Raw genomic sequence first — 255,255 nt, forward strand, 5'->3', positions numbered from 1 at the left:
ACCTGAGCCGAAGTCAGACGCTTAACCGACCGAGCCACCCAGGCGCCCCACACACTGCTTGTTAAACTTTGTAAATAAATTCTGCTTCCTGAGGGACTGTCTACATTGACTGATACACATATGATCCACATTGTGCTATTATCCCTGGATATGATATACAAACAATTGTAATCCACCTCAATCCCAAAGTCACACAAATATATTCCTTGATGGAGTGAACTCAGGTGCATTATGCAAAGCTTGCAGGACACTTTGGCATATGAGAAGTGGCCAAAATCCTCATGGAAACTACCTTGGGCTCCTGGCTCTTTGCGGGGTATAGTTCTCAAAACAGAAGTTAACAAACAACAACAAAAACTGTAAGAGAATCACTATCTGACCCGATGCAGCCATCGGTTGTCTCCTGAACTAAAGAGAGAGCCTCCATCCTGCCACCTTCCATTGTCCAGAGGTGCTTATTATCTGTCCTTGAGCTCTTTGAAGAAAGATATTTTTCCAGAAGGGAATAGGAAAGACTGAGGAGAATCTTGAGTCAAGAGTCTCTGAGTCCTTTTCCCTGCCCAGTTCAGGGCAGAGATTCTAGAAAATGAAGAAGAAAAGTAAGCTGAGAGTCAAGCTAATATCACTGTCTTCTTTCTTCCTCCTTCTGAGTGTCTTGGGGCAGGACTTGGTCTTGAGACAATGGGCAAGGGTTCCCTATGTGGCAGAGAAGAGGGCTCAGAGAAAGGTACCAATGTCTGCAACTTTGATCTCAGGGGTCCAGCACTGAGGGTAACCTCTGGGATGCAGAAAATAACTGTGGTGGTGTAGTGTGCCCAAATGTGGAAGGAGGCATCTGGGAATCCCCATTCACACAAGGGTTAGTTTTATGTTTGTTTTTTTCAGAAGTTTCACTTTTCAATTTCACAACCTCTTTCATGCCTGGAGACCCATGACACTTGTCAATATCTGTTTCCACTGGGTATCCTGTTCTAGAGAAGCCAACTAGATGGAGTTTATTTTTACAGAGGAGCAGACAGGTAGCCAGAGTTCCCCGACTCCGAAGTCCTGAGGCACCAGATCACTGTGGTCCAAAATCTCCACCTGTTCCTCTCAGGGATGCTAATTCCGACAGAGACCCAGGAGAGTGAGTGTGGGATCTGGAGTGAAACTGCCTTTGAGGAGGAAGGAAAAGAGGTATATCCCTTTGGATCTCTTCTCCTTCCTGCCCCCTTGCTCACCTGCCTTCTCTGATCCTCGTCACCTTCCCTACCACCCCAACACACACACACACACACACACACACACACACACACACACACACGAGACCTGCCTACCTCAGAGGGTCCCACTTCTTGAGGTACTTCGACACCACCCTATACCCAGCCCAGATTCGCAAAGCCTGGGTACTTCAAAGGCATGGATAATGCACACATTTGTATTCCTGGGACACCACTGGCCCCACATAGAAGAGAACTGTGAATGACCCCTGATCTGGCTAACTACTGTCTTGGAAAGGGGATGCTGCGGGGCTGGGGCCAGGGTCTCATACCGTCCTGTGCATGCCCCAACCGAAGCCTTTGCTCAGTTGTGAGCTGCCTCCTACCCCTATGCACATTGCATCTTCCTCAACAGGGACCTGAGCTCTGGAGTAGAGGCTGGACTACTCGAAAGGGAATGCAGCCTGGTCGGTGGTGCGCTTCCAGACCTACCTGAAGGGTACTGCCTGGATCCCCCACATAGATCCCTGGAGAACCAGGAGGGCATGCTTCTTCACCTAGGTACCTGGGGACCACGGAGCAGCCTCCCTGGACCTCCTTTTTGACTGGGACAGTGTCTGTAGCGCTGTCCCTAAGAATGGGAACAAGGCAGGGATCAGAGAACCTTTCATACAGTTTAAGGGGTTCTGATGGAGAGGTTGAATTTGTCTGGGTCTCTAGGACAGTTTGCCCCCATCCAGGGCCACTGCTTTCTGGATCATTTTGGAATAAGAGGTTTTGGGGAAGGAAGGTAGGGAGAAAGACCTCCAGAAATAATTGAAAGGCAATTTCTCTTTGAAACTGATCTTGGAGACCCAGCTTTGCTTGGATTTCTTTCCCTTAGACTTTGCCCTAAACCACTTTCCAAGGCCTGCTGCTCAGTCTGATTCTACATTTATCTCCGATGGAGCCACAGTTCCTCTTCTGCTGGCCTGAGGCCTCCATCTCTGTGTGGTCTCAGCTTTAGCCTAGAATCTGCTCTAAAATAGCATTTCCTTCTGTGCCTTGCGGAGGCTGGTGTTTGATTTTCTAGTTTCCCTCACCCATTCTGTCCTTTCCCAAAGTGGTTACATATGCATTTCTTTGATGGATAACAGGAAGAAAATCAACAGAAATTGTACAAGTAGATAGTATGTATAACTGTATAGAAGTGGTCATAAACACAACAAATCATCTCAGCTTTTTTAGCTGAAAATAAGTTCTCTAACTTTATTTGCCTTTTTAAGAATTGCTTCAGTTGTTCTGGGTCTTTAATGTTTTCATATAAATTTTAAAATCAGCTAACCAATGTTTACCAAAAGTTATCCTCAAATTTTGTTTTGGGATTTTGTTCAATCTATAGATCAATTTGGGGAGAACTGTCATCTTTACAATGTTGAGTCTTTTTTATATGTTTATTTATTTCTTTTGAGAGGTTGGAAGAGGCAGAGAGAGAGCAAGAGAGAAAATCCCAAGCAGGCTCTGTGCTGTTAGCACAGAGCCAGCCCAAGGGGAGATGGACTCAGAATCCATGACCTGGGGGGAAATCAAGAGTCAAAAGCTTAACCGACTGAGCCACCCAGAACCCCACTTTTTTCTCTTGATTAGTCTACCTAAAGGTTTGTCAAGTCAACAAAGAACAAAGTTTTGCCTTTGTTAATTGTCACAGTTGCTGTCTGTTTTTTATTTAGTTGATTTTTTTTTTTTTTTTTTTGTTATTTCCTTCCTTTCATCCTTTGGACTAATTTTACTCTTTCTAGTTTCTTAAGGTGAAATTCATGTTACTGCTTTTAGGGTTTTCTTTTTTTTTTTTTTTAGTATTTTTTAATGTTTATTTATTTTTGAGAGAGAGAGAGAGAGAACACCCACAGGGAAGGGCCAGGGAGAGGGGGTCACAGAGAATCTGAAGCAGGCTCCGCACTGTTAGTACAAAGCCCTACTTGGGGCTCCAACCTATGAACCGTGAGACCATGACCTGAACCGAAGTCAGATACTCAACTGACTGAGCCACCCAGGTGCCCCGAGGTCTTTCTTCTTTTCTAATCTAAACATCCAAAGCTTTAAGTTTTCCTCAAGTGACTCTTTTAACTGCATTCTACAAATGTTAATAAGTTGTATTGTTGAAATTTTTAATTCTAAATATTTTTATATTTCCCTTGTAATTTTGTCTTCAACCTATGAACTATATAGAGGTGTGTTGATTTCCAGATATTTGGGCCTTCCTATATATTCGATTGGTATTAATTTATAATTTAATTACATTATATTCAGAGAATACATTCTGTATGATCTCTATCCTTTTTAATTTATTGAGACTTGTTTTCTAGCACAGTATATTACCTATCTACTGCATGCACTTGAAAAGTTTTATTCTTCAATTGCTGTGAGGTAATGGTCTATAAATGACAATTAGATCAAGGTGGTTGATAGTTTGTTATTGGGTTTTTTTCAGGTTCTCTGTCTTTATTGATATTTTGTTTAGTTGTTTTATCAATTGCTAAAAGATGGGTTATATAAATGGAATTGGAGGAGCAGGATTTGGGGAATTGAGGGTTTTGTTTGTTTGGGGGGTGTTTTTCTTTCTTTTTCTGCCCCCACCCCCAACTCCGCCCCCCATTTCTGACCTCCAGGTAACCACAGCTCCACCAGACAGGGGTCTCAGCAGCTTCAGCCGAGGACAGAGCCCAAGAGGCTTTTTAGCTTCCCCAAAGGAGAGGCCTCCCTTGAGCCCCAGGAAGCTGAGGGCTGATGCTGTTTTTGGAGAGAAGTGTACCAAGAAAAAGACACGTTCTCCTGCTGGCCCCTACCGAGGTCAGCATGCCAATAAACCGGTGCCAGGAAATGAGTTAGTGGAGGATGATGGGCCTCCTGGCTTTTGTGCAGCTTGCCCCTCAGGCCTGGTGTCCCCTCCGCTCTCCGGATAACTGAGCCCCTGCAGACTATCCCCTCCCTGAGGCCGACCACCGGACGCCAAGACAACCGTCTCCAAGGGGGCCGAAGTGCCCACAGTAGGTGACACATTGGAGACTAGTGAAGCTCAGCAGGGGGGCTGGCATGCTGACCGTCCTGCCAGTCCCCCAAAGCCTGTCCTGGAGCAGAAAAGGCCTTCCCGGTGTCGCACCAGGACAGCAGAGCCCTTTAGGGAGCTTATTGAGGCCGTGGATTCTGCCAGTGAAAGGCCCTCCAGGCAGGAGCCAAGGAATGGTGACTTGGGAACCTCAGACCTCCTTGTGAAAAAGCCACAAGTGATTTAGTGACTCGTGGCTTTAGAAGCCAAGAACCGAGCTGAGGAACTGGCTGCCCAGTCTGAGTAGGATGAGAATGAGGGATGGGGGTGGGGTACAGCAAAGCACAAACGGATCAAAGAGAGGCGGGGTTAGGGGCACCAGGCTGGGAACCAGCTGTGTGGGGTACGTTTTATCCTGTTTCATACAACGCAGCAGCGGGACCCAGGGTGCTGGGATGAGACCCACCATGTGTGGGCTCCACAAGGGGGTCTTGGCCCAGCGCTTGCAAGTCACCGCTCCTTCCCGCCCTGTTCATCTCTCTTATTTCTTCCAACTCTGCCAGCTTCTCCTCCTCCTGCCCCTCAGGCTGCAACCCCTCAACCATCCTTCCCCTCAGAGAATTCAGGGAGTGAAACGAGGGTGGCATCAGGCGTTCCAGTTAGGGTTTTGGAGATATCCTAGGAGCTGCCCTCTCAGGCATTACCATTGACAGCATGCTCTCTGGTTACAGAATACTTTCCTAAGAGATTTCCTCTCCTCAGCTATGACAGGCAGGCTGTCTGATCACCCTGTGCCTGGGGAAGGAAAGTGAGGTGCAGGCGGAGAGGCTGGCCAGAACACAGAACCCCTCAGCTAGACTAGAATCCAGGCTTCTCTGTGATGGAGGCCATCTCCCAAGACCCACAAGAGTCAGAGACCCCAGTCCAGGACATTATATTCTGCATCTTGTTTTCAGAAATAGGGATAGAAATGGCACTAACTTTCCCCTGCACCCTTTGGGCTGGGGAGGAGGTGCGAGAAAGGGGGGAATAGGTCCCCTGAGCCTGGGCACCCTGCGACTGCCAAGACTCAGCTTTCCCAGCCACAGCTAGCCTTGACTCCAGAATCTGCCCCTGAAAAAGAGGAAGAAAATCCCATATGCATGACCTCAGAAGTTTACCACTGCAAACCACATGTCCAACCAAGGACTTATATCTTGAATACATTTTTTAAAAATCTAAAAATTCAACAGTTAAAAAAACAACCAATACAATAGGAAGATGAACAAAAGACATGAACAGACATTTCCTTAAAGAGAATATGCAGATGGCAAATAAAGACATGAAAGGATGATTAACAGCTTTGGCCGCTAGGAAAATGCATATTAAAACCAAAATCAGAATGGATAAAATAAGGAATAGTGATTAACACCAAATGCTGGTGAGGATGCAGAGAAACTGAATTCAATCATTGCTGGTGGGAATGTAAAATAGTATAGCTACTTTGGAAAACAAGTATGGCAGTCTTTTTTGTTTGTTTAATTAATATGCAATTCACTATTTAGACATTTATCCCAGAGAAATGTAATCTTAAATTTACACACACACACACACACACACACACACACACACACACACACACACAAGTGTGCATGAATGTTCATAGAGCAAATGTGTGAGCAAACAAGAAGAGCTCATTGGTACAGCCAGACAGAATCAGCTCCAAGAACTCCCACAGGGACCAGAAGCCACCAAGGTCTGTGGCCTGCACTGGCAGAGAGGGTCTCAGAAACATGGCCTCAAGAGAGAAGATGAGACCAGAATTGAGAAGCAATCCTTTTATCACAGCAGTTGCAAACACAGATGAGGAAGAGATTATTATCACAAGTCAGATGAGTAATTACTAGGGGCGCTGAGAAAGGGTATAATAATGTGAGAGGTGCACAGTTGTGGGGTTCTGACCCCATCTGCTTCTTGGCCTGCATGTTGCTTACATGATCATAATCACTAGTTAACTCTACATGTGGTTTCAGTACTTTTCTGCATATATTTTATATCTCATAATATTAAAAGAGAAAAGAACAAGAGATCAAACCCTTTCAAGAAAAAAAAAGAGGAGGTGTCATACAAAACACAGTGAGACCTAGTACTTGCCTTTGCAAATACAACCAAGTACTAGCTCCATGACCCCACTGAATACCTAAACCTTCCCATCCTCAGTTTCCTCATCTCTATTGAGACCCTGCATCTGCAAAGTTTGAACAGATGAGAGTGGATGGATCTTACTACCACAAAGCAGGGCTAGATCTTGTGATTACACACACACACACATCCTCTTAACCACACTCCTACCCCACCTTCATTCTCATTCCCCGGTAATGCAGTAATGGAGCTGGGCTCTGGATCCTGAAGGTCTACAAATTTCACCAGAACCATCAGCCTCAGAATCACTTGCTCATTGTGGCAAAGACTCTGAGCCTCATTTCTCTATTGGCTGCTACAAACTCAAGTGCTCTGCAGCACACAGCACCCTGGCCTCATATTCAGGAGTTCTGGGTTCTAACACTGCCTCTAATTCTCTACCAGGCTTTGGTTAAAGCATTCATCAGTTTCAGACCCTAGTTCACACCTCCAAAAAGTGAAGGACTCAGACTGAGTCATCTCAATGTTCTTGACAAGTATAAGGGTGTACAATCTCTAAATCCCCTATCTGATGACCAAGAATGAATTAGGTCTGTAGTATGCTGCCCATCGCCTTCTAAATAGAGAAGACAGGATCTGAAAAATTGGACATAGTCTTGAAAAGTCCCATGTCAAACTAGTTATAGGATCCTGGAAAATGCAGCAGGGAGCAGGAGGGCTCCTGTTGGAGACAAAGGAGTTTGTGAGGTACCATTAGTACTCTGAGGAAATTATATATCCTCAAGGATTCTATCTACTCATTTCTGTGCCCAGAATTACTTTCACCACCACCACCACCCTCAAAAAACCTACTGTTTTTAATGATAGGAAGCATAAGAGAATGGTGGTAATGCAACTGCTTTCTCAGAAGGAACATTTTGACAACCTAAATCTTTACCTTCACCATTCCTCACCCACTTTATTACATATACAATTCAATAGTTCAATGATTTTAGTAAGATTATGGAGTTGTGCAACTATCACCAAAATTAAGTTTTAGGACATTTCCATTATTCCAAAATTTTCCTTGTTCTAATCTCCACTCCCAGCCCTAGTTCTAGCCATCCACTGATCAGTTATTTTTAGCCCTTTTTAGATGTATCATATAAAAAATTTTTTTAATGTTTATTTATTTTTGAGACAGAGAGAGACAGAGCACGAACAGGGGAGGGTCAGAGAGAGAGGGAGACACAGAATCTGAACAGGCTCCAGGCCCTGATCCATCAGCACAGAGACCAACACAGGGCTCAAACTCACAGACCGCGAGATCACGACCTGAGCCGAAGTCGGACGCCCAACCGACTGAGCCACCCAGGCACCCCTAGGTGTATCATATAAATGAAATTGTACATTACACAATCTTTTGTGTCTGATTACATTAACTTAGCATAATGCCTTTGGTGTTCATCCATGTGATAGCATGTATCAGTTGTTTGTTCCTTGTAATTGCTGAATAGTAAGTACTCCATAGTATAGATTACCAAAGTTTGTTTTTCCCACCATCAGTTGGTAGACATTTATGTTCTTTCCAGTTTGGAGGCTATTATAAATATTGAAGCCATGAACAGTCATTTATATGTCTTTGTGTGAACTTGTGTTTTTCTTCATCTTGGGTAGATTCACAGGAGTGGGATGGCTAAACTCTATTTTAAATTTATGTTTAATGATTTTTAAGAGAGTGTCAAATTGTCTTCCAAAGTGACTCTACTAATTTACTTTCCCACTAGCGATGTATGAGGGTTCTAGTTTCTCCTTGACAATGCTCTTCTCTTTATACAATGTTTTTTCTTATAATAGCCATGCTATAATTGTATCTCAGTGTGGAATCTCATTTGGTTATAGTTTTCCACCTGATGTCTAAATTGTTGAAATACTAATCTTTTCATAAGCATAATAGGCATTCATATATCTTCTTTGGTAAAATGGTGATTCAAATCTTTTGTCCATTTTTTATTTTAATTCCAGTTGGTTAACATACAGTGTAATATTAGTTTCAGTGTACAATATAGTGATTCAACACTTACATACATCACCTGGTGCTCATCACAAGTGCACTTCTTAATCTATCACCTATCCTCTCCTCTGGTAAATATCGGCTTGTTCTCTATAATTAAGAGTCTGTTTATTGACTTGTCTCTGTTTTTTCCTCCTATGCTCATTTTTTTTGTTCTTAAATTTCACCTATGAGTGAAATCATATGCTATCTCTCTTTCTCTGACTGACTTATTTCAGTTAGCATATTTTCTGGCTCCATCCATATTGTTACAAATGCCAAGATTTCATTCTTTTTCATGACTTAATAATATCCCATTATATATACATATATATATCCACTAATATGTATGTGTATCTCACATCTTCATTACCCATTCATCAATGGATGGACCTTTGGGCTGCCTCTGTATCTTGGCTATTGTAAATAACACTGCTGTATAATGTTTATGCATAGGGATGCATGTATTCCTTTGAATTAGTGTTTTTGTATTCTTTGGGTGTTCAATTTTTAATCAGCTTATTTATATTATTATTGACTAATAGTTCTTTATATATTCTGGATACTAGTTCCTTACCAGATGTATGGCCTGTAAATAATTTATTCCAGTTAGTGGCTTGTTTTTTTATTTTCCTTACATTTGGACCTTACATTTAGGTCTATGATCCATTTCGAGTTAATTTTTGTGTTTGATGTGTGGTAAGGGTCAAAATTTATACAATGCATGCAGATATCGAAATGTCCAAGCACTATTTGTTGAAGAGACTTACTCTCCTTCAACACCTTGAAAACGAACTAACCATAAATATGAGAATGCATTTCTAGATCCTCAACTCTGTTCCATTGCTTTATATGCGTGTCTTTGTGCCAATATAACACTATCTTGATTACTACGGCTGTATAGTTAATAGAATTCTGCTACCAATTTCCAATTGTGGGGGTCCCCATACAGACAACAAACAATGCTTCAGACACTAGCTAGGTGTCCTTCAATGTGACTCAATTCTGACTATCTATCCAGAGTTAGCATCAGATTCCACGGGTTAAAGATTCTGTCCTACAAGACTGCCCCCCTCCAACCCACTAATTCAAATGCCAGTTGAAAGCCCAGGTTGTTACCTGTGCTTCTGACCAACTGGCTATAAATCAGAGGTTCCAAGGACTCACTCCTCTGGTTCAATTAATTTGCATACAGAAGCTCACAGAACTCAGAGAAACACTTTGTTTACTAGATTACTAGTTTCGGGGCACCTGGGTGGCTCAGTCGATTAAGCATCCAACTTCAGCTCAGGTCTTGATCTCCCAGTCTGTGAGTTCAAGCCCTGCGTAGGGCTCTGTGGTGACAGCTCAGAGCCTGGAACCTGCTTCGGATTCTGTGTCTCCCTCTCTCTCTACCTCTCCCCTGCCTGCACTCTGTCTCTCTTTCTCAAAAATAAATAAACATTAAAAAAATACATTTTAGATTACTAGTTTCTTATAAAAGGATATACCTTAGGAATAGCCAGATGGAAGAGATGCACAGGAAAGGGCACAGAGTTTCCAAGCCCTCTCTACATGTGCCACTCTCTTAATACTTCCCTATGTTTACCAACTCAAACCTCTCCAAACATGTCCTTTTGGGTTTTTATGGAGGCTTTATTACATAGGTGTGATTGATTACATTATTGGCCATTGCCGAATGGATTCAATCTCTAGCCCGTTTTCCCTCCCTGGAGGTCAGGGGTTGAACTAAAAGTTCCAATCTTCTAATCACTTGCTTGGCTCTATTGGCAAATAGCCCCCTTCCTTAGGTGCTTTCCAAAAGTCATGTCATTCACATAACAAAAGACACTTTTATCATTCTTAACACTTAGGAAATTCCAAGGGTTTGGGGGGCTTCGTGGAACCAGGAACCATGGAGAAAGACCAAATATATATGAGATATATGAATCATAAGATCACAATAGTAAATTTTGAACCTGGGTGGTATGAGTCCTCCTACTTCATTCTCCTTTTTCAAAATTGTTTTGTTATGCTAAATCATTTGTATTCCTGTACAAATTTTAGCATCTGTGAGTCAATTTTTATAAAAAACAGTTGCTGGGATTTTGATAGGGGTTTTATTCAATTTAGAGAGAATTGTCATTTCGACAATACTGAGTCTTCCAGTCAAGAACATTAAATGTCTCTCCATGTATTTAGACCACTCATTTCTCCCAGCAATGTTTCAGTTTTCAGCAGACAAGCCTTGCGCTTATTTACTTAAATTTATTCCTAAGTATTTGATGCTTTTATGAATTGAATTGTTTTCTTAACTCCATTTTCAGTTGTGCCTCTTTAATGGCCTACCTGCCAGCACTGGAGACTAATGCTCAGCCTACAATATGGCAATATTCTTCAAAAATACCAACCAGCTACTTGATGGCAAGTTGACTACATTGGATTTCCTCCACCTTCAAGAGCCAGTCGTTCATTTCTTACAAATAGACACTGATTCTGGGTAAGAATTTGCATTTTCTGTTCTTAGAACCTTGGCCAAATACCACCATCAAGGGAATTACAGAGTGTCTGGCCCATACAACATGGCTCTGTCCAGGAGACCCACTTCACAACAAATAAGAAGTGAAAAGTGGGGCGATGACCGTGGTATCCACTGACAATATCACACATTGCACCAATCTGAAGCTGCTGGCAGAGCACTGGGATAATCTGCTGATAGTGCTGCTGAAGCATCAGCTCAGAAGTAATACTTTTCAAGATAAGGTGTCAATGTTCATAATGTAGTGTATTTATTGAATCAGAGACCTTTATCTGGTGTTATGTCCCCAGTGAGAACAGTACACAGGACATTGGTCCAAGAATGAAGGGATGGGAGGAGTGGGCTCATTTTCTATTACAGCCAATAATCCATTGGGGGAATTTGTGCTTCTTGCTTCTTTTAGTCCTGGCTATGCTGGATTAGAAGTCATGGAACCCTCTTGCCAAGTGATACAGTAAGGGTCATACTGACCTAAAACTGTGGCTGCTATGTAGACACTCTGGTCTCCTTGGATCCAAACACCAATAGAAGAAAAAAGGAGATTCAGTACTGGTAGGAGTAACTCTAACAGGAAGAGGAAGTGGGCCTCCATTATGAAGGCAGGTAGGAGTCTGTGTAGAACTCAGATGATCCATGTGGGTGTCTCTTGGTACTCCATGCCCAATTATGACTATGAAAGCATATGTGCAGCAACCCCAGCTGAGAAAAATATGATTACCAGGGCCTCAGATCCCTTGGGGATAAGGGATTGGATAACACCACCAGGTAAACCATCAAGACCCACCAAATTCAGGTTGCCTAGGTGGCTCAGTTGGTTAAGAAGCCGACTCTTGGTTTTGGCTTGGGTCATGATTTCGTGGTATGTGAGTCCAACTCCTGCATTGGGCTCTGTGCTGACAGTACAGTGCTTGCTTAGGAGTCTCTCTCTCTCTCTCCTTCTCTCTCTGTCCCTCCCTCTCTCCTCTCTCTCTCTCTCAAAATAAATAAACTTAAAAAAAAAAACCTGCCAAATTCAAGAAGATTTTCAGCTTCCCCAGATTAATAACAGGCAAGACAGTACCAGACCATGTAGTGCTCAGAAAAGCCTAGGGCAAAGGATGCCTTTGGAGAGAATTATATAATGAAAAAGTCAAGTTAGATGTTTTTCCATCCCCTAACAAGTCCAGTTTGTCAATTAACTGGTCCCAGAGAGGATGGTGTTTGAACTGAAACTGGTCACCTAGGTTCTTATCCAGTACCTCTCCTTTAAAACTGGATCTCTCCAGGGGCACCTGGGTTGCTCAGTCATTTGAGGGGACAACTCTTTATTTCAGCCCAGGTCATGATCCCAGGGTCTTGGTATAGAGCCCTGCATCAGGCTTTCAAGCCTGCCTAAGATTCTCTCTCTCTCTCTCTCTCTCTCTCCCTTTGCCCCTCTCCCCACTCATGCGAGTGTGTGCTTGCTCGCTCTCTCTCTGTCTCTCTAAAATAAAAAATAAAACTGGAACTCTCCTAATCTTAAAAACCAGAGAACCCCCAGCAGGGGATCCTACCTCCCATGCCTTTAATTCAGCACCCATATCCTGCCACTCTGCTTGATCAAACACTGCTTGGGAACTGATAACACCTAGAACGGATTATAGCTTAGAATGCAGGAAGAGCATGGTCGGGGGAAGGTGAGTAAGTGCAGAGGGAGGTGAGTGAGTACAGGGAGTTAGTTGGGGCACTGGGGCTATTTGGTTGTCCTGCAGGCTGTCCTGCAGGTTCCCATCAGGCAAGTTCTGGCGCTGAAAGGGTGTGTGGAGAGTGCAGAACAAGAGAGGGAGTTGGGGGACAGGAGGAAGCTCCAGACTACAGAATGACAAGGAAATGAGTGCTATGGTCACTCAAGGCTTTGTTGGTCATGACAGGAGTCCCAAAAGTGGCTACCTTGAAGAGTATGATGGGAAGAATAACATGATGGGAAGAAGAGCACCAGGGAAAGAGATGGGGATGGGGGGTGAGGAGATAGCAAAGAAGTAAAGAAAGAGCTTGGGGATGGTGATGGTGCCAGTCTAAAAATCAGGAGCTCAGTTCCATTTTTGTAGGTTTCTAACCAAGTTGGTATGGATCTCCCGGTAGATAGAGAAGTGAGAACTGTAAAAGCAGCCAAATGTGGGTTTCCAGAGATATTCCCAGGTTCCACCCCTCTATCACACTTACTGTGACTCATTCTGCAGGCTCTTCCCCCATCAAACTATCCTTCCTCCTCATTTCCCCTTCCGACCTCTTATGCTTTTCCCCCATCCTTCTGTTCTCCTGGCTGTGATTCCCATTTGCTCTGCCTCTCCTCTCTTTCTTCCTCCGTGAAAGTTCAGGAAGGAACATAAATGCAGGCTGTCATTTGCTTTTTGTTTTTTAAAATATGTTTGTTTTTTTTTTTAAGTAATCTCTACACCCAACACAGGGCTCAAACTTACAACCACAAGAACAAGAGTTACATGCTCTAGTGACTGAGCCAGCCAGATGCCCCTTTTTAAATTTTATTTTATTATTATCAAAGCATTTTCCCCCACATCTGATCCTCAGCTATGTGAGGAAGGCCTTCCAATCAGTACATTGCCCAGGGAAGGAAACTAAGACCCAGAGCCTAATGATGCTTGTACAAGGTCACCTAGTCCTTCAGCTTAATCTTCCCAAACAGGGACTTATAAGGGACCTAAGAGTCAGAGAAGACCTCAGGCCCTGGTATTATTGTGCTGCCTGCTTGGGTAATCGGGATAGGGATGATTCAGATTCCTCATCAGGAGAAGGGCCATCTGTGCACCTTGATGGGGATCTTCCTGTGACCCTAGATGTCCCTGCTGGGGATGACCATGACTCCCAAACCCACTCCCATAAAATAGAAGGAAAATAAGACATTAAGGAAACTAAGATTTTCTTCCTGTGAACCTTTTTTGGGAAGTATAGGGATGTACTCCAGGAAAAGGAGTGTGTATACCAAAAAAGATGTGGAATCTTGGAAATCAGAGCATCAACCCACAAGAGGGAAAAGGGAGTCACCAAGAAAAGTCAGGAGGAAGAAGAGTCTACGGGACAGCTGGGAGAGGTCTAGAAGGGCTAGGGTGTCCTAGGTGCTGGGAAGGCAGAAGGGAGCCTTCACCAACAAAATGACCTAGACAACAACCATAATGAATCTGAAGGGACTGAGAAGGATTCACATTTATAAAATTAAAATATCATGAAAAGTAAGAAAATGAAAACACCAGGCAATTATTAAATCCCTGAGAAACATTAGTGTGTATGAAAAAGACAATTAAGGGAGCTTAATGTGTGACTGAGACGTCAGTAACATTCTTATAAGTAAATAATTGTAACTCTGACTCCCAGTCCAGTCCAAACTACCATATACCTGCACCAGGAAGGTAAAATTGCATGGGATGATGTGTTCTTGGGGAGTGGGGCACCAGCATTCAGGCCAAGCAAGGTCACTGAGGCTGCCTTAATGAAGAGAGAGGTAAGAGGAGTTACGAACCCTTTGACCTGAGCAGGTTGGCATACTCTAGTCTCCCTCATGGCTCCTTTCATGGGATTAATATGACAAACTGCCTCTAAATTCATTCACTTGGGTAGAATTCTTCTCCCAACTTCCTAACAGCCCTCGCCACCACCATTTCATGAAGATGATGTTCTGCACATTATTCATGGATTGTTTTTGCCAGCTGATGAGAGAGGATAGAAGGGGAGTTTACCCACCACAGCCAGAGGGAAGCAGCTCCAAACACTCCTGTGGTCACCAGAGCCCACCACAACCCAGAACTTGAAGTGCCCAGTGAGATTCTCAGCTCTGAGGGGGAAATCTCCTGTGGGCAGGAAGGAAAAATCAGAATTGGGAAGCTATTCCTTACTTCACAGAGAGTGCAAACACAATGGAAAAGCATACAGCAAAGCAAAGAAACTATTACCACAGAAGAGGGAACCATGCTTAGTTGGGATGGGGGTGAGGGGAGAAAAGATGATTATGATGGAGAAGGGGCACTCAGGACTTCCTGGGCACTGGCTGGGGTTATAACTCCTGACTAGGAAGTGGGTTCTTGAGGATTCAATATAATTACTAAAAGAAGACTACATGCATGTTCATATATTCATATATTTTTTAAAAACAAGCTTTGGTATGGTATAATCAACACTCAGCTCTGAGTCCTGCATTTCCAAATCCTATTCAGCTACTGGCCCTGCACCCCTCAGTTTCTACTCCTGTAATGAGACTCGAGGACAAAAAGTAGAAGACAACTCCCCTGAGCTGAAGCCCAGTCACCTGTACTCACAGATGAGAAACCCAGTCTAGCCTGATAGGGCCTAAATATGCGAAAGAAAAGAAAGAAAGAAAGAAAGAAAGAAAGAAAGAAAGAAAGAAAGAAAGAAAGAAAGAAAGAAAGAAAGAAAGAAAGAAAGAAAGAAAGAAAGAGAAAGAAAGAAAGAGAAAGAAAGAAAGAAAGAAAGAGAAAGAAAGAAAGAAAGAAAGAAAGAAAGAAAGAAAGAAAGAAAGAAAGAAAGAAAGAAAGAAAGAAAGAAAGAAAGAAAGTTTCCACCCCAGGTCAGATTTTCCCTCCTTGAGATCCCCAAGTGCTGAAGGCTGAACCCTATCACATTTTGACCATGAGCCTCCTCCTAAACCCTGGGACCCATTTTCCCCCTCCTTACTCCAGTCTCCCAGATCCACAGTTCTGGATTCAGGTTCATCATGGGCACTGCTCCCTCTTATATGGCGGAATTTTCAGTCCAGTCTCTCCTGACAATTCGGTCTGGCCTCCTCTGGAGAGTGCCCACCATGCCCTTTGCTGAGTAGTTTGGACTAAGGGAGATCAGGCTGTGCAGTCGAAGGACCTGTGTTAGGAATGGGTGTGGTCTTCTAACCCCATACAAGCTTACCCAGCTGATAAACAAGAGAGACCTGTGGTTTAGCAAGGTGACAGGCCAAACCTCAGCCCTCTGCAAAAGGAGCCAAAACCTGAAATATTTTAAGGCTGCCTGCTTGGTTTCAAGGGTTAGCAGAAGGGGAAAGGCAGGGAGGTTTATCCCAGAGGGCTTCTGGAGAGTGACCCTGGGCTCTGTGAACAGGACCCCTGCTCCTTCTCTCCCTGGCGGAGTGAGGTGGCTGGTGAATAACCCTTCCTTGGGCCTTGGGATATTCAATTCTGGTTCCAAATTTGGACCACTGGGGAAGCCCTGAAACTCAGCCAAGCCAGGTTGACAATGAAGGCAAATCCAAATTGAGAGGACTGGCTGGGTTCACCGGGTGAGCAAGGTAGTGGTAGCTTCTGTTAACATTGTTTAGCATTTTTACTTTTTATCAAACAGCTTTTGAGTACACTCTGTACCCAACTTTTACATCATTAGCTATACCAACTACTTTCTGTCTTTTCTTTTTTTCTTTCTTTTCTTTCTCTCTCTTTCTTTCTTTTTCTTTCTTTCTTTTCTTTCTCTTTCTTTCTTTCTTTCTTTCTTTCTTTCTTTCTTTCTTTCTTTCCTTCTTTATTTCTTTCAAAGAGAGAACACATGTACACAAGCAGGGAAGAGAGGCAGAAGGGGAGAGAGAGAGAATCTTAAACAGACTCCACACTCAGCGCAGAACCTGATATGGGGCTTGATCCCATGACTCTGGGATCATGACCTGAGCCCAAAATCAAGAATCAGACACTCGACCAACTGAGCCACCCAGGCGCCCCACCCCACTATTCTTTTTAGATACCCAAATTGCCTTTCATTTAAAAACACAAATTATTTGTCATGTTTGGTACTACTTCCTGCACAATATCAAAAGATCTTCCCTTGGAATACAAAGACTCAACATCATAAATATATCGATTTGCCCAAGTTAATTGATAAATTTCATATATTCCCATTGTTTTCTTCTGGAGTTATTTAGTCTTATTTTAAAGCTCATATAGAAAAGTTAACAACCAAGAATGTCTGAAAAGGAAGAACATTTGAGGGCAGGGCAATCTGATTAGATATTTAAGTAATATGAATCCTCCATAATTAAAGCAGTATGGTATTAGCAAGTGAATAGAGAAAGAGATTACTGGGGAAGAATACTATGTTAAGAAATAGGATCAAGTAAATATAAAAATTTAGTGTGCAATAAAGTGGCATCTCAAATGCCTGGGGGAAAGATAGGCTTTTTAATTAATAGTATTGAACAACTAAATAGCCTCTGGGAAAAGATAAAATTAGAGCCATACTTGATTTCACATACTAAAATAAACCCCAATAGATCAGAAATTTAAATATAAATAATGACACCATACAAGTGCTGAAAGAATACATTGATTAATTCCTTTATAACCTGTGGGTTGGGAAGGCCTTTCTAAGTATGATTCAAAATACAGAATAAAAGAAAATATTAACAAATCTGACTATAAAATTAAAAATACATGTGTTTTTGCAAAATAATAAACAAAATTGAAGGATAAATTATAAAGATGTATAACATATCACAAGTAATTTATAGCTTATCTCCCTGCTACAGTTCTTAAAAATACAGAACACAAACACACATACCAAAACAAGAAAACTGAGCAAAAGACATCAGTGGAGAGTTCATAGGAAAGGAAAAGCAGGGGAACCTGAGTGGCTCAATGAGATTGAGCCTCGCATTGGGTTCTATGCTGAGTGTGGAGCCTGCTTGGGATTTTCTCTCTCTGTCTCTCTCTCTCTCAAAGTAAACATTAAAAAAAGAAAAAGGAAAGGCATATGGCCTTAATACATATGAAAAGATGCTCAATTGGATTCATAATAAAAAATAAATAAATAAAACTACACCAAGATACAATTTCCCATTGATCTGAGTGACAAAAGTGCCAAAGTTTTTCAAAACAACCTATTAATGACTGTGGAGAAACAGGCCCACTATAACATTGCTGATGGGAGGGCAAAATGTTTACTAGAATCCTTGTGGAATAAAATTTAGCACCATCTAACAAAATTACATCTATAATTACCCTTAGACTCAGAAATCCCATTTCTAGTAATCTACTTACAATACATATTTCTACAAATGTGAACATGGATGAGAGTATTCATTTTGGCATTGTTTGTCATAGCAAAACACTAGAAACAACACAATGTCCATCTGTAGGAAACTGAATAAACCATGGTACATCCAGACAACAATGCTATGCAGCTGTACATAAAGAATGAAAATAACCTATACATACTAATATGGATCAACCATCAGGATATATAGTTAAATAACAAAAGCAAAGTGCAAAGATGTCTATATAATGCTACTCTTTGTATAAGAAGGGAGACTAAATAAGAATCTTATACATATGTGTTTATTTTTGTAAAAAGAAATTGTGAAATAAAACAGAAACCAATAAAAATGGTTACTTAGAGGGGGAAGGAAGAAATGAAAGAGAGGATAGGATAAATATACTTGTCTGACTACATCTGTTTTTAATTGTGTTTTTACTTTTAAACACTTTAAGCATTTTACATAATAAAAATGAAATTAATTTTGAAAGAAAAAATAAAAGTCTAAAACTGAAAACTAAAGGAAATAAACCTATTTATTTAGCAAATTTTAAGGTAGCCATTAGAGAAAATAATTATCTCAGGTGACTTCTGAATGCAGTACTCTGTATATTCTTTACAGTAAATACTCTAAGGAGTAAAAAAACAGCAAATAAATATTAAATTTCATTTAGCGATTTTATTGTTAGTAGTACTATGATTGTTGCAGTTCTGAAGCTATTTTATGTATATCTTAAGATAAAGCAAATAGGTAAATATGTCCAGGTTATTAAGAGCCAAGATTTTCAATTACCTTGGGGGCACCTGGCTGGCTCAGTTGATAGAGCACAGACTCTTAATCTCAGGGTCATGAATTCAAACTCCATGTTGGGCATGGAGGCTACTAAAAAGAAAAAGAAAAGAAAAGAAACCTACAAGATTTTCAATTACCCTGATAAAAGATGTAAAGTATAAAATCAAAGAAAGGAGAAAACTATAATATAAAATTTGAATTGAAAATATCAATATAAATTCATGATTTTTCTAAACACTGCCTTAAATGTCTGAAAGCAGTGATATTTCTGAAGCAATGAACTCTCCCAGCTCCTAAACAGTGCTTTCTAAAAATCATTCCTCATTAAAAGAACGAGTGATGGGGCGCCTGGGTGGCGCAGTCGGTTAAGCGTCCGACTTCAGCCAGGTCACGATCTCGCGGTCCGTGAGTTCGAAGCCCCGCGTCAGGCTCTGGGCTGATGGCTCGGAGCCTGGAGCCTGTTTCCGATTCTGTGTCTCCCTCTCTCTCTGCCCCTCCCCCGTTCATGCTCTGTCTCTCTCTGTCCCCAAAATAAATAAACGTTGAAAAAAAAATTTTTTTTAAAAGAACCAGTGATCCTTGGAGAAATGGCTGATTCCATGTCCAGAGCTTGGGAAAGTGAGATTGGGCCTGGGACATCTTGTGCCAAAAGCAAGAAAGTGCTCACAGACAACTTTGGGGGCACCTCAAAAGGACACAGGAGTCAAGTTTTAAAGGATGCCCACTGGACATATTTTAGTACAGTTTAAGCACAAAAATAATGACTGTAATTGGTTGTAAAATACTAAATGGATAAAAACCCTGATCTCACAGTTAAAGAAAAAGACTGATTTTCCACCTGTGTAGATTAATATGCCACCACCTTACTCTGAAAATTGGTAATTAATGAGAGATAATAAAGCATTTACCCTGCCTTTTTAGAAGGAACTCTAGAGTCCTATTTGATGAAGGAAAGCTCCTCTCTAGATAACTACTCCCTTATAAATGTAGGAAGGGGAGAATTAGAAATGCACTGCTTTGTAACCACTGATGAAATAAATTCACTCAGGGAAGGATCACTATAGATGCCAATTATTAGGTGAAAGTGTTTTAGAATAGTCATGGTGTCAAAGAACCTTGCAGATGACTTGTTAATTGCAAAGGGGGAAACTTTACAGGACAAATCTGACAATGTCCACCTTAACCAAGTGATCACACTAAGCATCATTAGTTGTGGGATGATCTCATCCCTTCTGATGTGAGGCAATGTTAAGCACTTTTAAAGAATTAGTCCCCAAATTGGGTAATCAGAATCTAAGTTTTTAATTGAAAAGAAAAAATACAGAGGGATTGGGGAACAAGTTAAATGCCCAGACAGAAATAATAACAGAATCCATAACATTGGACATTCTATAAAACAACTGGCCTTAGGGTGCCTGGGTGGCTACTTGGTGGAGCATCTGACTCTTGATCTCGGGGTTGTGAGCTCAAGCCCCACATTGGATGTGGAGCCTACTTTAAAACAAAACAAAACAAAACAAAACAAAACAAAACAACTAGCCTAATGTCTTCAAAAAGTCAATTCTATGAAGAAAAAATACTGATTGTTCTGGATTAAAAAGAAAAAAAGAGAGAGGAGGACATAACAACAACAACAACAACAACAACAACAAAGCAACATATGGAACTTGACTGGATCTTGGGGGTTTTTTAATTAACGCTATAAAAGATTTAAATTGGGAAAGTTTGAATATAGATTAATGTTAGATGATATTAAGAATTATTAACTCATTAGGGATGATAATTTCATCTAAGTGATGCAAGATATATACTGAAGATTTAGGGATGAATGGTCATGGTGTCTGTAACTTGTTTTCAAATAGTTCAGGAAAAGAAAGATATGTACACAGATGGATAGACAACAGAGACTATTAAAGCAGATACAGCAAAATATTAAGATTTGTTGAGTCCTTGTATTGAGTGTTTGGGTGTTTATCATCCTTTTTCCTCAGTTTTTCTGTGTGTTAGACAATTTTCAAAATAAAAAGTTAGAAAGAATTTCTACATGAATATTCTGATTTTTACACAGTAATGGAAGACATTCCAGGATGCATCTTGTTAATATTTCTTCTTTGTTCCCATCATGACCTGGCTGAAGTCGGATGCTTAACCGACTGCGCCACCCAGGCGCCCCTGTTCCCATCAGCAATCAAGAGAGTCTCACTTTGAGATTTCAAAAGACATATTAAGAAACATCCAAACTTTGTTGTCTCGTTATGCAAGTTTGGCATCAGTATTTTATTAAAAATTCTTGAATTTTTAAATATTAAAACACTGCAACTTACTGGCACAAGAATGACAATATACTAGCAATAAAATCAAAATGAAGCTAAACTATTTAGAAGCAGTAGCAACTCCATAATTCAAAGATAATTTAAACAGGCAATTTTAAAAGATAATTTAAACAGGCAATTTTAAAGAGTGCTTCATAAATGTGCAAAGCAACTCTCAGCCTGCAGTGATGCTGCCACACCAGCAGATAATGCTACAGAGCATTTCAGGTGCAGGGGAAAACCCTTTACCCATGGCTGTTGCAATCTCTTAATTAGCTTGAGTTGATGAGTTCATATCAGAATTTGTTTTATTATGTTTATTGCTTACTGCAGTTATTCTTATACTACTTACTAACTGGTACAAAAGTGTTTTAACAACTGGTTGAGCTGTACCAGTGCAGACCAGCTGAATGTCAGTGCTGTTTCCTTCTATTAAGACAGAAGCCACTCAGCTCCTGAGGGAGGGTACTCCCTGCACTGGGACTCTCAGTGCATCACCTGCTCTCCAGGGCTTGTTCCATCCTAATTCCCACTTTCCCACATTTCCAACTTTTCCTCCTCACTTGATCCTTCTTCCCAACAACATGTTAACACAAAGTATTATAAAAAAAAAAAAAAAAAAAAAAAGTTTCTTAATTCTATATAATCTGCCTCTTCCATTTTTCTTTCCTTGCAAATACAGCCAAATTTATTTAAGACTATATCTGTTCCTCCACTGCCTCCATTTTCTTCCTCCAAATTATTCCTCCATTGCCTTACATCCTGGGGCTTCTGATCTCACCTGTCCAACAGAACTACTCCCACCAATATCACCAAGGCTTCTTGTTGCCAAATCCAGTAGCCACTCTTCATTCTTGGTGTCAGCATTTCTTAGGAACATCCCACACTTCACCCTTCCTTCTTTCTTACCTGGGCTTTCATTGCACCACACTTTCCAGGTTTCATCCTGTCTGCTGGCTTCTCTTCCCCTGCCCACCCTTTTATGTATGTTTCCACTTTCTTCCTTGGCCCTCTTGTTTTCTCATGCTGAACTTTCTGTGGGTTATCTACTTTACTCTCCTCCCAGTGTGTTGATGCTGCCCAAATCTGTCTGCAGCCATGACTCCCCCCCCCCCCTCCTTCCTCCAAGCTCCACTCGAATAAACCCTGTCTCAGGAAATAGCACCATCACCTACTCTGGTTCCAAGTCAGAAATGGTACAAAATCTTGCCTTGTCTCTCTCCCTCCCCCACACAGCAAAACTATTCCCCAGACATTAACTCTACCCTCTAAGTACCCCATAAAACTATTTCTCTTCTTTCCATCAGCCACTACCTTAATTCTTGTTTCCATTCTCTTCCCTTGGATCACTGCAAAAGCCTTGGATCTCTCTACCTTTCCAAACCAGTCTCCACACTGAAACCAAAGTGATCTAAGGCACAAATCTCTCCTTGTTCTTAGGCTTAAAGTTCTTCACTATTCCTCTGGATAAACTCTACACCTTTAGTATGTCTGACAATGCCTAGCAAGAGCTGGCCCAAGCCTCCCTCTCCAGCTTCACTTTTCCCCACCTCTACCTTGCACCCTAAGCCCCTAAGCCATGCTGAATACATTGGTCTTCCCAACTCGTCAAGTGCTTGTTCCTTGAGCTTTGCTGTTCCCTCTGGAATCCTCTTGCCTTCTCAATGCCTGGCTAACTCCTGCTCTGTCTTCAGGTCTCAGCTTGGATCTCTGTTTCTCTAGGCTTCCTCTGACTCACCAAGACTAGCTTAGCTGCCTGCTTAGTATTTCCATAGCAATTATTTACCATAGACTACTGATTTTTTTTTTTTTTGCATCCTTATATAACTTGCTATCCAAACACAGCTTCCAGCCCTATACCACTCCTTCCTGATCAGATCCCAAGCACCCCCCCACCAACCAAATGGAGCCACTACTAACTCACGGGATCTTGTATGACTCTTCTCACAGCACTTACTATACTCTTTTTGTAATTGTCTGTTTCCATTCTCTAGTAAATTGTGAGCCCCACAGAGGACCACTTCTATATCACTTACCACTTAGGAGCAACTGGCAGATAGTGATTGCTCAACAAAACTTCATTGGGTGAATGAATCCTTGGGGTGATTATAGTTCTATCCACCTTGGTTATGAAGTTCAATAGATACATATAATTAATTTGCATAGTGCTATAGAATTATTGTATTATTAGTATCTAGCTGTTTTACTTCTTGAGGGTACAGTCTATGCCTTATTCAATTTCTTTGTTCCAGAAAACTCAGCATGCCTGGCACATATCGTTTTCAACCAACTTGATTGTATTGGTGATCATAAGATATTAAGATAAAAAGGCCCAGATAACTGAACTACCCTATATTGTACACAGCTACCTTGTCCCAGAAACAGGATTAGAACTCAGTCTGAAAAAAAAAAAAAAAAAAAAAAGAGCGGGGGAGGAGGAAGTTGCTCAATGTCTAAATAGAATGCCAGCATGAATGAGAGAAGCAATGAGTTCTCTCCATCAAGAGACTGGTCAGAGAGGTACCTGGCTGGCTCAGTCAGTAGAGCATGTGACTCTTGAGTCACATGAGTCATGAGTTTGAGCCCCATATTGGATGTAGAGATTACTTAAATACATAAACTTAGAGAGAGAGAGAGACAGAGAGACAGAGAGAGAGGCCAGAAGCAATGGGAACTGTCAGGACCCCAGACCTCCATGGTCAAGTATCCCCATAGTGGACATGACCCAGGCCAAGGAGTGTGAGGACGGGGGTGTTGGGTATATCAGCATGGAAGGGAGACTGGACCCTGGCTTGTCTCTTTTAGACAGTTTCAACCTTCAGCCCCAAGCACTGGTATTAAGGTATTATTTGTCCTTCTCTGGAATCTATTTATTGCTAAGATAGTTCTTTTCCCAGTGTTACTTTCCTACAGTGAGTGAGTCACTGACAGGGGCTGGGAAGAATCATTTACAGTATAGCCCATTGGGGATGTTAGAATTGCCTCCTTCTAAGTCTTTAGCATAAACCTACCCCCTCTTCAGCTTCCCCTCCAGCTCCAGGCCTCAACTTTTCATCCCCACCCCCAGATTCTCCCCATGGCCCTAGTGAAACTCATGAGAGAGACAGCAAAGATAAAAAGATAAATGAGAAGCAGCATTGTGGTGGAGGCAGGGGGTGGGCGGACAAGTAGAATTCTGATTTTCTCCCCTTTCTCCATTTTTTGAGAACACTAACGTCCCTACGTCTAAGCAGGAGATGAGTCTCTTGCTTCCCTAAACATCATGAACCCTCAGAGGAAGCTGAGCCTGGAGCCCCTTTCTTCTATCAGAGCCTTCTAAAGAGCCAAAAATGGGAGACAGGTGGGTTTTTCTCTAACTGGGACTTTTTCTCTTTTACAGCATATTTTGAGCAACCTTTAAGCACATTCACATGCTCACAGTATTTAATCTTTGTTCTGGAATGCAAATTGCAGGACTTATGTCTGCACTGGACCAACAGAGGATGAGCTTGGGAGTATGTGACTAGGCCTCAAAAGCCAAACATATCAGCTTCTCCTAAATATACTTAGTTTCCTTCACTCCTGGATTGCAGGGTTTCTATTGGCATTACCGAAAACTGCCCCATGACCCAGATCCTGCATGGGATGCTTTAGAGTGAAGGGAAAAAATCTGGTACTCGCATTTTCTCCTTCCCCTACACCTAATGGTTTGTCAATCTGTTAAACAATACTTTTTGCTACCACTCAACCCAGACAACATTGTGGCAGCCAACAAAACAAATCTCATTCTCCTTTTCCTCCAAGAATTAAGTCTAGGAGTCCAGTTGCTTGCTTAAGAAAGTACAGCAAATGTTAAAATACCCTGACTCACAAGAGAACTAACTGCTGCTGAAATGCACATGACTCCATAAGACAGCTAGCTGTCTACCTGCTGACTTCTAGCTCAGACCCTGCACTGCTCATTTTAGCTCCATTCCAAAACCAGGGCAAATGGGATTCAGAAGGCTGATTCTGTGCCCTCCCTTATGAATCTCACAGACCTTCCATGCATGTAGACCTTTAAATAATAAAGCTTAACACTGTACTTAAGAGGCTGGTCTGCTCAAATCGTAAGTGTGCACACTACTTGTTTGCCAGTAATTAAGATGCTACTTCTACACATTTAATCACCATTTTCACAAACATTGTCTTAACTAAAAATTCTATCAACAGGAAGTCCTAGAATTATAGTGTATGAGCCCCAAAGATTTGGAGAACATCACATACCCTTCTTAATCCAAAAACTTGGTTATCTGAAAATGGGATCTTAATCACGGCAAAGCTGCACATTTAGGTCAGGTCCTGTTCGTGCATCTTTATATGCTCAGTACTTAGCACAGATCCAGACAAACAGTTGACCCTCAAAAAGTAGTTGTTGAATTTCAATAAATCCTGTAAAAATCTCACATGGAGACATCAGCTTGTCACACCTCTTACCACTTCTTCTCCAAAAAGATCCTAGTATAACCCAGGTCTAGCAGCAGAGAACACACAAGGCTGCTGCTCAAATCTGAGAAGGAAGGAATGGCATGAACTCCAAAAGAGGGTTGGATTTAGACCAGGCCTCAAAGCCTGAAGTGACTTCCCCGCCCCATGTTGATAACAGGATCCATAAAGTGCAGAATGGGAAAGTGAGCAGAGACAGTGGATTTCAGGGCCTTAGAACCCAGTGAAGTAACCCTTAAGAGAGCTCTTCCTTCCCAAAAAGAATGCACGAGAAAAGAAGGGAGAAGAAGAGAGAAGTCTCCCACAACTGTCGGCCTAAAACAGCCGCTCTCACCTCAGTCCATCTGGGGAAGGGGCTACAAAGCAGACAATCTTTATTCACAATTGGGATGGCAGAGGGGAGGTACCCTCAGGTCAGTCCAAAAGCAGAGATACTGGGTGGAGCAGATGGCACAGGGCAAGGACTCAGCACTCGTCCTCGCCCAGTAGGGCATAAGGGTTTCGGGCAGCCAGGCTGGACCCTGGAGCTGAAGTCGGGGTGTCCTCATCCCCTTCCCCCTCCTCATCCGCATCCCGGTCCTCCTCTCCCTCCTCCTCACAGGAGCTGCTCAGCTCTTCTTCTTCCTCCTCCTCCTCGTCACCTGCTGGCCCCACCCTGCCCTGCAAAACCACCAGCTCTGTGGTCTCCGGATGGGACTCCCAGGTGCCTGGGGAACCAAAACAAGAAAAGAATGGAGGAGAGTTTTAAGCAAGGAACTAAAGCCAGAGAAAGATGGGGAAGAAGCAAAAACTAAGAGTAACAATCAGTTCTGTAGCTGCTGGCATTCATTCATTCATTCATTCATTCATTCATTCAAACTCCCACGGGCTGGGCACCGAACAACAGCTCTGCATACATTAACTCTACTCTCTACCACCACCTTACCAGGAGGCAACTATCACCCTGGTTTTGCAGATCAGGAAACTGTCTCAAAGATGTTTAGTAACACAGAGCTGGCTAACAGGTGTAGAATCCAGATCTGACCCTGAGCCACAAAGCCTTTTGCCTACATCATAGCACAGGAACACTGGCTGTCTGACCTTTCTGTTCACTGTAGCCTGGCGGATGAAAACACAGGCTGAGGCGGCCATCCAGTGCCAGCCGCAGGAGGCTATTGGCTGCTCTGTACACATCATTCCGGGCTGCCTTGGCTGTCTTATAACCACGTTTCTCTGCCCAGGCTGAAGAGAGAAAAGAATAATGGGGAGGGAAGCCATTAACCGGACCCAGTCACCATCACCCTATTCCCATAACGTAGTCCTTCCACTTTTCTCTGGAACATTTTCTCTTTTCTCTGGCCACAGCTTCATTTCACTTTTCTCTGGCCACAGATCTTGCTGGCTCCACGACAGAAATCCAAGCATGAGTAGCCAGATATTTTACCAAGAGCAGAACCTCTGAGAAGAGGAGAGGAGATAGAGCAGGGTAAAGGGCAAGGGGAGAAGCCAGGAACATGGAGCCCACCTTCACAGATGTCCCAGGCACACCAGGGATGTTCTGCTGAGGGATCCTTGGCCTCTGGGTGGCGCAAGTGAAGCAGGACCTGCACAGGGATTCGAGAGGCCAGATAGCCCACTGCGGTGTATGGCTCCTGGATTTGGGCAATGGGGTAGATCCCCGCCAAAACCTGAGGGGAAACAAGAATGCTCAGCCTGTTCCTGGCCTTCTGCTTTCTCTCCCTCCCTGCCCCATCATACCTCATACCTGCAACTGCCTGGGCAGAAGGGAGGGGAATATGAGGCCAGGGCAGTCACAGAGCTTCACAGAGGGAGTGAGAAAGTAGGTCTGAAAGTATCGGGTATGGCCGGGGGTTCTGGAGACACTCACGACCTTCCGCCCCACCAGCCCGTTGATCAGCGAGGACTTTCCCACATTTGGGAAACCTAAAGAAGGCAAGGAAAATTAACACTGGACAGATCCCTACTCTGTGACAGGTAAGACAACAGCTATAGAGAAAAAGAGAAGTAAAGCTCAGAAATCAAGGAAGCAGTATAACCTTAAAAGTTTCAAACAAATCAGGCTCTGGGCTGCCAGGGTTGAATCCTGGCCTCTCCACTTATCAGCTTTGTAACCTCAAGGCAATTTGCTTCACTTTCTGAGCCTGTTTCCTCATTTTACAAGTGAGTAGTCAGGATTAAATAAAACAGAAACAAATAGAACTGTGTGGTTCAGTGCCTGCAGCAGACCAAATGCCCAACACAAGTGAAACATGTATCTCATAATCATTACAACTTGTCCAAGAAGAAGACTATAAACCCTTGGAGGCTCACTGCTGCTCTCTTCAGGACCACCTCCGTCATTCTGGGTGACTTTGGTATCTGCACAGGTGTTCTGTTTAGCACTCTGACCTCTCGGTGCCTGCATCTATTTTCCAAAGATCATTTCCTCAACTACCCACTGTCAAGGTTGTACTCTGGACCTTGTCACTTCACACCTTCAAAATCTCAACCACAGGCACCACTCTCTCTGCCCTGACATCCTATCAATTCAGCTCACTTACTCTGTTTCCTCAGTTCCAATAAATCTTCAACTCTGACTCTAGTACAAAACCACTATTCAATACTGAACTCATGTCCTTACTTCTCTTCTTACCCAACTGAGATCCCAGGCCCCAGCTCTATAGCCAGTAGCTTTCACACTTGAGTTCACCTTGAACTCCCCGGTCCTGCCCCTCTCCTCCATCTTACTCAACCCCATGGCTCCCATCCCCCAATGCCCTGACACTCTGGCTTATCCAAAAATCACCAAGCTCATTCCCACATGAAGACCCTCTCATTTACTGACCCCTTGGTCAGGAAGGCCCTTTTCCCATTATCTCCAAATAGCTACTTCCTCTGAACATCCTGGGCTCTTCTCAGAGGGAGTTTTGCATGAGAACCCTCCTCGCTGAATCACTCTCTACCTTTCAATGCCCCTAAATAATATGATTTCAAATCATGAATCAACTTACTTTCAAGGAAATAAGCTCTGTGAGGGTAAGGACTTCTCTGCCATTTTCACAACAGCATAACCCATCCCTGGAACAGCACCCGGCACTCAGTAAATATTTGCTAAGAACTGGAGGTAAATGAAACCTCAGGACTGCCTGTCCCACAGCAAAGGAAAGGGTCTCTGGGCCTTAATCATACATTCCTTTCCTCCCCAAAAAGAGCAGAGACAAGGCTATTAATTCAGGGAAGATGCTCCTTGACAACAAACTTAATGGGATAAGGCTCAGAAAGATACTAATGCTAACAAAGCTCCTGCTCTGATTTAATGATTGCTCTACTATTGATTACTACCATGTAAACAGTTAAAATCTATGTCTTTCAGAATAACGCCTGGTACATAGTAAGTACCACATAAATACTAAATTTCAACAATCGTGATTATTACCATTATCACTATCTGTCAGGCATCATTAGGCTCTCTGTATGCCATTCCCTTCATTCCTAACATCCATTCTAATTGGGTATCAGCATCCCCATTCTAAAAATCAAAGTAACTAAGACTCAAAATGGGTAAATAACTTCCTCAAAATTAATAAGAGGTAAGGAAAGGGGGAATTTAACTCAGGGGTGCCAGGATACTTCCGCTATTGCCGACACCCTCCTTTTCCAAAGAGTGAAACTCTGTACCTCATAGGAGGCTGCCATGCATGGGCCATTGCTTCCTTACCCACACAGCCAATGGTCACCACTCCGTCTTTGTAGCGCTCCCGGGTTGGGCTGGTTGGCTCCATTGCTGAGTCAGTCTGCTGCTCCACAAGGACTGCAGGTCCATCCTCTTCTTCCTCCTCCTCCCCAGAGCCATTTCCCCAGGTGGCCCCAGCCACATCTCGGGCAATCTTCTCCCGCCAGCTGTTTAAGTCCACTGTTCCAAGAAGGAGATTATGATGAAGGTTCTCCCTAGGGCCACCATAAATGACTGCACAGACTATACACTGCACAGCTGATGTAACTGGCGCCCCAAGAGTGCCAACCTGCACAATACATTCTCCCCAGCCTTCACTTGACCCCACACAGAAATCATATGAATGTTTGAGTTTCAGAAAAATACTGGGAAGACTGAAAGCAACAGACCACTGGGGCTCCTGTCTACCTGCTGCCTCTGTTGCCACCAAGTCAGTCTGCTCCCTCTTCTACCCCTCCCTCTGGCTTCTTGCCTACATCCATAAAGAAGGCACTGACTTTAAGGAAGGTAAGCAAAATGACTTCAAGCCTTGGGCTTTCCACATATCGTCCCACAGCTCCCCTCTAAGAGGTATATACCTTTCCCCGCAGTGATGGCTTCACAGGCTCTCAGTAACTGCTCCGGCCCTAGTGCCCGAGTCCATCCTCTCCCCCGTCTCCGACTCTTCTTCAAAACTGAGATCAGAGGGCACAAAAGTGTTAGCACATGGGCTTATGCACCCCATCTCACCCACCACCCTTAAGACCAATATCAGGTACTCCTTTGTCAACAAGCCTCTCTGTTCTCCCTGTTGTCCCCTGCCACCCACGTCTCCCATACTGCCTTCCTCATTGCCCACTCACCGCTACTAGGGTCCTGTGGGGTCCGTGGGTCCCGAGGGAAAGAGGTAAAAAGGACTATGTGGAGCTGGGGATAGTGCTGGTGAAAATAATGCTTCCAGGCAACGACAAGAGCCGGTGGGGCTAGATCCACCTTGTTCAGGACCAAGACCAAGGCCAACCCAAGTTCTCCAGTCACGTACTCGTAAAGTGCTGGTGGGAAATTCACAACCTGGGACAGGGTTGGTGAGAGGAGGGAGCAATGAGAGATCAACCCAGAGTTCTCTGCCTCTAGCTCCCCACTCACCAGGCACAGCTCAGAGACAAGACTCTAGTGGTAGCAGATTCTGGAGCAAAAGAGTAAATCAGCCAAACTAAACTAGGAAAATAAAGTAATGGTAAGCAATACCTGTGCAATTGTCTGGGGAACTTCTTACAGGTCCTAATTAGGAATGGAAATGAGCCAAACACAAGACAAGGAAATAGTGATACCTAGCACACTGGGATAAAGGCTGGGGTCAGGAATAGGGGTGGGGGTTGGGATCAAACTTCGCACCTATTTTTATGTGCATGCACTTATGTTTATACACATGCGTATGCACACACATATGCGTGTGCATGTTTGTGGCAAGCATGTGTGGCTGTGTGAGTGCATGTGAGTGCACACATATGTGTACCAATGCGTGTATATATGTTGTTAAGGACTTCCAACCTAAATGTTCTCACAGACCTCCCTTTCTCTCACTAGAGGACAACAATGAAGTGGTAAAGCCAGATTACCACAAGGGTCATCTAGCAGCAGAGACTAGAGCCTTAACCACTGTCTTAACCACTATTGCAGGTGAGGCTGAATTCTGTAGTGACTAACATGATGGAGCAGGGGAAGCCCTAGCTGCCTTCACAGAATCCCTTGGAGCTCCACACTAGAACTTTCTATGGGTCTAGCTCTGGTGGGATGGGAAACAAATTATGTAGTTTTTCATCAAAGGAAGTAAAAAAAAGGATCAATTAACCAGAGCAGAAGTGGCAAGCTGTGACACTGATGAATAAAAGACTGAGTTCCTGACTGCAAACATTAGTCATACTGACAGAGAAGACTAGAAATGAAAGATACCTCTCCAGCTCCCAATTTCTGCCTCTGCCCTTTACCCTACAAGAATCTTCCTTCCCCCTCCCCCTTGCCACCCTCATTCCCAGTACTCACTGGATGTCGGATATCAGTGATAAGCAGGACAATGTCAGACATCTCCAACACGCGCCACAGCTGCCTCCATGTCTAAAAAGACAACATCAGTGGAAGAGTACCTAAGCCTGGAGTCCCTCTCCTACCCGACCCCAGACCAATTTGAAGAAAGGTCACTCCTGTCCCCACTGCATTCTCACCTCCAGATTATGCTCAAAGTAGCTGAGTTTCTCAGAGGTGTAAGCCCCATGAATCTTTGCAAGATACTCCTGGAAGCTACGTTCCTCCTGGCTCATTAGCTGCTCCTTGGACATCTCATAGCTCCAAGGAGGACGTCGGGGAAAGTCCAGGACTGGGAAATCAAGAAAAAGTCCAAGTAAGTCTAAGAACAGTTTCAGGGCTCAAGAGTACATCGCAGAACCTCTCCTTCCCGGCAGTCAGGTCTTCCTCTTCCAAGCTCCTTCCCCGAGCCCACTGCCTCTCCCAAACATCCATGTGTTGAGCTCTCACCTGAGCCAGGCTGATAGACCTCTCGGATGTCCAGCTCCAGCAGCTCAGCACTGACCGGCTGTAGCACTTGCTCCCGGGCTGCTTTCTTTCTCCTTTCCACCTCCTCCCGGCTGTCTCGCTCAAAATGCAGCCGGTATCTAATGGGACAGGGACCGCGCCATCTCTTGCAATCCTGTGACCACAAACTCCCCTCTTGGGCAGACAACTTCGTAGAGCTTTCTCTTCAGAGTTGTTCAAGTCTCCTTTCAGTAAGCCCTCCCTCAAGTCTCTCTTTCCCACAGTATTCGACCTTCCCCTAAGCCTCTCCCTTCTAAAAACCAAGAACTCTCTCCAGCCCCTCCGGAAGAGAGAACTGTGGCCTGCTCCGGTGAGCCCAGCTGCCTGCGGAGAACGGTGGCATCCCAGCCCCATCTCCTCCACCAGCAATAGCCGAGTTTCCCCCAATACTCTCACATCCGGGTAGGCGGGGAAGCCCGGACCAGTACACCCCCCTCCCCCGCCTACTCTCACCGATTTGGGTCATAGCCTCGAGGACCCAGCCCCTGGGAAGGCTGCTGGTTGAGCCTGCGGATATGATGGGTCACAGACTCCCCGTCTGAGGTGTCGGTTTGCTCCTCCCGCCGCTCCCGGCTCCCGCTGCGGCTGTTGGAACTGGATCGCAGCCCATCTTGGAGCCCTGCGGGGAGGAGTTGGTGACGCCGAGCTGGCGGGTTCTAAGGGGCTGTAAGACCCCCTCCTCGGTCAGCCTGGTTTCTCACAAGACCCCACTTCTTTTGAGGCCGGGGGCTCCCAGCCATCCCGCTCAACACCCTACCGGATGTGTGTGGGGGGAGTCATTCCTCCACCAGAGACCTGCGGGGATGGCGCCCGGTTAGAGCTGGAGGGGTTCCCCTCCCCCAACTATCCATCCTTTCCCACCCCTTCCAAGGAGCCTGGGGTAAGAGAATCCCCTCTGCGGTGGCCCGCGAGCGTCCGCGCGCGGCCACCACCCACTCCCACGCCCCGCAGAGGTGCGGCCGTCACACCCCTACTTCCAGATGTGCGGGAGCCCGAGCCCCGCCCCCTCCCCTCGCTCCTGCACTGACCTCGCTTCCGCTCCCGCTTGTCCTGCAACTGCTTCTTCTTTTGCTTCACGCTGAAGGGCTTCTTTCTCGGCATGGCCTGGACCAGTCACCTGGCCCAACCTCCGCCGAGCTCCGGCCGCCTCAACGGACTCCCCCCGGGCAACCCCCGCCGCAAGGGCCTGGGACCCTTGAGGGGGCGGGGCTATGAGGTGACGTCAGCGAGCGGGCCTGGCCGATTCGCCCCAGTGGCCTGAGTGGAAGGCGGACGAAGGGAAATACAGCCACTTTCCTCTGGCAGCGAGGCGAGAGGAAGATGCGGGGTGGGCTACCCGCACGTGAGACTCAGTGGCACGGACAGGGCGCAGCTGCGGCGAGGAAGGAGGCGCGCGTGGGAGGATCAAGCTAACTTCGTCACGGACGCTACCAACTCGCGCTCGGAAGAGGGGGGACGCGTGTCATCACTACCTTGCGCGCTGGGGGAAGCTACCACTCACCTGGAGGGGTCGGTGGAGCAGAGGGCGGGTCCTACCACCTAGGGGAGAGAGAGGCGTGGATGCGCTTAAGATATTTTAGCAACCCCCGGGCTTGACCTTTGTGGAAAGACCGGACTGCGTGTCTTGGCAATGAAGTCAAGTTGCTGAGCTACACTGGGGACAGGGTCAGATGTCTTGAGGGACGGGTGGCAGTCTAAAGAGTCCTGGGCGCGCCACCTTCGTGGGACCAAAATTCCTTGTGGGACGATGATAGAGATACAGATCATACGGGCAAGCGCGGGCGAGGAGGGAAACCCAGGCCGGACAAGGACTTTTGAAGAGAGGTCAGAGGGCACGAAGTTGTGTCTTCAGCTGTTACCATGGTAACCCGGGACCGGATGTGGCGACTTAAAGGTGCGACAGCGGTCTCAGGCCTTCTGGCCCGACAGCCTATCGACTCTATGGCACATTGTGAGGAGCCGGTTGTGGGGTCTTTTCAGCGAGGAGAGAAGAGTGGAATTTTCTTTAAGCATTTATAGGAACGCAACAAAAAGAAGGCTTGGGCCTGCCATTATCGTCTGGCAGAGACCGAGCCCCACAAAGGCTCCCCGGAGCCTTCCGGAAATGAAGGGGCAGGAGCCTCAGCTTCTCAGGCCACCCAACGGAAGCGGAAACAGAATCCCAGCGTGCCCCTTCCTCACTGCCCTCCAAATCCCGCTGCAGCCATTGCCGCAACCACGATGCCGAAACGAAAGAAGCAGAGTCAGCAGCAGCAGCAGCCTCCACTGCAGCAGCCCCCGCTGCCAGAGCGGGAAGAGACTGGAGACGAGGAGGATGGGAGTCCCATAGGTGAGGAGCCCGGGAGGGGTGTGCACATGCCTGTCAGCTGGTCAAGGCAAGGGGATGGGGTCTGAAAAGGCGCGGGGGAGGGGGCTCTAACGGAAGAAGGAAGGGCGCAAGCGCTGGGGCGGGGATAGGAGGCTGTCCGATGTGGAGTCCTGAGCGAGTTCTCTTCCTTGACTCCTCAACTTCCATCCGGTCCCTAACCTTTCTGAAGAAGACAAGGGAGAAAAGGATAAAGAGCTCGTGTGCGCAGCCGCAGAAGGCAAGGGGGGGGGGGCCTGGAGAGGTTGCAGATTGCGATGTCTAGAATAACAACTTGTGACCAGACTTGCACAGAGAAAGTGGAAATGCTGCCTTCTCTAAACTACTCTGGGGCGGGAGGTGTGAAGGGATCGCTCTGATTGGCCAATAGTTAGGGAGAGGAATTGGATTACCTCTAGAATCACCTGGGATGTTTTGGATAGCAACTATGTGAGGGAAAGAGAAAGCTGTTAAGTATGCTTTCCGCATTGTGTGCTCTCTTTGACTGAGTCTCTACTTTTTTTTTTTTTTTTTTTTTTTTGCAAACTCTGAGAACGCTTTGCAGAGGAAAGGGCAGATAGATGGGCTAACAACTTGTAACACTGCTGAGAATATATCTGGCTGTACTGATTGGATTAAAAGATGAGTAGCAGAAAACCATAACAGGATCATCAGTACTTTAGTCCATTCCGGTGACTATATTTTCGTGTCTACTCTTAGGACCACCCAGCCTTCTGGGCCCTCCCCCCATGGCCAATGGAAAGCCTGGTGACCCCAAGTCAGGTGAGGACAAGGGGGCTCTGATCCTTTGATTAGGTCCTGGAGAAGGGAGCAAGGGAGGGACTACAACCCAGGAAGGACTCAAAACCAAAACATCAGGGATTCTTTACGTAAATTAATGGAAAAATGTTGTATATTCACAGATTGGAAAGTTCAATGATGTAAAAATGTCACTTCTTCCCAAATTGATCTACAGATTCAATGCATTCCCAGTTACAATCCCTATAATGGAAATAAGCCTTCTGTGTTATTACGTGGAAATGCAAAGGATCAGGCTGAGAGATTGCAAAGGCAGTCTTGAAATAGGAGGACTTATTACTGTAAAACTATGGTTACTATGATGTGGTATTGTCATAAATCAGTATCTCAGTACAAAGAGACTAGTAACAGGCCTGCACATATGTAGACACTTCATTTGTAATGAAGATCGAGCTGAAGTAGTGGTTGTTGCAGTAGATCATGCTGGATCAATTGGATATTCACGGGTGGGGGGGATGAAATCTGAACTATTCATGTGTAAACATCAATTCCACGTGAACTGTAGATCTGAGTGTTAAAGGTAAAGAAAATAAATACATTTCATAGTCTTAGAGGAGATACGAGTTCTTAAACAGACAAGAAGCACACACACACTAACCATAAAGGAAAGATTGATAAACTGAACTACATTAAACTTTTATCAACCAAATAACACCATTAAGAAATTAATAGGAAGCTAGAGAGTAGAAGATATTTGCAATAAGTATAACCAATAAAGAGCTCATATCTAGAATATATACAGAACTCTTCTAGACAACCTGTTAGAAAAGTGGGCAAAGGACCAGAGCAGCTGTTTCTCAAAAACTGAGATCTAAGTGACCAAGAACATGTGACCAAGAACTCAGTATCATTAGTTGTCAAATAACTGCAAGATAAAAACACACCACTTTGAAGTTGAGACCCTTGTGCACTGTTGCTAAGATAGTAAAATGATGCAATTCTATGGAAAACACTATGGCGTTTCCTCAAAAAAATTAGAAATAGAGCTACCATGTGATACAACAGTCCCACTTCTGGGTACATATCCAAAAGAATGGAAAGCAGGATCTTGAAGAAATATTTGCACACTCCTATTCTTGCAGCACTATTTACAATAGCCAAGAGCCAGAAGCAACCAAAGTGTCCATTGAGAGATGAATAGATATACAAAATATGGTATATTCATACAATGGAATATTATTCATCCCCAAAAAGGAAGAGAATCCTTGTGTGTTATATAGCATGGGTGAACCTTGAGGCCTTCTTGCTAAATGAAACAAGCCAGTCAGAAAAAGACAAATGTTGTATGATTCTACTTATTTGAGGTATCAGAAGTAATCAGATTCATAGAAGCAAAGTAGAATGTGGTTGCCAGGAGCTGAGTGGAGGAAAGGAGAGTTGTTAAAGATCTGTTTCACAACAGTGAGGATTTACTGAACACTACTGAAACATGCACTTAAAAATATTTAGATGGCAAATTTTACGTGCCTGGCTAGCTCATTCAGTAGAGCATGCGACTCTTGATCTCAGAGTTGTGAGATCGAGCCCCATGTTGGGCATGGAGTTTGCTTTAAAAAAAAAAGACAGCAAATTTTATGTTACGTGTTCTACCGCAATTTAAAAACAAAAACTCCCCAGAATGGCAAAAATGAAAAAAATTTATATTACTAAGTGTTGTCAAGGCTATGGAACAATGGCCAGTGGGAGTGTAAATTGGTACAGCCACTTTGAAAAAGAAAGTTTGACTTCATTAAATTTTACCATACATATACCCTAGGACCCAACAATACCTATACTACGTTTATCCTCAACAGAAATGCATACATATGTGTAACAAAGACATGTATAAAAATGTTCATAGCAGCATTTTTCGTTATAGCCCCAAACTGGAATCCACCCACATGTCCACCATCAGTAGAATGGATAAATAAGTTGTTGTGTGTGCATGCAATGGGATACTACACTGCAATGAAAATGAACGAACTCCTGCTACAGGCAACTTGGATGAATCTCACAAACACGATGTTGAGCGAAAGGAGCCAGACAGAAAAGAATGCAGACTGTATGATTCCATTTATGTGAAGTTCAAAAACAGGCAAAAACTAACCTATGGTGCTAGAAGTCAGGATAGTGGTTCCCTTTGGGGAGGAGGGTGGAATAGTGGGGGAGGAGGGGCACAAATGGGGGGAGGACTTCTGAGTGCTAAGAAGGCTCTATCCCTTCACCTGGGTGGTAAAAACACAGGTGTGTTTACTTTGATGGTAATTGAGTTGTGCTTTTAAAATTGGCGTATTTTTCTCTATGTATATTGTACTTCAATAAAAAGTAAAAGAACAAAAACACAGGGCTTTTTTCTCAGGATTAAGGTGGCCACTGATCACCTTTCCGTGTCTGTCTTTCTCTTTCTCTCCAGCTCTTCACAGAGGTCCTCCAGGCTCAAGGGGACCAATGATTCCACCACTGCTGAGTCTCCCACCTCCTCCCCGGGGCAGAGGCCCAATTCGGGGGGGCGTAGGCCCCAGATGTGGCCCATATGGTCGTGGTTGGTGGGGAGCCAATACTGAACCTCCTTTTCCTGGACCAGGCCATGGGGGTCCTTCCAGGGGAGGCTTTCACAAAGAGCAGAGAAATCCTCGAAGGCTCAAAAGTTGGTCTCTTATCAAAAATGCCTGCCCACCCAAGGATGGCCCCCAAGTTATGGAAGGTGAGGTCCTTTTTTTTTTTTTTTTTTTTAAATGCCTGTGACTCTTCTCTTTTGGGCTGTCCTTTGTCCTTTTGAAGTAGGAGTAGCCCTGAATGTGTTTTTCTGCCAGAGAATGACTACCGTTATCACTACCACTACCAAATAAATACCTGGAAATGGTAGGGAGTAGGAAATCTGACTGCCCTCTCTATTTCTGGTTTTTGTTATATCTTGTTTTCTTTCTTATATTTTAAACTGCCCAATTTTTACTTGTTCACAGACAAATCCAACCGCCCTGTCTGCCGACACTTTGCCAAAAAGGGCCACTGTCGATATGAGGACCTCTGTGCCTTCTACCACCCAGGCGTCAATGGACCTCCTCTGTGAGACTGTGCCTTCCCATCCAGGCTGGAAGGAGCCCTCTGTGACCTAGCGGCCATATATTTCCCTGTGGCCCTGTGATGGCTACTGTGAGGCTGTTCCACCCACCACCCTCAGTCAGTGACACCCACCCCCATCTGTCACCTTCCCGTTTGGGGTTCAGAGTTGTGTTTCATCACTGGTGCCCAGTGTGTGATCCAGCCTCCAGAGACTCGCCTTCGGGACCCCATCTTTGCTCCCTTCAACTGCCTCCTGGATCCTCTTCCCCCTCACCAACTGACTGCTGAACAGGAAACCTCTTTGGTGCTGTTTCTTGTGCATCTGCCCACCTAGCCCCCAGTACTGCCCTCAATTCCTGAGAGCTCTGGAACAATTTCCTACCATTCCCATCTAGCTGCTTAAGTCCTTTTTATGTGACAACCCTTACCCCAAAAGTTGCCAGTTGCTCTGTGAAACTCACCAGGTTGACCTGGGGTTGAGTATGGATGACTGGTGCAGAGTTACTTCCTGAAAGGCCACTCTCCCTGCTTTTGGATTTTGTAGTTTCTGCGTCAGTAGCATGATCCCCACCGCTCTGGTCTGTGATCACTGTGCTTTGTGAAACTGTGCATCCCCTCGTACGTAGCCTCTCTCAGTGTCTGTGGCATCTTTGTGACTTCCCAACACTAGAGTAAGTTTTTCTGCCAAAACAAGTGAGACTCGGTGCCCTCTAGACTTTCCACGCCTCCCAACGTGGGAGAATTGTGAACCTTTCTGCAAGACTGCCTCCCTGGTCTCCCCATCCTGGTGTCGGTTTTTCTGAGTTTGACACAAGCCCATGAGATGTCCTCTAAAGCTTCTGATGGGCAACCCTGTCTCCTCTCCAGCCCACTTTAGTTAGACTATGTCATTGTGAGGCCACCAGCCCTTTCATCTGAATTCTGTGAATCTCCACCCGGCCTACCTTTGGGTGGAACCTGGACAGTACTGTCGCCCTCGTCTAACCTTCTTCCCTACATCCCTGGCACTGGTTGTTTTCTGTGAAAACGGCAGTGAACAGGCTCAGTTTTGAACTGGCCCTGAGGAAATGGGTCAGGAGTTGTGTGGGCAAGAGGGAAGGATGAGAGCCGTTGGAGAAAGAATGAATTTTTTTTCTTTTTAACATTTTTTTATATTAGTAATAAATGCAGTGGAAACAAGCATTTTCTTCAATCCCTGTGTTCCAGTCATCTCTGGAGTTACAGATGAGGCTGTTCTTGTTGGAGTCAACTTTATTCTTTCATTTGTTCATATGCAGTAGTAATAGAGAAGACAACGCTTGAGTTTCTTTCAATCTGAAGGAACCAGTGAGGTCCCATTAACCTATAAGCATCAAATACACACCAGGCTGTATTACGTTCAAGGGTAAAATTTTATAGGAAAAAAGGCCAAGTATCCGTGGAGTAATTTTTAAAGACTTTACCCATGTTTGTAGATTTGATGTTTATGGGAGTGGTAATGACAAAACAGTCTTTCAGCAAATATATGTGGAGTGACTGTGGGCCTGACAATACACTAGGCACTAGAAATAACAGACAAAACCAATGAATTTATAGGGGACACCCGTTAATCATAAAATCAGGAACATGTGTAAGGTTGCATTTGTCAAAAGCAAGACATGATGAAAAGGGAGTATGTAATAAAGGGAGACTGGGAAGGTGACCTTTACACTAAGCCCTGAAGGAAGTGAGGTGGGAGAGTGAAGTCTAAGAGTGAAGTGTTTGCTTAGAGTTGGGAAGAGTAGGAGATGAGGCAGAAGAAAGAGGAACTAGACCACTCAGAACCTTGCAGAACACAGATTTGGGTCTTAAGACCGAAGCCTTTGAAGAGTTTTAGGCAGGTGAGTATAATGGATTAAATTAGTTTTTCAAGAAGATCCACTCAGTATATACAGCTGGCCAGGCTTGGAAATGCCTTCGAAGGGAACTTCAGTAGTCCAGGTGAGTTGTGATGATGGTATAGACTTGGGGACTGGAATGGAAGAAAATTTGAAAATAGGTCAAAATGGAAGTATTTTAGGTTTTAGTTTTTAGTATGTTAGGTTTTTCTGGTTTGCATAACTACCATTTTAAAAAAAAAAGGTAAGAAAACAGGCATAATGCTGCTAATTTGTTTTTGAAATTAGTGAGCTTCCTTTTAAGACAAGAAGAGAGATAAAAAAGGTATTTGCACATACAGGTTTGGTATTTAGATTAAAACTAGTGACATAAATGTCTGCTGCATATCTGAGTTTTTTGCATATAGATGGCAGTTAAACCATACGCATAGAAACATTTATTCCCTAAATATTAAGTGCCTGCTATGGCCCAGCTTTTCAGTTAGTTGTAACAGAACAAAATTAGTCTTAGAAGTTTATGTTTCACAACTTCAGAGGTAGTCCAAGGCATCATGCCACCACAAGGTCCTCAGGTATTCAGAACCCATCCCTCCAGGTTTCAGCTCCATAATTCCTTGAGTCAGATCCTTTTATTCATGGTTTGGGAAGTGAAGCTTTAGCTTGCTTATCCATGCTCCAAGCCTCAGTATGGACCAGGAAGGGCAGAGGATACCACCTGTGTTGGAGGAAATTTCCTTAAAGCTAACACAACTTCAACCTTGTGCCACTGGCCATAACAGTCTTGTGGCCAATACCTAGCTTGCCACTGAGGCTTGGAAAAGTACTCTTTATTCAGGCAGCTACATATTAAACAAAATAATTGGACTTTCAGGATGAGTGTCCTCAGCTACTCTGCTAAAATTTGTGGATGCGACAGAGAATAAGACAAAGTGTCAATACCCTCTAGCCAAAGACCATGAGGAACATACACACCTGTGGTTAAACAGTTGGATTTATTTCGTCTGCAGAAACCATCTCCCTAAGAGGGATAAGAATGACAGAATTAAAGGTTTGTGTTAGGTGATTTGGGGGGAGGGTTCAAGGAAATGAAATTGTTCTGGATTGGGTGCTGTCAGGAAGTGAGGGCAATTCTATGATTGCACTTCTTAATCTTACCTAGAAGGAGGGAGGAATGAAACATGGCTAAAGCCGTGGCTGGTTAAAAAAACCATTCATTTTAGCTGAGAGGGGGCTGTTTAATATTTATGGTTTGCACAATGATCTTATCTTTGTGTTTAGAAAGATTCTAAACTTTGTCTTACTTTATGACAGTCACAGTAACCTTGTCTGACATTGGTGTTCTATGAGGTTATGTTCAACCTGAGCTCCATGGCCTAGCTGTTAGGATCCCATCGTCAGGGGCTGTTTTTCTCAAAAGTGAACAGATGAATAATTACAGGTTGTGATTGGGAGTACTATATAGAGAATAATGGTTGGGGGCTACTCAAGACATGGTGGTTGGGATAGAACTCTGAAGAATCTGTTGCTGAAATCACCTGAGAGGAGAATGTCAAATGGGAAGAAGAGAGGGCTCAGGATAACCTGACAGCGTTGAGGAGGGCTGACATTTGATGGCCAAATAAGGACAAGGATGAACCTGACAAGGGGATTGAGGAGAGATGGCCAGAGAGGTTTGAGGAGAGATCTCAGAGTGTAGCGTCTTCTCTTTGCTTCCTCTGTGCAAGGTACCATGTCAAGTTTTTACACTTATTGTCTTATGTAAGTTTCACATTAATTCAATAAATACTTTAATGCCTACTCTGGGCTAGGCATTGTTTAGGGGCTGGGGATATAAAAATGAGAAAGACAAAATTCCTACCTATATGGTGCTTACAACCTATTGAGGATGATAGACAATAAGTACATGTGTAATATAATCTTAAGTAATAAGTGCTCTAAAGAAAAAGTGAAGGAAGAGGCTGGAGAGTGACAGGTGGAAGAGAATAAATCAATACTACAATAGGGCCTCTTAGAGGAGATAAGATGTGAATAGAGGCTGAAATTGAATAAAAAAGCAACCATATGAATATTTGAGGGACGTGCATTCCAAGCATTGGGAACATCACAAAAGCCCTGAGGCAGGAATGAGTTTGAAGTAAAATAGAAGGCCAGTACGGCTAGACTATGGGAGATGAGATCAGGAAGTTCAACAGGGGCCGGGTCATACAGAACCTGGTAGGCTTTGGCAAAGCACTTGAATTTTATTCTGAGGGTTTGAACAGCTGATTTACATTTAAGTTTATTTTTGAGAGAGAGAGAGTGTGCGTGCACGCGCAAGTCAGTCCCGCGAGAGCAGGGAAGGGGCAGAGAGAATCCCAAGCAGCTCCAGGCTTGAACCAGAGAGATCATGATCTGAGGTGAAATCAAGAGTCAGATGCTTGGGGCATCTGGGTGGCTTAGTCGGTTGAGTCTGGCTTCAGCTCAGGTCATGATCTCACGGTTTGAGAGTTTGAGCCCCACATCTGGTTCTGTGCTGACAGCTCAGAGCCTAGAGCTTACTTCGGATTCTGTGTCTTCCTCTCTTTCTGTCCCTCCCCCACTCGCACTCTGTCCTTCTCTGCCTCTCAAAAATAAAGAAATGTAATAAAAAAAAATTTTTTTAAGAGTCAGATGCTCAAGTGACTCAACAGCCACCTAGGTGCCCCACAACTGATTTACATTTAATTTTTTTTTAACGTTTTATTTTTGAGAGAGAGAGAGAGAGAGAGAGAGACAGGGAGACACAGAATCCAAAGCAGTCTCCAGGCTCTGAGCTGTCAGCACAGAGCCCGACATGGGGCTCAAACTCATGAACCATGAGATTATGACCTGAGCTGCAGCCACGCAGGTGCCCCAACTGATTTACATTTTAAAACTACTACTAATGTAGGTGTGAAGATAGACTAGAGAATGAGAATGACAGCAGGGCCACCAGTTAGGGACCACTTTGGTGGTCCAGGGAAAAGAGATGGTGGCTTGGTCTGGGGTAAAGGTGGAGAGAGGTAGGCAGATTTGGGATATGTCTTAAAGTCTCAGTTGATGGCAACTCCACCTTCCTACTTACTCAGTCCAGAAATCTTGGAGTCTTATTTATTTATTTATTTACTTATTTATTGTCACACCTGACATCCAAAATCCAACTCATTACAAAACCTGCTGGCACTTTTTCAAACATATCCAGAAATCAGTCCTTTTTTCCACCTCCAATACCATTGCCCTGGTCTGAGTCACCAACACCCCCTAACATGTCACCCTGCTTCTGCCATTCCTCCCCACCCTGTGACCCTCAGTTTATGAGAATAAACTGTTGAACAATTTATTCTCAGCTCGACCTGCAAAGTCATCCTTTTAATATGTAGGCCAGGTCATGTCACTGCTCTGCTCAAAACCTTGTAATGACTTTCTATTTTAGTCAAGAATAAAAGCAAAAAAATTTTTTTAATTTTTTTAAGTGTATTTATTTTTGAGAGAGAGAGAGAGACAGAGTGCAAGCAGGGGAGAGGCAGAGAGACAGAGACACAGAACCCAAAGCAGGCTCCAGGCTCTGAGCTGTCAGCACAGAGCCCAACGTGAGGGTGACGCTCGAATTCACGGACCATGAGATCATGACCCGAGCAGAAGTCCACCACTTAACCAACTGAGCCACCCAGGCACTCCAAGAAGCCAAATTCTTGATGACCTGCAAGACCCATCCCAATCCAGACCCTGCTTTACTTCTCTGTTTGCCTCTCCAACAACTTCTCATTCACACTGCTCCAGCCACTCTGGCCTCCTTGCTGTTTGCTCCTCATATATGTCAAGTATACTTCTGCTATCGAGCATTGCTCTAGCTATACCTTCTCCCAGCAAGCCTCCTTTCCTGGAAATCCATACAGCCAAAAATCTCACCTTCTTCAAGAATTTGCTTGAATTTCACCTCACTGAGGCTTCATGAACATTCTAGTACTATAACCCCTGCCCTCCTGATACTTTTTACCTTGACCTGTATTTTCTTTTTTCCTTAGCATTATCTCCCCTGCTAGAAATGTAAGCAGAGATCTTTATTTCATTCACTGATCCCAGGAGCCTAAAAGAGTGCCTGGCATATACCATGTGTGTGTGTGTGCGCGCTCTCTCTCTCTCTCTCTCTCTATATATATATATACATATATATATTTAAATTTTTTTAATGTTTATTTCTGAAAGATAGAGTGTGGGTGGGGGAGGGGCAGAGAGCAGGAGACACAGAATCTGAGGCAGGCTCCAGGCTCTGAGCTGTCAGCACAGAGCCTGATGTAGGGCTTAAACTCACAAACAGTGAGATCATGACCTGAGCCAAAGTCGGACGCTTAACCGACTGAGCCACCCGGCACCCCAATAAATATATTTTTTAAAGAAATGAAGTATGATGAGGGGGAATTGAGAAAGAGAATGACTTTTCAAGTTTGGGCCCAAGTAACTAAATGAAAGGTGGTGTGATTTCTTGATGGAAAACCTGGAAGAGAAACAGAGTTGACGAGTAAAAACAAGAGCTCGGTTTAGTATATACTAATTTGAGATATTTATTAGGGATCTCAGAGAGGATATCCAATAAGCAGTTAGATTTGTGAGCCTGGAGCTTAGGGCAGAAGTTGGGGTCAAAATAAGAGACATTTAGGGATATTCATCAGTTATGGGTAGTAAAGTCATGAGACATAGGTGATAAGCCTAGATAGAGAAAAATGTCAAAGAATGTGCCACAAAACATTTAGATTTCAAGGGAAACCATGAGAGGGGCACCTGGGTGGCTCAGCCGGTTGGTTAGGTGTCCAACTTTTGATTTCGGCTCAGGTCATGGTCTCATGATTCACAAGATTGAGCCTGAGTCAGGCTCTGCGTTGACAGTGCAGAGCCTGCTTGAGATTCTCTCTGCTCCTCTGGAGCACACTCTCATGCACGTTCTCTCTCAAAATAAATAAATAAACATTTAAAAAAAGAAAAAAGAAAAAAAGCCAGGAAAGGAGAGAAGGAGCGCAGCCTCTGAAATGGAAGGGAAACCTGCAGAGAGCAGTGTCCCTGAAAAAAAAGGAAGGTGGGAATGATCATCTGTGTCAAATGCTGCTAGCACAGTATGATAAAGACAGAGAATTGGTCCCCTATCTGTTGACCTTGGGAAGAGTGGACTCAAGCAATGGTAGGGACAAGAGCATGATTATAATGGGTTAAGGAGAGCTGAAAGAGCTATGGGAGCGTCTTGCTCCCACACCTATTAAGTGGTAGGGTTAAGAAGAGAACTCAAATCTTGATTGTGGTGGCAGTTTAATGGGTGTATATATGTAAAAACCTTGATCAAAGTGCAATTTATTGCCTGTCAATTTATTGTATGTGCGTTTATCATACACCAATTATATCCCAGTAAAACTGTGACTTCCCCCCGCCCCCCAAACTGCCCCCAAGCTTTATCACACTGTTATTTCTGTTAGGCTACAATTCCTAGTTTACAACCCTACACTCAACTCCCGTCCTCTTCCCAAGTAGATGGACTACGTCTTTCTGCTCCTAACCACTTAAAAAACAAAAACAAAAAGAAGGATGCTTCTGCTCCTTCGTACTAATCCGAAATTACTATGCTCAGTACTTATTCACGCAGCGTCGCGGACTCACTGCCACAGCATTCACACACAGCCATAAATGCTTTATTGACTTTGCGGGGCCAAGCAGACGCTGGCCCCGCCCCATCGCCGCTGGCATGCCCCCGAGATGACGCCGCGGAGCGCACGTGCACCGCCCAGGGGCCGGACCTTGGCGCCAAAGTGGAGAGCCCGCCCCATTCGGGACCCCACGCTGCCGGAAGCGGAAATACTGCCCGGCGTCGCCAGAGTAGCCGTAACTGCCACCAAGATGCCGAAGGGACCCAAGCAGCAGCCGCCGGAGCCCGAGTGGATTGGGGATGGAGAGAGCACGAGCCCCACAGGTGACGCTGATAGGCAGGGAACCAGCGAGATAGAAAAGGGAAGAAGAGAGCGGACGTATTTTAGGAGGGGGGTCACGGGTTGTGAAACTGACCGGGCCGTGAGGGAGGCTACTGCACATGCGTGTAATGGGGCCGGCCGGAAAGAGTTTACCCAGCACGCCAGTTTGGGGTGGGAGTAAAGGTGCCTGGCGGTCGCGCACGAGTTTCAGTGGGATTTGGCAAGAAACGAGGGAATGTGTATGGTACCGTGGAAGAGATGGGTAGAAATGAGAAAGTCCTCCTTTCTTCCCTTTTGGACATCTTCCCCACCGCGCTGTATTCCACGTTCCATGGGAATCTGTCAAGCAGGGCGACACCCCACCCACTGCGCGCTCACGCACACATAAAACGTCACACATCCACCCACCCACACCCTCTCAGGAGGAAGAGGATGACTCCCTGGGTTCCTTCATAATACACATCAGACTCATCTGGAGCAAGAGTGCAGGGTAGCTGCTAGGTGTTGCAGTGAAGGCTAAGGTTTACTTAAAAGCAGCGAATGTTTGTTAAACGTAAGCAGCACCTATACTGTGTTTTGGGAAGGGAGAAAAAATATGAAGACATCCTCCCAAATTTGAAGGCACTTCAAGGGGAGATAAAATAATTACAGTAGATACACAGTGACTCATTTTACAAGCAATTTTTGGATGCCTGCTGTATACCTGATACTGTGCAGAGAAACTGAGAATGTAGAGATAAAAGATCAGACTTGCCCCAAAGGGGCACTCAGTTTAGTAGAGGGGACAGCATGAATCCAAAAGTGGTTGACAGAGTGATAAATGTGCTTGAGAATGCTGTGAGACTAGAGAAGAGAGGAGAAGCATCTACTCAGACAGCTAGGGTAGGAATGTCAGCAAAGCCTCCCAGAAATATGTGGCAGCTGAGTTGATTCTGAAAGAATCAGTATGAGTTAGCAAGGGGAAGAGCATTCCAAGCAGAGGAAGAAATTTGTGCAAAGGTAAAGACGTAGGTGAGCCTGGCCGTTCCCCATATTGGGTGACTAATGTAATGGGATTGGAAAGGTGTGCAGGAGACAAATAATGGGACGCTTTACACGGTATTCCAAAGACTTTAATTCTGAAGACATTAAGACTAATTGAAGTGCATAAGGCATGGTGTGATCAGCTCATCCTGACAACACTGAGCAGTGGAGAATGACTTGTATTGGTCAAGATTGGAGGCAGGGCTACCATGTAAGAGGTGCTGGCAATGATCTAGGTGAGAAGCAGTACCAGGGTAAGCCAAGGCAGTGAATATTAAAGAGTTACTAAGGAAATGGCATTGAGCAGGTCTGAGAACAGACTGAATGAAGGGAGAAGAATTAAGGATGACACTCACTTAAGTAACTCAAAGGGTAGTATACTATTGTTTGAGATCAGAAATGGGCTGTAGGGTTGGGAGTGGGAAGAGATAAGGTCAGCTTTTGAATGTCAAGTTGGGGATTCCTGGGGAACTTCTAAGAGGAGATGGCAGGGAGAGATCTAGGCTAGAAGTAAACACACAAGCAAGTGTTGTTGAAACGTTGAATTCAGAGGAGTCCCCTGAGAGAGTATGCAGATTGAAGCCAAAAGAGGACAGAAGACAGGAACCCAAAAGATCCTCAACAATTAAGGGAAGGGAAGGAAGGAGGTAGAGGAGATGACACTGAGAAAGGTGAGCAGCCAGAGAAACTGAAGGCAAACCAGGAGCCAACAGGATCCCTGAAATTAAGTAATGACAGGAGGGAAGCAGAGGATGAGGAGGTGGTAGCATGGAATATTGCAGAGAAGTCATGCAAAATCAGGACTAAAAAAAATTCTTTTTGGGTTGAGCAACTAAGGGGACAGTGGCAACTTTGGCAAAGGTAGTAGTCATTAGGAGATGATACCCAAATCAGATCGGAGTATGCTCAAAAAGGAATGGGAAATGAGGAAGCAGAGCTAGTGTGAACCTGTGGAGACCAAAGTAGAAAGCAGTAATTGGGGGAAGAGATAGTAAGGAAGTGTTCTATTAGGCTTTGAAGTTAGCTTAAGTTGTGTGCTGAAGGGGAGGAGCTATTAGGGGAGGAGCAATGGAGGAGCAATGGAGGAGCGCATTGCTTTAGCGGTACTTAGCTTTTTCCTCTTCCTTGGTGATCATACCTTGTCGCACTTGAACCTGTGCATAGGATTTTCCTTTCTATGGTTAGGAGGATCAAAGTGAGGTTTAAAGTTCAAAAGAGAATTAAAGGAAGGGAGAGATGGTTGCGTTGTGTTAGTCCTTGGGGAGAGATTAATACCTGGGAGGAGTCACTCCTCAGTGTTGTCAAGGTGAGCTGATCATGCCATTCCTTCCTCTGTACTGCAGTGGGTCCTCCCTCCTAATGTCTTTACGATTAAACTCTCTGGAGTAGCATATAAAGCCTTTCATTATTTCTCCTGCACATCTTTCCAATTCATTGACACTATTCACCCAATATGGGGGATCAAATTTTGATGAAATGTGTTCTGGTTGGAAGATACAGATTAAGCAAAGACAGACCTACATATGCCTGAGACTTAATCAGGGGGCAATAACAGGTCAGTGTCCAGAACATAGGTGTGGGTAGGAAAACAGAGATATAGCAGAAAAGATAGAATAGGACCCTTTTAATTTGTAAAGTCTTAAGTTATAGGGATTGTTCTTTGATAACACCAGTTTTGGGCATATGGGTGGTCAGTAAAACTTTCCTCAATAATTGGTTACTACAGACTATGTGGAATTCTAGTTTAAAAATACTTAGTCAGTAGAGCATGTGACTTTTTTTTTTAATGTTTTGTGTGAGAGAGAGAGGGTGCATGTGCATGGGGGCGCAGGGGGAGGGGCAGGGGCAGAGAGAATCCCAAGCAGGCTCCACACTTGGTGCCCCACGAGTTCAAGCCCCACATTGGGTGTGGAGCCTAGGAGCCTACTTTTTTAAAAAAAATGAAAAATAGGGGCACCTGGGTGGCTCAGTCAGTTAAATGTCCAATTCTTGGTTTCAGCTCAGGGCATGATCTTGTGGTTTTGTGAGTTCAAGCCCCATGTCAGTCTCTGCTTACAGCACGTAGCCTGTTTGGGATTCTCTCTCTTCTCTCTCTCCTCTCTCTCTGCCCCTCCCCCACTCGCACTAAATAAATTTAAAAAACTTTTTTTTTAATGAAAAATACTTAATGTAGGTAGCAGAAAGCCACTGATATATATTTTTTTTAATTTTTATTTATTTTTGAGAGAGAAAGCAGGGGAGGGGCAGAGAGAGAAAGAAAGAAAATCCCAAGCACACTCTGCACTCTCAGGGCAGAACACGATGCCGGGCTCAAACCCTCAAACCGCGAGATCATGACCTGAACCAAAATCAAAAGTTGGATGGTTAACTGACTGAGCCACCCAGGTGCCCCTGATTTTTTTTTTTTTTTTAACTAAATGATTACAGGAGTGTTTCTGGATAGAATTGGAAAGCAGTGGATGGATAGGATGATTTGAAGGGGAATATGATAGTGGGTAGGCCCGGACAGGAAGAGAAATCATAAAGCTGCTGGCTGCCTCCCATTCTCATGGGGGAAGGGAGAGAGGGAGTTAGTCATAGTCTCCTGCCTTCAGGGAAACAGGGTTGGATAGAGGGGAGGAGCTGGAATTTGTTCAGTCAGTCAGGTTTTGTATAAGACTTCCTACTTTGTTCCATGGGAACGCAAGCTAAACAGTCTGTCAGGTTGCTCTCTGGGTTGAAAGACTAATGTACAAACAGTTAAATATAACAGTGTGATTTGTGCTAGAATGTTATTTGAGCAGACCAGGTGGGGCATAGACCCAGATGTTCATTTATTAACCAGACAGCTCCGTTTACACAGTCTGCAGCTTTTCACAAATTACATATGGCAAACCAAATTTATACTATCTTTGTCCTTTTAGAGAGAACCTTCTCTTCCAGTATGTCCTGAGTTAATAAATGGTACCACTATCGCAACTAATTTTGCCCAGCTAAAAACATAGGAGTCTTTGGGGCACCTGGCTGGCTCAGTCGGAGGAGCATGGGACTCTTTGGGTTGTGGGCTTGAGCCCCGTGTTGAGTGTTGAGATTACTTAAAAATAAAATCTTAAAAAAAAAAAGAAAATGTAGGAGTCCTCTTTGAGTACCGTGTCTTCCCACTTCTGTCTTCACTCTATAAATTCTACTTCTCCCTTCCACTGCCACTCTAGACCAAGGCACAGTTGGGACAATGCCTAAGGAATGATAGAAAGTAGTAAAATAGGATGGAGCCACTGAGAGCTTTGCAGGGGAGGTCAGGCTGCTTTGGAATTTGTAGATAAGCATTCACAGTGTCTGCTTAACCTTCTAGACAAAGTGGTGAAGAAAGGGAAGAAGGACAAGAAGACCAAAAAGACGGTGAGTAAATGAGGGTTGTGGATGAAAAATGACAGTGGGTGTTTCCAATCAAAATAAGCCCATGTGAAGGAGGCAGGGGGTCCAAGGGAGGAGGAAAGATCTTTTCAAGAAAGGAAGCAAGGTGAGGGTGGACTGGAGGTTCAGTGGGCCTGTGTGTGGCAGAGAAGGACTTGGTTGGTCTCTGAGCCACATGTACCTATCTCTTAACTCCTTTTACAGTTCTTTGAGGAACTGGCAGTAGAAGATAAACAGGCTGGGGAAGAAGAGAAAGTGCTCAAGGAGAAGGAGCAGCCGCAACAGCAACAGCAGGTTCTCAAGTGTCAGGGGGTCCAGCCCACATTGGTTCAGTCGGTTAATTGGGAACTCTCTGTACAGCAGAGAGGGGCCTGGGCTTCGTTGTCTTACTCTCTTTTCCTTTCAGCAGCAAAAAAAGAAACGAGACACCCGAAAAGGCCGGCGGAAGAAGGACGTAGACGATGATGGAGAAGAGAAAGAGCTCATGGAGCGTCTTAAGAAGCTCTCAGTGCCAGCCAGTGATGAGGAGGATGAGGGTAAATGACCTGAGGGGAAATGGGTTCCCAGAATCCCTGAGTCATGAATAATAAAGTGCCTCATTTCTTGATTTTGAGTTGGATTAGATTGAGTAACCAGACATTATAATTGTTTCCTAACTCATCTTCCCAACCGTCGTGTCATTTCAGTACCTGCCCCAATACCCCGAGGAGGGAAGAAAACCAAGGTAAGCCATCTGTGTGTTAACAAGAGACCCCAGGGCTGCAAACTTGACCATCCCACTGATTTCTCTGGCCCTTTCATTCTCTAGGGTGGTAATGTTTTTGCAGCCCTGATTCAGGATCAAAGTGAGGATGAGGAGGAGGAAGAAAAACATTCTCCCAAGCCTGCCAAGTTGGAAAAGAATCGGATTAATAAGGTGAAAGTGGCCACTCTGCTGGTCACTCCCACCCCATGTAGCACCTTCTGGCCATGGTGTGGTAATTCCCCTGCTTTTTTTCCTGCTTTTATTTTTTTAATTTTTTAATTTTAATTTCTTTTAAGATTTTAAGTAATCTCTATACCCAGTGTGGGCTCGAACTCACAACCCTGAGATCAAGAGTCACATGTGTCACTGATTGAGCAAGCCACACTCCCCATTTTCCTGCTTTTAAACTAGTTCTTTTAGGGGTGCCTGGGTGGCTCGGTCAGTTGAGAGTCCAACTTTGGCTCAGGTCATGATCTCATGGTTTGTGGGTTTGAGTCCCGTGTCGGGTTCTGTGCTAACAGCTCGGAGCCTGGAGCCTGCTCCACATTCTCTGTTTGTCTGTCTGTCTCTCTCTCTCCCTCTCTCTGCCCTTCCCTTGCTCACACTCTCTTTCTCAAAAATAAACATTAAAAAATTAAAAAAAAAAAACAAACTAGTTCTTTTAGGTCTCACACTATCAAAATCATCTTTTTTTTTTTTTTTTTTTTAACGTTTATTTGAGAAAGAACATATGTGAGCAGGGGAGGGGCAGAGAAAGGGGGACAGAGGATCTAAAGCAAGCTCTGCGCTGACAGCAGAGAGCCTGATGTGTGGCTTCAATTCACAAACTTCGAGCTCATGACCCAAGCCGAAGCTGGACGTTTAACTGACTGAGCCACCCAGGCTCCCCAGATTAGACTCAAAATCTAAAGCACAGGGCCTCAAGTTTTTGCTTTTCCACTCGGACCCCTTTTGCAGGGTTACTTGGGATTCTTCTGTGTATATGTTTCAAATTAGCCTGTTCACACCTTGGCGTTCAGTTTTATGCCTGTGTTGAAGTATTTGTGGTTTTGTTTGTTTTTTAAGTAATCTTCACATCCAACTTGGGGCTCAGACTTAACCCCAAGATCAAGACTTGCATGCTGTACTGACTGAGCCAGCCAGGTTCCCCGCCCCCCCACCCTTTTAAGCACTACCCCAACATAGAGTTTGATTGAACCCATGACCCCAACATCAAGAGTCGTGTACTCCACCAGCTGAACCAGACACGCACCCCAAAGCCTTTCTTTCTTCTTTATGTTGTGTCTTCCCTTTTCCTTAGAATGCTCTCTCTAAGCTCAAGTCCATTATTTCCTCTCAAGATGTGCCCTCTCGAGGAAGCCCTCCAGTGCTAGTGCCACCCCACCCATGTTCGTTTTCCTGACTCGTGTTCCCTTAGCTTTGCTGACATCATCTAACTATTTTTTCACTCTTTCATCTCAAGGTAGAAACTAGGGTTTTCCTAGGTCTCATTTGTTTTCGGAGGAGCACTCAGTATAGTTAGCTCCTAGTTCTAAACTCCCTAGAAATGCTTGATAAATAAGTTAACAAATTAATTTTCTGTGTGTGTGTGTGTGTGTGTGTGTGTGTGTGTGTGTGTGTGTGTGTGTTCTCCAGGCTGTATCTGAGGAACAACAGCCTGGGCTGAAGGGCAGAAAGGGAAAGGAAGAGAAGTCAAAGGGGAAGACCAAGGTGAGGGAGTATTGGCAGGAGGAGGTGCTGGGTCTCAGGAATTAGAACATTTCATCAGATCCGTTGTTTTTTCCCTGTTAGCCTCAAAATAAATTTGCTGCTCTGGACAATGAAGAGGAGGAGGATGAAGAAGAAGAAATAACAAAACAAAAGGAGCCACCCAGACAAGGGAGGGAGAAGACCATGAAGGCAGAGCAGGTGTGTATTTTGGTGTTGGGGGAAGGAAGATTGGCTGAGGGACTGGCCTTCTGTGGCTCTTGGTTGGGGGAGGGGAGCAGGATCTGGGGGTGGCATTACTACCCAGAGCAGGAATTAGCAGGCTTTTGTAAAGGGCCACATAGTAAATATTTTTGGTTTTGTGGACCACATATAATCTCTGATGCATATGCCTGTTTTTTAAAAAAATTCTTTGAAAATGTAAAACCATTCTTAGCGCTTGGGCCGTATAAAAATAGGCATCAGGTGAGATTTGGCCCACAATCCATTTAGCTCCTGATTCAGAGAGGAAGGGACCCTGGTGGTAGCCTCAGATGATCTGGGTTCTGGCTCTGCCACTCACCACCTGTGTGACCTTTCCACCTTCTCAGGGCACAGTTATCTGTATGATCTAGTGATCTCTGCAGTCCCTCCACCTCTAGAACTTTCTAATTCTGGATTCTGTTAGATTTCTTAGTGCTGTAAGGGTTTCTGGACGTTTTCTTTGCATGTTAACATGTAAGCCACAGAAACTCATTTGATACATGAGTAAAAGCTGTTTCATTTATTTCCTCCCCAGTGGTATGGGCAGTTTTGTTTGTAGGTGGGTAGAACTGTTATACTTTGTACATACACATTCATACTATTTGTCTTCTGTCATTCCTGACACAGAAGTGGGTGAAGGACTCCAGGGAGCCCAGGAGTGTGTGTGAGAGAGTGACAGGACCCACCAAGAAATTTCAGGACTCTGGGAAAGGAACGAGCTAACTGTGGGGCTGGGTGAATGACATGAAATCTGAGTTCTAGAAGGGGTCTCTTGTTTTTCATCATCTCGTTCTCACAGGGTTCAGAGGAAGAAGGAGAAGAGGAGGAAGAAGAAGGGGAGTCTAAGACTGATGATCCTTATGGGCACCTTAGCAAAAAGGAGAAGAAAAAGCTAAAGAAACAAGTAAGATCTCGGTCAGAATTAGGAGCGTTTGACTTTTTTATTTTTTTATTATTTATTTATTTATTTATTTAAATTTTTTTTTTTTAACATTTACTTATTTTTGAGACAGAGAGCATGAACAGGGGAGGGTCAGAGAAAGAGGGAGACACAGAATCTGAAACAGGCTCCAGCCTCTGAGCTGTCAGCACAGAGCCCGACGCGGGGCTCGAACCCACAGACTGAGATCATGACCTGAACCGAAGTCGGACACTCAACCGACTGAGCCACCCAGGCGCCCCGCGTTTGACTTTTTTAATATTTCAGTTGGACTCCTGGCTGGCTCAGTAGGTGGAGCATGCAACTCTTGATCGAGTTCCAGCCCCACATTGGGTGTAGAGATTACATAAAATCTTTAAAAAAAAATTTTTTTTTAAACTAGGGGACATCTGAATTGGGGCAAAAGGGAGCTTTTGACGTTATTGCAAGAACAACAGTTGGAATAAAGAAACAGATGTATTTTGTGGACCTTTTTTTGGTGTCTGATGACATGTGGCTGTGTTGTGACGGGTAACTGGCAGACAGTGGCCTCATATGTGGGTTTTCCTTCTTTCTCAGATGGAGTATGAGCGCCAGGTGGCTTCATTAAAAGCAGCCAATGCTGCTGAAAATGATTTCTCCGTGTCCCAAGCAGAGGTGTCCTCCCGCCAAGCCATGTTAGAAAATGCATCTGACATTAAGGTAAGGTCTGAGAGGCTCCCTCCCAACCAGTTTGCTCAAGGAAGTGCCACCTTTCCCTGAGTGGCCATGGCAGCCGAGGAAGCCAGGTGTGAGTGGTATATTGGAAGAAAGCTTGGAGGTGTTTTCCATACCTTGACTTCTGCCAGCTTCGGTGAGAAGATAGGAAAACCAACACAACTAGAGGGGTCCACCCTTGGGGGGCAGGAAGGGTGGGATGGGCTGGACTCATTTAGAATTTGGGAGACTCCCCTTCAACGCAGTGGACAGGAAGTGGACCAGCATGGTGAAGAGGGTCATGCTGGAGCTATCTGTTTTGTCAGAGGCTTCCCAGCAGGGAGAAAGTTGTCTGAAAGAGGGGGGTTCTCATGTGCTTTTCTTTCTTCTGCCACTGCTTCCCTGACAACTGCAGCTGGAGAAGTTCAGCATCTCGGCCCACGGCAAGGAGTTATTTGTCAACGCAGACTTGTACATCGTAGCTGGCCGCCGCTATGGGCTAGTGGGACCCAACGGGTGAGGAGAAGGGCTGGAGCTATAAAAGGGAAGGGGCTGGAAAAAAAAAGGTTTTTCAGGGATGGCCTGGTCTTAATAGTTCTCGTTCCCCAGCAAGGGCAAGACTACTCTCCTCAAGCACATTGCCAACCGGGCCTTGAGCATACCTCCCAACATTGACGTGCTGCTGTGTGAGCAGGGTGAGGCCAGTGGTGGGATGGGCCTGAGGGGTGGGCAGTTGGGGTAGAAGAGTCAACCAAGAACAGAAGAAATTGTGGTTATGGAGTGGGAAAGGTTCTAAAGTAAGATTGGGGACTGGAAGATGGATGCTAAGGAAAAACTAGAGAAAATTTCTTTGGAATAAGTACAAAGAATTGGGCAAGGTCAGACAAACCTGAAATTGAGCTGAAGAAAAGAAGGAATGGGAGACTTGGCCCTCAGGGCAACTGGCCTTTTCTCCCCTGACCCCCCAGAGGTGGTAGCAGATGAGACGCCAGCTGTGCAGGCTGTTCTTCGGGCCGACACCAAGCGATTGAAACTGTTGGAAGAGGAGCGACGGCTCCAGGGGCAGCTGGAGCAGGGAGATGATGCAGCTGCTGAGAGGCTAGAGAAGGTAGAGGAGATGGCGCAGGGGACATGGGCTAAGAGTTGCGGGTTCCTGGAACCTTTGGACATGTGTCCTCTTCTCCCTCCTCCAGGTATATGAGGAATTGCGGGCGACTGGGGCAGCAGCTGCAGAGGCCAAAGCCCGGCGGATCCTGGCTGGTCTGGGCTTTGACCCTGAAATGCAGAATCGGCCCACACAGAAGTTCTCTGGGGGCTGGCGCATGCGTGTCTCCCTGGCCAGGTGGGCCACCCACCTCCTTGCCTTTCCCCTTTGCAGCATCAATCCACGCATGGGCAGGGGTGGCGGGAGGCGGGAGGCGGGGCTTTCTCTTCTTCCTGTTCTTCTAAGGCCAGTAGGGAGTTTCAAGTCTTCCTGCTCCTTCCTGTATTGTCTGCATTGCCAGACTCAAGATCTTTCCTCTTGGGGGCATAATCTTTTCAACATCTCCTGCTCTCTGAGGAGAGATATGGAAGGAGTGTTCATGGTCTCACCTGCCAGAGGCTTCTGTGGAGTTCTCTGAGCGAGCATCTTCCTACCCCTGACCCTACATTCTGGTGCCCCACCTTCTAGGGCATTGTTCATGGAGCCCACGCTGCTGATGTTGGATGAACCTACCAACCACCTGGACCTCAATGCTGTCATCTGGCTCAATAAGTGCGTCACCTTTGACTACAGTCTTTGCGTCATTGGTTGTCATTCTGTCCTTGTCTCCTCTAGCTGTTTACACTCTGTCCTTGACAGCACTGTATCCAGCCCCTTTCTCTTTTCCTCCCTGTTTTCATTGTCAGTCTGTTTCCCTGACTTAACCCTAAACTGACCATTGTGACCTGTCCACACTCTTCTCTAAAATCCAGCTACCTCCAGGGCTGGCGGAAGACATTGCTCATCGTTTCCCATGACCAGGGCTTTCTGGATGATGTCTGCACCGATATTATTCATCTCGATGCCCAGCGGCTCCATTACTATCGGGGCAATTACAGTAAGGATCATTTGTTGGGGGGAGGAAAGAGACGAGGCCTTGGAGGGAGGACCCATAGGGATGCAATGATTAGCTAAATCTTAAAAGAGTCTAGACAGAGATGCCCAACTCTGTCCTCACCATTTCTGGTTGTCCCTCTGCTGGGGAGGAGGGCAACTGTTGTTGCCCATCCTCCTTTTCTGCCTCAGTGACCTTCAAGAAGATGTATCAGCAGAAGCAGAAAGAACTGCTGAAGCAGTATGAGAAGCAGGAGAAGAAGCTGAAGGAGCTAAAGGCAGGTGGCAAGTCCACCAAGCAGGCGGTAAGCACCTGGGGGGCTTTTCTCTCAATATGGAGAAAGAGGGAACTCTGTGACACTGCTCTCCATTTCAGGGACTGCTGTGAAGGGTGTGAATTTCTCCTTTTCCCCTTCCTCTCCAGGAAAAGCAAACAAAGGAAGCCCTGACTCGAAAGCAGCAGAAATGCCGGCGGAAAAACCAAGATGAGGAATCACAAGAGGCCCCCGAGCTCCTGAAGCGCCCCAAGGAGTACACTGTGCGCTTTACTTTCCCTAATCCCCCACCGCTCAGCCCTCCTGTGCTGGGTCTGCATGGTGAGCAGCTGCAGACCCCACCAACGCAGGGCGGAAGTGTGTGCACCCCACGTCTTCCACCCAGCGTGGGATCCATTCCTTTTCTCCAAGGCCAGGAAAGGACTTTAGGACACCTTCAGAGTGATTCCGAAAAGAAAGTATATCACTTCTTTTCCTGATTCTCAGGTGTGACGTTTGGCTATGAGGGGCAGAAACCACTCTTTAAGAACCTGGATTTTGGCATTGACATGGATTCAAGGAGTGAGTTGGTGTCAGGTGGCTTGGGGACGTGAAGCAGGGCTACAGGGACAGTTTCTGAGGACCTCTTTGACCACCTGTCTTCCTCCTTGCAGTCTGCATCGTGGGCCCTAACGGTGTGGGGAAGAGCACCCTGCTTCTGTTGTTGACGGGCAAGCTGACACCAGTAAGTCCTGGTGCCAGGACCAGAGAGCATGACGAGTGTGAAAAGGCAGCTGTTCACCAAATGCTAGAATCAAGGAGCCCCCTCTGTGCTGGAGATTTAAATACAGAATTCATCGTAGATGATTCCTTTTCCTCAGAGGTGCTAGAGAGGAGAACACTGTAGATCAGGGGAGAGAGCCAGCAGAAGTGGGGTTGGACTGGCGGCACCACTCCCCCATGTGTGTTTTGGTTATAGAATAACTAGAAATTGCATGAGTCAGGGACACCTGGGTGACTCATCCGGTTAAGCTTCTGACTCTTGATCTCCGCTCAGGTTATAATCTCACGGTTCCTGGGATCGAGCCCCATGTTGGGCTCTGTACTGACAGCAGGGAACCTGCTTGGGATTCTCTCTCCCTCTCTGCCCTCTCCCTCTCTCTCAAAAATAAAAAACTTAAGAAAAAAAGAAATTGCAGGAGTCAGAAAAGTCTGGAGATAACCAGTATTAATTTAGATGGATTACTTTCTCTTTTTCTTCTCTGCAAATGTGCATATAATTTTTTTTTAACAAAAGTGGGTTCTCAGATGAATTGTTTCATAGCCAGTTCTCAGATAATACACATCAAGTATTTTTCCATGCCAATAATTACCTGTGTACATTCGTTTCTTGTGGATTTATAGTTTTTGATCACAGTCGTTTAGATTTTTTTCTGGTTTTTCACTGAAGGTCAATCCTATAGTAAACTTTTTTTTTTTTTTTTTTTTTTGAGAGGGTGCAAGTGAGCAAGGGGCAGAGAGAGTGAAAGAGAAAGAGAATCCCACTGGCAGATAGAGGGAGAGAGAGAGAAGGTGGGGCTCATCCAAAGGGGGGCTTGAGCTCACCTGATGCGGGACTCAAACTCCTGTATCGTGACACCATGACCTGAACCGAAGTCAGGTGTTTAACCAACTGAGCCACCCAAGTGCTCCAGTAAATATTATTGTACATGTTCATGACTGTAGGTTTTTTTTTTTAGGATAAACTTCCTAGAATTGTTTTTAGGATTTACAACATACTGCTATACAGTGCTTTTGATTGGTTGAAACCATCTTTACTCCCTCCAGGAAAATGTTGAGAAGGGCCCATTTCTTCATACACCTCAAGTTATTTTTTCTTAGATCCTCTCACAGTCTCTTAACTCCCATATGAGGCAGAACCCTGAAAAAGTTGCCATTGGTGGATCTTGCTGGGTGGGAAGGGGGTGTTTGTTGGTGTGGTCAGTCCCCTCTTGGTTCTGAATCTGCTTTTTGTGTCCCCTCCTTTATTGTCATCTCACTCCCCTTTGCCCTGTACTCTTGTCATTTCCTGGATGTGCCTTTGTCACATTAGGGAGGACATCCGCGTTCCCCTTCTTGCATGGACTGATTCCCAGCCCAATTCTGGTATTTGTCTCCCCTTAAGAAAAGTGACGATGTGGAGGGGCAGCATCTTCCTCTCCATTCCCTTATCTTCCCACTTGCTTTTTCCTTGCAGACTCATGGAGAAATGAGAAAGAACCACCGGTTGGTAAGTTGGCTTTGGGAATTAGGGAGGAAGAGCCTGATAGAGGAAGTATGATTTTTACAGACCGCCTTCCTCTCTTGGGCAGAAAATTGGCTTCTTCAACCAGCAGTATGCAGAACAGCTGCGCATGGAGGAAACACCCACTGAATATCTGCAGCGGGGCTTCAACCTGCCCTACCAGGATGCCCGGAAGTGCCTAGGCCGCTTTGGCCTTGAGAGTCATGCCCACACCATCCAGATCTGCAAACTCTCTGGTACCACTGTAGGGGGCTAGGGAAGGTGTCCTCCTCAATTTTCACACCTCCAGACTGTACCTAGAGTCAGAAAAGAACAGCTAGGACTTGGGGAATCTCTGCACACACACATCTTCAGAGTTTATCTTCAGAAACATAAGGCAGTGAAGTGTGATGGCCCTCTTTTTCCTTTGCTACAGGTGGGCAAAAAGCCCGAGTTGTGTTTGCTGAGCTGGTTTGTCGGGAACCCGATGTCCTCATCTTGGTGAGTGAGCTGGACTATGGGAGGGGGTAAAGGTGACAGTAATGAAAAGAATTGTAACACTTGGTCATGGAATGTCTCTTCCATAGGATGAACCCACCAATAACTTGGACATTGAGTCTATTGATGCTCTTGGGGAAGCCATCAATGAATACAAGGGTGGTAAGTCAGCTCAGGGTGCACCCTCCTCCTTTCCTGGTTCTCATTTGTCTCATTTGTTCTTCACGTTCTCATTTGTCTTTGCCTTCTTTGTCCCTACTCTCCCTGCTCACATCTTTTTTTAAAGCTGTGATCGTCGTCAGCCATGATGCCCGACTCATCACCGAAACCAACTGCCAGCTGTGGGTGGTGGAGGAGCAGAGTGTAAGCCAGATCGATGGTGACTTTGAGGACTACAAGCGGGAGGTATTGGAGGCTCTGGGTGAAGTCATGGTCATCAGACCCCGAGAGTGAGTTTTCCTTCCTGGAAGTCTCCTGAAAGACAAGCTTGTGTGGCCTAGAAGTCCCCTGTTGTCTCCCTTTCTCTGCTTGGAAGCCTGCCTCTGGTCTGCAGCTGACCCAGCAACTACTCAGGCACAGGAAGGCAGAGCATGGTCTTGATGTGACCAGGGTACCACTTTGGTTCCTTTTCTCTGAAAAACTAGCCTGTTACAGTTTTCTTCAGATAACTGAGCTGGCCTTATCCTTGACATTCCTCCATATACACAGAGATGACCTTCATTGTTGTGGGCTCCATCTAGCCAAACTTATGTGGCCAGTTGTCTAGAGACTTTCATCACCAAGAACCCTGCCTGTGGTCCACCAGAAAGCTTCAGGGCTATCTGGTCCCCTGGTCTTTGAGTGGTGCTGTTCTTTTCTGGTGGATTTAATGCTGACTTACTGATACAGTTACTGCAGCTCAGTGCTGGAGGCAAGTTGTGAGGCCTAGGCTGTTACCCAGCCTAGGGCTTGGTGCCTGCAGTCTTTTTGTAGTTGGGGACTTGGGGGCAAGAAAATTACCCCTCAACTTGAATCTCCCTTTACAAGGGGAGGAAATAAAGGAAAGTTGTTGTTGCCGTCCTGTCGCTGTTTGGAGATTCATGGGCATTGGGACTATTTTTAGTTTTGATTCACTTTATTGCTAGCAGCATTCAGTATCCATGCTTCCCCACTAATACAGATGGATCTAATTTGTAGTCTTATGCATTTTAGATGGTGCTTGCTGTTTGAGGATTCTCCAACCCTTCAGATAGGAACAGAAAGGGGTTCATCCCTTCCATCTGGGACTCTTGGGCCTCCCATTGTCCAAGCTTTGCTCTGTGGTCAGAGCCCCACAGTACTGATACTCTGAAAAGTTCTTAAGTAACTGACATCACATACAGCACTGTGGAGTGTACAAAAAGGAAAAGACAAGGTCTGCCTGCATCAATAGTTTAGCTACAGAAGACTTTAGAAAATGAGACATGAGTGTAAAGGTGATTTGGTTAATTGCCAAATGTGTGTCCTCTAGATGCTATAAGTTGCCACGTGCTCATAGAAGGGAAAGATGATCCAGAACTTGATTATTTGATAGACAGGATCACTTCAGGATGGGCCTCTTGAAAAATAAAAAGAATTTGAATAATGAGAAAATAGGGAGTCATTTTTGGAATGTAGGAAAAGAGAGATCTCAGGCCTGGAAAGAAGAAAAAACTATTTGGGAGTTAATGAGAAAGCGTAGCTGGTGTGGCCATTTTTCTTACTATTATATTGGAGAGGTAGATTTGGAAAGTAACCAGTGGCAGGTGGTTGGTGACTTTAGGTGGTGATGGGTGAGGTCGACTATAGAAGTATATGGAATGGAATCCATAACTTGTGGGTGAGGTAACTAAATGCTGAACTAGGGTAGGGGAGGCATGGGAAGGAAAGGACGGGAGAGGTGTGTGGGAGTTGGGGAGAAAGAAGAGAATGATGTATCCAGTTCCAGAGGGAATATGAGGAGCTGTTTGGTTAAGTCTGACAGCTTGGATATCTATTTTGGGGAAACTATTTTTTGACCAAGTGAATAAGTAATAGCCTGAGGTACAGATTTTGTAGTGAAGTGTAGTTTTGGTGTGGAAATAGTGTTGTTAGGGAACATCTCAAATTAGAAAGGAACTACTCCCTTATGGAATTTGAGGGGAAAAAATCAGGGTCTTAAACCAAGCACCTGAGTAAGATGTTTTATGTAAAGTAATTTCCACAATTATGTGAAGTAAATCTGTCATAGAACAGTGGGAGCCAGGTTTCAAGTCTACTTACTAAGAGTATGATGTTGGACAGGCTACTTAGCCTCTTGGTACTGGTTTTCTCATCTGTAAAAAGAAGATTGAAAGTGTGTACCTAGGGACACCTGGGTGGCTCAGTCTTAACCGACTGACTCTTGATTTTGGCTCAGGTCACCATCTCATGGTTTGTGAGATGGAGCCCCGCATCAGGCTCTGTGCTGACAGTACGGAACCTGCTTGGGTCCCTCTCTCTCCCTCTCTCACTATGCCCCTCCCCTGCTTGTGCACTCTCAAAATAAATGAATAAACTTAAAAAAAAAAAGTAGCTACCTTGTAGGATTATTAAGGGATTAGGCAATTTTCTAAAGTGTTTTAAATTTTTTTGTTAGATGTGTTTCACGTTACACTCCACTTTTCAGTTCACTGGTCTAGATGAGATGATGCATAAAATATATAGGAATGTTATTTATAAAGTGAATACCAAAATTTTGCGTTTCAAGTTTTTTATCAACTTCACTACAAGTACTTTATGCTTCAAAACAGCTTCCATACATGGACACAAATTGTACTTTTTCCTTCAATATACATACTTAGTAATGGAGTTATTAATGCACTTAAATGTGGGCAAAAAAATACAATGCAAAAAGAACAAAAAATATGGTTTATATGGTACAGTATGTATGGATAACCCAAAGCCTGGAAAATGGAATTTTGTTAACAAATATTCTTACTCATAGACAACTTTTATTATCTATGTCATGCACTAATGTATATAATAACTACCATAGAAATGGTTTTGAAAAGCAGAGATTCTTCTGCATACCTTCCTAATGAAACAGAGGACACTGACCTGACCACAACCATCCGCCCTCAACAGAGATGGTTGTTGCTGATATGATGGCTCTTGTTTAGCTGACTCCAGTGTCCTGGATATTTTCCCTCTTGTGTAAAATGTGGACAGGGTAACCAAAGCGTGAGTCCTGGAAGAGCATGAAAGCCAGGATAGCACTGTGTTTTAGGAACACACAAAGAGGTTTCAGGAAATAGTGCCAGTACACTACAGTAAGAAACTACAATAAGAAAAGTGAAAACCAGGATTGAGCCTTGTGGCCATACAGCATGGGAGTATCCAAAGTTGCCATTGTGTGGCCAGTGCTAAATGCAACAACTGGGACACTGAACTGGCTGTTCTGGGTAGTGATGTTCAAAGTGTCCCAGACCAGCAGCATGAGCATCGCTTGGGATTCTGTTAGTGCAAGGATAGGAACTCTGCTGCCTTTGGAGCTAGGATAGAAAGGGTAGGGGGTGGGCTTTAAATCCAGTGAATAAGAAAGACTTCTCAGGAATAACATTAAAGCCAAGGCCTGAAGGTGGTGAAGGAACTAGGTGAGTGGAAAAGAAGAGCCCTCAGGGAAGAAACCATAGTGTTTCAGGGACCCTGGAGCCAGAAGAGCTTGACATAGACAAGATAGGCAGCTTGAAATAGAGCAGGGGCCAGACACTCAGAGCCTGTAAGCCTTGTTGGTGAGTTGGGATACTGTTTGAGAAGCAATGGGAGGCCATTCTCACAGTGGTGAGGATTTATTATTTTTAATGTGTATTTGTTTTTGAAAGAGTGGGAGGGGCAGAGAGGGAGAACACCCAAGCAGGCTCTGCACTGTCCGCACAGCCCAATGTGGGGCCCCATCTCATGAACCAGGAGATCATGACCTGAGCCAAAATCAAGAGTCCGACACAACCATTTGAGCTACCCAGGTGCCCGTGTTTTGATTTTTACAAAATTGTTCTGGCTGCTGGGTGAATAGTTGAGTGGGTAGAGGAGATGCTGAGAGAGGGTTAGATACTGCCTTGAAAACTGATACCCTTCTTCCTCTGGGAAAGGAAGATCACATAGGCTCAGATATTTTCAGGTGAAGAGGAAGTGGTGCTCACACTGGATGGATCTCATTCAGGAGCTCGGGTGCCAATCAAGAGGAATTGTCAAGTAGCAGTAAGTGTTGAGTTGGTGTCAAGATGGTAGGATTTTGTGTTTTTTGCAACATTAGGTTTACTGCCCAGGAGCAGGAATGGGGAAACTAGAACAATGATGATCCAGAATTGGAGATGGAACTGGTGTGCTTTGGGTGGAGTTGACAGAGAATGTCTAAAGTTGAAAGGGTATTTCAGGGGCAGGGGGAATGGAAGCAGAAAGGAAGAACAGACCAGCTGAAATGGAGAGAAGTGCCTGCAGGGGAATTGGTGAAGGCATGGAAATGGGTCGCTTTGGATTTCCATGGAGAATTTGAAAGAAAAATGGCTGAACTAAATTTTAAATTAACGTAGAAAAAACTTTGAGCTCTAAAAGTTCTTGTGGCTTGATGCCAGAGATAGGGAAGCACAAGCCAGAGAATGGCCCACTAGATTTTTCCACTTGAGCTGGTACTACATTTTTTTTTTCAACGTTAAAAATTTTTTAAGTAATCTCTGCCCCCAATGTAGGGCTCCAGCACACACCCCTAAGCTCCAGAGTTGCACACTCCACTGGCCAAGCCAGCCATGCACCCCTACTTCATTCATACTTTATTTTTTTTTAATCTTTTTTTTTTTTACCTCATATTTTAACCTCTTTTTAGGTGCTTTTCTCAGGTCCCAAGTGCACAGAGCTTGTATACGCTGACTGGGCACAACCCCTCTGAGGACTCAGCAAAGAGAAGATAAAATTAGCCCCATTGGCCTTGCTAAATGTAAATGACACCTGTGAAATTTAGGTTATGCCCTCGTGTGACCAATCCTGTGTTCTAGGGCAGTGTCTTTTCAGTGTTTTCCAGATCAGCATCAGCAACACGTGGGAACTTGTTAGAAATGCAAAATCTCCAGATCCATCCCAGAACTACTCAAATTAGAAAATTTGCTGGACCCCATTCCTCATGTCTTTTAATAAGCCCCTCAGTTGATTCTGATGAACACTAAAAGGTTGAAAACTGTTCCTTTTTTAAAAAAAATTTTTTTAAGTAATCTCTGTGCCCAATGTGGGGCTCAAACAACCCCGAGATCAAGTTGCATGCTGTACTGAGCCAGCCAGGTGCCCCAAAACGAGCTGCTTTCTCTGAAATCTCTATGCCCAACATGGGGCTCAAACTCATGACCTAGAGATCCAGAGCCACATGCTCTACTGACTGAGCCAGCTAGGTGCTCCTGAAGACCACTGTTCTTAACCCATGCCCCAATATCCCCACCTTCCTCCTCAAAATGCACTATAATTCTAATTTCCCATTTCAAAATTAGCAAAACTTCATATTTGTAGTAATCCTATGTTCTGATCTCTAAGACCTGTCTCTGCAAGAATCTTACTCCATCAACTAGGCCTTCAGTACTTGCCCTTAAGAATCCTGCATCATCAGGACACCTTGGTGGCTCAGTTGGGTGGGCATCTGACTTTGACTCAGGTCATGATCTCATAGCTCAAGTTCAACCCCCACATCAGGCTCTCCACTCTTGGCACAGGGCCCGCTTTGGATCCTCTGTCTCCCTCTCTCTCCTCAGCCCCTCCCCTGCTCATGCACTCTCTAAAAAAAAAAAAAAAAAAAAAAAATCCAGCATCATCTAGCAGCAGTTAGTACAGCGACCTCTATTTTGCAAAGCCACTTCTTGGGGGAAGAGGAGCGTACATTTTCTGCTTTTCTTCACTTTCTCCACTGGAACTGCTCTTAATAGGAGCCACCAGCTTTTCCTCCTTTCACCCACCCTCACTTAAATTCCTTCCCTAAGTAACTCCACAGGCATGTTGAAGTGAATGTCCACCTACACCATCTGTAGCTCCAGCAATCTGTGAAAAGCTGTGTTCCCCTAGGTCCCAATGCTTACTCAAATAATGTTGACCCATGGGATTTACTCTGTACCTATGGGTGTTTTATGTTCAAAATATTCCTTAATTATTTCACTTAATACCAACACTGACCTCACAGAACAAATGTTAGCTCCTCAAGAACTGAAAACACATTCCACAAATGTTTGTCCTAATGTACCTAAAACAGCAGATAATGGCTGGGTTTTAAACAAAGAGCCCAAACACACTAAGGGTTAAATAAGCTGCTTCTCTTTCCACTGTTTATTATTAATGTACAAAATATACAAAACCAAAAGAAAAAAGAAAATACTCATCCCTCAAATCCATTGTGGCTCTAACCCAAGACCCTGCACAAAAGCCAACCAATCCACTGTTTTCACAGAAAACAACTGATGCCGAGACATGTGAAGGAGAGGGCTGGGGAAGGGCAAGTCAGCTTGTTGCACCCACCCAGGAAGGCACCTGGTGGGATTCAGAGGTGGCTGACAGGGCAAGGGAGCCAGAGGCCTCACACCAACAAGGTTCCAGGTGGGGGCAAAGAGTGCGCCAACTCCTGAAGGCAGTGCATGTAGTGTGACTGTCAGGCCCAGCGTGCTGGGCAAGTTGATGAAAAGCTGGTCTCACTGAAGTGTTTTACAAAGTTTCCAGAATGAGTTGTAGGCAAGGGTGGACCAACACCAGCAGCCTCACCTATACCAGCTAAAACTTCCACTGGATGCAGATGTGAATTGGCCATCACTGAACCTAACAGACCCATGATGCAGACTTGGGTGTTCACAGAAGGTTGCAAAGTCTTGAGAAAGGACTCAATGTAAAGCCTGTGTCAGGGCAGAAGTGGGGATGATATTTTCCAGAACTCAAATCCAGCCTAATTGAGCCCTCTCAGTGCAGTGGGATATATAATACCCCTTTTACCATCTCCCCACCCCCATGAGGAATAATGAACTTGGCTGGGATGATTTCATAAGTGCAGCTGATCCCATGTCAGTTCTGTGTGCATGTGGAGGACCCACAATAGGAGAGTAGAGGTGTTCTCCAGGATAACCAGCTTTAGGTTCTCAGGCATTAAGGGCAATACTGGAAAGGGATTTGGGGTTATAGGGCAAATCTCCTCAAAAAATGAAGCCAACTGGGTCTTCTCTTCAGCAGTCCAGGGTACAGAATGTATCCAGTCTCTCCTCCCCAGACTGGAGGAAAATATGTACATCAATACGCACCAGTGATCGAAAACCCCCAGAAACCCAAGCAGGTGGGAACTGAGGGGGCCGGCTCCTCATCAGCTGGGGAAAGGGAAAAAGTGGGCCTCACAGAAGCCATAACAGGGTAGAAGGAGCAAGGCTGCAGTCCACAGGGGTGTGTGTGGGTGGGGCAGAGGAGGTGGTCCCTAGGGCAGGGGGGGCCCATTGACACCCGGGTGGTAGAAGGCACAGTTGTTCTCATAGCGGCAGTTGCCCTTCATCATGAAATGTCGGCAAACAGGGCGGTTTGACATGTCTGTGGGAATGACAGTGGAATGGTTAGATAGAAAACGGCAGACAGAGGTCAATGCCACCCTCACTCCCAGTTCCTCCCACCCCCACCCCAACCCCATCCACAGCATCCTGAAAACTTCTCTTTCAGGGAGACCTGGAATCTTATGGATTTGGGGGAAGGGCAAAGGGTAGGAACTGAATGCATGCTGAGAATGAGGTGATCTCATGTTTGGCCTAGCACACCTGGGGTACTAATGCTCCCCCAACAACTTGTATGGAACACCAAAAACCATATAGGGAGCAGGAACTATTCTCACCTCCTCCATGGCTGTGGCCTCCATCATGCCCTCGGTGGCCCCCTCCTCCATGGCCAGGGCCATCGTGGCCACGGTGCTCATGAGGCGGTGGCCCTCGATGGTCATGGCCTCGGTGACCAGGGACATCATGAGGCCGGTGGCCATGGGGCCCTCCATGTCCAGGACCTTCATGGGGGCGATGTCCACTGCTTCCACCCATGCTCCCACCAGGGCCTTCATGGGGGCGATGTCCGCCACCAGCACCCATGCCTCCACCAGGGCCTTCATGAGGACGATGTCCACTGCCTCCGCCCATGCCACTGCCAGGGCCTTCATGGGGACGATGTCCACTGCCACTGCCCATGCCACCGCCAGGGCCTTCATGCGGACGATGTCCCCCACCTCCACCCATGCTACCACCAGGGCCTTCGTGGGGGCGATGCCCACCACCCATGACACTGCCAGGGCCTTCATGGGGACGATGGCCACTGCTGCTGCTCATGCCCCCACCAGGGCCTTCATGAGGACGATGCCCACCACCTCCAACCATGCCCCCACCAGGGCCCCCTCTTCCATTTGGGGGTCCTCCTCCAGAGCGACCTCCTCTGGCCCCTCGGAAGGGAGGAGGAGGAGGAGGTTCATTTCCTCCTCGGCCACCACGGCCTCTATGGTACGGTCCAGGACCTGGTCCTGGACCCCCCCGCATTGGGCCACCCCGCATGGGGTCACCCGGGCCATCCCAGAAGGGATCACCCCCTCGTGGAGGGGGTGGGGGACCCAAGAGACGTGGACCCACTGGCCCACCGGGGCCTCCGTGAGGACCTGTTAGGGGGAAAAAAGAAACAGTAACAGTTACCTGTTACACTCAGCCTCTCCCAGCCTAAACTATCTATCTCCTCCCACCTTTTGGTCAACCTACACTATTACCATACCACAATCAAGCAGGTAAACCCATTCCAACCTCTCGTTTACCACCTACCTGGCATAGGTCCCCCAGGTCCAGGGGGGAAGTGCTGCATGGCCTTGGGGCCACCAGGGCCTCCTGGTGGGAAACCATTGGCTATTGGACCAGGGCCTAATAATCCATGTGGCACTATTAATTTAAAAAAAAAAAAAAAAAAAAAAAGAGAACAGTCAGCAAGAGGATTCTAGAAGAGTGGCATGACTTCCTACTCAGGTATGCCCCTCTGGCCCTCTCAGACCAACTTGGCAGAGCAATGCTCTATCCAGTCTTCCCCTCCCCATCTAGCAGCAATACCCCTGGCTCACCACTGTCTGTGAACCCTACTCCCCACACCCCAAAGTAGTCTTTCTCCCCCCAGGCCCCAGGGCTGGCCATGGTGATTACCCAGCATCTGCTTGATCTTGTCTGAATAGTCTGGTTGCTTTAGTAGTTCTTCTGAGGGATGACTATTTGGGCTACCCTGTGAGGAGGCAAGGTGAATAGACAGCAAGGTTAACAACTGGCAGAGAAAAGAGAGGCAGATGAGGGGGTAAGTGAGAAGATGAGTATTAGCGTAAAAAGACAAGCAGATTCCAGAGAAAGTGGAAATGAGGAAGGCGGAGGAAGGCGGACTCTTACCATGATGGAGGTGAGGATCTCTTGGACATTGATGCCCCCTCCTCCAGGACCCTGGGGACTCTTTCCAGCACCCATGCTTCCCATGAGATTGGCCAGGACAGGAGGCAACTTGGAGCCACCTGCCCCATCAGGTGAGCCACCAGCTCCCCCGGGCTCCAGGGTCTCAATATATGGGGTCTCATCCATAGAACACTCCTGCAAGAACAGGAGAACAATTCCATTTGAAATGGAAATGAAATGTGAAAGACACATTAAAATCAATCACAGTCTCCATTGCCACATAGCATTCGCTCACCTCATCTAGGGGGATGAGCTTCGGGGGTACAGGATCATAGGGCTCAGGATCAGGCTCATGAGGACTATTAGGAATGTCACGGGTAATAAGGAAAAAAAAAGATAGTCAAATTATTTATTCAAGCTCTCACATTCCCTCCTAGCCTACACCCCCTTCTGAATTACCCCAGAGCGCATGTTCCCCTCAGCAGTCCAAGCACTTAATATGGATATGGTTCACACCTAGAGTGTAAACCCTGTTCTGCTCACCTTTCCTTGTTCAGGAAGAGCTCCTGAAGGATTCCTTTCTCCCTCTCAGCCTGGATGTATCGCTCCTGGCTATTGCTTCCAGGGGTGACAAGAGGTGAGGGTAGAACCAGGGGTCGCGGGCACACCCAGGGAACCTTCTCCTCCATATTGTCATGGCTCAGACGACGGGCCGTCTCAAATGCATGTCGGTCTGACAGTATCTCTCGTTTAGCTGCCTCACCAAAGTCCTTGATCTTATTCACATTTACTATTGGCAAGGAGAAAAAAACAAGAGCAAAAGTAAGTACAACCACGTCCTTTTTAAACTCTCTGTACCCACCTACTACACAGGAAATCTACACACGCTAACCTCGTTCAGTTTCATCCAGTTCAAAATAGAAATATTCTCTCAGTTTGCCCTCCTCAGGCCATGTCACAGTCTTCCTCTTCCTGCCTTTCCGGGTCAGCTGGCTAGGATCTCCAGGACTCTCCACTGGCTTTGCATCCAGTGCTCCTGGCTCTAAAGAAGCTGTAAGCAAAAGAGGTTTTAGACGCAGGCCCTTTCAGAAAACCCCCAAATCTGAACCAATTTCTAGACTTACCTGTATCCATGAGCTCTGGGACTTCAACAGGGGGAACGGGGGTTCCTGGGCGGTCTGTGTCCATAGGCTCACAAGGAGGTGCTGGTTCTGGGGAAGAAGGCTTGGCTGTGCTTGGTTCTGTGCTCGTTTTCCCTTCAAATGGGCTTGGCTATAATGAAAGAAAAAGTTAATGAGCTGATAAGAAAGCCAAAGTTAAGGTAAGGCAATTAGTCCGTGGTCCTAGACAGAATCTCCCATGAGTTCCTATAAAGGAAGACTTTGTCTCTCACATTGCCAACCTCCCACCCGCACCCCAGCCTACATCTTGTTGTCCTCCCTAACCACCCCTACCTGCTAAACCCTTCCCTTCCTTCTACTTTACTTTTGACATCCTGTCACTGACACCTACTGCCCAGGGCTCATACCTTGGCAGCTGTAGGTGACAACACCTTCTTCTTCTTCTTAATTTTGATGCCTGGAACAGGGGCTGAATTGAGCGCATCCAGAAAGCCCAGGCCCTCCATAGCTATAAAAGGAAAAAGCATAACATGGAATCATTAGACCTCTTTCACAATTCTATTCCTATACACAAATCTGGGCAGAAAATGGGCCAATGGAGACCCTGCTCCAACTTAGGACATCATAAGGGCTGCCTACATGACTCCGTCGTTTAAGAGTCCCACTTTGGCTCAGGTTCAGGCCCCACATTGGGCTCTGTGCTGACAGTGCAGAACCTGCTTGGGATTCTCTTCCCCTTTCTCTCTGCCCCTTCCCCATGCATGCACTCTCTCCCTCAAAATAAACTTTCATGGAGTTGTTTTTTTTTTTTATGTTTATTTATTTTTGAGAAAGAGAGACACAACGTGAGCAGGGGAGGGGCAGAGAGACAGGGGGACACAGAATCTGAAGCAGGCTCCAGACTCCGAGCTGTCAGCACAGAGCCTGACACGGGCCTCGAGCTCACGTGACCTGAGCCTCAATCATGACCTGAGTCAAAGTCAGATATTTAAATCAACTAAACCACCCAGGCGCCCCTCAAAATAAACTTTTAAAAAATAATAGTAGTAATGAAAAAAAAAGAAAAGGATTAAAAACAAAACAAAACAAACAAGAAAACTTAGGACATAATAAGTTCAAGATGCCAGGAAGCATATGCTGGATTCATATAAGAAATGCTTGTTAGGGGCGCCTGGGTGGCGCAGTCGGTTAAGCGTCCGACTTCAGCCAGGTCACGATCTCGCGGTCCGTGAGTTCGAGCCCCGCGTCGGGGTCTGGGCTGATGGCTCAGAGCCTGGAGCCTGTTTCCGATTCTGTGTCTCCCTCTCTCTCTGCCCCTCGCCCGTTCATGCTCTTTCTCTGTCCCAAAAATAAATAAACATTGAAAAAAAAAAAAAAAGTTATAGAAATGCTTGTTATTCTTACTAAAAAATTTTTTTATTTTTATAAAATTTATGAAAAATTTATTAAAAAATTTTATTTTTATCTTACATAATCTCTATACCCAATGTAGGCTCAAACTCATGACCTGGAGATCAAGAATTGCATGCTCCTCCAACTGAGCCAGCTGGGCACCCCTATTCTTTCTTTCTTTTAAAGGCAAACAATTTGTAGCTTTAAGTATGAATTAGAGCTCAGATAACTGAAGAAGCCAGCCCCCAGTGACATGACAGAATATCCTGCAGCTGGGAGTGCTCCTAACCGGTCACATACCTCCCAATACCATCTCTAAAAGTACCCCTAAGTAATCCTACGAAAGGGGAGCTCCAGAAGTGCCAAAATTAAGACACACACACACTTAAGACATGAAGAAATCAACCCCCTACCTACCCCCCAACAATCATTCCCATGAAAAGAGTTTGTTCCCAATTCCACGTATATTCCTTCACTTTAGACTCACGCTGTGGTGGGATGATCTTCACTTTGATCTCTTTGGTGGCATTGGGTGTGGTGTTCAGTGGCTTGTATTTCTTCTCTGCAGGGGGGGCAGCATCTCCTGGAGCAACTGTGGTGCTGTCAGAAGAGGAATGGTCAACAACATCTCTGATTCACCCTGACTTGCCCCTTCTTTCTCCCTCGTGTCCACAGACATAACCCACGCAGAAACCCAGGATGTAGTCCATACCTCTGACGCTTGAGGGGGATGGGTTTAAGGTTGTACTTGTCAGAAACCACCACTGCACTGGCATTCTTCTTCACAGGCACCAAAGATGGGGTCTCCAGCTCTAGCCCTGGCGGAAGGAAAAAACATGATATTGGGGTTGAACTCACCCCCATTCTCTTAACTCTTCTTCCCTGGTCCAACCCCAAATCTTCATCCAGCCCAAGCTTCATCCACTAGTTTTCCCTCTTCCATGTGTGTGCCGTTTCATAAATCGGCTATTCCACCACAAGACCCTAGGTATGCATATGCCCACAGACTGTCCCAAGACTGGTCAACAGCCCTACCAGTGGAACGGAACTTGGCATGACTGGGTGCTGTGGTTCGGAGAGACTTGGGCTTCTCCTTCTTCTTCTCTGGGGCCTCCTCAGCCCGGGTCTCAGCCTTCACCTCAGTCAAGGGTCGCTCAGGAGGGGTGGTTCGACTCTTCCCCTCTTCTTTACGTTTTTTTTTATCTTTCTCTGTTGTTAAAAAACAAAGCAGAAAAGGATTTTACTTAAAGAGAAAGACTCTCAGAGATGAAGCAGGCTAATGGTACTGAAAGCCATGTCCCAGTGGGAAAGAAATAAATACAAGGGATAAAAGACTAAGGAGCTTACCAGCAGGCTGGGTACTGCTCTGGGAGCGGATGACAGCCATCCAGTCACTGACAAGGACTGAAGCCAATTTCCGGAGCTCTGCAGGTGAGAGTAAGGAGAAATGCCTAAGTAATTAAAAATATTACTCTTCCAATAACAGAAAACAGAGATGTTTAAAGATATACTGTGAAAACCTGTGTAACAAAAAAAGTAACTCAGTTTTAAGAAAAACATGGGATAGGCTGAAAAACCAAACTCTTTAAAATGGAAAGATGAATCATATAGCAGTCTTCTATTCCAATTCAACACTGGGAGGGGAGATGGGGCGGAGGTGGGGAAGAGAGAGAATAAACATCAATTACACATAGAATACATTATAAAAACTACATCAGTTGTTTTATGTATACTTCATGTGGTTGTTATATTCCAAAGATTTTTAAACCTCCTTCACAAAGTGAGAAAGAGAAAGCTAGAAAACCAGAATGAACCCAGTGCCAATGCTCTTCCCCTAACCAGTATTAGTTTGTGTTGTGCCTAAAGACAAAGTTCAAAGGAGGCAGATTTAGGTCCATCTTTTTTTTTTTTTTTTTTTTTTTTTAAGTTTGAGAGAGAGCAAGCATGAGCAAGGGAGGGGCAGAAAGGAGAGAGAGAATATGAGAATACCAAACAAGCTCCATGCTGCCAGCACAGAGCTGGACTTGGGACTGGAACCCAGGAACCGTGAGATCATGACTTGAGCCGAAACCAAGAGTCTGACCCAGGTGGCTCAGCTGGTTAAGCATCCAACTCTTGGTTTCAGCTCAGGTCATGATCTCACAGTTCATGAGATCAGGCCCCTTATCAGGCTCCATGCTCAGAACACTGCGCCTGCTTGGCATTCTTTCTCTTCCTCTCTCTCTGCCCCTCCCCCCCTCAAAAATAAATAAACTTTATTTTTTTTTCAACGTTTATTTATTTATTTTTTGGGGGGGGGGGGGACAGAGAGAGACAGAGCATGAACGGGCGAGAGGCAGAGAGAGAGGGAGACACAGAATCAGAAACAGGCTCCAGGCTCTGAGCCATCAGCCCAGAGCCTGACGCGGGGCTCGAACTCACGGACCGCGAGATCGTGACCTGGCTGAAGTCGGACGCTTAACCGACTGCGCCACCCAGGCGCCCCTAAAAAATAAATAAACTTTAAAAAATCCTTTCCAGCTCTTGGCTTTTGTACTTGGCAAATAACGTATCTATGGCACCCCTCCTCTTACCAACACTTTCACTTACAGACTCACTTAATAATGAGATTGTTTAAAACATTAAAACCTAACTTTTCAAATATTCACAAAACCAGCAATTTCTATACTTAAGGCAACATGAACCCCAAGGCATCCCCAATGCAGGGATATTATAAACCTTTTTGGACCAAATGAAATTATGGTCTACTGAAACTTTACAGTCTATAAGGAATATATAAATTACAGTATCCAAAGAAATTATACAAGAATTACACCTATATTCAAAAGTGGCAGCATACAATTGAGCCAACTAGAAAACAGGGAACAATATACCTGACAATGAAGAAACAAGAGATGGGCAATGATTTAAAAGGATCTTTTGTAATGTATTTTTACATTACAAATTATTATTAAAGATACTTGTGATATCACAAATCAGAAATGCTCAGTATTTAAAGGGCTTAAAAACCAAGAATTAATACAGCTAAAAGAATAGAAAGCTAGAAAAGGTCTTTCACTGAAACAATTCTGTGAGTTAAACCCTTTATCTTTGTACATTTTCTGTTTTCCTCTATAGCTAAAGGAACTTCAGATAGGCTTACCCAGGTCTACATGCTCCTTCCACACCCAAACCACCAAAGCCTCTTTTCTTTTTTTTTTTTTTAAATTTTTTTTTTTTCAACGTTTATTTATTTTTGGGATAGAGAGAGACAGAGCATGAACGGGGGAGGGGCAGAGAGAGAGGGAGACACAGAATCAGAAACAGGCTCCAGGCTCTGAGCCATCAGCCCAGAGCCCGACGCGGGGCTCGAACTCACGGACCGCGAGATCGTGACCTGGCTGAAGTCGGACGCTTAACCGACTGCGCCACCCAGGCGCCCCCCAAAGCCTCTTTTCAAAAGGACCTAGCACACCATTCCCTTCAGCCAAAAGAGCAAGCCTGTATTCTGATCAGGGGATTAGCTCTGCTAGAATACTGCTCACTTGTGGGATACTGGTGTCTTGTGCTTGTGGTTTGTACCCTGGGTATAACCCCCTTTTTTTTTTCCACTAAAGAAAAGGCTGTAACTTTCTGGAGCCAGGCTCTGTCTTCAAGCCAGAACTGTATGGCCCTTGCCAAAGAGTCCACAACGCTTTGTCTTAGAAAAGGAAAGACTCTGTTGCCACCAAAGCTATAATCTATCTACTCCAGCAGTCAGGATTCTGTCCGTGCCCTAAAGGAAGGTGTTTACTGGTAGAAATAGTGTATCTGTTGTTAAGAAAATACACACTGAAAGTCTCAGAATATGCTTTATATCTAGAAAAACAGAGTGATGATGACACTCTCTAGGATGATGCTATTTTCCCCAAAGAATTTTAAGTGTATACCTTTTAACACCAAGAGATATTAAGAATCAGCTTCTAAAGTGCGGTGTCTTGTTTTACATTCAACAGTAGAGAAATGGACAAATCCCATTCAGAGTTGAGAACAGGAAAAGAGGACAGGTTAGAGAAGCTCAATTTTTAAAAGAAAGAGAAAAGCAAGGTGAGGTAACAAGGAGTGACAGGACAGTTCAAGGATGGAAGTGAGACATGGCATTAACTAAGTAGAAGTAATGAGGAAGGGCTGTGACAGAAAGTAAGGACTGGCCCCTACCTTCATCCTCACTTGACTTGCTCAGTTGCTTCACCAGTTTGGCCGTGTTGTTCTATGAGAGATGGGGAGAAAAGTTAAGTGCCAGGAGGAAAATAAGTCCTCTCAGTTAACAACTGCACAAACTCACCCACAGTTTCTTTTATTCTTTTTTAGATTTTATTTTTAAGTATTTTTAAGTATTGGGTATTTTTAAATACCCAATGTGGGTGGGGCTTGGGCTTGAACCCGTAACTCCAAGATCAAGAGTGACACACTCTTCTGACTGAGCCAGACAGGTGCTCCAGCCACAATTTCTTTTTTTTCCTTAAGTTTATTTATTTTGAAACAGACAGCATGAGTTGGGGAGGGGCAGAGAGACAGAGGACAGAGAGAGAATCCCAAGCATGCTTGCTGTTGCGGGGCTTGAACCCATGAAGGCGTGAGATCATGACCTGAGCTGAAACCAAGAGTAAGAGGCTTAACAGTCAGCACAAAGCCCGATGTGGGGCTTGAACTCACCAACTGTGAGATCATGACCTGAGCTGAAACCATGAGTTAGACACTTTAACTGACTGAGCCGCCCAGGCACCCCTTTGTAGACATATTCATACTTAACCCTGAAAACAACCAACAATAGGGGTGCCTGGGCGGCTCAGTTGGTTAAGCAACCGATTCTTGGTTTCGGCTCAGTTCATGATCTTGTGGTTTCAGGAGTTCAAGCCCCACACTGGGCTCTGCCCTAGCAGCACGGAGACTGCTCTCTCCCCCTCTCTCTGTTCCTTCCCCACTTGCACTATCTCTCTCTCAAATAAATAAAACCTAAAAAAAAAAACGTGGCACGTCACTTAAAAAAAACAAAACCCCAGTAATGGATGAGAAAACTAAGGCTCAAATATATGAAGTGCCCCAACCACACATCTATTAAATTTAGTTTTCTGATACTAAATTCCTATTTTTTCTTTTTCAATTTTTTTTTTTTTTAACATTTATTTATTTTTGACAGAGCATGAGCAGGGGAGGGGTAGAGAGAGAGGGAGATACGGAATCCAAAGCAGGCTCCAGGCTCTGAGCTGTCAGCACAGAGCCTGACGCGGGGCTTGAACCCACGAACCTTGAGATCATGACCTGAGTTGAAGTCGGGACACTTAACTGAGTCACCCAGGTACCCCAAATTCCTATTTTTTTCTACCACTCTCCTTCACAGGCCCAAGACTGCAACGCCATCAGTGCTACTGTGGGTATTTTATCTGTTAGGCTAATGCAAAAAGGAAGCACTAGGGTTGTAAAGACTTAAGGTACCTGCTTGAGGTGGTCCACAGTGAGTGGTAGGTGCTGCAGGGTCAGCAGAATTTGCTGCAAGAGGGGAATGTTGTTGGTTGTCTTTGAATAGGTCAGCCAATTGTTAAGAAGCTTGTAGCCACCAACATCAATAAACCTGTAGGCAGGTAGGAGAATCTGTAATGACCTTCCTAGGTTTTGGAGTGCCACATCCCACACTCTTACTCCCCCATCAATAATCTAGAAACCCAGGCCTCACCTCCCCCACTTTCTAACATCTTCCCATCTCAGCCGCCCAGCTCCCCACTTACTTGACCAATATTTCTGGTGACTGGGTCTGCAGGAGAATGTTCAAGTAAGTGCATCGACTCACCATCTTTCGTGCTTCCTTCATAAGACTGTAGGAGGGAAATTAAGGTTAGACATGGAGCAGCTAGAATGCCTCTTCTTTCAGCAGAAGCATCTCTAACTGTGGGAGTGCGTTAATAATCCTAATGACTTGGGACTTTGCTACAGGGTAGGAGGGTCACACAAGCCTCTTGGAGGATGATATGGATCCAGAGTGAAATGGAAACCTATGAGAGGATGGAAGACAATTCAGGAGACACTGAAGTCTCTGATCCAGGGAGGTGAGCATCACTGCTTCTAACACAGGACACACGTGATTCTGCTTCCTGGTCAAGAAACCTAGCACTAACAGCCATCTGTTCATAGTCTGTCCAGGACTGGTTTAGTTCTTTCCCTTCCACTGGGGAACTGGAAGGTTCCTGAGGGAAAATAACAATTTGGGCATAAGGAATGTGACCTAAAACAGAACCAAAAATTCTGCTCCCCTGCTCCCTTCCTTCCAAAGTGTGACTCCCTCAAGACTGTGGATATCCAAATATTCAAATTCCATTATGGCCAGGAACCAAGGGATCACTTTTTCCTATCGCTTACTCTAAAATTATTGGATTCCAATCATATTCCCACTGACTCTCCCTTTCCCCTCCAAGAACACTCATTCCTGTCTGCCTTACTTAAGGTTATATTACAACATACAATATCTTCTACTTACAATGAATCCAAAGATAGGCAGACTCACCTGAAGATCTTGGAAATGCCATCCACACTCTTGACTTCCCCATCTCGGTTAAGGAAGCTATCCAGGCCCTTGAGAAGCTCTTTGGGATCTATGGGACCCGAACCCATGATCGAGGTTTCTAAGACAAGGACAAAGCAAACCCACAGAATAAGTGGGTGGCAAGGACAGTCCCACTATGCCCTCTAATAACTTCCATTTCTATATGTGACAAAATTCTGTGACTAATTATTCAATCTATATTCAACTACTCTCACCATTTTCTAGATATGAAAAAATCAACACAGACCATCACACCACTGAGAAAAAAAGCCCTGGCAAGTTAAGCATGGTACTAATACAGGACTGAATGGGAAGACAATGGACTGGGCAGTACACCTTTCTCTCTTCCTCCCAGTTACATCCTTTCTAGATAGCTAACTTCACTAAATTGTATTAGGGCTAAAAAACAAGTGCCTGTAACAAAACACTCAACACTCCAAGGCATTTTTGCTTAGTTAGTTCCTGTTTCTACTTAGCAGCTGATAAATTTGGCCTGAAAAAAACCTGTAGTTTGATAAGAACTGGGCAAATCTTGGACAGGGCTAAATGTCTTCTAAGATTAGTCGGTTCCTTTTTATCTTAGTCTTATTTAGCCATAATCACCTCAAGTGGTAGGATGAGCTCTGCTTGCATCAGGAGAAAATCAGCTAAAATGGCAGGTGATATAAAACTTGATAACAGAACCTTTCCCTCAAGAGAGTTGAGGGGAGCTCCCAGAAATGGAGACAAATGGACATAAAAGATATCAAGCTGGCACTCCTCAGTCTTGAATAGAACTGTCATTCATTAACCAAATACTGTACATGTTTTTATTGTTTTAAAGTCAAGAGAAAGACTGCTTTGTGATTTCAAAAGCAAAGACACAAATCTGAGCACTACTCCTCTCCAAAATCACACCACCATCCAAGATCGTCAAGAAAGGCCTGAAATTAGAAACCACAGAGGCAAAAAGAACGGAGTAGAGCTAGAAGCTGGAAAAATGCCATTAAATTCTTAAGTAGCTACTTTAGACCAGGTTAGAAAAGGAGCTCAGTAAAAGCTAAACTCTGTTATGGGATGAAGTGTGAAGCAATTTCTAGGCCAGAACCCAAGATAATCTTGCATCAATGTGGCTGATTGGGATTTTTATCCGCAATACCTCTAAATATCAACTTCTGAGAACCAAAAAAGAAAGCCACCTCAGTAATACTTGCATTTGGAATATAAGGTTAACATTGGGTAGAAAGGAGGCAAGAACAACTTCTTGCCTCCTGCTTCTAGTACAGATAACAGACAGAATCTCAGTAGAAGGGTGGGAAAATCAGTGTTTTACAACAATGACTGAACTTTGTGCAGGAAAGAGAACAAGTTTCTTATAAAGTAACATAAATTCGTTCTATATGTTCTCAGACAAATCAAAAAGCATAACAATCTCAACCTTTTAGTCCTCTCAACAAAAAGGCCAACAAATTTCTAAATAGATAGGTCCTAACAACCTAAGGAAGAAGCAGCAGAAGCAGGGAAGAGGCTGGTTCTTGAGATCATAACCTGTGGGCTGAATAGAGAGGAAATAAGGTAAGAAATTCCGAGAGGTGAGCAACTCTGGGTTAACTGTGCTGTTGTTGTTGCTGCCCTGGAACCTCCACAAAGACAGGTAGAACCTGAGGTCAGAGAAAAAAACACTGAAGTCGAATACTGGATAAGATTAGAAGCCCATGAGCCAAATCCACTGAAATGTGATGATTCTTAGAGGCAGACATGGAGATAAAGGCATTTTTTCCTATGTAGTAAGACACCATATAAAGTGATCCATAGACACTACTATACCAAGAGATACACAGACACAATGGGATATATAAACCGACTTCCCATTTGTTGGGGACTAAAAAAGCAATGAGTGAATCCAAAGTAATACATATCATCAACCAAAATATACACAATTTGACAAAAGCCTTCAATTAAGTAACACTTTAAACCAGTGCTACCTACCCCCCACACCCCTTCCAGCCAAATACAGCTGATCCCAATGATTCAAACCAAGAGTAGGATATACATCGCCTTGGAGAACTACCTTTGGCATATCCAAGTCCAAGCTAAATCAACAGGACTGCTCCCCCTACTTCCTTCAGAAACAAAAAAGTGTCACCTGAGCTCAAATGTTCCTTCACTTAAGAGGGTGAGAGAGAAGAGAATAACCATCCCCAGGAAAGAGACCAATGAGTGCAAAGCTAAATTCTGTCCAGTGCCTTCTGCTGGAAATGGGAACCAGGGACAACTTTTTCATTCCCATTCATAAAAAGCAAGAATAATCAGGGGAAGCTAGAAGGCAAAGCAGATATATTAAATATTAGGTTTCCACCATTGTTATTCCTATTTATAATTTTGAAGTATAATTAACAAAAACTAAGTTTTGTCTCCTAAGTGCCAATTGTGAGAAAATGTAAATGGGTTTTCTCATGGTTTTCCTATAGGCAAATTAGTTTTCACTAAAATTAAGGACTCCAAATGTCTTACAACCAAATTTCCTTACTTCAAAGTCAGTACATTCTGAAAGAAGCTACAAGGCACTCAAGTGGAAAGAAATGAAGAGCCTAAATTCCTGGCACAGGCCTACAGTGGAAAAGGCAAAGGAGTTGAACAGGGAAGGAGGGGCAATAACTAAGTGTCAACATTACCTAGCCATATCTGGAGCTTGGAATGAATGCTTGAGGAAGCTTTCTGGAAGCAAAAATAATCTAGGGCATCACATGTTAATTTCCTCCAAGATAGAACATACAGAATAAGAAGGGGCGGGGAGAGGGAAATAACCCCAGCCTTATCTCCACCTTCTCCTAAGCTGTGCATTCCTTCTTATGGAGGATATTTGCAAGCAGAGATGAGCACTACTGACACAAGGCACTGGGAAATTTTCTACCTTTCTTACCAGAAACTTAAAAAGTCCTTAAGTGACACCAACTCCTGCCTCTGAAATGAGTTTTCCTTGAGGGTTACTCAGTTAACAAGGTGAAAAATATCTAGCTTGGCGAAAATTATCCCATACCCATCACCAAGAAAAAAGAACTTAATTGGTTCAGGACAAAAACCCTATGCAAATCAGAGCCCTTCTAAAGACAATCACAACACTCATAACAAGGAAGGAGTCTGAGTTTACCTTGACTTAGAGAAGTCTTAGCACTTCTGGAAATGAAAATGTTTTGTACCTGACCTCTTACACTCCCCCCACCCTTCCTTTCCTTGGTGTTTGAGGTATTTCCTAATAGGACTCAGTGAACTGAATTAGGTCTCTTGGGTGATGTACAAGGTTTTACCTCTCCTAAGCATAAGCCCCTACCCCTTAAACTTCTTTTGAAAACCTGATACAGTGATCTCCCAGAAACCTTATTTGCCTTTCAGTAAGGATGTAAAATCACCCCCCACCTGCCAGCAAAGTATCCCAGAAAATAACTCTGGCCACAAACTACAAGGATCAGGTTCTCCAAGGTTCTCTGGATGGATGTGGTTTCCCTATCTCCCATGTTAAGGAAGATCTTCTTTATTAATCCCCTGTTCACTAGAGATCAGGAACCCCAATGGGTAGAATGTTCAGCTCCCAAGGAAGGTATGCTGCAGAGGCACATGGCAAACTGCTTAAAAGATAAAAAACTTGTGGTCAATAGACATGTGGAAGAGTCCCTCCCACCCAATCCAGAAGTTTAAGCACTAATTGGAGAATCAGTACCCAACAGAAAATTAGCCCTGAAGTCTCACCAAGTCACCACAGGACAGCTGTTCAAAAGGGCTTTCCAATTTTGCCTAGAAACTCCACGCTTCAAGGCAGGACTTTAAAAAATGAAAAGTATATGGAGAGTTGGACAAAGATTTGACTGAAAAAGTTGGAGGAAGATAGATAAGGGACAGGATACCCAATACCACCCTCAGATAGGGCATGGCTTTGAACATGCACCAACTGCTAAAGCACTGCACAAGTTGAAAAATGAAGACATTATTTTCCCATTAATGTTTTTAAGGAATTTCTTTCTAAAGGGAAGGAAAAAGAAATTCAAAAAGGGTGGCTCTTTGGAAAAAAGAAATGAAGGTTGTGAAATGTAATACCAGAAAGGTTTTGCTTACCAGATACCGTAGCTTGCATCCCCCTGCCTTGAGTTTACAACTGCCGCTTCCTTTCCTATTCACTTCTCATCCTAGTACCAATGTACAGGAGCTAAGCAACTGGAGAACGTGACACAGCACTGAACACAAAGAGTTTATCCCCAAACCCAGAGGTGGGATAAGGAAATAAGGGTGATTTAAAAGAAGTCCTCAGGTACCCACCCTCCGTCTCATTATACAAAGCGACCAAATGCAGGCCCAAAGACTGGTTCCTGGACAGAAAGGGCACATTTCAGTATTAGGCCCCACTTGTCTATTCAAGTCACTTCCACAAGTTCTCCTTTCCCCAGTATCCCCCACACCACACCTACATACATACATGCACACAGCTCTCACACACACACACACACACACACACACACACACACACCACCACCACCACCACCACCACCAGAAGGCTCCCAGTCTTAAAGTATAGTTGGTTTGACTGGTTTTCCACCCCTGGCAACTGAAGCGGGGAAAATTTCCAAGCTGTTGTGATGAGTGAAGGAAGATGAAAATAAAAGCAACAGGCTTTGATTGTTAAATATAAAAACTAGAGCTGCCCAGGAGATGGACAACTTCAAGACCTAATCTCTGTAAGTTTTTCCCTCTTAAGAATATAAAAGGTACTCTAAAGAAAATACAGAAAATGTCTTTTCCTGTCTAGCAGCAGCGTGCACAGGGAGTCCAGAAAGCATCTGCTCAGGGGTGGAGTTTCAAGAGGGTGGAGAGGAAGAAAGCTGATTACATCACCTTTCCATGCTGCTCCTCCCCCTTGACCAAGTTTCTAGGGCGGCCCTAAGCTCTGGATGGCAAAAGGGGGAGAAAAAAACAACAAAGAAGCAGGGACGACGCCATTTTGTAATGGAGAAGAGGAAAACTTAAAAAAGCTATCCCGGCTCTGCCGGCAGCTAGTTACATTAGAAAACAACCCTTCTCAGTAAAATACCCCAAACCAGCCACCCACCCTGAATGGTCTTTAACCTAATTTGAGTAAAAGAGTTGTGAAAATAAAACCAATTAAAATATTTAAAAGAACATTTTTCTGTGGGGAAGAATTGAATTTGCAATTGAGGTTCAACCTGCTACCATCGACCACCCCCATCCTCCCTATAAAGGGAAAGGGGGAGGACTTGGACCCCTCTCAACAAATAGGGTTGAGGTGGGAGGACAGGAGAAAAATGGGCCAAGACACAACCTGCAACACCGCTTTGAAGACAAAAGGACAAGGAAAGTCGCCATATTGAAGCAGGGAAGAAAAAAATTCCTTTTAACGACACAAATCTTTTAGAAAGCTAGCATTCAATTGCACTAAATGGCTTTTAAAATTATACTCCTGAATTCCACATTTCCCAACCTTTCCACCCCCTATTAGACTGTATTCCCACCCACCAAAACGTATCAAGTTAAAATGTTAATCACTTTTTTCCTCTTAAATAACCTGCGCAACCTGCAACAATTAAAAACATTCTTTACCTCCCCATTATCTTGTATGTACTGGCACTAAGATTATATTTTTGTACTGAATTAAGTGTCTTGCAATCTTTATTCCTAGATTGCCACCTATTTTAACCACACAAATATATCCCAAGCAAATTACATTAAAATTGAGAGGATTTAACAATCATTTAAAGTCATAGCCAGCTATTATTTCTCTGCCCATCTCCTTACCCTGCAATCTTTATGTACAGATTGCTTATTAATCTGGCAAATTGAAAGGCGCCCTGCTTGTCTCACACACAAAGAAGTGGGACTTCTGGGCCACAAGATCCACCATCTTTTGTATGTGAGCTCATTAACCCTTTTGAAGACTGCTAACAAGAGGAAGTTAACCATTCCTCCTTATAAAAAGCAAACACTTATGGCTTTGGCAGTCTGGAAATTGGCTGGATTATCAAGGGTTAACCATCAAAATCCTCACTTGCTGGCCCTCCCTCCACCCTTTCCTTGCCTGCAGCAGGGCAGGAAGGTAGGTGGCAGGGGAGAGAGAACAAGACTGTTTAGACCAAAGGCCCTTTTTTAATGGAGATTAAGTGACCGGCTTGGTCCTTCTCCAGTTCTCTATTTTGTTCTATTGTCTCATTTCTTCCTCTCATTATTTTTGGTTTCACAACGGGAAACGTTGATTTCTTGTTGCAAGGCTGGTTTTGGAAAATTCGACACTTACTATCCAATTTTTTTGCGACGTCAGCACCTCGGGCTCAGGGGGGGAGGGGGCTCAAATTTTGGAGAAAAAAAATAAAACAACCAACCAAGACCCAAAACTCAATTATTTGGGGGGCCTCATTGGATCAAAAAGTCTCTTAAAAAAACGAAGGCCAACTCAGTATTCATTTTCCCCCCACCCAACTCCATTTAGGGAGGGGGGATCGGAGAAAAAAAGTTCTGAGTGGATTCAAAAAAGTAAACGCTGGATGAGTGAATTTGGGTGGGTTTGGGAAGGGTGGGTGGTTGATTATTTTTGAAGTTATGTGGTGACGGTCCTTCGGCCACAGATTGCAAGTCCCATGCAGCGTGGGCTGGTGGGGTGGGCAAGATAGGTGGGAAGGGGCAGAAGACACAAGTGGTTGGGCTGGTGGCTGCGGTTTTCCCTTTCCCCCCTCTCTCAGGATCCTTTCAAGGGCTTAGATGTTGCTGCGGCTTGTTTTTTTCCTCGTGGCCGGCCTGTCTTTCTCCGAGAAAATTCAAACCTAGGATAAAAGGAACACAAGGGAGAAAGATGTAATCAATACGGGCTGCTTTAAACACCCAAAATACCGTATCTGTTGTCTCCAATCACATCCAGGTCCCATCCCGAACACAGCCGCCTTTTATAAGCCATGATCCTCCACAGAACCCATCCCTAACCCCCTCCTCAGTCCGACGAAATCAACAAAACTTAACCCTCCAACCGACAAAACAACCAAACTTACCTCTAAACGAACCCCAGAATGGCGGCTGCCTGCTCGGGCGGAGTCTTTTATACCCGGACGCCGCCCAACGCGCCCAAACATGCTAGGGAAACGCCCTTGTCGCGAGACATTGTGCGCGAGGCATGAATTCATTGGCCAACCCGAAAGACAACTCGCTAGCTGATTGGCTATCCTTCCTTCACCTTCGCTCAGCCCCTTCCTCCCCCGGGACCTTCTTCCGCCTCCTTCCTGGCCCCCCCCCCCCCCCCCCCCCCCCCCCCCGGCAAGCGCGTGACCGCAGAGCCTAGCACCTCCCTTTCCTCTGCTTCCACCACTTCCGTCCTCCAGAACTTTTCTCACCCTGGTTGGTAGAACCGGCCCGGCGCGTGCGCATTGAGAAGACGTTGGTCGAAATCCCCTTCAAAATTGTTTAAAACGCAAGCCCTTAGTATGAGATCTAAGAATCGTAATGACTGGTTTAGGAAAAACGCAATTTTGAGGCCAAATTCAATTGTGACGCAGTTGAAATTGGCTTCTCCCCATAGCCCCCCCTTTTACGCTTCCGTCCTGACGCAAGTGCGGGGCCGCCTCCCGCACTGCGGACTAGCCCTTGGCCCTACCGTAGTCAGTTTCTTGGAGCATGCGCAGTCGCCTTTCGTGCCTTGGGCGTACGTCAAGATGGCGGCGTCCCTGTCGTGTTCTTTGCTGAGGCGCCTTCTTAACCTTTCGCCCTTCAGAGGTGCCTACGGAGTTCAGGTAACTCCTTGGAGCACACTTTGCACAACCGCAATTTAGTTATACTTTCTCTAGGTTATTGCTGGGAATCCAGGAGCGGAGACCTTCCCAAGTGCTTATGCCTTGGCCGGCTAGGCAGCACTGCTTCCACCACCCTTTCCTTCTCACCGTTTTCAGTGCTGCGTGGCTTTTTAATCTTTAGCCCAGGGCAAAGAGCCCGGGTTAGATATCATTCTTTTCCCGTTACCATCGCGGCTAAAGAACTAGGTAAAGGATTGGACCTCTTGGTCATACACAACCAGCTCTTAAGTATGCGTATGGTGTTTAAACCTGATTGTCTAGAGTGATCTTGGGTTGAGGGAGACTAACTTTTACCTGCTGTGATATCTCCCAGTAAAGCCAGGATACGTTCTCAAGACCTGGGGACCAATTTCTCCGCTTTCTCTCACTAAATTATTTTATTATTGTTATTATTATTATTATTTTAATCAGAGCATACATGAGACCTTAACTCAGTCCTTTGGATTGACGTTTCCCTCCAGCCTCATGTACTCACCACACTGGAAGTTCTTGGTAGGGCACGGTAGGTTCTTGGTAGGGCAGGGTGAGATAGAAAGGCTTGCACAGCTGCCACTCCCTAAAGTGGGACTGAAGACTGGTGACAGGGGGTCACCACGGAGTTAATAACAGCTTTGGTAGCTTTAAAGCTAGCGTTAGTACTCAAGTTTGTTCTGACCTATGGAATGTTGACCTTCAACTTTTTTAAGACTGGGCAATTTCATGATCCAGGATTGGATTGGGTTGGAGATTGCCCTGTCATATGCATCCTCTCCCTGCCAGGCATCTTCCTTCCAAGAAGTTAGACATTCTCCCTTTTCCTTTCTTCTCACTTTCCTCCACTAGACTCAGTACATTCTCAAAAGCACGACTATATCATAGGTGTCTTCTCAAATACGCCTGCTTCCCAGTCACTTAACCTAGTTACCCTCTCATATTAGCTTTTCCTTCAGGGTCCAGTCAGAGACAGGAATAGTGGTTGATGATACCAATTTTACCCTAACAAAAATGCTACTTTCTCTGTATATTCTTACTATATTCCATTAGTACAGTGGACATGAATTCCCCTTCTGCTAACATGTGGGCAGTGAGACAATCAGGTCCTTTCCTTGAGCTCTTTTTCTGATTTTTTTGGCCCTCTTTTTATAGGTTCCCCTCCAGACTCTTTGCACCAAAGCCCTTCCTGAGGAAGATTCTTTGCCCCTAGATCCCATAACCCCTTATAAGAATGAACCCTGGAAATATCTGGACTCAGAAGGTACCTCTGAATGGGAAAGGGGAGGATCACAGCGGTCTGAAATAAGTGGACAGAGACATTTCTATTACCCACCCCCCCAGAAATAACTTGTGTGGTTTTTCATTTCAGAATACCAGAATCGCTATGGTTCTCGCCCTGTGTGGGCTGACTACCGTCGAAACCACAAAGGTGGCATACCCCCTCAGCGAACTCGAAAGACCTGTATTGTGAGTTTCTGAAGGTGGTACACGGATGGGATGGGATGTAGAGTGTGGATGGAGGCCATAGTGACCATGGCAGCAGTACTTTTTCTCATAGGACTTTGAACATCTTCACTTACCAGTTTTTTCTCTCCACAGCGTAGAGACAAAGTTGCTGGGAATCCCTGCCCCATCTGCCGGGATCCCAAGCTGCATGTCGACTTTAGGGTAAGGGGAATCTTTTCTTCAGAGTAAGGACTTGGAGTTTCTTCATAGTGCTAAAGAGATTACCATAGGTGTCCTACTCTTCTTCATAGTGTAGTACTCCTATAGTTTATTTTGCATTGACTTTCTAGTAACAGAAAAACATTCCTCTCTCCAGCCTCTTGCTCTCTATTGTGGATCATACTAAAAAGTTTCATCTCTTATATGTGAAATTTACAGTTTACATTGTAAGGCCAGAAGAATACCTGTTTTTAATGGGAGAGCAATACCCAAAGGTTCATTTGTATCCATCACAATTATTGGCAAGTAGATTGGGCTAGTTTTTTTCTGTGCGTGTGTTTGTTTTTGTTTTATTGTTGTCATGTTGTGTGATGGCCTGCTGAGACTTGGGGTTGGAGAGCAGATACATGAAGCAAGATACAGAGTCTAATTATTTTTCAAAAAGCCTTTATTGCCAGGACAGAATTTCCTCCCTAAAGAGTACAAAAAACGATATAAAAATATGGGGAAAAAATGGGAAAATGCTATTCTGAGCTTGCAGTGAAGGCATTAGAGCAGAAGCTGAATGGTCATCAAGGGAGCTGGAGGAAATTCGTGTATCAGTAAGCAGATGGGGGTGTCTGACTGCTCTCAGGTCCTTTCAGACACAGTTGTGGAAGGGTCCAATAGATAGATAATATCTCAATTTCAACTGTGTACAATTGGTTGTAAAAAGAGAACATAAGCAGTTGTATACAGTTCAGAAGCCATTACGTGACCGAGGAAGAGACACAGGTTATAGGTTGAATAGTTCAGATGATTCTGCTTGCTCTTTTACTCCACACACGTATCTACTTTTTTCCTTGGGTGTCATCTCCTATTGATTGACCTGCTGGCCAACGGGCATTCTACACAATTAAGACTATAAAATTGTTCTTAGTAAATATATATGTTATACATAGTATGCTGTTGTGTACATTAATATTTTACACGTGTGCATTACAACATATATTTCTGGGTGATTTCATGGATTGCCAACTGACTATCCCCAATTTGTTTTGCATGAAAGGCTGATTTTAGAACCTAACCCCTGCAGGAGAGGATTCTATGTAAGTCTCAGTGACAGAATGTAGAGTGTGCACATAAAATGGTTGGAAGGTCAAGAAAGGGGAAACGTTTGCTGGAGTTTTTAAGAATGTGTTTAGCAAAGTGATGGGGCTAGAAAGAGGGTAACACCTGAAGAGATACAGAGGAGTTAAGGATGTCTGACTTGTGTACAGATTGTGCACTTCCAGTCTCTCAAGGTCTTGGTGCTCTCCCTGCCGTCTCTCATGTTTCCCCACCACTTTCCTCCCACAGAACCTGAAGCTCTTGGAACAATTTGTCTGCGCCCACACGGGTGTCATCTTTCATGCTCCGTACACAGGTTAGCCCATCATCCCTGTCACCACCAGAATAACTTTTCCTTGGAGCACTTCTTGTTTATTCAGTCACACAACAGGTATTTGGTGGTTCCTACGTATGGCATAAAAAAACATTGATTGAACGTGTTTGGAAATCCTGCTTTAATGGGAATCTTCACATGCTAAAGCAATTATATGTGGACAAAAGATATAAGCAAGTACCAATGTAAGTAAACTATCTCAACAGAGCTCTTAGAAGATAAGTCGTGGTGATTATCTCCTTTCTGTAGAGTCTCTGCTTTTACAAAAATTGACTGTCATTGGTCACAAACAGACACAAGTCTCCAGAGTGAAATCCCATCGTGCAATTTTTAGGCACTATCTCTTAATCCCTTCCCAGTCTACAGCTCCTACAGAGCACTCTGGGGGCTCTCCTGCTCGATGGAGGCTTCAGCTGGGTTTGTGAGGGGCACCTCGAGCATTGATTGGCTCAGGTGGGGGACCACTCTCTTCTCGGAGATGACTGATAAATTGACTGCATGTAAGTTCTTTTTGCCATCGACAATCCAATTAGCTCTAACTCTCTCAAATTTGGAATTGTAATCCTTCCTAACAATGCAAGGTTACATCCATTCCTTAACGATGGTCACAGGCCAAATAAGGCCCCCTGCTGTTTCCATTTATTTTCATATTGTCTACAACTGCTTTCAAACTACAATGGCAGAGTTGAGTAGCTGAGACAGGGACTGTAGGACCTGCAGAGCCTGAAATTTATGTGGCCCACCACAAAAATTTTGCCAACCCCTGCTCTAAAGCAAGATAAATTTGCAGAACTAATCTGAATCCACCATTTTGTGGAAGGCAGCATGATCAGTGGAGTTTGGTTTGTCGGGGAGTTTTAAAGAGGAGCATTTAGGGGCGCCTGGGTGGCGCAGTCGGTTAAGCGTCCAACTTCAGCCAGGTCACGATCTCGCGGTCCGGGAGTTCGAGCCCCGCGTCAGGCTCTGGGCTGATGGCTCAGAGCCTGGAGCCTGTTTCCGATTCTGTGTCTCCCTCTCTCTCTGCCCCTCCCCCGTTCATGCTCTGTCTCTCTCTGTCCCAAAAATAAATAAACGTTGAAAAAAAAAAAAAAATAGGAGCATTTATAGTCAAGCTATGGAAAGTTAAAGGGACTATTTTGCTACTCTCTCAGATCACCTTCTCCAGATCTGGAAACCTTTCTTCCTTTATATTTTGTTTAGGTTTATTTATTTTCTTTGAGAGAAAGCAAGAGTGAGTGAGGGGGGCGGGGCAGAGAGAGAGAGGGAGAGAGAGAGAATCCCAAGCAGACTCCACGTTCAGCGCAGAGCCTAATGCAGGGCTTGATTTCATGAACTGTGAGAACGTGACCTAAGCCAAAATCAAGTCAGATGTTTAACAGATTGAGCCATCTAGGCACCCCCCTTTCTTGCTTTATTGACTCATTCTTTGTGGATTGTCCAATCTAAATCTTTAATCAACCATACTTGCCCTTTGAATTTTGTTCTGCTGTCTTGGAGGCTTTACCATCAAATGGCTTTTCTGTGGTGGCTAGATCCTCTTAAAGTCTTCATCTCAGCTCTCAGAAAGGGGGGATTCTTTCCATTGGATAGATGGGGAAACTGAGGCCCATGGAGGGGTCAGAGAACTGGGATTATTAGAGCAACTTTTTCAAACCCAGCTCTTTATCATCATATAGAAGTAGTTATATACTTTATTTACTGTGCTTTTCAGAACAAGCACCAAGTTCTCTCTCTCTCTCCCTTCAGGGGTCTGTATGAAGCAACACAAGAAGTTGACCCAAGCCATCCAGAAAGCCAGGGATCATGGTGAGCATAAGGGGCACAGTGCAGTTTTGTGCCATAAAGAAGGTGATTTAGGGCTGGAGGGCGGATATAAATGCTACCGATCTGAAAAGGTGGTACCCAACGTGCTCTTCCCAAAAAATCTTTCAGCACTCCACTGGTCCCTTTTTCCCTCTCCTGAGTCTTTTACCTTGTCCTTGTCCTATTCTGTTATTCTTCCTCTTTCCTTTCTCTTCCCTAACTATTGGTCCCAATGCCAGAGATAAATCATAGGGGATCTTTGTATAAATCTCTGGCCCTAGGCTCCATGACACCTTCGCAGAAATTTTAAAAAGGTATACCTCTGCTAGGGCAGGTGCACCTTTATAGTCCTGGTGCAGAGCTGCACGGTTTGGCAGGCAAGAGCCCAGGCAGTAAGTATGTCAGTCCTCATTGTCCCTTGTCCAGTTGCCTTTGTGCAGTGTACAACATGCATAAATGTACCCAGTGGCTCTGACTGGTTCCTCCCTCCCTTTATAGGTCATTTTATTTATTGTCTTGACCTGAACTACTCTTCCTTGCTTCCTTCCTTCACTTTCTCTTTTTTTAATCCCCTAGGTCTCCTCAGGTACCACATTCCTCAGGTTGAACCTCGGGACCTTGACTTCAGTACCTCTCATGGAGCTGTGAGTGCTACTCCACCAGCGCCCAGCCTGGTGTCAGGTGACCCCTGGTACCCATGGTACAGCTGGAAACAGCCACCAGAGAGAGAGCTGTCCCGTCTTCGACGCCTCTATCAGAGTCATCTCCGAGAAGAGAGTGGTCCCCCACCTGAGTCAATGCCCGAATTGCCACTCACAACCCCAGCTGAAGCCTCCTCCACTGAGCAGGAGAGCCCCCAGAGTGCTCTGTAGGAGCTGTATCCTGGGAAGGGATTATAAGAGATAGTGCCTAAAAATTGCATAATGGGATTTGACTCTGGAGACTTGGGTCTGTTTGTGGCCAGTGGCAGGCCCAGGGCCCGAGAAAAGAAATGATTGTGTTGTTGAAGGGAAAAAATACATTTGAGGCTTAGGGAGGGCAAGACAGATGTGTATGGGAAACCCCAACCCCTATATATTGTAAATAGGCTAAACATTCTGTTACTGCTTCAGACTTCTGCTAACTCAACTTTCCACAATAAAGCTATATCTCTGTTTATGGTCTGAGTTTCAGATTAATGCCATTTGTGTGGGGGAAATGGCTGCTGTGGGGAGGGGAGGGGTGAAGCTTGCGCCAGAGCAGCCAGTGACTCTTGGAACCAGGAGCCACCAGAAATGGGCAGTTGGGCCATTAGGTCATGATCACCTTTCTGGCCTCCTGTGCCCAACTCTGTGTTAGTGTTCCCACCATACCAGCTGTTTGGCGGGTGGTATGTTAAAGGGTTGGAGAATGGGTCTTCAGGTTAGGAAAAATGCATTGCTATGGCCCTAGCTATGTGGGATGTGGGGTAGGGGAGTGGCATTGCTAAGGGACTGACTGGCCTGGGGAGAACGGCGTCTCCAGGGCTGGCTGCCAGGAAGCTCGTGCTGCCCCTAGAGGCGGGTCCTGAGCCCCTCCACTGCCAGGAAATAAGGGTTCCCAGAAGCACTTCCTCCCCTCCACCTCCTTCGAGGAGGAGCGGAAGTGACGTGTTGCGGGGCGGGTCTGTCCACGCACAATGGGCCATGGAGTTCTCTTTCGATGTGGACGCCCTGCTGCCGGAGCGGATCACGGTGCTGGACCAGCACCTGCGACCCCCAGCCCGGCGACCCGGAACCACAACGCCGGCCCGGTGACATCTCAAATTCGCCCCAAGGCCCTTCTCTCCTAGTTTCTCTCAAAAAATGGTCCAGGCACCACGCCCCCTTTTCACGGAATAGTGGCCCTGCCTTTTGTGGTTCTGGCTTGCCCTTTGGTGACCTTTGACCCTAGACCTGGTGGAGTTGGTCGCCACTTGCATCTGTGACCTTTCACTCTTAGGCCTGATTTGTTCTAACCAAAGCCCTTCCGGCTTCCCCACAATAACCTCAGGGAAGAAGGAGTGTACTGTTTTGAAAAGAGGTGTGGCAAAAGTTTGGGTTCCAGAAAGGTGGGGTGGAAAATCAGATTGGAAAGGTAAAGTCAGAGAGTCTTAAGTGCTGAACCTGGATTGAGGTTGTGGCCAATGTTACCAGGATCCTCTAATTCAGTAAGTATCTGATTCTTTGTTTCCTTTCTTTCTGTAGTGTTGACCTGCAGCAGCAAATTATGACCATTGTAGATGAACTGGGCAAGGCTTCTGCCAAGGTACTGGGGAGTCTTTAGATGGAGAAAAGGGCGGGGTGGGGGGAATCTCTCTGGGGCCAGTAGATAAGAGAGGCCTAGGTCCTTGGGAATGGACTTGCAGAAAGTCTCTCTTCATCTTCCCGGCAGGCCCAGCATCTTCCTGCTCCCATCACCAGTGCATCAAGGATGCAGAGCAACCGCCATGTTATGTATGTGCTCAAAGACACTTCAGCGCGACCGTAAGTGCCAAATGCCCTTCCATCCCATATTTTATTCCTTCCAACCCCAGCCCCTCTCCCTTTTTTGACTCTCCCAATAGCTGCTACTAGCTTGTTTCATTATTCTTCCCATCCTGCAGAGCTGGAAAAGGAGCCATTATTGGCTTCCTGAAAGTTGGATACAAGAAACTCTTTGTGCTGGTGAGTGTTACTGGAAGCTGAGAGTTCACATGCCTTGGCTTTTGAGAATAAAAGGGCTGGATGTTGGGAGGGGGCAACGATGTCTGTCCTAAAAGATATTTGTTCTTTACCTCTTAGGATGATCGTGAGGCTCACAATGAGGTAGAACCACTTTGCATTCTGGACTTTTACATCCATGAGTCACTTCAACGCCATGGCCATGGACGAGAACTCTTCCACTATATGTTGCAGGTGTCATTTAGCTTTTCACCAGTCCATCCAAAATAGAGATCAAAGGCCCCTTTGCCCTGACCACTCCCAAAGGCCCTGACTTCCACCCTCCTCCCTGCCACATTCCCATATCCTCCTATCCCCTTCCCAGGCTGCTGGGTTCCTCTTGGCATGCTTTCCCCCAACCTTCTCCTACCCTGAGTCTCCTGTCTTTGCAGAAGGAGCGGGTTGAACCACACCAACTGGCCATTGACCGACCATCACAGAAGCTGCTTAAGTTCCTGAATAAGCATTACAACCTGGAGACCACAGTCCCACAGGTTAGAGGCTTCAGAGGGTAGATCCTCATTGAACATTCCCATTGAATGTATTTATTATTTGGGGGCAAAGAAATGGCGTCTTCCATGCATTCCTTATTACCCATTATATAGGATTTATTCTGTGTAGCTAATCTCTTCTCCCCCAGCTCCCCCCCCCCCATTTTTTTATGGTACCATCTCTCATTCTGCAGCTATTCACTTTCATGTATTTTGATTTTTCGTTATTGGCTGTTCTGTATACCCAATAATATGTTTGTGCCCCAAACATAGCCAGTTTTCACCTCATTTTTACACAGGCCTTTACTCAATCAATATTTATTAAGGCCCAGAGTAATATATATTCCTTGTTTTGGGGGAGTTTTGGCCTAATAGGGAAGGTGGTTTGTGTATAAGTAAATATGATACAATGTACTAATGCTATCCATTCATTTAACAAATATTTATTGGGCAGTTGACACTGTTTTGCACACTAGGAATACTTTACTCAACAAAACAGACAAAAGTCTCTGCCCTTGTGCAGTTTATATTCTTGTTGGGGAAACAACCGTAACAAATGACTATGTAGTATGGTTGATGATAAGTGCTCTGGAAAGAGGAGAGGCACTGAGAAGGCTTGCAAGTACCATTGTGGGGATGGGAGTTCATGGAGTTGCAAGTTTAAATAGGATGATCAGGGGCACCTGGGTGGTCTGTTAAGCATCCCATTCTTGGTTTTGGCTCAGGTCATGATCTCACAGTTCGTGAGTTCAAACCCAGCATTGGGCTCTGTACTTGGCTGCTTGGGAGTCTCTCTCTCTCTGCTCGCTCCCCTGCTCACTCTCTCTTGCAAAATAAATAAGCTTCAAAAATTTTAAATGGGATAATCAGGGAAGGCCTCACTGAGAAAGTGCCATTTGAGCAGTAACTTAAAGGAAGTGAGAATAAGAGCCAGGTAATATCTGGAGAGAGGGCATCCAGCCAGAAGGAATGGCTAGTGCAAAGTCCATGAGACAGAATGTGCCTGAATGAATGAATTGGCTGGTGTGGCTAGAGCAGTTTGAGTGAATGGGAGTGTGGTGGATCAAGTAGCAAGGGGGAGGAAGAACATTTCAGACCTTACAGGTATTGCAAAGGCTTTGGCGTTTGCTCTAAGTGAAAAAAGGAGAGTCATCATAGGAGTTTGAGCAGAGACATGATACAATCTGATTTAATGAGACCACTTTGGCTATTAAGAATAGCAATAGGGGAGCAAGGATATAAGCAAGCAGACTAGTGAGGAAGCAACAATCTTGATGGAAAATGGTGGGGCTGAAACCAAGATGGTAGCATTAGAGAGGGTAAAGGGTGGTCAGATTTTAAATATTTTGAAGTTAAATAAGATATCCTAATAGATGATCTGTGGAGAAAGAGAAAGAGAAAGAAGGAGTTAAGGATGATCCCAAACTCGGCCTGAGCCATTGGACAGATGAAATTTGCTTAACTGAGATGGTAGGTGGAGCAGCTTTGGAGAGAAATGGTAGGAGTCCATTTTGATTTTGTTAATCCTAGGTTGAGTTGACAGTTGGGTACTTCTTTGGAGTCCACAGAAGAGATTTGGAATAGAAAGGTCTCAGCATACATAGGGTGTTGAAAGCAATGAGATAGGAGGAGATCACCAAGGAGTGAGTATAGAAAGAAAAGTGGTTCAAGGACTTGAGCCACTGAGCACTTTTTTTTTTTTTTTAAGTTTATTTACTTTGAGAGAGACAGAGCTGTGAGTGGGGGAGGGGCAAAGAGAGAGGGAGAGAGAATCCCAAGATCCCAAGCAGGCTCCACACTGTCAGTACAGAGCCTACTGTGGGGCTTGGTCCCATGAGCCATGAGATCACAACCTGAGCTGAAACCAAGAATCAGGTGTTCAACCCAGGTGCCCCAAGCACTCTTTTAAGGGGTGTCACCAGAGGAGGAGAAGAACCAGCACATGTGACCAAGGAGCGACTAGTGAAGTAGATGAAAATTTACAGGTAGGTAGGGTGACCTGGAAGACTAATGAAGAAAACATTTCCAGGAGGAAGGAATGGCTTAATGAGTCAAATGCTGCTGATTAGTGAGGTCAGAAGAGGCCTGAGAGGTGACTGTTGTATTTAGCTGCCTGAGGGCACTGGTGATCTTGACAAGGGGTTTTGGTGTAGTGGTGGGTAGAAGCCTGGATGGATTGGGTTTAAGGAGATTGAGAAGCCAGGAAGTGGAGAGGGCAAGAATAGGCCATAAATGCTGCTTTAAGGGGAACAAAGAAATAGAGCAAGAGCTAGAGGGGAAAGTGGATTAAGACAGGGTTGACAATTTCCGTTTGGAAGAACCAGCAATATAAGAATGACTTAATAGAAAATGTGATGTCAGAACATGGGGAGAATTGCAGAAGCAATGTCATTGAATGGGCAGGAGGGGTTGGGATTGGGTTGACAAGTTAGCTTTGGATAGGAGCATGGACAATCCACTAACATGATTTGATTGATGTGCTTACAGAAGAAGGTATAAAGACATGGTGGTGAGTGCTACCTTGGGGTGGGGGTTGGGTAAAGGAAGGCTTGACTTAGTTTAATCGTGAAAGCTGAATGTCATGGGGACAGAAGTAGGCAGGCTAAAGTGCATTTCCTATAGAGGAACCAGCATGAGCACAAGCAGATAGGTATTCAGATACCTTTTAGGGTACTACAGGCAGTATGGTGTGGCAGGAATGCTGTGCATGTGCAATAATTATTGCTGGAGTAGGAGGGTGGGCCTGTAGACAGGGTCAAGGCAGGAGATAGGCAGGATCTATTAATATTTAGAATGTCCTCCCCTAATACATTGTTCCATTAAGAGGCAGTGGAGAGTGGTGGGAGGAGCATACCATATTGGGCATACCAAGGTAACCTGTAGACCAAAGCATTGTAGAGTATAATTATGTAAATAATGATTCATGAGCTCTGTGTGCTGTCTACATGCATCATCTTAGTTGATCTTTGTACCTCTCTTTGAGATGGGTGCTTTTATTGACCCCACTTAGGGGTTTATACAGATGAGCAACTTGACCAAGTTCACACAGCTAATAAGTGGCAGAGCAATAACCTGAACCCAATGCCCACTCTTTTTTTTTTTTTTTTTAATTTTTTATTTATTTTTGAGGGAGAGAGAGACACACACAAAGTATGAGCAGGGGAGGGGCAGAGAGAGGAGACACAGAATCTGAAGCAGCCTTCAGGCTTTGACCTGTCAGCACAGAGCCTGACATGGGGCTAGAACCCACGAACTGTGAGATAATGACCTGAGCCAAAGTCAGATGCTTAACCAACTGAGCTACCCAGGCATCCCAGCTATTGGCCACTCTTTATGACTACACTATATTCCTGGCCGAAATGCTGCAGCTAGAATCAAGATTCTGGGGCTTAAGTCCTGGCTGTGTCACTTGTTAGCTATTTGGCTTTCGGCAGGCCATGTTTCCAAGCCTTTTTATTCTTCTTTAACATTATGACTACAAGGATTGTTGTGAAGGTCAAACTGAATGTGGTTTGACAAAATAACTCTAAAATGGTCAATTGGCACCCTGTCCTCCAGCATGTCTTCTCTTAACAATTCTACCCATTTGAACCCTGCTTAATTCTTAGTTTTTTCTCATTGTTTATATACTTAAACTATTTGGTCTTGTTAATGTGTGTGAATCCTTAAGTTTTTGTTTTGACAGTTCGGGATGCCTCATCTTCCCTGATGTTTTGTGTGCTGTCTTTCCCATTTGCTTGGGTCCTGGGAGAACTAAAAAGTAGGGTATGGGTTTTTGTTTTTGTTTTTTTCTGTTTTTTTTTTTTTTTTGTTTTTTTTTTCTTTGGGTTTTTTGTTTTTGAGATAAAATGCACTGTTTTAACTATCTAAAATATACAGTTTAGTGATTTTTAGTATTTTCACAATGTTGTGTGATTATTCCTGCTAATTCTAGACCATTTCTGTGATAAAGAGAAACCCAGAACTCATTAAGCAGTCACTTCCCATTCCCCTTTCCCCAGCCTTTGTCAACCAGTAATTTACTCTGTGGATTTGCTTATTCTGTACATTTTATATAAATGGAATCATACGATATGTGGCCTTTGTGTTTGGCTTTCACTTAGCATAATGTTTTCAGAGGGTTCATCCGTTGTAGCATGTATTGGTACGTCATCACTTTTTATGGGTGAATAATACTCCATTATTTGGATATATCGTATTTTGTTTATCCATTTATCATTGTTTATCCATTTATCAGCTGATTCAGATTTGGTTGTTTCTACTTTTTGGTTATTATGAATAATACTGCTGTGAATATTTGTGGGCAAGATTGTGTTTGCACATATCTTTATAGTTCTTTTGGGTATATGCCTAAGAGTAGAATTGCTGGGTCAAATGGTAATTCTTTATCTGTTTGAGGAACTGACAAGATGTTTTTCCACAATGACTGCAACATTATACATCTTCTACCAGCAATGTACAGTATTCCAAGTTCTCATTATCCTTACTAACATTTGTCATCCTAGTGGCTATGCACTGTTATCTCTTTGCAGTTTTGATTTGCATCTTCTTGATGACTAATACAGATCTGCATCTTTTCAAATGTTTATTGGCCATTTGCTTATCTTCAGAGAAATGTTTATTCCAAGTCCAGTATCAAGTCCCATTTTTAAATTGTGTTCTTTTTTTTAATTTTTTTTAATGTTTATTTTTGAGAGAGAGAGAGACAGAGCGTGAGAGGGGGGAGGGTCAGAGAGAGCGGGAGACACAGGATCCCAAGCAGGCTCCAGGCTCTGAGCTGTCAGTACAGAGCCCAACGTGGGGCTTAAACTCACAAACCATGAGTTCATGACGAGCTGAAGTTGGACGCTTAACTGACTGAGCCACCCATTTACACCCTCCCTTAAATTGTGTTCTTTGTTCTTAAGTGTTCTTTATATATTCTAGATATAACACTCTTATCAGATGTATGATTTGCAAAGATTTTCTATTCTGTGAGTTTTTTCATTTTTTCCTTCCTTCCTTCCTTCCTTCCTTCCTTCCTTCCTTCCTTCCTTCCTTCCTTCCTTCCTTCCTTTTTAAGTTTACTTATTTTGAGAGAGACAGAGCACAAGCAGGGGAGGGCCAGAGAGAGGGAGAGAGAGAATCCCAAGCAGGTTTCATGCTGCCAGCCGCAGAGCCTGATTCAGGGCTCTAACTCAAACACCAGGAGACAGTGACCTGAGCTGAAACCAAGAGTTGGACACTTAACCAACTGAGCCACACAGGTGTGCCCCGTCTTTGCATTTTCTTAATTGTGTCTTTGGAAGTACAAAAGGTTTTGCTTTTGATGAAGTCCAATTAATTTTTTTCTTTGCTTTCTTATGCTTTGGTGTCATATTTAAGAAACAATTGTCTAATCCAGGTCATGAATATTATTCCCTATGTTTCCTTTTAAGAGTTTCATAGTTTTAGCTCTTAACAATTAAATCTTTGGGGCACCTCACTGGCTCAGTCAGAAGAGCATGCAATGCTTGGTCTCTAGGCTATGAGTTGAACCCCATGTTGGATGCAGAGACTACATACATACATACATACATACATAAAGTTTAAAAAATTAAAAAAGAAATTGAGATCTTTGACCCAGTTGAAGTTATTTTTGTCTAGTGTGAGGTGTAGGCCCACATTCAGTATCTTGCATGTGAATATTCAGTTGTCCAAGCACCGTTTTTTGTTTTGTTTTGTTTTTTCCTTTTCAAATTTTTATTCAAATTGTAGTTAACATACAGTGCAATATTGGTTTCAGGGGCAAAATTCAGCAATTCATCACTTACATACAATGCCTGGTGCTCATCATAACAAGTGCCCTCCTTAATAACCATCACCCATGTAGCCCATCCCCCACTTACCTCTCTCCATCAACCCTCAGTTTGTTCTCTATCTTTAAGGTCTCTTGAGGCACCTGGGTGACTCAGTCAGCTAAGCGTCCGACTCTTGATTTTGCCTCAGGTCATGATCTCATGGTTCATGAATTCCAGCACTGACAGCACAGACCCTGCTTGGGATTCTGTCTCCCTCTCTCTTCCCGCCCCCCTGCTTATGCTCGCTCTCTCTCTCTCAAAAAAAATAAAGCTTAAAAAAACTAAAAAGCAAAAGAGTCTCTTACAGTTTGTTCCCCCATGTCATATGTTCATTTGTTTCATTTCTTCAGTTCCACATATGAGTGAAATCATAAGGTATTTGTCTTTCTCTGACTTATTTCACTTAGCATAATACATTCTAGCTCCATCCATGTCGCTGCAAATGGCAAGAGTTCATCCTTTTTTATGGCTTAGTAATATTCCATTATAGATATACCATTTCTCTCTCTCTCTCTCTCTCTCTCTCACACACACACACACACACACACACACACACACACACACGGACTCTTTATATAGTTGGACTTTTGTTGATAGTGCTGCTATAAACATTGGGGTGCATGTTCCCTTTTGAATCTGTGTTTTTATATCCTTTGGGTAAATACCGAATGGTGCAATTGCTGGATCACAGTGTAGTTCTATTTTTAACTTTTTGAGGAACCTTCCAGAGTGCCAAGCACCATTTGTTTAAAAAGCTGCTTTTCCTCGCATCGAATCATCTTGGCATCCTTGTTGAAAATTGACCATAAACACATGGGTTTATTTCTGGGCTCTATTCATTCCAATGGTCTCTCTCTGTGTCCATCTTTAGGCCTCTTCCATACCATTTTGATTACCATACCTTGTAGAAAGTTTTGAAATCAGGAAGTGTGAATCCTCCAAGATGGTCTTGGCTATTTGAGGTCTTTTATAATTCCATATCAACTTTTAGGATCAGCTTATCAGGGTTTGAGTTTTTGACTAATTCTGTCAACAAGGACAGGAAGGCTGGCTTTTTGTTCCTCCCACTATGTTTTTTTTAGGACAAGTTCTGTCCCCAGGTAGTGCTGAATGGCTGAATGGACAACTATATTTCACTTGTTTCATCTTATAGGTCAACAACTTTGTGATCTTCGAAGGCTTCTTTGCCCATCAGCACCGTAAGTTTTCTCAATTTGTGTGTGTTGGCCAAGTAGTTGGGGTGAGGGGAAGGAAAGAGGTGGATTCTTGATCCCATTGGCCCCCTCACTGAGGGGCACCACCACTTCCTTCCTCACAGGGCCCCCTGCTCCCTCCCTGAGAGCATCTCGACATTCTCGTGCTGCTGTGGTTGATCCTACACCTGCTGGTAAAGCTGCAGTGAATGGGTAGAACTGTAGGGCCATAGTGGCTAGTTCCTCTGGAGGCCACGGGGAGCATAGTGCAATCATGGGCAATTTGGGAGAATTCTAAAGCAGCCGAAGTCTCTGGCAATTGTTACCCATTTGCCATTGCCATTGTGAGCTTAGTGCATCTTAGGTTTGTTAGAACTTTAACCAAGTGAGTTCACTGGGAGCCTGTTTGAGGATTGGTATTGATGGGGTCTCTTGCCCCTTCAGGTCCGTCAAAATAGGCCAGAGTCACATTCCTTTGCAAACCCCTCAGGTTTCTGTCAGTCAGTGAGGGACAGACAAGTGTAGTCAGCCCTTCCATTTCCAATCATAGAATAGTGACACAAATGGTCCAAAGTTTAAATATATATTAGTTTTAAAAAACAATGCTCAAAATTTAGTATTTCCAACCAAATAATGAAATTGATCTGGAGAAACCAAACCTAGGAGGTACTGAAATGCTGCCCAGCTTCCCCATTCCATCATACACACATGTTCCTTGCCAGTTTGGGCCCCACTCCTCCCTCTTCCTCACTGCCTCCCACAGGTAGAGAAGCACAGCTTGCACAGAAGTGCTCCCTTGTTGATCTGGTTTTGTGGCTAGCTCTCACCTCTTCCATGGCCAGGAAAGGGAGTAGCAGCCACCCAAAGAACAGTCTGTTACCAGTTATTAGTTTCGACCAGTGTCAGGCACTGGGAGGCAATTCATATCCATGACTCGCTTTGCTTGCCAAGGCTTCTTCCATCTAGCTCCTGCTGATTTAAAGGCTGTAAGAGGGAGTGAGAGCCAACAAGGACAGTGAGGACCGAGATCCACAGGGGAGGAGAGCACAGATAAAGCCTAAGTGGATTTGTTGAGAAGTCTCTCATTTACCACACATGATAGAGAACCTCTGGAAAGGGAAAGGGAGGGAGCAAATAGGAAAGTAAGGGGATGGAAAGTAGAGCTTTGGATAATATGTTAGCCTCCCATTTACTCTGCTAACTCCAGATGTCTTTGTTTTCTCCTCAAACTTTTGTTTTTCCTAAAAAAAGCTTAAGTTTTGTCCTATTTTTGCGCCAGAAGGAGAGGTTCTGCCCCACCCCAACCTCTCCAAAGCAATCCTCATTAACCAAGGGCTTTGTCCGTCTCATCTAGAGGGACCTGGGGTCCTCGTTGGCCCAGCTGGGACCATTCCACTGCCCCAGAATCCCAGGGGGGCCTGACAGCACCCACTGACAGTAAGAGCTCGCCTCCCTTAGCCATCCTTCTCCTGCATCACCCAGGCCCCAGAGTCTCCCCCTGGAACTTTTCCCCCAACTCTGCATTTGACCTACTCCTTCTGGCTCCCCTCAAAAATGCTCCAACATTTTCCTTGAATTCCCTCTTGGTGTGAAGGCATTGCCACAGAGCTGCTTCTGTGATGGAGCTGAACTCTCCTTCCCTGGGAAGAACTGTGGTGTCAGGGAGTAGAGGTTTGGGGTCATGGGGGTAGTGGCTGGGAGGAGGGGTGCAGGGTATGTCTCCTAATGCTTGCTTTGCCTGTGTCTTCTTCACTGACAGCTCCAGCAAGAAAGCTGCCACCCAAGAGAGCAGAGGGAGACATTAAGCCATATTCCTCTAGTGACCGAGAATGTAAGACTGGGGTAGGGTGGCTGGCTTGGGGACCTTAAGCCAGGGGAAGGATTAGTTCTCTCTAAAGGCTCTGATTTCTCTTTTTTCTACCCAAATCTTTGCTGTCATCACTCTCTTCCCTCTTTTTTTTCTTCTTTCTCTGTTGTGGTCTGTATTTTCCCTCTTGCCAGTTCTGAAGGTAGCTGTGGAGCCTCCTTGGCCCCTAAACAGGGCCCCTCGCCGTGCTACACCTCCAGTTCACCCACCCCCCCGCTCCAGCAGCCTGGGAAACTCACCAGAACGGGGTCCCCTCCGCCCCTTTGTGCCAGAGCAGGAGCTGCTGCGTTCCCTGCGCCTCTGCCCTCCACACCCTACTGCCCGCCTTCTGCTTGCTACTGACCCTGGGGGCAGTCCAGCCCAGCGTCGCCGCACCAGGTAATAGGAGTTAGGGAGGGTTAGGGAGCCTCAAAACTGTCAGAGAGGTTGTTAGAAATGGCAAAGGGCAGTTTGAATCCACCAGAGATGTGAAGCAATACGACATGTGGATTGGAGAGGCCTGAAACCTTTTGATAAGAATATATTGGAACAGAGTGGTATGGAGTGGTAGGAGTGGTATAGAAATAAACGAAGGAGCAGAATAGTATTTTATACGGAATCGAGTGTTTTAAAGTGAGAGACAGGAGGAAGGAAGAACACAGATCCACTGGATGGGGAAACGGAGTCAAATTGGGGAAATCTTGGTTTAATACTTACTGGGAAGATGCAGTGTCTCTGACATTTTGGGGAGCCACTGGCCCCATGTTAGTGCTTTGTATGGCAGCAGCCCATCTTAACAGGTGGAGTGGGCATCTCATTGATTTCTCTCCCTAGCTTTCTCTTCACTTCTGACTTTGCTTTCTGTTTTTCTCTCTCCCCCATTTTCCCTTTCCCTTTCTCCTGTCCATAACACCCTTCCTCAGCTCCCTTCCCCGCTCTGATGAGAGTCGATACTGACAGACAGCTACCCCTTCCCCTCCCGTGGAGACCCGGGATGGGCAGAGCCCCCTCTCCCTGAGAACCCCAGACCCACTCTTCCATTGTAGTCCCAGGTTTCAGTGGAACCTGACAGAGCTCATAGGATTCCCTCTTCCACTTTCTTGGGCAACAGTGTGGTCAGGGTCCTACATGGCCAAATACTTTGTAGCTTTTCTGCCTTCTTCCTAAGTGGGCTGCGAACACTCCCACAGACAGCCTGATTTGTTGCCAGATCCATCGATTGGGTGGCTCATACTGATTATCCAGAGAAGCACACTTTTGCTTGCTGTGTTAGACCCTAGAACACCAAGGAAGGTCCAAGGGCCTCCTCTGCCAGGGAAACTTTTAAGGAGTCTTGTTCATGGAATAAATCCCATAGTCCTTCCACAGTGTTACTGGTGGCTCTAATAACTGCTTTGTGCTGCCTACTACATTTATCTTCTCAGCCTGCTGAAGCCAACCAATGAGCTTTGCTTCAGAGCAGCTCAGTGATCTAGGACAGGGTCTTACCAGCTCCCCAAAGGGATCCACTCAACATTGCCAAACTCTAAATCTCCCCATGTTTTGTGTATGTATTGGGAACCCCCAAGCTGATGTCTGCTTTGAGGCTCTAGACTCCCCACACTTCTGAAGATACCATCACTTCCCCCAGATCCAGATACTGTGAAGGAGTTTGTTTCTTGGCAGCAGATCCTGTTGAGCACCCTGTGATCACTCTTAGCCATGTTTCAGAAGATAGGCCCTGAGTCTCAAGTATCTGTTAGCTCCTGGGATCCCCTCTTGTATACATCCCTCCCCAGTAGCTAGATGCTGATAAATGCCTGTCTGGTGAGGTTGTCTTGAGATGATGGGAGGAACTCTTCCTCTGGCCTTCCTTTCTTTCTTCCATAGCAAGATCCTTCCCTGCTCCATACCCAGGGTATGGAACATCCTTCCCCCTCCCTACCTTCTGAATGTGTGGTAGATCAGGTTACTCCCAGTGTGTTCCCCCATCCCAGTACTTGGGAGCAGGATCTCCCTCTCTCCCAACTCACTCCTTTTCCTTCCCCTTCTCAGTGTTGTTTGAATAAACTGCATTCTTTTGTGTTTTTTAAATGGACATTTTCAATGAAAGAAAAATCAAAAAAAAAATACAAAAACAAAAACAAAAAAACCCCCAAACTTCAGGTCTCAGCCTCTTTTGTGTGTCACCTGTTTTTTTTTTCCTTGCGATCTCTGGACCTCTGTGCCTCTCATCTTCCTTACCTCTGAGATCTACTGGATCTTCTGCAGGTTCCTTCTCCTGTCCATGTAGTCACTGGATCCTCTGTGTAGGCTTCTGGATCTACTCTCCCATTCCCTCCAGAAACCTCCAGCTCTCCCCAGTGACTTCTACCCTTTTGCATAGGCCAGCCATTGCTGAGATGTCAAGATTTGCCAACATCTCTGGGACCTACTCATTGCCTCCTGACTGTTCCCTGGATTCCTCTTCCCATTCTGGTTTCCTGCCCCTCTCCCACCCTTGGACCTCTCTCCGTACAATTTCTTTTACTCCTAAATTAAGCCTTGTCACTCCCTATTTCCCTCTGGTCTGACATATCCTTTAATTAAAATAACCATGTTTTCTAAACCAAACACCAGGGCATCTGGTCTAACAATTTTTTTTTGCCTATATGTGACTCTGGTTTTCTGACATAACTCGAATCACATTTAACCTTATTTTTAACACACTACCTCAACTAGAACTAAGACTACAGCAAACTAGGACTGCTCCAAAAAATCTTGCGGTATAAAATGAGCTCCCTACCCTTTTCTGCAGCATAGATTAGATTAAAACCCCATAGGAATGGTAATTACCCCTTTGTCTTTATCCTGTACTATTCCTTTCCTTTCTCTTCTCTGATTCCCCCCTCCATACCCACTTATCTTTCTTCCTGTAGCCTCTTCCCCATCATCTCCCATTTCTTCTACAGGGGGGCTCCCCCAGGGCTGGTAGCCCAAAGCTGCTGCTACAGCCGCCATGGGGGATTGAGTTCCTCATCCCCCAATACAGGTAAGTATTCATCCTTCCTTATCCTCAAACCAAGTAGACCATATTCACTACCTACTCCAGCCTTCCCATGACATGCCTGGTGTTTCCACAGGCAACCAAGAGTGGAAGCAGGGGGAACAGGAAACACAGAATAGGTGAGGTCTGAGCCCTTCCTCTACCAGCTTCCCACCACTTCTGACTCCTTTCCTAACATCACTGTCTGCTACTTTCTCCTTTGAACACCAGCTCCTCCCATAAATTGTTCTACCTACCATCCTTAAACCCTCTTTCCCCATAGGTTCAACTCGTGCTTACTTTGGCACTAAGGGGTTTCAGATTTGGACACATAGCACTAATGGTTTCAGCCTCATACTCACTCCATCATGTATCCTACTCTACATTAGGGCCAGACCTTGAAGAGCCCCTGATCTTAACTGCCACTCTAGTACCCCAGTAATTCACCTTCCATCTCCCTCTCACCTACCAGGTCTGCCAGCGAGGAGCAGGTCTTGTCACAGGATGGGTCTGGGGAGGAACTCATGCACACAGTTCCTCCACAGGCCCAGGCCCTACCAGCTCAGTCCTGGACAATGGGTGGGGACATGTTCAACGCCAGGTTCATTCGAAACTTGCAGGACCGTCGCAGCACTAGGCCTTGGTGACGGAAACCCTTTCTCACACCTTCAAAGTCAGTATAATTTCTCACTACAGGAGGTAGCCAAACAAAGCCCGCCCTCATAATGGAAATATTTATTCATTAATTCTTTCATTCATTCAACAGCTTTTCTTACCAGTGCCAAGTCATTTGTATTTTATTTTTAACCAGAGCAATAAAAGTTTATTTTTATCACGAGAGCTACTAAAAAACTTGATTGTTATTTCAGTCCCACCCCTCGTTCTTTGTTGCACCTGGTTCAGGCCTATCATCGCCCAGCCTTTTGCGTAAGCGCCGCACGTAAGGCAGCTGTGTTCCCCTGGACGCTAGTTTACTGCGCAAGCGCTCTGAGGCAGCCTCAAGAACAGGCGAGCGCAGGCGCACTTAGTGCAGACAAAGTCACCGCTTCCCTGGAATCCGCTGCAGTGCGCAAGCGCGCAACATCTCCGTTTCCCTCCCTTCAGCCCCTTAACCCCCCCCTCCCACGTCCTTTCCCCTTCAAGAAACCGGCTCCAGGGCGCGCTCACCCCTGTGAGGAAGCCGGACACGGGAGGCGCTGTCTCCGCTCCCGGAAGATCATGTACCAGCCCAGCCGGGGGGCGGCCCGGCGTCTCGGCCCCTGCCTCCGTACCTACCAGGCTCGCCCCCAGGTGAGAGTAAAGGGGAAACCCGGGAGAGGAGGGGGCGGGGTGAGACCCTCCTCAGAGTCGGCGCGTAGGGCGGAGCGCGCGCCCCGTCCGCGCAGGCGCAGTGGCGTCCTACCGCCCCTTTTCACCTGGGCTGGGCGGTGCATGGAGGGGCGAGGGGTCGCGAGGATTGGAGGGTTGTGCCGCCATCGGTGGCGTACACGGGATGTTGGTTCTCCCGGGTCTGGGTTGTGCAGGTTGGATTGAAGCTGGGACGGCGGGGCGAGGCCGCATTTCGTCCCATCTTCTGCGGTTACCTGTGCCTGGAGGTGATTTGAAGGGCAGTGGGTGGAGAGGTTCGCAGCCCGGCCGCGGAGCTGCCCCGGGAGTTTCCAAGTCCCGACCGGACAGACCTACGGGCCGCGCTTTGCAGCTCGCGCATCTTCCACCCGGATAGCGGTCCTGGCAGAAAGGCCGGCCCGGCTGGACCGGATTCGGGCCCCCGCTCCAGGGTGGGCAAGATGGCCACGCCCCCGGCGGAGACGGTGCCTCAGGGACACCTTTGGGGACAGAGGTACCTGCACGGCCCGCCAGCCTTCCCGGTAGTGAGACACCCCCCCACCCCCCGCCCGGGGGGGTTCCTTGAGAGCGGAGAGACTTGGGCTAGGCCTATGAGTGGCCTCCCACTCATCGCACTTTAAGCGTAGGTAAACCAGAGGAATGAAGCCCTCTGGTTTCATTAACCTTCGTTAAAGGTCTGGAGACCTTTATCGGTCTCCTGGGCTTGTTTCTGTCATTAAGGGGGGCCCGAAATGATAGTAGCTTACATCTACATACTACTTTATAGGTCGCGGAGTTTTATTTACATTTATTAGGTCATATAGTCCTCATAATAACTCAGTGTGGCTTCATGGTCCTCGTTTATAAGAGGACATTTATAAGAGATAGGCATATATAATGAGAATGCCTAAGGTGTCACAATGTAATCGGAGCTCAGAGAAATGTCTCCTACTTCCAGTTGGATGTTTTTTTTTCTGTTACACACTGCTTGGTGGAGTTCCCTTACAGGCTACGTTATTTCATCCACAGTAAGCGAAAATTTGTTACTCGTTCTTTTTTCAAAAAATATATTATGATTCTTCCTGTAAGAGAGGTGGAATTGCCCCCAAACAGTGTTAGGATCTTAAACAAGTGTACTGTTTTGGGGGAAGTAGTACCTGTGTCACAGGAAACTCTTTCCTCCTGTTTTCAGTAGAGATGAATTCATCCCATTTTCCTCTAATAATTTTCTCTCTCCTGTCAGGAGGAGCAGGATTGGAAGCGTATTAATGAACAGAGTTTAGATGCGGGGGTATCAGGCAGCTAGATTCTTACCTTTTTTCCTTTTATTCTTCCTCCTTAGGACCAGCTTTCTCCACGGGCTCTACCATTTCCTCCACTTTGGCCCCACTCCACAACAACCACTTCTCCATCTTCTATTCTCTGGTCTCCCCCACTCCCACCCCCTCCTATCTGGTTGCTTCCCCGAGCTCCTCCCCTCCCTCTCCCTCAGATCCAGGCCCTCAGCTCACCATGGGTGGTTCTCCCTCCAGGAAAGGGAGAGGAGGGACCAGGACCTGAGATGCATAGCGGCTGCTTGGATGGGCTTAGGAGCCTATTTGAGGGACCTCCCTGCCCCTATCCTGGGGCTTTGATACCTTTCCAAGCCCCTGGGACCTCTTGCTCTGCCACTCCATCAGGAGATCCGAGTATGGAGGAGCACCTGGCTATCATGTATGAGAGACTGAGACACGAGGTAAGTCAGCTTGAAAGTGGGCTTCACCCACAGTGAGAAGGGATGTAGGCAATACTTGGAAATAGAGGATTTTCTTGAAATCACGAGGCAGGCAAATATATGTATTATGTTATTTCCCAAGGAAGAGATGTTCTTCAGTTTTGATTTAAGGGAAGTTAGACATGGAATGAGATTTCCTTTCAGAGGGGAGTAAAGAGGCACCAAAAAGAGAAAACTGAGAAATAGGATAATTTCTTTCCTACTGGACTGATGCCTTCTTCTTCCACCTAGCTTCCCAATCTCTTCCTTCACTCCCACGACTATACTCTCTATTCATCGGATGTGGAATTCATCAATGAGATCCTGAACATACGCACCAAGTGAGAATCCAGGCACGGGTAGGGCCTTGGGAAAGAAAACCACCCAATGCTTTATACTTGACCTTTTTCACTTACCAGAGAAGGTCCTGCTACTTCTCACAACTGTTTCCCATTCCCCAGAGGCCAGTGAGGTTTTTCTCATTATGCCATCATAAGATAGCTTTCCCATCCCTTCTTCACAGGGGCCTAACATGGTACATTCTGTCACTGACCCTCTGCCGCTTCCTGGCCTGGAACTATTTTGCACAACTTCGGTTGGAGGTTCTACAGCTGACCCGCCACCCAGAGAATTGGACCCTGCAAGCCCGCTGGCGGCTTGTGGGGCTGCCCATCCACATGCTTTTCCTGCGTTTCTACAAGCGTGACAAGGAAGAGCTTTACCAGTAAGAGAAAAGATCCAGTCAGTTTCCTAATCCTACTTTAGGACTCTGATGGTCTAGTCTTCCAGACAATCCTTAATCTACTCTGACTTGACTACAAGCTTTTTCTTGAGGGCAGGGATTTTGTTTTAGTCTACTTTAATATACAGAAATACAGAGTGTGAGGAAACCTCTGAACTCGGGTTTCTTCATGTACATTGTGTGGTACATAGTAGGCATTCAAATATTTATTGAACAAATGAAAATTCCTGTGTAGTAAGTTGAGCCTTGCAACCCTAGGTAGAGTATTTGGTAAGTTTCTGGCAGAGAGTAGAATCTCAAGAAATTGTTAGGCTCAGCCCAAACCAGTGGTCCTCAAAGTTTGCTGCATGGTGGAATCATCTAAGGATCTTTAAAAAATATTGGTGCCAGACATTCTGATTTAAGTGGGACAGGGTACAGCCTCGGCAATCAGGACTTTTTTCAGAGTTCTCCAGGTGATCTAGTATGTAGCAAAATTTAGCAACTACTGGTTTAAACAAATGCTTGAATTAAACTTTGCGATCAGTCACCTCCCTCAGTAAGCCTTTCTTTCTCCCTTCACCAGGACCTATGATGCCTATTCCACCTTCTTCCTGAATTCCAATGGCCTCATTTGTCGCCATCGCCTAGACAAAGTGAGTCCTTTAGACTGGATGGGGATGGGGTGAAGGGATAGAACATCCCACCAGCTGGCATTAACCTTTGTTCCTGCAGCTGATGCCTTCACACTCACCCCCAACACCTGTGAAGAAACTGCTAGTGGGAGCCCTGGTGGCTCTAGGACTGTCAGAGCCAGAACCCAACTTACACCTGTGTTCTAAGACCTGATCCAGGAACTGGGTGGAGGCAGCACCGAAGACTTTGCTACATACGCACAAGTGGTGGAGGTGGAGGTGGCCTAGAATCTCTGGGAGTCAGCTTCCTCCTCTCTTTTCTCTCCTTTTTTGCCATCTCATGCCATGTAAAGCTGCTGTGTAATTTAATTTGTAAATAATAAAGTCTAAGTAAATATATGAGAATTTCCACGTCATTTTCTCTGCATCTCAAAAGTTCCTACAAGCTTTATTCCAAAAATACTTTTATTAATAGATATTAAATAATACTACAGAAAGAAAAGGAGCTGGCGTTGGGTTGTTTGTGTTCCCTTCTCTTTACCCTAGCTCTTCTCGTGTCTTGCCTATTTTTTTTGGCATTTTCTTAGAATGGGGATCTTCTAGCTCCTTGGCCTTATAATAGTGGGGAGCTACCTCCAGAAGCCAACTGCTTTCAATCTCTAATACCTAGAAGAGATAAAAAAAATTAGCAGGGTTCCCCTTTTTCCAACCTAGGTTCATAATGTACGTGTTTGACCAAAAGTTTCTTTTTTTCCACCTTTAACTACAGGGCTAGGGGAAAGGTGCCAGGTTCTAATACTATATACCCCAAAGGCAGACACACCTCTACATGTCATTCAGGATCCCAAGCAAACTATCCCTAAAAAATCTGATGATAAAGCTATATAAACTACACTCATGACAGAGACCACATCTGCTTTGTTCACCATTCTCACCCCAGCATCTGAAAATACTGAGACAACAGGCATTCTCATTCACTAATTCATTGAATGAGTATGCAGATCTTAGTAGATGCTGACACAGCTGTTAGAAACAATGTCTTTCTATTTTATCCTACCTTAAATCAATGTGTTTTCCTTTCTCTGCTGGTCTCAGCAACTTGAATCTGGATTTTGAGCTTGCTAGAATCCCACCGCCCCACACATCTCCACCTTCCTGGGCAGGGGAAGGTCCCCTCACCTGTCTCATGAATTCCTTGGTGGTCAAGACAAGTTCATGGTAGAGCAGCCAGCGTGGCTGTTCCTCAAAGAGAGAGGAGTTGGGGTGAATGAACACTGTCTGCTGTTGTTTGACTGTGCGATAGCCACTACGAGTCAGTCGCGCCGTGTGGTAAAAGTAACCAGCTGTGATGGCCTTAGGGGCAGACAGGAAAGAAAGTCAACCAGAAAGCCAGATATCCAAGCACCCTAAGCACTCACTACCTTTTTAGTTCAGGCTTCTGGAGAACTAGAAAGGTAAAGGATGCATGAAGAACCCACTGAGAAGGAACCTTCATTGGCGTGGGGGGAGAAAGCACAGAAGAGCACACTTTCCACAGGGGAAGAGGACATATCTTCAGGCTGGAGGGATGACTGCAGGCCGCTGGAGAAGCTTGCTCCATAGATTGAGGGGGTGTGGGGAACAGCAGACTAAAGAAATGCTGACCTTGCGTACACGAATATAGTCCCCTTGGCAGGAGCTGAGACCAACTTCCACTCGTTCCAAGAGCCCCTCCAGCTGTTCCCGCACATCCCTGGCTCGGCGCATTGATCTGAACTGTACAAAGTTTTCATAGCACCACTGGGAAGAGTAACCACTCTCAGCCCACTGTGAAGACGGTTAAAAAAAGGGGGTAGAAGTGGGGGGGTAAGTAGCAGAACCAGAGTCTCCCCTCATGTCTCCCTCATTCCCATCATCCATGCCCAGTGTGACCTGTGTATAAACGTTTAGCAGAACCAGGTGGTCCCCACCAGGGAGGAAAAAGTTGACACGGGCATTGTCGGCATGGACGACCTTGTCCTTGGGTCTGTAGAAGATGGAATTGTTGACAGAGAGCATGGCAGCCACTGTCAGGATCTCTTCTGAACAGCTATACCTGGGGCAGGAAGGGGAAAACATGAGGATTCAAAGGAAGACACACAGGAACAGACACACGGTGAGGGGAAAAGTGATCACTGTGTGTAGCTATGTCCTCACATGGAAACTGTTGGTTAGGATAATGGCTACAAACCAGAGCAGACAGATTTTGGTTGCAGCAATGGCAATATGGGTGTCGAGGACATGAAACAACAGAGGAGGGCTATCCTTGGAGGTGGGGACAGGAAAGCACTTGGGACTTCTGAGGGTTCTATAGGAGGAAGGTGTGTATTGTGTGCATCAGGGAAAGACAGCACTTCATGTAATCACCTCTGACCTCAACCATGGCAGGGGAATGGCATTTAAAGGTGATCCCTCCACAACTACATCTGAATGTTACAGTCTGAAACCTTAGGAGCGAGTAAGTCCCCAAACCAGTCCACAAATAGCACTCTGCACAGGTGTGAAGGGACTTCCACATCCATTCATGCCCCCAAATTTTCTGTTAGTCAATCTTATCCATTTCATATCACGATCAAGGAAGGGCAAGACAGTGTCTTACTGCCCCTTGTGAGCCTCAAAAGGGGCAGTAAGAGCTTTCTAACTTACTTGTTAAAGAATAATACAGTAGAGAAAAAAAACAAGATAACAAAGATGGCCCCAAGAGACAGAAAGAGGCACAGCTGGTTTGTGTGCTGGGGGTTTGGGCAGGGTGAGGGTTGCTTACTTTTCAGAGGCCAAGATCATTTTAGATAGCATGGGATCCACCGGTAGCTCTGCCATCTTTCGACCAGACTAAGGAAGGAAAGAGAGTTGAGGCCAGTCCTCCTTCAGGTGTCTCTCCACCATTCAAGAGGTTACCCCCAATCCCTTCATCCTGCCCAGCCCATGCTGCCCTCCCACCTCACCGTGGTGAGCTCCCCAAGGTGGTTGAGGGCTCCCAGAGCATACAACTGCTCCAAGGCCAGCAGCAGGGTCTCATATGGTGGAGGGTCCAGGAAATCAAAGTGCATTAGGTCATGGATCCCTAAAGAAAGATGTGAGGGAATAGACAGTTTCTCTGCAAGGACCAGTGACTCTAACCCCACCTCCCTCCTCTCAGGAAAACTGGGGGACCCCAATAACCTAAGCTCTTGAGCAGCAACACAACATTGCCCAGGCTGGTCCTCTGGATCTCTGGCACAGTGGTTTCCTCCAGCTCATGCTGATAGGCCCAGGCGGTATACAGGCGGAAGCACTTCCCTGCAGCCACCCGACCCGCCCGACCAGCTCGTTGATTGGCTGAGGCCTGGAAAGAAAGGAGAAGCAGGACAGCTGACAATCTGATGAGGGAAAAGACAAAGGGCAACATTTATGCAAGATATCTGAAGGGATGGGAGCACCTGGGTGACTTGGTCGGTTAAGCATCCGACTTCCGATCAGGTCACACTCTCATGGTTAGTGAGTCTGAGCCCCACGTTGGGTTCTGTGCTAACAGCATGGAGCCTGCTTTGGATTCCGTATCTCCCTTTCTCTCTGCCCCTCCTTGCCACTCGCACTCAGTCTCTCTCTCTCAAAAATAAATGAACATTTAAAAAAAAGGGGGCACCTAGGTGGCTCAGTCGGTTGAGCATCCAACTTCGGCTCAGGTCATGATCTCGCAGTCCATGAGTTCTAGCCCCGCGTTGGGCCCTGTGCTGACAGCTCGGAGCCTGGAGCCTGCTTCTGATTCTGTGTCTCCCTCTGCCCCTCCCCCACTCATGCTCTGTCTCTCTCACTCTCAGAAGTGAATAAATGGTAAAAAAAAAAAAAAAAAAAAAAAAAAAAAGAAAAAGAAATCTGAGAGGATGTAGGTTGCTTATTTCCTGTCCTCTGAGAAGCTCCCACAGGTTTCTGAGTTGAACCTTCCCCATGGAGACCCTGCTAGAGCCCAATCAGGCTGACCTTGCTGCAGGGTGTGACAGTGAGGGATTCCATGCCTGTGCGAGGGTTGTAGCTCTTCTGCTTACAGAACCCTGGATCCAGCACATAAATGATGCCCTCAATGGTGAGTGACGTCTCAGCGATGTTTGTTGCCACAACCACCTGAGTGAAAGGATGTAGAATCACCCAGGGACCCCACCCACCAAGTTACCTAGAAAAAGTAATCCTGGAAGATTCAAGTAGACAAGTAGGTGCAGACAAGGGGCAAGAGCTGAGGGGATTTATATCCAAAGGCAGGAGAGGGGTCCAAGGCCAGGCAGGGGCAAGGGAGAAGTAGGGATAAACAGGGACATGATGTGGAAAGGGAATAGGGAGGAGTTAGAACTTTTTTCAGAAATGGGAGAGGGTGGGTCCAGGTCCCTGCCTCCATCTTGTCCAACACCACTTTCACATTCACCCTCCCCCACTACTTCCTGCAAGAGCCTCCTCATATGTCTTCCTGGCTTTACTCCAAGCCCTGTTTATGTGGCATCCAGATGGTTCTTTAAAAATGTTAACTTGTCACGTCTCTAACCCCATCCTTCAATGGCTTCCTGCCTACTTGAGAATTATATACAAGTCCCTTAAGGCCCTCAGTCCTCCAGCCCTGGCTACCATTCTGACCTTACCTCTGAGTAAGGGCTCCCAGCCAGGCTCCCAGGCTGGTCCGAGCATACTCCTCACTCAGGTCCTTTGCATAAGCTCTTAACCTCTGCTGGACACACTCATCTCCCAGATTATCAGCCTGGCTCCCTCCCTCACCAGGTTCAGGCCTCAGCTTCCCTTTCACCTTACTGGAGAGGGAGAGGCCTTCCCTACACCCCAAGGAAAATACTTTCCTGCCATTCCTCACTCCCACCCCCTAGAGTCAGTCTCCATCTTCCCAAGCTGCACTGTATTTCTCCACAGCATTAGCATTTGTCATAAATCAGCATTGTGTATTTACGTGTCCACTGTCTCCTAACCTCTGTTAGACTATAAACTCTGGGAGGCTAGAGACTTAGTTCATCACTGTATCTTCGTTCCCTAGAACAGTAACTGGCATGTAGGAGAGCTTGTTAAATATTTGTTGAATGAAAGTTACATCTTTACTCAAAACCTTTTGAATGCCACCCAATCGTCTAAAGTCCAAATGCTTTCAACTGCTATGAAAGGCCCTCCCTAATATCAGTCCAAAGTTTTCACCTTGTGAACTTTCCACTCAGCCTTCTAGATAACGCTCTGATCTCAAACTCACTTTAGGCCTTGCTCTGATATTCCTCACCATTTTTCTTAAAGGTCCAGATCAAATCTAACCTGCTGGCACACCAAGGACCTCCCTCCTCCTCTGCACCCTTACAGTGCTACTTAACAGATCATGTATTTGGCTATGTCTCAGTTCATGCTGAATTATTCTCTCTCTCCAGCTCTGGAAGTGAGGGACTATTACTGAACCCTGTAGCTGTAACACTGCCCAGGACATATCCTGCACAGGGCAGGCACATACTCTCTTTTCCATTACTAGTTGTGTGGGTTTCTCCAACTAACCTTTCGTGCCCCAGGGGGTGTGGGCTGGAAGATTCGAGCTTGCATGTCAGAAGGCAGGTTGGCATAAATGGGTAACACCAAGAGCTCCCGGATTTTGGAGCCCAGGCGGCGGCAGCGATCCTGGAGCATCTCACAGGCGGCCTCAATCTCCTCCTAGATTTGGGATGGGGAGAACAGTCTAGTGACATACAGCTGACATGCCAGCTCTGTCTTCCCCTGGGATACACACATCATCATCCCTCCCCTACACCTCACACCTGTCCTGTCAGGAACACCAGGATATCCCCGGGAGGCTGGGTCACATGGATCTGCAGCACAGATACCACACAAGCTTCCAGGTAGTCAGCCTCTGGAGCCTGGGGATGAGGAGGAGAAGGGTCACAGGAAGGCCATCTGTTCAGAAAACCTCTTCCTCTTCTCCCAGCTCAGTAACCACTTTATCCCAGTTCCCCTTTGGACTCTCCATTTCCCCTTCCATCTTTAGAACAACCTTCTCCAAAGGCTCAAGCTTTGGTGCCTCACACTTAAGTCCATCCTCCCTGAGGGGAGCACCTTGGTATAGAAGATGTCAACTGGAAACCTGCGTCCAGGGATTCGGAAGACAGGGGCGTCATCAAAGAAGGTGGAAAAACGGGCAGTGTCCAGTGTGGCTGAAGCCACCAAGACCTTCAGCTCAGGCCGGAAGCGAGCAACATCCTTGATCAACCCAAAGAGAATGTCTGTGTGTAGGGTCCGTTCATGAGCCTCATCTACCATCACCACGCTGGGGAAAGAACAGGGGAGCAGTGAGCAAGGAAAGCTGGGCATTGTAGGAGAGGACACTAGAGTGCCCTGGATAAGGGCACAAATGGAAGTAAAGAGCCCAAAGGTGAATGTGGGAGGAGGGAGTTCCAAGGAGAAGCCAATCACCCCAGTTAAGGAAGACCAACAAAAAGTTAAAGAAGGTCAAGACCCCAGGGTCTGCAGCCTATTCCAGCCTGGCAGACAACAATAACCAAGATCTGGAGGCTGGAAGCCAAGGCCAGGACAAGTCAGACAATCCTCTCTGGATCAGTCAAAGGTCTGTCAGAGTCAACAGAAGTAAGAATATCTGTTTTAAAGCAGAAAAAAAGTGAGAGCAGGGCCTCTTCAAATAAGGCTGGGCTCCCCAGGCTGGCTGGGGATGAACAGACAGATCTGAGCCACCACGATCTGAACAGCCCAGAAGTTCCCAGGCTCCCAATGGACTGCTGTGGTGTGTCCCTGTTGGTCCTGCTGCCTCTCTGTGGAGAGAGGGAGCGGTTAAGTCTTTCTACCCCAAACTTAAAGGACCTTGCAGGCTTCTTGGTTTCCTCCTTAGTTACATGTGTGCCATGCTTCTTTATCCTTGCTCCAGTCTTTGGATTTCCAGGTGACAGTCAAGCCTGCAGGAGCTCACCCCCTGGCTCAACCCTTTGTGCCTAACCCTGACTATGCTGGTGTAGTCCCCAACTGTTTCACAAAGCAGGCTGATTTGATGGGAAAACCCCATGCCCCAAACACTCTTACACTGGCTAGCCTTCTATGGGTTCTGAGATTTTTGCAAGGGATGTGAAGGCTCAAATTATATTTGTTCTATTGCTCCATATATGATATCCTAGGACCAGAAATCTATAGCCTCCTAAAAGTTAAAAAGGCACATATTGCTCAGCTGGCCTGACCCCACCACTAGCCCATGCACAGATCCCTTCTCCTCCTAAACACATGTTCATGCAAAGCCCTGCTTGGCCAACACCAACACTGAGAACTCACTATTCACAGGCCAAGGCACTCCAAGACTTTGGCCAAAGGCCCAAGAGTGAGGGTCCAGGCATACTGACAGCCCCTCTGATCACCACTCTGGCTTCTTGGTATTGCGCTGAAATCCGTCTCACTATAACCTCTCCCATGGTTGCTCCATGTACTCTCTGTAGTCATGTGAAACAAGTCTGACCTTTTTTTTCTAGGTAACACCCCTTCCCATGTTTAGAGGGAACCAGGATGTGTCCCCTGAGTTTCTTCTCTCTAAGCTGAACATTCTAAGTTTCTTCAAAGGGTCTTCACATGGCTTTTCAAGTCTCTACAGCACTACTTTACCATCCTGGTGTTTTCTACACTCTGGAAGCAACAGGGCGGGGGGCGGTGGGTGGGCAGGGAAGGGAGAGGACTTCTCTGCAGTCTCTTCTACCCCATCTCCATGGCGCCTGCAGTTCAGTCCTAGTACCATCCACACCATAAAGATCTAAGAAGTGGTGGGCTAGTCAGAAGACAAAGGCCAAACTAGCTGGGTAAGAATAAAGAGAAGAAAGGCCAGAGATTAAAGGAGATACAGGAAGGTACTGAAGGGGGAGGAAGGCAGCAGATGGGGTAGAGGAGAAGATGGTGGCTCTCTTGTGGGAGGTGGGGACCCCTTGTGTACCTGTAACTTGCAAGGTCAGGTTCAGAGAGGAACTCCCGGAGGAGCATCCCATCTGTCATGTAGCGGAGGACAGTTCGCTCCGACGTGCAGTCCTCAAAGCGGATGCTATAGCCAACCTGTTAAGGGGGCCATTAGCAATCAAAATTGGGCTGGTGCTCCCTGAAGGGAGTGCAGGGCTAGGGGATGAGGTGCCAGGGCCTGGACCTGTGGTGTGAAGCCCTGTGCAGTGTGGGCTACGTCCCAGACCCTAGAGGCTCCCCTCACCCTTCGGTCCCCACATATCTCACCTCATTCCCAAGCTTCACACCCATCTCCCGGGCCACTCGGGCAGCCACACTCATGGCTGCCACTCTCCGGGGCTGGGTGCAGGCAATCTTCATTCCCTTCTTTGTGTAACCCTGAATGATAAGAGAAGAGGTTTTCCCTTTGTTAAATATGCTCCTGGAACCCAGGACAATTCAGAGAAAGAGATGTAAATTCATGACAGGGCAGGGGGAATGGAGGGAACAGACAGAAACTGAAAACCAGACCACAAGGGCAAACGGATAGGACAGCACACCTAGGGCCCCTGAGGGTGTTGTCACCCAGCCCTGAGAGTCCCAGCATCTGGGTAATCATGTTCGGGCCCTGCTAGATTTGAGGTGGAACAGGACAGATAACTGGGGCAGACCCAGATGCAATGGAAAACAAAAGAAGGTGAAAAAGGAAAATGAGTCCTTTGACTCTTCGTTCTTTGGCCCCTGCAGAGGAGCAACAGCTGAGCTGGCTGGCATGGGAAGGTCCACAGCCCACCATCTATCCGCTTACATGTTCTTCCAACATGCATGTATGGAACTAGACACAAACATTGTGGCAGGAAGTGAGAATAGAAACATAAAGGGTTTGTCCTTATTCTTAAGAAACTCACAATTTAGAGGAAAAGACTAAGTGACTGAAGACGAAAAGGTAAGCAGCTACTCAAAACACCATGTAAAAGAAGGTCTGACAGGACTGTGCTTGTCAAGGGCCAGTGCCCAGCAACCTGGAGGGTGTGGATGACTGTACCTCCTCAAAGAGATACTGCGGGATCTGGGTGGTCTTCCCGGAGCCTGTCTCACCCTCGATGATGAGGACCTGATGATTAGCAATAGCAGCCAGGAGCTCCTCACGGAATGGGAACACTGGGAGGCTGCGGCGGACAGCCTGGATGGACTCTTTCTGCTGAGCCTGGGTTGGAGGTGGTGGGCCTGATGGCTCCTGAGAAGGAGAAAGAAGGGCATGAGCTTCAGAGCCAGCTTCCCAACCTCCTTAGGATGTCCCAGAGTTCTCCCGCTCACCTCGTCACCCTGGAGCTGAGTGGCCCGGACAAACTCGATGGTCTCCTCTTCCTCCAGCACCAGCTGATACTTGGGCTTCTGGGAGGCAGCATCTCGGGCCCCAAATTTCAGGGACGCTGCCCCCAGCCGGGCCTCCTCCCAGCGCCGCTGCTCCTCCCCAGGGGCACCTGATTCCTCCTCCACTAGATCCATAGCTCGTGCTGGCTATGGAGAGGACATGTGAAGACAGGTGATGCCTTCTTTCCAGGCCCCTCCTCCCCAGTCACTACCCCTGCCCACCAGGAAAGGCAAGACAAAGAAGGGGCCAGCCACAGCCCTGGTCAATGCCTTCAAGACCTCCCTCCCCTCAGCTTGGGGAGCAGGGCTGAAGCTGATTCTGCTTAATCTCACCTGTCCTCGGGTCTCCTCAGGCATATGGTAACGATTGGTGGCCTCCAGCTTCTCCTGCTCCCCAGCAGCCCGGTACTCTCGGGCCAAGTCCCGCACTCGCCGCTTGTATTTGAGCTCCCGCCGCTCATGTCGGCTCAGCTCCACATCCCCAAAAAGGAACTCCTCATCAGCCAGCTCAGCCTCCAGATCTTCAAGTTTCTCTCGTTCCCTCTTAGCCAAGTACTCTCGGCGGGATTTCTTCCGCAGCTCAGGGACCTGGGTCAGGACAGGGCAACCAAATCCTTATCTTATTAGAATAGCAACCCCTTTCCTTATCTATCTGTAAAAGTGACAAATTCCCCAACAGGCTGGCAATGTCCCTCTGCAATGTCCAACCTAATGGTATACTTCAAGCTGGGCCTCTCTGAAAGCCACACACTGACCCCACACACTATCTTCTAGCAGCACGATCCAACTGGAAGGACTTCTGGACAGTCTCACCATCTTTGTCAATACAAATACATCAGGGCAATTATTTGAATATTTTAGATTATATTCTTATTATTTTATTCAACTTAATGGAAAGGAGGAAAACAAAAGGGCTAATACCAGCATTTAGAAGCACAGGTCTCAAACGAAAACCACTGGCTGTGCCAAAAACAGTAGGTAATCTTCAGCCTGTTAGATGCTCCCTGGTCTTAAATCAAATGACTATGGTTTGGGAAAAGGGGAAAAATACACTATATACAAAAAAATGGAAGTATAATATCAGAAAGTGTTCTGTAAGGCAAGATGTAATCAGAAAGGCCTAGCTCTCTGAAACTAACCTCTCCCTGCCTCCTACAATGTGTCATTTGGCTTCTACAGGTTCCTTTGATATGAGCTTTTTAGGACATATTATGGATACCAATAAAAGACTGGCCACATCCATAAGACCTTTCTCAGCTCTCATCCTGAGCCCTCCCACTGTGGCAACATTGTCTTCTCCGGATCACAACAACCTCCTCTACTGTGGTGGCAAAACCTCATTAAGCCCTTTCGTTGGGGACTCCAATTCGATTTAATTGCTTGGCTTTTCTTGTTCGTTCTGTGAAGACTTAAAAGTTTATGCTCATGATCTAATGTGAGTACACAATCAAATACCCTTCCAACCTGATGGGTAAAGCAGAAGATATCCTTTTAAAATATGGACAAAAAACCAGGGCAATTTGAGGGGCACCTGGCTGGCTTAGTCAGAAGAGCATGGAACTCTTGATCTCAGGATCCTGAGTTCAAACCCCACAATGGGTGCAGAGATTACTAAAACAAACAAACAAACAAACAAACATACAAACAAACAAACCAAAACAACCCAGGGCAATATAAACATCAAAAAGAATCATGATAGGGCACCTGGGTGGCTCAGTCAGTTAAGCATCTGACTCTTGATTTCAGCTCAGGTCATAATCTCACCGTCGTGGAATGGAACCCTACATTGGGCTCTGCATTGACAAAGTGAAGCCTGCTTGGGATTCTCTCTCTCTCCCTCTCTTTCTGCCCTTCCCCAACTCATGCACATGCACTGTCTCTCAAAATAAAAAAAAAAAAGAATAATGATATGAAACTGTAAAATACTGCAAAATAGAAATTCGTGAGTCCAATGTGACACACATACACACAAAGAATGGGAAAAAGCTTTTGCCCCCAGTGAGGGGGCTGTTACACCAAACTCCTTACTCTGAAAATTAGTAATTAAACATTTTCCCTGCCTTTTAAAAAGGAATGATAGCTCATTCCTACTTGTTAAGGAAAAGCTCTTCTTTATGTAACAAGGTTAGCCAAAAAATGTAGAAGGGATGTCAAACTCCAAAAATCACCTTTCTGCAATCCCCAGTGAAACAGCAGATTCAGGAAAGGATCTGCATCTAATGGCTACTAAAACCATTAGATGAAAGGCTGTTGGCAGAAAGGATATCTGCACTAACAGGTAGACATCGGATAGGATGTCCCCCCCTGATGTGGTATAATGTGAAGTGCACATTGCCACCCAAGAGGTGTTCCTGTCACAACTTTTTAATCTGAGTTGAGGCAAGATTTAGATACAATTTCCACTTTAAAGGAAGCATGGGGCATAGAAGAACTCAATACCACAAGATAAGCGTCAGATAAATCCAGAATGTAGGACATAGTACAAGATGAGAGAGAGAGAGAGAGAGAGAGAGAGAATGAAACAAAAAAATATATAACAGTCTGAAACGCCAAATGTAATGTAGGAAATTTAACTGGGTTCCTGCTTGGAAAAGCAGTTACTAAACACATTTTGGGGTAACTGGGGAAGTTTTATTATGGACAGGTTCCTAGTTGACACATGAGAAGTACTGTTCATCTTCTGGGGTGTGACAATGGCACTGTGGCTTTAGAGGACAATATCTTTATTTTTAGAAGGTACATGTTAATAGGATAAAATGCCATGTCTAAACTCTTTTAAATGGTTCAAAAAGAAAAAAAAGCCTACATTCACACAGACATTGTAAATACTACACTATTAACCATTTCTAGGGGTGCCTGGGTGGCTCAGTTGGTTAAGTATCCTACTTCAGTTCAGATCATGATCTCACGGTTTGTGAGTTCGAACCCTGCATGGGGTTCTCTGCTCTGAGAACAGAGCCCCCTTCAGATCCTCTGTCCCCTCTCTCTCTCTGCCTCTCTCCCGCTCATACATGTGCTCGCTCTCTAAAATAAACATTAAAAAAAAAACTTAAGAAAAAAATTAACCATTTCTGAATCCAGTCTATATGAATGTTAATTATACTAATGCTTTCAACATTCTTATTTGTTTGGAAGTTTTCATGATTCAAAAAGAAAAGGAAAATTAAATTCTGGCAAATAAAAACATTACACCTGTACAGACAAATGTCTTAGTACTCTCTGACCACAATTGTTTTGTGGGGTGGGTCATGAGACGGCTTGGTCAGGAGAGACCTGAGTTCTAATAGGTCATTCTTAGGACATCAAGAGTCTCAAAATTCTTTTGAGAAACCAAAGTATAACCTTACTTGGGAAGACCAAATCTTTGGAAAACCACCTACCCTAACTAAACTTATACCATAACAAGTTCAGTTCATGAATTACAAGGGTTGTGTCCCCATTCAGTAAGAAGACCAACTCAGGAAACTAGAGGAAGATCACAAGGCCATGTCCGGGATAGAGAGACTAGATGGTAGGAAGGTATTTGGAACTAGGTGTGTCCAAGCTGAATGGTCAGCATATCCCTAGGCAGATCCCTGGGCAGTGGGATAGCTGCCCTGCCCCTGCCCTCCAGCCACCCCCCTTGATGTTCCAGCTGCCTTTTGATTACATCTCATTAAGTCTCAGGAAAAGGGAAAGCTCACACTTCCTTTATGAACACAGCGTGATTTAATTCTAAGGAGTCAGGAGGGTTTGTGTGTAGCTTCCTTCCCTCTACAACTTAAGTTTGTCCTTGGTAGGCTCCTGTCAACAGGGACCTGACACCCCATCAGCATCCCCGCTGTATTTCGTGTCCTTTTTCCCCTACCCCAAACCATTTCATCAGAAAGTCTTTCCTTTTGCTTTCTGATGTTGGCTTCTTGGGCACTGGGACTCACCATGGCTTTCCGGTCTTCCTCAGCCATCTTGAGGCGCTTCTGAGCCTCTTCATAAGCCTAGGAAAAGAAACCAAGAGTAAAGCGCTGTGAGGACAAAATCTCCCAAAGCCACAGTCACTCCGCCTTCAGAATCACAAGGTTTTGATATACCATAGCATGAAGAAATGTCCCTTCTCAGTGGGAATCTCTAGGGCTACAGGTTCAGCAGAGGGTCGCCTTAGCCAAAGCACCCAGAGGGGTCCTCTTACCATACAGATGAATACCACCAGAGGCCATCGCTGGTCTTCCCAAAGATTACTATCTCTGCAATCACACCCAACCAGGAATATTCCTGGGGATTTACAAAACATGCTGCTCCTATGTACCTTCTTGTCTGACCGCTCCAGGACATTTCGAGTCCGATCCTTGTCCCGCTGCCGAACCCTCTCAGCAAAGGCATCACGTTCCTCCAGGTCCTGAAGGCGCTCTCGCTCAGTCCTCTCCCACTCATCCTCCGACTCTGGCTTCTCAGTCAGCTGTTTACTTCCTCTGCAGCCCAGCCCGAAGGATCACATAAGGCCTCCTAGAAGGTTTATCATCCCATCATCCCCTGCCCCATCCTGCTTCTGTCTTACCCTGTCTTTCTCTTCTCCTTCTCAGAAACCTCTTGCTCCTCTTCTTCCTCTTCATCCTGACGTTTCTTCCTGAGGTGTTTCCGTTTTTTACGCTTCTTCTGGACATTGCTCCCAGCTCTACCTACGGTCTCCTCACTGCTCTCCTCACTGTCTTCCAGCAACTTATAGGATAGGTTCTTCTCTAGCAGGGCTCGGGCCTCTCGCTCTGCCACTCGAGCTGGCTTTTCTACCACTGCCTTCCGTGGTACCTTTCAGTAGGAGGGAAGATAATGGGATGTGAGCAACTCCTGATCTCTGCCCACCAAGTTTGCCCCATTCCAAATTTAAGGAATGACCTGATCTTAAACCAGCCTTCATTGTCCCCCTTCCCAATGGCTTCACACCATGTTCATCCAGTAATTAACATTTATTGAAACCTGTCCAATGCACCAGGTACTTGCTAGGTACGAACACAGAAATAAACAAAAGACAAAAATCCCTGCCTTCATGGAGTTTATTTTGCATTCTCAAAACCAATTCTCAGTTGCTCAGCCTCTGTTGTTCCTCATGATTAAGTCATTCTGATACCACTGCACCCAGTGCTCCAGCCCAGCTGGTGTCGCTATGATGACCCACGGTGCCCCGTTCCTGGCCCTGAATTCTCTGAAGCAGCCATGCTGGCGGCCACATGCTACGAGGATTGATTTGCAAAGGCTTGTCATATGTCTGGCACTGTATCAGATTCCAGAGATGCTAAACAGATTAACATAAATCATCTACCCTCATATTACTTACATTCTAAACTTATCTCTCACCAGGCACCATATCTCTCACCAGACAACTAAAGCAGGCTATTTGCCATTCTAGGAACATGCCAAACACTTTCACTCTTCCATATACCTGTTTTGTAAGGTGCTGTCAGGTGAGAGAAATACAAAGACAAGAAATACACAGTTCTGTCCTCTAGAAGCTCACCTTTACACCTTTACTACTTTCCCCTTCTCTGACAAATTTCAAGGAATTTTTGGGACCACATGCCTTGATCAGTACTGCTACCTTTTTCTGCCCTTCCACAGAACTTCTCTCTCTCTCTCTCTTTTTTTTTTTTTTAATGTTTATTTATTTCTGAGAGAGAAAGAGAGAGACAGAGAGTGAGCGGGGGAGGGGCAGAGACAGAGGGAGACAGAATCCGAAGCAGGATTCAGGCTCTGAGTTGTCAGCACAGAGCTGGTGGCAGGGCTCCATCCAACTCACGAGCGGGAGATCCTGACCCGAGCTGAAGTCGGACGCTTTACCCACTGAGCCACCCAAGTGCCCCAGCACCTCTCTTCTCTGGCCTCGCTATTCAAAGTGTAGTCTGTGGACTATCGGATTTACCCGGAAACTAGTTAGAAATGCAAAAATTAAGATCCCATCCCATAACTAATAAATCGGAATCTGCACTTTAACAAGGGTCCTGAATGAGTCTCTGCATATTAAAGTTCAAGAAACACTGCTCTGTAGCACTTAACCCTCCTTAAACTTCTCCCCACAGCTGGACATCCAGCACCTAGCACAGTACCCAGGCGACAACGGACAAGGCTAGGTGCTTGTAAACTGAGCTTATTTAATTCCCCGAAGAACAGTTAGCCCAGTCTCACCAGGACAAATAAACTGGGGCCCCTCCCCTGCCCCACCCCTTCCCACACCTTGTTCCAGAGTCTCAGGGCGAAGTCCCGGGCCGGCCCGCTGAGGTCCAGAGTATCCGTGTCTCGGAGGCGCTGCACGAACTCCTCGGCCGAGGCACAGCGCTGCGCGGTACCGATCAGAAATTGGGCTACATGCCGTTCGCTCAACCCCAACACCGAGTGCAGCTCGTCCTGCACCCAGCGCTCCAGCCCAGCTGGCGTCGCCATGGTGACCCACGCTGCCCCGTTCCTGGCCCTGAATTCTCTCGAGCAGCCACGCTGGCGGCCGTCCCGTCGGAGGCCCGGAGACCTGGAGTCCTAGGCTGGAGTCTCAGCTCCGCAAAGGACCTGCCTTAGGACCTTGAGGTTTGGTTTCCGACAGCCCCAAACCTTCCTCCCGCACCACCGAGGCCGGAAGCGTCCGATCATTTCCGGTCTAAGCACTATGGTGGCCGAGCGAGTTCAAACCTCGCGGTACCGCCCCTGAGGCTCGGGATAAAATGTTCTATTTCCGCCTCTACTAAGTTCCTCAGTCGTCCCCTGATGGTCGGTCTGTGGATGCCTCTCTCACTTATTCATTCAACAAATGCTGTGTGCTAAGCACAATTTTAGTTGCTGGGGATATGGCAAAGAACTAATCAGAAAAAATCCCTTACCGAAGGGAGGGTCGAAGACAAGATACATAATAAAACATGTAAGTCCTATGGTTAAAAATATGTCAAAAAATAATGCAAGGTTTGTGTGTTGTGGGGGGAGATTCTCTTTCAAATGGAAGGTCAGGTCCATGCTGATGAAAGATTAGCCCATGCTGTTTAGGAGTTACCTTTGTTAGCCCTGTACCTGCAGCAGGAATGAATACAGGTTAGGAATAAGCAAGGACCTCCAAGCTGGAAGAAACAGGATTTGGGGAAAAAACAAAGGTTCCCTCTTTTCTTTGTGCTGTCTTAAAGTTATTTTTAAAAGTCTCCAAACTAAGGAATGTGTAAACTGTGTTCTACATTTTCGCTAACCGCTTGAATTCTCTGGTGGCACTTAATCAAAAAATAAGCAGAACTTGTTATCTTGCTCTCTGCTTATCTGACGTCGGTTTGACCCTGTTTCATACTTTTATGACTAACTGGACTGATCAGACACTACTGTTGGGAAATGAAATAATCCAACAGCCACAGGTAGCTCCTTAGCATTGACTTCTTAGATGCATTGTTTTCTGTTTCTGAGATGGACTTTGGGCACCACAGGCATATCAGAGTTTCCTGCCCTGCTTTCCTGGGTTACAACAGATTAGGATCTTTACTTAATTAGCTACTAATGTAAGCATTGTTTCCCTCTATACTCACACCCTCTCTAAATTGGCTCATTGTTCTAACACCTTGCTTGTTCCTTTGCTAGTAAATTGAAGACTTTTGGTACGTGTTTAAGATCACTTTGTCTTATTTTGTATTTAGTAAAAGGGAGTCTCCTCTGACTAGGCTGAGAAAACTCCTGTAATAGTAGGACTATAACTACTCAAACAAGTCTTTACTACCTTAGCAAACTAGAAAGAAAAAAAAAAAAGACTTGATAAGCAAACTACATGTATAGATCTTCCACATTTACAGAAGATAGAAATTCTTTGAAATGCCAACATTCAGTGTACTTGGGCAACAAACCCATGAATTATCAATGGCTCTTAAACCTTTAGGTATAAAACCCATTGTCTAGTGGACTCTTTTTCAGAAAACTGCACTTCTGTACATACACTATATTTTGCAGCAATTTTAGTCTTGTTATATATGGTCCCAAGTCTTGAAGTAAATGCCCCTGGACTAGCCAGTGTTATACACTAGCTGGCTGCTTCTAGCAGGCTTCTAAATACTGAAATTCTTCAATTCCAATATTTAGCTATCTTCATCTATTCCTATATTTGTTCAGTCATTCAATCTAGTAATAGTTTTGTGAGGCCTGGGCTACTTCATTAAACCCAACTGACATCGTTTGCCCTTGTGGCACTTCCAGTTTAGTGGATTCTTCCTGCCCTTCCTCAAACCAGTCCTTTTCCTGCTAGTCCTTCGAGAAACAGATACAGGGCTCTTACAGAGCCCTTTCTTCATGTCAGTATTGAGTTCCTGTTTCACTTCCATCATTTTTCCCTCCTGCAGCCATAGCCACTACCTCTTCAAGGCCAATAGGAAGATGGGAGAGGCTTGGTATGAGAAACACAGAACCTCCCACACACATACTTTTTTTCTAAAGAAGGAAAAGCAGCAGGAGAGTTGGAGAGATCTCCATTTTATTATGGAAAACTTCAGAAACAAACAAACAAACAAAAAAACCCAAACAGGCAGTTGATAAGGAAGGAGAAATGGGAGAGAAGAGTTGAGGTGCATTGTTTGTCACTCCACACCCTTGCAATTCAATTGTGAACCACTAGGAGGAACAGAATTAAATAACTAAATGGGGGTACAAGGTTAGGGTTAGGATTCCCAGACTTTCCTCTTGGGGAAAACAGAGGTACAGACTGAGCAAAAGTGGAAGAAGCCACACCCCCAATGAGGCACCTGCCAGGGACAGGGGAGAGGATTCCATATAGACTCAACATGTAGGTGTGGTTGTAAACCTGGGACTTTGGCAGGTAGGGCTGGGAGCTAGTGGGGTTTGTAAACCAGGCTGGTGGTCAAGGGAGGTGGCAGGAGCTGTAAACAAAGGGGCAGTGACCTAAGGAACAGGAAGGAGAGGGGCCTGTAAATAGAATGGGGGCAGGCTGCCCAGGATGAGTGTTTAAATTGCAAGAGCCCTCAAGGGGTGGTGGGGAGTAAAGGAAGGCTGGAGAGTGTACTCTGTCCATGGAGATGTAAGAGGTGCTTCATCTCCCTCCCCCAACCCCTCACCCCCATGACCTCTGTGCTCCTCCCCAGGACTTGATGCTCACTCTTGAATCACCCAGGGTGCACCAGCATGTCTGATGCACTCACATCAGAGACCTTTGGTGAATGTAGAAACTGGGTAACTAGCTCTGCCCCTATAAACAGGATGAGGAAAGCAAGTTGGAAGATGTCGGTTGCCTTCCCTTCCAAGCTCATGTTCAGGTTTTCTCTGTTCTCAATCTTCTGGGCTCCAGGATCTTCAGTTCTGGGAAAGGGGAAGGTATAGACCCTATGTTGGAAGAGGGTCACCTCCGGCAGGACTCATCTGTGGGAGAGGAGGCAATAATGATAGAAAATGAGTGAGGGCCTCTGCCACCCGCCTTCCCCCCTTACTCTCCACACTGAAGATAAGTCTTTATATCTTTCATGCTGAGTGCTTGCTACTACAGTAACAGCAGCCATCATTCACTAAGCTTGCATTCTGTGCCAGGCATTCTTACAACCTGTTTAATCACACAATAACCCCAGATGAGTTTAAGTAATTTAATGTCCAGCCATAGTTCCCAGATGCTTCATAAAAATTACTGAACCCTGTCAGTAAACCCCAGGAGGTGGTTATTTTTAGCTCTATGTCATAATTGCTAAAAATAAGGCCAGAGAGCAGGTGATTTCCTGGAGATTACACCACAGGTAAGAGACAAGATGGAATTTAAACACAGTCCTGTCTGACCAAAACCTTGTGTTTTTAACCACAGAAAGAGTTATGGTTTTGAAATCTGGAGATCCCTTGTGCACTTCACTTTCTAAGACCTTGGTTTCCCCATTTGTCAAGGGAGTGGGTGGGGTTAGAGGTCCTACCAAGTCTCTTCCAGGAGCACCAACATTAATTAATTCCTCCCCTTCCCTCCTGGACTGCAGTGCCCAATAGGAACACCAGGGGGTGTCCTCGGACCAGCAGAGCCTCAGCTCACCCACGATCAGGGCCTTGGTGCGCAGGCCGCCCTGGAGCTCCCGTTGTAGCAGCAACAACTCTTCCTCATCCTCTTCGTCATCGGGTTGGGCCGCTGGGGGGCTGGGGGTACTGGGAGCCTCAGGCTCTGGGCCCAGCTCCTCCAGCACTGAACTTTCAGAGGGGTATTGATACGTGGTCTCCAATGCTGTCTCGCTGAAGGAGATCTTGAGCTGAGAGTAGGAGAGAAACGCAGGAGGCATGGAGTTCAGCCGGGGAAAGCTCCTAGGGAAGCACGTGCCAGGTGGGGAGGGGAACTGGATTTGGGCACCCTACTGACTTTACCCTCCCTATCCACTCTGGGGCCCAGGGATCCAGTTTTCCTTTTTTTTCCCCTAAATTTTTATTATTTTATGTATTAATTATTATAATATATATAGCACATATATAATATAATATATAATAATAAATTATTTATAAATATTACTTATTATGCATTTATTAATTTAATACTTGTTTATTTTGAGAGAGAGAAAACGTGAGGAGAGTTAAAGAGAACCCCATGGGGTGCCTGGGTGGCTCAGTCAGTTAAGCGTCCGACTTCAGCTCAGGTCATGATCTCCGGGTCCATGAGATTGAGCCCTGCGTCGGGCTCTGTGCTGACAGCTCAGAGGCTGGAGGCTGTTTCAGATTCTGTGTGTGTCTCTCTCTGCCCCTCCCCTATTCACGCTCTCTCCCTGTCTCAAAAATAAATAAACGTTAAAAAAAAAAAAAAAAAAAAAAAAGAGAACCCCAAGCAGGCTCCTTGCTGTCAGCATGGAGCTAGCCGTGAGGGGGCTTGAACTCACCAACTGTGAGACCATGACCTGAGCCAAAACCAAGAGTCCAACACTTAACCGACTGAGCCACCCAGGCATCCCACCCAGTTTTCCTTTTGATATAGGCTCTCCAATCCCAGATTTCCCTTCTTCTGTCATATCATTTCCAAAACATCAGACTTTTGCCTGAACTTTCACACAGGTGCAGAAGCGAGTAATACAGGACCCAGCTTCCTACTCTTTAGACTGTGGGTGGCAGAAGGGTAAAAAGAACCGAATCTTTGGGTACCTTGAGGGCAATCAAGAAGGCTTCCCAGAGGTAGGAAGTTTGAGCTGGCAGGAAATAGGTGGCTAGAGGGAGTCCCAGGCAAAAGCAAGGAAGAGCACTTTGGTTTCCACATCCTCAGACCCTTGGCTGTTCCTGAGAAACCCTGGACACCTGTGCCCTCCTGCTCCCCCCCTCACTCCTCTCCTACAGCTGGAATGAACTCACAACAAAGTGGGGCTGGGGCCTGGGAGGGAAGAAGAGACTCTACTGAAAAGCCCAGAGGAAACAAGACTCTCCCCTAACACAGAGAGGAGATGGGCCCTTGAGTCCCTGCAAGAGAAGCTAGGTGAGGCGTCAGGGGCAGAGAGGAAAGTCCATGCAAACACAGGTTGGGGTGGAAAGCGCAACAGGAGAAACATGCAGAGACACAGGCAAAAAGCCAGAGGGGACCTGGAGGGGACAGAAATCCTCCACAAACACAATGTCCCAAGAGCAGGTGAGCCCCAGATGTTCTCACTCCCTTTCTACTCTTCCCCTTTGCCCTTTTAAGAAGCTCAGGGGCAGGGGCAGAGTGGGATTAACTCTGGGAGCCAAAGTGATTAAGGAGACAAACAGGAGGATTCTGTGTGAACTACTTGGAAAGGTCCAGACTATCTATTCAGGTCTTCCCAGAAGACCTGTTTGGGAAACTTGGGGCTTGGGCCCTGCATCCTTGAGTCTCCACATGGACTGGGGTGTGAGAAAAGAGAAACCGGGAGGGTGGCTGGACAAGTGGATGCTAAGGGCTGTACAGAATGTGCAACATGGGTTCCATGGGAAGCTGGAACTCAGAGACTCCTTGGCTCCAAACCCAGCATTGACTCCCCATTTCACTGGGAGGAAAAGCCAGAGCCTGACTAAGGCCCACAGGGTACTCCCACTGTACCACTTCTCCCTACCCCCCACTTCTCAGGCAACTATCTGCTCCCACTGCAGCCACCCTGGTCACAGTTCCTCTAAGGCCAACAGGGGCACTCCAATCTTAAGGCCTTTGCACTGGCTATTCCTTCTGCCTGGAACACTGTTCCCTCAAATACCCCCATAGCTCCCTCTCTCCCAGTCACCCTATTTAAAGTTCATATTCACTCCCCCAACTTTCTTGCTGTCTACGTTCCACTTACCCTGTTGTAATTTTTTTCCATAATCATTTACCACCTCCTAATCTACCAGAGAATTTACTTGTTATTCTGTGTCCACTGTCCACAGGAGCATGAAAGTTGCTATGGTGAGTAAGGAAGAGTTGGTTCAGACCTCAGGTGTGGTCCCCACAGACAACCAACACTGGGGACCAGTGTGGAAGGTACACAGTCTATCTGTGGAACTGCTGGTAGAAATGCATGACAGCAACCAGATCCCTTATATCCCAATTCTTCAGAAGGACCAGTTCTGGTTCTGTTACTGACAGATTTACCCAAACTTCTGGGAACCCATTTGTTTTCTTTTCACATTCCCTTTTGGGATAACAAGCTCCATGGTTTGTTATCCACTCTGAAAAATGATTCATTTTATTTGTTCTCAATCATGTTTGTCTCTCTTCTCCAATCCTGCTTCTCTGCTCACACCCCCCCCCCCCCAGCCAACTTCTGACTGGGCTTCTCAGGAATGCACAGCCTCCATGGGAGTTTGGGGGGGGGGGGAGTACAGAGGGGTGTGACTCACTTGCTCCTCTCCCATCAGCTATATAAAGTCACAAGGGGGCCAAAGAGGGGAGGGGCCCATCTCTCAGTTAGAAGGGCCTCTGGGGAAGGGCACCAGCCACAAGACAGGGCTGGGATTTCTCTCCCATGGCAAGGATGCATTTGATGGCCTTAGCTTCCAAACAAGAGTTATTTCGGGAAGGGGGTGGGGGGGCAGTCCTCTGGTCCCAGAGCAAGTGGATTGGGTCAGAGCTGGAACAAGCATGTCAGTCCCTGCTGAGCAGGGTGCAGAGAGAGGGAAGAAGGCCTGAGACAGGGTGGAGGGGGAGGTGTCTGGGTCTAGAAAACTCTGTGCTGCTTCTCTCCACCCCCACCCCTAGAGCAGCCATGGCTTCCTCATTCTCTCACCACATCCTGAGCAGTTCTGGCAGGCCTAGGGCCCAGCGGTTCCCCACTCAGCCCCACCAGCCTTCCGGCCCCCACCCCAGGCTTCCTGTTTGGGTGATCTGCTTCCGGCTTCCCTGCTCCCTAACCTAGGTATGGTCACCATCACAGGTCCTGTCCTGCACTCACATGGTCCCCAGCTTTGGGCCCTGAATTTCATGCCTCCCTCTGCTCTTCCTCCCCAAAGGCACAGGCCAACCTCTATAGGAAGTGACTTGTCTGAACACCTCACTCTGGCAGTTCCTGGCCTACCTCCTAACATCTGTCCAGCCCAAAGGGGAAGGGGCGGGTAGCAGTCAGAGTGCTCAGGATAGACTCAGGTACCATGGCTCAGGGAGGGGAGCTTGAGCTGCACATGAGGATGAACTGGGGGATCAAGTGTCCCGCAAGCTTAATCTAGGTCTTTGGTCCCTGTGGTTTCCCACTGACAAAGCACACGCGTGCGCGCGCACACACACAAGACAAATCTGAGGACGTCATGTGAGATGACAACTGGAGACTATGAAGGGCTTCCCAGTCTCTGGGGAGATGTGTTAGGTGCAGGGACCTCTCTTTCCTTAGATATTTTCAAGCTGGAAACTGATTGGTGTGTAAGGAAGGGGTTGGGCTGAAGCCACAGCAAGAAGCCTGGCTGCTCCCACTTCCTGCACTTTGTCCTTTTTCCAGTTTAACCTCTAACCCTCTGCTGGCCTCAGCCCCCATCCCTGTCCCCAACTCCCATTGTATTCCCTGCTCTCAGCTCAGTGTCTCCAAATTCACTTCTCTCTTTTGCTACCCCAAAGGGAGGGAGAGGCCAGGGCAACAGGAAGAGAGGGGAAAACCAACTGCTGAGCCAGTTCTGGGGAGGGAGGGGAAGCCCAGGGAGGAAGGAAGAAAGGGAGTGAGGGGTGGGGGTATTTTGGAAGAAGAGAAGGCTTTTCTTGTCCCAAGAGAGAAGGGAGCACTGTTTAAAGCAGTGGCCCAGCTGGGGGTGTGCAACCCTGAGGTCACCCACTTCAAATGGCTTCTGTGTGTGCCTCTCCCATGGAGCAGACTTGGGGTTCAAAAGTCTTCTCTTTGGCCAGCCTTATGCCATTCCCCCACCCTCATCCCAGTAGTCCCCTCACTGGCTCTGCCCCCTCTGCCTTGGGACTGAGAACTTCCTCCACTCACTTCTCCCTGCCATTTTCCCCTAGAACCCCAAAGGCACCCCCCTGTGCCTCTTCAGGCTTCCTGGCCCCACATTCCCTCCCCTGGGAGGCTGTGTGTGCTTTCAATCTGAGGACCCTGCTCTCATAGATTCTAGGCTGTAGCCTCAGCTCAGGTCTCCACCAGACGGGTTGTGTCCCAGACTCAGAGGAAAGGAAGGAAAGAAATGGGGGGCAGGGAGGGACTCAGAGCCTGAGGGAATGAAGAGTGAGCAGCCTGGGCACACCCTGAGAGAGACACACCCAGAGACAGCACTTGATTTAGGGCAGGATTCTTGGGCTTGGAAATGAATGGAAAAGGAGGACAACAAGAAGAAAGGGTGTGTGTGCAGAGGAGGAAGGGTTGTGGCAGGAATTAGCACGAAAGAATAGAGAAAGACCAGAACATAGGGATATAAAAAAGAAAGGAGTACAGAAAGAACCGATGAGCAGGCTTCTAAAGAAAGCTGGCTTAGCTGCTCCCTACCTGTTTGTGATGCCTTTCAGGGGACCCCTTGACAAGGCAGCTGCGGCTGAGACGGAGGTAGCCCCCCAGAACCAAGATCTCCTCAGCAGTTGGGTACCGCTTCTTCCCAGCTCCGGGGACTGCAACATCAGCTGTGGCTGGGGTGGCGGGAGGAGTGGTGGGGGCTGCAGGGGGCAGGGACCGCCGGGGGTTGACTGTGAAGGTGTGTCCACTGCGGCGAGGGGCCCCCACCCCTGGCCCTGCCTTCACCCCATAGAACAGTCGGTTCATGAGGGGATCCCCAGGGGACTGGGGGGCAGGTGGGGCTGGGGGTGGGGGAGACAGAGGGGCTGCTGGTGGGGGCCGGCGTTGCACTGCTTCCTCTTCCTGCCCTCTAGAGCCTCCAGTCCCAGCGTCCTCTGGTGGGAAGGGGGAGGGCACAGAGCTGCAGTTCTGCAGGGTTCTCAAAGGCCTGCCCAGAGCCCCCGCCTTCTCCTTCTCAGCCTCGCCTTCTCCAGCCTCTGTACCAAAAGGCCCCAGATACTTCTCAGCAGACTCTGGGGGGACTGGTTTCTGAATTTGAGTCTCTGTGTCCCTGGGTGTCCATTCTCGAACCTTCCCAGAATTCAGGGTCCATTTCCATCCTTCTGTCAGCCTCAGTCCCCTCTCACCATCCTGCACAGGGCTACGCCTTTGTTCTGCTGCCTCCACTTCTCCAGAGCTGCTGTCTGGAGCCTCCCTACTCAGGGTCTCTGACATCTCTGTAATCTCTTCTGAGGCCAGCGTTGGAATTGGCCTGTCTTCTTTTCTCCCACATTCCTCTGAGCAGTCTTTTCTTTTTTCTAAGCTCAGCCTCCACTCTGATATTTCCAGTTGTACCAAACTCTGTTCCTGAGACTCTCCAGAGTCGGGCCTCCATTTATGGGCCTCTGTCAGGCCCATCTTCTGGTTGTCAGACTCTGCTGGGCTCAGTCTACTTTCCACCACCTCTTTTCTCCTCGGGCTTTGTTCTCCAGGCTCTGCCAGTCTCAGACTCCACTCTGGAGTTTCTCCCGGGCTCAGCCTCCATTTCCGCGCTTCCGACAGTCTGGAGCTCTTGTCTCCAGCCTCTCCTGGGCTCTGCCTCCAGTCCCAAGCCTCTGAAGGCCTGGGGCTCGACTCTCGGGCTCCCCCTATCCTCTTCTCTCTGGCCTCTCTGGGACTGAGCCGATCTTCTCTTGACTCTCTTCCCTTGGGGCTCTGATCCCGCATCTCCCCAGGGCTGGGTCTCTGCTCCCTGGCCTCCAAAGTCCCGGGCCTTCTTTCTGCAAGTAGTTCTTCATTACGCTGCTGCTGCTGCTGCTGCTGCTGCTGCTGCTGCTGCTGCTGCTGCTGCTGGCGCTCCTGCCGAATGAATCGGTTCTGGTGCACTGGCCCAATGGCCTCTAGGAGGACAGCCGACTCGTCTGGGTCTGGAGGTCCAGCCTCTGTAGTCCCAGGTGTAGGGCTAGGCTCCCCAGGAGACAGACCAAGCTTGGCCCGGCGGCGCTCCAGGAGCCCCCGCTTCCAGGCTGGCATCTGGGACAGACGCTCCCGCTCTGCCTTCTCCCGGCCACGAAGGGCTGCCTCCTCCTGCCGTCGCCGGGCTAGCAGCTGTAGCTTCCAGTCTGGGATGGTGGCCATGACCGCGTTGAGGTAAGGGTGCGGAGCGCTGGGGCCAGAGAACAGGAAGGAGAGGCTCCAGAGGCCCTGGGGGTGAGACTGGGGGTGGGCGGAGAGGAAGTAGAGGGGGAGAGGTGGGACACAGAGATGGGCAAAGGAGCTGAGGGTGAAGACAGAGGGAAAGAGGGAGAAGACGGAAAGCAGAGAAAGGGGTAAACTAAGAAAGTGAAGAAAAAGCTGTGGACCAAGTGGGGGTGGGGTCGTGGCAGTGAGAGGAAGAGTGGAGATTCAGGGCAAAGAGGCAGGAGTCAGATTTGGTAATGTACGGTTAATGGTATCACAGTCCCAAGGATGTGAGAGAAGAGAAAGGCGGAAAAAGAAGCCGGCATGAGGGAGGAGAGAGAAAAGAGAGGCGGGGGAGGGGGGGTTGCGGGGGAGTAGGGGTCAGGCGAGGTTTCCCCACAGCTACTCCAGAGGCGGTTAGAGTGGGAAGGGAGGTCAGGGAATCCCGCCCGAGAAGGGGTGGTGGGACCTGAGGAGGGGGGGCGGGGAGGTGAGGAGGGGCGGAGAGTGGAGAGGTCCAGGGGAGCAAGGAGACTCCGGGGGCAGAGGGGAAATAGAGCTCCGCAGGAGGAGCGGGGCGCGCGTTTCAGCGCGGGCCGGGGAGGTCCTGGCTCCCCTCCCAGATCCGCTCGGGCCACGCCTCTCCGGCCCCCAGCCGCCACCCCTCCGCCCTGCACTCCGCCCCCAGGCAGGTCGGGGGGAAATACCCTCCCTTGAGGACTTTCGGAACCCTGGCGTCCACCCCCACCCGTCCCGCCACCACCGCCTGCCTCTCCCACCGGCTGGGCCCGGGACCCTGGGTGCGGAGCACCGGCTCCACGACTCTGCTCTCCGGACCTTCGAGTCCTATGCCCGGGTCTCCGATCTCACGGAACCCTGACATAGCCGGCCATCCCCACCCAGCTCGGACCGCACAGACAATCTCGGCACAAAGAGGAGACAGCCCAAGGTCCTGGCTGGGGGCAGGAGCGGGGACAGAGGGAGGAGACACCCCTTCCCCAAGTCTGAAGCCCCTCAGTCAACTCACTAGCCAGCGGGGTTCCCAGGGGAGGGGGTGCGGAGGAGCCTGGCGTCCGGAGGAGGAGAGAGGAAGAGGAGGAGAGTGGGATTGAGGGAGATCCGGAGACAGGAGGGAGGGGAGGAGGGAAGGAAAGGAGGAGGAGGGAAGACGGAGTAGAGGAGGAGGGACGGAGACAGAGACCTGGGGGCCGGGCGGGGGGCGGCGACCGCTTTTGTCTGAGGACAATGGGGAAAAGGAAGGGGGCGCGGGGCGGGGCCCGAGGGGGCGGGGCCTCGCTCCAGAGACCCCGCGTGGGACTAGACTTCCCGACTCACCCCTTTCCCGCCGCAACCCCTGGCCCTTCGCTCTCTGTCTTCAGGACCCTCAACCCACCCCCACCTCCCAGTAGCCCTGGAGAACCTAGGTGTCCAGACCCTCGCCCCCAGCTCACAGACTCAAGGCAGCGGCCCATGACTCAGGCCCCTCCAGGGACTTGGAGAGGAAGCAGCAGCTGCTGCGAGCCGGGCCCGCCCTTCCCATCTCCTGCCGCTCCTCCCCACGCTTTTGCCTCCCCCCCGCCCCCCACCCCGACAGCCTTTGTTACTGCGGGGTCCAGGGCCGCCACCAGGCTGCGGTGGGTCTGTGGAGAGCCGGGGCGGCTGGAGAAGTGCTCAGAAGCCAACGACTTTGGAAACTGGTTCCCCCACCAGAGCCAATGCCCCACTCTCTAGCTTCATCCTGTCTTCCATGGGTCCCCTGGTCTGCAGTGGGAAAATTGGGAATTTGGAGGAAGGGGGACCGGGGAGATGGGGGTGGGTCTGCCGGAGTGGTCGCCGCCCAGCTGTCGCCAGAGGGCGCGGTGGCTGCCCAGACTCGAGTTTGGCGTGCCCTGGCTCCGCTTGCCTTCCGTCCCAAAGTTAGCCCTCTGGCTAGAGAAGACACTGACAGACTACATGGCATATGTAGAAAAAAAGGCTGAATTTTATTTTTCTGCTGCGCGTGTTCCTCGGGAGAACAGAAGAGCGGAAGGATCCTCTCAACTAGGTTAGAGGACAGAGCCAGGGGCAGGGCCTAAAGAGGCCAGTGGGGCAGGCACTACCATCAAACCTGCAGACTCTGCTCCTAGGAATGGAAGCTGGAGGAGAAGGAGATCCCTGAGGCACAGAATCAAGTAACAGTGGGAGGGAAGTGGTCAGGCCCACCCTTCTTCCTTTATAAGGAGGTTCTTGAGGCAGGTGGGTGGGAGGGGAAGGGGGGGATCAAGCCCTAAACTGTGAGGAGACATAAGTTTCCCACCTCCTTTTCCTGGCTGGTGAGATCTTGGAGGTCCAGTGGTTGAAACTCAAAATTTAGGGTATGGAGCTGGACCCAAGGAGTGGAGGCTCAAACAAGGGAAGGGACAGCCCCTTCAGTCCATAGATTTGGGCCTCTGGTCTGAAGCAGCCAGGGCCTGGATGTTAAAGGAGAGGAAGTGCAGGGCTTGGAACCAGGCTAGCTCTTCACTCAGCCTCACCTTCCTGGGGCCGGGAGAGCAGGTTGAGTTTTCTTTGTAACTGGGCCCGGAGGTAGCGGAGGTCTTGCTGGTCAAGTCCGTGAGCCAGGCCCAGGTAGAGTGTAAGGAGGAGAGCAAGGAGGAGGCGGTCAGTGCCCAGGGTGGGCACCACCCACAGCACTGTCAGCAACTCCACACAGACTGGGTGGCGCAAGTGGGAGAAGAGTCTCAGAGCCCGGGGAGACTTCAGGGCCAGAGGCTCACCCAGCCCCAGCACATGGTAGTATACCTAGGAGGGAGAACAGCTTAGAAATGAAGTCAAACCCTTTTTGCAACTTAGCCACCTCTTTCCTCCCTTTGGAGGAAACTTCCCCTTCTATAACTCGGGCCCAAGAACCACCCTTCTGAGACCTGGACTCCTGATTCTCATCTCTGCTAGGCCCAGGAGGCCTATGGTTTCTGACCTTTGAGGGAAAGCTGAGGGGAGACTCTCTTAGAAAAGGAAGTAGGTGAGGGAGTTGAAAGAAGAGGAAGGTGGAAGAGCATGGGAGGAGGAGGAGGAGGAGGGAAATCCTTGAAAGGGAAAGAGGCATTCTAGAGGGAATCAGAGGTCTCAGGTAGGAATCTGGGAGCCTCACCTGTTTGAGGCCCATGAGCTCGGCGTAGTCAAAGACGAGAAGGATGCTGAAGATGAGGAGCCAGGCTATGACGTGGAGCACAAAGCAGAGGAGGGGCACCCAGGTGGCCCATGGCTCAGCTCGAGCCTCCCACAACACAGGGCCTCTGGGTACAGGTTCCCAGTACCGCATCACCAACTGGGAAAGGATGAGGGGCTGGGTATCTCAGCAGCCTACCCTTGAAAGACCTAGACCCAGAGGCTGCCCCCACCCCAGGCTGGCCTGCAGTTCTCCCCACCTCTACCATGAGCATCATAAACAAAAATTCACCATGTGGAGCATGCTAGGTGGGGTCCCAAGGATGTAAGGATAACCTGTATCTACCCTGAGGACTTAAGAGAACAGACGGGGGTGACCAGATAGGTACATAAAGTAGCCTGTGCCAAGCACACACTGAGAAAACAAATGTGTACTAACTGGGAAGCCTCCTCTTGAGACCTCAAGAAGTGATTCTGAAGAAAGGGTAGGACTGAAAGAGGTGCCACCAAAGGGATCTCAAGCAGAACAACATGAACAAAGTTGCAAAGGTGAGAATGCACATATGGTACTTGGGGAATGAGGAGTGGTACACCATTCTTGATAAGAAGAAGGATATGTGCTGTGGAGGAATGGAAGCTGAGATTAGAGTCCTAAACACCCTAAATTCCCCTAAACCCACATTTTATCCGAAGGCTAAGGTCCTTGCCCCTTCAACTGAGGGCACCCTTCTCACAGATTGTTTCCCTTGGGGACTCAGTGGCCAAGGCCTCATACCTGCAATGCCAGGGCAGTGCATGCCACGTACAGTGACCTCTGAAGAACCCCAAAATATCGAGACATCCACGCCTTCACTGTCTCAGTTGCCATGAGGCTGTGCTGCCCCACAAATAGTATCAGGAGACCCAGATCCCAAGCCAGGGGGGCAAGGATGCTGCAGTCCTGCAGAGCAGCCAGCCATCCTTGGCGGGCATCTAGGGGGAGTTCAAGAAGGGGACAAAAGATCAAGAAAGTTTCAGGAAACACCCCCTACCCTAATCTCCTCTTGGGGGTCCCAGGCCATGTCCTTTAATGCTTTCAAGAGCCTTAATGCTTCCTCTCCTGGTTTTTCCCATATTGCTTTTCCATTCTCTGCCCTTTCCCTTTTCCCCAGGCCTCCTTCAGAGTGGGGGGGGGAGGATTCCTTCAATCACAAAAGGCTTGGCTGGAGAGGCCACCATTGGACTATCCTCGTGTTTTCGGTACTCCAAATGTGCCCTCTTTTTAACACTCCCCTCGCCATAGTCCTCTCTACAAAAGCACTTTCCTTTCCTCTGCTTCTTATCGCCTTTTCCCTCCCCACTCAGTCCTAACTCTTGCGCCTCTCCAAACCGCTAATCCCTGAGTTCCTAATTTAGCCCTCGGTCAGCCCTGAAGCTTCTCGAGCTTTCAAGGTTCTAGTTCCCTCTCCCGGACTTCCCCTGTCATTTGTCTCGAAGCCCCGCCCTCCCTCGCTCTCGTCCGGCTCCACCTCCAGCCACAGAGCTCATCCTCGATCCCTTCCGCTCACCCGGACCCCCAGGCTCCGGGAGCCCTCCAAGAAGTGGCCGAAGAGAGGTAAAGCGCACGAACTCCACTCCGGTGCCAAAAGCCAGGATGAAAGAGGCGAGGGCAGCAGGGACGAGGAGCAGAGTTGGGGCCATGGCGACACTCGGAGGGGTTGGGAACAGGGCGGGTATGGGATTCCCGCGGCCTCAGGCCCCGCCCCCGCCCCCGCCCCCGCCCCCACCTCCACCTCCAGCCTGGGGTCCTGCCCAGGAAGGCGTGGCTCCTTCGCGCCGCTGCCTCGGCGTGCGTTCTCCGCGCGCTTTTTTTTCACACTGTCCCTAGGGCGGGTCCCGGCGCCTTGACTGAGCGTGCGGTCGCCGCGTCATAGAAGGGAATGTTAGAATTCTGAGTGACAAGTGGAAACGTAGGCTGCTCTGCAGCCACTCGTGTGGGTTGAGTCGCAGCTCGGCTAGTTGTCTCATCTAAAATGAAGACAGTTCGTTCGTTTCTTTCAGGGTTCTTGTAGAAAACGAGAATTATAAACCCCCTTTTCTGTAACCTTAGCCACTAAACATAGCCAAAGTCAGAGGTTACAAAGCGTCGGTTAGCGCTTCAAATAGGAAACGGTGAGAGAACGGAAGACTGTTGACCGAGGCTGAAAACCCAAAGGTCTGAATCACCTATTACATCTTGTTAAAAAGTTAGTGACCATTTTACCATAAAGTAAATTAATGTTTATTCTGTAACTTATTCTCTCCACTTGCCAAGGACAGAGAATTTCTCTGTAACACTTAGATTATTTCTAATAATGCCAAAGGCTGTTGATCTATAATCATGAGAATAACAATGTTAAATATTTGTGATAGAAAATTTTGTGTTGTAAACTTTGTAGTAGGTTAATTTTACCCAAGCTTGTGATAATTATGACTTTACTCTGCAAGCTCATAAGCCTGACCACCATCCACGAGTCAGAAACCGCTAAGATCTTTTGTCTGAATTTTTTCCTCCAGACCTGTTTGTAATACCTACAGAATAACATATTTGAAAAGCAAAGTAAAAATAAGGTTTTCCTCCATCTGAATTAAACATCATGTTGCTAAGGACCTAGTCACAGTACCTATGACCATAGCAGGGACCTTAGAACATCATGTAGCGAAATCCTTCAGCTTACAGACATAAGAATATAAAGAAAATTTACCAAGATGAGAACTAAGTTGCTGCTAGTCCTGTGGGCTCATGGATGAGAAAATTGCCAGGCAGCATCCCACAGCCTTTACTTTCCTTCTGTTGGAGGATCAGTACTCCCACCCTCCTCTGAATCAGTGCTGTTGTAAACTATACCAGTCTTATGTTTTCCCTCCAGATGCACCCTTCACCCTTCTTGTTCGAGGTTGTCCCGAATGGACTAAATCAATGAAAATCACAGCTTTTATTGAGGAAGCACTCTCTGCATAACTGCTCTCTCCTCTCAACCTTTTGGACTTAGAGGTGGTCACAATAGAGCTGTGAGTACTAGGGTACTGTAACATTATGATTTCTCTACACTCTCCCAACTTCCTTGTCATTTTCACTGTATTAAACTCTCTCCAATTATCCTAATTTGACTGTGCTGTTATTTCCTGCTAGGACCCTGATAGAAATACATTATTTGTACTACTATAGTATTCATTGGAAGTGTAAGAAAAGATCTCTATTCTCCAGAAGTTTAAACTGGGACACTTCAATGTCACTAAGTCAAGGTGCAGATGAGTGCTAAAATGGGGGTATAGAGACAGCTAGTACTGTAAGGCGCCCCATGAACCTCAAGGCCATAGACAGTTTCACACAGTACAAGATTCTGAGTGTGCAAGGGGACTAATATTTATTTGGGTCCTACTGTGCTGACAGCTCAGAGCCTGGAGCCTGCTTCAGATTCCGTCTCCCTCTCTCTGCCCTTCCCCCCCTTGCACGTGTGTGCTCTCTCTCTCTCAAAAATAAATAAACATTAAAAAAGAGAGACATGTTTATATGTTTAAAAGTCAGCAGTATGTGGCAAAGCTCATGCTGTTTCTACTACACCAAAGTTTTACAAACTTAAGTATAATTTACTTGCAGAAAAGCCACTAACTAATCACCCATCTTTGTTATTAAAGTGAAATTCACAAAACATAAAAACAACTATTTTAAAGAGAACAATCCAGTGACATTTAATACAATTCATAATGTGTGCAATCACCATCTCTATCTAGTTCCAAAGCATTTTTATCATCCCAAAATAAAACCCTATACCCATTAAGCAGTCACTCCCCATTTCCCCCTTCTCCCAGCTGCTGACAACCACTACTCTACTCTGTCTCTGTGAATTTACCTATTCCAAGTATTTCATGTAGGTGGAATCATCCCAGGTGACTTTGTGTCTGGCTTCTTTCACTTAGTATAATGCTTTTGAGGTTCATTCTCAAAACATTGTAGCAAGAATCGATACTTCATCTCCTTTTATGGCTGAATAATATTCTGTTGTGTGGATATGCCACATTTGTTTATTCACCTGTTAATGAACATTTTTCTTTTCACCTTTTGGCTCTAATGAAGTATAGATATGAACATCTGTGTACAAGTATTTGTTTCAACATGTGTTTTAAGTCTTTTGGGTGCACACCTACTAGTGGAATTACTGGGTCTTTTGGTAATTCTATGTCTGATTTTTTAGAAATTGTCAGATTGTTTACCACAGCAGCTGAACCATTTTATATTCCCACCAGCAATATGTGATAAGGGTTCCAATTTCTCCACATCATTGAAATCAACCAACTTTTAAACTTTAAATTTAAGGGGCACTTGGATGGCTCAATTGGTGGAACATGCAACTCTTGATCTTGGGGTTGTGAGTTCAAGCCCCACAGTGGGTGTAGAGCTTACTTTAAAGACAAAAATAAACAAATACATAAATAAGATGTAAGATTATAAATAAATAATACATAAATTTAAGATGTTTAAAAAAAACCTGCACTACACCATGAGGCAGAGTGAATATTTATTTATCACAGAAATTAAACCTAAGCTCTAATTTTATAAATACTGGAAAAGCAGGCCAGAAAAGTGCAAAGATCTGCTCAAAGTCAAAACTAAAGAACACTTCTAACAAGATGGGGTGAGGAGAGAGGAAAATATTTTAGTAGCATTCCATACCTCCAACCTCAAATTTACTCACTCCAAGCATCCCTTCAAGTTCTTGACACTAAAATTGTTTCTACTCTCTTTCAGAGGATGAATAAGAATCCCAGTCAAAGAGGGAGAGAGATGGCTTCCAAACAGGAGGCAGGACACCATGTGTGCCACACAGCAGTAAGTACATCAGTCCTGCTAAGGGCAGCCACTTATGATATCTGAGAATGGGATTACCCAACTCTAAGTGGCCATTTGAGAAATCTGTGTCTCATCAGGTGACCCAGCTGCCTCCCACTCCTTGTGTCTCAATCTAAACACTGAGTGACCACTGACATGCTCCAACTCCTGGGCTGTAGTGTCTTTGTGGAGATGGTAAATAGACCTGAATAGCTTATAGGAGGCCCCTCCCTTCTCAAAGATGGGAGGGGTCTCTGCCTCAGTTTCCCCTTCTAGACAGCAGAGGGCTCTGGCTGTCCCCCACTGATATCATTATGGAACCCCAGCTGGGGTCCCTATTCAGTGCTGACTCCCCCCTCCTAGCAGCTGCTCTTCCAAACACACCCCTCCTCCTGCTGCCCCAGCCCTTGACACTGGCTGGCCTTCCCCCCCCCCACACAGGCCACGAGATGGGCTCCTGAGACCCTCCCCCAGCAAAGGGCTACCTGCAGCTCATTCTGGAGAGAGAGAGCAGGCAAAAACTTGGACTGGCAGATAGAGGCCTGGGGAGTCAGAGTGCCTCAGTTTCCTCCTCAATAGCAACTGAGTATTTATAGTATCTGAAAGCAGGCTTGATACTTGATGGCACAAATGTAGACTTCATCTCCTTTCCCGCTTCCTGCAGGAAGCAGGATGGGGGCAGGTAGCACCTGGTAGGCAGGATGGTTTGCCCCTCCCTCCTCCATCCCTTCTGGAAGTTTTGGGGCCTTAGTGCCTGCAACAGCCAGCCTTGGGCAAATAAAAGACTAGGTTGTTTACTAAAAAAAAAAAAAAAACAACAACTGTGGCTAAAATCTCATTATCTTTTTGTTTATCCATAAGCCTTGTTAGCCCCACCCATGTTCTAAGACAAATCAGGTCAGCATACCCCAATTCTTTCTAAAGCCCTAGGTTCTTTCTTCCAAATCTTTTCTAACACTTTATTTACTGGTCTGGGAGGGAAAACAGTAAGTACTGTGGTGATGTTTTCACGAGGATGACATTTCCAAAGTGGAGAGGATGAAGGCCTCTGGCTTGGCTTCCTGCTTCAGCACTCCTGTCAGCAGGAACTCAGGTGAGAGAATGGGCAGCCCAACCCGAAATGGAATAGAGCATCGAGAGAAGTCCTGGGAGCATGTAATCACAACTCTCTGAGGCTGGGAAAGACAGAGAGCAAAGACAAAGTCATGGGTGAAAAACAATCCTAGAAATAGGTTTGGAGTCCACAAATCAGTTTCAGCATCGCTACAATATACCTCCTGATAGGAAGCACACTTGCTGGAAGTACTCTTCCCAGAAAAACTGAACCTGAATTTATTCGAGCTTTTAAAATTAACTACAATTTACAAGGAATGTAAGAGATGGAAGAACAAGATAAATTACACAGCAAAGGAGCAAACAGAAAAACCCAGACTGGAACATTCTAAAGAACAACTGACATAGTTTCTGCAGGAAGTCAATGGAATAAGAAAGGCTGGGTGGGTTGGGGGGGGGGGGGGGGATCTTCTAGAGTAAAAGAGAATTAAGAGACATGCAATTGTGAGGGGAACCTGGGTGGCTCAGTCAGTTAAGCAACTTATTTCAGCTCAAGTCATGATCTCAGGGGTGATGAGATGGAGCCCTGAGTTGGGGCTCTGTGCTGTCAGGGCAGGGCCTGCTTGGGATCCTCTCTCTCTGTCCCTTCCTGCTCACATGTGCAAGCATACTTTCTCTCAAAAATAAACAGGGGTGCCTGAGTGGCTCAGTTGGTTAAGCCTCCAACTTTGGCTCAGGTCATGATCTCACAGTTCGTGGGTTTGAGCCCCGCCTCAGGCTCTGTGTTGACAGCTGAGAGCCTGGAGCCAGCTTCAGATTCTGTCTCTTTCTGCCCCTACCCTGCTTGCACTGTGTCTCTCTCTCTCTCAAAAGTAAATAAACATTCGGGGCGCCTGGGTGGCTCAGTCGGTTAAGCGTCTGACTTCGGCTCAGGTCATGATCTCACAGTTTGTGAGTTCGAGCCCCACATTGGGCTCTGTGCTGACAGCTTGGAGCCTGGAGCCTGCTTAGATTCTGTGTCTCCCTCTCTCTCTGACCCTCCCCCCTTTCATGCTCTGTCTCTGTCTCAAAAATAAATAAAAATTAAAAAAAATAAATAAATAAACATTAAAAAAGTTTTTTTAAATAACCATTAAAAAAAAAGGAGATTGCAATTGTGGCAATACTTGGACCTCATCTGAATCTTGACTTGAATTATAAAGACACATTTTTGGCCAATTGGAAAAATCTGACTAATGGACTCTGAGAAAATGACAAGAAACTATTGTTAATTTTGTTATGGATCAATAATGGCGTTGTGATTATGTAAACAAACATACATCATTTCTTACAGAAGTATACTTTAAGTATGTAGGGGGAAATAATATGATGCTTGTAGTTTCCTTTAAGATACTTCAGCAAAGGAGCGCCTGGGTGGCTCAGTCAGTAAAGCATCTGACTCTTGGTTTCAGCCCATGACATGATCTCATGGTTTGTGAGTCTGAGCCCCGCATCAGGCTCTGCGCAGAGCCTGCTTGGGATGATCTGTCTCCCCTCTCTTTCTGCCCCTACCTTGCTCATACTCTTTCAAAATAAATAAACTTTACAAAACTTTTTTTAAGTACTTCGGCAAAGAAAAAAAAAGGGATAAATGCAGACGATATAGCAAAATCTAAGCTACCTTGTTAAATCTGAGTGACTGACATATGGAGGTTCATTGATATATGGAAGTTCTCTCTCCCTTTGTGTATATTTAAAATATTAAAAATGCAAAATAAAAATCCATTTGGAATCAGCAAACCTCTCCTACATTCCTATCCCTTTATATACCACAGAGCTTACCCCCACCCTCTCACTACTCTGTGTTTCTATCCATACCAGTATTCTCCAAACTTTTCCCATTCCAGCCACCTCTTTAACTGCCACCTCACTAGACCCAAAACATACCACCCATACCTTATAGGAGCGGGGCATGCTGGGTAGGACAGTGCCTCCACAGCAGCTGATGATCTCTCCCATTTGAGGTGGTGGTGGCTGGACTCCTGGGGTCACATGGATCTCATAGCCCTAAGCAGAAGAAAACAGTGAAGACCATAGATGTATGCACTGAGAGCCCATGAACAGCTGGAGAACCTCAGGAAGGAGGCCTGAAGCATGGGGCAGAAGACAGCCTCTCACCTCTAGCAACCTTCTCTCCCGAGCCCGGCTCAGGGCATCTCGAAGGCTGAAGCCAAAGTTCTTCTCCTGCTCAGGATCAGTCACCACATATTCATCCGGGGGCAAGAAGCAACCAGCCTTGCGGGACTAAGGATAGCAGCAGTGAGCATTAAAGCTGAGCCCAGCCTACCACCCAGCTCTTCTGCTTATCATGTGGACGGAGCTTATGAAATGTTCTTTGAATTAAGCTGCTTTCTGCCTCATTCACCTCCCTTGTCTTCCTTTACCCCCTTTCCCCTCACTACTTTCTAGAGCATCATGTGAGCAGTCTTCTGCCATCAATATCTCTGCTGGTGTGCTATCACCTCCTGGCCTCTCACCTGGTGCAGCCAGTCCAGGGAGAGGATGGGGATCCCCCGCCCCAGGGCACACAGGAACTTGACCGTGCGGCGGACTCGATCAGTCACCAGGTGGGAAGCCTCTGCCACTGAGCTGGCCAGACTCCCACCCAGGGCCAGCACCGCCCGTTCTCCACGGGCATCCACCACACCTGTGAAGAGTACCTGTGGAGGGAGTTAGCCTAAGCTGGTCACGGCAACCCATGCCATCAGTGTCTATCTCTGAACCCCTAAGTCTCCTCCCATCCTCCCATGTCTGTCTCCCACCAAGCCCCAGGCCCCTTCTCTCCTACTTTGGGTGCTGTGGACTCTTGGTTAGGTTTGACCCGCCGAAGGCTGCAGCTTGGGATTCCCCTGGGCTCCTCCTCTGTTTGGTCTCTCTTTCTCTTGCCTGGTCCTGGAATCACTGCCACCTGGGATTGAGAAAGATCTTGCTGGGAGTTTCCGAGCCTCCAAGCCCTTTCCTAGCTTCATGGCCCCAGCCCTCACCTCACCTCACCTCGTCCTTCCTTGGGCTCTCTGCTGAATCTTCTTCCTCTTTGTGGAGGGACACGGTCTTCTGTTGGAGCCGTTTTTGAAGTGGGGGTGAATCCACAGTAGCCAAAGGCCTCTTGCGGCTCTGAGAGGGCTTAGACTGGGGCTCTGGGGTGAACTCAGATCTGCCTGCTGCCTCTACCTTTTGGATCTGGGTAGCATGAGTGGGGGCCTCAGGAAGCTGGGCAAGAGCAGGCTCGGGAATGGTCCTAAGAGACTCCACTGCTCTCACTGCTCGTCTTTGGTTCTTTGAGGATCGAGAGTTAGGTTCAGGGGGTGCAGAGTGGGGCTGATGGACAATGGGAGCTGTGAAGGACCCATGCTTCCTTGTGGCCCTCCGCTTCCTGCTGCAGTTGGCTTGAGGGATGGGCTCAGGGGGAACAGGCTGGCCTATGAGGTCAGGATTCTGGGATTCATGGGTGGTAAGAACTGGCACAGCACTTACTGTAGACCTTAGTGTCTTACCCTGACCACCCTCAGCTATAGCCTTAGGGGTGACCAGTTGATCTATGGGGTTGAGAGATTCAAGGTCAGAGGCTGTAGATTCAATTGGTTGGGGGATCTTGACAGAGGACCTATGTATCCTTCCCCGAGTGGCCCGAAATGTAGGCTCAGGGGTGACAGGCTGATCTGTGGAGATGGAAGGCTGGAGCTCAGAGGCTGTGGGGACAACTGGCTCAGGGGTCTTGACCAAGGACCTTTGTGTCCTGCCCCGAGTGGCCCGAGGTGTGAGTTTGGGAGTGACAGGCTCGTCTGTGGGGGTGGAAGCCTGGAGCTCAGGGACTGTGGGGACAACTGGTTTGGGGGTCTTGCTAGAAGACCTGGGTGTCCTGCCCTGAGATTTACGTTTGGGGGTGACAGACTGGCCTTTGGGGGTGGTAGGCTGGAGCTCAGGGGCTGTGGGAACAGTTGGTTCATGGGTCTTGACAAAAGACCTGGATGTCCTGCGCTGAGATGTAGGTTTGGGGGTGACAGACTGGTCTGTGGGGATGGAAGACTGGACTTCAGGAGCTGTTGGGACAACTAGCTCAGGAATCTTGACAGAAGACCTAGGTATCCTGCTATGAGTGGCCCCAGATGTGGGCTCAGTGAGGACAGACTGGTCTTTGGAGGTGGTAGGCTGGAGTTCAGGGGCCGTGGGGACAGTTGATTCAGGACAGATCTTGACAGAGGACCCACGTGTCCTGCCTCGAGTGACTCGAGATGTGGGCTCAGGGGTGACAGGCTGGTCTTTGGAAGTAGAAGGCTGGAGCTCAGGGGCTGTGGGGACAATTGCTTTGGGAGTCTTGACACAAGACCTACGTGCCCTGCCCTGAGTAGCCCCAGATACAGACTCAGTGAGGACAAACTGGCCTTTGGAGGTGGAAGGCTGGAGCTGAGAGGCTGTGGAAATAACCGGTTCAGGGGTTTTTACAAATTTATGTGTCCTGTCCTGAGATATGAGCTCAGGAGTGACAGACTGGTCTTTAGAGGTGGAAGGCTGAACATCAGGGGCTGTAGGGACAACTACTTCAGGGGCCTTGACAGAGAACCTTTGTGTCCTACCCCGAGTGATCCGCGATGTGAGCTCAGGGGTGATAGGCTGGTCTTTGGAAATGGAAGGCTGGAGCTCAGGGGCTGTGGGGACAACCAGTTCAGGGGTCTTCACAGAGGACCTATGTCTCCTGCCCCGAGTGACCTGAGATGTGGGCTCAGCACTGAGGGGTTGGTCTGTGGGAATGGCAGTATGAGGTTCAAGGGCTACAGAAGAAACTGTAGAGGGTGTCTTCCTGGAGGACCCTCGGAGCCTGACTTTGGGTTTTGGCAAGGGAGTCTCTGGAACTTTCTGATTCCTGTTTTGCCTGGTCCTGGGAATGGGCTTTAAAGAAGATGGAGAGGAAGAACAGAAGGGCTGAGGTACAGGATGTTTTTGACTCTGAAAGAGGAGGGGGTTTTGGTGTGGGGCTGAAGCTTCAGGCACTGCAGGAGGCTGACAAGCATCTGTGGATTCCTGATCACCCTGAGGAGAAATAGAAGCAAGTGAGGGAGGAAGAGGCAGAAAGAAGAAAGACAGTACTTGAATACTGTTCTTGATACTTGTTTATGGTTAGACTGTGTTCCTGGCATTTCACTTGTCTATGACCTCCCTTCCTAAGACTGGAAACTTCCTGGGGAGGGAGCAGTCCTCGTTCCCACAGACCCCACCTCATGCTAGAATAGTGTTCTCCATAGATGGATGATGGCAATAAGAGGATGGTTGGAAAAAAGAGGGAAAAGACACAAAAAAATGGATATTCTGAGTTAGGTACAGGGAGACAGAACTTGAAAAACAGATACAGAAAATGACAGGTGCCAAGGGAAAGGGAAAGAAACCAACTAGGAGTGGTGACAACAGATTAAAACTGGGAAGACAGAGAAAGGAGTAGATTGGAGCAAGGTTAGGGGAAGGAACAGTGGAATAGGAGGAGGCAGAAACAGCAGCTCTCACCCCGAAGGCCTTCTCAGCAGGTGGCACCTCACAAGTCAAGTGACCTAGACAGAAAGAAAAAACAAGTGTAGCTGAGGTCTAAGCAGTCAGTCACTTGGGGGTTGATTAGCACGAAGGCTAACCTGGGGTTCCCCTCTGTCTTCACTTACCTCTCTGCTGCCTCCTGGGGCTCATTGGGACTCCCTCTCCTCCACCTGACTGGCTCCCAGAAGCTACTGAGGCTGAAGCAAGTCCCTGATGACTGCCTGTCCCTGTTTCAAGCTCTAGTGTTGGACTGGAGGCTTGCCCTTCCTGGTCCTGGCTCCCTTTCTCAGTCTCCCCTCTCTGTGGGCCTCTCTCCAGTATTACTTCCGGTACCTCAACTCCTAATCCATTTGGCTCACCCTCTCTCTCTAGTACTAGTTTCTCTGTTTCTCTCTCAAATATTTCTCTTGCAAGAATCTGCTTTTCTATTTCTTTCTCTGGTATTTCCCTGGTTATCTCAATTTCTACGTTCAAACTCTCCATATTTCTTTTAATACTTGCAATTTTCACCTTTTGGTCAGACTCTTGTCCTTGAGTATCTCTAGCTAACACCTGTATCCCTCTGGTTAACTCTTCTTCTCCTATCACATCTTCTTGTTCTCCTGATGGCAGGTTCTCAGTTTCCCTGTCCAATGGTCCTCTCTCAGGGGCCACCCCCTCTGCTGCTTCTCTTGGTATCCCCATGTCTTTTTCCATAGTCTGCATCCCTTTGTCCTGAATTCCCAATGGCTCTATGTGAACTGGGCTTCCTGGATTTTGGCCTTGTGGTATTGTCCAAGGTGTAGAGAGGCAGGATCCATGGGCATCAAGAGGAGCAACAATGGGCTCGGGCTCAGGGGCCTCAAACTCTCTCGGACAGAATGGCTGTGTTGCCAAGACCTCCCACGGCTCATCCAAGGTACCTGGAAGGAGAAAGGGAGAGAGAGAGATACAGATTGAAAATGTAACAGGTTGAGAAAAGATTAAGATAAATTCATGAACAGTAAACCTAAATGGATTATTAAAGGAAAGTTGGGAATAAGGAGGACAGTTATAACATTTAGTATTTGTCTAAAAAATAAGACCGCACACACGTACATAAATTCTCATAGGGGTGCCTGGGTGGCTCAGTTGGTTAAGCATCCAACTTCGGCTTAGGTCATGATCTTGTGGTTCATGAGCTCAAGCCCCACATCAGGCTCTCTGCTGTCAGCACAGAGCCCGCTTCGGATCCTCTATCCCCCTCTCTCACTGCCCCTCTCCAGCTCGTTCTCTCTCAAAATAAATAAATAAAGTTAAAAAAAAAAAAGTTCTCATAGCAGCCTCTTTAAAAATGACGGAGGGGCGCCTGGGTGGCTCAGTTGGTTAAGTGTCCGGCTTGATTTCAGCTCAGGTCATGATCTCATGATTCGGGATACTGAGCCTTGCATCAGGCTCTGCATTGACAACGAAAGCCTGCTGGGGATTCTCTCTCCCTCTCTCAAATAAATAAATAAACTTTAAAAAAAAAAATTTAAAAAGATGATGGAGATGGAGAAACATCAGCAAAAGTCAAACAATATGAAAAAAACATGTAGAGGGAGAAAGCAATGATGCCAAGTTAGGGGCATGAAAGACAGAATAGCTTATACCTGTATCCTGGAAGCTACAGCAGGAAGGACCAGGCTCTTGGGGTAAAGTAACCAGAAACGCCTGGGTGGCTTCATCCTCCATGCTCTGGGCTGTTGCACAAGAAAAGCCAACTCAAGCACAGCTCCTCCACAGAACTCCAGGGTCCCATTCCTGGTTTCTTGCCTCACCCATGCTAGCTTTCACAACCTTCAAGGACCACCACTTTGGGCTCCCAGGTCCCACCTGCACCAACATCCACATGACATGGATGTCCTCACCTTCCAGATTCTGATTGTCTCTCTCCACAAAGCACTGGGTAGCCTGTAGGTCCAGGTCTTCAGAATCTGGTGGAGGAAGAATAGAGGATCGATAATAAAAACTCTACCTGACCCTTAATTCCTTACTCTCTCTACCATTTTCTCCCTAACCCAAATCCTTCTGCAATGGACCAAATGTGTGTATCCCCCAAATTCATATGCTGAAATCTAATTTCCAACGTGAGTTTATTAGGAGGTGGGGCCTTAGGGAGATGATTAGTACATGAGGGTAGAACACACGTAAATGGGATTAGTACCCTTAAAAAGAGACCCCAGAGGGGCGCCTGGGTGGCTCAGTCGGTTAAGCATCCGACTTTGGCTCAGGTCATGATCTCGCAGTCCGTGAGTTCAAGCCCCGCGTCGGCCTCTGTGCTGACAGCTCAGAGCCTGGAGCCTGTTTCAGATTCTGTATCTCCCTCTCTCTCTGCCCCTCCCCCGTTCATGCTCTGTCTCTCTCTGTCTCAAAAATAAATAAACGTTAAAAAAAAAAAAAAAAAGAGACCCCAGAGAGTTCCCTTGTGCCCTCTGCCATGTAAGGACATAGTAAGAACACAGCTGCCTATGAACAAGGAAGCAAGTCTTTACCAGAACATGACCAATCTGGCATTTTGATCTTAGACTTACCAGCCTTCACAACTGTGTGAAAAATAAATTTCTGTTATTTATAAGCCACCAGTATTCTGTTATTACAGCCCAAATGGACTAAGATACTCTATAAGCATTCTTTCTTTTAGGGGTCAAGGGAGAAGGCCAGCACTTACCACCGTGGTTGTCTCCAGAGTCCTGGGTCCTGTCCATATGTGGTTCTCTCTCCCTTTCTATGGAGGTCTGGGCTCCCTCTCTCTGTGGCTGGATGGATTCCCCTGAAGTGCCTGTGACCACCAGATCATTAATATCCTCCCTTGAGACAGGGAGGTGATCCTGCTCCACCTGTGAAACAAGTGACCCACCCTGGGCCCTCGCCTCAAGATCTCTCTTGTGCTCAAGAACAGCTACAGCCCTCTTTGCCCCAGCATCCTCTTCTGCTGGAAGCTGGCTCTTTCTTATATCTGCCACCACTGAAGCTGCTAAGGATATGCCCTCCACATCTGTCTCACAGTCCCCAGATGGAGGTTTGGCTTCCTCTAGATGCATCACAGGCAGCTTCGCTTGGCCCTCTTCTACTTCCACATCTGTTTGATCTGTCCATACCAGAGGCACCTGATGCTTCTCCACAAGTATAACAGCTGACCCTGGTGGGACTTTCTCCTTCACTTGTATGTTGATGTCCACTGTGGCAGAGGCTTGGCTTCTCTCCAGATGGACCCCAAGTGAGCTCTTATCTTTGTCCACCCCTAGATCACTGTTTTGGGGAGGAGGTTGCCTCTTTTCTGAATATGCCTTGTCTGTGTGACCCTTGAAAACAGTTCCTCTCTTTTCCATCGGGAGACCCTCCTCCTCCATGTCTGTGTCGCTATCTCTCCCAGTAGAGGTTTGGTTTTGCTCCAGAAGGGCCACAGGTTGGGCCCTGTCCTCTTCCAAATCTGTATCTCTGTTCCATGTAGTTGCTCGGCTCTCTTTCAGATGTGCCAAAGCGAGTGCTGCTAAGACTTCTTCCTCACCATCTGTATTGCTGTCAATCACCACAGAGGCTCGGCTTCTCTCTAGAGGGACTGCCAGCTGGATCTCACCTTCCCCCACATCTGTATCACTACCAGTTGGGCTCTCCTGTAGATGTACCAAGGCATGTGTCCGAGGACTCTCTGTACTAATTCCATGGAAGATTTGCCTCTTCTTCATAGGAACTACAGCTGGGGTTGCAGGGATCTCTTCTTCTTCCACATCAGTATCACTGTCTATGAAGTCAGAAGGCTGAGCCCTTTCCAAATGGACCACAGCAGGCCTTCCTGGAGGCCTGCTCTCATCATCCACATCTGTGTCACTGTCTTCCCCAGCAGGTTGGTTCCTCTCCAGTATCACCCCAAGTGGGACCACCCCATTCCTTGCATCCCTTTCAACTTCTGTGTCATTGTTTCTCTCTTTTACTGAACACTGATTCTTTTCAAGCTGGATTTCAGTTGCCATAGCTGTAGACTGTTTTGTCTCTGCAGTGGAGCCTCTTCTGGCAGTTGAGGAGGCCTCTCCTGATGCTGGATGTTGACTTTCTTCCTCATCTGTGTCACTGTCCAGGTTGAATGCAAAAGGTGGCCCAGGGCCATCTGGGGCAGGGGAAGGCCCCTCTTCATCACTGTGAAGGGAACAGAAAGGAAAGAATCTAAAGCATGTTTCCCAAGAAGGAATATTCTACTCAATAGGGCGCTCCCTGAGAGCAGACACAAGGCAGTAGCTGTTTTTTTCTCCCCAGCAATTAGTTCTCTACTTGGCACGTCAGGTTAATGAAAGTTCAGCTGAGCAAAAGACTATGTGCAATTCCCCGGCCCCACTTTCATGATAATCATCTCTCAGAGATGGATCCTATAGCCCTGGTTCCTCCTCCTTTTGAAGACTCAAGTATCTGGTCCTCTGCACTCACCTCTCTGGAACCACTGCAGCTAGAGGGCAGGTTCTTGGTTCTTTCACCACACACCTTTCTGAAGGAGAATCTATAAAGAATAGAAAGGAGTAAGTTGACTATTTTAAACTCACCATCCCCATCTTCTCACCCACCCTCCTAATACACAAACATACCTACTTCCTCCTCTGAGTCCTCAGCCAACAGGAGTCCCTGGGGTTGAGTTCGTCCCTGTACCCTGGGTGTCTCTTCTATAGTTAGAGGGCCCCGGGAAACAAAGGGCAGGGGAACATTCAGGCGATGGTACTGGCAGGGCAAGTCAGCAAAGAGAATCAATTCCTGGTCTCTCAGCCGATGACTCACCCCTGGGCTTAGGACCTTAGGAGGCCTTAGGACTTGAGTACCATTGAGGCTGCCACAATCTTGAAGGACAGGTGCCTTGTCCCAGGCCAAGATTTCAATCACTGCATGTTGTTTGGAGATGGATGAAAAGGGCAGGATCACAGAGCAATCAGGCATTCGGCCTACCATATTCTTCCCGAGATACAGAGGGAAATCTAAGAATTAGAGAGGTAGATAGATTAAGGCCAGAGTCTTGGCCTGCTATCAGGAAAATATTCCTGTTAAGTACCCCACTACTAACTCAAGGTCTCCACATACACAAGAAAATAAAAGGCTGTAGTACACCTAAGTATTGAAGAATATAAGCAATGTTATTCATTGTCAATATCTATCCATCCATATTGGGTTTTTTTCTATTGTGGTAAAATATATGTTAAAATTTACCATGTAACCATTTTTAAGTGTACAGTTCAGGGGCATTAAGTACACTCACATTGTTGTGCAACCATCGCCACCATCCATTTCCAGACTATGCTCAATTTCTATTTGAATCTCTTCACCTTCTCCTACCAAAGTAAAATTGAGCCCATTGAGTCCAGGGCACTTGCCTGGAACAATCAATTCAATCAGCCCCCTCTTCTCCATTCCCAGTGAAAAACATTTTCAGATCTCCTTGAAATATATATAAGCTTCTTGCAACCTTCCAACTACCTCCCCATAAAAATAAGGGGCCTGTGTCAGTACTCGAGCATCTAATAACCTCTGACCTTTTTCTGGTCCATGGGCACTACTGAAGATATGCAGTCGTCCTACAGGCTCCAAGCTACACCCCGAGGATTCACTGGGTATCTCTTTCTCCTCCTCTTCCTCAACCTCCCAGTTAATAGCTTGGGTGTCTTCCATGACCTGGGAAAGAAACACATTATCATCATCTCTATCACAACATTTAATTAAAAAATATTTGTGATGGTTAGTGAGTTGGAGCTCAACATTGGGCTCTATGCTGTCAGCACAAAGCCAGCTTTGAATCCTCTGTCCCCCTCTCTCTCTGCCCTTCCCCCACTTACACACATGCACATGCTCTCCCTCTCTCAAAACTAAATAAAAATTTGTGACTATGATAAAAAATAAATATTGGTGGGGGATAAATATTACAAGGTCCCAAGTACACAAATATATACAAACACACGTGCTTACGTACAGAGACAAACATTTTCAGAAACAATGTTTGCCTTAGGATATACAATATACTGATAGTTTTCATTCCCGTTCTCTATTTTTTAAATGCTGATTTGCAACACACAGTTTGAAAAAAAAAAAAAAAACATTTCAAAGGGAGCCAAATTATGCTAAGCATCAACTATGTGTTGGGCATTGTGGTATATGTCAGGCATAGCAGACATAGGAGGCATGCATTTAGGAAAGTAATGCTAAAAATATTAAATGAGTTGCTCAGAATAACATAGCAAGTAGGTGGAAAGGACAAGAATAAATATGCTTCTGGAGGCAAAGCCCATGGTTTTTACACTTTGCCAGAACATCTCAGTATGATCAGAGTAAACTGCAAAGAATCCTAACAGCTGATATACATACATGCTTGCGATGTGTGAAGCACTGCTCTAGTTACTTTATATCTATCTACCTATCTCTATATATGTACATATATACATATAAGTACATATATTAATATATACAGATTCAGTCCTCACAAGAATCTTGTAAACAACTATTACTATATTCTATTTCTCAGATTAGGAAACTGCAACATACATGGGTTCAAGAACTTGCCCAAGATCACCAAGATACTGTCCATCCTCTGTTTAACATTTGGTGGCTTTTCATGCCCACAGAATAAAGTAAAATCTCAACTCCATAGCAAGACCTTCCATGATCTGAACCTCAGGTCCTACAATGTATGCTCCCCTCCCCCAAAGCCTATGGTTCAGCCATATGGACCTTCTCCCCAATTTCCCAACACAGTTCCTGTTGTCTCCCACACCTGCATGCTTTAGCCAGTACCTTGGCCCTTAACTCCTAGTTTTCTGATCCAACTCCTACCCATGATTTATGATTCAGTTCAACTGTCACTTCCAACAAAGCCTTTCCTGGAGTCTTCCCTGCTTTCTGGCGTTCTTTGTGTACCCACATGTTCCACAGTGGTCAGTAAACTTGTCTTTCCCCTAACCTTTCTCACTATATTGTAACCAGTACTTTCCATTTCTGCCTTCACACACCCTCTCGAGAACTGGACCAGCAGAACTGTGTCTTTTCCCCTAGGACACATCATATTCGCTCGACAGTACCTATTGTGTACCTGGTACTGTTCAAACCAAACATAAAATTAACCCGTCCTCCTGTTGAAAGGGGATGAAAACTCAAAACAGGATGGGTGGAACTCACTTAGAAGGATGTCATCCCAGAGGTTAATTGTTGACAGGGAAAGTAGGACGCGTTCATGGGGATAGTGCTAACTCCGTCCTTAAGACTGGAGGATTCGGCGGGAGCCCGGGACCCTTGGCTCCAATCCAGTGGACCACCATCTTTGATCCCTACCCCAGTGGGTTCCCTCCAGGCCCAATGTCTCATACCTAAACTCGGGGAGGGGCGTCAAGTAAGGATGAGTATTATAATCCGAGAAGCAAACTTCCAAGTATCCTCCGCCCAGTCGCACCCAAGGCACGCCCCTCCCGCCCTCCGGGAGAACCAAGATGGCACCCGAGGAGTCGTGGGCGAGGCCCCCCGAACTCACCTACTTTGAGTCCCCGCGCGCGCCACCAGTAACGGCCACGACCCAGTGGCGCTAGAGCTCGTGCCGGGAGGGAGCCGATTCGCTGATTGGCTCCTGCTGCTGTCTTTCACAGCCCTGCTGCGCGACGATTGACGAAGCTCCCAACGCCGAGACACAAAGCCCCGCCCCCACCCTTAACAGCTTCAAGGGGCTGCTTCTCCCGGGAACCCGAAATCGGTTGAGGGAGGCGGCAATCGGAGGTTGCTCTGTGCGCACAGAATCGCGCACCTCGATTGGACAGCTCCGAGGCACAACCCACCACCGCTTCACCACCCACCGCCCACTTCCCGCGTAGATTTCCAAACCGCAACCACAGAGTCTGGCTGCCGCCGGCGGATAGAGGGGCTTACCATAGTCGTTGCCGGATGCGTTTACTGCAACCAGAGAGCCCTTCCCCGGTCCTCCGAGACATGGAGTCCGCTGACTCATGAGAAATGAAAATGAGGTGTGGGTTGCAGTCGTGGCTGGAGGCTGCAGTTTGGAGAACGGCCCGTAGGCGTGGCGCTTGAGGACTCCCTCATGGAACTTCATTTCCTTCTGATTTGGCTTTTTTAGTAGAAGTCATGTCTGTTGCTCCCTGAGAATACATCCCTGATGGACATTTGGAGGTCATTTTCCTAAGGATCCGTAGGCGAAGAGAGAGAACTGTTTTGTTAACTATCTTAAAGGTTGACCAAGGTCTTTCAAGAGGTGTAGAAAGGATGATAAAATCATCTATTTCATGATCTCATACTAAGAGGAGAAGAGAATAGTAACAATTCGATATGTGTATAATTTAGGAAGTCTTTTTGCGTTCTTTATCTCACTTTCTTCCGACCACAACAATCAAATAAAGAGAATAGATTTTACAGAAGGAATTGAAGGTCTGCGCGGACCTCCCGAGGTTCCTACAGCTAATGTAAGGTAGAGACAACTTGAAACAAGTCCTCTAATTCTAAATTCTGAGGCCTCCCCACTACCACAAAAATAACTGCTTTCATGGTGATCATGCTCCAAAACATGAAATATTCTCTTTTTAGTGGGTAGAGGGGGTCTTATACAACTTGATGTTTATTTTTTTAGGTGAGGAGAAATGTGTTGAATGGATTGTGAATGATGATCTTGTTGTCCCATATTGTTACAGTGCTTCCCACACTCCATTGTTTATACACTTCCCACCAAATTGCAAGATCCTGAAGACCCAGGGAGCTAATATTTACTCTTTTTGTATCCGTAGCTTCTGGTTTGTTGGACACCTAGTTTCTATCAAACGAATTAACCCCTAAGAAGAGGCATGCTACCCTGACTTGAGCCCGTCCAATTTTTTCCCATCAGCTCCCCTCTTTTGTTTCAATCCTGAGGCTTTTGAAAGATTGCAATGACCAGCCACCTCGTCAGTGAATTCAGCAAACTGAAAAACAGTTCCAGTGAAGTGTCTAGAGAGGCAGGCTGGAAGACACTAAAATTCTACCACGCACTTCATCTCAACAGTTCTGTGACAAAAAGCGTCTTTAGTGCTGCTCTAAGGCCCAGAACCCGTTACACGTAGACAAAGACTTCTGGCTTCACAGATTCCAGATAGTTTCTCTAAACCATTCAACTTATTCTTTGAACACACCCTCAGACAATTATATCTCTCTTCTAAAAAGCCCTTGCTGCAATTTGGTTTCTTTCTAAACATTATCATTAGAAAACTTACAAGGAAATAGAGAGGCAATACGCTCTTTCTATCTGGGGGAGCAGCGGCTCACTGGCGCTCATGCCTAGGGGACCAGCCGTTAGATAGCAGAGCAGGGTGCCGCATTTCTCCCGTTTTCGCTGAGCTAAGCGGCCCTCTCTTCCCAAGAGCTACCGCAGCAGGGAGCGTTCGGGGCGTGCCCACTCCACCTTCCAACGCCTGGCACCCTAGGGTTCCCAATTAGTGTGTCCCCGAAAACTACTCCCTCTTAGTACAAAAACTCAGGCATGGGGGAAAGAAATCTTGCGCAAGATCACTTTTCATCAAAACAAAAAACAAAACCCAAACCAAAAATCCAGTATCCACCCATCCCTCCCTCCCTTTTGCAGCGTGGACAACAATGGAGGACTACAACTCCCAGTGAGGCCTGCGTTCCTCCATCCAAGCAGAGACCAATGGACGTCTCATACGTGAGTGGCATCGACTAATCAGGGCCAGCCTAGATAAGGCTTTGTCTCGGGACCGCGGCGCGGGGCGCGTTCTCCCGCCTCCCAGCCTGGGCGCACGCGCGCCCCGCCCTGCCCGCCTTCCCTCCTTTGCCCTCCCCTCTTCTTTCTCCCTCTCAGAACCTTCCTGCAGCTGCGTTCGGACCTCGCTGCTCTAGGCTCCGGGACACGTCCCATCCTTCCAGCCTGCGACTAGCAGTATAGAAAAAAAAATTCCATATCATTTTCTTGCCCCCTACACATCTTGAGGCGAGCAAAAAATTTAAAATAAATTTTAACAATGAGGGAAATCGTGCACATCCAGGCCGGTCAGTGTGGCAACCAGATCGGTGCCAAGGTAAGGATTTTAAACCTCTTCTTTTAATTATATTTCTTTTGAGATGGAAAAAGTCCAGATAAATGATGAAGAATAGTTGTGGGATATATTTGCATTTCATCCATAGTTGAACTTTGCCCCCCAAAAGTTTTCTATACATAATAGACCTCTGTAACTAGATTTCGCTTTTGAAAAACGGGGAATTCTTGGCTGGCTTATTTTGGGAAAGCTATTAAGTACCTTTAGGGTTTGGGGGTGGGGAGACCGTGGTTCTGTAAGATTTTACCTGAAAGTGTTCTAACGGTCTGAGGACCGGGGAGGGAGGAAGATGCGGAAACGGTTCGAGACAAAGCGAAGCGAGGTTTCCCCCATGTGCATCCCCCTTGGCTGGGTTTCGTCGGAGGGGGAAGGAGAGAGGTTGGGCGGCGGCTGCGGAGAGCTCGAATCCCACCCGTGGGCTGGGGGACGCGGTGCGCCAGGGTGGGCTGCGGTGAGCGGTGCCCTTCGCAAAAGATAGGCATCTCGCGCGCCCGCGATCCCTGAGGGGCGGCCCCGTAGTTCTTCGTGGATAGAAGACTAATAGGTGCTGAATTTTATTTCCTTTCATCTCCCGTAAAGAGACCCTTTTAGGGCGTGAACAGATACCGGGAAAGAGGGCGGGAGAGTCCTTTTCTTTAAAGGGTCCCTCAGGAATAACCAGGGGGAGAAAGGAAGATAATCCGTATTTAAAGCGAGGGCTTAAAAGCTAGCCAAGGAATAAAATACCGAGGCCAACCAAGGCAGTGTTGGGGAGTGGTGGTTTTTTTTTTTTTTTTTTTTTTTTTTTTTTGCGCGCCGTTACAGTGTAGCGGGGGAAGGGCGGGGAGGAAGTGCTGCTGCTACGTTGTAGCAGAAGGGCGGGGCCGGGAGCCCCTGGCGCGCGGGGACAATGCGGCCCTGCAGACCGGCTGGGGGCGCGCTAGTCCGAGTTGAGCCCCGCCTCGCGCGGAATTCACGCCCCCGCCCACGCGCGACGCACCCTTTGTCAGTGGTACGGCGCGCGCGTGCGCCTCAATCGTGGAGGGAGGGTGGTCCACCGCAGCAGCTGCTTCTTTCTCTACCCCTTGCCCTTTGTACAAGTCCGGGAGGTGCGCTTGTCCAGTCTGGTCTGCCGCCTCCATCCCCCTCGGCACACTCCCACCCCACAATTTCCTGCTATCGCCGGGCATCCTCAGCCGCAACTCCGCTCACATCCCAAGCAGTGAAACCTGCGGGTGGCTTGTGGAAGGAGGTGGCAGGCAGATGGGGGGAATACCGGGCCCTAGAACCGGGCTCACCACCGGGGTGTCTGGGATTAAAATGTGTGGATCGGGGGGGCCTAATTGGCTGGGACCAGAGCTTTTGAGGTCTCATTGCTTTCCCTCGGCAGTTCTGGGAGGTAATCAGTGATGAACATGGCATTGACCCCACCGGTACCTACCACGGTGACAGCGACCTGCAGCTGGACCGCATCTCCGTGTACTATAATGAAGCTACGGGTAAGGGCGGGAGCCCGGGAAGTTTGCCTCCTATCTCCTCTCCCCCTTCTCTGGGGTCTCTTTCCAGCCCTGGAGAGCCCTTTACCACCTTCGGATGGGTCTATCTTTTTTTTTTTTTTAAAGGAGAACTCAACTTAATTTGACTTCCCCGTGGAGCAAAAGATTGGCTCTCCTGCCCCCTGGTGGCAGCACTTGGAATCACAAGTTTGGGTCCTTGGTCTCCCAGCCCCAATTTATCTTGTCTGCCAATTTTTACTTTGCTTTCTTCCATATAGGTGGCAAATATGTTCCTCGTGCTATCTTGGTGGATCTAGAACCAGGGACCATGGACTCTGTTCGCTCAGGTCCTTTTGGGCAGATATTCAGACCAGACAACTTTGTTTTCGGTGAGTTATACACATATTAGTAGATAATGTGCTGTTCAATTTACTAGTATGAAGGAAACAGGAAGAATTAGGAGATAATTGTTATACTGGAGAGCTTACCTGGGGCTGTGTTCTGAAATCTCTAATGCAGGGTGTTGGTAGTGACTACCCTAGGTTGTAAATAATGGGGGGGGGGTATATCACAGGTGAGTGAGAAAGAAGGCACATTCATGGACATTTTTCCAAAAGTTGAAGGTGGAATTTGGTCTTTTATCTCTAACCTTACTAACCAAGATTGCCTCCTGACCCCATTCCAGGTCAGTCTGGGGCAGGCAACAACTGGGCCAAGGGCCACTACACAGAGGGGGCTGAGCTGGTTGACTCAGTCTTGGATGTGGTACGGAAGGAGGCCGAGAGCTGTGACTGCCTGCAGGGCTTCCAGCTGACCCACTCACTGGGTGGGGGCACAGGCTCTGGAATGGGCACCTTGCTCATCAGCAAGATCCGAGAAGAATATCCTGACCGCATCATGAACACCTTCAGTGTGGTACCTTCACCCAAAGTGTCTGACACTGTGGTTGAGCCCTACAATGCCACCCTCTCCGTCCATCAGTTGGTAGAGAACACAGATGAGACCTACTGCATTGACAACGAGGCCCTTTATGACATCTGCTTCCGCACTCTCAAGCTGACCACTCCAACCTACGGGGACCTGAACCACCTTGTCTCAGCCACCATGAGCGGTGTCACCACCTGCCTTCGCTTCCCTGGTCAGCTCAATGCAGACCTCCGCAAGCTGGCAGTTAACATGGTGCCCTTCCCACGTCTCCACTTCTTTATGCCTGGCTTTGCACCTCTGACCAGCCGTGGAAGCCAGCAGTATCGGGCCCTTACTGTGCCTGAACTCACCCAGCAGGTCTTCGATGCCAAGAACATGATGGCTGCCTGTGACCCCCGCCATGGCCGTTACCTCACTGTAGCTGCTGTCTTCCGTGGGCGGATGTCCATGAAGGAGGTAGATGAGCAGATGCTCAATGTGCAAAACAAGAATAGCAGCTACTTCGTGGAATGGATCCCCAACAATGTCAAGACGGCTGTCTGTGACATCCCACCCCGTGGCCTCAAGATGGCAGTCACCTTCATCGGCAACAGCACGGCCATCCAGGAGCTCTTCAAGCGCATCTCAGAGCAATTCACGGCCATGTTCCGGCGCAAGGCCTTTCTCCACTGGTACACAGGTGAGGGCATGGACGAGATGGAGTTCACTGAAGCTGAGAGCAACATGAACGACCTTGTCTCCGAGTACCAGCAGTACCAGGATGCCACCGCAGAAGAAGAAGAGGATTTTGGCGAGGAGGCTGAAGAGGAGGCCTAAGAGCATCATCACCGTAGCCTTCTCTGTTCCCTCAGCCTTCTTCCTCAACTGCCCCTGTCCTCTCCCTCAGAATTTGCATTTTCTGCCTCCATCTTGTTTTTTGTTTTTCCTTTTTTGGAGGGGGGTTCCTAGAACAGTGCCTGGCACATAATAGGCGCTCAATAAATATTTGTTGTTTGTTGAATGTCTCCTCTCTTCCACTTTGGGAAAACCTAGATTTCTGCCATTCTGGGTAACCTGGTATTCCCCTTAGGTATACATTTCTCTCATCTGTCCAGTTGATATTTCCCTTTGTTTAAGAAGCTGGAATTCATTAGATCTCATTTAGAACCATATGCTGAAAACCCAGTAGATGGCCACTATCCTAAGCCCATGTGGTAGCCCAAGGGAAAGGAAACCAACCCACCTCATAACAGGTAGAGGTACCTATAAGGGTTAGGGTTTTCTATTCCAGAGCGGTTTTGGGGAAGGCTATACAGGCTATTGAAGTCCTGATTTCCGGGAATTTCCCTGTTATTTCTCAGCTTTAGGGAAGGTGTTAACAGTATTATCTCCATTTTTAGTCTCCTTCCAAGCTCTGTCCTGTTTCCTTTGTAGGGTTCTGCCCACTCTGTTGAGTGGGATCCTTCCCTCTTCTATGCAACCTCTTTCACATGTTGGATTCCTTTTCCCATGGTTGGAGAAGGCCAAAAGGGGGAAGAGGGACTGACTTTGGTCCCTAAAGCCTCCAGAAAGGCCCTCCCCATCTCCACTTTTTCTTACAAACCTAGCCCTGCCATGTATAAGGTGTGTATTGCCACCTAAATACTTGAGTCATTCCTCCAGAGAAGGGACAAGGAGAACCCTCCATCTTTTGGCACCATCTCATCTCTTCCTTTTGCTATTCCTTTTATCCACCTGCCCTTGGTTTTGTCCTGTCCTACACTTCAAATTTCTATTTTGTGTTGAACTTGCTTTTTTTCATATTGAAAAGATGACATTGCCCCAAGAGCCAAAAATAAATGAGAATTGAAAAGAAGTTGTGAGGTGTGTGCTCATTTAGGGAAAGCTTGCCAGTGGACACATGAAGCTCAAGTTCAGTTATACATATACTCTGCTTTCCATAAGCTGATGAGAATATCCTTATACTTAATTGACTTTCATTTCTTAGCCCTAGTACCCAAACCACCCCACTACCCTTACTACCAGTCTCAGTAACTGGGATAGGCATAGGCTCAGATGCAGGATCTATGGACAGAAATGGAAACTGAGATGATTGTTAGTGTGTAACTGGTTCCCAGACCAGCAGGCATCAACATCCTTTTGGAACTTCTAGAAATGCAGATCCTCAGGCCTACTGGGATGTACTAAACCAGAAACCAGTTGACTACAGCAATCTGTTTTAACTGTAGTCTGGGAGAATCTCATGAATGAAGAGTTGGAAGCTACTACTGCACCACTTCCAAAGTATAGCACATCCAGGGTTCATTTGGGTTATGGCTCTGTGTCCTGTTTTCTGTTACCCTTTGGCGTTTTCTCAGTTAACACAAGGGAAAGATTAACTAGTGAGGGATGCCACGTCATGGTCTAAAGTGACTTACACCTAAAACCTACCCCATGCTTCTAAGTACACAAAATAAGTCTCAAAGCTACCTTAGAAATTTAACATAATTTTCCTTGGCCCTATTTTCAGTAATTCTGGGGACTAGTGCAGTTCTCTCCATTCCTCTCATTTCAGCATGCTTTCTGCCTGTAGCCAACTTTTGCAGGAAAAAAAAAGTTGTGCAACTTTAACAGTGTATAAGTAACTTCTCCCATTCTAAAAAGTACTTAATTTTTTTTTGTATCTTTTTTGTTTTTGAGAGAGACAGCACGAGTTGGGGGGGGGCAGAGAGAGAGATGGAGCCACAGAATCCAAAGCCAGCGCCAGGCTCTGAGCTGTCAGCATGTGGGGCTCAAATGCAGGAATCGTGAGATCATGACCTGAGCCAAAGTGAGTCACTTAACCAACCGAGCCACTCAGGCGCCCCTTAAAATTTTTAATGTTTATTTTTGAGAGAGAGAGAGCGCGCAAGCATGAGTGGGGGAGGGGCAGAGAGAGAAGGAGACACAGAATCTGAAACAGGCTCCAGGCTCTGAGATATCAGCACTGAGCTCAATTCGGGGGTTGAACTCTGGAATGGCAAGATCATCACCTGAACTGAAGTTGGATGCTTAACTGACTGAGCCACCCAGGTGCCCCAAAAGTCTACTGAATGAAGGGAATAAGCTACATACTAGCATTCATTTTGAATGAATTCTGCTTTATTAATTGTTCATCAGTATTTGTAATTTGTAATTTTTTTTTATTTTTGAGAGAGTGTGAGCAGGGGAGGGGCAGAGAGACAGGGAGACACAGAATCCATAGCAGTCTCCAGGCTCCAAGCTGTCAACACAGAACCCAATGCAGGGCTTGAATCCACAAACTGCAAGATCATGACCTGAGCTGAAGTCGAATGCTTAACTGACTGAGCCACCCAGACACTCTAGTGTTAGTGCTTCTTAACAGCAATTGATTTGACAAAGTTGCGAACCTCCAGGCCATCCCTCAAGTTTGGGTCAGGAAAATTCTAGACAATAGGCTCACACAGTGTAATTAGGAAGTTAAATAAGCTGGGTGAGTAGGATAATCAGAAGACTGGCATGGGAACCCTGGGGGACTGATACTCTTGGCAGTGTAGGGTTGGCAAGGGGAGCAACCATTCCCTTTCAAGGCAAGGCACAGGCAATTTGGCAAGGAGATGAGGGGTGGGACCCCAATGTCAAAGTACATGCTCAGGGAAGCCAGTTGTACATGCAGTATGGGAACCATTCTGGCAACTTGAGCCATGAGGCTAGGCATCAGCGAAGGTTGACGGCTCAAGCTGTTCGCAAAGGCTTGTGGTTAACCTGGCAAAAAGACAATGGTGATGACACTTGGGAACCAGGTACCCTATTCTCCCAGCTCCCCATTTGGATGAAGGCTGAAGGGAGGACATGCATTTCCAGGAGTCTTCTAAGAAGTTTTTTTTCTGCCACCCTACCCTACCCTCTTGTCAAGTGGTCATTAGGACCCATGTACAGCAACATATCACTGAAGAGGAGTGGAGAGGGCCAGAGCCCTTTCACAGACCCTCCTCAGCTCCTAATCTCTCAGTGCTTTCAATGAAGGCCTCAAGAAGGCTCCAAGGAAACTAACTTGAAGGGCACTTCTATATATTTTTAATTTTTATTTTTTGAGAGAGAGAGAGAGAGAGCGAGCGAGCAGGGGAGGGCCAGAGAGAGAGGGAGAGAGAATCCCATGCAGGTTTTGCACTGTCAGCACAGAGCCTAATGCAGGGCTCGAACTCAAAACTGAGATCATGACCTGAGCTGAAATAAGAGTTAGACACTTAACCAACTGAACCACCCAGGCACCCCTATATATATATATATAATTTTTTTTAATGTTTATTCATTTTTGAGCAACAGAACAGGAACGGGGGAGGGGCAGAAGAGAGAGGGAGACAGAGGATCTGAAGCTGGCTCTGAGCTGACAGCAGCGAGCCTGATGTGGGGCTTGAACTTACAAATCATGAGATCATGACCTGAGCTGAAGCTGGATGCTCAATCAACTGGCCATCCAGGTACCCCATATTATATATATATATATATATATATATATATATATATATAAAATCCCCTCAGCAATTCAACATAGTAAATAGTATTATTAACATGATTTTAAGGTGAGGAAAGAGGTACAGGGAAGTAGAGAACTTGTCTAAGATCACAGCTAGCAGGCACTGAAGCCAGGATTCACACCAGGAAAGTCTGGTTCCAGGGCCTGCTTTCTGACCTCTACCATAATCTATAGGTGAATAAACAGACACCAAGAAAAGCAGTAATATGCCTTGGAATTAATTGTCAACAGGCTGCAACTAGTTTCTTGTGCTAGTGGGGCCACAAGGCTCTAGAGGATGGTCAGCCTGGGTTTGAAGCCTAGCTTCACCAGCCGTATGATAGGGGCTAAGTTCCTTAACACATTGGAAGTTGTTTCTTTACTTTGTAAAATACTACTTACCCAAAGGATATTTTGATTTTAAAAAACAAACCATATGTGTAGAAGCTTAGCAGTGTGTCTGGCACATAGAAAACAAAAATGTCAATGGTCCCTAAGCCTCCTTAGTGCTGGTCCCACTACTAGGCCCGCTGCATCACATGCCCCAGGAACCCAGAAATTCTGTTCCACAGCTCCCACCCTACAGACCCTCACCTGGGAGATGCTGATGCCTGTGAGTCTTTCCACGCTCTCTGGCAAGTGGCTCAGTATGTCCAGTACTTCCCCCGTCACTTTGGCCGCCCCCATGGCCCCGCCTCCACTGGACACCAGTGTGATCTTTTTGGCAGAGGTCAAGGGACCACTGATCTCCTCTGCTACCTGGTAGGTGAGAGATGCCCACTCAGCACCTGTGGTCTGACCACATTCCTTCCTAAAACGCCTTACCCTGGGCTTCAAGATCCTTGATCTGCTTCACTTTGTAAAGATCATCCTTCCTCACTTTGGTTGCTGGCTTATAATTCCCACCCCTAATTTATGGTCCCCTAGCCTGGTTCTCCCCAAGCTCTTGCCCCTCATTTCCGCCCACCCTACATTCCCTGGTTCTGTTCTTCTCCTGGTGCCCACACAACCTCCAGACCTGGGGCAGCTTCTCCAGCAGCATGTCCAGCTGAGCAGCCTCCTGGTACAGCTGGAATGCTTCCGCTTTCTTGGCCATCTGCTCAGCCTCGGCCCGGGCTCGAGCCCCTATGGCAAAGGCCTCAGCCTCCCCACGCATCTGAGAAGGGTACAGGAAAGTTGTGGTACTGATGGCTGTAGTTAAGGATAAGGAACCCCAGCTGATACAGCAACCCCTACTCCCTCCACAAGCCAGCAAGAGCCCCCTCTTAACTCACCCTCACAGATTCAGCTTCTGCCTCAGCCTGCATAATCAGTTGAGACCTGGGCACAGAAGGGGAGGGAGGGGCTGAGGAGGGGCAAAAGGCAGACCCCATTGGAGAGACAGAGGCTCCTGTAACCCGAGTTCCATAGAACTCAGTTCTTCATCTGGGGGCACCCACATGGTAAAGGATCCAGGATGGGGTCTGGGAAGGGGCATTTACTTCTCTGCCTCAGCTAGGCGCTCCAGCTTGTAGCGCTCAGCCTCGGCTGGCTTCCGAACTCGGGCCTCCAGCTCCTTCTCTCGGCGGGCGATCTCCTGTTCCTGCACTGCCACCTGCTGGGCCCGCTCCACCACCTGCACCTGTACCCGCTGCTCCTCGATCTGCTGCTTAGTCTTGGCCACCTGGGTAGGAGTGATGCTCAACATCAGGGCTGAAGGGCAAGTTCCCAGGAACCGCAGAGAGAAGCCAGAGCTCCAGAGAGAGATATAAACAGAGTAGGTACATGAAGTTAGTCCTTGGCGGGTTCAGCCAGCCCAGCAAAGTCCATTTCCCATATGGATCCCAGTCATAGCTTGGGGGATGGCCTGATCCTTCTCAGAGGCAATATCAAAGGTAGGGCATTTTCTAGGCAGCCTCAGCATCAAGAGATGCGTAGGGCTGGGATCCAGTCCCTGTTCTCCCTTGGCCATGCTAAGTTTCCCTCTGTTGAGCTCCCCTATTAGTCTATTTCTCCACAGTGTCCATTGCTAGCGTACGAGCACTGGAGGGCTCTGGTGCACAGTGGCCGTCTTCCACCTTTAGGCTCACTCAAACCCATGTGCTTCTCTCCATCTGTACTCCTTTAAACTTCCTGCAAGTCACCCTCAATTCTAGCCTGACCTGCCAACAGCTGCCTACTGGCTTGGGGCGGGGGCAGGGGCGGGTGTATGTACGTATCTTTTTCACTTTTATTTTTTGCATATGGTACAAATTCAAAAGAAAAAAAAATGAATAATGATAAGCAAGGCTTCCATCCACTTATTTCCTCAAACCACCTTGTTCCTTTCCCCAGAAGCAACCATTGTGACCAGCTTCTTGTGTATTCTTCTCCCAGGGACAAAGCATCTACAAGAATGTGTACATATAGAATTCCTCTTATTTAGGCATATTTCTTTTTCTAATTCCTTATAGAGTACAGAGATCAGAAGGCTCTTGCCAAGATTTTGGTGAGAGGTACCAGAGAAAAACATGTGTCTTTATTATCTCACTGCTCTGGCTCAGCCATGTACCAACATCCCTGTGGGTCTTATCAATACCAGAGATGGTGCCCAGCCTCTAATGCAGCCATCTGTTCACTCGAGAACAGTGCTTCTGAGTATGGCACCCTCCAGTGTCTTTGACCCTAAAATTCCAAACAGGTTCCAAACTGGACTAGTTGCTCTCTACCCCAGAGTGCAGGATCTCTCTGTGTTGGAGTCCCTCCTGCCCGCTTTAAGCCCACCTTTTTTTTTTTTTTTTTTTAAATGTTGTTTATTTTTGAGACAATGCGAGAAACAGAGTGAGAGCAGGGGAGGGGCAGAGAGGGAGACACAGAATCTGAAGCAGGCTCCAGGCTCTGAGCTGTCAGCCCAGAGCCTAATGCAGGGCTTGAACCCACAAACCATGAGATCATGACCTGAGCAGAAGTTTGACGCTCAACCCACTGAGCCACTCAGGCACCCCTCCTGTTTAAGCCCACCTTTTGATGAAATAACCCCCAGCAGCTTCCTCAGAAAGAGTATGTGGACAGTAAATTTTTGAGATCTTGCTTTTCTGAGGCTTTTTTCCCCTACCTTTCTATTTGAATGACAATTAGGTTGAGTACAAGTTATTATGTTAAAATTCATTTTCCCAAAATAAATAAACAAAGTTTTAAAAAGGTTGGGGGGGGGGACACCTGGGTGGATCAGTCAGTTAAGCGTCCGACTTTTGATTTCAGCTCAGGTCGTGATCTCACAGTTCATGGGTTTGAGCCCCACGTTGTGTCAGCTCAGCCTACTTGGGAATCTCTCTCTCTCCCTGTCTCTCCCTCACTTGTTCTCTCTCTCTCAAAATAAGTAAGTAAACTTTAGAATTCATTTTCCATCAGCACTTTGAAAGCATTTCTCCATGGTCTTCTAGTTTCTTGAGAAATCTGAAGTCATTTTGATGCCTGACCCTTTGAGATCTGTTCTTTTTCTGTGGAAGCTTTTAGGTCCTTTCTTTGTTCTCCATGTTCTGAAATTTCACAGTGTAGTTGTTTTTCATTCATTGTATTACATACTTGGTAGAGGGTTTCAACCTAGAAAGTCATACCTTTCAGAATAACCATTTAAAAATGTTTTCCAGGGGCGCCTGGGTGGCTCAGTCGGTTAAGCGGCCGACTTCGGCTCAGGTTGTGATCTCGCGGTCCGTGAGTTCGAGCCCCGCGTCGGGCTCTGTGCTGATGGCTCAGAGCCTGGAGCCTGTTTCCGATTCTGTGTCTCCCTCTATCTGACCCTCCCCCGTTCATGCTCTGTCTCTCTCTGTCTCAAAAATAAATGAAGGTTAAAAAAAAATTTTTTTTAAATAAATAAATAAATGTTTTCCATTGGCAATTTTCCTCCCAGTTACTTTGTTCTGTTGATTTATTAGATTAATAAATCTACAGATTAGGATTAATGAATTTATTAAAATTAGAATAATTTATTAGAATTAGGTTAATAAATCCCTTGATTAGAATTTCTTTCAATGTGATTTCCGCCCTCATTTCTGCCATCTTATTAATTTCTAGGAGCTCTTTTAATTATTTTTTTTTTAATTTTTTTTTCAACGTTTTTATTTATTTTTGGGACAGAGAGAGACAGAGCATGAATGGGGGAGGGGCAGAGAGAGAGGGAGACACAGAATCGGAAACAGGCTCCAGGCTCCGAGCCATCAGCCCAGAGCCCGACGCGGGGCTCGAACTCACGAACCGCGAGATCGTGACCTGGCTGAAGTCGGACGCTTAACCGACTGCGCCACCCAGGCGCCCCAACTTATTTTTAATTATTATTATTTTTTATTTTTGAGAGAGTGAGAGAGAGCACACACGCACACACCAGTGGGGGAGGGGCAAAGAGAGAGGGAGACACAGAATCCGAAGCAGGGTCCAGGTTTGGAGCTGTCAGCACAAAGCCCAACACAGGGCTCAAACACACAAACCGTGAGATCTTGACCTGAACTGAAGTTGGACATGCAACCAACTGAACTACCCAGGCACCCCTAGGAGCTCTTTTATTTATATGTTTATATCATTTTTGAGAGAACATAAGTGGGGAAGGGGCAGAGAGAGGGGGAGACCGAGAATCCCCAGCAGGCTCCACACGTCAGTGCAGAGCCTGATGCGGCGCTCAATCTCAGGAACCGTGAGATCATGACCTAATCAAGATCAGACGTTTAACTGACTGAGCCACCCAGGCACCCCTAAGAGCTCTTTTTTTGTTTTCTGTTCTGTCCTGATTTTCTGGATGTGAATTTTCCTCTTATCTCACTGGGGGTATTAAAATTTTTTTTTTAACTTTCTTCTCCCTGCATAGTATATATATCCTTCAAATCACTTTGCTGTTTGTGGTTTTGGTCTCAGTCTTCCATGTTGCAGTATTCCCTCATATATCAGGTAATTCTTGGCTGTCTGCTCACAGTAAAGGAGGTTTAAAACAGTGAAAGGAAACTGTGGGCATGTGGATAAAGCTTGTTGACTTTGAGCTTCACTCTAGGGTGATTGGGCAGGTCACCTGCTGAGGAACCTCTGATTCAGAATCTTTAAGCCTTTCCCTTTGGATTGGTCATGTTCCCCAGCATGGTCTTCTGATGTCTTCTTTGGAAGATGGAGGGTCTGGGGGGCAAATGGGGTAAGGGAGTTAGGGGAGGCTGTCAGCATTTAGTATTCAATGGTCAGTCACATCGTGCCTGTCATTGATAAAGTACCAGGCCCTCACCTGTTTCTAGCTGGCTCATATCATATCCTCTAGTTTTCTCTTGTCAGATAATAAACTTCCCAATGTCTACTAGGGCAGAGAAGGGCCTATGACCAAAGACATAGGGAGCCAGAGAGGAGCTGAGAAGTGACTTTTTATCACATTTACCTCATTTCTCCTCATTTCAACAGTCTCCTCACAACTCCAGAGGCACCTGTTGCTGCTATCTCCTGAGCCTCAGCTGATTACATTGTTTCTCCCTGCAGCTCTGGCTCAGCTGTCTCAGACTGGCTTAGTCAATTATGATGGCTTTCTGGCTTCCAAAATGATATTATGCTTTCTGTTCCTTCTGATTCTATTCTCTGCATCTGTTTTCGTCTTCCCTTTCTTTTCAAAAATCACTCTATGTGGCTTTAGTGAGGTTTTAGAGGGAGTGCAATTAACTATATTTATTCAATCCATCATCTTTGAGAAAGCTTCCAACTTAAATTCCTGCTTCCTCTCTTGTCTTCTGACAATCAATTCTCCACATAGCAGCCAGACTGATCCTTGTGAAAATGTAAATTAGACCATGGCACCACGCTGCTTAGAGTTCTCCAATAGTATGGGACACCTAAGTGCCTCAGTCAGATGAGCGTCTGACTCTTGGTTTTGACGCAGGTCATGATCTCATGTTTCGTGGGGTCAAGCCCTGCACTGGGCTCCGCACTGGTAGTGTGGGCATTCTTGGGATTCTCTCTCCCCCTCTCTCTCATCTTCCCCTGCTCTTGTGTGTACACTCTTTCTCAAAAAAAAAAAAAAAAAAAAGTTCTCCAATAGCATTCTACTGGGTTTTGAATTCTAAGTCTCCATCACGACCACCTGAACCCTATGTGACCTGGCCATGCCTACCTTGCCATCTCACTGCATACCAGCCACACCAGATCAGAACCCTCCTTTCTGTTCCTGGGATATACCAAGCTTTCCTACCTCAGGGCCTTTGCACATGATGGTCCTCTGCCTAGCCACATATGGCTATTTATATTTAAATTAATATTAAATACAATTAAAAATTCTGTTCCTACATTTCACTAGCCAATTTTGAAGCACTGAACATCACAGCACAGAGACGCCTGGGTGGCTCAGTGGTCAAGCATCCGACTTCAGCTCAGGTCATGATCTCGCAGTTCATGAGTTCAAGTCCCACATTGGGCTCTGTGCTGACAGCTCAGAGCCTGGAGCCTGCTTCAGATTCTATGTATCCCTCTCTCTCTGCCCCTCCCCCACTTGCATTGTGTGTGTGTGTGTCTCTCTCTCTCAAAAATAAATAAACTTGAAAACGAATAAAAACAATTAAAAAATGTGTAAAAAAAAAATCACAGCACAGATTTACAGCACTTCCATCATCATAGAAAGTTCTATTTGAACAGCATTGGCCTAGAATGTTCTTGGTCCACAACTCTTTACATTGCTGGCTCCTTCTCATCTTCAGGTTTATCTCATAAATCACGGCCTCACTGAAGCTTTCTTGGATCACCCCTAACCTAATATAGTACCTCTCCACTGTTTTTCCGCTCACTCTGTGTATTTCTTTTTTTTTTTTTTAATTTTTTTTTTCAACGTTTATTTATTTTTGGGACAGAGAGAGACAGAGCATGAACGGGGGAGGGGCAGAGAGAGAGGGAGACACAGAATCGGAAACAGGCTCCAGGCTCTGAGCCATCAGCCCAGAGCCTGACGCGGGGCTCGAACTCACGGACCGTGAGATCGTGACCTGGTTGAAGTCGGACGCTTAACCGACTGCGCCACCCAGGCGACCCTCTGTGTATTTCTATCATAGCACTTAAACAAGAACCCATAAAAATTATGTACTTGCTTATTAGCTGTTTCCTGTGTTATAATGTAAGCTCCACAAGGGCAGGAATCTTTTCTGCCTTATATCCTTACCTCCAAAACAATGTCTGGCACATAGTAGGCACTTAATACATATTTATTGAATGAATCCTTATTTCATGAGCACCTAGCACAAAGCCTGGCACAAAATAAAGAACTCATAAAAGCTGGAACAGAGCCAAAATCAGCTCAATCCTTTGATCTTCAGACAAATAAAGCCATTTTTAGAAGGTTAAGGACCACTCAAGCAAATGGCTTCCACAATGTTAATGCTTTTCAAACTCCAGTGTGTACATGAATCTCCTGGGGATTTTGTTAAAAATGCAGGCTTTGGGGGCACCTGGCTAGCCCAGTTGGTAAAGCATGTGACTCTTGACCTCAGGGTCGCACATTCACGTCCCACACTGGGTCTGCAGCCTACTTAAAAAAAAAAAAAAAATGCAGATTCTGATTCAGTCAGTAGGACTGGAGCCTGAGATTTTGTATCTAACAAGTTCCACAGTGATGCTGATGCTGATGCTGCTGGTAGGCAGACCATGCTGAGGAGCAAAGCACTATGCTACACTCAATTACCTGTCAAACCACCAGGAATTTAACATCATAAACTAAAGAGGTTTTGCACTTCATTAGGCTTTCAGCCTGTACCAATTCTTGGCAAAACCAAATTTCATAATATTGCCATCCTTTGGGTAAAGGTCTCAAAATACAGTTGATTTTCATTATTTGTGGTAGATCTGTTATATAGAGTAGCCATGAATACTGAATTAGCAAATACTTATTTTGCTATTAGGTTCCTGTGAGCCCTTGGTCACAACATTTTCATCAACAGATTAGTATATGTCCTTGTTTTACATGTGTTTCTGTTGAAAGATACCTTATGTAATATACATTGTTAATTCATTAACAACGAACTCAGAGCCAAAAGCACTATAACTCCTGTCTGAAAGAAGCTTATCTAACACATGTATTTTCTCTATAGGCATATCACAGCCTCCTTGCACTTAGAAATACTTAGCACTTTAGCAGTATGCTTCGGGGCCATTTTAAACAGCAAAATCACCAACAAAAAGTACAAAAATGCAAAAAACGTGGCAGTAAATATACTGTGAAAACGACAGTTTACCTTATGAGAGCTGAAACAGGAAGGCAGAATATCTTGTTCAACCTCCGCTGCACTGTTAGGCAACTCAAAGTTTTCACTGCTCTGTGCATTGTGTGCAAATGACCACAAAGGTGCCACAAATACTGTTTCTGGGATTACCAATAAATTTTTGAGTAGGCAAATTCTCAAATACAGAATCTGCAAACAAAGAGGACTGATCATGCCTCCTTGCAATATCAAGGGCTGCCCATATCTCACTTTGCAGGATTCAAAGCTCACATCCATGTTTTTCTTCCTCATGCCCTTCTTGGATCACTAGGGCTGCTGTGAGCCCATGGAAAATCAGAAAAAGGTGCCCCTTCCCCTGGGTGGATGCGGAACCACTGACCTGTGGCAGAATGCACAGTATGGTGAGCAGAGCATGGGCTGGATCCTAGCTCTGCTTCACCCCATTCACCCAGGTGCCCTTTCACAGGGAACAGTCTGCCCAAACATATGACCAGTCCTATTGACCATATCCCTTCTTGGCCTTTACTTTTCAACTGAAATGGTTAGGTTTTTCAAATCTTCCTCATATGGAGGAGTTGGGTCAGAAATGGACAGCCAGAGTAAAGGGATCAGAGTTAGAATCTGAGAAAGTGTGGTAGCCTGAGATGGAGGGCCTGAGAGGAACTGCCCAGTGTGGTAGCTCTGACCTGAAGCTGATAGGCCAAGTCAGCCTGTGCTCGGCGGGTGTTGACCTCGATGTCATATGCAGCCTTCTTTAGCTCATAGTCTCTCTGTGCTTTGGCCATCTCGATCTCACTCAGGTACTGAGCAGATACCTTTTCCTGCTTGGCTTTGGCCTCCTGTCCACACAGAGATCAGGAAGGAAGTCAGAGTAGGGAGAGGAAGGCCCCGCAGGGAGAGCCTGCTCCTCACCAGGCTCCCCTGCACGTGGCCTCATCTATGTCCTCTGCCAACCCAGCTCTACCAGACCTCACTCAGATGTGCCTCTTCCATCCCCTCTCCCGCTGCATGCCCAACAAATCCATAGTGACCAACTGACCCCCCAAGTGGGATCTATCTCACCCGGATCCCAGCATCTCTTTTGGCTTCTGCTTCCCCAATCCGAGCATCTTTTTGGACTTGAGCGGTTCGAGCCTTCCCTAAAGAGTGCAAATAATCCTGTGGGAGAGAAGCAGAAATCAGAATCCTCAGGAAGGTTTAAGAGATGGGAGCAGGGAACTGGAGAAGATCAGCCACCTAGGTATACCTGATCATCATGAATGTCCTTCAGGGTATAGCTAACCACACTGATGCCCATGTTGACCAGGTCTGAGGAGGCCACTTTGAAAACTTGCTCTGAGAATTTCTGCCTGTCCTTATAGATTTCCTAGGGTAACAGAATGGTAAAAAGGAGGAATTTAAGTTCTCAGTCCTCTGGCTACTGTCTCCCACAGACTAGCTTGGCCCAGAGGCCCAACTCACTCTGGTATGCCTTCCAGATCTTTCCCTGCCCTCAAGCCCACCTCCACAGTCATGTGGGCCATGATAGCCCTCTGGTGGCCCTCCAGAGTCTCCAGTGCAATGTGGGCAATCTCAGCCTCTGTCTTCCCCAGGAACATCTGGCAGGCAGCTGCCAACATCTCCTTGTTCTGCCCCTGGATTTTCACCTGTAGCCAGAATAGGGATAGAGTGAGTGTGGTGAAGGTCTCATGAAGCCAGGTAGGAAGCAGGAAAAGAATGGAAGAGTCAAGTGCCTCGGGAGTCCCTGGAGAAGGTGAGACTTCGCAGAGAAATTTCTCTGCAGCCAGAGGTTGGGAAGGCCATGGTCAGAAGATTCTTAATGTCTGGGGACACAGAAGGTGATGAAGGAATGGACATCAGGGGAAAGGCTCTGAAAGCCTCACCTGGGCAATGCCAGTGACTGAGATGGGGACCCCATGGCGAGTGTAAACCTTTTCACTCTTGACATTGAGGGTCAGTGTGTTGAGAGAGATCCTATGGGAAAAAGGAGTGGACAGTGAGAAAAAAAAAAAGGAAAGAGAGAAAACTAGGGTTCCCCTTCCCTGGTTCTCCTTCTACTTACCTCTGGATTTGCTGGATGCAGGGCAGGACAAAAACACGCCCTCCAGCTACCATGACTGGGGGGCTTCGGCAGAAACCTGCAAGGTGAGGGGGCAGTAAGTTGTAGTGGTGAGGGGTAGGGCTAGAATATGGAAGACTGAAAAACTGGGGTTGGGGGGATAATCCCCACGAGGAAATCTGGGAGCTGGAGGGGAGACTGTCTGGGCCTCGGAAGGGTAGCGACTGGTAATCACAAATGGGTGGCTTGCAGCCATGGGGGGTGGGGTGGACAGAAGGCTTGGCGCTGGGGAGCTGGTAGGGAGAAGAGTAAAGGGCAGAGGCAGGACCGCAAGAGTCTGGGGGGCACTGGCTGAGAAGAGAACATTACTTACCGGAGACCACCATGGCCTCATTTGGGCCACAGGTGAAAAACATGGCTCAGGTTAGAGCTGGAGGAAAGGGAGAGAAAAACTTTGCGGGCGAGGTCCACAGAAATGAATACTCTCTCTTTCCAAGGCCCAGTCCCTTCCACACCCGTGGGTCCGTTAAGACATTTCCCTCTGCAGTCCCACAGATCCCCAGCGGCTCCCTCCCACGCCGGCTTACGGCCACTCCCTGCCCCTGCCCCGTCCCGCCTTCAGTGAGGACAGTTTCTCGCTTATCTGATAATGCTCTCCCGCGCCTAGCGGACCCCAGACCTTGAGCCACCCTCCCCGCTCCTCCGCAGCCCGACTACATGTCCCCTCCCCACCCACCTCCCCGCACGCTGGCTGCGGCCGGGCTGGGGTCTCGGCAACGGCTGGGGCGCGCAGCCGATCTGGAGACTGAGCAGCGGTTCCGACGCACCGCCTTCCGGAAAGCTGGGCCTGCGCCCGCGCGGCTCACCCGGCCGCACCCTGTTGCTGCGGCAAACGCGACCCCGCCCCACGCGGCGAGCCAGCCCCCCTCACCCCTGCGCCCTCGGCCCGCCCCTTTCCCGGCAGGCCACGCTCTGGTTCGCAGCCAGCCAGCCAGCAGCCTGGCCTACCGAGGCTGCTGGGCTAGCGGCCGCCCCCGCCGTCGCCCTTCCCCAGCTGCGAGCTCCGCCCCGGGATGCGGGACGTGACTTCCGTGGGCCTGGCAACCCAGGGCGGGGGACATTGCTTCATGTCGGATTTGCTCGGCTGTGCTAACTGGGAAAACCACGCGTTGGGCAAAGAACGACCGCATCCGGTCACCTGGGGCGGAGCGCCCGCTAGGGACGTTTACCCAGCTCCTCCCGCCGGCCCGAGGAAGAATGGGGAATCGCCGCTTGCAAAGATACATTCAGATGACTGCTGACCGTAAATCGAGTTTATTTGTGTTCACAGAACATACCGGGCGACCCCACAGCCGCCCCCGATAGCCCACCGACCTTTGACACTGTAGCCACCCCTTGGGGGCAACTTCGAGGAGATCCTCGGACAAGGACCTTATTCCCAACAGTCCGCTAAAGCCTCACACAATAGATCCGCGGAGGTGACATCCTGGAGGACGGAATACCAGTCCCTAAACCTAAGACCCGCCACCATCCTTGCCTCAGCCCGGGCGCTCTCCAGGACCCAGATCCTCTCCATTCCTTCTCGGGAGAAGGATCTCCCTAAGTTCTGGGAGCCCTGCTTCCACGTTTCCCACAAAGCTCAAATACTAAGAGATCTGCATTTTCAGTAGGGGGGCACATCTCACACCCCTGCATAAGTTAAAATAAATATTACATACACCCCTCCATCACCTAGGGGAACATACATAAATACATATATAAATATTAATTAGGATCAATACGAAATAAATTAATGACGCTCTTCCCCACCCGGTCTCGCCCCGGAGTGTCGGTGCTCCTCTAATCCCAGGCTCGGGCTGGAGTCTCCGCTGCAGTATTGTGAGTTAACATTGCCTCGGAAGTCCCAGTTTGGGATACGCTCTCGCGCACCAGGTACACCTGGTGTTTCTTTGGTTTTTCGGATTCTTTTGAGGGGGATGTGGGGAGTCCCGGTTAGAAGGCGGCCGGGTGTTGCTGGAGAAATGTGCTGAGGTCCAGAGCGTAGTCTGAGGGCTCAGAGGTCAGATTAAGGGTCTCGAGGACCGGGGGCGCAGGGGTGGGCGTGGGGGATGCGCCGCTGGAGGTGTCCTCCGGAGCCAAGGGTGCCGGCACACCCTCTTCAGCCATCAGGATCTGGCAGAAGATGACGGTGAGCAGAAGAAAAAGGAGCCTTTTGGCAGGGTTCGGATCCTCGACTGGCAGCTGGCGCCGGACCTGAAGAGAGACAACGAAGGGAACAGGTTAGCTGAGATCTCGGGGTTCGGCTGTTCCCGCTGCCCTGCCCCACCTGCTGCCTACTTCCTCCACACTCACCACTCGTGGGTACAGGACCCTACGGCTGCGCTTTCGATGCCCGCGGGAGGCGCTGGGGCGCGCGGCAGGGGCCACCGCGGGCTCCGGAAGAGGGTCGAAGGTGAAGATCTCAGGACCAGATCCCCGCCGGGGTCCGGGGCTGGTGGAGGAGACAGGGGTTGGGGCCCGCAGAACGGTCATGGTGGGGAGGGAGCTGCGAGAGTGACACATCGTGAGCTGAGCTGGGCGGAAGACCGAATGAGGACCCGTGGTCGTGCGGAGCAATTTTTGTGCGCCCTGGAATGGGCGGATCCTTTTCGACTCCACCCACGACTGGGAGTGGTGGCCGGAGCGAGCTGGAAATTCCGAAGATTAAGCCGAGAGAGGGAGTGGCCTATGCAAGTTTAGGCGCCCAAGTGTGTGTTGTGAGTGTGTGAGTTGTGAGTGGAGTGGGTGAGTTCCCGGACTTCAGGCACATGTCGGGACATGTGGTAGATGGAGACGGGCCAACAGATAGCTTAGAAGGTGGTTGGGCCACAGGTCCCATCTCTTGGGAAGCAGGAGGACTTACCAAAAGAAATCTTACTGCTACAATAGTGACCTAGCAAGTCAGGAAATTACAGTTACACAGGCACATTTATACCCTCGTAGATGCACGCAGAAAACGCACACACCCCAAGAGGAAAGTCATTACTGAAATAGCCAAGACGACATGGAAAAATGAACTACACACAGACACAATGCTTCCTGCCTCAACACACGCTGTATTGTCGGGGCAGTAAAAATGGTCTCTTCTTTGGCTGGTCTAATAATTAAGTTGATCTAAGATAGATTAACAGGAAAAACAACAAGTTTAATTACCTACTTCTGGAACCCAGGAAGCCATGAAACTCAAGGCAGTAAAGCAATTGAGGCTTGTAAGCAATCTTGAGCTAGGGAATGGATCAGTGGCCTGGGGCTTCAAAGAGGAGGAGGCCAATTCAGAGGAAGATAAGAATCGAAGTGTGGGAGTCAGAAGTTTGCCTTGCCAAGAGTAAGTCTTTCAGATAAAAGGTTATCTGTGTAATAGCTCTCTTTATCTTTCAGGCCTCTATCTAAATTCTTTTAGCCAGTTGAAGGAGAGAGGTAAAAAGCTTTTCCTGAGTCTTCTGGGTGTTGATTGCCTTCAGCTCAAAATAATTCACATGGCATAGTGGCACATTTTGGGGTGGCCTATTCTGCTCTTCTTTAATGTGTACATAACACATGCATGTGCGTGTGCGCACACACACACAGAGCAAAGGTGCAGAGACTTTGCAAGGACAACATAACAAAGCTACCCACTTAGATGTGTGCAGAAATGCTCACATAAGGCTGGTGCAGAAAGGCAAGAGGTTAGCAGCCACCCAGATTTGTCCCTTGTCATATAGAAAAAATAACAAAATGTATGTGAAGAACATTTTAAACTGTGAGATGTTATGCAAATATGGTAATGGTAATAAGAAGGGAGAGGCGCTTGGCTAAAAAAAAAAAATAGAGAATTGACACATTTTCATAACTGCCTTAGAGACAGCTGCTCATGGACACACAGTTTAACATCCTTTGAGCATTCACTGGTGCTGGGTACCCTGTTGAAGGTACTGATCAAAGTACTAGGGTTATGAATTCCAGCATATGGGCTGCTGAGTGAGGCAAGCCAGATTTAGTGGGCACCTCACCCTTGTGGGCCTTACCTTATGCATGCGGGGGGGGGGGGGGACCCCAATCAGGAGAACTGTTTTGAGGATCTTTTTTAATTTTTTATTTAATTTTTTAAAATTTGCATCCAAGTTAGTTAGCATATAGTGCAACAATGATTTTAGGGGTAGATTCCTTAGTGCTCCTTACCCATTTAGCCCGTCCCCCCTCCCATAACCCCTCCAGTAACCCTCTGTTTGTTCTCCATATTTAAGTGTCTCTTATGTTTTGTCCCCCTTCCTGTTTTTATATTATTTTTGTTTTCCTTCCCTTATGTTCATCTGTTTTGTCTCTTAAAGTCCTCATTTGAGTGAAGTCATATGATTTTTGTCTTTCTCTGACTGACTAATTTCACTTAGCATAATACATTCCAGTTCCATCCACGTTGTTGCAAATGGCAAGATTTCATTCTTTTTGATTGCCGAGTAATACTCCATTGTATATATATACCACATCTTCTTTATCCATTCATCCATCGATGGACATTTGGGCTCTCTCCATACTTGGGCTATTGTTGATAGTGCTGCTATAAACATGGGGGTGCATGTGCCCTTAGAAACAGCACACCGGTATCCCTTGGATAAATGCCTAGTAGTGCAATTGCTGGGTCATAGGGTAGTTCTGTTTTTAGTTTTTTGAGGAACCTCCATACTGTTTTCCAGAGTGGCTGCACCAGCTTGCATTCCCATGTTTTGAGGGTCTTAAGGAAACTGAAGACTAAGTGTAAAGGGGGACCCAAAGGAACTAGTGTTCACGCCTGTCTAATCAATAAGGTGGAAAAAACAAAAAGGTAAGACTTCATGGAAGAGTGGCATTTGAGATGACTTTGAACTGTGGGTGGGATACCACAGAGTCAGATGTGTAAGATGACTGTGAGGAAGAGAATGGAATCAGCAAAGGCCTTGAGCTGGAAAAGTACAGGATATGTTTGGGGAATCACAAGAAAAACAATCTTACAGTAAGTTTCCTGTAAAGGAGTAGTGGGAAGTAATGATACTTGAAAGGAGGTAGGCAGAGTGGAGAGAACTTAGCTGCCAGGCCAGGCAATTGAGTTTGACTCTAGATTGTGGATTCTGTGGGTCATGGGAGGATATAAAAGGTGGACAGTTCAAGCTGGGAACTAAGTAGGGCATGGGATAGGAGGCTATTGGAAAGGTTCAGGTGGAAGATAACAAGGGCCTGAGATGGACTATGGCAGAGGGAACCAGGAAGAGGGGTGCAGTAAGAGACACTTGTAGCACAAGACCACAGGGATTTAGTAATGAGATGGGAATCGTTAGAATCACGGAGCATGGAGAGTGCGGTGCTGACAGTTAAGAATATGAAGGCTTTAAGGCTGACTCCAGGGATTTGAAATGCATCTGGCTCAGGTCTTTACTCCAGATCATATTATGCCTGGTGCACACAGAGTACGTATATGATCTCTTCCATTACAGTCTGTGCTGTGTCACACATGTCTTTGTGCCCTCCATAAAACCCAGCAGAGTGCCTTACATGTAGTAGTGGCTCAACAGTCTTATTAAATGAAAGCTGAAAATGCACATATGGTATTCACACAGTGGCTGGGTCACCCCAAGCTTTGAGACATGGATACACTCTTTCAAGCCGCACATACAAAGTTACATCTTAAGAACAGCTGGGACAATTCTTTTTTTTTTTTTTTTTTTGAGAGACAGAAAGAGACATGGCACAAGTGAGAGAGAGCAGGAGACACTGAATCCAAAGCAGGCTCCAGGCTCCGAGCTGTTAGCACAGGGCCCAGTGAGGGGCTCGAACCCATGAACAGGAGCTCATGACCTGAGCTGAAGTTGGACGCTCAACCAACTGAGCCACCCAGGTGCCCCTAGCTGGGACAATTCTTACACACATAACAAACAAGGAACATATGATGGTGTTTCTCAATCAAGGACATGTGGGATGCAAATAGAGGACATCCCCACAACTGGGCTAAAATAGATACACTATTTCTGTATATACAACTGCTTCCTGGGCCTCTATGTTTCTTTATTTTACACCCATCATTGCTGTCTAAACTCATGTATTACACACTTCTTCCTGACCAACATAAAACACACCTCTACAGAAACACATCCCTTTCCCATACCTGCCTTTCACACCTGCCACCATTCTTGTTTTCACACCCAAGCAGTGAGCCCGCACAGCTACCTGCATCCTTATTCCAAGGGAACCTGCACGCCACACAACTATTAAAATGAATACATGACTATTGGCATGCGTGCATGGGCCCACATATGTGCTCACAGAGATGTAAATTGGGGGTGGGGGAGATAGTGATGATGGAAGAAACAGGCTTGGTGGGAGAGAGGTGGGGGCACCCAAGGTCAGGAATGCACAACTTGTTTATGATGGAAATTTTCTCTAGGGCATTAGGCAGGGGAGGGGAAACAAAGCCGGCTGTCAGGATCTTGTTTCACCACTACATCCCACATCTGGAATCTGGGCCTCCAGCTGGGCCTAGTTATCTTTACTGTCCTCCCGGCACAGAGAGACCTTTCTTTGTGGTAAGGCTAGAATGGGACAGAGCAGAACGAGACAACCCATACTGCTCGCCATTCCTTCTCAACCAATGTCATCCCTGTTTCTGCTACCCTCAGAGACACACAGCTCTCCCCACCACCTCCTGACACACAGGAAGCTAGGGAAAGGTTGAGAGTGAATCATTAAGCCAATGAAAAGGTGCGGGGGTGAGTGCTGGGGGATGAGTTAAGGCCAGGAAGGGCCAGGGGCTGAGATGGCAGCTGCACCAGTTCTCACTGCCCTAATCCTGGGCAAACAGGCCGCTGGCCCCTTTCCATTCCACTGCTCTCACTGCTCCTCATTTCCTCTCCATCTTCCCCAGGATTGCCATGCTCCTTCACTCCCCTCATTTGACCCGTGAGCTTGACCTCCTGCCAACCTCTTTCTTAGCCCCTTGTGCATTTTCTTACAACACTTGCTACCTTGGGGAATAATTTTATCTATTTGTTTACTTTTTGTTGTTTGTCTCCCCCACTGGAATATAATCTCCATAAATATACAGGACCACATCCGCCCTTTTCCTCATGATGTCTTGGTGGTGTCTCCAGTACATGGCCTTTCACCTAGTAGGGGGTTAATAAATATTCTTAAATCCATCTTCTCTGAGGAGCTACCCCTCACCCTCAGAGGTATCTGTTTATCCAGCTGTGTCCCTTCAAAGGTTCCCCCCCACCCCCATGCTTCCTCTCCAAAGAGGAGAGGGGGGATGTTCAACTGTGGCTCAGGGGAATCTGCCATTAAATTGGAAATAACTGTGCAGGCGATGGTTGGCAAAGCCCTGGCCCTCACTCTGTATAAATCCCTGGCATAAGAGTGAGTCGTGCCTGTTGGCCACCTAGAGTATTGCTGCATTGCTGACTGAAGGCTAGTATGGGGGACAAAGGTAATGGGAAGGAGACAGATATTTGGAAGTGGGAACTTTTGAAAAAGGGAAACAGGGTTAGAGGGCTGGAGTCAGGGTATTCAAGGAACAGAAATGGAAAAGCTCAGCAGCACCTGGATGTTTGGTAGATATTCAGTAACTTTGTTGACTTGACTTGGTTTTGCAGTAGAAAGGAGACATGATGTAGCAAAAAGAGCATATTAGAATCTAGTGGTATTAGAGGAAACTGGGTTTAAACCCCAGCTTTGCTACCTATTAACTATATGATATTGGGCCAGCTACTTAATTTCTCTGAAAAGGTTCCCTCAATTGAAATGTGGGTGCACCTGCACCCCAAAGTTTATAGCAGCACTATCAACAATAGCCAAAGTATGGAAAGAGCCCAAATGTCCATCAATGGATGAATGGATGAAGAAGATGTGGTATATATATACAATGGAGTATTACTCAGCAATCAAAAAGAATGAAATCTTGCCATTTGCAACTACGTGGACGGAACTAGAGGGTATTATGCTAAGCAAAATTTGTCAGTCAGAGAAAGACAAATATATGACTTCACTCAGATGAGGACTTTAAGACACAGAACAGATGAGCACAAGGGAAGGGAAGCAAAAATAATATAGCAGGGAGGGGGACAAAACATAAGAGACTCTTAAATACAGAGAACAAACAGAGGGTTACTGGAGGGGTTGTGGGAGGGGGGATGGGCTAAATGGGTAAGGGGCACTAAGGAATCTACCCCTGAAATCATTGTTGCACTATATGCTAACTAACTTGGATGTAAATTAGAAAAAGAAAAAAAAAGAAAAGAAAAAAAGAAAGAAAAATGGGCAAATTGGCTTTCAGGTTACTGTGAGGATTAATTTATATAAGTATACTGCTCCTAGGCACATAGCAGGCGCTTTTTCCCATGATGGCCACTATTATGATTATATGAAGAGGGGCTACTTCGGGGGAGATATGGGCAGCAGTGAGCTAATCCAGGAGTAGAAGACCAGGGTGACAAAATAGCCTCAAAGTGCTAACATCATCAGGGCATAGAATTTCTCTTTTGGGGTGCCTGGGTGGCTCAGTCAGTTAAGCGTCTGACTTCGGCTCACGAGTTTGAACCCTGCATCGGGCTCTGTGCTGACAGCTTGGAGCCTGGAGCTTGCTTCAGATTCTGTCTCCCTCTGTTTCTGCCTCTCCCATGCTCATACTCTGCTTTTCTCTCTCTCTCAAAAATAAATACACATTTTAAAAAATTAAAAAGAAAGGAATTTCTCTTTCTCTTTTCGCCCCAACCCCTTCCTTCCCTCTCCATCTCAGGCAGGTTTTGTGGCTTTTTTCTTTTCTTCAGAGAAGCAGAGACTTCTGCATTCCTAGTTCTTGTTCAGCGAGTTGACTGATTTTAAACCCCCCTCCCCTGGCCCCATGCACACACATTCTAGCTGGAACAATTCTTGCCAGAGGCATGGCAGTAGGGTGAGCTGGTGAATTCTTGGCAGCAAGTTAATAAATGACCCTCAAAGATGCCCATTTGGGCCTTAGGAAGGTCAAGATCAGGCCCTGACAGTTTTCCCTGATGCAAAAGGAAGGCAAGAGTGCCTGGAGCACCAAGGCAAGGTCACAAGAGAGCATGATATCCCCTGTCCTGGTATACAGCCTGGTCCATGCTAGTTCAGTCCAACTCAACCAAAATTTCCTGGAGGCTGCTGAGAATGGGGAGCTGGGAAAGGACCCAATGTGCCTGTTCTTGTGCCAACACTGGCTTTCTAGGACCCGGTGTTGTAGTTCCTCCCTTTGGCCTCACATTTCTTCCTATCAGATAATAACTCCATGAAAGCAGGACTTTATCCATCTTGTTCACTGCTCTATATTCAGTGCCTAGAACTTTACTTCTCCATCATTACAGGCTGCCTGAAAAAGCTGGACACGTAGGGCCCTTTAACTCAATGTTACAGAGTTGTTCATGTGGGAAACAGCTTGCATCTCTCTGTAGAGTGCTCCCATGTCAGTATTGGAGAGTATGATTGCAATTTAATTCAAAGCATAATATGGGTGGTGGGGAAGGGGAAAGTGCAACAAGTAAAGTATTCCCCCCTTTGTCCGACCTTTTCAGACACCCTGTATTTACTGGATGAGTATCTGTAAAGTCAAGTGTTTAGATTAAAGGCTCTCTGGGGCGCCTGGGTGGCGCAGTCGGTTAAGCGTCCGACTTCAGCCAGGTCACGATCTCGCGGTCTGTGAGTTCGAGCCCCGCGTCAGGCTCTGGGCTGATGGCTTGGAGCCTGGAGCCTGTTTCCAATTCTGTGTCTCCCTCTCTCTCTGCCCCTTGCCCGTTCATGCTCTGTCTCTCTCTGTCCCAAAAATAAATAAATGTTGAAAAAAGAAAAATTAAAAAAAAAAAAAAAAAAAGGCTCTCTGATGTCTCTCCCTCCTCTGCAACCCCATGATTCACAGTGTCTCCCATGGGTTCTCAAAAGTTAAACTAGGCCTCCCTCCTATTTTCAACACAGCCACCCTAAGCCCTTTCCTTTGAAGGTTGGGAGAGGCCTCTAGGGGTGGGATGAGAGCTCCAGGCTGGCCTGCCTCCAGCTGCCAGCCGGCCCTCCTCCTGGTATCGCGTGTTAGCACTAGGGCTTGACTGCCTGCCAGGGGGTGAGCCCTGAAGCTGGTTTTCTGGGAAGGGTAGGTGCCTGTGTGACTCAGAACCAAGTAGGGGAAAAAACATGTTCACTCAATCTCCGGCACCCTCCTGCCTGGCCTGGCTTTGGCCATGAGCTCATGAAAGAGGAAGCTGGGCCAGGCAGACAGTAACCCTGCCTTCCCTCAAGTTTTCTCTCCGTGGCCTCACAGATTCCCTGGAGTGTCTGGGCCTCATGTTGCCGTCATCCTGGCTCCAGAGTGGCCCTGACCCTTTTATGACAGTCTCCCTTCCCAGACGATTGGTCAGTTGTTTCCCCAGGTTGGAAATCCCACCCGGCACAGAAGGGGATTGCTCACAAGGGGAGGCTGAAAATACTCTGTCCCTTGGGTCTGTTGATCTCCACCAGGAACCATGACTTGTTTGGGTTTGCTCCTGTAACCACTGAATCTCTGGAATAGACCAAGAGGTTCTAACCCTGAGAGCCTGAATTAAGGAGCTAGGGTTCCCAGTTCAGGAAAGAAACAGAGGGTCTCAAACTACTGGGCAGCTGAGCTACTCTCAGGGTTGCTTTATACTGAGACTTATCTAATATTTTTGGCATGCAGAACAGTCCACTACCAGAAATGCACTTTTTATTTCAGTGGAAATTATGACAAGGATGGGCCACAAAGAACCTTCCTAACTCTCCTCCCTACTGTCCATCTTCTGTGTCTTCCCCAGAGCTTTCTTGTTAAAAGATGGACTTGACTGGGGCACCTGGGTGGCTCAGTCGGTTAAGTGTCCGACTTTGGCCCAGGTCATGATCTCACGGTTCGTGAGTTTGAGCCCCGAGTCAGGCTCTGTGCTGACAGCTTGAGCCTGGAGCCTGCTTCGGATTCTGTGTCTCCCTCTCTCTCTGCCTCTCCCCAGCTCATGCTCACACTCTGTCTCTGTCAAAAATAAACTTAAAAAAAAAAAAATTAAAAAAAAAGATGGACTTGACCAAGTCAGTGCTTGCCAAGCAATTCTGTGCCTCCAAACTCTCCAGTAGGGCTGCTCTGGTTTCCCGACCTAAGTCCGGGCAACTTCGTGGGCTTTCTCTCTCAACTCCCCCAATGCTTTCCTCCTGACCGGAGATACAGCACTGTTTTTTCACATGTGCCAAACTCTTACTCATTGGACCCTTCACACATGACACATGCAGTTTCCTCTCTTTTTTCCTCTCCATCCTCCTGGGAATACCCTGCCCTTACTCCCACATGCAGAATTAGTCCATCTACTTCTTTTTAAAAAAATATATTTATTTATTTTTGAGAGAGAGAGAGGGAGAGAGAGAGAGAGAGAGAGAGAGAGAGAACACAGGTGGGGGAAGGGCAGAGAAAGAGGGAGACACAGAATCCGAAGCAGGCTCCAGCACAGCAGGCTGTGCTGACAGCTCGGAGCCCCAATGCAGGGCTCAAACTCACAAACCTGTGAGATCATGACCTGAGCCGAAGTCAGACACTTAACCAACTGAGGCACCCAGGCACCCCTAGTCCATCTACTTTGTACATAAACCTCTTGAGGCATAAAACACAGTTTACTATAGTCATTTGTTTATTGATCTTTCTGATTGTCTGGACATGCCATTGCCCTTTCTGGTTGCCATGACCAGACACTGTGATGCAGCCATTTTGATGCCAGGAACATTTTGACAAGGCAAAAAAAGTTATTAAATTGGGGCGCCTGGGTGGCTCAATAGCTTGAACGGCCAACTTCAGCTCAAGTCATGATCTCGCGGTTTGTGAGTTCGAGCCCCACATGGGGCTCTGTGCTGACATCTCAGAGCCTGGAGCCTGCTTCAAATTCTGTGTCTTTCTCTCTGCCCCTCCCCTGCTCATTCTCTCTCTTTCTCAAAAATAAACATTAAGAAAAGTTTAAAAAAATTTTTTTTTTCCAACGTTTTTATTTATTTTTGGGACAGAGAGAGACAGAGCATGAACGGGGGAGGGGCAGAGAGAGAGGGAGGCACAGAATCGGAAACTGTGTGACTCAGTCAGTTAAGCATCTGACTCTTGATTTCGGCTCAGGTCATAATCTCACAGTTGTGAATTGGAGCCCCACAACAGGCTCAGTGCAGAGTTCAGAGCCTGCTTGGGATTCTCTCTGTCTCTCTGTCTCTCTCTCTCTCTCCCTCTCTCTCTGCCCCACCCCTGCTCATTCTCTCTCTCTCTCTCTCTCTCTGTCAGAATAAATAAATAAACTTAAAAAAATAAATAAAATCAGAAAGAAATGTACAAACCAGGTTTTCTCAACCCATCTCTATGAGTTGTGCTCATCCTGACTCCCACCTTTTCACATAGAAGTTGCTAGTGTTTGATGATATTACCTTTTATAAAAAGTCAGGTATATTGAAGTATAGCTTACATACAGTAAAATGCACCCTTTTTAGGAGTACAGTTTGATGAGTTTTGACAAACTAATATAGTTGTGCAAATGTCACCCCAACATGATATAGAATATCTCCATTGCCCCAGAAAGTTCCTCATGCTCCTTTGTAGTCAATACCTGCTCTCCACTCCCAGCCCCTAGCGACTACTGATCTGCTTTCCATTCATGTAGTTTTGCCTATCCTAAAATGTCATATAAATAAGACTATATGAGACACTCTTTTGTGTCTGGATTATTTTGCTTAGTATAATATCTCTGTGATTCATCCATGTTCTTGCACAAATCAGTAGGTCTTTCCTTTTGATTTCTGAATAGTATTCCATTGTACAAATATACCACAGTTGGCTACTCATTCACCATTGGTGGACATTTGTGTTTTTTTCTTCTTTTTGGCTATTATGAATAATGCTGCCATGAACTTTTTATATGACTCTTTTTGTGGACATGTGTTCTTTTATTTTTCTTGAGTAAGTATCTAGGAGTAGTATAATTAAGTATAGATTTAACTTTATAAGAAATTGCCATGTTGTTTTCCAGAGTGGTTTGCCATTTTATTCTTTGACAGGACTATTTTAAGGAAGCTGCCTCAAAACATCTCTGTTGCTGGGGCAGCTGACTGGCTCAGTTGGTAGAGCATGCAACTCTTGACCTCAGGGTGGTGAGTTCAAGCCCTACTTTGGGCTAAGTATAGCTTACTTAAAAACAAAACAAACAAAAAATCCCCGTCAACCAAATCTGCCAAGTGAAAATGTTTTCCTCATCAGAGAACAGGTTCTCTTTTAGATTACCTCAAGGGACAGGGATGGGATGGAATGCAGCTATGTCCTTGGTTAGCTATTGATCCTCTAAAGGACTGGCATGTCCTCAGGATGCTGCAGCAATTTCCCTTGGAACTGCAGCAGCTCCAGGAACACACCCCTCCTGACCTCACCCAACAACCTTGTGGCTCAGTATCTCTGTCTGCCTTGCTTCCCGCTCCCTTGTAGGCACTGTTCTGACTGCTATACATGAATCAATTCAGTTAGTCTTCACAAACCCCTACTATTATTATTTATACCCTCATTTTACAGAGGAGGAAAATGAGAGGTTCAATGAGGCAGCTCAATTTCCCAAGACTGCATTACCATAAAGTAGTAGGAGTTAGACTGGATCTCTGGTCTATCTCATTCTGCAGTCCAGCTGTGTGGCATATTGATCAGAGTGAAGTCCAGAGCTAGTCCACTTGGGTTCAATTTCATTGTTCAAATTTATATAGTATTCGTAGTAAGCCTCTGAAAAGAGGGCTTTTATAACATCTATTTTACAAGTGAAGAGATACCAAGGCTGTTATGCAGCAGCGGAGGGTGGGGGGAGTGCTGGGATTGCCATCCAGGAAGTTTGGTTCCAGAGACAGAGCAACCAACCTCTATGTTTTCCTGTCTTTCAACAATCCTCATTATTAATGTTATTATTTGGTTCACTGCCCTGGCTTTTAGTGTCTTTGGGGTTTTACACTGCTTTGACATTTGCATCTTTGCTTAGGTTTCACTTTCAAACTCTGAATGCGTTGTGCACTCACTCCCCAGGACGGAATAACTTTGGTGGGTAGGCCTTTTGGGCATGGGTACCTCTGGCTATATCACTGCCCTTTGAGAACTGCCTCTAGCTCAGGCAAGAATCCTAATCAAGAATTCAAAGTCAGGGAGGTAAGTTATTTGCAGAAATAATGCCCAAGAAATCTCCTCCAGCTCTTTATCTCAAGAGGATAAGGACTTGAGATCATCTGAAGGCATTATTTGCTTCCATAAACAAATTTTTTAAATATAATTTATTGTCAAATTGGCTTACAAACAATACCAGTGCTCATCCCAACAAGTGCCCTCCTCAATGCCCATCACCCATTTCCCCCTCTCCCCCACCCCTACCCACACACCCTCATTCCATTTTCTGTATTAAGAGTCTCTTGTGGTTTGCCTCCCTCCCTCTCTGTTTGTAACTATTTTTCCCCCTTCCCTTCCCCCATGGACTTCTCTTAAGTTTCTCAAGATCCACATATGAGTGAAACATATGATATCTGTCCTTCTCTGACTGACTTATTTCACTCAGCATAATACCTTCCAGTTCCATCCACGTTGCTGCAAATGGCATTATTTCATCCTTTCTCATTGACAAGTAGTATTTCATTGTATATATAAAGCACATCTTCTTTATCCACTCATTAGTTGTTGGATATTTAGGCTCTTTCCATAGTTTGGCTATTGTTGAAAGGACTGCCATAAACATTGGGGTACATGTGCCCCTATGCATCAGCACTGCTGTATCCCTTGGGTAAATTCCTAGTAGTGCTATTGCTGGGTCCATAAACAAATTTTGAATTCTTTCAGATGAGAGACAATCATTGAACCCCTTGTCAGGGCTTAATACTGTACCTGGCACATATTAGGTACTCAATAGATTTTTACTGATTGGTTGATTGACTGATTGAATGAATGAATAAAGGACCCAGATTCTCTTAGTTTAGTTCTGTGCTGTCCCATAGGGTTGCATGTAGCTATTTAAATTTGAATTAAAGAAAATTTAAATGAAGATAATGATGGTTATCATATTGGAAAGCATGGATATAGCACATTTCTATCATCACAGAAAGTTCTATTGGACAACCCTGGGTTAGATGATGGGGTGAGAGAAGGAAAACTGGTGCATAGGGGAAAACATTTATTGAAGGCTGATAGCTTTACCTTGATTTTGATACTTTTAAAACAGCCTAGATCAGTCTTCTCTCATTAGATTATGTTGCATACTGCCCATTTAGAGGTCTCGGAATCACTTCAGAAATCTATTATTGAAAAAGAGAAATATATCTCTGATCACACCCATGACCCAAACTTCTGAGAAAAAGAAGACAGGAGATTGAAGGAGGAACTAAAGCCACAGTTTTCTTTCTGTCATAGGCCACAGGGAACTAACCCATCCAGGGTGCCTTGTGCCCATTATCTCATCTGGTCCTCTCAACAGCCCTGTAGGACACAGAAGGGCAGTGAAGGTAAGTGGCTGAAGGTCATGTACTTGTGAAATGGTGGAGGTAAATCCCCATACTCAAAACATCAGTAGATTGAGTAACAACTGTGTTCCAACTAAGAGCAGTAGAAGACAGAAGGATGGATAAAATATGCTTTAAGAAGCTTATAACCCAACGAAGGGAAAATAAGAGAAACACATAACAACTATATAATTGTACATATATACACGTGTATTTATGTATGTATATTATATACATACATGTATACATTAATATGTATATATTATATGTATGCATATATATATATATATGTGTGTGTGTGTGTGTGTGTGTATATATATACACACACACATAATAGCATATAACTAACATTTGTTTGGTATATTAGAACTTATAAGTACTTTTCCTCAGCAAACAACTCTGATGAATGTCAAATGAATGGAATGTTGATACAGAAAGCAAGCATTCTAGGAATTCAGAGCCGGGTGAGATCACTACAGGATGGGGTGGGGGGAAAGTTTTCCTTGAGACACAGAACTAGCAAGAATGCTGGGCAGTCACACAAACCCAAATACAACTTCTTGCTTCTATACTAGAAATCTGCCGTACTCTCCATTGCTTATAGTTTTTAATGAGGTGATTGTAAATTCATTTTACTTTCTAGAAAATAAAATGCTAACTGAGTGCTTAGAGGTCTGTGTTTTCTCTCTGATCCTCCATCCAAATGATCAACATATTAAAGACAACAACAACAAACCTCCCACACTTTTTTTTGAAATTTATTGTCAAATTGGTTTCCATACAACACCCAGTGCTCATCCCAAAAGGTGCCCTCCTCAATACCCATCACCCACCCTCCCCTCCTTCCCACCCCCCATCAGCCCTCTGTTCTCAGTTTTTAAGAGTCTCTTATGCTTTGGCTCTCTCCCACTCTAACCTTTTTTTTTTTTTTTTCCTTCCCCTCACCCATGGGTTTCTGTTAAGTTTCTCAGGATCCACATGAGAGTGAAAACATATGGTATCTGTCTTTCTCTGTATGGCTTATTTCACTTAGCATCACAATCTCCAGTTCAATCCATGTTGCTACAGAGGGCCATATTTCATTCTTTCTCATTGCCACATAGTACTCCATTGTGTATATAAACCACAATTTCTTTATCCATTCATCAGTTGATGGACATTTAGGTTCTTTCCATAATTTGGCTATTGCTAAAAGTGCTGCTATAAACATTGGGGTACAAGTGCCCCTATACATCAGCACTCCTGTATCCCTTGGGTAAATTCCTAGCAGTGCTACTGCTGGGTCATAAGGTAGGTCTATTTTTAATTTTTTGAGGAACCTCCACACTGTTTTCCAGAGTGGCTGCACCAATTTGCATTCCCACCAACAGTGCGAGAGGGTTCCCATTTCTCCACATCCTCTCCAGCATCTATAGTCTCCTGATTTGTTCATTTTGGCCACTCTGACTGGCGCCTCCCACACTTTTTATGTGATTCTAGAAACATAAGAGTAAGTTGGACATTCTAGATGTAAAAATATTTGAGTTGCTTTTACTTAATTACCCTGTGATGAGCATCCAGTGGTATAGCTCAAACACCTTACTTAACACTCAGGGTTATGTAATGTCAATTCTGCCCATCAATTCCTGTGGTGTAGAATACATAAAACTCTAGCCCTGCATTCTGACTGGTCTTGCCTCAGTTCTCCTTACATAATCATGGCCACTTCCCTGTTGGTAGTGATTTAGAAATGTCTTTCTAAAGCTCTGTGCGCTTTGCCTCAGCTTCCTTTAATTTTTTCTAAAGCTTCTGTCTTTCTTCCTTTGGATTTCTTTGGTTTCAAGCCACAGATACTCATTATGGCTAACTTAAACAGAAATGTTGAATCCTGGGAGGATATTGGATAGCTCACAGAATCAAAGGAAGGCTAGAGAACCAGGCTTAAAGAACAGAGAAACAAAGGCAGCTCCAGGGGATTCAGTGGCAAAAATTAAATCTTGCCCTTGCCACCTGCTGAAATGAATGAGTGACAATCAGATTTTTCCATCTTTCCCATTCATGTTCATCATTCCAAGCCCCAGAAGAGACAATCTGGTTAGCCTAGTTTAGGGGCCAGGGGGAGAAAGGAAACTTTACCTGACAGTCATGACGACTACATAGAGCAGAGAGTGTATGCTGGATGATCAAACCCCAGAAAATATCCACCATACCCCATTTTCTCTTCCTAACCTCCATTTCCTACTTTTTCTAATTATTCATAATAGGAGTGACCAACATATCTTCCAAGGTTATAGAAAAGATACTTAAAAAAAAAATCCATTTATATTGGAATTTTTCCCAAAAGGTATTAATGGTTGAGGAAGTTTGGCCTTAACCCTCAGCAGGTGGTAGAAAGAGTAAAAAAGATAATGTACGCAAAATGCCTATTACATGCTAACATGTAAGTTTTGGTAAATGTTATTGCCATCCCAGCGCTTCACCAGTGGTGTGTCGGAGCCAGCTCATACAGCTCACACAAGGATCCAGGATCCAATCATTATATTTTTAGGATTTTTGTGAGCCAATTGACATAATATTGGTAGCTTGAAGTTGACCTTGATGGGAATTTTTACACCATGGAAATTGGAATGTTGCAAATGAGGACTTGCCCCCTATCCCACCCCCAACATAGTTATTAATTATTTACCTGTCCACCACTGCATCCACTTCTTTCTTCACAAAATGTGAGTAGAATCATGAAGGATTGAGTGCCAGTTAGGATTGGATTCAGCTGTGAGTAAAAACAACAACAGTGGTTTACTACCTATAAGTTAATTCCCTAGATTGAGGTAGGCAGTTCGGGCTTGGCTAGTAGCTCTAATTTGTTGCCTCACACAAACATGGCTTTTACTTCATGATATAAGATGGCTGCTGTAGGGGCCAAGGGCCGGCTGCCCCAGGATAGGCCAGTTTGGCATGAATTTTATTTTGAGTTATAAGCAATCAAAATGCAGCTTCTCCTAATGGAGAAGCTCTTCACATCTCCCTCACTGCCTGTTTATACCAGAGGGAGCTCTCTTGTACCAAAGAGAGCTATTTATTTTTTTTAAGTTTTATTTATTTATTTATTTATTTATTTATTTATTTATTTATTTATTTATTTATTAGAGAGAGAGAGAGAGAGAGAGAGAGGCAGGGAGAGGGAGAGAATCCCAAGTAGGCTCCCCACAGTCAGCATGCAGAGCCTGACATGGAACTTGAACTCATGAAACCGTGAGATCATGACCTGAGCCAAAATCAAGAGTTTGCCTCTTAGCTGAGTCACCCAGAATCCCCTAACAGAGATTCCTCTTTACCTAAGAAACTTATCTGCATAATAGGGAGATCTTTGTTTTTTTCAAATATTCCTTTCACCTTCATGCTAATGGTCTCTCACTCCTTTGTATCATCAGACACTACCCCTCTCCCAAGCTCATATAAGCATCATGTTGCCTCATTGTCTTTGGAATTTCATGTCTGTGTGGATTCCCTGCATGTATGTTACATTTGATTTTTTTCCTGTTAATCTTTCTTATGTCAATTTGATTCTTAGTCCAGCTGGAAAGACTCTGAATGACAGAGGAAATCTCCCTCCCCAACACTGTGTAAGCTCCACATTACAGCCAGTAGGGAAGAGAAAGGCAAAGAAAAACTCCCCTTCCTATTAAGGCCATCAATAGAAGCAACACACATTTCTGCTTATATGAAATAGATTGAGGTGAAGTCACTCAACCATATCTAGCTTCAAGGGAGGCCTGGACATGTTTATTTACTCCAGGCAGCCATGTGCCCATCTGGAAACTAGGAAGAAGGAGCAAGTGGATACTGGGAGACAGCTGGCCATCACTCTTGTTACCAGCTAGAATCCAAGACTTGAACCCAATGGCTTGAACTCACCGATCTTTGTCCCACATTTTTCCTTAACCTCTTTTTTCCAGCTTATCTCTTAACTCAGGCAAATGGAAAGCAATACTGCCCCTTAAGCAATAGCAAGTGCTCTGACAAGACCTTCAGCCAGCCCAGACCACCCAGACCAGTTTGAGCTTAATCCCCAACTGGCACCTGCACAGATGGATCATGGAGTGACCTCTAGAATGACCTACCATTACCTTTACCTCATTATAATACTAAAACCTCTGCCCAAGGAGGAGCCTCAGACTCATTTACATAACATACAATGTATCTGTAGGCATATTTCCTGAAGGTGCATGCATGACCTTAAGCCCACCTCTACATATGATGACAAGGTTTCCCTGTCTAAATATTTATCCTAACCATAAATAAAATGGAACCCATCCACCCTTGCTCAGGGAGTCACAGCTTTAGAAGCTATTCAACGTGATCTCCTTGTTTGCAGCAAATAAAGTTTTCTTTTTGCAACAACCTGGTACAGCGTCTGATTCATCAAGGAGTGAACTCATGTTGATTCAGTTATACTCCTACTAATGGGTGGGATTTAGGAAAGTATAGGTGAGAGGGGAAAGTCCTGCTGGTGTGATAGGAATGTGTGTGTTTGTGGAACTCTGAAGGAGCTGGCTGGAACCAAAAATTAGAAATACTGAAAATGAGATTAAGTAAATAAGATGGAAGCTGGCCAGATCTCAGTCAGGGGCCAGGAAAGCAGACAAAAGAATCTTTATCTGGTGCCACTAGAAACAGGAGGCATTGAACTTTTGGGTAGGGGAGCTGTACAATCAGAGGCATTTAAAAATTTTTAATCTAGCAATTACATGCTAGACATGTTGGAGAAGGGTGGAAAAACAGGAAGCATCAGGCAGGGTGCAGGGGAGACTGATTTCACAATCCAGCTGTGAGGTAGGAATACATCTGAGAGCCATTCGCTAGACAATGTGTTTGGCTTGATGACTGGCCTGATAGGGAGTTTCAGGCTGGGGTCAAGACACAGGATTTACAGGGTAAACAGAACAAACCTGCCTTGGTAGGTGTTTTCAACTGGGCCACTTAGAAGCAGAGCCTGTGGAGCTCCTGGGTGGCTCAGTCGGTTGAGCAGCTGACTTCAACTCAAGTCATGATCTCATAATTCATGGGTTCGAACCCCGCATTGGGCTCTGTGCTTACAGCTCAGAGCCTGGAGCCTGCTTCACATTCCATGTTTCTCTCTCTGCCCCTTAAACCCTTCCCCGCTTGTGCCCTTTCTCTCTCTCAAAAATAAATAAACAAAAAAAAGAAGCAGAGCCTGGTGGGACATTTATTCAAGGGGCTGATTGAAGGAAGAAAAGAAGAGTAAGGACAATGGGATGGCAAAGGGGAAGCAGCTGAGCAAGTGTGTGGGCTGAGCTGCAGTCCATAGGAAAGCTCTTGGCACAGATGTCACAAGAGTGGGCTACAGCTGGAGGCAAGTGGGCTGGTGTCTTATAGTCCTGCATCAGGCAGTCATTGACTCAGGCCTGCCCAAAGTGTGTGTAACTGGGGAAGGCTTGGCTCCCATTTGACCCAGGGCAATTCTTCAAAAAGGGGACAGCTGTGTGGTTATCAGACAACATGCTTGTGGGTGATGAGTGGACCAGCTGCTAAAAGGTCTGAGTGAGGCCCAGACAGAATCCGTTACAGTGGGCCCATTTTGGGTGTGTTGGATTTGAGGTGGCAAAGAAATAAGGTATTAGTACATAACTAGTGGGTCATGGGATCTACCAGATAGGAGTTCATGTAGAAGAATAGGGCTAGCTATGAAGGTTCTAGAGTGAGGGACTCTGACACACAGATAATAGTGTGATAAGAAGAAATAAGCTCTTTGAGGGCCATAGAGACAGAGAGGCGAGCAAGCCTTTGGAAAGAAAGTTGGTTATTCCCTAGTGGGAAGGTGGGTGGGAGAAGAGGAATCAGTGAATAAAACAAAGCAGAGATCAGTAGAAAGACATATTAGTGTGGTAGTTTAACTTATCACTGGAAGTCAAGGGAAGAAGACATTGAAGAAGAATGAGTATGGAGAAAAAGTTGAGGTGTCTTGTTTTGTTTTGTTTTGTTTGTTAGTTCAGATGTTGTTGGTGGCCTTTAAGGGAACAACGTCACAGCAGAACTGGGTTAGAAACCACATAGTGAGAGCTAGTAATGCTTTCCATATTTAATGGCATTCCATTCTGGTTCTTAACTCCTCTAGGGCACTTCTTGCTTCAATTGATATGCTGCTCATTCTGGCTTGTCCTAAGGTTACTCTGTGTTCTGGTTACCTAGTATATATGCTGCCGAAGTGAGCACAATGTCTGGTTACCTAATGTTGCCTAACAGATTACCCCAAGACTTAGCAGCATGAGACACCCTTAGTTATATTCATGGATTCTGTGGATTAGGAATTTGGATGGACACAGTGGGGATGGCTTGTCTCTGCTCCATGATGTCTGGGGCTGCAGCTGGAAGACTCAAAAGCTGGGGACCAGAATTATCTGCAGGTTTCTTCACTCACACATCTGACAGTGGATGCTGTCTTATTGGCTGGGGGCTTCAGTTTCTCTCCTGGTGGTCTAGATTGGGTTATTCCTGCATGGTGGCTGGGTTACTGAAAGAAAGAAGCAGGCATGAACTGTATTCTTTTTATAACCTCATCTTTTTTATGATCTACATTGTTCTCCCTGTACCCCATTGGTCAGTGCAGTCACAGCCCAACCCAGATTCAAAGGGAGGGAACATGACCCCACCCTGGAATCTATAAAACTACTGAAGAAGAGCATGGAGGTGGAGGGCCACTCATCTTCAGAAAATGCCATCTGCTATACTCTGTCAGAGCTTCTTATGAGTGTCCTCTTTATTCAACAACCATCAATAATAACAGTAATGGAATGAACTACCTGAGGCCTAGAGGGGTAAGTGAGGTACTCTAGATGACTCAACAAGGACTCCAGTGTGACATGGACCCAGGGCTTCTGGGTTGATGTTACTTTTATTAAGAACTGGATGCCTCCAAAGAGCAAATAAAACTTGTGGAGACTGGGACTGTTTCTTCAGATGCCCCATCCATCCTCACAGCAGCTCAGGGTCAACTACAGAGCTATGAACAGAGATTCCCTCAGCCACTTACTGACTGGTCCTGCATTTGATACACCCATTTAATATGATGACTTAATATAATTTTGTATCTCTTTTCTCAGGAGAGCAGTCAAAGGCTAGGACACAGACCCTAATGTTGCATTCAACTTCCTGGCTGGAAGACCAGGATGAAGTTGCTTCTGATCTCTATGCTGGCAATAAGCAAGGCAGCACCCATGTCAGGAGTGTGAGGTAAGTGGGAGATGCCAAGGAGTATTCAGGTAGAGAAATTAGATGGTGATCTGAGGTAACTGCATAGGAAAAGCAGGGAAGGCTAGAAGGGAAGTGGCTGAGGCAATGGCTGTGGGTCCAGCTCAGAGGGGAGGGGAGCCAATTTCCACCCCCTCCTGAACTCACATCCCAGTTCTAAACATGTTTCACAGCCCCAGGGGGAGACTCTGGCAAAGGATTCAGTGTGGGTAGCAGGCATACTTATCACGATCAGGAGTGGGTGGGAGCAGATCTTAGAACTTACATCAGGTCTCAATTTTCCAGACCCTGCCTATGCCCTGCCCTTCCACCCAAACCTATCTTTGACTTCATCTCTTTAGAAATGTCCTTGGGCTAGCAGTTTCTTTCTCAGAGATTGCAGATCAGGAAGGACCTTTGGAAACCACAGTTTCCACTTCCGCTGTAGGGGCAGAACGCATGGGGCAGCCCAACCCCTCAATGCCTGGGAAGTAGCAGAGGAAGTAACTGAAGCTGGCTCTGTGCTGTAGGACTATTGCCCTTACCAGGTCCCCACTATCCTGCATCAGCCCTGCAGGGACCTGTCAGGGGGTCTTTTTGCCTCTGGTTTCTCTCTATCCTGCTCACCTCTATAAAAAGGTATTTTCTCCCTGCTCAGGCCCCCTGGCAGTAGCTCACTGTGACTTCTCATCTTACCCCCAACTCCTTGGCCTCACCTTCATGACCTTGGTGTATCATTTGTGAGTCACCCTTGCTGCCTTGTTCCAGCCCCACCAATGTGCTTATTGCTCTCTCCCACATAGGAATTACTCACTGCTTATGTCATCAATCCCTCTGGAATGTGCCCCTTCCTCCATGACACCCATTCTCTCTTCATCCTTTATTATTATTTTTTAAACTAATAGTGTTGTCTTTTCCCCCCTTGGATGATTAAAATAATACATACTTTTTGTAGAAAATCTGTAAAATGAAAAATGTATACAAAAGAAAATTGAAAGTACCCATAACTCCACAGCTTAACTAACTGTGGTAACTAACATTACCATTCTGGTGGGCTTCCTTCTTGTCTCCTCCTCACCAAAACTCCTTCCTGCCTCAGGCCTTCATGCATGCTTATTATTCCTTCTGCCTAAAAGTCTCTCTCTCTTCCTTTCTCCTCTACCTACTACCCCCTCTTCTCTTCCCACCTGCATTCTGTGAGTAAATCAACTCATCTGTATGATCATAAAGGTCATTCTTGCAGAGAAACTGTTCCTCTACCTCCAAGTTATGTCTATTACACATTCACAGCACCCAGTACTTTTCCTTGTATCATTTACCACAACTATAAATAAACCATCATTTTTGTCCTCATGTGTTTAATGTCTGTCTAAGCTACTTGACTTGACATAAGGTCCATGACTGGCTTACTTGTTTATTCTGTTGACCCTAGCATCTGCCACAGTGTCCCGTATACAGAAAACACACAACACATTGTACCAAGACACCTTCCTAGAGTAACCATGTGTCCTCTCAGCACTTTAAAATAATCAGTTTAAAAAATACGATGACTCAATTACCATATGAGACCTGGTTCCAGGTACAGGAAACCTGGATCTTGCCCCAAGGAGTCTTCAGTCTTTTGAGGGAGACAGACAAGTAAGTGGAGGATTCTGATATGTCCTTGATGATCAGTTATAAGTATATATAATCAATAGTGTTAAGTAAAGCATAGAGAAAGGGCCCCTAAACTAGCCTTGAGGGAGGTGATGCTATTGTTTTAATTTGTCCTCATTAGTGCATTTACTTCATATAATCATAGGATAATAGAATTGAATGGGACCATGAGATCAATAGGCCCCAACTCTTTCTGTGAGGTGAGGAAATTAAAGCAGTGAAGGGCAATAAAGTGACTTGGCCAAAGCCCCTGGGTAATTTACTGGTGGCAGATCTGGGATTAGAGCCTCAATCTTGAGACTCCCAGTGCAGTACCCTTTCTAACTGTACCTTAGGGGCCTTTGGAGGAGGGGCCTTTAGAGGAGGCACCCCCCCCTTCCATTCTGTTAATCCCCAAGTCCTGCTGATTTTACCTTGTAAAGGTTTCTTCAGTTTGTCTGCTTTTCCTCCCGTCCCCTCTATCACGCTCCAAACCTCCATCATCTCCAGCCTGGGTGCCTACACTCACTTCCTACCTTGTCTCTCTGCTTCTAGTCTTGTCCTGATCAGATTCCTTCTCCACTTTGCAGCCCAAGTGAGCCTTCACAGGCCTAAGTGTGAGCATGTATATCCCCAGCTTAAAGCCTCATTGAATTTTTCGTTCAAATTAATATGGTATGTTAGCTTTGGCTGCCATAACAAAATACTGCAGAGTGGGTGGCTTAAACCACAGAAATTTATTTCTCATTGTTCTGGAGGCTGTAAGTCCAAGATCAGGGTGCCAGAAAGTAGGTTTAATTCTGAGTCCTCTTCTTCTTCTTCTTCTTCTTCTTCTTCTTCTTCTTCTTCTTCTTCTTCTTCTTTTTTCCATGTCAGACAAGTAATGTGCCGAGGTCGTAACAGGGAGGCACATGTCACATAACGGTGTGAATATCCAATCATCACTCTTAGGAACTACAAAAGGAGAAGAGCTCTCTTGTGTCTCCTCCTTTTTTAAGGACACAAATCCTATCAAATTAGGGCCCCAGTCTTAGGACCTCATTTAACCTTAATTACCTACAAAGGACCCTATCTCCAAATACAGTCACATTGGAGTTTGGGGCTTCAACAGATGAATCTTGGGGGCACACAAACCCATCCATAGCACACAGTCTACGAAGTCTTTCTTAATCTGGCCTACTTTACCCACTACCCTCTCTGCTTTCATGCTTCTATACCTTCAATCTCTCTTGGTTCCTTTAACTTGTTCAGTTTTCTGCAGCGCTGATCCCTCCATCATCTTCCCTCTTTCTCTGCCTCTCCTAGTCCTATTTAGTCTTTGTAAGGAAATATCCATCTATCCTTGGAGCAAATGGATATGGTTTGCCCACTTTGGCTCTGAGTCCCCCAAGATATCATAGGACCTGTCTTGGATCTCTTCGAGAGTGCTTATTTTTTTGAGAACCGAGACCTGAAGACACCCAATTACAAAATAGAGTGTACAGCCCCCATTGTAAGCCGGAGATGGAAACTCAGTCCCTCTTTACTGGTTTCCTCCTTTTGGACCTATATCTCACCCTTTCTATTTCTGCTTGGGCAAACCACTGAATTATTTCTTGAGGGACATGGCCCTCCCTTGCCTAGTAAGCAGTAAACTCAGCTTCGCTCCTCTGCCAGCTCCCACGTCTTTGTATCTTGGTTTGTTACTTTCAAGTCTCAGTTTAAATATCGGTTTCCAAGGGAGGCCTTCCCTGAAACCCCATCCTGTGTTTAGTCCTTTGTCTCTCCATTCCTGTGGCAGCCTATGTTCCCCCTTTCCTAAGAGTCACTACCTCATCCCTGTATGTTTCGTGTCTGTTCTTCTGAGCAACCTAGGCAGCATGCACCTCTGTCTACTCGGTTGCAGTTCCCCAGGTTAGTGCAGCACCTGCTCCTAGTAGGCTATTAGAAACTGTTAGCTTTTATTAGTGGAAGCTCTGTAAATATCCACTGGCTTGAGTTGTTTTCAAATAGTTCCTCAGATAGTATATGTATCTTGTTGTCTAAATTGGACTGAAATTTGTCAGAAGGATCCTGTCTGTTCCTTTCTTCAATTCTTCCTCACTATGCCCATTATGGGCTTCTTCATCCAAAAAACATTTCATAAATGATTTTTAACTGATCTCCCACAGTAACTTTCCCAAAAGGGATCATATTCTAAGAAATGATCAAATTCAAGAGTATGTGTGTAACAGGACAATTTATTATGAATTTATTGTAAGAATCTATTAAGAATTAGAAAGGAATGCAGGTGTTCTCTTCCTCCTCTGCATAGCCAGGACTTTGTTTCCTTGAAGTTGTGGGTTTCCTGACCCCTAGAGGAGGTTGACTTTTTTGTGTGTGTGTTTGTTTATTTATTTATGCAAATTTTTATTATTTTATTTTATTTGCATTTTTTTTTTCATTATGATAAGTGTACTTTTTAATCCCCATCACTTGTTTCACCCATCCTCCCACCTACCTCCCCTCTGGTAACAATCAGTTTGTTCTCTATAATTAAGAGTCTGTTTCTTGGTTTGTCCCTCTCTCTTTCTCTTTTTTTTCTTTTGCTTGTTTGTTTTGTTTCTTATGTTTCACATATGAGTGAGATCATATGGTACTTGTCTTTTACAGACTGACTTATTTTGCTTAGTGTTATACTCTCTAACTCTATCCATGTCATTGCACATAGTGAGATTTCATTCTCTTTTATGGCTGGACAATATTCCATTGTGTGTGTGTATATATATATATATATATATATATATATATATATATATATATGTGTGTGTGTGTGTGTGTGTGTGTGTGTATATATATATTCTATTTCTTCTTTATCCATTGATCTATTGATGGACATCTGGGCTGCTTCCATAGTTTGACTATTGTAAATAATGCTGCAGTAAACATAGCGGTGAATGTATCCCTTTGAATTTGTGTTTTTGTATTTTTTGGATAAATACCCAGTAGTGTAATTACTGGATCCTAGGGTAGTTCTATTTTTAACTTGCTGAGTAAACTCCATACTATTTTCCACAGTGGCTGCATCAGTTTGCATTCCCACCAACAGTGCAAGAGGGTCCTTTTTTCTCCACATCCTCCCCAACACTTGTTGTTTCTTGTGTTTTTTATTTTAGCCACTCTGACAGGTGTGAAGTGTTATCTCATTGTAGTTTGGATTTGCATTTCTCTGATAATTAATGATGTTGAGCATCTTTTCATGGTTTGGGGTTGAGTAGTTCTTTACGGATTTTGGATACCAACCCTTTATTGGATATGTCATTTGCAAATATCTTCTACCCATTCAGTATGTTTCCTTTTAGTTTTGTTGGTTGTTCCCTTGTCTGTGCAGAAACTTTCTTCTTTAATGTAGTCTCAATAGTTTATTTTTGCTTTTATTTCTTTTGCTTCAGAAGACATATCTAGAAAAATGTTGCTATGGCTGATGTCAGAGTAATTACTGCTTGTGTTCTCTTCCAGGATTTTGATTGTTCCTTTTCTCACATTTAGGTCTTTAATCCATTTTGAATTTATTTTGTGTATGGTGTATGAAAGTGGTCCAGTTTCATTCTCTTGAATTTTGCTGTCCAGTTTTCCCAACACCATTGTTGAAGAGACTTTTCCTCATTGTATGTTCATGCCTCCTTTGTTAAAGATTAATTGACCATATAATTGTGGATTTATTTCTGGGTTTTCTATTCTATTCCATTGATTTGTTTGTTTGTTTTAGAGAGAAAGAGCACAGGGAGGTAGAGGGGCAGAGGGAGAGAGAGAGAATCTTTTTTTTTTTTTTTAGGTTGATTTGTTTATTTTGGGGGGGGGGGCAAGTGTGAATGGGGGAGGGGCAGAGAAAGGGAGAGAGAATCCCAAGCAAGCTCTGCACTGCCAGCACAGAGTTCGACGAAGGGCTCAAACCCATGAACTGGGAGATTGTGACCTGAGCCAAAATCAAGAGTCAGATTCTTAACCAACTGAGCCACCCATGTGCCCCTATGTATTTATTTTTATGTCAGTACCATACGGTTTTAATTACTACTGCTTTGTAATATAACTTGAAACCTGGAATTGTGATACCTCCAGTTTTGTTTTGCTTTTTCAAGATTTCTTTGACTCTTCAAAATCTTTTGTGGTTCCATACAAATTTTAGGATTGTTTCTTCTAGTTCTGTGAAAAATGCTATTGGTGTTTTAATAAAGATTACATTAAATCTGTAGGTAGTATAGAAATCTTAACAATATTTATTGTTTCAACCCGTGAACATGGAATATCTTTCCATTTCTTTGTGTTGTCTTGAATTTCTTTCATCAGTGTTTTTATAATTTTCAGAGTACAGGTCTTTCACCTATTTGGTCAACTTTATTCCTAAATATTTTATTGTTTTTGGTGCAATTATAAATGGGATTGTTTTCTTTAAATTTTTTTTAATGTTTATTTATTCTTGAGAGAGAGACAGAGCACGAACAAGGGAAGGGCAAAGAGAGATACAGAATCTGAAAGAGGCTCCAGGCTCCCAGCTGTCAGCACAGAGTTGGACACGGGGCTCGAACCCACGAACCGTGAGATCATGACCTGAGCGGAAGTCAGACACTTAACTGACTGAGCCACCCTGGCGCCCAGGGATTGTTTTCTTAATTTCACTTTTTGCTGTTTCACTATTATTGTATAGGAATGCAACAGATTTCTGTACATTGATTTTGTATCCTGTGACTTTACTGAATTCATTTATCAGTTCTAGTAGTTTTTGGGTGGAGTCTAGGATTTTCTATATATAGTATCATATCATCTGCAGATAGTTTTACTTCTTTACTATTTGGATGCCTTTTATTTCTTTATACTGTCTAATTGCTGAGACTAGGACTTCCAGTACTACGTTAACTATCAGTGGTGCGATTGAACATATTTTGATCTTTGGGGAGAAGTTCTCAGTTTTTCACCATTGAGTATGATTTTAGTTGTAGGTTTTTCATGTATGGCTTTTATTACGTTGAGATAGGTTTTGTCTAGACTTACTTTCCAGAGGGTTTTTTTTTTTTTTTATCATGAATGGTTGTGGTACTTTGTCAAATGCTTTTTCTGCAACTACTGAAGTTGTCATATGCTTTTTGTACTTTTTCTTATTGATATGATGTATCATGTTTTGCAAATATTGAACCATCTTTGTGTTCTGGCACTAAATCCAACTTGATGGTGGTGTGTGGTTTTTAAAATGTATTGCTGGATTAAGTTTGCTAATATTTTGTTGAGGATTTTTGCATCTATACTCATGAGAGATTTGGTCTGTAGTTCTCTGTTTTTGCGGTGTCTTTATCTGGTTTTGGTATCAGGGTGATACTGGTCTCAGAATGAATTCAGAAGTTTTCTTTCCTCTTATATTTTTTAGAATAGCTTGAGAATAGGTATTAACTCTTCTTTAAATGTTTGGTGGAATTCACCTGTGAAGCCATCTGGTCTTGGACTTTTGTTTTTTCTTTGTGGGGGGGGTGTCTTTTTTTAAGTTTATTTTTGAGAGAGAGACACACACACACAATGTGAGCAGAGGAGGGGCAGAGAGAGAGAGAGGGAGACGTAGAATCCGAAGTAGGCTCCAGGCTCTGAGCTGTCAGCACAGAGTTCGACGCAGGACTTAAACTCAAGAACCACAATATCATGACCTGAGCCAAAGTCTGACACTCAACTGACTGAGCCACCCAGGTGCCCCTGTTTTGGGGGAGTGTTTTGATTATTGATTCAATTTCATTGCTGGTAATTGGTCTGTTCAAATTTTCTATTTCTTCCTGCTTTAGTTTTGGTAGATTATTTGCTTCTAGGAATTTATCCATTTCTTCTACATTGTCAACTTTGTTGGCATATAGGTTTTCATAATACTCTTGTTACAATTGTTTGTATTTTGGTAGTGTTGGTTGTTATTTCTCCTATTTCATTAGTGGTTTTGTTTATTTGTGTCCTCTCTCTCTCTCTGTCTCTCTGTTTCTCTCTGTTTCTCTCTTTCTTTTGTTTTTTTGGATGAGTGTGACTAGAGATTTATCAATTTTGTTGATCTTTTCAAAGAACCAGTTCCTGGTTGCATTGATCTGTTCCATTGTTGTTTTCTTTTTTAAGTATCTCTATCATATATTTCTGCTCTAGTCTTTATTATTTCCTTCCTTTTGCTGGTTTGGGTTTTGTTTGTTCTTTTTCTAGCTCTTTTAGGTGTAAGGTCTTTTGTGTATTTTAGAAGGAAAGGAAAGAATCAGGCTGAGTGAGAGTCTAAAGGAAATCCACCTCTAAGTAGGCTTTAGTTTTAGAAGGTATTGGATGTCTGGTCTGAGATGGGAGGATAGACAGTATACCCCTTGGTTGATTCTTGGAACTCTGGGAACTCAGAGAAAAGACAGGGGATGCAACTTCTCCAGGGAATGTGGAGGTCTAGGCCTCTTCCAAAGCAGCCCCTTGGATGGTACTGGTTGCTAGCGTCCATGAGAACTGGGCCAGGATACTTTGGATAGGGCATTTTCAGAGCCTTGACAAATGTCCCCAGCCACCAGGCAAGGCCAGATCAAGACTGTAGGGAAGCACTAAAAATGTTACAGTGCCCCCCGCCCCCACCCTGATAAAAGAGGTATATGAAACCAAAAAACAGCTTTAAGGGTATACTATAGATTTGTGATTTTCCCCAGTAGTGTGACTGCTTTCATGCTCTCCTCTCTCTCCATCTGCTTCTATTTCTCCTCTTTCTCCTCCTTCTCAAATATAAAATTATTTCCAAAGTTGGTTTTTTTTTTTTTCCCCCACTCCTGGCTTTGCTGGTGTCATGAATGGGTGATTAGGACATGCCCAGGTCAGCTGAGTGGCTTGACTTCTTTTTTTTTTTAGTTTATTTATTTATTTTGAGAGAGACAGAGACAGCACAAGTGGGGGAGGAGCAGAGAGAGAGGGAGACAGAGAATCCCAAGTAGGCTCCGCACTGTCAGCACAGAGCCTGATGCAGGGCTCAAACTCATGAAACTGTGAGATCATGACCTGAGTGGTAACCAAGAATCAGATGCTTAACTGACTAAGCCACCCAGGTGCACCTGAGCGGCTTGATTCTAATGCACCCCACAGGCCTAGGCAAGAAACAAGGAATACAAGGCAGTGCTGACCACCATGGTCAGAGCAGCAGACTCTCCTCTTTCCTCAGGACAGCGTGAGCCTAAAGCTTCCCTGTGTGACCCAAGGGGGACGGTCTGAATAGTGTTAGACTCTAGAATTCTAGTCAGTGATGGTCAGGGCTGAGGTCAGACTTGATATGAGTGAGTGCATAAAGAAATAAGACATTACCTGTGCCCCAAGAGCTGTGGATCAGATCATTCATACCTGTTACATGTATATGGACATACATGCTTACATGCACATAACTCTTTCTAGATAGAGAAGGAACTAGTAACAATTATGGCTTCTGGGAAGTAAGACTAAGTCTGCCTATTTGTTGTTGTTGTTTTTTGACTAGGTTTTTTAAAAAAACATTGAACAGATGTTATTTTTATAATAAAAATGTACTTCAAAAATTAACATGACAGCAACAATAAACTCATCAGATTGCTAATATCTTCAGATTTCAAACTCTAGGACAGATGGAGAATCTGCTTTTCAGGAAGAGCTTATGACCCAGGGCTAGGCTATTAGAGGGGGACCAGTGATGCCTTCCAGCTGTGGTGTGTCCAGTGCAGCTGGAGAGGAGGCTAAATATAGAGTAGGCTGTGCAGTGTAGCAAGATGAGTCAGGGCTAGTGCTAGAACATTCCTTCATTCTGTCAATGAGCATTCACCTTGTACCTGAGTTCCAGACACAAGGACATAGAAGTAACAAAGCAGCGGGGTCTGGCTGGCTCAGTCTGTAGATCAAGCAACTCTTGATCTCAGGTTCATGCGTTCAAGCCCCGCACTGGGTGTGGAGCCTACTTAAAAAAAAAAAAAAAAAAAAAGGTGAACAAAGCAGACTGAGTCCTTGGTCCCTGGATTTAGAGTCTAGAGGAGGTGATGTGTGGGTCACACTGGGCCACACTGGCCTAGCTGGAGAACCAGGAGAGAGAGTGTGAAGCATAGAGGGCCCAGGAAAATCCCAAGGTCAGGTATGGGTAGAGGAAGGTTGTGTACCTTTCCAGGGCACTTAGTTCTTTAGTGCCTCTCCACAGGGCCTCTTCTATGTTGTTTGAGGGGCTAGAAGGTTTCTTTTTATTTACTTATTTACATAGGGCTTGAACTCATGACCCTGAGATCAAGAGTCACATGCCACACTGACTGAGCCAACCAGGCACCCCTAGAAGTTTTCTTTTTAATTTAAAAGATTTTTTTAATTGAAAAAGTTATTTTAAAATTCACATAGGGGCGCCTGGGTGGCGCAGTCGGTTAAGCGTCCGACTTCAGCCAGGTCACGATCTCGCGGTCCGGGAGTTCGAGCCCCGCGTCAGGCTCTGGGCTGATGGCTCAGAGCCTGGAGCCTGTTTCCGATTCTGTGTCTCCCTCTCTCTCTGCCCCTCCCCCGTTCATGCTCTGTCTCTCTCTGTCCCACAAATAAATAAACGTGAAAAAAAAAATTAAAAAAAAAAAAGAAAGAAAATGCCAGAAGAGGTCTAGGCACCCTAAAAATCCAATGACATGGAAAGAGAAGAATCTCAGGAATCAAAAGACATGGGTTCAGCCTCCCTCTCTGACATTTCCTGCATGTCCTTGAACAAACTACATAAACTTCTTGAGCCTCAGCCACCTCATCTGTAAAGTGGGAACAGTATATCCACTGTGCTTATCAGGCTTGTTCACAAATATGTGAATCTCTTTCTTCTTCCAGGTTCCTAGGAAAACTGTACTTTGCCACCCCATTTAACTCTTACCAATTAACCCAGGCATGGCTGTGTAACTTAAATTGACTAATTACAATATGTCTCTTCTATGTGGAATAATTTTAAAGATTTAATTTTTAAGTAATCTCTACATCCAATGTCGGGCTTGAGTTTACACCTCCAAGATCAAGAGTCACAAGCTCTACCAACTGAGCCAGTCAGGCACTCCCTACTTTCCCCATCTCCAAATATTTATTTATTTATTTATTTATTTATTTATTTATTTATTTCTAAAAGTTTATTTATTTATTTATTTCATCAATCTCTACACCCAGTGTGGGGCTCAAACTCACAACCGTAAGATCAAGAGTCACACACTCTTCCAAGAGGCACCCCTCTTCTGTGTAGAACTTTTAAAAGCCAACGTGTGCTTTTCTACATTCTCTCCTCCTACTTATGGCAACTGGCAATGTTTCAGATAGTGGCTACCCTGTCAACCTAGGTCCTAGAGTTAGGACCATGATGACTCAGAGTAGAGCCTCAGCCAACCCAGGAGCAATAAATAACTTTTTGTTGCATAAAGACATCGAGATTTTAGGGATGCTTGTTATAGAAGCATAACCTAGCTTCTTTGGGTGACATACTGTATTATAGATATTACCAGAATTATATGAAAAAAAATGTGCAACTTCTGGGGACATAATAAGGCTTAATTTTCTTCCTTTCAAAATCTTTTTCTTTCTTTCTGAAGGGTCATGAACCTAGGGATGTTCTTACCAGCCAAGAACCCTTGATGATCTATAAGAGAACAGACATCCATTCAACCACAAAAGAAAGAAGAGGAAGGGATGCAAAGCAACAAAGGGTACAGAAATATGACACAAAGCAAGGAAGAGAAACAAAGTGAAAAAAGTGAGACAAAGTATAAAAACAGGGAGAAGAGAGGTACAGAGGATGCCTGAGACACAGACAGAGATGATTCTAAGAAAAACAACTGCTGAGGCAAATGGAAACTGTATCTGTTTGGGATGTCACCCCAGCCCTAGGCAAGTAATGTCAACTGTTATGGTAGCTGAACAATCTTGATTAGTTCCTGGTCTTCCATTCATCAGTCTTGGCACCTAATGTTTACTGAGCACCTACTGTATGCCTGGCACTGTGCTTGTGCTGAGTTTAGGGAGGTAAGTATGACCCAGTGCTAACAGCTGCTTTCAAGAATCCCCTAATCTGTTGTGAAGAAGTCACATGAAGAGTTAGAATAAAATTTGGCCTGTGACATGATGGAAGTGCCTGCAAGGAGTTACGGGAGGAGAAGGGGAACCAAGCCCTGTGCAGAAGAGTGAGGAAGGACTTTCTGGAAGACATGAGACTAAGAGTCTTGCAGGATAACTAGGAGTTAGTGAAGGCAGGGTGGCAGAGGGGTAACAGGGGCCAGGTGGTGGAGGTGAGAACCTGCAGGTAGTTTGGGGTTGCTGGAACCTTGACGAAAGGCATTGGGCATCAGGAGATGAGCCTGGAGAGGGACTAGGGCCTATCTCAGGGGCTTGATACCTTTCACTGGGTTGGTTAGGGAAGATTTGCATGGCTAAGCAGAGAAGCTAAATTGCTTTGCCCGCTGTGTGGACAGTGGATTGGGGGCAGAATCTCTTTTGTGAGATTTTTTGGGATTAGGCTGAATGCCCAGCCTATGGCCCAGAGGTGCACAAGATGGCCTCTGGAATAATCACCCCAGTCAAGGCTTAGTGAATGCTGCCACGAGTGGGGCAGTGTTCTATGTGTCTTATGGACCCTATGTGGAGTAACTACTTCACTCTCCTGACAACCCTGTGGTGAGGGTATAGTCTTATCATCCCCATTTTGACCACCAGTAAACTAGGCACAGAGAGGTTAAGTTGTGCATCCCTGCCCTAAAGCTAGTAAGCAGCACACCAGCATTCCAGGGCAGGCTGCCCAGCTCCGATCTGCCTCTAACCATTCTCCCTCGGGCCTCCTCAGGGTTGGCTGCTGTCAGGAAGGCCCTCACAGAGGCATAATTTGGCTTTGGCATCCTGCTTCAAGTTTATTTTCCACATCTATCTTCCACATAGATGACCTAACTCCAGCTTGCAACAATAACTTCTGTGAGGTAGGTAGTATTATTCATAGCTAAGAAAACTGACCAAGGAAATCGAATGATTTGTCAAAGGTCAAAGTTAGACTCAGACGTGCGTCTTCCAAGCTGGAGTCCAGTGTCAGGTCTCATGTTCATTTGTCAGTCAAGGCTGAGGCCAGCCTCATGCTCAGCACGTTGCATAGTTCACAGGTCAGAGCACTTTCCACTCCTATTGCCTTTTGTCCAGGAAAAATGCTTTTCTGAACTGAGGGAAGGAGTCACAGAGAAATGTGTTGTTGGCATCGATTTCCTATAGTTGGGCAATAGCTTCCGCCATCCAGACCAGGTGACGTCAGCTGTCTGGATTCCTGCCAGTGTTCTCCTGCCCAGGAAACAGACTTCCGGCCAGGGCTAAGCTGTCTCTGGCTTCCTGGAGCAGTAGACCTCTGAATTTGCAGTGAAAGACTGAACATCAGATCTCAGGGAAGGTTTCACTACAGGGGAGGAGGTAAAAATAGGGAAGAGGAATTGAGAAGACACTGTTTAGGGATAAGCATGGAGCCTCTCTGCCTGGGGTCTGGGGTTTTCCTTCCAGCATGAGGGCAGGATTCAGTGATCAGAATGAGAGGGTTAAGACTGTGACTAAGAGGGGCGCCTGGGTGGCTCAGTCAGTTAAGCGTCTGACTCTTGATTTTGCCTCAGATGATGATTTCACGGTTCTTGGGATCAAGCCCTGCACTGGGTTCAGTGCTAATAGCACAGAGCCTGCTTGGGATTCTCTCTCTTCTTTTCTCCCTGGTCCTCCTCTGCTTGCGTGCTCTCTCTTTCTCTCTCAAAAATAAATAAACATTAAAAAAAAAAGAGAGAGACCGTGACTAAGAGACTTAAGTAAATCCAGGGTGGAGGGGAAGAAAGGCAAGCAAAGCTGAGGAAATCTGGAAAAAATTACACATAGAGATACAAACACAGAAGGTCAAACATAGGCCAAGAATAGAATGTTGATCCCAATCCTCATGCACTTTTCAGTGGATATGAGTCTTGAACAAATCAGTAATGCAGGAATATAAACAGCTCTCATTTCTTTTCTCTTTTTTTTTGTAATTATGAAAGCATAAAAGTTATTTAAAACATCTGAACAATAGATACATGAATTAGAGTAGAAAATGAAAGTGTGCCACTATCATCCTGAACCCTACTCTCCAAGCCTGGTTCATAAATGGTTTAGCCATTCCTTCAGCCAATGTTGATGTCAGTTAATCCTCACAAAAACCCTATGAGGTAAGAACTACTATTATGCCTTTATTATTATTATTGTTTTTAAATTGTACTAAAATTGTACTAAATTGTACATAAAATTGACCACATTAGGGAGTCCTGGTGGCTGCTGATGGTGAGTGGCCTTCATGGCCTTCAGGCCCACCCGACTCACTGGCAGACGGTGTTGCAGCCTTCTGAGCGGGTTCTGTGCCACTGCAAGTCACAGGGACAAATACTGGTTCTTTGCTTGTTTGAGGAGAACCCAGTTTGAAGAATATAAGAATGAAAAGGATTTGGGAAAGGCTGCCAGCTACCTAGGGAGGCGGAGGCAGAATCTGGCACAGTCAGCCTCCACCACCATGTGTCTCCCTCCCGGGAGACCCTCCCAGGGCATCTGCTCTGAGAGGTAGGAGTGTTACAAGGTTCCTCGTGGTGCACAGATGACCTTGCATCCTTCTGAGAAAGCAATGTATCGTGATTTCTTTGCCAAGAGAGGTCAGTGGAAGAAACTGGGGAGGGAAAGCTGGGAGTGAGAGGCTAAGCAGCTGCAGGAGGACACCTGCCCTGTGGTCCTAAGACAGAAGCTTTGCCCCTTGCCTGAAAAGCAGGTGAGTTGCTCCCATTGTGGCACATTGTGACCAGGCCCCAAGAAGAGTTGACGTAGAGAGAGACAAGGACACCTCACCATTCAGGCTTGCAAGGAAATAAGTTACAGAACATACACACACTTGCCCTAATAAAAATAATAGACATGGGAAAAAATTTACCATTTTAACCATTTTTAAGGATATAGCTCATAGCATTAAGTACATGCACAGTGTTGTGCAACCATCACCACCATCCATCTTCAGAGCTTTTTCATCTTCCGCATCTGAAACTCTGTGCTCATTACACAGAATCTTCCCATCCCTTCCCATAGCCCCTGACAACTACTATTCTACTTTTTAAAAAATACTTTTTATTATTAAAAAAGTTTTTTTTTGAATGTTTACTTATTATTGAGACAAAGAGAGAGACAGAGCATGAGCATGGGAGGGACAGAGAGAGGGGGAGACACAGAATCCGAAACAGGGTTCAGGTTCTGAACTGTCAGCACAGAGCCTGATGTGGGACTTGAACCCACAAACCATGAGATCATGATCTGAGCTGAAGTCGGAAGCTTAACCAACTGAGTCACCCAGGCACCCCTAAAAATACTTTTTTATTTATTTTATTTATTTTTATTTTTGACAGAGAGAGAGATAGAGCATGAGTGGGGGAGGGGTAGAGAGAGAGGGAGACACAGAATCTGAAGCAGGCTCCAGGCTCTGAGTTGTCAGCACAAAGCCCGACGCGGGGCTCGAACCCACAGACCGCGAGATCATGACCTGAGCTGTAGTTGGCTGCCCAACCGACTGAGCCACCCAGGCACCCCTAAAAATACTTTTTAAAGTTTATTTATTTATTTTGAGAGAGAGAGAGAGAGAGAGAGAGAGAGAGAACATAAGCAGGGGAGGGGCAGAGAGAGAGGGAGAGAATCCCAAGCAGGTTCTGCACTGTCAGCACTGAGCCCCATGCAGGGCTTGAACTCATGAACTGCAAGATCATGATCTGAGCTGAAATCAAGAGTCAGATGCTTAACCAACTAAGCCACCCAGGTGCCCCCACTATTCTACTTTCTGTCTCTATGAATTTAACTATAGTAGATCCCCCATATAGGTGGAGCCATGTATTTGTCCTTTTGTGACTGACTCATTTTACTTAGCATAATGTCTTTGTGGTTCATCCATGTTGTAATATGTGTCAGAATTTTCTTCCTTTTTAAGGCTGAATAGTATTCCATTGCATGTATACACCACATTTTGTTTATCCATTCATCCATCAATGGACACTTGGGTTATATCCACCTTTTGGCAATTGTGAATAATGCTGCTATGAATGTGGATATACACATATCTATTTGAGTTTTGCCTTTACTTTTTTTTTATTTAAAAAAAAACTTTTTTTACATTTAACATTTATTTATTTTTGGGACAGAGAGAGACAGAGCATGAACGGGGGAGGGGCAGAGAGAGAGGGAGACACAGAATGGGAAACAGGCTTCAGGCTCTGAGCCATCAGCCCAGAGCCCGACGCGGGGCTCGAACTCCCGGACCGCGAGATCGTGACCTGGCTGAAGTCGGACGCTTAACCGACTGCGCCACCCAGGCGCCCCAAGTTTTGCCTTTACTTTTAATAACAACTGTATTGAGATAGAATTCATATACTACACACTTCACCCTTTTAAAGTGTGCACTGAATGGTTTTTAGTGTTCTCAGAGTTATGCAATCAGCACCACAGTGAATTTTAGAACATTTTCATCACTCCCAAAAGAAGCCCCATACCCATTAATTGTCCCGATTTCCCCTCAGATCTCCCCCGACTTCAGCCCTGGGCAACCACTAATCTACTTTTTATATCAATAGACTCGTCCATTCGGGACATTTCATGTAAATTAAATCATACAATATGTGGCCTTTGTGTCTGGCTTCTTTCATTTAGTGCAGCATTTTCAAGGTTCATTCACATTATAGCATGTATCAGTTCTTTTTCTCTCTTCTCTCTCTCTTTTCCTTCCTCCCTCCCTCCCTCCCTTCCTTCCTCCCTCCCTTCCTTCCTTCCTTCCTTCCTTCCTTCCTTCCTTCCTTCCTTCCCTCCTCCTCTCCTTCTGATATATTTTTTGTGGTTTGTTCTCCTTACAGTTTTGGTTTTATTTATTTATTTATTTATTTATTTATTTATTTATTTATTTATTTATTATTGAAGTGTAGTTGACACACAATGTTACATTAGTTTCAGGTGTACAGCATAATGATTCAACAAGTCTACATGTTATGCTATGCTCACTACAAGTGTAGTTACCATTTGTCACCATGGAATGCTGTTATAATTTAACTGACAATATTCCCCTTTTATCCTTGTGACTTATTCATTCCTTACTGGAAATCTGTATCTCCCACCCTCCTTTATCCATTTTTCACATGCTCCCAACCTCCCTCCATTCTACCAACCATCAGTTTGTTCTCTGTATTTATGGGTCTGTTTCTGCTTTTTGTTTGTTTGTTTGTTTTGTTTATTCATCTGGTTTTTAGATTCTATATATAAGTGAAATTATATGGTATTTGTCTTTATCTGTCTGACTTATTTTACTTAGCATAATATATTTTCTCTCTATTTACATTGTTACACATGGCAAGATCTCATCCTTTTTATGGTTAATATTCCACTGTATACGTATAGCACTTCTTCTTTACCCATTCACCTACCAATGGACACTTGGGTTACTTCCATATATTGGCTATTGTAAACAATGCTGCAATAAACACAGGTGTGCATGTATCTTTTTGAATTAGTGTTTTGTTTTCTTTGGGTAGTCAGTAGTGGAATGACTGAATCATATAATATTTTTATTTTTAATTTTTTGAGGAACCTCCATATTTTTTTCCACAGTGGTGGCACCAATTTATATTCCCATGAACAGTGCACAAGGGTTTCTTTTTCTCCACATCCTCACAAGCACTTATTTCTTGTCTTTTTGATTCTAGCCATTCTGACACGTGTGAGGTGATACTTCATTGTGGTTTTGATTTGCATTTCCCTGATGATTAGTGATAGTGAGCATCATTTCATGTGTCTATTTGTCATCTGTATGTCTTGGGAAAGTGTCTATTCAATTCCTCTGCCTATTTTTACATTGAATTGTCTGTTTTTGGTATTGAGTTGTATAAGTTCTTTATATATTATGAATATTAGCTCCTATTGGATATATCATTTGAAAATACCTTCTCCCATTTAGTAGGTTGCCTTTTAGTTTTGCTAATGGTTTCCTTTGCTGTACAAAAGCTTTGTTTTCTGGTGTAGTCTCAGTAGTTTATTTTTGCTTTTGTTTCCCTTGCCTGAGGAGACATATCTAGAGAAAAGTTGCTAATGCTGATGTCAAAGAAATTACTGCCTATATTTTCTTTTAGGAGTTTTATGGTTTCATGTTTCACATTTAGGTCTTTAATCCATTTTGAATTTATTTTTGTGTATGGGGTAGGAAAGTGGTCCAGTTTCAGGGTTCCTGGGTGGCTCAGTCAGTTGAGCGTCCAACTCTTGGTCTCAGCTTAGGTCATGATCTCATGGTTCATGAGTTCGAGCCCCGCATTGGGCTCTGTCCTCACAGTGCGGAGCCCGCTTGGGATTCTGTCTCCTTCTCTCTCTGCACTGCCCCCCCAACTTACTATCTGTATCTTTCTCAAAATAAATAAAACTAAACTTAAAAAAAAAGAAAGTGGTCCAGTTTCATTCTTCTGCATGCAGCTGTCCAGTTTTCCCAGCATTATCTATTGAAAAGACTGTCTTTTCCCCATTGTATATTCTTGCCCTTTTTATTGTAGATTAATTGACTATACTTATTCATTTATGGTTTATTTCTGGGCTCTCTATTCTGTTCCATTGACCTGAGTCTATTTTTGTACCAGTACCATACTATTTGACTACTACAGCTTTATAGTCTATCTTGAAATATGGGATTGCATCACCTCTAGTTTTGTTCTCCTTTCTAATAATTGTTTTGGCTTGTGCTTTGTTTCTTTTTATTGCCAAATATTATTCCACAGTGGGGATATATACACACTTTATATAACCATTCATCTATTGATGAACATTTGTGTGGTTTCTGTATTTTGGTTATCACGAAAAATACTGGCATGAACATTCATGTACAAGAATATGTGTGGATAGGGGCCCTTGGATGGCTCAGTCGTTAAGCGTCTGACTTTGGCTCATGGTTCGTGAGTTTGAGCCCTTGCATCAGGTTCTGCACTGGTGGTGCGGAGCATGCTTGGGATTCTCTCTCTCCCCCTCTCTCTGCCCCTTCCCCACTCTTTCTCTCTCTCAAAGTAAATAAAGAAAATTAAAAAACAGAGAATGTGTGTGGATATATATTTTTATTTCCCATTGATATATACCTACAAGTGGAATTTCTACATCATATGGCACTTCTCTTTAGCCTTTTGAGGAACTGCCAGATTATTTTCTTTGTTTTTTTTTTTTAAATTTTTTTTCAACGTTTTTATATTATTTATTTTTGGGACAGAGAGAGACAGAGCATGAACGGGGGAGGGGCAGAGAGAGAGAGAGAGGGAGACACAGAATCGGAAACAGGCTCCAGGCTCTGAGCCATCAGCCCAGAGCCCGACGCGGGGCTCGAACTCCCGGACCGCGAGATCGTGACCTGGCTGAAGTCGGACGCTTAACCGACTGCGCCACCCAGGCGCCCCTGCCAGATTATTTTCTAAATTGACTGCACCATTTGACATTCTCACTAGCAGTGTTTGAGGGTTCCAGTTTCTCCAATCTGTCTTTTTGAGTCTTGCCATTTTAGTGGGTATGAAGTGGTATCTCATTGTAGTTTATATTTGCATTTACCTGATGGCTAATGATGTTGAGCATCTTTTTATGTGCTTATTGATCATTTGTATTTCTTTGGAGAAATGTTTATTCAGATCCTTTGCCCATTTAAAAAAAAATTTTTTTTAGCATTTATTTATTTTTGAAGGAAAGAGACACAGAGCGTGAGTGCGGGCGGGACAGAGAGCTAGGGAGACACAGAGTCCGAAGCAGGCTCCAGGCTCCAAGCTGTCAGCACAGAGCCCAAAGCGGGGCTCAAACTCACAAACCACAAGATCATGACCTAAGCCCAAGTCAGTTGCTCAACCGACTGAACCACCCAGGCGTCCCTGTTTGCCCATTTTTAAATTTGGTTATTTTTCATTACTGAATTGTAAGAGTTCTTTATGTATTCTAAAATTTTTAAAAATGTTTTTATTTATTTTTGAGAGCAAGAGAGAGAGAGAGACAGAGTACAAGCAGGGGAGAGGCTGAGAAAGAGGGAGACACAGAATCCGTAGCAGGCTCCAGACTCCAAGCTGCCAGCACAGAGCCTGAAGTGGGGCTTGAGCTTATGAATGGTGAGATTAGGACCTGAGCCAAAGTTGGATGCTCAACGGACTGAGCCACCCAGGTACCCCTCCCTTTTTTTTAATAATAATTTTTAAAAATGTTTTTATTTATTTTTGAGAGAGAGAGAGGGAGAGACAGAGAGAGAGAAAACGAGTGGGGGAGGGACAGAGAAAGAGGGAGGAACAGAATCTGAAGCAGGCTCCAGACTCTGAGCTATCAGCACAGAGCCCCACATGGAGTTCTTTATGTATTCTAAATACAAGCCCTTTAACAGATATATGATTTACAAGTATTTTATACCATTCTGTGTGTCATCTTTTCATTTTCTTGATGGTGTCCTTTGAAGCACACAAGTCTAAGTTTTTATAAAGTGTAATTTAGCTATTTTTTTCTTTTGTTACTTGTGTACTCGGTGTCATATCCAAAAAACTATTACCTAATTCATGGTCACAAAGATTTATGCCTATGTTTTCTTCTAAGAGTTTAATAATTTTGGCTCTTACATTTAGGTCTTTGATCCATTTTGAAGTAATTTTCCTATATGGCATGAGGTGAGGATCCGATTTTATCCTTTTGCATGTGGATATCCAGTTGTCGCAGCATCAGTATCCCTTTTTACAGATGAATACATTGTAGAGTCCCTGAAAAAAGGGACAGTGCCTGATTTTGCTCACCTTTGTCTCCTCAGGATTCATTTAGCCCCATGCCTGACATATACAAGATGCTCAATAAATACAGGCAGAGTGAATGAGTATATGAGTGACTGAGACTCAGAGAGGTTACATAACTTACATGGGTCAGTCAGCTGGAAAATGGCCATATGTGGTTCAAACCCAAGGTTTTCCAGTCATTTCTAATTACGAGTTGTTGTGCGTCTAGGTTTCCAAAACTGTCTCAGGTTACCAAAAGCTCTTTATCACAAGAAACCAGATTTCCTCAAAGTTTCATTTGATGTCCCTCTCTGTACCTTTCCAATAATTCCATTGTTTATGAACAGGCAGCCACACTTCTCAAATCTAGTGAGCCTCATGTCCCTTCCACCTCTGACTCCCCTCCTCTTTCCACCCTCTCCAGCCACAGAGACAAAGACTCTACTTCTTCTGTGGAGGTTTTGTAGTTGGAAAACTCTTCTAGATGTCTGACCACAGCCTTCTGCTGCAGAATTTTACCATAAATCCCCATGAGTGTTAGGTATAATAGTTTATTATGGGACCTGGTTTGGTGTGGGAGACATTTTGACTGTGCAGGAAGCTTTATGTGCTCTGCACTGAGTGAAGTACAGTTTGGGTGAAGCCCCCTGCCCTTGTTCTAGTCCCAACTTGGTGCTCCCTTCATAGACCATGGTTTCTGATTCAGGGTATAGCATGCCATCTCAGAGAAAGAAGCCAGATGGCATAAACCTCAGTTCTAAAACATTCTGATGGACTCACCTCTTTAGGGATGAGGACAAGGGAGAGCCTGGAAGAGAGAAACCTTTGCTCCTTAAAGCTTCCCCAGTTAAAGCCAAGACTGGTGAGAGAGTTGGGTGAATTACCAGCCCCCACCCTGACAATGTTGAGTTTGGGCTCCCCCTGTTGGGCCCTTTGGAAAATAATTATGTGAACTACAAAAAAATTAACATAAGGCTGGGGGCAAAAGAAATAATGTTTATGGAGAGCTTGCTATATACTAGGCATTTTGTTTAGGCATTTCATTTCATTCTTTTTTAAAACTATTATTATTATTATTATTTTATTTTGGAGAAAGACAAAGAGAAAGAACAAGAGTGTGCGAGTGGGGGGAGGGGCGGAGGAAGAGAGAAAGAATCTCAGGCAGGCTCCACGCTGAGTGTGGGCTCCATGCCAGACTCAATCTCATGACCCTGGGATCATGATCTGAGCCAAAATCAAAAGCTGGACTCTTAACTGACTGAACCACCCAGGCACCCCTCATTTCATTCTTAAGTAATCCCATAGGTAGGTTTTTATCAATCGTCTTTTGTAGAGTTGGAAACCGAAACTTGCCCAAAGTCATACAAGGATTTGAACCCAGAGCTTTGACTCCCTAAAGTCCATACATTTTCTGGTACTCTGAGCCAAGAAAGCCAGAAGGCAAAAATGGCACATAAGGGCCCCTCCCTCCCTTCACTTCCACTGAATCTATTGCTTATTTTGTTGAGACAGTTCGGGGACCTCAGAATGCTCTGGGGAATCCCCTTGAACCATTGGTGTGCTTCAGCCAGCTCAGTCCAAATGGTGAGAACAATCTGTTAACAAGCTGGTTGTTAAATGGGTTTTTAGTTGGAAAGAGGTCATGATGAGAGGGAGCTTTTACATCATGGAAATTGGTAATCAGGGTCCTACTCCTCTAACCCCACATGCTGGTTTATCAGCACACCACTGTAACTGAACTCTCCTCTGAGGTCACAGATGCCCTAACAGAGCCTTAACTTTGAGGCCTTGAGTGAGAGCTGAGAATGCCCCCAGTGGTCACAAACCTTCAGGTGCAGGCTGAGGTAGGATAGACATAACCATTGGAAAATGAGGAAGTGTGTGCACATGGGAGAGAGAAAAGAGACTGTAAAATATTGGTTATTCACACGTAAATAAAATGCCAGCGTTTTTAATCATGGGGATTTTGGGGGGAGGGGTTGTTATCTGTCATTAAGTTCTTTTTTTTCAGAGCAATGAAAGAGATCCGATTCTTGTGGGAACTAGAAAAGTGCCCTGGGTCGATGGGGGTGGGGGGGCGGTGGGGGCTCTGCACAGCACAGAAGAGGGGAAATCTCGTTTGTGGAAGGAAAGATGACTCTGAGCCTTGAGGTCTTGGGGTGGGAGGCAGTTTGCTTTTTGTTATTTTGCTTTATTTTTTAAGTTTATTTATTTATTTTGAGAGAGAAGGACACACAAGCGTGAGTGGGGGAGGGACAGAGAGTGAGGGAGACAGAGAATCCTAAGCAGGCCCCGCACTCCCAGCGTGGAACTCGAACTTACAAAACCAAGAATCAGATGCTTAACTAACTGAGCCACCCAGTCTCCCTTATTTTATTTTATTTTATTTTATTTTATTTTATTTTATTTTATTTTATTTTATTTTATTTTATTTTAAAGTTTACTATTTTGAGAGAGAGTGTGTGTGTGCACAAGCAGGAGAGGGGCAGAGAGAGAGGGAGAGAGAGAGAATTCCAAGCAGGCTCTATAGTCTCAGCGTGGAGTCCTATGTGGGGCTTGAACTCATGAACTGTGAGGTCATGACCTGAGCCGAAATCAAAATCAAGAATGGACACTTAATCGACCCAGACATCCAGGTGCCCCTGAGAGCAGTTTATAGACCACATTCCTGAGACTGCAGCTGGGATCCTTTTACCTGCCAGGTGGTGACAAGCCTCCCAGATTACCCAGGGCTACAGGAGTCTGTGAAGAGCAAAATAACTCTAAGCATCAGGAGAACAATCTCCAGAGCCAACTCTGGGTGCTTTGGAGTCACCTCCATTTGAGGACTGGAGTCAGGGACTTTCCTCAACTGGTCTACGTGCTGCAAAGAAACAGCCGCCTTTTGTAATAAAAGAGGAACATCTGGGGGATGCAGTTGGAGGGAGCATCTCCTTGGGGAGGGGAAGGGACTTCCCAGCCCTGCCTTGTCCCCAGAAGTTTCCCTGTCCCTTTATGCTTGCAAGCAACCACTGTTGAAGCCATTGGCCCTGCATGGACTCAGAACAATTAAATAATACTTCCCTAAAGGTCTAGAGTTAAGAAGAGGATAGTAAAGAACTGAGTAGCAGGTAACTAGATAATCTGATTCACAAGACAGCTGATTTATCTTCAGCTCACAGGCAATTACAGGGATTGCTCCTCCTTTGCTCCTGGCTTGCTGCCTCCATCTCAGAAACACTCCCTGAGTCTGAGGGAGAAGGATAGACAGCTGCAAGTTCATATCCATGTCTGCCCAAGGCTCTCATTCTGAGTTCCAGGTCCTTGCCTGAGGACCGATCTCACCTATGCCTGCCTGATGCCAGAAATGCGCATCTCTAAGAGACCATGCTTACTGACAGGCATGTGACTTTGGCCTACAGGGCACACCAGGAAAGCCACAGTCCCCAGGTAACCTCATACAGTGAGGGGTGGAATGGGGCATTGTCCTTTGTTCCAGGTGTTGTGACTCTCAACCCTAGGGCTAGAGACTATGATCAAAGGGACACCTGATTGGATGGGCCAAAGCTATGACACTGATGTGATTTTTAGGGTTAATTAGCCCTTTGGGCAGGGCAGGCTTCCACCCACTGGTATAGCTCCCAGGCTAGGCGGGCCTGGGTAGACTTAAGGGGCAAGGCAGACAGCAGAAGGTGTGTGCAATGGGAAGGAGACTTGAACTCAGAGGCTGCTGGTTTCTGTTAGGCGGAGGTTAACAGAAGACCATGACACAGAGACAGATAATATATCACCTAACTACTGACTGGTACAACACCTTCTCTAACCTTTGAGAGAGTCTGCTCCCACTGCTTGTTCACATCCATTCATTCAACAAATACTTATTAAGTTTCTCTTAGATGCCAGGTGCTACACAAGACACTAGATATAGTAGTGAATAGGACAGCCATCTTGCCCCCTTGGAGGTCACAGGACATTGTGATGAAAGACATTGAACAAATAATTAAAGGGTGATGAGTGCTATGAAGGAAAAGTATAGGGTGTATTATGAGGTACCTAATTAGCAGGAGGCTCCAAGAGGACAGGGACCATGCTAAGCTTGTATACTAGTGCCAGTGTCTGGCATGGAGTAACCATGGACATGTTTGGTTGAGAGAACCAAGGAGTCTAGCTGAATAAAGGGGGTGTGTGTGTGTGTGTGTGTGTGTGCGTGCGCGTGTGTGTGTTGTGTAATTAACCCTCCTTTAGCTCAGCTTGGTAAGCAGCTTTTATAAAACTGCTGATCCTCTTGAATTAATGATAGGTAAGAGCATGATATTAATGAGATATTCACCATTAGAGGCAGCTTACTAATAGAACAAGCCCTGACATAGATTCCTTGCCACCTGAATTTGAACCCTGAATCTACCACTTACTAGCTATGAGAATTTGAGCAAGTTGCCCACATTTGCTGTGCCTTGTTTTTGTAAATTCTATCTCCTAGCATTGTAAAGATATAAGGCAATGTATACTGTGACATTAATACTATAACTATTACTATAGTATAACTATTATATCTATCATAAATAGTATAGTATTATATATAACGTAGTATTATATACAGTATAATAACTATAACGTACCTTAACTGTTAATATAATTAATAGCTATAATACTTGGTAGGTACTGTTATTTTTCATGTACACCAAACTTATATCCAAAAGGACTTTGGTAGTTAAAAGAAAAGACATAAACACGATAAACCTGGATATGACAGACAAGAGTAGAATAATAAATCACGTAGAAAGGGAGGAGAAGGTGTGTTTACAGTGCTAGATAATATCTATGTAGAGAGAGGATGAACCCTTGGAAGGTGAATCAGAAGCCTTTCCTGTTGGAAAGGGGCCTCTGTGCTTGGCATGCTGGTGGCTTTTACCAACCTTCCTACCCCCCCAAAACAATCTCATTCCAACGAGTTCAGAATTTTTTAACCTCCAAAATCTGTTTGTAGCAAGTTTGGGATGAGGGATGGCGAAATGAAGGGGAGATTGATGTGTCTGCACCCATTGGCCACATTTGCAGAAAGGATAGCAGACCCTTTTGACCTTTACAAGAAGCACCAGATCTTGCATATCTCCAAATTAGATGATACATACTTATCCAGATTTTCCAGGCCTTTCTCAATTACATTTATGTTAAGAGGCTGCTGTTTCCTGTTTATATTCTCTTACCACGAGTTAACCCTTCTCCCTACTTTCACTTAAGTTTTGTATCTTGCTCTGTGAAAAACTTTTAAGCTGCCTGAAAACATTTCCTGAAATTGTTTCTCAAGTCTCTTTTCAAATATCTGCATTTATTGAGGATTAATAAAGCTAAGCTGCCATCAAGATCAAAATGCCTCTCTTTACCCTAATTTGCAATTCCTAAAAACCATTATTTTTTCAGAATGCTTCACATTTTCCTTCTATTAGTGTTAATGACTGACTTTCTTTCTGGGAAATTTTCACAAAGAAATAAAGTTTTTTAAAAAGTTTTTCCAGGGGTGCCTGGGTGGCTCAGTCGGTCAAGTGTCCGACTTCAGCTCAGGTCATAATCTCATGGTATGTGAGTTCGAGCCCCATGTTGGGCTCTCTGCTGTCAGTGCGGACCTGGCTTCAGATCCTCTGTCTCCCTCTCTCTGCCCCTCCCCCCCCTCAAAAATGAAAATAAACAACAACAAAAAAGCTTTTTCCAGTAGGCCTTTGCCTACTGGACTACCCACTGAGAAACACGGAGCTGCTTCCTGAAGCTGGGTGGTCGGCTCTCCTCGCCCAACCAGACCCAGCTGGGCAGTGCCATTCTTGCTGTGCCTCAGCAGGGTCTTCACAGACAATTGAAACAGCCTGAATAGGGGCGCCTGGGTGGCTCAGTCGGTTGAGCTTCCGACTTCGGCTCAGGTCATGATCTCACGGTCTGTGAGTTCGAGCCCCGCGTCGGGCTCTGTGCTGACAGCTCAGAGCCTGGAGCCTGCTTCAGATTCTGTGTCCTCTCTGTCTCTGACCCTCCCCCGTTCATGCTCTGTCTCTCTCTGTCTCAAAAATAAATAAGCATTAAAAAAAAAAAAGAGGGGCGCCTGGGTGGCGCAGTCGGTTAAGCGTCCGACTTCAGCCAGGTCACGATCTCGCGGTCCGGGAGTTCGAGCCCCGCGTCAGGCTCTGGGCTGATGGCTCAGAGCCTGGAGCCTGTTTCCGATTCTGTGTCTCCCTCTCTCTCTGCCCCTCCCCCGTTCATGCTCTGTCTCTCTCTGTCCCAAAAATAAATAAACGTTTGAAAAAAAAAATTAAAAAAAAAAAAAAAAAGAAACAGCCTGAATATAAAATTTGCAGATGTCATGTGTACTGATTATCCATATCAAGAAGACACAAACAAGGGGCGCCTGGGTGGCGTAGTCGGTTAAGCGTCCGACTTCAGCCAGGTCACGATCTCGCGGTCCGTGAGTTCGAGCCCCGCGTCGGGCTCTGGGCTGATGGCTCAGAGCCTGGAGCCTGTTTCTGATTCTGTGTCTCCCTCTCTCTCTGCCCCTCGCCCGTTCATGCTCTGTCTCTCTCTGTCCCAAAAAAATAAATAAACGTTAAAAAAAAAAATTAAAAAAAAAAAAGAAGACACAAACAAGTAATAAAGACATGCACCCCATTATTGCTTCACTGCAATAATTCTAGATATGATTAGTTACAGCTAAAGAGTTAAGTCCCATTGTTAATTATGTTTTGGTGTTTTGGGGGGGCCAAAGTAATGGGTATATAATCCAAATGTTGCTCCTTTACAGGGGTCAGATGGATCTCACATGAGATCTAGTTTGCTTCTTTGCCTTGTGTGTCAACTCCTTGCCCTATCCTGTCATTATCATTTCGCCATTAGTGAATCTTCAAGGCCTGACCCTTGTTAGGAAATGATGGAAAAAAGTCAGTTGCTCTATAATTACCAATTACAGTGTGACTTCTTACAAATAAATGCACTCAACTTTCAGCATTACTCATTTGTTGTAAAATTGTAAAAGTCCATCTCTGTTTAGAGATGTGGTTCATGCTTTGCTTGCTCTACTTCCTGGAAAATAATCCAAAATGGTGATGGCCAAACGAAACACTGTGAGGGGAGCAATGGCTGGTCATGGGTCACATCACATGCAAAGCCCTGACTAGAGAAGTGTAGTATCTTCTGGACATCTTTTGCAAAGATGACAGACTTCTTTAGGTAGGCCTTGCTTAGATATTAAGTGGGAGAAGTTTTGTTGACTGTGTTATAGAGGTCTTTGGCCCATATATTGTATATATGTTGGCCTATATATTGTATGAAACTTCAGTTATTATGTATAACTGCCAGGTGTTTAAAATAGGAAATAGGTAAGGAATGCGTTCCTGAGAAGAGGGAGCGAGGTTGCCTTTAAGAGGAGGTGAGGGTGTTACCTATTAGGTTGTTGAGGGTATTAAATGGGATGATGCATGAAAAGGACAGCCCAGCACCTGGCAGGTAGTAAGAACTCAATAAATGTGAAATTATTATTACTATTATCTGCCTAGCAGCTTCAGCCCCCTTGGCTTCATGTGCCAGCAACACTTCCCAACTTGTTCACTTCTTATCCTTCCTCGGGCTCTTTTGTTTATCTTAAGTTCTTCTTCTATCTTCTGAAATAATCGTATCTCGTATCTACAGTTGAAAAGCTAAGAGCAGCGAGGGACCTCAGGTGCAGATGTAGTCATAGATAGGGATAATGGCGAATTCTCAGGTCTTTTAACTTAAAAAAGTTCAGGTCCTAGGGACTTTTTACCTTTTTCAAGATGGAGTCCTGTGCTGTGTAGGTTACAGTTATTCTAGTCCATGGAGTGCTGGTAGTGGTATTTGTATCCCATCTGTCTTCCATTCCATATCACAGGCCCAGTTGTGATCAGGGATGTCAGCTACTTCACACAATCAGAACTTGTTCATTTGGGGCACCCTGAATGATGCCAGATGGGCAAGAACCTGAATGAGAACCACCTCAAGAGAACCTCTTGCCTGGAACCTCATGATGAATTGTTGAATGTTTTATACTCCTTGTTCTCTCCGTTGCAGTCAGTTGGCCTGGGAGGAAGGGAGGGTGGGGAGCTGTGAGGGCCTTGTTATTTAGGATCTTCCTCTGATAGTAAAGAGCCAATTGGAGGGAGCTGTTCCAACTCTGTGGTTCTGGGCTCTGAAGTGGTCTTTACCTACAGTGATGCCTAGGCTCAGATCAGTGGGAAAACAGCCTGGAGTTTAGGAGCCTCAGATTTTTTTTTTCAGATTCCCCTAAATGTTTCATATTTTTTTATGAGTTTATCTTTTTAAAAAAAATTTTTTTTAACGTTTATTTATTTTTGAGACAGAGAGAGACAGAGCATGAACAGGGGAGGGGCAGAGAGAGAGGGAGACACAGAATCTGACATGGGCACCAGGCTCTGAGCTGTCAGCACAGAGCCCGATGCGGGGCTCAAATTCACAGACTGTGAAATCATGACCTGAGCCGAAGTCGGACGCTTGACCGACTGAGCCACCCGGGCGCCCCAAGTTTATCTTTTTTGAATCAGAACTGAAATAAATTCCAAATAGGCTGATATTTTTATCTTTATTTTTTAAATATTTATTTTTAATGTTTATTTATTTTAATTTTTTAATGTTTATTTATTTTTGAGAGAGTGAGAGACAGAGTGGGATTGGGGATGGGTCAGAGAGAGGGAGACACAGAATCTGAAGCAGGCTGAGCTGTCAGCACAGAGCCCGATGTGGGGCTTGAACTCACGAACTGTGAGATCATGACCTGAGCTGAAGTCAGATGCTTAACCATCTGAGCCACTCAGGCGCCCTGATGATTGTTTGTTGTTTGTTCATTAATGTTTATTTATTTTTGAGAGACAGAGACAGAGAGAGTGCAAGTTGGGGAGGGGCAGAGTGGGAGGGGGACAGAGGATCTGATGCAGGCTCTATGATGAGAGCAGAGAGCCTGATGCAGGCTCAAACTCAGGAACCATGAGATCATGACCTGAGCTGAAGTCGGATGCTTAACTGACTGAGCTACCCAGGCACCCTTATTTATTTATTTTTGAAAGAGAGAGAGAAATCACGAGAGGGAGAGGGGCAGAGAGAGAGGGAGACAGAGAATCTGAAGCAGTCTCTGCACTGACAGAGTTTGATGCAGGGCTCAAACTAATGAACCATGAGATCATGACCTGAGCCAAAATTAAGAGTTAGATGCTTGGGACGCCTGGGTTTCTCGGTTAAGTGTGAAACTTTGGCTCAGGTCATGATCCCCCAGTTTGTTGGTTCGAGCCCCATGTAGGGCTCTGTGCTGACATCTCAGAGCCTGGATCCTGCTTCAGATTCTGTGTCTCCCTCTCTGTCTGACCCTCCCCTGCTCACACTCTGTCTCTGTCTCTGTCTCTCTCTCTCAAAAATAAATAAGCATAAGAAAAAAAAGAGATGCTCAACCGACCGAACTACCTAGGTTCCCCTTATGTTTCTTTTAATGTGTAAGTTCTTTCATCCATTCTATTTTTCTCCTTGAAATGTATTTGTTGAAGACACTGTGTTGTTGTTATTGTTTGTTTTGTTTTTGTCCTGTAGAGTTTACGTCAGTCTGGGTTTGGCTTATTTTGCAGGATTCCTCAGAGAATGTTGTGAACTGCCAACAGAAGGTAAATAATGTCTGTTTACCTCTCTCTTGGTTATGTTATCAGGCATTAGTCATCATTGACTAATCTGTGATTTTCTAAGAGGTTGCAAAATGGTGATATTGGAATTCTATCATTCTGTTCTTCATTTACTAGCTGGACTACTTCTGTAAGAGAAATTCCTCATCAACCACGTGGTCAGGTATGGTTCCTATAGGAAAGGCAAGATAAATGTTGGCTTCTCTTTATGACCAGTTTTCAAATTATTGAGTTATTTACCTACAACTCTCCAATTAAAAGTGACCAATTAAAAGTGGCCAATTAAAAAAAATCATTATAAAGTCATGGGTTTAAATATATTTGATGTATTTTAGTTTATTGCAGTCTGTTGCGATTATTATTCTTATGAGTGCTTGAATTGTCCCATCTTTGGCAAGAGTCTCCTCACCTCCTTTTTATGTAGTCCTAAGATACTTTGATAGCTTCTTGAGTTTTTGTTATAATGAAACATCCAAGCACATCTTATACATTTCCTTCTCCAGCTTGAGAACAAAGCATTTCTTTAAGGTTTCCATTGATAGGAAATGGCAATTAGAGACCACAGTCTGAATCCCAAGGACACTCATTGCTATTGGGTTGATCCTTGTTTTCTAGGGCCTTCTGGTGGACAGGAAGTACAAACATATATATTCTAACATAAAGTCATTCTTTGTTTATACTAATACTTTTGATTTAAATAAGACTTCCATTATTTTACATGACTTCATCTAATATCTACTCTTTCTCCCAACCAAATATTTCAGTTCCCAAACATATCAACATTTGCTTTATCTCTCCATATTATCACCTTAATTGATTAGTCATTAATCAATTAATATAGAAATGAAAACCATTTTTCAATTTTGTTTGCCTTAGGATATATCTCACAAGGCATATACAGTCAAGTTAGTATGGTTTAAAGTTGTTTGAAATAGTTCTTCTCTTTGTGATTATACCACTAACTGTGCAGATAGGTTTTGTTTTATTTTTCTTTTGCTTTTTAAAGAAAGCTTTTTGTTTGTTTTGAGAGAGAGAGAGAGAGAGAGAGAGACTGCGCGTGCGAGCAAGGAAGTCAGAAGGAGAGGGAGAGAGAGAATCTTCAGCAAGCTCCATGCCCAGCATGAAGCCCAACTAGGGGCTGGGTCTCATGACCATTAGATCATGACTTGAGCCAAAATCAAGAGTCTGATGCTTAACCGACTAAGCCACCCAGGCACCCCTGGGGAAAGCTTTTTAAAGTTAATTTTTTTGGTAATTATTTAAAATATTTACACAGTTTCAGAGTCAGATCTACAAAACAAAGTATATCAGAAAAACCTAATTTCTATCCTTATCTCCTCTACTTGATTTCCTCCTTCTCCCATACATAGACATTTAAAAAAGTTTTTAGCTTATTCTTCCATTGTTTATATATATATATTCACTTATTCTTAGATATATAGTAACATTTTATGTAGTTTTCCTCACTTTTTATTTAAAAAGTTATTTTATTGAGATATTTATATATAGTTCTACATTGCTTTTTCTAGACAATGTGTGCTGGTCATCATTCCATGACAGTATATAGAGACATTTTTAACCCCCCCCTTTTGTTAATGCTGCACAGTACTTCATATTTAGTTCAACCAGTTTCTTATAGTTGTACATTTGGACTGTTTCTATATTACCAACAGGGCTGCAATAAATAACCTATGTAAACACTTTTCCATATTTTTGCCAGTGATTTTTTTAGATAGATTCTGAGAAATGGTATTGCTGGATCAAAGAGGAAATGCATATGTAATTTTACTAGATATGGCCAACCGAATTACCCTTCATAGGGGTTGCCTCTTTCTGCATTCCCATCAACAGTATACTAGAATGACTGTTTCCCCACAGCTTTGCCAACAAATTGGTTGGATTTTTGCCAATTTGATAAGTAAAAAACACTACTTTAGTACAGTTTTGATTTGTATTTTTCTTGTTAGAAGAAAAGTTGAACATTTTTTAAATATGTTATGGAGCCCTTTTCATTTATTTCTGTGAACTGTTTGTTCATGTCTCTTCCAATTTTAAAAAAAATTTTAAAAACTGATTTAAGTAATGTCTATACCAACATGGGGCTCAAACTCACAACCCAGAGATCAAGAATTGCATGCTTCAGGCACCTGGGTGACTCAGTAGTTTAAACATCTGACTTTGGCTCAGATCATGATCTGACAGGCCATGAGTTTGAGCCCCGTGTTCGGTTTTGTGCTGACAGCTTAGAGCCTGGAGCCTGGAGCCTGCTTCAGATTCTGTCTCCCTCTCTGCTTCTCCCCAACTCGTGCTCTCTCTCTCTCTTTCTCAAACATAAATAAGCATTAAAAAAAAACAACAAAGAAAAAAAAGAGTTGCATGTTCTTTCACCTGAGCCAGCTAGGTGCCCTGTTCTTGCAATTTTTAAGTTGAGTTTGTAGGGGCAGAAAAAATTTCCCTTCTTCCTTTCTAGGTTCTTTGGCTGGTCTAATAGTTAAATTGACAAAGATTAACAGAAGAAAAACACAATTTATACTTACAAGAGCCTCATAAAAAATATGACATTCCAAGACAGTCAGGCAACTGAGGTTTATCTGCTAGCCTGAGCTAAGGAATGGGATAGAGGCCTAGGGCTTCAAAGGGGATGGGAGCAATTCACAGGAAGATGAAAAGAGGCATTATTTTGTAGTCATGTGTTTGCCCTGTCAAGCAGGTAAGTCAGATAAAAAGTTATCAGTGCACCTGGCTGGCTCAGTCAGGAGAGCATGTGACTCTTGATCTTGGGGTTGTGAGTTTGAACCCCATGTTGGGTGTAGACATTACTTGAAAAAAAAGTTATCTCTCGTAATAGCTCTCTTTATGGTTCAGGTCCCTATATAAGTTCTTTTAGGCATTGAGGGAAGATAAAAAGCTTTTCCTGAGTCTGCTGGGTGTTGATTTCCTTCAGGTCAAAATAATTCACATGCCAAAGTGGCACATTTTAGAGTGGCTTATTCTACTCCCCTTAAAGTTCTTGGTTCTTGGGGCTCCTGGGTGGCTCAGTCGGTTAAGCGCCCGACTTCAGCTCAGGTCACGATCTCGCGGTCCGTGAGTTCGAGCCCCGCATCGGCTCTGGGCTGATGGCTCAGAGCCTGGAGCCTGCTTCCGATTCTGTGTCTCCCTCTCTCTCTGCCCCTCCCCCATTCATGCTCTGTCTCTCTCTGTCTCAAAAATAAATAAAACGTTAAAAAAAATTAAAAAAAAATAAAGTTGTTGGTTATTTCCCCTCTAATTTTAGAAGTTCTTTATATATTAAGGATGTTAGCCATTTGTGACATGTTTGTCATTTTACCGTGCTTATGGTAATGTTTTCCTTATGAAAGTGCTTTTAAATTGTTTTAAAGTTTATTTATTTATTTGAGAGAGAGAGAGAGAGAGAGAGAGAGAGAGAGAGGCAGAGAGAGAGGGAGAGAGAGAATCCCAAGCAGGCTCTGCACTGTCTGTGCAGAGCCCAATGTGGGGCTCTAACTCACGAAATGTGAGATCATGACCTGAGTCAAAACCAAGAGTCTAATGCTTAACTAACAGCTACCCAGGTGCCCCTTCTACAGTTTCAATTTTTAAAAAATATCCTATGTAGAAGTTATCCTTTTGTATGCTATGATAAATGGATCAAATTTTATTCTTTTTGTATAGAGTCTCAAATTTATTTATTACTAGTTCCCCTCCCTCCCTTCCTTCAGTCTGCTTTTCCTGGACATTGTATTCTTTCCTAGGTTTGCCAAAACTGGACATGGATCAAAATAAACATCTGTTCGACTCCCTGCACTTGATCCATTTTGTTGCCTGTTTTTCTTTCCTGTACTCTTTGTGATTTCTGCACAGTGTTTTTCCAGCAGCTCAAGGGAGTTATGACCTTTTGAGTTTCAGGAAGAGTGGGCTAAAGATCTGTCCAGAGAGTGATTCAAGCTGGAGCAGGTCCTGCCGAGGCTGAGGAGGGCCAGCTCTGCTTGGGGGTGAGGATAGGATTGGGTAGAAAGTGGTTTCCTGGGGGCAAAGTGGGGGTACTCATTCAGGAGCATTCAGGAGCTCAGTTGTTTCCTGTTCCCATATACCTCCTGCTCTTGTTTTCTATGTTTGAAAGTACCAATTTTCTAACTGAGGAAGACTGGTGACAGAAGGAAGAGAAGTGGGCAGTAAAAGGGAAGAATGGAATACAGAGATTGGAACCTCTCTTCCTCTATACTCACGTGATAGTCAGGGCAGCTCCATATCATCAATGCCAGCTCCCCCTTGCCATTTTCTACAACCAAGTGCCAGGTACTCTGCTAAATGCTTTATGGGGAGTAAGTCATCTAATCTTGACCTGTTAGTTGGCTAAGGTTGTTACTACCAGAAGGGAAAAGAGGCTCAGAATTAAGGTCACACTTGTAAGTAGTAGGATGATGTCAGTCTGCATGACATTAAATTCCAGGCTCAACATGCCTAAGTCTGCGGCCTCCATAATAAAAGGTTCATAATACCCTATAGTTATATTTCCTCTTCCATCTGAGGACTAACCTCATCCCATTTCACTCCCCAGATCCACTGAGCTCAGATGTGGGCAGTGTGGTTGACTCTAGACTTTGCAGCCCTCATGCTGGATTGTAAGTCTCTGTGGCCTGGGAGGGCCCCATGCTGGCCATCTTTTATTCCATTGCCAGCACAGTGCCTGGCACATTGTAGATACTCATTACATATCTGTTGGATAATTGAATAGATGAAAAAGAACGGGAAAAAGAAATGTGTGTTGGCGATGAAGAGGCAGGAGTAGAGGAGGCACAGGGGGAGAGAGGCAGATTTAGGGGTAAGACAGAGGGGCTGGAAGGTGCTGGACTGGTGACTGGAAGGGGTCCATGTTGATGTTTGTTCAGAAGCACAGAAAAGTTGTCACTTGCAGGTCAAGAAATATTTCAATTTTTTAACAACTTGATCATGAAGAAATGACCTAGACTGTAGTAATTTTCTGTCACTTATCCCTTATCAGAGGCATTTTATTTTCTGAATACATCATCTAATGGGTCCAGGACTGAACAGAGCTCCCCTCTGTGCAGCAGATATGCACTTCTGCTTCCATCCTTCAGATTTTGAATATTTCTGTTCCATATTCAAACGTCCTCAACTGTCCTTTCAATTGGAAAACAAAACACAAACACAAACCCTGACTGTCTTCTACAAACAAGCTAAGGTGAAGAAGGTATTGAGCTTTTTCAGGTTGCAAAGAACAGAGAAACACTCAAGTTACCTTCAGGGAGGAACTTTTTCTAAGGCTATACAGGTAAGTAAGAAAAATAGGAAATAGCTTTTTCCCATCTTGCAAGATGGTGGGTGAAAAAAGCTGAGAAGTGAGATACTAAGGAGAAGAAACCTAAAACCTAGAAGGCTGATGCTGGTGGCAGGGTTCAGAAGGGTAACCTCAAGGCTAAAACGACAAAGAAGGGGAAGTGGGAAGTCCCATCATAGCTGAAATCCTGTCCTAGTCAGAGGAATTGGCAGATATTCCCCCATTGACTATGTATTCCAGAAGGGCCATGTATAAGAGGAAGTATTCAGCAGCTAACTCCAGGGTTGAAAAGAAAAAGAAGTTTCTTGCTATTGTCACAAAACCAGTTGGTGGTGACAATGGTGGTACCCTAGTGATTAAACTTTGAAAAATACCTAGATATTATCCTACTGAAGATGTGCCTTGAAAGCTGTTGAGCCATGGCAAAAAACTTTTAGGTCAGCATGTGAGAAAACTGTGAGCTGGTGCCACTCCTGGGACCATTTTGATCATCCTCACTGGGGGCAACAGAGGCAAGAGGGTTGTTTTCCTGAAGCAGCTGAGCAGTGGCTTGCTACTTGTGACTGGACCTCTGGCCCTCAATCGAGTTCCTCTGTGTAGAACACACCGGAAATTTGTCATTGTACCTCCACCAAAACATCTCACTGATGCTTGCTTCAAGAAGAAGCTGTGTAAACCCAGACACCAGGAAGGTGAGATCTCTGACATGGTGAAGGAGAAATATGAGATTACAGAGCAGTGCGAAGTTGATCAGAAAGCTGTGGACTTGCAAATTCTGCCACAAATCACAGCTCTTCCTCAGCTTCAAGGCTACCTCTGCTCTGTGTTTTATGTCACAAATGGAGTGTATCCTCACAAATTGGTGTTCTAAATTTCTTACAAAGAATCTAATTTAATAACTGATCCATTAGAAAGAAAGAAAGAAAGAAAGAAAGAAAGAAAGAAAGAAAGAAAGAAAGAAAGAGGGGTACCTGGGTGGCTCAGTTGGTTAAGCATCTGACCCTTGATCTCAGCTCAGGTCTTGATCTCAGGGTTGTGAGTTAGGGCCTCACATTGGGCTCCATGCTGGGTGTGAAGCCTACTTGAAAGGAAGAAAGGAAGAGAGAAAGAAGGAGAGAAAGAGAGAGGAAGGAAGGAAAGGAAAGTAAGATGGAAGAAAAATAGGAAATGGTCTGTGTAGGCCTTGAGGAGAGCTGGAGTGCCATTCAGGATATAACATGGGATGGGGTGGCCTGGCAGAGAAGAGGAAACTGCTCTCTGTCCTTGAGCATAATGACAGTAACTCCTTCATTTCACAGCTCTTCCGGGGCCTGAACAGATTACCTCCACATCAGCTCCAAACTTCTTCTACCTTTGCTGCTTCTCTCTCACCTGTCTCTTCTTTCCTCTCTAGTACCACAACTTCTACAAGTTGGCTACTTTTCTTTCCTTTTCTTTTCTTTTCCTTCTTTCCTTCTTTCCTTCCTTCCTTCCTACCTTCTGTCCTTTGTTTTTGCCTTAGGGTATGATGGTATCATTAATTTGTGGGCGTATTGCTCTTTCTTAAAAAATTTTTTTAAGTTTTATTTATTTATTTTGAGGGGGGGAGGGGCAGAAAGAGTGTCAGCTCTGAGCTGTCAGCTCCAAGTTTGACATAGGGCTCAAACTCATGAAACTGTGAGATCATGACCTGAACCAAAATCAAGAGTCAGATGCTTGGGGCACCTGGGTGGCATGGTTGGTTAAGTGTCCAATTCTTGGTTTCAGCTCAGGTCATGATCTCACAGTTCATGGGTTTGAGCCCTGCATTGGGCTCTGTGCTGTCAGCTCAGAGCCTGCTTGGGATTTTCTCTCTCCCTCTGTATCTGCTCCTCCCCTGTTCATGCTCTCTCTCTCTCTCAAAAAATAAATAAATAAATAAATAAATAAATAAACTTTAACAAGAAGAAAAGATCTGCAAAATAAATGAAAAAAGATTATTTAAAAAAAAAAAAGAGTTGGACACTCAACTGACTGAGCCACCCAGGTGCCCCATTAATTCTGGGGAGTTATTGCTCTTTGTAAGAGAAAATCTATAATGTACTCTTTGATTACATGAAATTAAGGCAGAGTCTGAACTGAGAGGCTGATCCAAGAGGTGTTCCATTGCTGAGCACAATTCCTTGAGCAGAGAGGTGAGAAATGTCTAGAGTGGGTCCCCTGAAACAGAAATCATTTTAGGAACAGTCACCTTTGGTATGGAATTCTAATGTGTCCCTGTTCTGGGTTGTAATTCCCCTACTCATTGGCCTATCCATGGTTCAAGCCTCTACTAAGCTGAGTTGACCCCTAGCCCGTTGTTAGCTTGTAAAGGAAGGGAAGGGCTACAGAGCCTGGATGCTCACAGAGAAGTGGTAAGAGGAAGAAGGAAGAGGTAATATTGACCAGGAAAATGGTGGCACTTCCTGGGTCAGGGTCCTAGACTTCCTGTAGCTGTAGAACAGTAGGGGTTTGAGTTATTTTGTAACTGGGGCACAGGAGTACAAGAGCACCTGCTGCAGGGGTCCCAAACAGATGAGGTTTGATCACTTTCCACTGACAAAATCGAAAGTCAGAGACATGAGTGGTGGTGAAACAAGAAAGGAATTCATTTCAGGGAGGCCTATACTGGGAGGATGGCAGACTGACTAGTGTCACAAAGACTGTCTCCAAAGTGCTGGAAAAGCCTCTAGGTTTATTATTTTATTTATTTATTTAATTTTATATTATATTATATTTTATTTTGAGACAGAGAGAGCACAAGTGAGCAAGGGGCAGAGAGAGAGAGAGAGAGAGAGAGAGAGAGAGAGAGAGAGAGAGAGGAGTGGGGCTCACCCAAAGCAGGACTCAAACTCATCTGATGTGGGACCCAAACTGACAAACTGTGAGAATATGACCTGAGCCAAAGTCAGGTGCTTAATGACTGAACCACCCAGGCACCTGCCTCTAGGTTTATAAAGGGAAAATGTGGGACAAATGTTGGTGGGTATGTGCAGGTGGGCAGCAAAAATCAGGTTGTTCATTGTCTTGGAGTCAGTTATGTGGGGTCTTGCTGGGTCAGAGCACTCCTTATTGCTTGAGGGGGTAGTTTCTGTCCCCAGTGGATGCTTTGCCCAAAGGGTCTTTTATCTGAATTAAGAGAGAAACTGGAAAGAGGAACTTAATCAGAAAATACTGACTGCGATCAGAATGGAGGTAGTTGCAGTCCTCTTTCAATTTGACTATCAAAAGAAAGTGAGAGGAGACTGGGTGGCTCACTCAGTTGAGCGTCCAACTCTTGATTTCAGCTCAGGTTATGATCTCAGGATCGTGAAATCAAGCCTCACTTCAAGCTCTAGGCTGATCATGGAGCTTGCTTAAGATTCTCTCCCTCTCCCTCTGACTCTCACCACTGCTTGGGTGCTCTCTCTCTCAAAAAAAAAAAAAAAAAAAAAAAAAAAAAAGAAAGAAAGAAAAGAAAAGATAGAAAGACAGAAAGATGGAAGGAAAAAAAGAAAATGATGGCCAAAGGCTGAGAACCCGGGTTTCCCTTTCACCATATGGAGCTGGTGTTCTCCCTGTGGTGCCTGCATATTCCTGTGTCTCTGTGGAATGATTCCAAATCCCCACCCTCTGTCTATAGAGGCCCCACTACTTCCTACCTCTTCAAATATCCTCCCCTTAAACTAGTTCTTCTCCCACTTTTTTTTTTACCTTCTTCCTCTCTTCTTCACTCCCTCCCAATCTCTTCTCGCTCACATTCTTCAACATCTTTTTCTTTTGACTTATATTTTAATCTTTCCATTCCACCATCTTCAGTCTTTTCTTCCATTTCCTCCTTCTTTCCCATCTCCTTGCCTTACCTAACTTCTTGGCTTTCTCCCACTTTTCACTGCAACAGCTTTTTATCCCATCCATTCAGCATACCCCGAGGGTGCAAACTCATGGCCTGCTGCCTGATAACTGCAGAGACATATAGTATGTAACAGAATGCTTACCAAAAATATTGAATTCATTCCCAACATTTAAAAATGGGATATTTCACCTAAAAAAATCCAGATTTCAATTTCTAAAAAAATTGAAACTATCTGGCATCATGAGGCCCATAACGGCAACAGTCGAGGAAGCAGGATGGTGGCGGCCCCTCTCAGGTCACCAGAGTCTACTTGGTGTTCCCTGGTTTCCCTCACACTGAGGGAAAATGTCAGTTAGCAATTATCATTTAGTTTGAGCAGCTTTTTTTCCATTAGCAGAAAAATTTCTGTTCCAACCCACATCTTTACTCAAAAGTGGGAGAACAAAGAGACAGCAAAAGCCTTGTTTTTTTCTCACCCTCGAGTGCTTTATCATTTGCATTTCCTGCTTTGCCTCTGCAGGCGGCAAAGTCTGCAACCTCTGCTATAGACAAAGACCCCTATCTCCCTTCCCCATTTCTCTACCCTCACCTCCTCTTTTTCCGTAGTACCCCGCCCACATTTTGTTCGTGCGAAGATTAGTTTTTAATGCAGCACTGTAAGGTTAAGTAACTTCAGGACCACTACTGAAACTTTCAGTGTTCAATCTACAGAAAAGTTCTGTGAAAAATCATCATATTTTTGCAGTGGTGCTTTGTATATGTTCATGGATTGGAGTAGTTACTTTATTGAGAATCTATTACTTGTCTTGCTATTTGTGTCATCTGGCTAACAACCTATTCATGTGGATAAGAGCTGAGGAAATGTTTACTGTGCATGCCCAAGACAGCCTTCTTTTAGGATCATTATCAGCTTGGGGATGGCATTCAGCTGGTAGTAACAGAAACCTGAAAAACAGTGACATAACAATTTAGGGGCTTAATTTTTCTGCATTTAAAATCAATCTCAAGGTGAGAACAGAGCTCCTAATAGTGTAGCAAGAAGCTGGCTCCCTCAGCCCCTGAACCGTCTCTTCTCTAGGGCTGGTTGTGTCTTGCATCATCTCTTCATTTATTTTCCTCCTTAACCCTTACTATATTCTGACATATTACATAGCAATTAGTTGATGATCTGTCTCCTCTCACTAGACTAAGTTCACTGAGGGAAGGGATTTTTGTCTATTTTCTTCATGAGGAGTCCCTAGCACTGAAAACACCATGTGTTTGTTGAGTAAATGAAGAAATGCTGTCCAGATGACTGCTGGAGGTCCGGCTATCATGTTGATGCTTCAGGCAGGGGTAAATGGGAGGATAAAGGCCAAAGAAGACCCAAGCCTGTAGAGTCAGTTCCAGAAAAGGATTTTCTTGCAAGTCCCACTTAGTAACTTAGGAGTCTCACTGAACTGTGTCACAGAGCCACTCCTACTTGCATGGGAAGCTGAGGGAAAAAATTATTTTTAAAACAGAGGAACATTTCTAACCAAAGTAAAACTGGAGTTTTGTCAGTAGGAGGAATGGAGAATGGATATTGGGTCTCTGCAAGATGGCTCTGATGTACTCTCTGAATGCATGAAGCTCCAGAAATCCTACACAAAGCTCCTGACCATGGCCCTATGCCCTATGCCTCCTACTTAATTTACTCTTGTGAGTAACATCAGCTTCCTTGAATTCACTACACTGTGATTCCTTAATTCCATACTTACCATTTATCTGTTGGGTTTCTAAAATGTAATTGCATATAATACTAAGAACCATGAATAGTAAGATAAGCCTCATCTTTAATCTACCAATTATTCTATTTTAGGTATTGCTATTCTTTTTGAAACATTCAGTGGCTTAAGCTCTACCCAACAGGCCTCTGACTTTGTGTGTGCTTGCATGTATGCATGGGCATGCAAGTGTGTATGCATGGGTTCACATGTGCACAGATCTGTGTCCATATATCACAAAAAAGGGGAAGGGAACAGAAGCTTCTCCTTGTCTCTTCCTCCTCCTTTTCAAGGCAGATGCTGTCTGGAGCTAAAAAATGCTTTGATGTGTACAATGCAAGACTGTGCATCCCAACAGATAACCTGAGGCACAGGGAGAATTGGGCACCTTGGGCCCTGCCTATGAACTCACAAAGATGGTGAGTGTGGCTAAATTCCAGCCTCAGCCTCAGCTCCCTTGGCCTCATGCACCAGCAGGGCACAGACTGCCTGCCCAAAGGAAGGTGGCTTTTTTCCTAATTTGCACAAAAGGTGCCACTTGTGAAGCTCACATACCTATGGGCTGCCTGCGCCTATTTAATTCAACCCAGGAGGAGTCTTTTAAAAATGCACACAAAGTCTCTCTGTAAGCAGGCTGTAGCCAGCTCTCCTGTATGGAGGTCAGTAGATTTCTCCCCTACTAAGTCTGAGAGCCAGAGATCTGCATGTGAGTCCTCACTGAAATCCCCACTCTCTCCTTCCTTCTTTCCTTCATCTAGTCCGTGTGTGACTATTGAATGAAAATAAGCAGAAGACAGACACAGTCCAACACCTTCTAAGTAAGACTGTCTCTCCCTAGGCATGCTGCCCTGCCAGAGAGATGAAGCCAAGCTTGTGGGGCAACTGGATGGGTTGGAAGCTGGTTGAGTGGGCAGTGAAAGAATTCACCCAAGGCAGGACAAAGGAGATAGAGGCTTATTGAATACACTGTAAGGGAGCAGCAGCCAGGAGATCAAAGAAGAGACTCTGCCTGGAGGCAGTGGGGGATGGGGAGGGGCTATAGTTAAGGGGGGGTATGAGAAGGTATGGGAACATGTGGAATTTTCCTTTTTTGGTACCTGTGCCCAGTTGCAAGTAGCCCATTGGTCAACTAGGACTTATGGCTATTTTGAGGTGGGTCACCTAAATGGGCCTGTTTGCACTCTGCCTGGTGGTCACTGTGGGCCCTGCTACCTTACTCAGTTTTCCATTGCTCAAGCTTGCTGCCTAAAAGAGGCCTTTACAAAGCTCACAGTGCATGTAGCCCATACTGTACTCCACTGAGGGACTCTTGTCAGGGCCATATCCTGGCTCCCTCCAGATTGCCTTTGGAGGTGTCTAACCCCATCCCCCCCTCATTTTAATTCCATTTTAGACAGTGTTGTCTTCTGATGCTGGCACCAAACAGGTATGAGCTATTTCTGGAGCCCCTTGAGCACTGGTCACACTTTCAAACTCAGAGGACCCATTGAATGTATGAAATAATTAGATCTATCTTAAAATGCTCACCAAATAATGAATGTACACAATAGTTAGTTATACAGCAGAATGGTTTATTTTTTATTTTATTAAATTTTTTTTTCATGTTTATTTATTTCTGAGAGGGAGAGAGGGAGCGAGAGAGAGCATGAGCAGGAGAGGGGCAGAGAGAGAGGGAGACACAGAACCTGAAGCAGGCTTCAGGCTCTGAGCTGTCAGCACAGAGTTCCATGCGGGGCTTGAACTGTGAGATCATGACCTGAGCCACCCAGGCGCCCCCAGAATGGTTTTTAAAGTAACAGTTTAGGGGCTTCTGGGTGGCTTAACTGGTTGAGTGTCTGACTCTTGATTTTGGCTTGGGTCGTGATCTCGTGGTTCATGGGATTGGGCCCGTGTCGGGCTCTGCACTGGTGGTGCAGAGCCTGCTTGGGATTCTCTCTCTCTCACCCTCTCCTGCTCTCTCTCACTTGCTCTCTCTCTCTCTCTCAAAATAAACAAACATTTTTAAAATAAAATAAAATAACATAACAGTTTAGCTCTTTTATCAAATTAAATCTCATAGAGAAAGAAGCTCACTATACGAGAAAAACATAGAGGTGGAACCTCTCTGGATGAAGAGGCCCAGGAGTTAAGGCCTGGCCACTGTGTACCAATCTGCGTACTAGCCAGGGCCCCTGGAGGCCATGCTGTGGATCTCCAAGTGTCCCTTGAACATGGTTTGCAAATGTATAGGGTGGTGGAAAGAACTCAGACTCAAAGTTGGGGATTGGTGTGCGTTCCTGCTTTGCTGTTGAGTAACCTAGGGCAAGTGAAATAAGCCACTCACTCCCTGTTAGCCTCATGCCCACACCTGCAGGAATGGGAGAACAACCCACACAGGCACCTACACCCCAGTGGAGAATTACCCAGATGTCCCCTCCCTGTCATCTATTCAGAAGGTCCTTTCTCAGCAGCCTCCTCCGTCTTATCATTTGACTATTTATCTTGATGGCTATGTATCTCTGACACTGACAGAGCTGATTGCTTCCTCAAACTCCATCATCCTCTTCTCCCTCAGCAATGGTATCTGAATCTTGTATGAGGGACAGTGTGCTACTTAAGAACACTTACTTCCCCAGACTCCCTTGCATCTAGGGGTGGCCACATGACTATTTGGATAATGAGTCATCAGCAGAAGTCCGTTTGGTGTGGCTTTCAGGAATTCTGTTGCTTTCAGATAGATTCAGTTGCAACATACCTTTTGCTCTTTCCTCTTCCTTTCTGCCTGAAATGTGGGTATGATGCCTGCAGGCAGAACAGCTACTTTACACCCATGAGGCAGAAGGATGGACTGGTATAGATGTGAGGTAACACCTCTGGCAACATTGGGGACATGTTACCAAACCAGAAGAGATGGGTCAACACAGCAGCAGTGTCTTTCTTAGTGAGCACTGTCCTCCTTGCAGAGCTGGAGAGAGGTGGGGTCTTGGAGCCACTAACACCCATCCTGCCTGATGGTAAGAAAGGGAAATCCAAAGAAGTTGGGTCTCAGCTGGGGCCTATGAAGGGCTAATTGGGCAGTGATCTTGCCTCTCCTACCTACCTCCTTGTCCTAATATTATCCTAATAATCTTTCTCCCACTCTGTCTCCCAGGATATTCCTACAGTCTCAGTATTTGGCCTCAGCTATGAGAAAAATTTCTTACTATTATTCTTTGTTTATTTTGTAGTTCTCTGAAGATATTCTTCTGATAGCTTTTTGCCATTTGTCACTCTTTTTTCTCTATTCCTTGTGTGTCAGCATTCTTTCTTGCTTATTTCTGTTACATGCTCACTCCCTGAAATTTGATCTAGCCTTCAAGGTGTGTCCCAGATGCTTTTGGGAAACCAGCCTGGATGGAGACATTTCCCTTCTCTGTAACCCCACAGCACGTAGTTTCTGTGGCTTCTATGATCACCAGCATACTGGCATGTGCTTGATTAGACTTATTCCTTTTATTACCCTCTAAGTTCCTTAAGGCAGGGAATGTCTTGTACTCAGCCCTGCCCTTAGCACATTGTATGTGGCCCATGAGTATTCATTGAGTTCAACTGTAAATTCCAATTTGAGAAGAGAAGACACATAGATACACACAAAGCACGATGTATTTAAATAAAGTGGAGATTTCATTTTCTTCGAGAAATGCCTCCTCTACAGGCCTTTGCCACACATATACAGGACAGGGGGAAAGAAGGCATAGCTGTAAACCACCCACTTGGAGAACCCTTTTATTCAGGAGAAACACAAGCTGTAAAAGAAATCACTATCACCTCTTATCACCTGTAATAAGGAAATTCTGAATAACTCTTTCCTGGGGATCCAGTGAGTCAGAGGTTCACACCTGGTTAGGTAAGTAGTGGGTGTGATCAGGGAAGAAGTGATGAATGTTCTTTTGGATTCAGCACCCAGCATCAGCTATTTCTACAGCAGTGATGCAGGTTTCCACGTAGAGTCCTTAATGTTGTTCAGAGTGCTTTCACACACATGTCCAAACAGGATGAAGCAACGGTAGTTGCCTAGAAAAGGAACTTGATGGAGCAGATTCAAAGGATCCAATTGTTGCACTAGAAGTCTTCTTAAGGATAGGAACATAGCAGGAAAGGAGAAGCAGAACTTCCTTGTCTTGACAGTGTTAGTGTGGACATGTCTAGCAACCAATTAAATGTGAGAATTGGAAGCTGAAGAGGGAGGGAATGGGCTAGAGAGTAGATTTTGGAGTCACTGGCACGTAAATGGAGATTAAACCCTGACTCTGGGCAAGATCACCTTGGGAGGGTATGAAGGAAGGGGAGGATGGAATCTGAACACTTAGGTGGTGAGTAGAGGACAAGACACTGGAGAAGGCCAAGAAGGGCCAGCCATAGAGGTTAAGACTAAGTAGGAGATGGGGAGCCTGGGAGTCTCAGTCAGTTAAGCACTGGACTCTCTCTCTCTCTCTCTTTTTTTTTTTTTTGAGAAAGAGGGTGCAAATGAGTGAGAGGTAGAGAGAGAGAGAGAGAGAGAGAGAAGAGGAGCTCACTTCAAATGGTCTTGTGTTCACCTGAAGTGGGGCTTGAGCTCTCCTGAAGCCGGACTCGAACTCACGAACCGTGAGATCATGACCTGAGCTGACATCAGATATTTAACCAACTGAGCCACCTAGGTGCCCAAGCATTGGACTCTTGATCTCAGCTAAGAGTCGTGAGTTCAAGCCCTGAGCCTACTTAAAAAAAGAAAAAGAAAAAAAAAAAAAAAAACTAAGTAGGAGAGGAAATTATTGTGGAAATCAAGGGTTGAGACTTCTGAGAGGAGAGAGACAGAGAGACAGAAATAGCACCAATGAATGCAAACAGAGTTTCTGGGAAGGGGAGAATCACAAAGTATCAATTGGATTTGGGAGTGGGGCAAATGGAGGGGATACATGGGATAAAAGTGGAGATGAAAGGAGAATTTCCAAGGTGCCAGAAAGGAGAAGCAAGGAGAGTGTGGAGACAGAGAAGTAGGGTGATGGTCACCAAATGTCAGCTCCTTCAGGGTCCTTGCTTTTTCTGGGCAAGCCCCTCATGATGACTGAGCAGGGCTGGGGTTGGAAAGGCCTGGCTGTTTTCACCCAATTTGGTTTGCTCTGTGGGGGCTCTCCATAGCTGTCTGAAGCTCTGCAGGCCCTCCCCTTACCGTCATAGAGGTTGATTTCTAATCAACATCTTACATCTCAAATTCCATCCTGGTGTTTGCTTCCAGAGAACCCAATCTCTGACACAGTGGTGGAAACAAGTCTTTGAAGAGTTTAGTGGGAAGGAGTAAGGAAGGGTTTCTAAAATTTTTTCTTTTGTTTGTTTTAAGAGCAGGAAGGAGAGGAAGGAGCCCGTGGAGAGGGAGTGCTTGACGATACTGGAAGGGGACAGGATGGTTAGGAGGTGAGGCCTGGGGAGAAGGCGGAGAATGGACTTTAAGGCCAAAAAGAGTGATTGGCTTGGAATAAGAGTGATCAGTTGCTCAGTCTCTGAGATTGAGGCTGATGGTATATTGATTGGGTGAATCTAGATTGTTTTTGGGGGTAGTCAAGGAAGTGAGGAACACTCTGCTCAGGGACTTCAGTGACCAATTGCTGGAGAGAGGAAAGCAGGAATCCTCGAGGTTAAGGTGGATTAGATGCTTTCACCTCCAGTGAGGATTTGGGGGAAGCAGGGCAACTTTTAGCAGAGCTGTAAAAAGCGGAGAAACTCTGGGCAAAACCCAGATAGAGATAGAGATCTGAGATAGAAGACCCACTTCTTCCTGTTAGAATCTGTTTGGTCTGACTAGATGGATTTGGTGTACTGATTCCAGAATCCAAAGGATTTTCTATGCCTTCAAACTCCATGCCATCCTCATATCCGCTGAACACATCCTCTGTATCACACACAAGACATGATACAAATGTTGATCAGGGCAGGATTGACGTGAGAACCCTCCAGCACCTTGGAATTCTGTCATTTAACCAATTCCAGTTTCTCCTAACTGTACAATTATCAATTCCATATTTCTCCATTTGTTCTAGAAGGATATAATTTGACATGTCATGAAATGCCTTAATCAAATGCACCCCCTTGGGTCTGCTATAGTGCCTCATTCTGTCAGTCTCCCTGACAAGACAACATAAATGAGGACAGTCTGGCATGACCCTGGTGGCCACATTTACTTCTTTTAAGGTCTCACAAGACACCACTTAAAAAAAAAATGTTTATTTATTTTTGAGAGACACACACACACACACACAGAGCATGAGCATGGGAGGGGCAGAGAGAGGGAGACACAGAATCCGAAGCAGGCTCCAGGCTCTGAGCTCTCAGCACAGAGCCCGAGGCGGGGGTTCCAACTCAGGAACCGCGAGATCATGACCGGAGCCAAAGTCGGATGCTTAACTGACTGAGCCACCCAGGTGCCCCACAAGACACCTTTTTGTATCTCATTTGAAGATTTTTGCCTATGGTCATTGTTAAGGCCACTGATTTGTAATTTTCAACATTCGCCTTTTGTCCATCTTTGGAAGTCAAAGCTACCTCCAGCCTTCTAACACCTGTCTTCCTTTCCATGATTTCTCAAAGATCACTGATGGTGACTTGGTGATACTCCTAGTATCATAATTTTTTTTTTTTTTAACTCTGGCCTGTAGTCCATTCATAGCAGGTATTTGAACACATTTGGTGCAACTACAGTTTCTCTTACCTTCTTTTTTTTGGGGGGGGGGTTGACCCCTACTTACCAATAGTCACCTTACCCTTTCCATTCAAAGGCCATGGTTCTTGTTGAGAAACTGAAAGCACTCAAAGATTCTGCTGTCCATCCCTCATCTGGGAATACTGTATGACTGGCATGAGGGCGGGACGCATTCCTTCTTCCTTTTTAATTTTGTCATAACCAGTTTCACACCATCCCAAGATCAAACCTCCTTATCTTTCCCTGTAGGGAACCAGATACTATCAAGCTCAATGCCCTGCCACTCCCTATGCAGTGACTGATATATTCTTTTTTTAAAATGTTTTGTTTTTTAATTTCAGAGGGAGAGAGAGAGCAAGCACGGCGAGCAGAGAAGAAGGGCAGCGGGAGAGAGAGAACGTTAAGCGGGCTCTCACCTCCTAGCCGGACTTGGCCAATCCCGGGGCTCTAGGATCACGACCTGAGCCGTAATTGAGAGTGGAAGGCTCAACCTACTGAGCCACGCAGGCGCCCAATGACTGACATATTCTCATGGGAAAATGGGGGTAAGGATTAAAAGGAAAAGGGAATAACTCTATTCACACGTTCTGCAACTACAAATGCAGAATTCAAGGTCAGTGTAATTGCGTGTTTCTAATTTATTTGGCCGCCAGATGGCGAAACAGTGTGCCTTAAAAAAAAAAAAAAAAAAGGATGTCCGCCATTCTAAGAAAACAATAACAAAACAGTTACTAGACACAGGTACACCCTGCTTTTTGGAAGTTTGCGTTATGCCATTTCACTTTTACAAAAGACCTACATTAGTACCTGCTTGCGCTCACCGAAAGAAATCTGAAAAGGATTTTTGCTTTTACGGAAAAAAAGTGAAGGTAGCACTCAGCACTGATTTCCATCGCAGCCCTTATGGAAGCAGCAGCGACCACGAGCAGCAGAGTGGTGCCACCAAGCGCCTTCGCAAGGAACTACGCTCAGCATCTCGGTATCAACCTGCCAGAGCTTTGAACTGTGTCCGTGAGCATCTTGTGCTTTATCTTGATTTATTTCGTGTTTCCGTTAGCAAGATGTGTCCTAAGGTATCAGAAAAGCCGAAGGGAGGTTATTTTTTGGTTCTGGGGATGCTAAATTTTTTTTTCATATAAGTTAATACTAATTGTTTCTTTGCTTTATGCCATTTTGGCTTCCAAAAGTTTTCATAGGAATGCTCTATTTTTGGAAAGGGAGGGAAACCTGTAATCAACGCTGAAAATGCCCACAAGAAAGCACATTTCACGTGTCTGCTCTAAGTGACACAGTTGATATTTTGATGTGGTTTTCTTGCCATCAAGGTACAGACAAATTCCTTTCTTAACCTTAAAATAACAAATATGGGCCTCCTGACCCTGTTTAGTCTGTATTTTCCTTTCCTGCCTTGTGTATAGAAAGCCACCTGGGAGTAAAAACTGGAAGTGGGCTTGTCTTTATCTGCATCTAATGTGTACTTCTCTTTGCTATGGTCTCCTTGCCATTGAGCCATTGAATACTAGAGTAGAAGAGGTCAGTGAGGAATTATTGCTAATATCAACATTATTGAACTAAAATATGTATCCCATTTTGTGAAGAGAAGTGCTGACTGTCCTGTGGGTGTCTGAAGAGGAGTATACTTGACCCTGAGTATTAGCCTATATCTTTTGGTTACATTCAGATTGGATTTGGCACTTGTAGAATCTGGAGTCCAAGGTAAGAAGTGAGTGCCTGAGAGTGTGCCATAGGTCTTTGTGGTGGAGAATGTGGGAGTAGGAGGCACAAGGCAAGAGGGAACTGAGAACAGTAAAGACATTCAATGCTTGTTTTGTGCTTCTATCCATTTTTGACCCTGGGGAATTTTAAAGAACTATTTCTAACATTTATTTTAGGTGGGTGGGTGGATGGATGGATGGATGGATTAATTAATTAATTCATTCATTCATTCAATAAATATCCCAGGCATGCTGTAGGAGTTGGGGTTCAATAGTAAATAAAGCAGAGCTCTATGCTTCAAGGCACTTTCTTTTTTTTTTTTAATTTTTTTTCAACGTTTATTTATTTTTGGGACAGAGAGAGACAGAGCATGAACGGGGGAGGGGCAGAGAGAGAGGGAGACACAGAATCGGAAACAGGCTCCAGGCTCTGAGCCATCAGCCCAGAGCCTGACATGGCTCAGAGCCTGACGCGGGGCTCGAACTCCCGGACCGCGAGATCGTGACCTGGCTGAAGTCGGACGCTTGACCGACTGCGCCACCCAGGCGCCCCTTCAAGGCACTTTCTAATTTTGGTCTTTAGTCCTACAAGGACAAGATGAGATCCCAATAGAGGCTCTTCACCTGAGGTCCTAGGAAACACTCAATGCCCACAAGTATGGAGGGAGACACAACTCTAAATTGAAGCAAAATTTCTTTCAAACCTTGTTGATCGTAAGGAACAAATCAAAGTGGCAAATATTCATGATAACATCCTGGTTCATTTCTTATACAAGGGAAGATACTGAGGGTTTGCTGAAGCAAGAAGGAAAAAGCAGCATAATGGGAACCATGTTGCAAAAGTGTAAATTGCTTCCTAGTCATTGCCAGGATCTTGATGATCTGAGAAAACAACTGGTGTATAAAGCAGAGCAAATACACCCTTGTTATAAGCCAGAAATTCCAACCACAGGGAAAGAAAGATGTATACCAAAAGGCAGTGCAGAAGTGTATTGGAGAAGATCAAGACTGGTGTTAGGAAAAATAGTTTGGAAGCTATGGAAACTGTCTCACTGACAGACAATGAAAGTCTGAATTAAGACAACAGCCAAAGGGCAGTCAGGGACAGATAGGAGACAGATTTCCGGGTAGAAAGGATGGATATAAAGCTGAGGGAGAGGAAGAATGATGGGAGAGGACATCACTTTCGGTGGCCTGACCTCAAGGCCTGTGTTTTTTTTCTGAGATGTCATTTCGCCTTGTCATAGAACAAAGACCCCACTTTTAGAACCGCCTGAGGGAGCCTATCCAAACACATGTGCCTGGGCCCAGACCTAGCCAATCAGAATCCCTGGGCTGGGACCACTGGCTCATTCCAGGAGAGCACACAAGCTTCTCTTCCTGCCATGATCTTCCATAGGTGGTTCTGCCTGAACCACACTTTATTTTTCTCTGTTTCATAATTACATTACATAATCGCAATACATTACATAGTCCCACTGATAGTTGGAAAGGCTCTGAGTGTTTAGATGGAGAACTACATGTAAGCAAACACCAAAATCCTTCTTCATAGGCCCATTAGTGGGAATATACTAGAACTAATTTGCAAACATCTCATTGAAACTATAGGAGAGGGATTCTTAGGAAGCTGCTCTGCAGTAAGGGAAGGTTAATGGACAACCATTGTTCAATAAGAAGTTACCAATCTGTTTTGTAAAATTGATAATCTATAATTTTATCTTACTAAAAATAAAGAATATTTTTTAAACATAAAAAAACAAAATCTTAAACATTTAAAATTTGTCATAATAAAATTTATCATCTTAATTTTTTAAAATGGTTATTTATTTATTCTGAGAGAGAGAGAGAGAAAGAGAGCATGAACAGGGGAGGGGCAGAGGGAGAGGGAAAGAGAGAATCCCAAGCAGGTTTCATGCTGTCAGAGCAGAGCCTGACTCAGGTCTTAATCTCACAAACTACAAGATCATGACCTGAGCCAAAATCCAGAGTCAGACATTCAACCGACTGAGCCACCCAGGTGCCCCACCGTCCTAATCATTTTAAAATGTACAATGCAGTAGTGTTTAGTACATTCACATTGTTGTACAACCAATCCCTGGGACCCTTTTCATCTTGCATGATGGAAACTCTGTGTCGGTTAAACAACTCCCACTGCACCCTCCTCCCAGGCTTTGGCAACCACCATTATACTTTCTGTCTCTATGAATTTGACTACCTCATATAAGTAGGTTCTTACAGTATTTGTCTTTGTGGCTGGCTTATTTCACTTGGCATAGTGTCCTCAAGGTTCATGCACGTTGTAGCATGTATTAGAATTTCCTTTCTTTTTAAGGCTGAATAGTATTCCATTCCATATATATATATATATATATATATATATATATATATATCATGTTTTGCCATGTTTTGTTCATTCATCCATGGATGGATAATTGGGTTGCTTCCACCTTTTGGTTATTGTGAATAGTGCTGCTATGAGCATGAGTGTATAAATGTATCTTTGAGACTCTGCTTTCAATTCTTTTGGGAACTGTAGGACTGCTGGATCATATGGCAATTCTATTTTAAATTTCTTGAGGACTCACCATGCTGTTTTCCATAGTGGCTTTGTCATTTTACATTCACACCAAAAGTGCTCAAGTGTTCTCATTTCTCCACACCCTTGTCAACACTTGTTGCTCTCTGTGTCTACTGTAGTCATCCTAATGGGTAAGCGGTGGCATAAAGCCTTTTCAGAACATAGGTTTACTAAAAATTTTGATCTCCCCTACCCCAAACTTTGCATAAAGTCCTAAGTTCTTTAATCATAATTCTTTCGGGGCACCGGGGTGGCTCAGTCAGTTAAGCGTCTGACTTCAGCTCAGGTCATGATCTCAGGGTTCGTGGGTTCGAGCCCTGCGTTGGGCTTTGTGCTTCGGATTCTGTGTCTCCCTCTCTCTCTGCCCCTCCCCCGCGTGCTCTCTCTTTCCAAAAATAAATAAACATTAAGAAATTTAAAAAAATCATAATGCTTTCATCCAAGGAGATTTTTTAGGATGGTTAGAGAAGGAATACTCTATTGTCATTTTAACAATGTTTGCCAACTAAAAAGGTAAAAATTAAATTTTATTTTGATTTTTTTCATTATTGGCAAAGTTGAAGTTTTTGTGATTTTTAACTAGTTATGGCTTCTCTGCTGTGAACTGTTTGTGTCTGAATTTCTCACACAGTACAGTAAAACACAAAAATAGCTGTTGAGTGCTTTCCATGTGCTAGTTACTGTTCTAAGAGCTTCACAGGTAGTAAGTCAGTTAATCTTGACTTACCAGCAAGCAGATGCAATGATTAGTCTCAGTTTATGGAGGACACAGAAACATGAACAAATCAAGTATCTTGTCCCAGGTCATACCAAGAAAGTTTGGATTCAAAGCCTGTGCAAACTACTAAATGGGCAATATTTCCCGAATTTATTTGTTTGACTGTTTCCCCTTATTAACTATAAATATTAAAAAATTTATAGTTAAATCTATTAGTCTATTCTTTTCTTTTGCTGGCCTGGGTTTTTTGTTTGTTTGTTTGTTTTTTGTTTTTTTCAGCCAGCTTAGGACATCCTCTTCTTTTTAGAGATCAGAAAATATTTGGACTTTTTTTTAGTATGTTAGATGTTTTATACATATATGTATTTTCCCAAATAATCAATTATTTCTCTCAAACTGTTTATCAAATGATATTTTTGCTTCCATTGTTTCAGAATGGCACCTTTCTCCTGGGTTTTATTTCATAATTGCTTGTTTTTTAATGAGCATTATATGTTCAGTCACCTCTTTGAGGATACTGAAGTCTCTTTCTGGTTGCTCTTTTCTTTTCACTTCATTTGATATGAATCTGTCTCTAGACTGTTGATGCTGTTGGCTGCCTTTCTCAATGTGAGTTTTCGTGTAGTTTGGAACTCAGCCTCCAGGTTCATTTTTCGTTATTTTCTCTCTCTGCCTCCCTTCTCTGTTCTTCACTCTTTTCTTCCAGTGACTGAGCATTTACCCTCCCTGGGGTCTGTCCAGAGTGAGGTCTCCTGGGCAGCCAGGGCTGCTGCCCTGCTATGACCCTGAGGATGACTCAGGGCAGGAGGAGGCTGGGTCAGGTCTACACACAGACCCGTTTTGGTGTCCAGGGGCGTCCCTATCCATCTATTTTCTTGAAGAGGGTAGGGAGAGGCCAGTCACAGCTTCTGGAATTTTGATCAATGAACATGACTCTGGTCCCCCACCTCAAGTGGGCAATTTAATTCTTTCTCATCACTTGACAGACCTTGAATTCCTAGCTGTCCTTAACTGTATCTAGACGCAGAGCTCCACAGATCACAGCTTCAGCCCTATTCATTTTTTGCATTTATATCCCATTTCTGAGAATACCTATGGGGATATTCTTCCCTTGTTGAACATAGAGTTTTATTTTCTCCAATATTTTATTCATCGTTGCTTTGCATGGTAGCCTCTGGGCTACCATGTGCTCCAGTTTGTTTCCCTTCTCCTGCTGCACCCATTTTCTCAGTGGCACAGCAAGGTGATCTAAACTTAGAACTGCACCAGCCTCTTTTGCTGTTCTGTTTCCCTCACGTGTCTGTGTCTTTTGTGCAAGCATTAATTGTAGCTTTATGCTCCATGCTAGGGGGCTGCTCTGACCAGTTCCTCCAAAAGTTCTGATAACTTCCTCAAGGCTAGATCAGGTAGGAGGCTCTATACTACAGCAGTTACCCAAGATGAGGATGGGGAAAATGGTGCTCTTTCCTACCCAACCTGAGGATGCATGCAAGGGGCCCTGGGATGGCAGTTTTAGGATAGGAGGAAGGTTTCTGCTTGGGCTTCCATGCCAACATTTCAGTACAGATCTCAAGCCAGGCTGGATCCAGCACGAGGGTGGATGTGAGAGCAAACACTGGAAGCTGGAGATGGTCCCTGGATGGACAAACAAGTTTCATATGTCATGGGTGTATATGATAGCAGGATGCAGCTGAGGCATTATGTAGCCATGTCCTTGGGACCCAGTGAGCAAATCACCCAATATTCCAAATCCACTCTGGTCTGAGTGAGCCCGGGATTCCCAGTTGCTTCCAGATAGAGGCAGGGCTCATGCATGGCTCCAGTTTGTTTCCCTTCTCCTGCTACACCCATTTTCTCAGTGGCACAGCAAGGTGATCTAAACTTAGAACTACACCAGCCTCTTTTGCAATATAAATAGAACCAGGGCTCCTGCTCGAGTCCCCTCTTGGCTATGAATTGAGAGGCAGTAGGGAGCAACCTCTGCCCCACCCAAAGGCCCTGGCTCCCCTTGAGCAGTCTGTGCTCAGGCCCAGTGAGGCTGAGGAGCAGACATGAGCTGGCTTCCCTCACACCAGACAC

General features: G+C 45.5%; 14 protein-coding genes, 2 long non-coding RNA genes and 2 pseudogenes across 36 annotated transcripts; 8 read left to right on the forward strand and 10 right to left on the reverse strand.

Moving 5' to 3' along the window:
* Positions 1-25,817: 25,817 nt before the first annotated feature.
* Positions 25,818-33,578, reverse strand: GNL1 (G protein nucleolar 1). Its single transcript, XM_086706462.1, has 12 exons — positions 32,769-33,578; positions 32,194-32,359; positions 31,684-31,820; positions 31,374-31,525; positions 31,195-31,266; positions 30,015-30,222; positions 29,751-29,846; positions 29,158-29,352; positions 27,205-27,383; positions 26,965-27,127; positions 26,541-26,681; positions 25,818-26,167 (listed from the first exon to the last, which is right to left on the reverse strand). The coding sequence occupies exons 1-12, from the start codon at positions 32,839-32,841 to the stop codon at positions 25,926-25,928; spliced, it is 1,824 nt and encodes a 607-aa protein (XP_086562588.1). The 5' UTR covers positions 32,842-33,578; the 3' UTR covers positions 25,818-25,925.
* A 162-nt stretch (positions 33,579-33,740) lies between these two features.
* PRR3 (proline rich 3) lies at positions 33,741-39,137 on the forward strand. Of its 5 annotated transcripts, none has more exons than XM_086706463.1 (5): positions 33,741-34,069; positions 34,805-34,867; positions 36,762-36,944; positions 37,296-37,586; positions 37,846-39,137. In XM_086706463.1, the coding sequence occupies exons 1-5, from the start codon at positions 33,961-33,963 to the stop codon at positions 37,950-37,952; spliced, it is 753 nt and encodes a 250-aa protein (XP_086562589.1). In that variant the 5' UTR covers positions 33,741-33,960; the 3' UTR covers positions 37,953-39,137. The 5 variants fall into 5 exon arrangements, with proteins under 5 accessions (XP_086562589.1, XP_025773065.1, XP_025773066.1 ...); XM_086706464.1 differs by lacking the exon at positions 33,741-34,069 and adding an exon at positions 34,200-34,325; XM_086706465.1 differs by lacking the exon at positions 33,741-34,069 and adding an exon at positions 34,385-34,553.
* Positions 39,138-45,597: 6,460 nt separating this feature from the next.
* ABCF1 (ATP binding cassette subfamily F member 1) lies at positions 45,598-60,623 on the forward strand. Of its 3 annotated transcripts, none has more exons than XM_025917067.2 (25): positions 45,598-45,751; positions 50,104-50,150; positions 50,370-50,459; positions 50,572-50,701; positions 50,852-50,889; positions 50,974-51,081; positions 52,546-52,620; positions 52,702-52,818; positions 53,660-53,764; positions 54,359-54,481; positions 54,891-54,991; positions 55,085-55,170; positions 55,444-55,583; positions 55,669-55,817; positions 56,148-56,231; positions 56,432-56,556; positions 56,745-56,857; positions 56,977-57,148; positions 57,314-57,388; positions 57,481-57,551; positions 59,043-59,075; positions 59,158-59,326; positions 59,506-59,570; positions 59,657-59,729; positions 59,854-60,623. In XM_025917067.2, exons 1-25 carry the CDS (start codon positions 45,679-45,681, stop codon positions 60,018-60,020), a joined length of 2,529 nt encoding a protein of 842 aa, XP_025772852.1. In that variant the 5' UTR covers positions 45,598-45,678; the 3' UTR covers positions 60,021-60,623. The 3 variants fall into 3 exon arrangements, with proteins under 3 accessions (XP_025772852.1, XP_086562593.1, XP_086562594.1); XM_086706467.1 differs by having other exon boundaries at positions 50,575-50,701; XM_086706468.1 differs by having other exon boundaries at positions 45,616-45,751; positions 50,085-50,150.
* Positions 60,624-65,851: 5,228 nt separating this feature from the next.
* PPP1R10 (protein phosphatase 1 regulatory subunit 10) lies at positions 65,852-85,053 on the reverse strand. Its single transcript, XM_025917233.2, has 19 exons — positions 84,315-85,053; positions 77,999-78,116; positions 77,226-77,312; positions 76,936-77,071; positions 75,658-75,709; positions 72,829-72,906; positions 72,517-72,690; positions 72,194-72,299; positions 71,969-72,081; positions 70,497-70,597; positions 70,093-70,240; positions 69,861-70,019; positions 69,512-69,758; positions 69,264-69,327; positions 68,969-69,163; positions 68,735-68,810; positions 68,366-68,479; positions 67,408-68,208; positions 65,852-67,112 (listed from the first exon to the last, which is right to left on the reverse strand). The coding sequence occupies exons 2-19, from the start codon at positions 78,103-78,105 to the stop codon at positions 67,003-67,005; spliced, it is 2,868 nt and encodes a 955-aa protein (XP_025773018.1). The 5' UTR covers positions 78,106-78,116; positions 84,315-85,053; the 3' UTR covers positions 65,852-67,002.
* On the reverse strand, positions 73,416-75,651 carry LOC147580828 (uncharacterized). Its single transcript, XR_015251130.1, has 2 exons — positions 74,911-75,651; positions 73,416-74,663 (listed from the first exon to the last, which is right to left on the reverse strand). It is a non-coding gene; the product is annotated as an uncharacterized LOC147580828 (long non-coding RNA).
* Positions 85,054-85,643: 590 nt separating the features above from the next.
* On the forward strand, positions 85,644-91,874 carry MRPS18B (mitochondrial ribosomal protein S18B). Its single transcript, XM_025917212.2, has 7 exons — positions 85,644-85,794; positions 86,980-87,088; positions 87,197-87,294; positions 87,427-87,495; positions 88,831-88,897; positions 90,662-90,721; positions 91,295-91,874. The coding sequence occupies exons 1-7, from the start codon at positions 85,717-85,719 to the stop codon at positions 91,588-91,590; spliced, it is 777 nt and encodes a 258-aa protein (XP_025772997.1). The 5' UTR covers positions 85,644-85,716; the 3' UTR covers positions 91,591-91,874.
* Positions 91,875-92,340: 466 nt separating this feature from the next.
* ATAT1 (alpha tubulin acetyltransferase 1) lies at positions 92,341-106,610 on the forward strand. Of its 5 annotated transcripts, none has more exons than XM_086706483.1 (13): positions 92,341-92,489; positions 92,923-92,983; positions 93,110-93,201; positions 93,321-93,381; positions 93,499-93,522; positions 93,810-93,911; positions 100,881-100,926; positions 101,046-101,114; positions 102,680-102,751; positions 102,922-103,165; positions 105,697-105,776; positions 105,868-105,910; positions 106,243-106,610. In XM_086706483.1, exons 1-13 carry the CDS (start codon positions 92,383-92,385, stop codon positions 106,415-106,417), a joined length of 1,176 nt encoding a protein of 391 aa, XP_086562609.1. In that variant the 5' UTR covers positions 92,341-92,382; the 3' UTR covers positions 106,418-106,610. The 5 variants fall into 5 exon arrangements, with proteins under 5 accessions (XP_086562609.1, XP_086562607.1, XP_086562608.1 ...); XM_086706481.1 differs by having other exon boundaries at positions 92,342-92,489; positions 93,499-93,612; XM_086706482.1 differs by lacking the exon at positions 101,046-101,114 and having other exon boundaries at positions 92,343-92,489; positions 93,499-93,612.
* A 151-nt stretch (positions 106,611-106,761) lies between these two features.
* CB2H6orf136 (chromosome B2 C6orf136 homolog) lies at positions 106,762-110,602 on the forward strand. The gene is made up of 6 exons (XM_025917220.2): positions 106,762-107,060; positions 108,439-108,831; positions 109,102-109,190; positions 109,373-109,573; positions 110,157-110,226; positions 110,306-110,602. The coding sequence occupies exons 1-6, from the start codon at positions 106,989-106,991 to the stop codon at positions 110,417-110,419; spliced, it is 939 nt and encodes a 312-aa protein (XP_025773005.1). The 5' UTR covers positions 106,762-106,988; the 3' UTR covers positions 110,420-110,602.
* Positions 110,603-110,652: 50 nt separating this feature from the next.
* Positions 110,653-126,143, reverse strand: DHX16 (DEAH-box helicase 16). The gene is made up of 20 exons (XM_025916963.2): positions 125,716-126,143; positions 124,049-124,296; positions 123,800-123,962; positions 123,435-123,491; positions 119,851-120,105; positions 119,461-119,664; positions 119,189-119,380; positions 118,432-118,542; positions 118,145-118,260; positions 116,281-116,491; positions 115,986-116,084; positions 115,729-115,881; positions 114,184-114,324; positions 113,386-113,548; positions 113,169-113,287; positions 112,988-113,055; positions 112,117-112,279; positions 111,850-112,011; positions 111,385-111,558; positions 110,653-110,871 (listed from the first exon to the last, which is right to left on the reverse strand). Exons 1-20 carry the CDS (start codon positions 125,920-125,922, stop codon positions 110,743-110,745), a joined length of 3,135 nt encoding a protein of 1,044 aa, XP_025772748.1. The 5' UTR covers positions 125,923-126,143; the 3' UTR covers positions 110,653-110,742.
* Positions 126,144-127,946: 1,803 nt separating this feature from the next.
* PPP1R18 (protein phosphatase 1 regulatory subunit 18) lies at positions 127,947-137,223 on the reverse strand. Of its 3 annotated transcripts, none has more exons than XM_086706478.1 (4): positions 137,056-137,223; positions 134,346-136,202; positions 129,509-129,719; positions 127,947-128,862 (listed from the first exon to the last, which is right to left on the reverse strand). In XM_086706478.1, exons 2-4 carry the CDS (start codon positions 135,984-135,986, stop codon positions 128,843-128,845), a joined length of 1,872 nt encoding a protein of 623 aa, XP_086562604.1. In that variant the 5' UTR covers positions 135,987-136,202; positions 137,056-137,223; the 3' UTR covers positions 127,947-128,842. The 3 variants fall into 3 exon arrangements, with proteins under 3 accessions (XP_086562604.1, XP_086562601.1, XP_086562602.1); XM_086706475.1 differs by having other exon boundaries at positions 134,346-136,064; positions 137,056-137,145; XM_086706476.1 differs by having other exon boundaries at positions 134,346-136,052; positions 137,056-137,143.
* A 764-nt stretch (positions 137,224-137,987) lies between these two features.
* Positions 137,988-140,949, reverse strand: NRM (nurim). 2 transcript variants are annotated; one of them, XM_025917100.2, is made up of 4 exons: positions 140,723-140,933; positions 139,951-140,147; positions 139,159-139,335; positions 137,988-138,809 (listed from the first exon to the last, which is right to left on the reverse strand). In XM_025917100.2, the coding sequence occupies exons 1-4, from the start codon at positions 140,853-140,855 to the stop codon at positions 138,528-138,530; spliced, it is 789 nt and encodes a 262-aa protein (XP_025772885.1). In that variant the 5' UTR covers positions 140,856-140,933; the 3' UTR covers positions 137,988-138,527. The 2 variants fall into 2 exon arrangements, with proteins under 2 accessions (XP_025772885.1, XP_025772887.1); XM_025917102.2 differs by lacking the exon at positions 139,159-139,335 and having other exon boundaries at positions 140,723-140,949.
* Positions 140,142-144,846, forward strand: LOC147580829 (uncharacterized). The gene is made up of 4 exons (XR_015251129.1): positions 140,142-140,769; positions 141,216-141,369; positions 142,064-142,205; positions 143,944-144,846. It is a non-coding gene; the product is annotated as an uncharacterized LOC147580829 (long non-coding RNA).
* Positions 143,702-158,774, reverse strand: MDC1 (mediator of DNA damage checkpoint 1). 6 transcript variants are annotated; one of them, XM_086706469.1, is made up of 15 exons: positions 158,515-158,773; positions 156,144-156,282; positions 155,211-155,591; positions 155,056-155,125; positions 153,305-154,770; positions 152,505-152,570; positions 152,247-152,336; positions 150,762-151,538; positions 150,613-150,656; positions 148,111-150,144; positions 147,905-148,024; positions 147,594-147,776; positions 147,235-147,360; positions 147,013-147,123; positions 143,702-145,199 (listed from the first exon to the last, which is right to left on the reverse strand). In XM_086706469.1, the coding sequence occupies exons 1-15, from the start codon at positions 158,515-158,517 to the stop codon at positions 145,032-145,034; spliced, it is 5,778 nt and encodes a 1,925-aa protein (XP_086562595.1). In that variant the 5' UTR covers positions 158,518-158,773; the 3' UTR covers positions 143,702-145,031. The 6 variants fall into 6 exon arrangements, with proteins under 6 accessions (XP_086562595.1, XP_086562596.1, XP_086562597.1 ...); XM_086706470.1 differs by lacking the exon at positions 158,515-158,773 and adding an exon at positions 158,126-158,372; XM_086706471.1 differs by lacking the exon at positions 158,515-158,773 and adding an exon at positions 157,965-158,110.
* A 1,648-nt stretch (positions 158,775-160,422) lies between these two features.
* On the forward strand, positions 160,423-164,084 carry TUBB (tubulin beta class I). The gene is made up of 4 exons (XM_025917107.2): positions 160,423-160,664; positions 162,052-162,160; positions 162,436-162,546; positions 162,843-164,084. Exons 1-4 carry the CDS (start codon positions 160,608-160,610, stop codon positions 163,898-163,900), a joined length of 1,335 nt encoding a protein of 444 aa, XP_025772892.1. The 5' UTR covers positions 160,423-160,607; the 3' UTR covers positions 163,901-164,084.
* Positions 164,085-166,161: 2,077 nt separating this feature from the next.
* Positions 166,162-178,826, reverse strand: FLOT1 (flotillin 1). 3 transcript variants are annotated; one of them, XM_086706479.1, is made up of 13 exons: positions 178,806-178,826; positions 178,171-178,227; positions 177,801-177,876; positions 177,622-177,712; positions 177,241-177,384; positions 176,985-177,104; positions 176,801-176,896; positions 176,425-176,577; positions 169,040-169,221; positions 168,833-168,878; positions 168,577-168,714; positions 168,153-168,317; positions 166,162-166,807 (listed from the first exon to the last, which is right to left on the reverse strand). In XM_086706479.1, the coding sequence occupies exons 2-13, from the start codon at positions 178,211-178,213 to the stop codon at positions 166,778-166,780; spliced, it is 1,284 nt and encodes a 427-aa protein (XP_086562605.1). In that variant the 5' UTR covers positions 178,214-178,227; positions 178,806-178,826; the 3' UTR covers positions 166,162-166,777. The 3 variants fall into 3 exon arrangements, with proteins under 3 accessions (XP_086562605.1, XP_025772906.1, XP_086562606.1); XM_025917121.2 differs by lacking the exon at positions 178,806-178,826 and adding an exon at positions 178,534-178,708; XM_086706480.1 differs by lacking the exons at positions 177,622-177,712; positions 178,806-178,826 and having other exon boundaries at positions 178,171-178,229.
* A 266-nt stretch (positions 178,827-179,092) lies between these two features.
* Positions 179,093-180,401, reverse strand: IER3 (immediate early response 3). Its single transcript, XM_025917205.2, has 2 exons — positions 180,150-180,401; positions 179,093-180,050 (listed from the first exon to the last, which is right to left on the reverse strand). Exons 1-2 carry the CDS (start codon positions 180,357-180,359, stop codon positions 179,790-179,792), a joined length of 471 nt encoding a protein of 156 aa, XP_025772990.1. The 5' UTR covers positions 180,360-180,401; the 3' UTR covers positions 179,093-179,789.
* A 22,653-nt stretch (positions 180,402-203,054) lies between these two features.
* LOC112853826 (small nucleolar RNA U13) lies at positions 203,055-203,150 on the reverse strand (annotated as a pseudogene).
* A 32,216-nt stretch (positions 203,151-235,366) lies between these two features.
* LOC112853796 (large ribosomal subunit protein eL6 pseudogene) lies at positions 235,367-236,765 on the forward strand (annotated as a pseudogene).
* The last annotated feature ends 18,490 nt before the right edge of the window (positions 236,766-255,255 follow it).

The sequence above is a fragment of the Puma concolor genome, chromosome B2, assembly GCF_028749965.1.
Source record: "Puma concolor isolate L17-30 chromosome B2, mPumCon1.1.hap2, whole genome shotgun sequence".
In the NCBI taxonomy this organism is placed as follows: Eukaryota; Metazoa; Chordata; class Mammalia; order Carnivora; family Felidae; genus Puma; species Puma concolor.

Excerpts from the sequence above, each read along its gene's own strand:
- MRPS18B (XM_025917212.2), top strand. The coding sequence starts at position 85,717 with ATGGCGGCGTCCCTGTCGTGTTCTTTGCTGAGGCGCCTTCTTAACCTT. Across the intron at positions 87,295-87,426 it reads GAACTCGAAAGACCTGTATT|CGTAGAGACAAAGTTGCTGG; the intron begins GTGAGTTTCTGA and ends TTCTCTCCACAG. Across the intron at positions 88,898-90,661 it reads CTTTCATGCTCCGTACACAG|GGGTCTGTATGAAGCAACAC; the intron begins GTTAGCCCATCA and ends CTCTCCCTTCAG.
- ATAT1 (XM_086706481.1), top strand. The coding sequence starts at position 92,383 with ATGGAGTTCTCTTTCGATGTGGACGCCCTGCTGCCGGAGCGGATCACG. Across the intron at positions 92,490-92,922 it reads GGAACCACAACGCCGGCCCG|TGTTGACCTGCAGCAGCAAA; the intron begins GTGACATCTCAA and ends TTCTTTCTGTAG. Across the intron at positions 92,984-93,109 it reads TGGGCAAGGCTTCTGCCAAG|GCCCAGCATCTTCCTGCTCC; the intron begins GTACTGGGGAGT and ends TCTTCCCGGCAG.
- ABCF1 (XM_025917067.2), top strand. The coding sequence starts at position 45,679 with ATGCCGAAGGGACCCAAGCAGCAGCCGCCGGAGCCCGAGTGGATTGGG. Across the intron at positions 54,482-54,890 it reads AAAATGCATCTGACATTAAG|CTGGAGAAGTTCAGCATCTC; the intron begins GTAAGGTCTGAG and ends TGACAACTGCAG. Across the intron at positions 57,552-59,042 it reads TGACGGGCAAGCTGACACCA|ACTCATGGAGAAATGAGAAA; the intron begins GTAAGTCCTGGT and ends TTTTCCTTGCAG.
- IER3 (XM_025917205.2), bottom strand. The coding sequence starts at position 180,359 with ATGTGTCACTCTCGCAGCTCCCTCCCCACCATGACCGTTCTGCGGGCC. Across the intron at positions 180,051-180,149 it reads GGGTCCTGTACCCACGAGTG|GTCCGGCGCCAGCTGCCAGT; the intron begins GTGAGTGTGGAG and ends GTCTCTCTTCAG.
- FLOT1 (XM_086706479.1), bottom strand. The coding sequence starts at position 178,213 with ATGTTTTTCACCTGTGGCCCAAATGAGGCCATGGTGGTCTCCG. Across the intron at positions 177,713-177,800 it reads TGCATCCAGCAAATCCAGAG|GATCTCTCTCAACACACTGA; the intron begins GTAAGTAGAAGG and ends TTTTTCCCATAG. Across the intron at positions 176,578-176,800 it reads AAAGAGATGCTGGGATCCGG|GAGGCCAAAGCCAAGCAGGA; the intron begins GTGAGATAGATC and ends CTGTGTGGACAG.
- GNL1 (XM_086706462.1), bottom strand. The coding sequence starts at position 32,841 with ATGCCGAGAAAGAAGCCCTTCAGCGTGAAGCAAAAGAAGAAGCAGTTG. Across the intron at positions 32,360-32,768 it reads CAAGCGGGAGCGGAAGCGAG|GGCTCCAAGATGGGCTGCGA; the intron begins GTCAGTGCAGGA and ends TCCTCCCCGCAG. Across the intron at positions 31,821-32,193 it reads CGAGGCTATGACCCAAATCG|ATACCGGCTGCATTTTGAGC; the intron begins GTGAGAGTAGGC and ends CTGTCCCATTAG.
- NRM (XM_025917100.2), bottom strand. The coding sequence starts at position 140,855 with ATGGCCCCAACTCTGCTCCTCGTCCCTGCTGCCCTCGCCTCTTTCATC. Across the intron at positions 140,148-140,722 it reads CCCGGAGCCTGGGGGTCCGG|ATGCCCGCCAAGGATGGCTG; the intron begins GTGAGCGGAAGG and ends AACTCCCCCTAG. Across the intron at positions 138,810-139,158 it reads AGCTCATGGGCCTCAAACAG|GTATACTACCATGTGCTGGG; the intron begins GTGAGGCTCCCA and ends TCTCCCTCCTAG.
- TUBB (XM_025917107.2), top strand. The coding sequence starts at position 160,608 with ATGAGGGAAATCGTGCACATCCAGGCCGGTCAGTGTGGCAACCAGATC. Across the intron at positions 160,665-162,051 it reads GCAACCAGATCGGTGCCAAG|TTCTGGGAGGTAATCAGTGA; the intron begins GTAAGGATTTTA and ends TTCCCTCGGCAG. Across the intron at positions 162,161-162,435 it reads GTACTATAATGAAGCTACGG|GTGGCAAATATGTTCCTCGT; the intron begins GTAAGGGCGGGA and ends TCTTCCATATAG.
- DHX16 (XM_025916963.2), bottom strand. The coding sequence starts at position 125,922 with ATGGCGACGCCAGCTGGGCTGGAGCGCTGGGTGCAGGACGAGCTGCAC. Across the intron at positions 116,085-116,280 it reads TTGACATCTTCTATACCAAG|GCTCCAGAGGCTGACTACCT; the intron begins GTGCTCCCCTCA and ends CCTCATCCCCAG. Across the intron at positions 110,872-111,384 it reads CCAAGGAATTCATGAGACAG|GTATTAGAGATTGAAAGCAG; the intron begins GTGAGGGGACCT and ends TATCTCTTCTAG.
- PPP1R18 (XM_086706478.1), bottom strand. The coding sequence starts at position 135,986 with ATGGCCACCATCCCAGACTGGAAGCTACAGCTGCTAGCCCGGCGACGG. Across the intron at positions 129,720-134,345 it reads CTGAAAGGCATCACAAACAG|CTCAAGATCTCCTTCAGCGA; the intron begins GTAGGGAGCAGC and ends TCCTACTCTCAG. Across the intron at positions 128,863-129,508 it reads CACCAAGGCCCTGATCGTGG|ATGAGTCCTGCCGGAGGTGA; the intron begins GTGAGCTGAGGC and ends CCTCTCCCACAG.
- MDC1 (XM_086706469.1), bottom strand. Across the intron at positions 152,571-153,304 it reads CTCTGGAGACAACCACGGTG|ATTCTGAAGACCTGGACCTA; the intron begins GTAAGTGCTGGC and ends TTCCTCCACCAG. Across the intron at positions 150,145-150,612 it reads CTGCTGAGAAGGCCTTCGGG|GGTGATCAGGAATCCACAGA; the intron begins GTGAGAGCTGCT and ends ATTTCTCCTCAG.
- PRR3 (XM_086706463.1), top strand. The coding sequence starts at position 33,961 with ATGCCGAAACGAAAGAAGCAGAGTCAGCAGCAGCAGCAGCCTCCACTG. Across the intron at positions 34,070-34,804 it reads GGAGGATGGGAGTCCCATAG|GACCACCCAGCCTTCTGGGC; the intron begins GTGAGGAGCCCG and ends GTCTACTCTTAG. Across the intron at positions 37,587-37,845 it reads TGGCCCCCAAGTTATGGAAG|ACAAATCCAACCGCCCTGTC; the intron begins GTGAGGTCCTTT and ends ACTTGTTCACAG.
- PPP1R10 (XM_025917233.2), bottom strand. The coding sequence starts at position 78,105 with ATGGGTTCGGGTCCCATAGATCCCAAAGAGCTTCTCAAGGGCCTGGAT. Across the intron at positions 75,710-76,935 it reads CTGTGGACCACCTCAAGCAG|AACAACACGGCCAAACTGGT; the intron begins GTACCTTAAGTC and ends CATCTCTCATAG. Across the intron at positions 68,480-68,734 it reads CAAGATCAAGCAGATGCTGG|TGCCACATGGATTATTAGGC; the intron begins GTAATCACCATG and ends TTAAATTAATAG.
- CB2H6orf136 (XM_025917220.2), top strand. The coding sequence starts at position 106,989 with ATGTACCAGCCCAGCCGGGGGGCGGCCCGGCGTCTCGGCCCCTGCCTC. Across the intron at positions 109,191-109,372 it reads ATCCTGAACATACGCACCAA|GGGCCTAACATGGTACATTC; the intron begins GTGAGAATCCAG and ends CCTTCTTCACAG. Across the intron at positions 109,574-110,156 it reads GACAAGGAAGAGCTTTACCA|GACCTATGATGCCTATTCCA; the intron begins GTAAGAGAAAAG and ends TCCCTTCACCAG.